Raw genomic sequence first — 268,058 nt, 5'->3', positions numbered from 1 at the left:
GATTAAAATTTTTTTTTGGGGAATGGATTTGTTATCGTCCCTAACTTTCATATCCTATAATGGTTTTATTTTGGAGAATTTCAACAATTTTAATGTGTTGGATTTGTTATCGAAGTGGAAATACGACGTCGGTCTGTACCTATTGCCTCATTACTTTGTTGATGTGGATTTTTTTATCTACATGGAAGTACCATGTCAAGTTGGGACCGGATCACGGGTGTATATCTTTTAAAATAAATTGAATTTTGGTGATTTTTTTTACACAAAACAAAATTCGAGGCAGATTTGGGATTGAACTTAAAGTTTGAGGTTTTTTCTAAGACAAAAAAAAAGTTCGAGGCGGATTTGAGACTAGACCTAAAGTTTGGGGTTTTTTTTTAACACAAAAAAAAGTTTGGAGCAGATTTGGTACTTGACCTAAAATTGGGGATTTTTTTACGGATTTCATCCTTTTTTAAATCTAATTTTACAGGACAGCCAAACTTCTCTTGGATCTGTTCGGGGCTCTCGAGACGGGTCCCAGTCAGCATCATTTGCTGGTAAATCATCACAAAGCAACAAGATTTGCCCACCTTGCAGGGACTTGAATCTCTCGTGCTTGCTCGCTCGCTAATTCAATACCTGGTTCATCCATAATCCTGTCTTTTTAGGAACCTAAATGTTTACCATTAGCTGCCGAGGCCGTGATGTTGTCCAGTTTCGCCAGAAATCTTAATGGAACTTTAGATGAGAGGGTACTATTATGACACAAAAAAGAGTCGGATAGTGCCATTTGTTACTGATGGGAAAAACATAGGTAGGAGGATTTGCAACCCAAAAAGGTGCTTCCTAAAGATGATTGATTCATCACCAAACGTCTTATTATCACAAAGTACATCATATCCAGGTCAAGCAAAAAAAAGTTCACCTTAAAGCTGGAAAGAAAGACTCCCACTAGAAGGGTAGGCTTATCATACTTCCCATGATTACACATCTGATCTCAATTGCATGTGTCTTGTCTGGGGAGAGAGATGTCAAAAGTGTCGTCTCGGGCAGAGACGCCGACTTGGATTCACATGGAGTGGTGGGGGCTTTAGTTCTTGCATGTTAATGGCAGTTGGCAAAAGGCAAGTCATCATGCTCTCCATAGGGTATGGATAAGTTTAATAATATATGCAATTGAGAGTGAGGAAATTGCATGTTTGTGTGGATTCTTCCACCTCATCATGGCACACGAAGATCCTATTTCCTACTTTTGGTACCAAGTTATTAGCTTTCGGTAGATATCGGAAAAAAGCATAAAAAAAGTCCTAAATTTATTGTATTAGTATTAATTCAATCATAAACTTTTCAATTGGACCAAATTAGTCATAAGTAATTTCACATTAGTACCGATTCACTTATTTTCGACCAATTTATTATTATTTTTCTTTCTTTTTTATTCCTTCATTTTGGCAAGCGAGGGCCAGCAAGCCCTTGCCCACGTTCCTGCTAGCTCTAAGCAAGGTGGCTTTCGCTAGCCAGCCTGAAGGGAAAAAAAAGAATAAAGAAAAAATAATTAAAAAGGAAAAGAAATTAAAAAATTATTAATTATTATTAAAAATATCCACATCATCACTGGTTGTGCCATGTAGAACGGCGAACGTCCACGTCAGTAATTTCCAGTCTAAATTGGCTGGATGAACTAAATTGGTACTGATGTAAAAAGATTTATGACTAAATTGATCTAATTGAAAGATTTGTGACTTTTTTGGTACTTTTCCCTTAAATGTCTACACAATGATCTCTATCGACAATTCCATTTCCCCCTTAATTAACCTTGATTAGATCAAAGAATGATTGAGGCTTGAGATTATTCGCAACCGGTGATAGAGAGAAACACTTGGCATAAGTGAAGCCAGAAAAATTGTTCAAAAATTCCTAAATATATTGCACTTTGATCAATTAAGTCCTACACTTTTCAATTTTGCCAATTGAGTCCTAAACCTCTTCGCGATTTGTTAATTGAGTCCATCCGACCAATTTTAATCGGAAATCGCCAATGTAGAGTAGGACGGCCAGTACTGACATGTACAATTTTTATAATTTTAAAAAAAATTCTGAATTTTTTCTCCTTTTTTTCTTTGAAGCCTGGAATCCCGGCAAGGGCTTGGGCTTTGCGGCCCTTGCCTATGACTGGCAAGGGTTGGCCAGCGACCCTCATCGGATTTAGTAGAAAAAAAAGGAAAAGAAAGAAAGAAAGAAAAAGAAACAAATAATAATAATAATTTAAAAATCCATCTATATCAGCACCGGCAATACCGTGTGGCATTACCGGTGTCCACATCAACGATTTCCGGTTAAAATTGGGATATATGGACTCAATTGGCAAAATTGAAAAGTTTATGACTGAATTGGTCAAAGTGCAATAGGTTTTAATTTTTTTTTGACAATTTTCTTAGGCGAAACCCATATATAACGTGTTTCCCGACATTTCGACCCAAGAGATCTCAAGTTAGCAGCACGAGGATTGTGGTCGAGCAGCACTTGCTACGAAATGATGAAACGAAGGGTTCATTCGAATTGAGAAATTACACAGAAGTGTAACTCAAGTGTGCAGAGTAGAGAGCGAGATCATGATCAGCTTGGTTTCGCCACTTCCTTGGGGTGTGAATCCATACCATTCTTGCCCAAGAATTCAGTAGGAGCCCAATCCATGTTGTCTCACTAGCAAGATTCTTGACAGCCCAATCCATTTTACCCGTGCGTGATCCTGAAAATATGGATTTCTTTTTGCACCAAAAGTGAAACGAGTAAATTATGAAAATAAGAGTGTCGAAATCGAAAATTCAAATGATTGAGTATGGAACTTTCAAGAACAATCATATAATCATATTCGATATTCGGACCAAAATTTCTCACGTTGTTGACGGAGTAGATGTAACGGTCCCCGATCGATACTTTCTATTTTGCATGTTAATTGAATTTATTACCGACCGGTGACTAGTTTGATTTTATGTGCATATTATTTATACCCTTTTTAAGGAAAAACTTTCATGATAATATCTAATGATTTGAGGCATGCTGATATAGAAATTTTGAGAATATTAAGCAGAAATTTGCTGTTTTTTTGGGTTGGCCAGTGAGGCAAAAGCTGAATATGCATGGATTTTGTGTATGTATCTGGTATTATGGCATAAAGTCTAATTCAAATTTGATTTGACTTTCTAATTTTGTGAGTTGGAATATAATGCCGGCTCATCTAAATTTTCCTTTTGTTTTTCTTACCCTCTTTTCACTGTCTTCAACTTTTGTAGTTCGTGTTGATAACGGTGACGAGATTTGTTACCTATTAAGTCGAGAAGAGGACCATAATATATAGTTTTGGTCATGTTGTAATTATTTTTCCTCTCATTAAGTGTGTCCTCGTCTAGGGGCGAGCATGGTTCCAAGTTAGAATCTGAAACCTAATAACCTAACCGATTAACTGAGAATCTGGCCAGTTGGAACCTGTAGGTTCCAGGTTCCACGGTATGTGATGTAGGATTCAAGTTCTAAAAATTGAAGAACCTATTTTGAAGGGTGTGTTCCATGTTTCAAGTAGGTGGAACCTGAAACCTGACTGGAGCTTGAAACATTAAAAAAGTTTTTTTTTGTTTTTTCTTTATTTACGTCTTCGTGTGATCCTGCAATGTTCCATGACATTAGGTGATGAGTGTATAATCTGAAACCACTAGTCTAATGTTTTATTTTATGACTTGTTAATGTTTCATATTTTTCGTGCGTCTAAATATAAGTTATGGTCAGTGGATTGTAGCAGCAATCGAGGGTCATTAAAGGTAATAATTCACCGCAGTTGTTCAATTAATAATACAGGCGAAACCTGGATAGACCCTAGAACCTGTGGCGGGATAGGTTCCAGGTTTCAAGATATATAGAGTAGATTCCAGATTCCAAAAAATGAGGAACATGTTCCTATTGGTAGGATCCAGGTTCCAAACCGCTCACCCCTATCCTCATCAATGCTTCATATCGTGGAAGGACTACTCCCACATTTCCGGGGAAGAATAAGAAAGATAAATCATTCATCACATGTCTGACCATTTTGAATGCTTTGACAAATACAATAAACCATTCAACTATTCTTGCGCTCACAAACTCAAAAAAGTACACTATTAGAAAGCCCAACTTCAATACTTAAGCTCATAAGTGGAAAGACACCGCGTATATATAAAGAGCATATAAGCCTCTACACAAGCGATACGAATTGTTTTAACACACGTTTTTGCGAGAGAGATTGCCGAAAGCACATAGGAAGATAAGATCGCCATGAGGCAAAAGAGTAGGTAATGAAAGAAACAAGAGGAAGGTCTTCTTTTATGGGCAAACACAAAAACATCCCGTTTGCCATCTTTGGAACAGAGTCAAGTTCTCTAGTAGAAGCTCTTTTTCAAAAAATGGATGCATGATGCACTCCACAACAAAAGGCATGTTATCAAGAAACCTTGTTCTTCTCATTTTTTATGTGTGGCTTTGTAGGAAATGGAATCAGGCCGATATAGGGCCTGTTTGGTTCAGCATTTCAAAGCTGCTTTGGGGCTCTAAAGGTCCTTGGGCAAATGCAAAGTTGTTTGGTAATTTTTTTTGCAAGCTTTGAGGAGATGCAATTGCATCTCCAAAGCTCCCCAAGGGCCTTTGGCTGAATGCACCTCCTGAGGTCCCTTGGGGAAATTGCATTTTCGGAATGCAAGTGGCACTGTTCATTCCGCTACTGTTCATCGCGCCCAAGGAGCCACACCGGAGGCCGCCTGAGGGGTCCGGCGACCGCCGCCTGGGGGTCGGCCGACCTCCGGCGACCACCGCCGCTGAGGTCGCCGGGGTCGGGCGACCCTCGGGCGGTGGTCGCCGGAGGTCGGCCGACCCCAGGCGGCGATCGCGAACCTCGAGGGCGGCGCTCGGCTCGCGCGACCCAGGATCTGGTCGCGCGACCCGAGCGCCGCCCGAGTCGAGCGGATCCGAGGCGGCGGTCGCCGGGGTCGAGCGACCCCCCGGCGAGCGGTCGCCGGAGGTCGCCCAGACCCCAGTGGCGATCGCCAGGGTCGCTCGACCCGGCGACCACCACTGGGGTCGCCCCGGCCTCCGAGCGCGCGCTCGGGTCGCGACCCGGATCTGGATCGCGCGACCCAAGCGCTGCGTGAGGTCGGGCGACCCCAGGCGGTGGTCGCCGGGGTCGGGCGACCCCCAGGCGGTGGTCGCCGGAGGTCGGCCGACCTCAGGCGAGGCTGGCGGCGGCCAGATCTGGCCGCCGGAGGTTGGCCGGCGGCCGTTTTGGCCTGCCGGATAGTCGCCGGACAGTCGCCGGCGGTGCTGGTTCAGGCCAAAAAAATTTTTTAAAAAAATATTAGCAAAAGTCCTTTACAAAATTAAGATTTTACCAAAAGGTATTTAGACCAAAGTTATTTTCAAATGTGATTTTAAAAGACACGTTACCAAACATTACTTGCATTTCGGAAAACCCCTTTAACTCAAAGGTATTTGCATTTTGCTAAACGCATTCCCCCAAAGCCGAACCAAACAGGCCCATAGAGTTTCATGAATTTTGACCATTTTCTTTTCATTATTTTGAAAAAAAATTGAAGCAAGCGATTTCGGCAATAAAAACTTAAACAAAAACTCAATGGAAATCGATCGTCTAAATGTGTTATTTTATGGAAAATGGATGTCGATCTTGCATTAACAATGTCGTCATATCATTCTACGTATTTCCTAAAGGTCTCTAACCGGTCGTGCAAACTTATTATGACCACGATAGATTGTAAGGTCCCACGAGCATGATTTTATTGGAAAATATCGAATTTTTTCAAAATTTTTAATGCCTTTACATAGTCGAAAATTGACTTTAATCTAGTTTTCGAGAAAGGCTTATCATGGTAACATAAGTATTAATTAAACCATACCATGAATATGTTTAAGGCAGAGTTTGTAATCTCTTGAATCGTTTTTATCCTATTTTCACCGGAATCACCACCTTGTTTTTATGTACATCATATAAAATCATGTAAAACAAAAAGGACTTCCTAAGGATCACCGTTTTTTTTTTCAAAATATCCCCGGTTAGTTTATTCTTAAACAAATGTTTAAATCAATATTTTAATTTTAATTTTTCTCAATTTTAAAATTCGAAATTAAATTTCAAAAAAAGTTCATATTTTTTTGCCATATATACGTGTACAATTTCTTTGTACTCTGTCAATAATTTCCTTTCTATAAATTAGTAATTCATATTACCGTCACGACCCTCCAATTAAATCCCAATTCTCTAAGACATGATCCGAATTCACAACCATCTTTTCCCAAGCCAAAAGCATGGGAATTGCCCTGTCACCAGGTCAATCATAGGGTGTGTTTGTTTTGTGGAAAATGAACGGTTTGGAAAACGCATTCCTAAAAATGATCGCTTGGTATCGCTTACAAAAATGAAAGAACGAAAAATATTTTCACAATTCGCGAAGGTATTTAGACTGTGGTCTCGACTTAGTCGACTACCGATATGGGTAGATAATTAAAGCGAATTACGTAACAGATGCATTCCGTAAAAAATTGCGAACTCTCGATTAGGCTCTTGGACACATCAATGCATATCAAGCCTCAAATCGGGAAAATGCAATTGTCATCCATATGCATGTGAGGTGTCCTCCAAGTGCACATGCTCTTGTACGTCCAGCAAAAGAAACGAATGAATATGTTACAACCGGGAATCAAGTCGAGTTCGGTACGTGACCGATCACAAAGGAAAGAGACCAGCTCCATGATGATGTATCACAAATGTACGAGGCCTATGAAATTAAGTCAAGTCGATCGAGCGATAAAATAGTCGGGACAATGCGTCTCGAGAAGCGCGAAGTCTCGGATTCGAATTTTGCTCGACGGGATCTCTTAGGACCTAGCTAGGAGGAACAAATTTCTTCGACTCGAATCGGGGCTAGGAAGGTGATTTAAGTCTGGACGGCACGGAAATCGGCTCGAAATACTACTTAAACCTTTTGCTAAGAAAACGGTCATAAAGTTCGAATGGTGCGACGGAAAGAGAGAAGAAAAAAAGTTACGGGTTGCGTGTTTATTTAATGTCCCACTTCTTTAAATAGTCATCTAAGGATATTCATTCGTCATCTTACCAATCAGTCTTTCACGCACTTGCATTGATCGGCATAAAAAAACCACTCAGGTTATAGAGAAAAGCTGCGGAAAACTGCATGAAAATGACGTTTTGTCGTCGAGGAACACAAAGGGGAATCTCAAGTTGATACAGAAAAATATGAAGAGGGCAGTTGGCATTTCTCTTTCGATTCCTGGTGCTAGTTGACGGCTCTCCTTTAGTCAATTACTGGGCCGTGATTTATGGACCACCGCGGGCAACTCAAATCTGAGGAAAAAGTTGGAACTCTCACGCCTCTTGAAAGGATGAGAGAGAGTCCGTTCAATCCTATAGGTCAATTTGGAACCCTCAGGCCTGATTAGCACAGTGCTTGCGCGCCTCAGACGTTCGTGATTTCTGTATTTTCCGTTTGCTGTTCTCGGGGTTGTCCCACACGTTTGTGTGGCCGCAATGATCTTTGTTTAAGATATTTGTACAGCTTCAGTGTAGAATGGGAACTGCTCGCATTGCGAATTCATTGATCCGCCCCTTGCATTGGTCACGAAAGGATGTGTACCCGACTAATCAATGAGTTAAAGGTTTCTAATGTCGAAGAGATGTGATGTGCAATGAAACACGTAGCGTCGCCTCAGCACAATGAAGCTCGGACAAAGTCTAACCTTTTGAGAGTAACATGGATTCTGAAGCATTTAATAGACTGACAGAGAAACCTGTCCGATATGCTAATATGTTTTAGACTTGTTGGAAGAATCTGATGGCGAGTTCGTCCACGCTTTCCACGGGTCGGCCGAGTCATTGGCATTCATCCACACGAGCAAAAGAAACAGAAATTAGATGGAATGAGGGATAGCAAGTTGGTCCCGTATATCCATACCAGATGTCCAAAGGCAAAGATTAAAATTATTGCTGGTACCGTGCATCTTACAACATGTGCAGGATAAATTAGTCTCCATGACTAAATCTCTACCAAGGTCAAAGCTGAGTAGACAGATACACAATGACCCTTTAAGTCTTAAGAGAGGCTCCCAGAAACAGAGAACTGAGATATATGGCCTCAGAACAATCGTGTATAAAACACACCCCGCGTGTTGGTAAAATTGATCGCCGTGACCGATTCATGACGGTGAGTGTTCTTGAAGTGAGCTTGACTATTAGATTTTTCAGCATGTAGATGAAACTGATTAGAACTATGCAGAAATTCAGCAATTGATTCCTGTGATGGGGTTGCTTCCTCTCCTCCAAATGAAGATGTGGCGTAGGAGATAAATGTAAAGTTCACAACCCCTTCACAGGATTATTAGTCCAAACTCTACATAAATGGAGATTATATTACATGGAAATTGAAGCTCTTATATGTTCACTCTAAAATGACTACACAATCTTCAACTCAGAAGGCTATACCACAACCCTGAGAATATGACTTTAAGAACAATCAATGACATGGCGTTTCAACTCACTAAAAATTTCCATAGTCTTATCAAAGTGATTCGAGAAACCCAGTTTTGGTCAGAACAGCATTCCTCACTTTGCTGAGATCCCTCCCCTTAAGAGTCCTCCCAACACCTTCGCAAACCGAGAACGACGATATATGACTCCTTGCAAGCCTGGAAGCTATAAATTCATGTGGTGGCATCTTATAATCATTCTCATCCTCATCTCCATCACTCTCTCCTGCATAGTGCACATCCTCGTCGCCAGCTTCATCGTCACCATTACCATCATTTCCTCTCCAGGAAGCTTTCATGGATTTGGCATTTCGCCTCTTAATGTGTGACCAGTTTGGGACATTGACGGGTGCCGATTGCTGAATGATTTTGGGTTCAGGGGTCGAGCCGCTGCTACTGCCACTGCCACTGCTTGCTCTCGGGATCATTTTTGCCGCGGAATGTATTGGGTTTTGGCTTGAGTAAGACCCGGAGGGTTCGGAGGTGCAGTGCGATTTTGGGCCGTGATCTTTTTTGTCGTCAAGAACATCCCACATGTCCGATTCTTCAAAGTCGCCATCTCGTAAGGATCTCCACAGACCACTGCCCTGGAAATAGTAACCATTCTTGTCCTCCATCAATCACTGCACACACCCACCAAAAAAAAAACAAGGAAAATTGATTGTACTAGAGGTGATTCAATAATTGCACGTAGTATCAAGGTCAAAATCCAATCTTGCCGAAAGATGAAACTCGGGTCGAGAGGACAGGATTGAGTTGAAAGAAACTTGGAAGAAGGAATTTTACCAACCTCTGAATCAAGAATCTTGCGGAGTCAAAGCTTAGCACCGATGAATGTAAATCTCTGCAAAAAATGATCAATAAAGAAGATGTCATTGAAAAGGAGAAAACTGGAGTATTTGTGGAATCTCTTCAATCAATTTGAAAATGACCCACGAAATCTACTGGCTCTGTTAGAACCAGAGTTCAACCAGCTCGCCCGAAGAATACTGAAGGAGGGAATATCAGCGATGGAGGCGGCCTTTTATCGAAGCTCAAGATCCAGAGAGAGAGAGAGAGAGAGCGATCGAGTGAGACAGGCCTGACATCTTTTTGTCCTTCTGAATCACACGGTCTTCATGTGTGATTCAGAGGCCGACGTTGTACGTTCTGTTCACAGAGAGAGAGAGAGAGAGAGGGAGAACACGAGATAGGGATGTGAGCAAAATCTACTGGGGCAAAATACAGGAAAGGAGCTATTGTATAAGGAATAATATCCGACCCCAAAAGAAAAACAATATGGAATGTCAACAGGTAATAAACAGGATGTGCACATCCTTATCAAATAGCCTTATCTTGGCTAACTCAATCAATGGATCCAGCCAGCTTTAGGAACCCAATTAATTAATGCACAGTAACACCTCATCACAGGGTCTGTACAGTATATCTCCCTGCATTATTAACCTGCTCTGCATCTTCCTAGTTGCCGAACCAGCAATCGACCGGCAGATGAATACCAAAAACATATCGGGCAGGCTCGTCCCGCGGGCTGGTTTGTAAAACAGACACGACCACTGAGCCCGCGATGGGCCAAGCGTCGCGATGCCGTCCTGGAGCGGAACAGATGGGTCATTTCAACTTGCCGTCCTTCTAGAGCGCCCAGAGGGGTCCATGAAAGAGCTTGAGAACAGAATTTGTTGAAAGAGAGATCCTCTTTTTTTTCTTATGGCCAGATCCTGCTGTCCGGCAACGATGTGACCCGCATGCGAATGATGAGCCGTCATTCAATGCACTTGGGCTTTGTACGCGATGAAGAAGCTGCGGTTTTGGCGCATGATTATAACACGATTTATTGAAAGCGTTCTGTTCGTTTCTGGACGCTCGACAAGTTTTTTCCAAAGGGAAGGAGAGAGCGGTGGAAAATGGAGGAGGGAATCTTGGGAGAGCGTCCGTAGATGTTCCATCGCTGGTGATTCATGCGATGACTATTTTCTCTGAGACTGTTCTCTCTTCCACGTTCGCAGAGGCCGCCGAAAAGCAACCAGCTTTGTATTTCTTCTTTCTCACTCTAAATTTTTGTATTCCTCTTCTATTTTAAGGAAAATTCAAAACAAGTGCGCCGAAAGTTTTAAAATTTACCATAAAAGTATAATTGAGTCCCATAACTTTCATAAAGTGCAACGAAATCCTAAAATTCCAAAAATCTCCTGAATTGCATATGATTTTGCCAAATCCTCCTCCCCTCATATAGAGGGTCCGTTTGGTTCGGCTTTTCAAATGCAACTTGGGGGAATACAAATACCTTTAGGTGAAAGTCACTTGGGAAAATATAAGTGGTGTTTGGTAAAAAAAAATTTGTGAAGCTACTTTGGCCTAAGTAGTGTTTGGTAAATTTTTTTTTGCAAAGAGCTTTGGCAATTTTTAGTTTTAATATTCCGATTTTGCCCCTATTACTGTTCATCTTCTTCACCGGCGAGGGTGGCCGGCGAAGCGCCGGCGAGGTCGTCCGACCCAGGCGACGGCCGCTTGGGGTGGGCGACCGCCCGAGCGCCGTCGCCCGGGTCACGCGACCTCGGGCGACGCGTCGGCTTGGGCTCGCGACCCGGGCGGCCGTCGCCGGGTCGCAGCGACCCCAGCGACGGCCGCCCGGGTCGCGCTACCTAGGCCGCGCCCCGACCCGGGCGGCCGTCGCCTAGGGTCGCGCTACCCGGCCGATCGTCGCACTGGGTCGCGCGACCCGGGCGGCCGTCGCCGCGGGCGGCCATCACGCTCGACCTCAGATAGAGTTTGTTTCCTGAAGTGCGTATCATTTTGCCAAATCCTCCTCCCCTCAGATAGAGTTTGTTTCCAAAAGACCCCTGAAAATTGGCGACATTCTTTCAAATGAGGCCCCGGCATCAACGGCCAGTGATTTTGGCGGACGATGGCTACGGGGTCCAACTTCAGGTGCTTTTTTCTAGAAAGAAAACCCGCTTTCAAAATCTTTCGAGAAATTAGACCCACTTCCGGGAGATTTTTTTTTTTTTTGTTTTCCTTCATTTTATTAAGAACGGTCTTTTTTATGCAAAAACGATGAATGGAATCGAGAGTAGAAAGATTAGATAATTACGTGATTCGATCGATGGCATGTGTTCATGGGCCAAAAGAGCGAAAACACACTAATCAATACTTAGAAAGATAAAGAGCTCTGAAAACAATAAGCACAAATACATTCGAACATATCTCTCTCTTGAAAGTTCAAACATTACAAAGTGGCATACCAAGAGAAAATACTTAACGACGAAATTTTTAGGCCGTACTCTGGCGTGGTTGGTGTTAAGCTAAGATCTCAAGCCTTCAACTCAGGTCCTCCGCTTCCATGGTAAGTCTCCTCGAAAATTATAAATCAGTCGCTACAAAATCTATTGTATTCAATAGAGAATTAGGCCTTTCCAAATAGGATCTCAATATAATTCTCACTACTCAAGTTTGACTCGTCTTTTATAATATGTAATCATTCATCTTGTCAAGCATACGACTCATCTTCAAAATCACGTTAAAATGATAAATAAGTGAAATAATTCGATTCGGGCTTTACATGAAAAGGTGACCGATTTGGTAACATCCGGGCAAATCTTGAATTTGACAGCTTTGACTAAAAGAGAAATGATAGGCCTAAGAACCTTTTACGGATTGTAACTCAATTTGGGAGCACCCTTTGGTTCTCCCACTCGTGTCCGGTCCGGACCGGTTTATGCGAATCTTCGACGGATCGACGCGAACCGAGTCCCACACAAAGTTGGACCGGCCTTTCACCTCTCTGCAGTCTCTCTCTTCCGAAAACAAAAAAACCAGATTTTTGTCAGCATCTTCTTCCTCTTCTTCTTCTTCTTCGTGGCCCGCTTGCTACACTGTGCTGTGCTTGAGCCACGCCTGATTTCGATCACCACAACGTTCGTTCCACTTTTGGGTATCGTCTTGGTCGCTGCCTAGCGCCTCGCCCACCAGTCTATACTCGTAAAGAGAATCAAGATTCTCTGAATTTGCAGAGAGAGAGAGAGAGGGGGGTAATGTCGAAGATCTTTTCGAGGATTGCCGGATATTTGAGCAGCCGGACTTTCTTCGGCATGGATAAATCTGGGAATCGCTATTTCGCCCGAAAAGAAGAGATCGATGGAATCAGTCAGTGCCTCGCGCTTTCATCTTCTCTTCCCATTTTTTCCCTCTTTGTAATGTACATGTCTTATGGGTTTCTCATAGCAGCGAAGAAATGTTCGAATTTCGTGCATAAGTTATTTCCAGTTGTGGTAGGCGACTCTGTTTCAGCTACTTCTGTGTGGGGGGGTTTTGATGGCTCAAAAGGAATGAGCTGTATGCCTAATGAAGTTACACAAGTACTGAAAGATAGTGATTCTGTTGTTATCAGTCCAATTGGTTATGTGTAACCTTGTTTGCCACTTGGGTTGTGTGCAATGTTGGATTTGAAATGTCTTGGTTGCTCCTGAAGGACTCCAACATTGCTACCACAGAGTGGCTGGGCACACATTTGAGCTAATGCTCGTGAAGTGTTTAATTAATTAGCTGAGATAATCATGTAAAACAAAATGTGAACGATAGCTGTGCTTAGATTTGGACTCGTCATCTACGGGAACTTGTGCTTGCTGTAGTATGAGATTGATTGAAAAAGAAAAGAGATGTCCGTGTATGTAATTTGTTTGTGTACGCGAATGAATTGCACTACTAAATAATTCAGCGCATTGTTGGCTTACAATGTACTTTATGGATGTATTTACTAGTGAAGGAGAAAAGGTGGGTGGTATTCAAGAGTGAGCAGGATCCTACATCCATTCCTGGTAAGCATTTTCCAACAGACTATGACTTTTTGGTTCTGGTCCCTCGTAAGTTCATAGTGTGGGTTCTATGAATTTTTACGAGTAGTATGTTAATCGCAACGTAATGGCCGATGACAGTTTTCTTTTTAATTTTCTTCTCTGGTAGTTGAATGGATTTGTTGGCTGAATGGACAGCGTAAGATAGCTCCGACTCCAGAGGTAAAGTTAGCTCTATTTCTATATACACAACTGTTAGCTGCGCACCTAGAGGGAAGGAAAAAGGGAAACTTCGAACATGAAAGGGGTAGGTCTGGAGAAAAAGAGAACTGAAGAAGATAGTGTGAAGTTCTAGGAAAAACAAAGTTGTACTTTAACCTTTCTACAGTTAAGAAAATCAATATGCACCGCAGATGTCGAATTGCTAGATTTTGTATTAATACAGAGAGTAGTCTGTGCAGTAATGGCGGACTTTGGATTTGTTCAAATGCTTCCTTTTCTGTTAGTTTTAGTTCTGCAACAAATTTGTGAGGAAAACCTCCTGCTTTTGAATAAATTTATGACCAGTGAGAACTCAATACGACTAGCTTAGTTCTCTGCACAGGAGCTTTTGATTTTTCTTTTGGTGTCATTTTGAGTGCAGACAAAGTCACATTTCTTTCTTATCTCGCCTTCCCCTTGAAATGCACTCACACCACTTCCATAAAGTATGGATTCTTCTGAACTCCAGTGAACTCCGGCTAACTCCTCTTGACATATACTCGATTTCTCTTTTGCTGGAAGTTGCATACAATATCTTTTTTGTGGTGTAGTCCTCACCTGTTTTGCATCGTGAGATGGGTTGGTGAAGTCATGTCTGACAAAGACGCTTAGAATATTTTGCAGTGTATTAAACTTGCTGCCAATAATATCTTGGGGGAGTGATTTTATGTTCTTTCACTATTAGATAACGCTACAACTCTCTTCAGGAAATGGTGGAGCTTGAAGCTAGGCGTGAGCGGATTAAACTTAATGTTGCCAGTATGTGTCTCTAACTTATCTTTAGATATTTATTGTCTCCCCTCCTTTTGTTTCCCATTATGTGGTACTCCTAGTCCCTGGCTTCTTATTGATCTCTCCACTGACAATTGATTGATATGATAGAGAGTATGGTTCTTACGGAACAGATTCAAAATGACTTGTTGGCATGTTAGGTGCTTTTGACTTGACTGTCACCTTCACATGAAGTCTCTATTTATTGTTTATCCTCCAGCCAAATGTTTGGTGAAATTTACCTCTCTGTGTCTGTATCTGTAGAATGGGTCAAGTTGTAGGCCTCCATGTCATTCATACTAAGCTGTAAAATGTTTGCTAATACACGAAATCTTCTGAAGTTTCCTGAAACAGAAATATTTGAACACCTTCATATTAAATTGCATGGTGTGTGATCAGATGCTGTAACTGTGGTGGCCATCTATAATCTGCAAAAACTAGACCCAATTTGTGGTTGGGTAAATATATAGTGGAACTGAACTGAATGGTCATCACAGCTTGAATTTTGTTGAATGTTGGACCACAACAGCTAAGTCTTGGAATATGCCTGGATTGATCTTAATTGATGATCATCTATGTTTTCTGACTTCAGCCTTTTCAAGTCAATTCCAATGTGTACAATCGCTGCATTGGCATTTTCAGATTTTTTTCTATCTAAACTCCCTGCTTTTTTATGAGTTTTTCATTTCATTGACTGCTTTCATTTCCACAGGGTTAAAAGAGGAAGAAGAAAAGAAATTGAAAGAAGGCAGTATCTGCAAAAGCATGAGCGCTGGTCTGCTCTTTGCTCTATTTCTCTGTGATTGCATATCAACCTTTCTAAACCCCTGGTTATACAACCCCTTTTTGTAGGTAAAGTTGGAGGTCCAGACTTGCTAAGTTTTGTTCGGCAGTTTCCATCCTCTGCAGATGGTATGATGATTTGTGTATTTATATTTTTATTGCATGTTAAAAGATAAAGCTGTTATATATAATGAGCTTTATATGATAAATTGAATTACCAATTGCAATTACGGAGTTAGTTTATTTATAGTAGGAGGATTACATGAATCATTCAACAGTCTCAGAAAACATGCATGTAGTCACCAGACTGTTGAGAGCTGAAGGAAACATTACTGTCGGTTACTGTTTTTGTTTTCCGGTTACAGTTGTCTACTGTTAAATGATGGACAGAGATGTGAGTACAAGTACGCTGTCAAACATCGTCCTTGCAAAAATAACTTCAAATCTAGCCTTCCACCTCTAAAGCTGTATAGGGAGAGAGAAAAGATTCAAAGGCTACAGCTTTACTGAATGACTTGATGAAAGAGTTCATAAGATGGATCTACTTATAGAGAATGAGAGACACCCAAAAACCCTAATTACCTTAATTAAGACTCACCTACTAGGTACTGACTAACACCATTAAATATACTTCAACAAATGGAATAAGTATTAGATCATTTCTGATGCTTTTATTGACTTGAGCATACCAATTTATCATCACTTCCCCCGCCAGTGCACTTAAACAGTTAACATTCTGCATCATACTTATGGTTTCGAATACTCCCCCACATGACACTCCCCACCTTCCAGAACCAGATATATAAGTAAATAAAAGGCTCCGAATTTGCCCTAGGGACAGAACTACAGTTTTTACTTCTTTTTATGCTTCCAATGTAAGACATACGCCAACACTGAATAATTTAGTTGCTAATTATGTTGACACTGTGATGTTGTCTTGCAAAGGTGACGAGGTTGAGGAGACATCGGATAAAGCAGACAGCATGAGGTGAGTAGCTTATATTTCTCTCTTTACAGGAAAGTGAAGAATAAGAGCAAACTTTTCTACTATGATTATTGAAGACACCCCTACTACTCCTTTCCTATTTCCTTTTTGTGCTGTGCTGCAAAACTTGTTCATTGCCAACTCGATTTCCTATGTAAGTACTTCAAGTCAAGCTACGATACTATCATTAAGCATTTTGTTAGAGCTTGTCGTTAGCAAATAACATTGCTCCTTTGTTCTTGCTTTGTCTTGAACCATAGAAATACCTCCTTTTCTGTTTTTCTTTTCGCATTATGTAGCTTGTGACAATCATCAATATCTTCTTCATCATCTTGTATTGCTTCGAGATATTGTGGTCAAGGGAATTGCGGGCACATTGCTTCCCGACAAATTAGAAAGGATAAGGAAAGAAACAAAGGATAAAGTAGGGAAAAACCAAAGAATAAGTTTTCAGACGCACTTACAATGGAGAGAGACACAGTTCAAATGTGATTGATGCGTGCTTTGGCTGGACTTCTATCTTGTGCAGACAAACTAAAGAAAGAACGAAAGAAGAAGAAGAAGAGAAGCCAGTCCCAGAGTAAGTTCCTTTGGAATTGAATTAGTGATTCGGTGCACAAAAATTTTGTTTCCAAAATGTTATAGCGGTTTCTATACTGTGCGTTAGAATGTTGACGAGTTTTGCTAGTGGAGGCCTGTCTCATAACAGACTTTTGAGCTTTCACTAGTGTTGGGTGAAAAAAGAACATTGGAGATAGGGATGCTTTATGTTATGGGGCTTGTCCCATATGAGACCATAACTAAATCAGATCACCTTTCAGGTCAACGGAGCCCACAGGATCCGGTGCATCGTTCAAGCCGGGGACATGGCAACCGCCGACTTGAAGCTATTCCTCCTGGTGTTCTAAAGGTTCAATACTGCAATGCTCCGGGTCCTGTTCCTGCTTCTTTGCGAGATTCACTGATGAGAATAGTGGGTATGGCTCAAGATGGGCTGACTAGGCAGTTCCTATTCGAGAGAGAACCTTCAAGACTCCAGTGTTGAGTCTTGATTTCGGGTTTTTTCTTTTTATGCCAAAATTTACATTTTGTAGGTTGTTCTCACAATTTTGGGCATCTTCGGGATCATCGAGATTGTTGCACATTGTGTCACACAACTGCATTACAAGTACACCAAAAAATAAAGAGGCCAAGTGAAGGCGTCAAGAGATGTTTTGGGGAAATATTTTGTCTTTCTTCTGGAACGGATGTTTGCTTGACAATGTGCGAAGATTGAGTTAAAAGCTCAATTAGACTCGGAGTTGAATCATATGTGAGCTTCAGCTTGTGCGGTTTCATTCAAATTCAAGGTTTGTACAATGATTTGTGAAGGCATGTACCTTTCTAATCTTGCCGCCTGGCTCCATATGATCAAAGTGCAGCACATCTTCTAGATTGCTTTGCTTGTCTTTTATTTGAGAATGAGGAAATTTCGAAATGATCAGAGTCTTCGACTCGCAAAAGATGTAACATACAATTATTCATGTTCAGCTTTTGTATGAGAAGTATACTTTCATCTGATTCAAAATTTGCCAATGTCTTGCCTATAATCCTTTTTTTTTTTTTTGGTAAATAAAGGTACAAAACTGAATAATTTAACGTCTAAAGTCTACTATTCCAACTTCATCGCTGCACAAAATATCCTCTTGCTAATATTGGAATCAAGAAGTGATTAGATACTACATTCTACTTACAACCATTCTACTTACGGTCTCCTAACGTATAATCCTTTTGAGTTGTAGTATCACGCAAATAAAAGCAAAGTTAATTTCCCTACTCACTCCGGAAGACCTTAAGTATGGCCCTGTTTGGTTCAACTTTGGGAAGGGGTTTTCGGCCTCGAAAGCCCCTTCCCAAAATGTTGAACCGTTTGGTTCAGCTTTCCGAGTTCGGAAAGCCGAAAGCTGGCATTTGGAATGCTGAAAGCCCAAAGCTGGTCCAGTTTGGTTCAGCTTTCCGAGTCCGGAAAGCCGAAAGCTAGCATTTGGAATGCTGAATTCGGCATTTCACAAATGCTGACTGTTTCCAAAAAAAAAAAAAAAAATTCCTCAGCAAAGCGTGGCTAGCTAAGGTGGCCGGCTAGGGCGACCGCCCAAGTGCCGTCGCCTGGGTCGAACGACCCCAGGCAGCGACGCTTGGGGTCGCTCGACCCAAGCCATCGCCGCCCGGGTCGCGCGACCTCGGACGGCCGCCTCGGGGTCGCGCGACCGCCCAGTATCACGTCACCCGGGTCGCGCAACCCAAGCGACAACGGCCTGGGTCGCGTGACCGCCCAGGCGGCCTTTGCCTGAGGTCGCGCGACCCAGGCGACGACGGCCTGAGGTCGTGCGACCTCATGCCTCCTCGGGCGACGGCCGCCGGCGCCAAATCTGGCTCGTCGGTGGCCGTAGCCCTTCGCCGAAGCCGGCGAAGGGTACTTTAAAAAAAAAAAAAAAAAACCTCCCAGAGTCCATTTGTAAAAAGGAATTTACCAAACACAATTGCATTTCCCTAAGTGGCTTTTCAAATGATTTTTTACCAAACACTACTTGCATTTCCCCAAATGGCTTTCACTTAAAGGTAATTGCATTCCCCCAAGTAACATTTGAAAAGCCGAACCAAACGGGCCCTATATGACGGCAAACCCAGTGAAGCGTGGAACGAACCTTTTGAAATTTTATCTTGTAACCCTCGGGAAATCTTTTAAATTGCCATTGCTTGAAATCTTTCCGAATTGCCATTGTTTCGTTTTCAATTCACTTCTGATCATCAAATGAAACTATCCATCACGGAAACTGGTTAAATGATATCTCGAGCAGTTTACACATCTAGGATCTTGATGGATATAGATGCCTTGTGAGCTTCATAGAGATTACTTCACAATACCTTGTTGCAACTTTACTTCAGTCACTACCTTTGGCATTCCCCCTCTTTGTGATTAAAGTCGGCATTGGCCCTCGTGGGGATTGTCATCCGTCCAATTAATTCATTCATTTTCGATTGTCAATCCCATTAATCATTGCGAGTCGAGTTTTACCGATAATATTTATAAAAAGAAGTTCACGGTCAACGGCGGTAGAGGAGATTTCTGTTGTTTGTCTGTGGCCATTCAAGTAGGGCGCCTCACCCGGCCCCCGATCGGGTCGGAAGTTGCGTTTATATTTAACATAGGGCGGTTTCTAAGGCACAATCACCTTTAAAAAAACCTCCCTTGAGTTTTTTTGTTTTATTTTTCCTTCATGTTACCAAGAAAATAAATTAATCTCGTGTGACCATATGTTTCAAAATTCCGACAAAAAAAAGTACATGTTTCAATTTTCTTTTTGGAGGGGGAATTGAAATAGAGTTGAAAGAATTTGAAATGCCGTTGTGTTTTTTTTTCGCAAGTAAATAAAAAATTATTTAATTAACGAATATTTGGATATAAATTCCGCGGAGGTTGCGATTTCTCCCACCTTCCTCTCTGCAAAATCATTTGAACTCCAAAAATCCAACAGCAGAACCGCCGGAGAACTCACCAGTGTTGGTGGCGGTGGCCTTTCAAAAGGCGGCGGATCGCCTAGCGATCAGCCATTTTCCTGCGACACCGCCATTGCCGCCGCTGAGATCCACCGGCGGGGCGCTTCCTCTTTCGATGGCGAAGGGGCTGCAGGGCGGCGGCGGGGGAGGAGGCGGCGGCCAGAGTTTGCCGGCCGACGTCTCCCAGGTCGTCGATCAGCTGGAGCGCCACTGCTTGGCTCCCGACGGCTCTCTCGTCTCCAAATCCGCCTACTACGACCTCCAGCTCGTAACTCTCTCTCTCTACTTCCCCCCTCCGCCTTCTCTTTCTCCCCTCGAGTAATTTCGCTCTTTCGTGTTTTGTCGCGGAGAAAACGACGGCGAGGAGAGCGGCGGAAACGAGTTTGCGATCGCTTAGATCGTAGGATCGTACGTTAACGGCTGATTGGAATTAGGCTTGGTTGATCTGTTTCGATCTCGAGATGTGTCGTTGCATTGAGAGAGATTGCAGTCCTATTCGGTCGAAGTGTTTGTTGATTCGTGCATTGATGTGTCAGGCGAGAGAGGAGATGTCCAGAGAGAGGCTGCGTTATCTGGAAGCCATGGTGAGATTGCTGTTCTACAGGACATTACTAATGTGACGGTTTCGGTGCTCTTTCCTTCTGTACATTGTTTAGGTCTGACTTTGAAGCGGTTCGTGTTCTCTGTATCTTGTGGTGGAATTGATTTAGGCGATCTATTGCGAGGCAATTGCTATGGTTGAAGAGTATCAGCAGGCTGTTTCGGTGGCTAATCTCGGCGGGATTCGTGATCTTCAGGGTTTGTATCCACAGCTCGGATTGAAGAACTCCCCGCAGGTCTTTTGATATTCTATCGTAATAGTCTATGTTGTGTGACTAGAATAGTTATTTGATTCTTGTGTCCTTGAGCAGATGAACTGACCTACTGACTTCTGGTGCTTCTCGTTTTCTTTCCTTCATGAGTTGTGGTGCCATGCTCCAGAATAGCTGTATGGAACACTCTGTTCAGCTATAACAATGCATGAAAATGCCGTGGAAATGTGTCAGAAGTGGTGCTCTTGGCATAGCTATTTGTGTCCAAGTTTGCTTCTAAACTATTGAAAAATTCCTCCACATGGAACATACTTATTTGATGCTTAGCCATTGAAATGATGCCTGACTCTGTTGCTCTATATTGAGACTTTTCCTTTGGCATTGCATCTGTTGTAACATGCTGCATCTTTTTCCTGATTATAGGTATATGAGACTCTAGAGCACCGTCTGGTTGTCGCAGAAGCAGCTCAAAGACTGAGGCTTCCTTTAATATCGAAAGATGGAGAGATCCACGAGGATGAAATTGAGAAGTGGAGTATAATGTCAAGAAGCTCCATTGATAGCACTAGTACTAGCTTTACCATCAGTTCAAGCACTAATTCCATAAATTATACAAACATCTCTACAAATAGCAGTCTAGGCACTGCCAATAATTCTCCATCAATTAGCAATGCTGATGCGGTGGAACCTGGAGTTGGTGGTGTTCCTAACCGTTTTCTTGGAATTACACCTGCGTATTTATGGCAAACTCAGCTTCAACGGGCACCACTATCTGTGGTACTGATTCATGAAATGATTCATATATGTATTGCTCCGATAGGTTACTGATCATGTGTTATTTTGTATTATCCCTGGTACTGTCTATTTCATTACTTTTCATTTTCATGCTCTAATGAAACCTGTTGCCACAAATTGAAAAAGTTGAAGGGAGAATATTCATTCCTGCTTTGGTATGTAGGATATGACAGAGTACCAGATGTCTCTGTCCCATGAGATTGAGGCTCGTCTGAAAGTCAAATGTGATAAACTGGCTGATGCGTTCGCTGATGACATTGGTAGTTTTCAACTCTCAAATCTTTTTCTTTTCGATCTGCCCTCTATTTCTAGCTAATGCATGTTGTGTCCTCTTTCGACTACATTTTATCTCCACTAATGTCTGTGAATGTCAACTTCTCAATGGAAAATGTCCAAGATATTATTTGGAGGAATACCTTCATCACAAAGCACGACATCTTTTTGGGAAAAAGGCAGTTTGATATGCAGTATGTATCACGATGTTGTTGTATGCATGAAAATTTGATACTTTCTTTTTCATGCAGATTCATCATCAGGAAATCAAAATTTGAGTGCCCGTCTGCCAGAAAGGTTTGTGTCTTGAATTGGTTTCTTTTTCGAATATATAATTAACTGATGAGTTATGTTTCCATCATATCTCCCTTTAATATGTGCCATTTGTTGTTCGTGCTGATGCTACAATTTTATCTGAATTTGCTCTACTGTGCCCTTCTAAATAATAGATCTGATTCCTAGTCAAATTATTTGGAGATGTTAATGGACATATCTCCACCCCAAGAATCGATACAGAACATGCTACTCTAATCTAATCTTTTTCCACTTGAATTTTCTGAATTTACATCCACTACCATACACCCACGTTCTTCACCTGAGAAATATCTGCAGTCCAGTTTTAATATCTCTGCAGAAAGCACGACTGCATGAGTAGTTTATTCACGTCCAGTTAAAATTATCTAATGTCATCTTCCTTTTTCCTGAGATGCTACCTGCTGTTGAAATCCTATCTAAAAGAGGATATCTGTGCGAAAAATTTGGCGCGTGATCAATGGTTGATCAAGCAGCTTTTCATTTTAAGGGTTTGGATTCTATTAGAGTATCTTCCGGAAGGACTCGACACCACTACGATAAAAACTAAATATTTTCCTTAAAGTAGGTTTCGTTGCAATGTATGTTTTATAGTAATTTTAGATTTTAAAGGAAGCATTAGTGATTAATTATTTAAGGAGTCTTAGAGAATAAACTATACTTTGTTAACTTGGATGGTTTGTTATGCAAGAACTCCATGAGGAATTAAGATTTTCTGTAGTTGATTTGAAGTCCTGTGGCTTGATTGGGAGGATTTTATGCAGGAACAAAGTAGGAGAAAAACATGAAATATGGACAAGAGAGCTTGACGAGAAAGCACATATTCCTATAAATTCATCTTGCAGGGCCAAGAATATGTTATTTCCGGGAAACCCCATTTCACCCGGTGGAGGAACATGAACTTCTTTGAACTGTGAAAAGTGATCTTGGATGATCCTTGAAGGCTAATGTTAAATAGAACTTGCACCCTAGGAACGTGTTGTCCTCAGTCAGTTAATGTTTAGTGGCAAAGTCATCTGTCTATCGTATGCTTCTTCAGTAGTAGAACTCGAGCAATTGGGATGTGTAGATATTCAGTATATGGTACTCTGAAGTGTATGGGACAGCCTCTTAATAAGATTTATCCCATATGCTTGGATAAATAACTTGCTCATGATAGTGAATGGTATAATTATTTTCTCTACATCAGGGTGAAATCTATCATTGAGGAGATTGAAAGGGAAGAATCAGCTCTTCGGGAAGACCTTTACTCTGCAGATAGGAAATTTGCGGAATACTATAATGTATGGGCATAAGCATAAACTTCTTGGTCTTTTCTGGCTTGAAATATTTTTTATAATGTTGACTCAATGTAATGCATCTCTGAGCTCAGAGTTTATCTGTGGTTTTGGATCCATTTTGCCCAACTAGGTCTTAGAGCAAATACTTGGAGTGCTCATCAAGCTGGTCAAGGATTTGAAATTGCAACATCAGCATAAATATGTACAGATTTCTGAACTTCTTGCAATCTTTTAAACCACCTTTGTATTTTCTTGCATACTTCCTTTGGTAAAACCTCTGAATCTACCTTCTGTCTCATCATAGGATGAACTACAAAAGACGTGGCTATGCAAAAGGTGTGAAACCATGAGTGCTAAACTGAGGTTGGTTGCATACTCTTGCTTATTTAATTCATTCTTTATTTTGTTGGCTTTTGCTTTGGTGGATTTTTAAGCTTGATACGTTGGAAATTTCCTCCTGAATTTTGCTTCTGAAGGAGCAATTCCAACTTGTGACTATTCAAGCATTTGTTAATGGAACTCTCCTCTGTATTTGAAGTTTGTTCATTAAATATGCTGACATTAATAGATAATTGAAAAAGATGGCATTATAGGGGTGAGCATGGTCCGGGTGGGCGGTTCCCACCCTAGAACCGGGAACCGCTCACTAAAGACCGGTTCCGAAAAATTGGAACCGAGAATCGCCCGTTGGTTCCATGGACCCACCCAGGAACCGGACCGGACTGGACCGCCGGTCCAGTTCCCGGGTGGGTCCATAGAACTGGTCCCACTAGCCAAGGACGGAGACGGAAAGACGAAGACGGAGACGGAGACGGAGATGGAGAGTCGGAGACAATAAGGTGAGCATCGACCGAAAAGAGAGAGAGAGAGAGTGAGAGTGAGCGTGAGGCGAAAGCGAAAGAAGGTGTTTTTCGGCCTAATGTGAGGCTGTGAGCGTCAAGCAAGTTAGGTTTAGTTTAGGGATTTATGATTTTTCTTTTTTAAAAAAATTAAAATTAAATAAATATATTATATTTATTATTATATTACCGGTCTAGTCCGGATGGGCGGGCGGTTCCACACCTAGAACCGGGAACCGGACCGGTACCCACCGGTTCTAGGCAATCCGGGCGGTTCCTGGTGTTTTTGCACACCCCTAGATGGCAAGGATACTTTGCTAGTTTGAAAATGGATGCAGATTTTGCATAGTGTTCTTTCAGATCTTTATATTTTTTTCCCCATAAGTGAACGTTATAGGAAGGACAAAGGTGTGAGGCCGGTTATTAGCAGAAGCCCAGACGAAATGACAGAATGCACTAAGTATTTATAGAGCTCGACACTCCTGTTCCCAAAAGGCCTTCTTTAGAATTGAGGAATCTGAGTAATGAGCAACTCAACTTAGTGCTGTGCACTTCATGTGGAACTTCATTCGTCTCAACCCTACATACAGTTGTGCACGCTAACAACACAGAATAGGCCAAGAACTTAAGAGCCCAACATGCCAATTCCAAAAGAGGCCACCTTTAGAAATAAATATGGGGTAATAAGCTACTCAAACTCATTCATGTGAGCTTGATATGGGACTTTATTCACCTCAACACACATACACTTGTGCACATCCTATCTGGTCGAACTTTATATCTCTTAGAATAATCATTAAATATATTTGTAGCTGACAGATCTTGTACTTCTCAGTGCCTTCATGTATGGCTGTTAGTCTTGTTCGATGTGCTTTGACGAAAGCAATCTCTTTGCAGAGTTTTAAAGCATATACTTTTATACGAAACTTATACTCAGGAGTCAATTCCAGCTCTCCATAAAATAAGGTGACTTTTAGTGGCAACACAGATGATTTAACTGTGTGTTTGCTGGTAAGGATTAACAAACTCTGGTATTTCATGCAGGAAGTATCTTGTTGAGGCCACAGAAGAAGCTTCAATAGCTTACAACAAAGCGGTTAGCTCCATCGTTTGCTAAAACTATATTGCTCAAATGCTGGATCTCTTTCAATCTTCTGTAAAAAAAAATATCCATATTTTCATCTTTGGCTGTTTTTGCCCAAAATATATTTACTCCCAGATAATGCTGTGAATTTCGTCCTTTTCTTTTGCTAGTCCAGTTTTGACAATAAAGAAATTTTTCCTTGTAATTTTCTAATCCCTCGGAATAGCCTTTTTCATATCATGATCATATTCTAATGGTTCTTGAAGGTAACAAGACTTAGGGAGTATCAAGGCGTCGATCCTCACTTCGATACAATTGCAAGGCAGTATCATGATATAGTGAAGGTAATTTAAGTCCACGCTTTTACTGTTCTGCTATGACTCCTGAGTGAACTTAATGGTTGATTCTCCTGCGACAGAAATTGGAAAATATGCAATGGACAATTCACCAAGTGGAAATGGACCTGAAACGCATGCCCGATCATCCAAACGCATGAGTGTGGAGCCCCCTCAAGTATGGCATCGTGGCTTATTATTTTGTTGCATTTATGCACCAAGGATTGGATGAAGCTAAGTGATAGCTGTTTACTGTGTATCTGTGCTATAGCAAATGTTAAGTTGAAAATCATATTCGTCTCAATCCTGAGCTGATTTTTAACAACCTAAGAGAAAAGAAAATCGACCAAAATAAAGAGTGGAAACGGGAAAAAAAAATTAATGATCAAATTCTTAGGTGCTTTTCGACCAAAAAAAAAATTCTTAGGTGCAGCTTCATGTTAGTCATCACATCAAGTTAAAGTCAGATTGATACTAATTTCTCAAAGAACCAAATCATAAACTGATTTTATTTCATTTTTAGTGTTAATAGATTTTTCATAATTAGTAATTTAGTTATCTATCTGTATATTGCATTGCAAGATTACAAACTTGAAGGACGTCCATTTTGCATAAATCTAGCACGTGCTCTATGTCTCGAGTGTTTCTGTGAAGGGTCGATGCGATTTCTCGCTGAACTGGAGACCAGCTTTACCTTCTTCTTATGTATTATTTTCTGTCGATATTCTTATGCTTTATTTGAATGGTCAATTAGCCGAATAAAATGGAAGTGCCATCTTTTGGTTGGCGATAAATGAGCAGCCATTTGATTATTCCACACCAAGCAAGAAGAAACTTCCTTCTTTTGTTAGACTAAGTAGTACCAGGGGCTGTGTGCCATCCAATCGTAACGAGATGATTATGAGAATGAGGTCCGAGGACATGGTCCCACGTACTTGTTTTGCCTGGATTATATGCGGTTTCGCTTTTTTGGGCGCAACACACAATTTGATGTCCGAGTCTTATTAGTTAATTCTCAGCAAAATCTAAGGTTAACTTTCTGAACCAATATAGCTAGACATGACCCACCCGATTCTTTGGAATTGTGTGCATTGAGCTGTTCGAGTCTTGGGGAGATTTGAAACAAAAGAATAACAGAGCATACCTTTATTCCCCGATCATTTTGAATTTGATGGACATCCATTACCATCCAATCCTTTCAGGGGATTCTTAGCGTTGGGAGCAACATGAGAATTGACACCTCCCCCACTTCTTCCCTTATAAGATGCCATTGTTGGTGCTCATAGTGACGGAACTTGTCCGTCTACCTATAATAATCTGCCCTGTGCAGTTTAGGACAGCCCATCAACGATTCTTTGAATGAATTCCAACGCGAAAGGCGTCTCGTCTCCATTTTGGAAGTGTTTCGCCATATGAAAACGGCTATTCTTGCCCACCACGATTATCATATATTCCATTCACCACGCCGCATTACTTAAAAGGTTAATGGAACATGAGGAATAGTACAGTGCTTGGCTGTTTCGAATATCAAAGATGTGGGAAAATCTTATTATATACGTGCCTTCTAGAGATCTTTTGTGGCCGCAAAGAGGCATCTAGAGATCTCCAGGCCCGGTTAATTCCGCTTTGTTACTGCACAGACTTGATTGCATCTACCCTTCATTCCGAACTACTTAGTTTTACTCCTCTTGATGTGCCTGAAGAGGCCAGAGGAGCTGACTTGTAAGCATCGAACACGACCCCGATCGGAATGCATCCCTGCTGTACGGCAATGAAAACCGATTCAATAGTAGCCGGAAGGAGTTATCTCTAACCCGAACTATGGCCTCGGGTCTTTATTTGGTAATTTCTTCGCGGGTTCTGCTGCCCTAGATGCTGCTGATGACGATGATGATCTTGCCACCTTCCATGACATGGAAAATGTGGGGAAACAGAAGTTAGGGAAACGAAGACAAAATGGTTCGCCGTATTAAAAGAATTCTTAATTTATCTGCCAAAGCGAAAATATGCGAGCTCCAGAACAAAGGGAGAAATCACGTGATTCCCAGAATTTTGCTGCACTGTTCTTTTCATCGATTTGAGCTCTTCGAGAGTGACGTGAGACCCGTGACGCGAGACCAGTCGCTCATCTCCATGTGCCTCTCATATTCTCTTGTCCTAACAAGGACTTGATCTAGACGCCAACCAACCTAGCTCTTCGGGTTAACGAATATAACTGGCCCTTCCCGCCTAATTTTTTCACCTCGAAGGAGACCCCACAGCCTTCTCATCCAGCATCCTCGCTGACAGGCTCGGGCTATTAACTGGTAAGCAAGCACCAGCTTCTTACATAGCTCTCTCATCGGAAATTTCAGAACTTCTACACAGAAGTTGTTCTTTCTCGGGTCGGATTTGGTTAGTGTTCGTCGCCGATACGTGTTCTGGTGCTGGCGGTTTTCGGTTATATTCTGTCGAACTTCCTTTTAGACTGTGGTAATTCTGCTGCTGATGATCCTTTTGTAAAGGAACGACCCCACGTGAGTGGTTACTGGTTCATTAGTGAATTTCTATCCAAAGTCGAAGACTTTTGGTACATGATTTGCTTCCCCTTTAGTTCGATTTCCTGATCGGCTTTTTCTGCAACTCCATTTCTTCGCCCCCCCCCCCCCCCCCCCCCCCTTTTTGTTTCTCCATTTGAATTCGAATCGTCGGTGCATACTTCGGTAAAATTGCACATCGAAAGCATTTTCTCGCGAATTTGATTTTCGGTTCTCACGGCCTCCAGGAACAGCGAAATCGCGTCTGGTTATCGCCGGCTCAGCACATGACTAAGCAGGCCGACCAAGTGGCAGCTCCTAGTCAAAAAGGAGCCGTGCACATTCGAACTCAAAGGAGCTTCAACGGGGGCGAAGTCCAAATGACCAGCCGCGGGTGTTTCCTCAGGGACCGCTACCAAGAAATCCGCTGTTGCAATTGTTTTGCCATTCGGGTCAAGGAGATCAAACCGAACAACTGCGTGACAACAGTGGAAGGACTCAACGAGAAGCTGAAGCACGAAATCATCCTCGCGGATCTCAAGAAGATGCTGTGCTGCGACGGGGACATCAGCAAGACGAAGGAGGCCGGCGTGGTCATCCGGCTCTACACCGGACGCGTTGGTGCGGTGAAGGAATTCCTGTGGAAATCTGGCCTGGTAGCGAGAGAGAAGATCTCCTGTGCAGCGCGAGACAAGATCTGCTGTGCAGAATGCGTTTAGTGTGCTTGCCTCCCGTTCGAGCGGAAACGCCTATGATTCAAGCGTTGGTGCAAAAGTATGCAACTCGTACTTCTTAATTGTCCGAGTAGAACAAAAATGAAGTGGGCATATTCTCGCTTTGTAATAAAATAACAGCCGGCAACTCGCGACGGGCTCACAATTGTAGAAAAGATTGGAAAAAATCTTGGGTTGACTTTTCCGGCAATCATCGCTTAGAAAATTCAGACATCTCAAAAGTGCCCTGTTAACGATTCCGGCAGGTGAACCAAATGATGAGATTTTTAAAACAAGTGACCAACTACTTTTTTCTCCTCCCACATTCCTGCCAATAACAACATCGTCGCATGTTATTGTCATCACTCTCTCTCTTGCTTCCTTTTCCCTTTTAATGAAAGAGAGGTCGTCTTTGGCACTGTTAAAAACGTAAAACTATATTGTAATTTTTATGAATGTTTTTGTACATCTTTTATCTCTCTTTTCAGCTTCTATTTATAAGAAGTTAAGGATATAAACAAATCAACAATCACTACAAAAAAACCGGATTTTTGCCACGAAAATTTACGACGAAAAAATTTTCGTCGCAAATTTGCGACAAATTTTCCAACGAAAAGTAAAATTCGTTGGAAATTTCCAACGAAAAATTTTTCGTCGCAAAATTCGTTGGTAATTACCAACGAAAAATTTTTCGTTGGAAATTTCCAACGAATTTTGCGACGTCGTTGGTAATTACCAACGAATTTTGCGACGAATTCAAAAAAACCCGGTATTAGTCTGCATTTTTTATATTCGTTGGAAATTTAGCCACGAGTTTAGCCACGAGTTTGTAATTTTCCAACGAAGTTTGTAATTCAAAAATTTTGTAATTTTTCCAACGAATTTAGCCACGAGTTTTCCAACGAAAAATTTTTCGTCGCAAACTTCGTTGGAAATTTCCAACGAATTTTGCGACGAATTTCAATTTTCCGGGGAATTTTTTCAGTGTACTATTTTCGTTGGAAAATTCGTTGGAAATTTCCAACGAATTTTGCGACGAATTCAAAAAAATCGGTCTTGTTCGGCATTTTTTATATTCGTTGGAAATTTCCAACGAATTTCAATTTTCCGAGGAATTTTTTCAGTGTGTATAATTTTCGTTGGAAAATTCGTTGGACACACTGAAAAATTAGTAATATTCGCGGGATTTTGAATTTGAATCTCGTGACAGAGTCACTCTCTCTCCTCTCTCTTCTATCGTCGCGTCCCTCACCTTCTTCACCACACACGTACACACGCAGAGACAGAGAAGCAGAAGCAGAAGAGCAGACCGGGGAAGATGGCGACCCTCACGCGGGGCATCCTCCCGAAGCTCCTCCCAGTCCATGAACTCCTCCAACGCCGCGTCGCCGGCGACCACTTGCTCCGCCCTCCTCCAGGTCGTCGGCATCGTCCCCGCCCTCGCCGCCCCCGATGACCTCTGGCCCAACCACGGCTTCTTCCTCCACCTCTCCGACTCCCTCCACTCCACCTACGTCTCCCTCTCCGACCGCGACACCGACCTCATCCTCTCCAACCGCCTCCAGCTCGGCCACTTCGTCCACCTCGACCGCCTCCTCCTAGGCCCCCGACTCCCCCGTCCCCCGCGCCTCCGGCCTCCGCCCCCTCCCCGGCCGCCACCCCTTCCTCGGCTCCCCCGAGCCCCTCGTCGCCCGCCTCTCCCCCTCCTTTTCTCGACCGCCTCCTCGTCGCCAGCCGGCGACGAGGCTGGGCCTCGCCGGCGACGATCTCGAGCTCGCCCAGATCTGGGCGAGCTCGGCCCTCGCCGGCGACGATCTCGAGCTCGCCCAGATCTGGGCGAGCTCGGCCCTCGCCGGCGGCGAGGGCGATTTTTCAAAAAAAAAAAATTTCGTTGGAAAAAAAATTGTAATTTTTCCAACGAAAAATTTTTCGTTGGAAAAAAAATTTCCACGATTTTTCGACCAAAAAATTTTTTTTGTAATTTTTCCAACGAATTTAGCCACGAGTTTTTCAATGAATTTTCCAACGAAATAAAATTCATCGCAAATTTCCAACGAAAATTGAAATTTTTCGTTGGAAAAATTTCCGACGACCTATTACCAACGAATTTTTTTTCGTTGGAAATTCGTTTTCCAACGAATTTTTCCAAACTTTTCGTTGGAAATTTCGTCGGAAAAAATCAGTTTTTTTGTAGTGAATAAATATAAAAGAAATCAAGGAGTGATTGCAAGATATTCGCTGAATATCAAGAGCGATTGTTGAATATCGGGAATGATTGCTAGAGATCTGCTGAATATCAGATTCCAGATTTGATATCCTTTGACATCCTCCCGCAAGCTGATGTGAGAGATCTCACAGTAAGCTTGTACTGCAATAGACGAAATCGAGTGGTAGATAGGGCTTTGGTGAAGATGTCCGCAGGTTGATCTATGGAGGAGATGTACTGAACATGGAGTTGCTTCTGAACCACCCGTTCTCGAACGAAATGATAGTCAATCTCAACATGCTTCGTTCGGGCATGAAAAACGGGATTACTAGTGAGGTAAATAGCCGAAATATTGTCACACCATAAGACAGGAGGACTCGGCAAGGAGACATGGAGGTCGCGTAATAAGGCTTCTGTCCATATGAGCTTGGCCGTTGTATCGGCTAGACACTTAAATTCCGCTTCGGTGCTAGAGCGAGCTACAGTCCGTTGTTTACGGGAGCTCCAGGAAATAAGATTAGATCCAAGAAAGACACTATAACCACCAACAGACCTACGAGTGTCATGGTCACCTGCCCAACCTGTGTCGGAGAAAGCATGTAGTTGACAAGTAGAGTTGCGAGTAAGCAGAATGCCATAATTAGTAGTACCACGCAGAATACGCTTAACGAACTGCCAATGTGCATCGGTGGGAGCATGCATGAACTGACACGCGGTAGTCACCGCATAAGCAAGATCCGGCCGAGTGATGGTAAGGTACTGGAGAGCGCCGACAGTACTACGATATAAGGTAGGATCATGAAATAAAGCTTTGTGCTACAGTAAAGACGGGTCAATACCAGTAACACAAGGAGTCGTGACTGGTCGAGCATCTTGCATATTGGTACGTTGAAGAATGTCGTGTGCATACTTGCCTTGATGGAGTAGTAGACCTTTGTCAGTTCTTTGCAATTCAATGCCGAGAAAATAATGGAGCTCGCCGAGGTCCTTAAAAGCAAATTCTCGTTGCAGGGATTCGATTAGAGCAGATAAAGGCGCTGAGGGCGACCCAGTTAAAATTATATCATCTACATATATCAAGAGAAAGACATTGTATGCTGCCGAGTGAAGCATAAATAAAGAGGAGTCAGCGCGAGATAATTGAAACCCAAGAGAGAGAAGAAAAGAACTTAGTCGTTGGTACCATGCACGCGGTGCCTGTTTTAGTCCATAAAGTGAACGTTGAAGACGGCATACATGGTGAGGATGAGTAGAGTCGACGAAGCCTGGAGGCTGCTGCATATAATTTTCCTCTTCAAGATGACCATGGAGAAAAGCATTCTTCACGTCCAATTGTCGAAGCTGCCATCCCTGACTGAAGGCAAGAGAAATAACGGTGCGAACCGTTACATGTTTTACCACGGGACTAAAAGTTTCATGGAAATCTACCCCTTCTTGTTGATTAAAGCCTTTGGCGAGTAACCGAGCCTTGTATCTTTCAAGGGATCCGTCAGCCTTCAGCTTGACTCGAAATACCCACTTACAACCAATGGGTTTGCACTGTTTCGGTGGAGATACAAGGGTCTAGGTCTGATTGTGCATCAAGGCAGTGTAAACCTTGAGGTGCTGAATAGAGGGAACAGCTTTATGAAGTGTCTCCCATGGTGTTCGGTTCTATAGAACTGGTGTCGGCAGCCGATTGATAATATGTATTGCAGTCTCAAACGCAAAATCCCAGAAGCGAGGCGGCACAGAAGCATGGTTAAGCATTGAAAGGCCCATTTCAACGATATGGCGATGCTTTCTCTCAGCTGTGCCATTTTGATGATGTTGATGAGGACATGAGGTCGTTTGATGAATGCCACGATCCTGTAATAAACACTGAAAAGAGGCCGAGAGAAATTCGCGTGCACAATCACACTGAATGGCTTTGACTGTTGTGGAAAATTGATTTTCCACAAAATTAAGGAACACAGAGAAAATGGAGAGGAATTGATCACGAGATTGCAACAAGTATAACCATGTAAATTTGGAATAGTCATCAACAAAACAAATATAATACCGATTATTAGATGTAGAGGTTATAGGAGCTGGACCCCATACATCAAAGTGAATTAACTGCAATGGAAAGGTAGACCTATGATGGGTGGGTGCATGAAATTGACTATGACTCTTACTAGACATACATGCAGGACACGGTGAGAGTGCCACCGGTGATTTATTAAGAACTTGATAAACAACTGAGAAGGCGGCATGACCAAGTCGGTTGTGCCACAGACAAACAAGATTGGTTGCAGAGACTTGGAACATAGACGGAGATGACGATTGCGAAGAAGACGCTGGAATGAAATAAATACCGTGATCAGTTTCCCCTTGAAGTAGAGTCCTCCCCGTGTGACGACACTTCATAGAAAAGGAGTTTGATGAGAATAGGAAATCACAGTTGTTTTCTTGACGAAACTGACGTACAGATAGCAAATTCTTTTTGATTGTGGGAACTACGAGAACATTCGACATACGAAAATGAGGAGAAACATAGCTACCTATGTGAGTAATGGGTAGATGGGACCCATTACCTATGGTGACTTGTTGGGATCCAAAATAAGGCTGAACATTTGACAGACCAGAAGGATTATTTGTCACATGGTGGGTAGCACCAGAATCAGGATACCAGGATTCATTGGAGAAGATGGAAGGTGGAGGAGGAATTTCAGCCAAGTTGAGTTGAGGAGAAAATTCGGATGGTGGATGCTGAAGATATCTGTCACGGCAAACATTGGCACTGTGACTGTGTTTATTACAAATCTGACACCTAAGATTGCTTCGTCTCTGACTCTGGTTATTTCCAAAGACGGATTGAAATTGGTGTTGAAATTCCGATTGTGATATTGCTGGCCAGCCACTCGATAATTTTTGTCTCTTCCTTCTTGATTCCCGATTTTGGAAAGAATGCCCATTACCTCGAGAATATCTGACAGCATGTTGTTGTTGTGATCTTTGAGGTTGTGAGGAAACCATTGTAGGCCCATCAAAATGTGCAGCAAATGCAGCTGGTGGAGCAACAGTAGACTCCATGAGGTCTAATCGAGCTTCATGGGACAATATGAGACCGTGAAGGGCATCTCTAGTCATTGTTTGATTTTGACTTTGCACTGATATGGATACTGCAAGGCTTTGATATTCGGCTCCCAATCCACGAAAAATGTGAGTTTGATACTCATGATCGGAAATAATCTCGCCAATCAAATCGAGTTGGTCTACAAGAAGAAATTCCGTAACTGTTTGGTTACCTTTCCGAAGAGCTTGCAGCTGCATTCTAAGATGAGTTGCTCTAGCAAGATTATGAGCAGCATAAGATGTACCAAGGAATTCACATGCTTTTGCGGATGTGTTGAAATTCGAAAGCTGACCGACGATGGCGTCGGATGTCATGCTAAGAATCCACCCAAGTGCGATTTGATCGCGTGTTACCCACTCGTCATATGCTGGGTTCGGAATAGTGGTGGTGGTTCCATCTGCTGTTTGCACAATTTGGCTAGGTGGACATACTGAAGATCCTTCCACAATTGGTAGTAGTTTGCTTGCTCGAAGACACGGTAATAGGCGTGCCCTCCAAATAACAAAATTGTCTCCTGTGAGCTCGACTCCAATTGCTGGACAGGAGATGGAATTTGCAGGAATTCCAGTGGCTGTGGATCCAAGTACCTGGGTTGTTAAGCCAGGGATGGTACTTGAGATCGAAGCAGATGTTGAAGAAGGCGAGGATGCCATTTGAGAATAAAAGAAAGCTTTCACTAGAAAAGCTCTGATACCATGTTAAAAACGTAAAACTATATTGTAATTTTTATGAATGTTTTTGTACATCTTTATCTCTCTTTTCAACTTCTATTTATAAGAAGTTAAGGATATAAACAAATCAACAATAAATTAGAAAGAAATCAAAGAGTGAATGCAAGAGATTCGCTGAATATCAGGAGCGATTGCTGAATATCGAGAATGGTTGCTAAAGATCTGCTGAATATCAGATTCCAGATTTGATATCCTTTGACAGGCACTATGATCCTGAGACAAAAGCGTCGAGTCGACATTTGCAACAGAAAGTCGAGGGGCTGCGTTGACATTTTTATGTGGAATGGTGTCCAAAATTTTTGTGTTCTTAGGCGTTCTCTCAAGAAGTCTCCTCCTACAAAGATAGGGTCCATTCCATTTTAAGTTCTGATATTTGCGGCGATGATGATGATGATATCGCACTTATTTTCCAATTGATTTGATCTTATTTTTCCCATTAGTTTAGCTGGTGTTATACCTCCTAGAAGAGATCGATACCGATTTAATCATAAACTTATTATATATGTATCAATTCGGTCCTAAACATTTCCACTTTTATTGTCAATGCGGTCTTAAACATTTGAGCGGGGTTCCAATGTAGTCCCTCTGGCCAATTGCCGACGCGGCATCCAGTCATCGGTGGCCTACCCATACGGCACGATTACATGGACAGCTTTGCTCAAAATAACGTCCTACGGGGACAGCCGCGTTAGCGATTTTCGGTGACAATTGGTCAGAAGTACTACGTTGGAAGTATTTCACGCAAAGGTGTAAGACCGCATTGGCGAAATTCAAAATTTTATGATCGAATCGGCATCTATACTATAGGTTTACGATTAAATCGGCAATTTTTCCCTTCCTAGAATGACGAAACAGTTGTGACTTTAATATACTAAGCTTCCATTAGGATGAGATTTCGTTTGCGTTCTATGACGACCACTCTTAAATCTTAATTTTAAGGAGGAATGAGATCGTCTCCTCCGAAGCAACACTGTCAAAGTTCCCACAACAACGGCAGCGTAGACTATAATTTTTTGGACAAGATAAGACGTGAATAAAAAACTAGATAAATGGACCGACTATAAAATTACTTAATGGCCGTGAAAATTCAACCTATATCCTTCATTTACCTACTAAATCGAGTTCAAGGGTTCATCCAATTCATATTATTTACATGTTAATGCAAATTATGTCCGGTCGGACTATTCTTTTCCTTACAATCGCATTCGAAATTAGTGAATGCATTCGACATGATCTAAAGATCTGGGAAAAATACCAAAAAAGCTCTAAACATATTGTATTTATGCTAATTCAGCCATAAACTTTTCAATTGTGCCAAACTGAGTCATACACTTTCTTTACGTTTTGCCTTTTGAGTCTATTCGGCCAATATTAGCCAGAAATCACTTACGTGGGTGCCGTGCGCCTTACGTGGGATAGCCGGTGCTGACGTGAACAAGTTTTGCAATTTTTTTAAAAATAAATTGAATATTTTAATTTTTTTTATTTTCTTTTTTCTTCTTTCTCTGTAGGGCATCATGGCCGGCGACTAGCTAGAGGCAACGGCCAGCGAGGGTCGCCCTTGCCGGATCTAGCATGGGACAACCATGCCCGGGAGCTCGAGCCTCACTAGATCCAGTGAGGTCGAGCCTCGCTCGAGGCTGGTGAGGCTCGAGCTTGTTGGAATTTGGTGAGACTCACCCTCGCCAGGCGAGGAAGAAGGAAAAAGGAAAAAGGAAAAGAAAGAATAAATAATAAATAATTATTAAAAAATTGATTTGTTTTAAAAAAAATTGCAAAAAATTGTCCACGTCATCGCCAGTCATACCACGTAGAGCAGCCGGCATTCACATCAGCGATTTCCGGCTAAAATTGACCGGATTGACTCAATTGTCAAAACACGAAAGTATTAAGCACTCAATTGACACAATTGAAATGTTTATGATTCAATCGACACAAATACAATAGATTTATGACTTTTTTCGGTATTCTTCTCGGGAAGATCTAGTAACCATCATCTCATAAAAGAATTCTTCTTGGGTTAAAACTCAGTGCGACGTGTGAATGAGGTCACCATGACGAATGACCAGAGAGACCCCGTTTGGAGCTTGGAACATCACATTGCTTCCCGATTCGACACCGAAAGCCAAATTCTATTTTATTTCCTGTGGCTTAGAAGTGGGATGAACATATGGACATATAGAATTCCAAAAAAAAGCGCTAAACAAACGGCTCAAAAAGTTATGCAATATTCTAAAAAATTTATAAGTTTCCTTTACTATTACTTTATGACCCAACGCCTAATCATTCAATGATTGAGTGTAGATTTACCATTAATCAAATGCAACTAAGCTAACATGACTCTAGTATAAGAAATTGAGGCAATGATGGTTGACCACATTCACTTGCACCGCGAGACTCTCCAATTATTTAGTCGGGACCCTCCATGATTACTTTTCAATTAGACAAGTTCCGTTTGGCACCTCATCTTGACTGCCCGCCCACGTTAGACGTTAAGACCCTTTTTAACTCCCGGTAGACTTAAGACTATCCTACGTAACAAGCCTTCGATGGGTCCCGTCCTATGCGCGAAAATTATGGCGCCGACATGTCCAAGCCCGACGGATGATGACTACCGGAACGCGAGCGTTGCGATCGGATGCGTCGATGAGCATGAGAGAGAGTGTCGGAATTCCAAAAGAGGAGCTTTTCGAACGTGGCCATGTGCTGCCGGGGGAGCACACATTGTTTGCGATTGCCGCGTTACATGTGATGGAAGTGATGGGTGAGGATGTGATGATACATATGCCCTTCTCCCTGGCACCAAAAACGGGTCGGTGAATTGGACAATGGAGACTCACCAACTTTTTCCAAAGAGAATAGGCACTTCCAACATTATCATGTAGTGATGCTACTTTAGTGTCGCTATGACACCTACCTAGCTGTTTTTTCTTCTGTTTTTTTTTTAGTGTTTCTCCAATTATTGATCAGGGGGCACCAGGGACTAGTTTTTCGGAATATTGTATCAGGCCCGCCTCTTGAATCTAGTCAAAAATAAATCATACATGCTAGAATTGAAAAATCGGTAAGGAATTATTTATCGAATTTTATGATCAGAACTCGAGTGAAAATTAGGTCTTTCGGACCTGGCATTCTGTGAGGTGATATCTCGATTGACTTCTCTACATAGGGTTTATTTCTAAGTAATGGGGGGCACATGTATTGTCATTCTAGCAAATTATAAGTTAATGGGGTCATGCGCAAGAACTCTCGGTCTTAACTTCGAGGGGAAGAAAAACGCCGTGAATTAGTTCTTCGGGACAGGTTGACATTACGAAGCCCTTCTGTCTGATTTAAGTATTTAGCGATGGCGTGCTGTGCTATAGAATGCCTTGATGGAGAAACCACATTACATCAGATGGAGAAAGCAGTTCAGATTTTAACGTGAAAGATTCTTGAATCTCGAAACCATCTCGCGCGACGTCCAAAGAGCTCATGCCGCCGGCGAGGCCAGATCTGGCAGTGCCGCATGAGCTCACTCTATCCCAAGTGACGCTGCTTGTGGTCACCCGACCCCAGGCAAGACCTGCCGATGCCAGATCTGGCTCGCCAGCCGATGAGCCTTTCGCTGGTCTCGACATTTCTTTTAAGAAAAAATCAAGCAAAAATCCTTTACAAAAACATAAAAAAAAATTTCAAACATTATTTAAATCGAAATTGCTCCGCGGTACATTTTCAAATTACAATTTACCAAAAACAATTTGTATTTAGAATGGCCCATTGAACCTAAAAATCCTTTGCATGTTTTCAAAGAAATTTTTTCCAAAAGCCGAATCAAATGAGCCCGAAGATACAATCTCACCGTTTAAAGCAGCTCGTGGAAAAAGAAAGATAATGAATAAAGATGGGAATGATTACGGCCGCAGTGATACTAAAGTAGGCAATTAACAACCTCGGATAAGATAAGGTTAGATGAGGATTATTATCGACAATTAATGACGTCATCGTGAAGCGGGCCACGGTGTGAAAGGAATAAATGCGGAGGATAGGAAGATGCCGTTTGCCGATTTGCGTTCACACACGGCAGATCCTCTTCCCCTGCCCTTTTCACACCTGCCCATCGGAGCCGTGGCTCGCCCCACAGTCGACAGGTTTCGGCTTCGCGCCGAGCCCATCGTCCCCTTGGCTCATAAGCCGAGCCCCTTCTTCATTTTCCGGGGGGGTATAAGCTTGGCTCGATTCAAGGGGATGAAAAAGAGCGAGAGAAACGAAAGGAAAATGACATGAACAGTCACTGAAATTTAATTTAATGTGTGACGTAATTATTAAAATTTTAATTTATTCAATGCAATCTCTGAGTTTTAATTCAATGTGCAATGTGATTGTTCAAAGTCATTTATGAACTTTTGGTACATATTCAATTTAGTCGCTGAACTATATGAAAATTTTTAATGTAGTATTTCCATTAATTCAAATTCGGGGACTATATTGAACATGTACCAAAAGCCCAGGGACCATATTGAACAAATTAAAAGTTTAAAGACTACATTGAACATTAGATTAGAGTTCGGGAACTACATCGAAAAGATTAAAAGTTCATGAACTATTTGTGCCATTTTTCTAGATTGAAAAATGCGAGGGCTCGCTTTTTTAAAATGTCGTCCCGCCCATTGCCGTTGGATGAAGTGAGATTCATATGAGATCTAAACGTAGATGTGCACCTAAAGCATGTAAGTATGCCTATTACGGGGGCATGTTTTCTTTTGCTTTAAAAAGTTAAAAGGAAGATCCTTTTTACTTTTCCGTCAAAATTTGAAAATGCGGTGAAAATGGTTATGCAAATTGGCATGTCGATGTAAGCACCTTTTTTAAAGTTTCGAGTAAAATTTTCACCGCGAAGAAGGTTTTGATGCACATGCGCCACAAATTTTAGAAAACAAACAGAAGAAAAAAAGGGAAAAAACCAATCCGAATATTTCTGTAATTATACCATCCGTGTAGGGCCCACGGCGCGCTGGCCAAGCCGACCGAGACAACAGAACCAAACAACGACGACAACCGAAGTGGCTCGAGCCGAGCCTATTCGAGCCGAGCTAACCGCCTTCACCGACGGCTCCCCCCGCAGCACCAACGGCAACGTTGTCGTCACATGCAAAAGGCGGAGCGCCCTCCCCCACCCCAGAATTAGTTGGTGGTGGATGATGAGGTCAACCCCCCTTCACCTGCCACGTCGGACAGCCTCGTCCGACGTGGCAACAGATTAGGTTTGACCCCACTGTCACCGTCATGCTCATCAACCCCGAGACCATCTCCTCCTGCAGCTCTCTCTCTCCCTTTCTCTCTCCTCTCCTCTCCTCTTATTTAACACCCGCTCCTCCTCCATTCCCAAGATCTTGATCTCTTCCTCGCGTCGCAGCGAAACATCGAGCGTTTCGAACAAGAAAGAGAAGGGAGAATAACCATCTCGAATGGGGAACTGCATCCGGCACGAGTGTCCGATGCAATGGGGCGGCGACGACTGGGAGGACGGGCTGTTCTCGGCGTCGTCGGAGGGGAGCGGCGGCGGGGACGACGCCGCCGCCGCGGCTGCCGCTGCTGCCGGTGCGGACGCGGACGAGACGGAGGAGCTCCTCGAGAAGAGGAGCGGGCGGCGGCACCGGTCGAGCAATGCGGCGACCCCCGCGGCGGCGGCGGCGGCGGCGGTGGGGAAGGAGGTGAAGATAAGGATAACGAAGCGGCAGCTGGAGGAGCTGCTGGGGAAGCCGGACGCGAACGAGGAGAAGCCCGTGGAGCAGCTGGTGTCGCAGCTGATGGCGATGAGCTCGAGCGACCGGTTCGAGGCGGGCCAGAGGTCGTGGAGGCCGGCGCTGAAGAGCATCCCGGAGGTCAATTAGCCTACGATATCATCACGTGGAACTGGTAGAGATGCCGAGAGAGATTTTTGTCCGCTTTCTTTTTTCCTTTCTGTTTTTTTTTTTTCGTCAGGAGATGCACATAGGGATGAACCGAATTCTTCATCAGATCTTGATTTTTAGGGGGGGGTAAATTCATATTCTTTTGCTGGGTATTGCAGTTTGGTGTACAGAACATGTGCCAAAAAAAACAAAACGGAGTACTGTAAAGTGATGGTGATATACTACTGCTGCACATTTTCCTTCCTACTCTGTCTATCTCTCTCCTCTTGCATTATGTCGGGAAACAAATTGAGGTTGATAAAAGAAAAAAAAATCGAAAGTGGAAGAAAAAAAAAATTGGTGGGGAGATGAATTCATTGATAAAATGAAATGAAGGTGACGAAGATAATAGGAAAAGGAAGAACGCATAAGTTGTTGGGAAAGAGAGGAAAAGTTGGGGGGGGGGGGGGGGGATGGGGAAGTTCTTTGTGGCGCAATTACGCTTTCGCCCCTCGAATTTTCTATCGCCAAGATGAGATCGAAATAAGAGGAGAAGGGGGAATGGGGGTCATTTTTGGGAAGTTTTTATATTGCTAATCCAATGCAGGATGGGAGACGCGACAAATGGCGGGAGGGGGCCCCCCATGGATTTGAGATCGTCGTCGCTCCTCTGCCTAATCTTTCCGTACGCTTCCCGAGCGAAGGAATTTTGCCTAGTCCACTCCCCATTTCCTTCTCCTCCGGTTAACATTCTGTCCATCGCTTTTGGTGCCTGGCTCGTCGTCGGAATTTAACGGGACGATAGATCTCGAGTTCAGATTATCATGAGACGGTTACGGATTAGAACCTTTCCCGTCGAACCGGTTTCATCCGCTGTACCTCTCGGCGAGGCGAGATGTTGACATGTTACTTAATCACGGGCGTGCCACGGGAGCCTTGTTGAGGAGGTGAAGAGGGCGTTTGGTAAGTTATTAAATAGTGAAATTTTCTATTCTTTTGTTGTCAGAATTAGTTTGGGAACATAAATTCGTTTGTTAAAATTTTTGTGCTCGGGCACAAAATTGCAAAAAATTATTCCCAAAATCAGTTTTGAAATAGAATCAAGAAGTAAAAAAAAGTAACTTCTTGATTCTGAAGCAATTTTTCCATTTCTGATTCTTCTTGGTTTTCTTCTCCGTTTTTGGTTTGTTCTTCTTCTTCTTCCCGGTTTGCCGCCGTCCAGTGGCCACCGGCCAGGGTTGGCGAGGGCGGCTCGCGGCCGTGACGGCGAGGCCTCGTCCAGCCATGTCAAGGCTGACCTCACCGTCGCCACCCCCGAGGCCGGCGGCGAGGGCCGCGATGCCCTCGCCGGCCATGGCCAAGGAAGGGAAGGAAAAAAAAAAGGAAAAAAAAAAGAAAGAAATATTAAAAAAATTAAAAAATTATTAATAAAAAGAAATTTTGTGTAATTACCAAACGCATTTATTTTCTTTTTCTATTCTAAGAATAGAAATTTTGGGCAGTTACCAAACGCCTTCAAATGCTTAGAAATTGTTCCCGGACACAGAATAAAAAAGAATCATTTCTGCACAGAATCAGTTTCCGGACACAGAATCGTTGCCATGCGCATCCTAAGTCTAAAGAAAGAGTATGATGGGAAAGGATGACCGAATTGTTCATAACTCTTTTGGTATCGATTTTGAAAATGGGCAGGGTTTTGATGACGGTGACAAGAGAGGATCAACATCTTTGGGTGCTTTCTCTCTCTCTCTTCTTGGATCGGTCTTAGCATGATAAAACTCTATGCTCATCAAATTAAGGTCAAAAGGAGCTGCTCTCGAGGAGAGGAAAGTTTTCACTTGCGCGCTTGTGAGACGAGTTTTAGAGGAGTAGTGCACCAAAAAATTACCAAGGAGAAGTTAAATAAAATACATTTTTGAAATTTACAATACGTATTCCGATCTATACTTTCAGGAACAATTTTAATAACTCGACATATAGTTTGAAGTTCAAGGCCCCATCGGCAAATGTCCGAAAATGTCGTCAAATGATGCACCCGGATTGGCCCAAATGGAGAAGCTAGTCAATGGGCCCAAACCGAGCTAAAAGCCCAAAGACATTTGAACGGCTAAAAGCCCAAAACCATCATCGAATCAGCCTGTTGAAGTATTGACGTTTTGAATGATAATTTTATGCGTAAATTATTTTGGGGAGCACGGTCTTTTCCTACCGGCAATTCGTATCTATACGGAAGACACACGACTAAAGCCGCGGCATGGCATCCGAAGTCGAAACGCGACCAACGGAAGACGGGTCGTCCCAAATGCTTAACTACCCACGTAGCTTTAACGCGAATTCGGAATGATCTTGTGATAGGGATTGCGGTTGAAAGATCACTGACTAGTTTGGATCGCCATTAGAATCTATGGGTGCCAAACTTGTGATTTTGAGCATCATATCTGTCTCGATTTGGAGACGGGGACTCAAGACCGATGCTTTTGCTTTCGATGAAAATCAAAAACAAAGTGGCTAAGATAGGACTAATCACTCTTGAGAAGCGCCTCCACGAAACGTCACCGTGGAAATTCCACTTCCGCCGGTTCGTTGAGTGGAACATTTGATTGCGTAGTTACTTGACCGTCGCCAGCAAATTTGAAGAAGCTGAATCCATGGCGGCATCGCCAGCGACATGCCCACGCGAAGGACACTTTTCCAAGATAGTTTGCCTTGGGAGCGCTTGCTAAGTTTCTGCCTTAACGAGCTCGTGAAAGACAATCTGACCATTGATCCCTCTGGTTGATGTCATTTCAATGTCGAGTTGTAAACTATACATCTTTGTTTCCCTGAAAATGGCTATGAAATATTCTTCAAGAAGAATATGAATGGACCGATGAGCAAATCGATAAGGTTACGTTTGGTAATCGGGATAAAATTCGAGATAGGATAAATTTTATCCAATCTCGTGTTTGGTGTCTGCTCAAGATAAGATAAAGTCAGATATAAGAGGGATATAGCCCGAATAAAATTATCCCATGGGGGAGGTAGGATAAAGATGGATAGGATTTCTAATATTCATAATATAAAAATTATTTTTCTCGAATAACAAACTTGTTAAATTAATAAAATTAAAATGATATTCCAATATAAATAATATTTGAATTTTAATATAAAAAATTCAAAATAACAAAAAAATAACAATAAATTCGTTTTTATTTATTCTTATTTATATTTATATATTTAAATTTCTTTCTATCTTATGATATAAATTTCATATATATATATATATATATGTATATACACACACACGTTTAGTAGTTATATTTATTACATATTTTAGGCATATTTGTATAGTTTACTATTTAATAAAATTTTATTGGAAAATGATGGAAGGGGAAGAAATAGAAAAGAAACTAATTAAGAAAGAGAGAGAAAAATAATAAAAAAAATAAATGAAAATGAAATAGGTAAGAGTGTCGTGAGAAATTTTTATCATCTCCGTTTGTGCAATTTTTAGGTTCATTTACACTGATATAACGCTCACTTAAGTGCCAAATCGGAGGAAAAACGATCACTTAAGCGCCAACGGCGAGAAATTTCGGCCAAATTCGTACGTGGCTTTTATAATTAAAATTTTAATCTAAGTTGGATTTTTTAAAAAAAAATAAGTATACGTGGCATTTCCATGTGTACATTTGGATTTTTAAAATTTTTTTTCTGATTTTTTTTCTTCTCTTTCTTCTTCTTCTTCCTTCGGTCACAGGCGGTGGCCGGAGGCCGGCCACGGCCAACCACCTGGCCTCCCCTGGACAAGGCCATCGTCGCCCGCCACAGGCGAGGCTCGGCCGACCCTCACCTGGGCGAGGGCGGGCGAGCCCTGGCGAGGCCATGGTGGCCTTGCCAAACTGGCAAGGCGAGGCCGTGCAAGGCCGGCCATCGCCGTGGCCACGGCAGCCTCGTAGGGCGTCGCCTTCCACCGGGCGACGGTCGGCCTCACCGGATCTAGCGAGGGTCGACCTCGCCTCGCCGTGGCTCGCCCTCGCCAGATCCGGCGAGGCTGGCCATCGCCCGGGGAAGGCAACGCCCCGTGAGACCACTGTGGCCACGGCGTCGGCCGGCCTCACTGGATCTGGCGAGGGTCGACCTTGCCTCGCCTAGGCGAGGGCGAGCCCCGGCGAGGCCGGCCGTCATCATGGCCACGTCGATCTCGCGAGGCGTCGCCTTCCCTCGGGCAACGGCCGGCCTCGCCGAATCTGGTGAGCGTCGGCCTCGCCTCGCCGGGGCTCGCCCTCGCCAAGGCGAGGGAGGCCGGCGTTCACTAGATTCGGCGAGGCCGGCCGTCGCCCGAGGGAAGGCGACGCCCCGTGAGGCCGCCATGGCCACGGCGTCTGCCGGCCTCATCGGATCTGGCGAGGCCAACCCTCGCAGGGGTTCGCCCTCCCTCGCCCAAGCGAGGGTTGGTCGGGCCTCACCTGTGGCGGGCGACAGTGGCCTCGTCCGAGCGAGGCCAGGCGGCTGGCCATGGCCGGCCTCCTATCACCGGCGGTGACTGGAGGTAGAAGAAGAAGAAAGAGAAGAAAAAAAGAAAAGAAAGAAAAAAATCAGAAAAAAATATTTAAAAAATCCAAGTGTACATGCTAAACTACATTGTTTTGATGTGTACATGCTGACTAAACCTCAGGTGAACCACATTAGCTTCAGAAATTAATAAAAAAATGCCACGTCGGATTTCCGGCCAAACTGACCGGAGTTGGCACTTAAGTAATCATTTTTCCAAAATTTTGGCACTAAAGTGAGCGCCGTACACGAGTTTTGGCACTTCTGCTGTTTTTCTCCCGACAAGAAAATCGAAGATACTGAGACCGGAGGCAATCGCGTCCAGTCATGCAAATTGCAATAAAGTAATTGATTGGAGGAGGTAATACAAAGAATACACTTGGGGTATTCATAATCCTCTACCGATGGTTAAATAGGGTGGATACAGATAACGATTACTGAATTCGAAAGAACAAAAAACTCCCTAATCCTATCCATGGTCACAAGAAATTACTCCACAATCTCCTACTATTTAGCAATACTTATATATTGGAAGTTACATATCTGAAACTATTTCTACTTGGTAGTTACATGCTGATGTTAATGACTTCAATGACAAGTGCACTTTCTTGTCGATAATCGATATTTTTATCAATGACTTCGATGTAGAGTTGTAGATTTTTTTGTTAATCAGTGACTTCTATTTTCATCAAATTCTGCTCTTATCGGCTATGCCTGTACTTGTCGATAATATATAAAAGTTTGTCATTTTTTGTTGTCAACAAATGCCCCATTTTAAAAGAATCGAATAACTCATCAAACATTCTATTCTTTTAAATTAGATGAGTCATCACCCGGCCCCCTTATTATCGGCAAATTTAATTTTTACATGCTAAATTGTTCCTTGAATTATTTTCTTGAAAACGATAAAGTTAATTTTGATTTTGCTGCTCTTTGAACATTCTTCTCATGGTTCACACCACGTTGGGATTTGGTGCAACTTCCCTCTATTTGTGTGATGCAACCGAAGATTGACTTCCTCACGTCAATCATCTTCTGCCGCTCTCCCAGTGGCTAAAGTATCGGAATGCGTGGTCATCTCATTACCGGTTTGTGATAATGGGTTGTTGTTATCAACAGCATTGTCAAACTCTTGTTGATTTCTAGTTCTTGTAATTGCAGTCTCCTTAAATCAACAAAATATGTCCCATCAGGAGTGCCAAAAAGATGTTTCATTGAAAACATGATGAAATATCTTTCAAGAACATGGATGGATCGATGAGTGAATCAATAAATGTTGTGGAGGATCCTTTGTTGATTTTTGGCAGGAGGTAAACGACAAGAAAATTAAAAGTACTGAGATTGGAGATAATCGCGGCCAATCATGTAAATTGCGATAAAGTATAGATAAAGATAAATTTGCGAGAATGTTAAGTTCTTTGATTAATTGGTGGGAGGATTACAAAGAATACACTTAGGATATTTAGAACCCTCTACTGATGGCTAACTTTTTAATCCTATCTACGATTACAAGAAGATACTCCCATATCTAAAACTATCTCTACTTTGTAGTTACATGCTGATGTCGAGATTTTTGTCGATAACCGATGTTTAGTTGTCGATGACTATATTGTAGAGTTGTCGATTTCCTTTGAATTGCGATTGTTTTGTTCATCAATAACTTTTATTTTCATCAAATTCTGTTCCCATCGACTAAGTCCGATACATGTCGATAACAACAGTTAAAAGCGAATCGTTTTTGGATGCCGATAATCTTAAAATAAAATAAAATTGAAGGTTGGTTGGAGAACAGAAGTCATATTTAATAATTTGGACGACTAGGGTCATTGCGAGATGATTTTTGACTTTGGATGCTCCATCTCGATCCGCGGGAACGGACCAGAAGCGCCTACGAGCTTCGTGGATGTTTCATTTTTATTGATTTTTGGAATCAATTGGTCAAATTTACACGGGCCACGGATTCCAGCGTCCTTTACACTTTGGATTGGCAAATTGAAGTGTCCTTCGTCTTGCGATTGATTGGCAAATTGAAGTGTCCTTCGTCTTGCGATTGATTGTCAAATGCCGGATCAATCATCGCCAGCCACCGAAAAGACCCTCTCTCTCTCTCTCTCTCTCTCTCTCTCTCTCTCTTAAATTCAATGGAAGCTTTGTGGCTAGCTCAGTCTTCTCCCGTGGCCCACGCCCCAATCTGTTTCTGACCTTTACGATGCAATTTCCTTAGGGTCGACGATTCGCTTTCTGTCCCGATCACTTTCGAGAAATCTACCGAGGCAGATGATCATTGCTCGACTTGTCAGCCATGTTTTTCACGTGATAGCGAATGTGTCGTGCGTTTCCCTTCCACGTAGTAATGATCGTGCGTTCTTCAGCCAAATGGAAAGACGAGCGAGAGGCTGAGAGTTTTATTCAATAACTCGAAATTAGTTAGCACGAAAGAAAACTTCGTCATATGCTTCTTTTTTCATATGTACTGTGTACCTATATCGCGCCATCAATTTTTCACGTTGAAAATAATGAAATCTCGTAAGACTTTATCGCATTAGCATATTCTTGCTCCTTATGGGCGCGAATTACCCCAAAAGAGGGATGAGCGATTCCGTAGTTGTTCCCGTTTTTTCTCTTCTTCCCGAAGTAATTATTTTAGCGATGAGCATATCCGACCCGTTGTTCTACAACTCAATGAGAAAACTTTCGAATATTCTAGTGAGTTGTATGTTCAGCGCTCTAGAAATTCGATCAATACTTCTTTATTTCAAAACATCCATTTACAGGTCAAAGTAAATCACCGTCTCGGGGTCATTTTACGGATCAACCTCACCGCGTCGTATGCCCCCCGAAAACAAGAAAAAGCTAGAGCCAGCGCAACTTTGAATCCCCCCCAAACAACGCACAATCTCCTTAAATCTTATTTCGAGTTATCCAAGACTTTTAAGATGGAACAAAAAAGCCATCCTCGCACTCTCTTTTTCTTGGAAGAGATGCAGATGCGCTCGACACACGAGCACGCACACTTCCCCTTTTCCTCCCACATGATCCGGGGTCCTCATCCGAGGGAAGAAACATGCGCCAACATGTTCTTGAAACGAACCCCCCCATCGAACTTCCAGGGGCACGGGACGACTCGCCAAATTCCACGACACACGGACCAGAAAGATTAATGATTGGTCACACGAGGGGGAGAATTTCTTCCTCAGAAGCTCTAAATAAATCGAGAGGCTGTCTCTCCCTCCCTCTGTATGGTCTCATCATCTCAATTCTCAGCGGTCGCAGTGGCCACCACGCTCTGTAATTTTTCTTCGTCCTTTCTCTTTCGCTCTGCTCCCCAAAATCCTCCCCCTCCCCCTCCTCTTTCGTCTCTTTGAGAAATCTTTGTCGGGCTCTCAAATCTGCTTCAGTTATCCGTTTTCCGCCTCCCACTCTCTTGGGGGGACTCTTTAGCTGGCCACCTTCTCCACGGTTCTTGGCGAGACAGCGACGTGCCCGGTAAGAATGCTGGTGTTCCTCTTCGTCTCGGAGCATCAAGTCTTGGTTTTGATGCGTGGGTTTGTTTTGATTTCCGAGGAGACGAGCTGAATAGCCACATTCGTCTAGTCACGACTTCGTTCGCTACTACTTCATTGGGTGTTCAGTTTCTTGTCGCTGCTGTTTTTTTTTTTTTCCTTAAATAATCCGTGAGGAATGAAATTGATCTTTACTTCAAAATCCGGGCCTCATGTGGATTACTGAGCGGATTGTTGAGTGGCTTGGATCGTTGATTGGGCTTTGACGCTCTTTAAGCTCTCTATATATCCTTTTGGGTCTGCGACGATTGAGGAAGAATGAGTTGCGGGACCGTTGATTTGAAGTTTGACTGTGTATGCAGTTGAAACGGTCCGCTGGTTCCGTGTGGAACTGATGAATGAACCTTTTTTCGCAGTTCTTCCAATTCTCTGTAACTGAATGGAAGGCACAGAAATTGTGCTTAGTTCATTTCTTGATTCATTAACTAATCCTGCTTTCATCATAATTCATTTATTGTGATTTGCGGGTATTCTGTTTTTAATTCTACTATATTTTACAATACAGTTACAGCTTGCACTTGTCCTCATTATTTTAGAACACCTCGAAAGAACCTTTGCACTCTGGGCCATGGAAAGTAGTGGCGTCAGCTCTTTCCTGAGGAACAGAAAGCTGGAAAGCATTTTGAATGAGAGCTCCATAGAAACTTTTGGAGTTTCGGCGAAACCCTTGGTGAAAGAAGGGGTGGGATATCAGCCGAGGACTGATGGGTATGTTGATGACGATGGGTGGTTTTCCAAGTTGATATCTTGGATAAGAATAGTGACGTGCTTCTTGTCGATGATGGTGACGACCTTCATATGGGCATTGATCATGGTTATTCTGATCCCGTGGCCATATGAAAGAATAAGGCAAGGAAATATTTATGGGCACGTAACTGGCAGACTGCTGGTAAGCTACTATGGTTTCATAAGTTACTTCAACATTACAGGTGATAACACTTTATTTATGCTGCTATTTGGTTGAAGTCTCTTAATTACTATGAAAATGCTGGCCTTGTAGTGAATAGTGAGCTCCAAAACCATCAGTGATTAGAAAGCTTTGTTCCAACTTTTCTCTTGATTGAGGATTAAAAGACCAATCTTGCTTTCGCCTACCATGTGTGGACACTTCATGTGGGCTACAATTTGGAATTTTTCTTCCTTTACCCTCATAGTACTCTGGCGAAGCAGTATTAGGATTATCAACTCATATAGTTAGTTACTGATCTATCAATTCATTGTATCGTTCGTTAAATTCAGAATTTACAGTTAGTTATATGAATTTTATCAGAAGGGTTTTATATAATTAACATGTGGCGGTACTTGGATTGACACCTGAGGAGAAAATGTGATCCTTAATTCCTTATCATTATTTGTTGAGTTCACAAGTCACAGTATCCAGTCATGCTGAAACTGTTATTCTCCTTGGGGCCATTGACAGTCAATATAGTTATTTTCTTCAGTAATTTAAGATGAAGAAATGGAGAATACTGCATGTGAATTTTATTACTTCGTTGATAGCTAGTTACTATTCTACAGTACTGCCAAGTTATGTGGCTTTTTGAAGTGTCTCTTATTTTTTGCATAATGATTTAGATTATGCATATGAACTGGAGTTTATGTATCTGTTGCAGATGTGGATCTTGGGAAATCCTATAAAGTTTGAAGGGTTGGAATATGCTGACGAGAAGGCCGTCTATATTTGTAATCATGCATCCCCAATTGATATTTTCCTTATAATGTGGTTGACTCCGACAGGCACTGTTGGTATTGCAAAAAAGGAGGTAAAATCCCTGCTTTTGAAAAGTGTAATTTGTTGGTTATTCATGTCAGGGATAAGAAGCATCATGCTGACTGCAATGCAAGGAGCAATGATACACTAGTTTTCCTACAAAGCATATAAAAAAAAAGGTTCAGGATCCCATAACTGTGGTCCTGAATCTTACTCTCCTTCATTGGCTCTTGGAATTTATATGTCTATCAATAGGCGAGGCACTCTTTTCCATTTTGATAGATTAAAATGATTCATACTTGTCTCAACAGCATTCATCAAGTGTCCAACATTGAGATATGATAGTTATGTGGACCTATTTTATTGACGGATTCCAAAGTCTTAACTTCAAATGAAAAATCATCTATGCAGATTATCTGGTACCCTCTTTTTGGACAGCTTTATGTATTGGCCAACCATCTCCGCATAGATCGCTCAAACCCCACTTCAGCCATTGAGTCGATGAGGGAGGTAAGTGTCTCCTCTGCATTGTTTGCCCAGGGTTTTGTATGTGTTTCTAACAAGTCAATGGTGCAATTGCACAGGCAGCTCGTGCCATGGTTAAAAACAATCTGTCTCTGATCATATTCCCTGAGGGCACCCGGTCAAAGGATGGACGACTGCTTCCTTTCAAGAAGGCGAGTCACTTACTTCATCGTCTAAGATTTAACGCTCTTACTGAACTTTGTGACGAAATTGAGGACTAAGAAGTTGCATTGTAGTTGGACTGCTCGATACAGTCATAGCACATTGCTTTTAGCCCATTTTCTTAGATTACAGACTCATTCCTAAGCTGCAGTCGTAAGTTGCATTGTGGTTCATCATTGCTCTTGTTCATGGGCATGCATCATGTCTGTTCAGGGTTTTGTACACTTGGCCTTGCAATCACGACACCCGATAGTGCCTATAGTCTTGACTGGGACCCATCTAGCATGGAGAAAGGGCAGTTTACATGTTCGGCCTGCACCTCTTACTGTAAAGTTCCTTCCCCCAATCAAAACTGATGAGTGGACTGCCGATCATATTGATGAGTATGTGGAAATGGTCCATGACATGTATGTGAAACACCTTCCCGAGTCGCAGAGGCCTCGTGCATCGAATGCTGCTACTAGGAATAATTCAGTTTCCTAGGTGAATTTCTTATATATTCAACTTTGTATCATTTTAGATTAGAGGAAGCATGTACTATTAACTCCTGGAATAAAGCACTGCGAATATGTAGTGTTGCTGTAACCCTTTAAAAAGGTTAAAAAATAGAAAACGCAAATGCAGTTTTGAGGTTCACTCAAAGATGAGTTTACTTGCATCGATCTCCTAATTATTGAATCAAAAGATTACTGGTGCCATCGGAATGATGTGGAAGTGGGACGGGAACCAAAAAACAACGGTGAAGAATATGCAATATGTGTGCTTCGAGTTTTCGAAGAATGTCATATCTGGATGTTGGTTTGGGAGCGTAAGCAAGTCTCTCAGGCGGTTTCTGTCGCAGAAAGATGGAGTTTTTAGACGTTGAGCAAAGGATGGGAATTTTTTTCCTTGGCTTTGACGTTTGGACTGTGTGAAAACAAAATGTTTTGGTGGTTCATTGTCATTGCCCATATGGGTTTAGTTTGTTTCTTTTTCATTTCTTTGTGCACGTATATAGTATATTTCATTATTGGTTAGTTGAAGGCCCCTGTATATTTTATTTTGGGTCTCCAGACGAATGGCACTACAGCTAAAGGAGACATTGTAGTACAGGTCAAATGAATGATCAAGGAAAGGGTCCTTTTCTACCTATTTTAAAAGCAGGATTTGTCCCGTGATGAATTGCCAGAAGGATATGCATTGTATATGAGGAAAAGACAAACGTGCAAATCGTGGGTTTCGGAGATGAAACAAATTTGAGTCTGGCCAAGAACAAAAAGAAGGGGGTATAATAATAATTTGCAGCTGAACTGTATCAGTATGTTAAGTGGAAAATGTTCCTTTTTCAGGCCGAGAAAGAGGATCATGTCCTTTGGGACCACAGATGAGAAGTTGCCCTGACGCCTACTGTGGGCCAAGAAATCTTTCGATCTGGCCCAAGTCAACGTCAGTGCATTGATGGCCCTTCGTCGCTCCTGTGTTGTGTCCGTCTGTTCATCTGATCTGCAGTTGTCCTGTTCTTTTATTATCCTTCGCTTGATCAAGTAAATTTCCAGAGGCTTGTATGGTGGCTGGTGAGACACGGCAAAAAATCTGCCACCATATAGCAAACGTAAGTAATCTCCAGCGATGTGGGGATGCTGGGACTGGGTCTATTGGATCAATTCGTTGTGTCGTTTGGCACTCTCTACGTCATTTCCAAGGTCTATGCATCCGATAGAAATTCGTCGCATTGCTAAATCATAAAAAGACTTAATAGATGAGCTCTAGTATACTTGGCATTAGGGAAAATAGTTCAAGAAGTTCTAAACATATTGCACTTTTGTTAATTATCTCCTAAACTTTTCAATTTTGCCAATTGAGTGCTAAACATTTTTACATTTTGCCAATTGAATCTGTCGGGCCAATTTTGGTTAGAATTCACTAACGTAGACATCGGCCGTCCTACATGACACAATTAGCGCTGACGTGAACAATCTATAATAATATTTTAATATTTTAGTGCTGGTTGTGTCACGTAAGATGGGCGACGTCGACATCAGCGTATTCTGACCAAAATTGGCCAAATAGACTCAATTGGCAAAACGTGAAAATATTTAAGACTCATTTGGCAAAATTAAAAAGTTTATAACTCAATAAGCAAAAGTGCAATATGTTCAGGACTTTTTGGACAAATTTTCCTTTGGCATTATTTAAATAGTTAACGAGTTCGTGATGTTCGAGGCCTTTATGACTCACCAAACAAGACGAGATTTCCATCTCGAATAATTTCTATTAGGAATTAGCCATTAGTTTAAGAATTGATCACGATGAAATTCTTAACTCTAATCGGTTTAGCAATTTGCTTCTCCAAGTATCCGGAATTACATGGCGACAAAGTATGAAAGGAATATAAAATGGCTTGGTTGAGCTTATGAGAAAATTAAATGGCAATGGAGTCTTATTGTGATCTTTAGTTTAGATTCTGTTGAGGGCACTCTAAGAGTAAAATCCCGAATGAATCATATCGATACAAATAAGGGCGCTCTCATGATCGCTCGAGAAAGGTAAATTTCCAAAGGTGCATGAAAATTAACGCGAACACCACTCGATCACTAAATACAAAATCATTTAATAACGTATTTGTTTATTAGAGAACGAGGAGGATTCTCATCTATCATAGGACAGTTGAAAAAGTAAAAAAAGTGAGAAAATTTGGTAAAATTTGAATGTTTTTATTTAAAAATTTGGTAATTTGCGTACTTATTACTCAGATTAATGTAATTAAAGATAAATTATGGATGGAATTTTGGAAAGGAGGAAGGCATTAAAATCCCTTGGGAACAGAATCATCTCTTGTCTAATATAGTAATCACCTTACTTTCAATTTTTCTGGGTTTTTAAAGAATATTCAGGTAAATAATGTAATGTCGCACGTTTTTTTTTCATTCCTTTATAGATCAATATAAAATCATACCGAAAAGAAATAAACGATATTGATTTTCCCACGTTGCACAACATTCCAAATCTGGTATTTTCGACAATTTCTAAAAAAGAAAATGCTAATAATGTTCCTTAAAAAAAGAAAAAAAGAAAAACCCTGCCTTTTGTTTTCTTAATTTTTTTTTGGGTATAATATTTCATTAAAATAAGAGAAGCAGCAAATTTGCTTTAAAAATCCTTCTTAAAACAGCTCCAAAACAAGAGCCCAAACACGGGGAGATAGTCTTCCTCTTCCTTCCGCTAGGGTTTCGATTCGAATCGGTTCCTTCCTCTTCTTCTCCTCCTCCTCCTCTTTCGCTTGACGGCAGAGCGCCACGTCCGGCGATCCAGATCGCAGCCGGCTATCCTCGATGCGGCGCGCGCGTCCGAGATCGCAATTCGCGGGCCGGTGATGTGCGCTTCTTCGGCCAAAAACTCCGACCGGACGAGATATCAGCGGGAGCTGTCGAGGTAACAGTAAAGGTGGGTCGCCGGTCATTTTGATGGCTGCCGCTGCGTAAATTTTGGCCGGCATATGTATTGAATCGTGGGACGAGGTCGCACTGTTCACGTGTGCATGTGCGGGAGGACGGCGCACGTGATTGTTGGTCCGTCGATTTAACATGCGGATGCTTTATGCTGTGCGGGTTGTATCTGTGGTTCAGTTTGCTCCCTGTTTTAGATTTTGCTGCATTTTTACTTTGGGCAATTTGACTGTTTTAGGTCTTAGATTTGGGCATTGGTTGATTTTGGGAATAAAAGAGAGAAATTTGGGATTCCTCGGGCTCGGTCGATGTTGCCGTCTCTTCGACTGACTGCCGGTTTTTTGGATGTCGTGACTCTAAACTCTTTTGTACAGACCTCTGTGTCGATAGTGCTCATCGCATTCCTTTTGTGTCCAGCAATTTTTGTTATAGACATAATTCTTTGGGAGCACAGACCCTGGTGTTGCCTATTGATCTGTTGTGTTGATATAAAGAGAGTTTTGGAATTCATGCTAGCCTTCAATTTGATAATTTAAAGCATTAACTTCACCTGCACACCCATTTTTGTATTTGCGGTCTTGTAAGATCTCCTGTTGTTGCAACTTGGGGTAGCTCACTTGTTGGAAATACGTTATCAGTATGAGTTTGTGCTATTTCTTCTTGACGAAATTCAGCTGCTTGCTTATGTTGGGTTGGTAGAAGGTAGTAGCAAGTGGTTCCAATGTCTTGTGAATTTGAGTTTCCTTATCTTAGGGAAGGTGGAATATAGGTATTTGTTTTATGTCTGTCGTTTAAGTTCAGTTGTAATCACGAAGAAGGCTGCTGTGTGCTAAAGTAAATTGACTTTGCATTGTCAGATAAAACTTCAAAGTCAACTTTTTCCCATCCGAAGAGAAATTGACGTTGCTTGATAGTTTTTTCTGTCATCAGGCTAGAACTTTCCCTTATTTTTGTTTGAATATGCTAGCAGCTGGTGAGGAGCTAATAGTGAATTGCTTGTTTGTCATGACCAGTTAGGAGAGTTTTACTTGATAAACTGTAACTGAGATGTCTTAGAGAGAGTTCTTCACTCTCTTTCTTCTAGTTATCGTGTGACTTAGATGTAAGATACATGCTAAAGTTTAAGTTTGCGTTGGAGTTTGCAGTTTCCCCATAAAAAGACTGAGCTTGAATATATATCGGTGGCTTTTTGGCAATCTTTGTTGAGTTACTAAGATGTCAACATTTTCTAGAATAATGTGCCACAATAATTGATTGTTAATGACATCCGGTGTTTATTTCCCCATAAATTGATTAGAGGTTGAAAGTCGAGGCAGCACACTCATTAGTTTCTATGAACTGTTTGTTTGGGGAGAATTACTTGTCTTATCGTTGGTGTGGCTTTGTCATAATATCTCAAAACAGCATCTCTTCTGTTGGCAGAAGTAAAAAGGATCTTTTTGTTGGTGTAAGAATATATACTGGAAATTGACAAGATGAACCAAGCCAGTCAAGGAATCAACTCCGATGCTTCAGCCAGTGCCCCTTTGAAACGCAAACGTGGTCGTCCACGAAAGTATCCCATGCCAGATGAAAGCCCAATCTTTGCAGAGCATGCCCGTGCTCTGAGGGATCAAAACATTAATCGTGGACCAAATATACATGTCCCTCCTGCATATAAATTTGTGAACGGAAATCAAACCCGGCAAGTACATGCAACCAACAGTTCAAACAACATCTCAATAGGACAGTTGGTTTCTGGTGTCATCGAAGCAGCATTTGATGGTGGTTATCTGCTTGCAGTTAGGGTTGGCGACTCTGATACTACTTTAAGGGGTGTTGTGTTCAAGCCGGGGCGATACGTGCCTGTTTCTGCAGAGAACGATGTGGTACCAAACATCCAAATGATAAAAAGAAATGAGATTCCTCTTCAGAGTGAGAGTTATATACAGATGCAGGTCTCTGGCCCTCGTTCGAGAGAGAGGAATGGAACCACTAGTCTAGTGGCATCGCCTCCTGGCTCAGCTGTCTTGAAAGGTAGACAGGTAGCTCCAGGTACAGCTCAGCCCATTCGTCCGGTGACATTGAGAGGCAATGTGGTGCCTGTGGTACTTCATCCCCTTGGTACTTCTGCAAATGGTTTGCCTGTTCCCAACCAAGCTTCTTTGGCTTCAATTCAAGATCATATGTCTTCGATAGGTAAGCACATGGTGCCGGTTTCTGTCCAAACCTTTTCTCCTTTAAATGGATCTTCATCCAACAAAGAAGTACCAGGAAGTGTGGCACATGTACAAAGTGAAACTGGTATCGATACTCAACACCCAGATGAGGCATCACGTGAGGTAGAAACCAAGTCAACAGGGACTCCTGGTATGCCTTTTGAGAATCTAGTGACAGAGGTCATCAAGAGAATTCATGAACCTTCACAAGTGGAGGCCGATCAAAACGAGAGCAGCAAGTCAGGTGACAAATCTGGCAGTACTCAAGAAGACGAAGATAGTGACGATGATCAGCCTCTTTTCATTGAGCCTTTACAAGCCGTGCAACCCAATATCAACCCTCATTTAAGCACCATGCCTCCGCATCTGGATAGCAGCAGAACTGGCAAAATGACTGAGCTGTTGCAGGTAAGATTATTTTCCAAAGAGCAAATAGCAATCTTTTCTTTGACTTAAACTTTCACGGCAGCCCAAATTGAGAAGTTACTATTTTGCAAGGCTTTGCAGGAGAATGCAATGAAGGGCGAGATACCCGGAGATCGATCTTTCAAGAACAATTGAAATTGAGCCGACAGGAGATGAGGGAGATTTGGTGGTAACCAGTGGTCTTGTTAAAATAACAAGCTTTAGTAATCGTGTACTTCTAACTTTCTTTAGGTCTAGATTTAGGTATTGAAGCTCTTTAGACTTTATTCACTTAATTCTGCAATATATCAAGCGCTGGTCAAAGATGTAGAGAATTCAACCTGGTTAAAATTGGAGACAGCTTCTTCTATCACTTGACTTTCTCGAGCTCGTAAGTCCTAGTTGAAGCTCTGTCCTTTTGCCTGTTGAGTTTCGCAGTTCTTTTTTTGTTGGATGTCCAACTATCTCGAAGCAAATTTTTATGTTCAATAATTGTTCTTTTTTCCTCGAGAGCCGGAACTGTCCTATTAACTTTCCTGCCTTTGCCGATGCGTATAACAATCAGCATGCAGACTGGTTTAATGGGGTCTGATTATTTAGCTTTCGAAGTGGAATTCAGATTGACTGCCCAACGGCCAATTTCATATGAATCACTTCTTGCCTTGGTCGCATCCACAGACCAATTGATCATCTTCGCTGTTGCCAAATACGCGGACAACCTTTAAGCAGGTTGAATGTCACTGGTTGAATGTCAAAAGTCGCGTTTCACAGGTAATGCTTTTTCACGGATACCATAGCTTGCCCTCACGTTACCATGGAGAAACCATGGTGCGCCAAAAGACAAGACCAAAAGACAAGACCGAGGGACAGTTCAGATTGAACTTGTCAGTTTGAAAATTTTCATTCCTAGGCTACAAGACTTTTGATGAACGATCTATATAGCGATGGATATTAATACCGACAAACCATTGCAAGGGAAATAGGCTGAAATATGTGTCTGGAGAGACAAACAGAAAGCTAATGTTTGGTATTGTACAGTATAAATATTGGCCGAATTTCTCCATTCAAAAATACCATACACAATAACCAAGTATGGAATCTTCCTGACCAAGTGCATCAGGACTGAGTAACCTCTTCTTAGGACACACATGTTACATCCTGAGATTCAGTATGTATATGGTCAAAACCAACCCTAGAAAAGAAAGAATCGCCATACCACGAATCATATACAAGATAATTTCAGCCACCATGTCGCTGCATGTAACATCTTAGTCTAATTTGTCAAACCCAAAGATGCACTACTTTGCGACCCAAGAAAAAATAAGGGATAATGACACAAACAGTCCCTGAACTTTGGTCCAATATACAATTTGGTCCCTAAACTTTTAATTTCTTCAATATAGTCCCTGAACTTTAACCGAATGTTCAATTTGATCTCTGAACTTTTAATCTATTCAATATGGTCCATGGACTTTTGATACATGTTCAATTTAGTCCATGAACTATATGAAATTGTTCAATGTACTAAAATTCAGGGACTACATTGAACAAATTAAAAGTTCAGACACCAAATTGCACATTGGGCCAAAATTTAGGGACTGTTTGTGTCATTATCCCAAAGAATAACTACGCTTCCATCACATAAAATATGAAATTGCACAATAATCGGTAAACAATAAACATTACTACCAGGAATATGTCAACAGTAAACTGCCTCATCTTAGCACACTTATCCATAGAAAAAAAGGGTCATGAACTCCGAGATACAAAGCACAAAACAAATGCATAGTAACTTATAGCAGAAAACCATCTCCATAGGTCAACCACCACCATAAATCCATGGCAACCCCAGTCCAAAATGCAGCAGGGTGGTACATCGCCAGCTCATAATTCCATCACGTGAGGAGCATCACTGCACCAATGCAAACACAACATGATGAAAAGGGCGGATGTTATAGAAAATAACTTCTGCACTATTTACTTTCTGAAGAGAAGGTAATTCCTATTACATACAAGAATAATTCCAAAGAACAATAAACTTATTTTGATGATTTTTGTCAACTTGTCAAGTACCCCCATCAGCATAACCTTACCCACGACTTTTATCAAAGAAGCATTAGAAAAAAAGCCACAAAGGTAGTCAATGCAGTTACCTGCTGTGGCTGCTGGTAGGTTACGGGCTGCTGATAATTATACCCAGCATAGCCTCCATAAAACATGTTAGGGTCCTGGGTAGGAGGGGCATATCCATACGCTTCATATCCCTGTGGATATCCATAATATCCACCACCATTCCACTGTGCCTGCTCCGGCTGAGCCTGAATTACAAACCCACTGTCATTTCCATATCCATTATAGCCATCAACCTGCTTCTTCGAAGAAATCAAAAAGGCCAGTTACCTGCTTGTTCGAAGGACTCCGCCCCCATGAGAGTCGAATGCTTTGTCCTCCCAACTGGGTTCCATTCAACATCAACAAGGCTTGCTCAGCACAAGCTCTGAAATGAGTAAGTACACACGTTAATTCACGTGAAACATGCAGAGGGCAAAAGAGGGAAAAGAAACCAAGTAATCACCTGCTTGTAAATTGAACAAAACCGCAACGTTTGCCAGGTGGAATTTTCACATGATGCAATTCTCCATATTGACTGAATACTTGCCTCAAAAGGTCATCTGATACACTTGGATCCAGACCCCCAACAAATATCTAAGCTCCAAAAGAACATCAGTCAAGAACAGAAAGCAGCATATCAAAAATCTTACAGTAAAAATAGACTACCCACAGTTGTATTATTTGGATCATTCTCCCCTTGGTTTCCTTGACTGTTCTGGTAAGATGCTGCAACGTACATGTAAATGTGATCATACACACTATAACACATTAAATGCTATCTAGCTAAGCAACACAGAAGTTTCAAAGTCTTGGGGTAATGAAATTATCTTTCAGGAGAGAATAGTCAGAACTCCAGACCTCGGGAAGCAAGCATTCAAAACAGAGAAAGATTAATGCACTCAACTTAAGCCAAATATTGCCATCACAGCAATGATCTTGCAATTCTATGATCAGTACAAACATGTATGGCCAGTTTGCTACTCACAAAGACTCGGATGGATCATGTAAGACTTCAGACAACAGGCAACTCATATATACATGGAAGAACATGCACACACAGGCAAATGTTATAAAGAAGTAATTTGTTAGGGGCTCCCATATATAAAGATCTCATATTTAAGCACATAAAAATCCACAAACTTAAAAAGGGACATAGGGATCATCCCACTTCATAACAGCAAATTGATGAGAAAATTAGTCCACACCCATAACATCTTCGGCAAGTCCTTTCATGTTACCAATTCGATGTCCTAGTAACAAATGACTCAAAAGAAAAGTACAAACGAGTAACAAAAGACAAACTGGTCCAGAAAATTCCTAGTGACACGAACAGTCAAAGACAACATTATGTTAAAGAAACAAAAGGAGGCTACGGCATTATAGAATACCATAATCTAAAGGGAGTACTCCATTGTATTAACTTCATAAAAGCGGTAAAAATTTAAATTGACCGATAGCCTAGTGAGCAATTGCGTGAAGTAAATCCAACTGTAGCATTGAAAATGCTACTAGGTAATTGATAGAACTCGGGACATAAACAAAATAACTGACCTAAAATGAGGCCACGCATTAAAGTGGAATCATTTCAGCTGAAATCAGTTCCAGGCTCCAAAATGAGAGCCTCTTGGTCTCCTGCTTTAAGAGAACATGAGTTTTATATAAGCTTTTGTATGTTTTCTAGAATTAAATGCGCCCAATTTTAGAAAGGTAAGTACTGAGGAAATTGTAAATTCCTCTCATCTTCAAAGTTGACTATTCCTTTCACACAATTCACCTCTAATAGACGCATCGAGCATATTCAGCTTAGAATTTCAACAAAGTGAAACTCTGACGTAAACTTGCAAATCATCATAAAACATGTCAAACTGCTATCATCATAACCAATAAGCCACAACAGCGCATAAGGTAACTAAAAGCGAGCAACATCAGCAACTATACAGGCCACAATACATACCACTTTGATATTGCTGGGTAGCAACAGGCTTCTTGTTAGCAGCAGGCCCAATCCTCATGGGGCGTGAAGAACAATACATGCCATTCATTTCAGTCATGGCCCGCGACTGTTCGGTTTCATCACCAAACCTAACAAACCCATAGCCCTTAGAACGGCCAGTTGTCCTGTCGATAACTATTTTGGCACCTTTCACAGATTGGTAGTGAGCTCTAAATGTCTCCTGTAGTGTGTGATCTGTTACATCAGCAGCCAGATCTCCAACAAAAATTGTATAGTCAGGACCTTCATCTTGACGCCTCTCACCAGGACCAAGCGTAGCCCAGTTTAATCGGAAATTCTGGTCAGAGTTTGGCATCAATGTGCCATTGTACGTCTGCAAAATCCTCTCTGCTGCAGCGCGGGTCATAAATTCAATGAAACCGTAACCCTCAGGCAGAGCAGTCTGCTTATTTCTAATCACCTTAGCTGAAAGAACCTGAGAGAGCCAATTAAGTAAACAGCTATCAGATAGCTGTAGTAGCTAGAAGAGAATGGTGGAGACCATAACAAATAATGTCTAGAAATTTAAGCTGCTGAACAAAGGATAGAGAGGTCCAAGATTCATCGGTCACCAAACCATCAGTCTGAAGCAACATTCCCACGTCCACTTAAAAATTGTAAGGAGGGCAGATACGAGTACAGAGTCTACTAATATATGATAATATGCAGAAAATGAGTACCAAAATAAAGGCTAACGGTAAGTTTAGAAAGTGAAAAAAATATATCATCACGAATGAAAACGGGCAGATTTCAATTTGTTTTTAAGTACAGTACATTTGGAAATTTCTGATTAGGTACGGGATTTCACAGATAAAACGATGAAAGTAGACTGAGTTAATCGTGTCAATAGAGAATTAACATCTCTCATACTAGGAAACGTGGCCTAGCTCTCCAAAATCTTAAAATCCAACACATGACCTGCAATTTTTCAGCTCAAGACGTATGGCAATAGTTCGAAGACGACCCTAACGACCAAACAATAAGATAAGCCTCTAGCACAAAAGCACATAAAGGGTAAAAAAGAGGTATTACCTCTCCGGAGTGGGCGAAGCAGTTGAGGAGATAGCCCTCGTCCATGTGCGGCTGCAGGTCGCCGATCCAGAGCGACTTGATCTCGGCGGCGGATCCGCCGGCCAGCGACTGGGCCGGCATGGGCGGCGGGACCGGCTGCGGGGTCCAGCCCACCGGCGGGGGGACCGGCTGGGCGGCCTGCTGCATCATCAACCACTGCTGCTGCTGCTGCTGGTACTGCTGCTGGTCGGGGGCGGCTCCCGGGACCGGCTGCTGCATCATGGCGGCGGAGGGAGGGAGGGAGGGAGGGAGGGGGAGGGGGCGGAGGCGATTGGAGGAGCCGAGGGGGTTCAAAACCCTAGGAGCGCGAGGCTAGGGCTCGGAGGTGGGGGTGGTGGTGGTTGACGAGGGGAGAGGAGAGAAGGGAGGGGATGCGAGAGGAAACCCTAGAAAGGTACGAAGGATTTGAGAGATCCCAATCTCACAGAGAAGGGTCCAGAGAGAGAGATGGAGATGTGGTGGCGAGGGTTTATATAGTTAAGATTTTCTGCGTATATACGAGACCTGCGGGATATTTACGTAAATATGCTTTCCATTAATTGCGATAAAAATTGCGATGGCCATTTAAATATCTGTAAAATGAAAAAAAACTAATTTGGTGAATTCTCTTGTCATATTATTTACCGAATTAGATTCCAACCGGAAATAAATTTTTTGGTGGTTTTTTCTGCTGGATTTTAGCGTTTTCAATTTTTTTTTCTAGTGTTTTTTACTCTTTGCGAGGGAGTTCGAAAGGAACACGAGTTAGGGCGCGTTTGGCAAGTTGCTAAACAGTAACAATTTCTATTTTTTTGTTTTCAGAATAAGTTTTGAACGCAAACTGTTTGGTAAATTTTTGTTCCGGCACAAATTTGCCAAAATTTGTTCCTTAATCGGTTTTGGAGCGAGAATCAAGAAAAAAAAAAAGTAGGTTATTGTTTCAAGAATCAATTTTGGAACAAAATTAAGAATCAAGAAATTTTTTTTTCCTGGACTGTGGCCGGCGAGGGCGAGGATGACCTTCGCCAACCTCGCCAGATCTAGCGAGGGCGGCCCTCGCCCAGGCGACGAGGGTCCAGCCCTCGCTGGCCCTGGCTTGTGGCCAGTCACCGGCCATGGCCAATGAAGGGAAAGGGGAAAAAAAAGAAAAAAAAAAGAAATATTAAAATATTCAAAAATTATTAAAATATTATTAATAAAAAGAAATTTTTTGCAGTTATCAAATGCATTTTTGTTCTTTTTCTATTTCAAGAATAGAAATTTTGGACAGTTACCAAAACGCCTTCAAATGCTTAGAAATTGTTCCTGGGCACTTAATAAAAAAGAATCATTTTTGAGCAGAATCAGCTTTCAGGAACAGAATGATTGCCAAACACGCCCTTAATTTATTTTTTCTTTTCCAAAAAAAGGAATGTGCACTTCCACGGATTAGATATTCAATTATGACGTCATCTTTGGGCCTTTTTCTTTAGCTCGATATTTCCGTCTCCCGACCAAAATATAAAAAAACAGGGAGCTCAATATTTCCGAGACGAAATATATGCAAGCTCCAGTTCTCCAACCCTTGGAAAAAAAGAAGAAAAAAGAAAGTTCTCCGACCCTTCTCATGCGGAATTTACACATTTGCCCTCCACCTTGTTCCCCCGCCACATTCCTCTTTTTCTCTTCCGCCTCCTGCAGCAGCTATTCTCCTCCTCCTCCTCCTCCTCCGTCCCCGCTCCGCTGCGCCACCCCCCGCTCTCTCTCTCTCTCTATCTCTACAGCCCGAAACCCAGCAGCACTTGAAGCTCAGAGAGTTGATCAGAGTAGCGAAGCCGAGCCTCCTCCCTTCGTTTAGCCACTCCAATGGCATGCTCCACGCGCTTCAGCTGAAACGTGGCCGCCGAGCTTTTCTCAGGTTAAACTTCCGGTCTCTGCCCGTGCTCTTCTTGGGTTTTCTTTGGGACGCCTCGGGTGTCACGCGCATACCCATTCTACAAGCATCCTGTGTTTCTTCTGGTTTTTTTTTTTCCTTCTCCTTTTTGATTTGGTTTTGTTGTGCAATACGTTTTCATCACTCAGACATTGGCGTGAAGGAAAACGGGTTGTTTTGACTGATTTGTTTTGTGGGGTGCCTTTTGCTGATTGCAGTTATGATGGATGAAGACCAATTTGAAGGTAGTGGAGAAAAGATTGCTGAAGATGTTCCGAAGGCATCTTATGATGCAAAACTACAGGAACTTCTTCATTATGTTACCTCGATGGAAATCAAGTTGTGTGCCGATGCCACGAAAGAATTCATCAAGTTGCTTAAGAGTGGTCATGGCGGTCATTTGCTTCATAAGTATGTGCAGACTTCTCCCAAGTTTACGGAACTTCTGGAAGCTTGGAAGCTTCGTCGAGGGAAACCGGGAATTTCCTACATATTTAAGTTGATTTCTGCTCTTCTGAGTCATCCCGATGGAAAGTATCGACAGTTTGATGCCAGTAGTACCGTTGTTCATAGGGCTCTTGACAAGTTTTCGAGGTTGGTTGTTGATGAAAAGTTGGACGATATTTATAAGGAACTGGACAGCAAAGAAGCTAAGCGCCAAAATGCTGCACTTCAGCTTATGGCTTCAATCGTACGGCGGGGTTCCGACTTAGCCTCTGAGGTTGCGAAGAAGTTTGATTTTAAAAGCCAGGGCTTTCACAAGCTTTGCGTGTATAAGAAGAAGCAGATTGATGTCAAAAGGAAGTATTCCACCAGAAATTCACTTGTTGGGTTTGCAATGTCGTTTTTGGAGGTAGGGAAACCCGGATTGTTGAGGTGGATCCTGCAACAGAAGGACATGTACTCCAGTGTCCTTCGTGGTCTTGGCAATGATGATGATGAGATTGTAGTTCATGTTCTATCCACGTTGCGCGATAGGATTCTCACTAAAGAATCCTTAGTTCCCCCTGGCCTGCGTAGTGTTCTTTTTGGAAGTGTTACCTTGGAGAAGCTCATCAGCATTTCTGGAAGGGAGAATGGAGGGCTAGCTGCAGAGTTGGCTCATGGGATCCTACTTATAGTTTGTACGGATCCATCCAGTGGCTTGATGCCTGATATAAAGAGAGGCACAAACACGTTGAAAGGTAATGCCGCGCGACTGGTGGGCCTCATCAAGAAACTTAGAGCAGCAGAACTCAAGAATCACAGAGACCTTCTTTTGGCTATTGTTCATGGAAGACCATTGTTTGGGTCTGCATACATGGAAGAGTTCCCTTACAATGTGGAAGATCATGCATCACCACTATGGTAGGTCCCTGTGGAGCAGTGTATTTGCTAAATTTTGCTTTTCCACTTCCTTTTTTCCTCTTTCATTCGTTACTGAACAATGGACCAATTCCATATTTTAAATGGCATCTGTTGCAGGTTTTCTGTTGCTTCTTTGGCAGCTGATGTGGTTTCTTCGGTGGGTTCTGGCTCTCCTTTTGGTTTCCTTGATTCTGCATCTCGTGATTCACCTTCTTTGAATAGTGTGGACGTGCAGAATGTCATGAGATCTGTATGTCCTCATTCATACTGTCGATCAGGTATGAACAAGGGCTTGCTTCACTCCGATTTTCTTGTCAAGAATGGCACTTTGAGGCTTCTTCTGGAGGCACTTAAGCTCTTAGATTCCTTTGTCGGTGCTTTGAGCCATTGTTCTTGTGCTAGTGATGGGGACATGCAAACTTGGGAAACTCTCAAGCAAGAAATACGGAATGAAATCCGAACCTTGCTCCCTGATCCCCAAGTCTTGGTGACTCTACTTTCTACTCTGAGCAGTAACTCTGGAAAAAGTGGCCAGAATAAGAGAACGCCAGATTCGGAATTACATGGCAGCAACAGCGTAAAGAAATTGAAAACGGACAATGTTCATGATGATGGAGATATCATTGTGAGCGGGATTTCACTTAGTCCAAAAGCTGGTTTGTCTGGAAAAAGTGAAAAAAATGTGGAAACAGGAGACGAGTCAGGTGACGAAAATAGTTTTGCAAATATTTTTGCTGAAATATGGGGGCTTGACCAGTCCCATGTGCCTGTTTCTACCATGCAGGAGGCAGAGATATATTTCTACTCCAGGCTTGTTGATGCTCTCCAGATATATCTAGTAAGTTGATACACATTTTTTCTTTGGAAGCGTAGATCTACTTTGGAAGATTTGTAGATAGTCTAAGAGCACAAGACTTAATTGATCACCATAATAAAAAGGAAAACAGGTGGGGCCTACTGCTAATGAATGAATGTCACATATTTTCTGCACAATAATGCTTAGTACCATCTCAGTGATAGAAGAAGTAATCTCATGGCCTTCCATGCATTTTCATATAGTGGAATTATTGGGTTTTTCAGTTTATCATCAGTGAAATAGACATCATCACTTTAATGTGTGGATGAGATGGAGGTATATGACAAATGTCCATCATGAAAGGCTGCAATGCACCAATTTCTTGCTGGTGGTTTTTACATTTGTTCGTTTTTTGGATATTTTTCCTATGACCCCACATGGCTAACGTCACTTGATATCTCCCAATTGATGATCACATGATGCATTTTAGAAAAGTCATTGATGGACTAGGGTTGACAGCTTGCACAGGAGACTGTATGATTTTAATTTACTGCTTCTAATCGACCGTGACCATTTAGGCTCCGCCTAATTTTCTTAAGCAGTGCACCATATATAGCAGTTTAGCTTTTGTTCTATAGAGTATAGCACCTTAGAAGTATTGACTAGTATCAATTTCAAGTAGTTTTCTGTCGTTTTGCGCTTTGCTCTTTACCCTTGATTCATAATGGTACTGCTTTGTCTTACTTTTTCTTGTATGTGTCTGACATATTGCTTGTTGCCTCCTATATAAGTCTTCCTCCTTAGTTATGCTGCGACAACTAGATTTTTTCCTGATTAATTCTCATAGTCAGTTCTTTGATTGCACGCCATCATCATGGTTAAGGGGTGTATTGCTTGGGACATGTCTGCTATCTCAGCTTCAGATAAACCTTCAGTTTGGTATCATCATTTATACCAGCATCATACCTGTAACTGCTTATGCAACTGATGCAATTTCTTTCTTGCAGCATATGATGCCTACGGTGTTGGAGGGGTCCTTTGAGTTCTTTGTCAGTCTTCTTCGCGATGCTTTGGAACTGCCAACTAACTTGCTGAACTCGTTTCTGACTCTGCTGAAGGAGTATATCAGATTGGCCCCTGCAAGTGGATTGCCGCGGAAAATTCCAGTTCTGATGTACAAGCATCTACAGACCTTTATGTACTTAGTACTCTTTTCACCAATTCGCAGCATCAGGGATCAATCATATGATCTGTCAGTGGCAGCTATGTTGAGCACTGGTGCATTTGATAAGAATCCGCGTGAGGTTAATGCATGGTTCTTGTTTCTACCTGGTTTTAATGACAATAAGTGTTCACTTGTCCTCCAACAAACTAAAGTTCTACCAACTTTATCTCAAGCTGTCATTTCTTTCCTTGCTGATGCTATTTCCACTGTTGGAAATAATTTATTCAAGTATTGGGATAGCGTCCGGAATCTTGTCAACAATTCAAATGACCTCAAAGATTGTTCAGGTAATTCTTTTTCACATGCATGTCCCCTTTTTGCTGTCATGGGTTGCTAATTACGCTATGTTTGAAAGTCTTGTTTTTGCATAAGTAGTGTCTCACTGGAATGTGTTGATGAAGGTTGTTGAACATATGCTTTCTTCACTTTGATCATATACCATTTGCCCATGCTGACTGTATCAGTATTGTGCTTTCCCCAAGTATGGTTAGTGCTTAATGGCTTAGCTATCTTGTTGAACCACCATGAAGGAGTCATGAGGTTTAATTTACAATATAAATTGGAAAGTCGGATTATATTTATACACGATAAGGAAAATGTTTTTGGACATCACATTGATCCTCATCATTTTGAGGATGTGAAGTTGTTCATTCAAAAGCAGGTGCGCTTCTACTTTTACTTTCTATGTGAATTGGGTTTACTTGAAGCTGGTTGGCCTATTCGATATACTTAATTCAACTATATGAATCAAGCCACTATTTCTTAATGCTTATCCTATTTTCTAGCAGATGTTTCGCCATCTTTCAGCCCTCTTGCTGTATGTATCCTTCAAAAGTGTTTGAGGGTGCTCAAGTCTGAGTCAGGTTCTTTTTCATCATGTGAGAAGACAATGCTTTCATTGTACGTTTGTAGTACATTGAAGTATGTATTGCAAACACAGGTACTCATTTGTGTTTTGCTTTGATGTTGTGAAACCTCTTGTTCTAGTCTGCTTAGAGCTCTGAATTTGAACAGGTAGATGCAGGATGCCTGTCTGCTGCACTTGTGTCACTGTTGTCTGGGAGCATTGACAATTGCTCAAACATGGTAGATGGTTCTGGTGATATTCCAGCCGAATGGGGACCACCCAGGAGTTTGCTGCTCTTTGCAGAGAGCATACTGCAGGGTCAAACGTGTTGTTCTTTTGCGAGTTATGAGAAGGCCACACCTGCTGATAGTTCCTTTTTAGGTACACTTGATAAAATGAAGATATCTATGAGGAGATGCCAGACCATCGAAAGAGTTGGAATTACTGAAAGGTTTTCTTCCTCAATTATGTGCGCTTCACCGAAGCTGATTGTAGAACATTTTCCGGCTGTTGTAACCATTGCACAGGATATAAGTGGAGTTTCTTGGTCATTTTTGACATCCTTATTCTTTCTTGAACACAATCTGCTCGCAGATGTTTTTAGATTATGGCCTGAAATGGTTATTAGAGCTGTGAAAATGGTTCTAGTCAATGTTGGTTCTGAAGGCAGAAAAGATGATGCTGGTGGGGTTTGCAGTCAATCTTTTCATTCTGAAGAACCGAATTCTGGTGGTGGCACTGGTGCAAGTGAATCTCCTTCTGTTGCTTTGAGTTTCTTGTTGGGGCAGATACCTTTCCATGTGCTGTTTCCTGCAATTTTGTGCTTTGATAACCCTTCTTTAGCAGATTCTTTGGAAATGAAAAAGTTGCTCCTGCAAAAAGCCTCTCAAGTGAACCTTGAGTGCCTCCTTTCCTATATACACTATGTGCTATTCTGGATACATCAGCTACAACTGTCTACAGGAAGTATGCCACCAGTTCAACTCAGAAAATCTTTTGAACTCTGCATTAGTCTACTATATCACATTTTGTCTCAACTATTGAATTCGAAACTTAATAGTGGTTTTCCCGAGAAGGATGAACTTATCCCGTTACCAGACTATGTCCAAGAAGCAGTTGGATGCATCTTCTCTCATCCTGCATTGACGGTATCCTTGACCTGTCCGTTGGGCTGCAATGAGATGTTAGCCAGGGAAGATGTTCTGGAAAATTTCATCGAAACCTTTGATTTATCCAGCAAAAGATCTCTTGAGATAGACTTCTGTGGCTTTGGTTTACCGGGAGCAGTTTCTGCTTTTTTCTTGTCTTTAGTTGAGAATCACTCCTCCTTTATCAATGTGGAAACAGGTGCGACTAGACAACTTGTGAAGGGTTTTGAATCTCTGGTACATAGGCTTCTAATTGGGTTCAAGAATGTGCTTAATCTGTGCATTCAGACACTAAACTTCAGACCCCTTCTGCCAACATATCGTGCTCTGAATACTTTGAATCGTCTTATATCCCCATTTGAGGCGTTCAAGCTGGTCTGGTCTGTGTTCAATATAATTGACTTGAAAGACACAACAATCTCTGAATCCTGCCGGAAATCTATTGTTTATATTGGATGTCATTTTGCTGCCAATGCTTTTGAATCTCTCGGTATATATTTGCAGCAGCAAACCAATAAAAGATCACAATACGATTCGTTATGGAGGACTAGAGATCAACATTTTAATGCTGATATTATTGAAGATATTTATTTGAAAGTATTTGAACTTTCCAGTCTTTATGAAACAGATATTACTGATATTTGTTTGCTGAAAGCTATTACTGCCGCCTGCCGACTGAAATCTGTGCAGCATCTTAATGTACATCCGCTGAGTTCTGTACTTTTGAGGGTCATAGTGAGCACTCCAGCACAGATGGTTTCTTATTGCATTAGTGGGATGAGTATGATGAGAGCTAAAGCTTTGTTTCTGCTTACTCAGTTGAGTCCTCTGCATCTGTCAATCTTTGGGTGCGTGCTTTCAGGTATTCTGACTCCTGAGGGCAATCTGAAGTCTACAAACAATTGCAGAGGTCTTTCAAATGAGGACTTTTTGATGCTCCTGCCAACTACTTTGTCATTCATGGATTCGATTTTTTTGAGATATGGGAAGCAGTGCTACTGGAATTTCGGATATATACCTCTATTTTACTCCAGTATTCTCTTAAATGGTTTCTGTGAATGGAAAAGTTTTGTGTCCAAGTTTGTATTTCAGGAAGGATATGGTGAGTTCACAATAACTTCTGCAGACGAACTCCTCAATTTTGTGAAAAACAGTTCTCTTGGGAAAGCAGTTCATATGTTACATTATCACTTTGTCTCGGATGCCGATTCCCTGAATATTAAGAAGCAAATGGAGTTATTTGATTCAGTTTTACCCGATGGTGAGAGTCATAATGACTTGCTAGATTGTGATTGGAGGGATTTAAATTCTCATTCAGTTAAAGAGATTTTGAATCTTACAAATGGAGTTTTGGCAAAGATACTGTTATGTAGGATGTTGTTATTTCCCAGCGACAATCGTACAGAGTCTTTGACAAATAAAGGACCAGAATACTCAAACGAGAACTCTCACGTGATAAAAGCAGGTTTGGAGTCATCAAGGATTCGATTTTTGTGCATTTTGGTGAGTTCTTGGGAACAGATTGTTAAAAGATCCCGTTTAGATTCTACTTCTGAAAAGGAGAAAAACAGAGAATGTGAATCTTTGTACAAATATTTGGAAGAGTTGATGTTGAGAAGCATTTTCGAGCTGATAAAGGAGATGCACGATTATCTTGTTCAGTTGAAGTTCATTCCCTTCATGAGACAGCTGATAAGAACCTGTCTTCTCTATAGGTTTGAGGATCCCATAACTTTGAACTTACTTAGGAATATTTTAACTCCACTGTGCAAGGGACAATTTTCATGTGCGCCATATCTGCAGCTGCTACTTGCGCACTCTCAGTTTCCCTCTATATTGCACTCTATCCCTGAGTTATCACATTCTTTACAGCTTGGAGCATTTTTGAGACCCATGTCCAGCATTCTTAGGTCAGTTGCTGTTCCTCGCATCAGCAAAAAAGATCAAGAATCAAACAAGCATAGTGTAAAGAGGCTGGAAGTTCTCCAGTTGCTCAGAACTCTGATTCATTTCAGTTTCAATGGCTGTGGCAGCGAAATTGATTCGGGAAATGAGGATGGCATAAATTTTCAACGGCTGCATTCATTTATTCTGTATTCTTATGGCGGGACCCTTGGTGAAAGTGATCTTGAGTTATTCAACTTGTTACAAGAGATAGACTGTAGTGGTGGATCAGAGTTGGTAAAGCTCACTGATACAAATTACCTGTGGGGAAGTGCTGCCTTGAAAGTGATGAAAGTATGGGATTTGGAGCAGAACTTGTCATCTGATGTCATGACCGATACTGAAACAGATGAATACCGGAGACTGCAATTTAGGGAAAATCTTCCTATTGATCCCAAGTTATGTGCATTGACTGTATTAGATTTTCCATATAATAGAGCTACACATGAAGAGCCTTCTTTCTTGAACAAGGTCCAGATTAATAACTCTAAAGATGTGGTATGTCTGCAATTACATTTTTCATCTGATCCTTTTCCTTTCCATGACATGGTTCCTCCTTTTGCAAACTATTTGACCGGTAGTTATGAACCTATCTTTGTCCTAACTTTCTTTGGTTAACTCGCATGCAGATCCACATACCTGCTATTGAGAGGAAGCAAAGATATGATCCTGTTTTCATTCTCCAATTTTCGCTTCATATTCTACCAATTGGCTTCATTGATCCTGTGGAGTTTGCTGGTCTAGGGTTGCTAGCTGTTGCTTTTTCCTGCTTATCTTCACTTGATGATGGGATAAGGAGATTAGCTTATCAAACTCTCGCCAGTTTTAAGATTGCTTTAGAGGTAACAGTATCTCATCTGCAGCTGCGATCTCTGAATTTGTACTAGCAATTTCCACTTGTATGAGTTATGTCTTTCATTATGGTCATTATCCTTAAAATTCAACTTGCTATTGTGATAGTATGACAGTGAAGTAGATATATTCTGTTTTGTTACAAAAATATTAAATGTTGCTATGCAAAAACTTAAGTGGTGACTTTGTTCGATCTGAAAATCTAGCTGAATTGGGCAGTTACCAAACTGAAATAAGTTAATTACCTTACCCTGCTTAAACCATTAAGGAAATGCTGAGATATTAATTACAATATATAGATTGGATCTTCTGTCATGTCACTATTGTATTAATATGATATTATGTTTTTTTGGTGATATATACATTGAAGGATTTTCTGAACAATTGCTCATATAATCTTTCAGAAGTGTCAAAAGAAGAAGGACATTGTTCACCTTCGTCTCTTGTTGAACTATGTGCAAAATGGGATTGAAGAACCCTGGCAAAGAATTCCTTCTGTTATTGCCGTCTTTGCAGCAGAGGCATCTTTAATATTATTGGATCCATCAAATGATCATTATCCTACACTCAGTAAGCTCTTGATGCACTCTTCCAGGGTAAATATGAAGGTAAATGATGAATTTCTTGCTCTTTCCTTATTAGTCTTCAAAGGCAGGTTGTTTTTCTTTGTGTGTGTTGCCTTTATGTTATAATAAAGCGTTGTAACCATATGCTTCATTTAATTGTCTATAGTCTGTACCAATGTTCCATGAGTTTTTGTGGAGTAGCTCTGTCAATTTCCGGGCCGAAAGAATTTGGATATTGCGACTTGTATATGTGGGTCTTGGCAATGATGATGATGCCCCGGTTTTCATGAGGAACTCCGTTTTCGAGAATCTGCTGAGCCTTTATGCTTCTCCATTTTCAGATAATGAGTCCAAAGAACTCATTCTTCAGGTAGCGTGAACGAGTCATCCGTTATTGGATATGTCTATTTTCTCTTGGTGATTGAAAATTCATATTGGGTTATCGATATGGCAGTAACAAAATCTTCATCTCATGCAGATAGTTAGGAAGTCAGTTAGATTGCGAAAGATGGCTTGTCATCTGGTGGAGCACTGCGGTTTGTTTTCATGGTTATCATCTGCCCTTTCTCATATCAATGAGATGCTGTCTGGAGACGAAAAGGGTTTCTACTTTGATCAATTGGTGGTGATATTAGAGGTAGTCACTCTTCCTAACGTCTATTTCCTTCAGATAGTAATTTTCATGGTTCCCTTTACAGTCTATAGGAAATACAAAACTGTTTCATTCAGGGCATGAAATTTCTTCTCTGCCTATCCGTGCATCATGTGAGAGACAAAATCTTACCCATTAGATCCTCTCTCCTTCTCTTGTCAACCTCCCCCACCGCCTCTCTCCATTCTCAATTCTTGTTGTCTTTTTTTTCTTTTTAAGCTGGGTATTGCCTGGAATTATCTATGAAAATATAAAACTAAAGCAACCTCAAATGGTTATTGGATTCCCCCCCTCTCTCATGGTCTTCCATTTATTTTTAAGCTGTGTATGGCTGGAATTATCTATGAAATAAAATTGATTCAACCTAAAATGGTTACGGAATTCCCTTCTCTCTCTCTCTCTCTCTCTCTCTCTCTCTCTCTCTCTTCTTTTCTTTTATTATCTTTTTTTTTTGGGAAAAAACCACCAAAAACCCCAAACTTTGCCCACTGTGACACATTTACCCCAAACTTTTTTTTGTGACACCAAAAATCCCAAACTTTGCTATTTGTGACACATTTACCCCAATACACTGTAGCCTAGGGTATTTTAGTCTTTTTCCCTTTTTCTATTTTTTTTCTGTTTTTTTTTTTCTTTTTTCCGGCAAGGCTGCCCTCGCCGGCGAGGTCTCCGGCGACCTCGCCGGCGCACGAGGGCTGCCCTCGCCGGCGTTGGGCGAGGGCAGCCCTCGCCTCGCCGGCGTCGGGCGAAGGACCCTCGCCCCGCCCAGGCGAGGGCTGCCCTCGCCGGCGTTGGGCGAGGGCAGCCCTCGCCTCGCCGGCGTCCGGGCGAGGGACCCTCGCCCCGCCCAAGCGAGGTGAAGGCTGCCCTCACCTGGGCGGGGCGAGGGCTGCCCGCCGGCGTCGGGCGAGGGTTTCCCCGCCCGCCCGAGCGAGGGCGACCCTCGCTCGACGCCGGCGAGGGCCGCCCTCGCTCGACGCCGGCGAGGGCCCCCTCGCTCGACGCCGGCGAGGCGGCCCTCGCCGGCGTCGGGCGAGGGTCGCCCCGCCCGGGCGAGCGAGGGCAGCCGTCGCCGACGCCGGCGAGGGGCGAGGGCGTCGGCGAGGGCTGCCCTCGCTCGCCCGAGCGAGGCGACCTCGCCCGACGCCGGCGAGGGCCGCCCTCGCCGGATCTCGGCGAGGGGGCCCTCGCCGGCGTCGAGCGAGGGGGCCTCGCCAGATCCGGCGAGGGCGAGCCTCGCCGGCGTCGAGCGAGGGTCTCCTCGCCGGATCTGGGCGAGGGCCGCCCTCGCTGGGCGGGGCGAGGGAAGCCCTCGCCCGACGCCGGCGGGCAGCCCTCGCCCCGCCCAGGCGAGGGCAGCCTTCGCCTCGCCTGGGCGGGGCGAGGGTCCCTCGCCCGACTCCCGGCGAGGCGAGGGCTGCCCTCGCCCAACGCCGGGCGAGGGCAGCCCTCGCCCGGGCGGGGCGAGGGTCCTTCGCCCGACGCCGGCGAGGCGAGGGCTGCCCTTGCCCAACGCCGGCGAGGGCAGCCCTCGCCTGCGCCGGCGAGGTCGCCGGAGAGGTCGCCGGAGAGCCTTGCCGGAAAAAAGAAAAAAAAAACAGAAAAAATAGAAAAAGGGAAAAAGACTAAAATACCCTAGGCTACAGTACATTGGGGTAAATGTGTCACAAATAGCAAAGTTTGGGGTTTTTGGTGTCACAAAAAAAAGTTTGGGGTAAATGTGTCACAGAGGGCAAAGTTTGGGGTTTTTGGTGGTTTTTTCCCTTTTTTTTTTTTTGAGGTTTTGGGCACATAAACTTTTCTTAAATGCACCTTACCAAAAAAAAAAAACTTTTCTTAAATGCATGTCACTTGCGAGGACATTTGGAAAGAATATATACCTGGAGGACTAGAAAGTTATCTAGGGGAATGCTTCTACATTGTCTTATACAATTGGGATCTTTATTGTGATGCTGACTTAAGTAAAGTTAAGCGCGTGATAAGGACTTGCTTCTCTGACTTTTAACTTTTTTGGCTACAGGTCATCAGTAATATTATCTCGTCCAGAAATATTACAGAGTGGTTGCAGAAACATGCTCTCGAGCAGCTCTCAGAAGTTTCTTCTCATCTGTTCAAGTTTCTGTCACACAAAGCAAAATTGTTAAGAGAGAATACTTTGGTTATTCATTTGATCCTCCAGATATTGGTGACGACCCTGAAGATATCTCAGAAAAGGAAGATATTCCAGCCACATTTTACCCTTGCCATCGAGGGTCTGTTTCACATATATGATGCCATTAAGTTGTGTGATGGCACCCAAGCATTCCCAAGTTCTGAATTTGGTCTCAGGTCTATTCTAATGAATGCACCTCCTCCATCAATTATTGACGTGGTCTGTCTGTCTGTCTCTCTCTCTCTCTATGCAGTCAATTGTCATAGGACAGTTGTGAATATTTTCATTACTCTTTGAATTTCTTGGATAAAGATATTTGAGGTGCGACCGAAAGGATGCACAAGCATCTCAAGTATGCAGTTACAAATTTCTTGGGTGTTTTTCCACATCCTGTAGCTTACTGATGTCTTTTATATCTAGTTAGCTCGACTTAATGTGGGTTTGTCATTGATAGTCTGTGCGATGACATCTCATTTTGATTTGATTTACAGGATGAAGAAAAGCTTTTGAATTTTGTCCTTTGGGCAATCTCTGTTGCCTTGAAAGCAGACTCCACAGAAATTCCTCATCCTGGAGGATCTCATATCAGTTTAACAATCTCCTCGGAGGAAGAAATATGTGAAGATTCTTTGGCATCAAAACTTCTTCGTTGGTTGGTGGCATCTGTAATTCATGGGGAACTCTCTGATAGATCCACATATACGGATGCAAAATATTCAGAAAGATCTGACCTGAAAATGCTGAATTCGTTGTTACAATTTGTCAAAGAAACAAGTAGAGGAAGAAGCCGAAAAACATCTGGAACTGGAAAGGTGTTAGCTGCTGCGATTTTGTACCTTCAACAGCTTCTTGGCACGGATTGCAGAGTGCTTCCATCTGTTGTGTCTGCACTCTGCCTTCTACTATATGATTTTTGCGACATTGCAGGTAGGTTAACCTACTATGTTTAACTGTGCGGGAAATACTGTTTATCAAAATGAATTCCTTATTCTTAGACCGAGCAAGTCTAGCTAAAACACTTGAATGCAATTTATGCAGTTACTGAATCAGATCTCTTGCTCGATGGTACTCCTGTGGCCTCACAACTGTCGAAGATAAGCTGCCCTCTTGAAGCTAATCCTGCTTGGAGATGGTAATTCTTATTTTACCTGACGTCTTGTGGTTTCTGTTCCTCCTAATACATGTCAATCCGGATGGTGATCATACAACCAATATTCCACGTTTTTGAACGAATAGATGTAAAACTGACTGGCGATTAATTCAAGAGTCACGATTACTCAGCAACTTCGATTTCACCTAAATAGATGTCACTTATTCTTCCATGTCATGATCGGTCCTATTTTGTGTACAGGTCGTTTTATCAGCCATGGAAGGACTTGTCGTCGGAGGGGACAGATTTGGAGAGACTGGATGAATATCAAGCATGTCAGACCCTGCTGCTCGTCATCTCAAATACGCTCCGGACGGGCCCTTCGAATTCACTCGCTCTGTCACCTCGGGATGTTGAGAGATGCGGTGTATATGAATGGGAAAGGAGTATCATCGAGAGTAGCTTGTGTACAGATTGAATAGCATGTAAACCCCATAGGCCAATTTTGTCAAATCTTGATTCAGTGTCAGCACATCATCCTCATGAAATCCACAAAGCGAGTCCCTAGAGATGCCTTGATAAGCCTAGTTTAATGTTCTCGACGCCATGCAATTTGCATAACAACCCCCTATGCTTTGACTTTTTGCAACCAAATCACTGGCCTATAGGTTTGAATTTCGGGTTCCGATGATTAAGGCTTTGTTTATTTCGCGAATAATAAACGATTCGAAAATATTTTCTTAAAAAATGATTGCTTGTATTGCTCGAAATAATTAGTCAATGAAAAATGTTTTCATTATCGATGATGATTTATGTCTAAAACATCTTCGTACACAATGAAAATTCTTTTCATTCGATCATTTCCGCAAACAATACAAGTAATTCATTTTTAAAAAATATTTTTCAAATTATTTATTTTTGGCAAAATAAACGGAGCTTTAATGTCATATATTTTTAAATATAGAAAAAATTTGCAACTCTAAAGTGAAATTCAAATGTCCAATGTTGAATATAAGAAAAAATAAATTTAGGGATATTAATAATTAATTAGGAATTAGTTTAATAAGTTAGGGAAAATGACACAAATGATCCTTGAATTTTTGGCAAACTGTGTAACGTGGTCCCTGAATTTTACCTCAATGTGTGATATAGTTTCCGAATTTTTAATTTGTTCAATATGTTTTCTGGACGTTTAGTACAATTTCAATTTAATCTAGGGAAAATCCCAATTAAGGACCTCAAGTGGAGCCTTTTTCTCAGAAGAGGGCCCCAAGTGGACTTAGTGTCAAATAAGGGTTTAAAGTGCCCAATCAGTCTCAAATAAGGACTCGAAGTGCCCAAAAAGTCTCAAATAAGGGCCTGGGTCGCCGGCCGGCGAGAATGTTACTATTCCGGCACCGGAACAGTAAATTTTTTATTTTTTATTTAATTTTTTCCTTTATGTTTTTCCTTTTCTGTTTTTTTTTTCTTTTTCTTTTCCTTTTCTTTTTTTCTTCTCTTCCTCCGCCGGCCATAGCCGGCCGTGAGGTCGCCGGCCTCAGGCGAGGCCGCCCTCTGGGCCGGGCGGAGGTCGGCCTCGCCGCTGTTGGCGAGGGCTCGCCGCAGCGAGGCTCAACCTCGCCCAAACGGGCGAGGTCGAGCACAGCCGGCTTCGGCGAGGGCTCGACCTCGCCGGCCGGCCGGGCAAGGGCTCGGCCCGCCGGCCGCTAAGCGAGGCTCGACCTCGCCGGCGTCGGGCGAGCGGGCGAGTCGAGCCTCGCCCGGCCGGCGGCGAGCCCTCGCCAGATCTCGGCGAGGCTCGACCTCGCCGGCACCGGGCGAGGGCGGTCCTTGCTCGACGCCGGCGAGGGCGGCCTTGCCTGAGGCCGACGACCTCCGCCGGCCCCGGCTATGGCCGGCGGAGGAAGAGAAGAAAAAAAAAGGAAAAGAAAAAAAAAGAAGGAAAAAAATTAAAAGTTACTGTCTGAATGCTTGAATAGTAACATTCTCACGGCGACCCAGCCCTTATTTGAGACTTTTTGGGCATTTCGGGTCCTTATTTGACACTAAGTCCAATTGGGATCCTCTTTTGAAAAAAAGGCCCCACTGTGGGTCCTTAATTAGAATTTTCCCTTTAATCCATGAACTACATGTAAATGTTCAATGTTGTCTTTAGATCACATTGAATAAATAAGTTCATGGACCACATTGCACATTAAAGTAAAATTCGGGAATCACATTGCACGTTAGATTAAAGTTAATGGATCATTTATGTCATTATCCCGTTAAGTCAATGCGAAGAAATTGCGAAATATTCAAAACCCGGACAGAAAAAGGAAAAAAGAAAATCAGGAGCGGGCGTTGACCACGCGACATCGCACGTCGGCACACGCCTGCTCCCCTTTCAACTGCTCAAAACAACCCAAAAAAAATCATTAAAACGAAAATTAAAAAAAAAGAAAAGAAAATAAATTATATAACTATATTAACACTCACTTCAAGGATCTGTTCGTGTTCGTGAATCTGCTGTTCGCTCTCTCTCTTCTTGATCTGTTGAAAAGATCACCGGCGAGGAAGGAAAGAGATAAAAGAGGGGGGAAGAAGATGCACGATTTCTGCTTCACGTTCCCGTATGGCCTCCTCCTGGTGATCGGAGGGCTCATCGGCTTCCTGAGGAAGAAGAGCGTCGCCTCCCTCGCCGGCGGCGCCGGCACCGGCCTCCTCCTCGTCCTCGCCGGCTACTTGAGCCTCAAGGCCTTCGAGAAGAGGAAGAACTCCTACGCCGCGCTCGTTCTCGAGACCGGTGAGCTCTCGTCCTCCTCGGCGCGTCTGCGGCGGTTTTGTTGATGTGTGGAATTCGGATCGTTTTGGAAGCCGTAACCACGTGAAATCTTTTGCTTCCCATTCGGTTTTGGCGGTTGACAAGTAGGTTGACATGTTCGCTTTCGTACGCTTTTGATTTGATCTGTCTGTTTTGGCTTCTGTGATGTGATGCCGCGTTTCGTCGGCGTGTTGTTGGAAGGCCGGTCGAGATCGTCGCGTGAAGGTTGAGTCGTAGGAGCTGAATTGATGAAATGAAGCTACTGAAGTTTTCGATCGATTGGTTTTTAGGTGGTTAAGAACTCGATAGTGAGATTTGCAAGGTGGAGAAGCTGATATCCAATCTAACTGCCGTGCCGTATCTGTTTGTTGTATCGGCGGTTTAGCTGTTGCACTAGTCACTGCTGTTATTAAATTATCTGCATCCATCATTTGATGCCGCCTCGAGTCCGTAAGGATGATCCGTGTATTTTTTGTTTTCTAGGGTTTGCCATTTCTATTTCTCATTCTCTATTTTGTTGCTTATCGACAACAGCAATCTTACTTTTAAGTGGAACACGCTGCATTCTCTAAGTGTTCCTTTTTCTGTGAAATTGGTGATTTCTGGTTTTCTGCAAGCAGTCTCATGTGATGGGGGTAAGAAAAGGATGCCTGATGTGTCCTGATCAGGAATGTTCCCGATGAAGCCGCATTTACTATATCACCAGAGTCGGTTATCCAAAGGGACAAGTAGTTTTCAGGAACTCTGGAAATTTTGTCTGTGAATAGCTTGATGTTGGTGTCAAATGCTTGCATGTTAAGCTGGCAGTATCCAAGGATAGCATTTAGCAAATGGCAAATGTTATTGTAACAACTAGCTAGCTTTCCAGGGATCCTGCTGAAGAAGAGATCATAGCTAGTTCTGAATAACGAACTTTTAGTATGTTTAACAAGATAAAGCTAGTCAATTATGTGTTTCGAATATCTCTGAACTTCTTACTATACATGCATGTAGAAGGGTATAGTCTGAGAGGATGTGTTGAGAATGTCTACAATATGATTGTCATCTCTCTCTTTTTTTGTTTGTGTATAAGTTTTTCATCTGAATAAAGTCATTTAAAATCACACACTCGTGCACATGCACGTGCATGAAAGCAGCGTGTGGATTAAGCTTTTTGTATAGATGTTATAGCTGACTTACTATTGTGTCTTTGACAGTTTGTGCTGCCATGCTTACCTTCGTCATGGGACAGCGCTACCTCCAGACATCTAAGATCATGCCAGCGGGTATTCTTGCTGGGATAAGGTAGCTAGAATTATTTCCTCCGTTGCTAACCATACATGGTTTTACAGAACTCGTGTATCATCTGAATAAGCATGTTGTGTTTTCTCTCTCACACCATGTAGTTGCAACACCAGTTGCTCACAAATTTTCTGATCTAATGTCGGTAAAAGAGTTGTTAGGACATAAGAGTGACTTTCATCTAAATATGAGGCTAATTGCTAGTGCTAGTTTACAACTAATGACTATTCTTAAAGGAGGGTTTTTTTATTGAAAAGATGAATTGTGGAGATCTGCTCTGCCTATAATATAACTTAATATGGATAATTACTGATCTTCAGATGCATAGGACCAAGAATATCCATTCTGCTGATCATTTTAAACAAGAAGAAGAATTCTCCTCTATTTTTTTCTTCATTTGTATGGTTCTCCTTAGAGAAAATGAAATACTTGGATTAATCTGTTCTGATTCACATGGTCTTGACCTTCAGAGAACATCCTTTGCTTCTCCTATTAAATCTTGATTCATAGTCGTAGTTGTCTGCCTTATCGAGGAAGTTCATACATTCGGTTGGTATTCTCATCATCAGACTAATGGGTGGACAGTTATTGCGGCAGTCAGTAATTTTTAAACATCAAAACTATAGTCTTTAAGAAGTGAAAACAGAAAAACAAATTATGATGAAAGATACGTCTAGTATCTATCTCTGGTTGTGTGTATGTGCGTGCCCTAATGAACCATGCATCCATCCCACCAATTTAAGCTTGTAGATAGGTTGATAGAAGTTGAAAATAACTACCCTGAAGGAATTGGTAATTCATTTGAAGTTTGAAAGTCGTATCTTATTTTGAACATTGCTTATGAGGAGTGGGCCAAAATAGATAAGATATTACGTTTTTGTTTAACCAAAAGAACAATAGTTACTTTGTAACTTGTTTAAAGCTTAATCCTCTTACGGTTTTGTACTTCTATACAGAGATGCAAGTGTTTCTTAATGTCGAGGATACAATTAGGAAGGCTATCATTGTCATTTTAGGGGAAAAAGGAGTTCCATATTGGAGTCAATCATGGCTTAATAGTAATATACAGTATGAAGTGGAGTCCATGGGTGGACCGGACAAGGTGTTTGCTGCAATTTTCTGTAATTATATACTATAATCTAGGAAATTTCATGTGAAACTTGTTTTCTTGAATTATGTACTATATTCTATGTACTTTTATATAAAATTTTTGAATCTCACCTCCCTGAATTAAGATTTTACAGACTCTTTTAGCTCATTTTGCATTCACCATTGACGGAGTTAACGACTGAATTGATTCATGCAATTTTTACTTGGTGTATATTACCTAGCGTTTAAGAACTGGCCGGCCAGCTCATTCAGTTGAATCAGAAATTGGATACCTGTTCCGTATTTTTTTTAAGTTGCAATCATGCTGCTCTAAACCAAGGATTCAGTCTGCCCGTTTTATATTTTATGTAGCTTTATATCTGCTAAAACCTACATTCCTCTACTTCATGTATTCTCATTTGCCTAGTAATCACTCTGAGCTAATGCACTTTCCAATTCTCCTCTATTCAGTGCTCTGATGACCGGGTTTTATATCTACAAAATTGCGACCGGAGGCAACCATTTCGCAGCCAAGGCTGAATGATGGCATCTTGGAAAATCGAAGATCTTGACTAAAAAATTACCAGGTGTAACTACTGTTGTTTTGTGTAGGTGCAAAAGAGATCTTTCCTTTCTGACGAATCCTGGTTTACATCCACGGCATTAGCCGTTAGTGTTTCTCACTCAATTTTAAGGACTCATTTTAGCCCTCTATTGTACACGGAATGAAAGTGCGAAAAACATGTTTGGCTTGAAGTGTGATCATGTCAAGATATAGATCCAGAAGAGAGTCCGCTTTTTGCAATGTGCATTTGAATGGAAATCTCCGTGCTCTAGCCTCGAATGTGATGTCAATGCTAGTTTAGGATTAGAGTTGGATACCCCCATTTATTACCTGCCTGGAAAAAGAAAAATACGAGGGAGAAACACGTAAGCAATTTTGCGGCACATAATAGAACCCAATTCTATGAATAGCCTGCTAACTTCGTCCGTTGTAAACTTTTTCAGCGTCAAATGTGTCTTTACATGTCAGAATCAGAATAAATAAGGACATTATTCTTAAGAAAAGCTACAATCGACGCCCAATATACAGCATGTCGTACAAGACTTCCATCCACTGACCAACAATTTTCACTCCAAGACTGTCTAATAACATATTTACAAATATCACAGTACCTATCCACTGGCACATGAACGATTCCTGTGAGGAAACAAAGAATACATCTGGCAGAATCAATCTGAAAAATACAGGATATAACATGCCGTGCGAAATCCGAACTTACGTTAGCAATCTTTTGGCCTGAGGTATTTTGGAGGCAGAGAAGGACACCTCTCGTTCATTTGGGGGTACGGGTCCATAGTATTGTATCCCGGTAGTTCCATCCGATACTTCCCTCGGATCTGACAAAACGGGAGCTTGACATTGTCGGCATCGTTGCACCATTTTGGCAAACGGCTCGAATTATTCTCGAAGAACCGCAGCGTATATGCATCTTTTATCTGCAGGTGGGAAAGATGAAATGAGGACCTTGAACTACAAAAACAGATGACTGGAAGAATCTAAAAGAGATTTCTCTAATCAAATGCATAATTCATAGGGCTGATGACAATTAATTAGTTTCTCATTTATCCCAACGTAAAATGACTCGATTCACTATTCTTCTCCTCAAGAAAGAAAAGGAATCCACATCATGAAAGAACCTAACCCGGTACTCGATATGAAATGACAATCCACTCAAACAAGATGGTGCATATCGTGCATGGTGGCCTCACCGTGAATTCCGTCACTTGAATAGAGTCAGCAATTGAACTGAACAATCCTGCCTCCTTGTACATTTCAAGAACAAAGGCAATGCAAGAGGTTGACTTTCCATCACTGTACAGCCAATCATCCCGCTCTGGGATGGTAAGCAGTTCATCGAAGGATGAGCCACGCTTTTCAGTCTCCACTAAAATATCTGGAAGATCCAGCCCCTGCATGAAGTCAACAATTATTTCTGGAAAAGGAAAAGGATATGCTGAATTTAACATAACCATTTTATCCACCTATCAGTTGTCAAGGTATGTCTATGAAACATAGGCATATCCTCAACCTGCCTTTTTTCTGCGATTCATCTGGTACATCTCATCAAACATACAGAGAAGTACCAGAAATTGTTGCCTTCAATGATCTGACATGTATATTAGAGTCGTTATTCTTCTAAAAGTTTAAACCATAAAAAAATGAGTTCTTACCCATTCACACCTACAAGTTCCCTCCAGTCCCTAATTTTCACTACTTATTCTAGGACACAAAACTCGACATTATTCTTGATGAAGAAAATTAAAACCAAGGCAAATCAGTTACTTGAAGAAAAATTGGACACTGGAGTATTTTCACTAAGCTGAATCGTGTATAAATATTTAATGGTGCAACACACCGTTTCATTGCAAAGAAAAACAAAAAAAGAAAAAAGAAAAAGAAATAAATGAAGTACATCGGAATCCCTAAATGATCCACTCTCTCTAGGATCTCAATCTAAGCTAACCCATTGGGTCATTAGAGTCCCAATAAACCAGATGGCAAAGTCCCAAGAAAGGAAAAGGATTTTAGAAAGAAGGGGCATACCGTTAAAAAAAAAATTACTCAAACTCATCCATGAGGTATATCCTAGTGAACTGTTCAAGTCTACATAAAGATCCTAAAGAGTGATAATATTAAACACTATCTTTCTAAACCAAAGATCCTCAGCAGAGAAACTGTTAATGATACCTCAGTTCCAAGTCGCATGTTCAAGGCTTCATTCCACAAGTTGGTAGCATAAGAAGGTCTTAACTGATTCCACACTGTCATAACAGATGCAACCTGCACAGTCATTGCACTAGTTAAACCAGCGGAAAAGGAGACCCTTTTAAAACGCATAACATGTCACAATATGTAAATCTGAACTTCTAGTTAGATCCCTTAAAGGAAAAAGAATCTGCATTTTCAACTGAGCATAGACCTAAAGGTAACCTATAGATAACCCTATCAGCGATTATTAATTTATTCGGATAAACCATGGATACGGAAATAAAGTTAAATAAAGATACCAGATGAGCATCCAAGGGAGGTGGATAGTTCCCGTCAATTGTGTCTATCCAGCTAAATATCATGTTGTGATAACCATACGGTTTTCCTTCCATACTCCGAGCATATTCCCATGCAGCAGATTCATTGAACTTGGCCCGCACGTCAGGATGCAAGGGAAGTAATGCAATATGGGGATTGGAGTTATCCTTATTCAGCTCAAACTCCCACCATTCATCCCAAGGTAACATCGCAATAATATCTTCGCCCTAGAAGGAGAAAAAACAGAGGAAAAGCACTTCAAAGTCGTCATAATTGGCGAAACTTTAAAATACCATGAGCTTTTATGAATCATGTCTCAGACAACTATAAATGGTAAACTGAAAAGCTACCGTTCATCGATGCACAAGTTTTTTCTGAAATCTATCTTCAACGGATGCACTCTCATAAGGAGCAGCATATCCACTCAGATTCACTCCTCATCAGCATAGCATCTTATATTGACACCAAATTGCAGCCAATTATGAGGAAAACGGGAATCATTTCTAGCTCTGTTATATTTTAGCATGGAACAACATTCATTTAAGGCAGGAAGCAGAAAAGACAAATGGATGTCTGTCCAGAAAACTCGAAAAAAGTCTCTTGTGCTTAAAAACTGAGCCTCCATTGAACAGGCTAAGAAGAAAAGACCAGCACAGCAAGATGGGAAGGTAGAAACACAAAGTAAATTAATGGATGCAGCAATGCAAAATACATCTGCAAATTAGGCTAAGATTCTGCAACCACTTTTCCTCCTTTGTATTACAATGATCACTCAGGTCAAGTAGGTGCTGCTTATGACTTTTCTCGTCCCCTGAATAACTGGGTAAGGCAGCTGATGAGGGATTTGGTATGAACTATGAAATTCTCTAAGCCGAATAAAAAATCCATTGCATCATATTAAGGAAGGCATGTTCCCATTAGGATGGGTAAAGGACGGATCAGAAACAATACTTAATCTATAGAAGCACCTTAGATACCAGGCCGGCCAATTTTATATCCCACCTGTTCATTCTCATGTCCCGATTCGCCAACCCACAGCTTTCCTTCAGAGTCCCTCAAGCAAACTGCAGAATGACCAGCATAAGAACCACTGACCCACTTCTCCAATGTCTCAAAACCACCCCACCGCCCACGGATTTTTGATATTGCAAGGAAATCTCCAGAATGAATATCATCTGTACTTATGTTTGTTACCCAGGGTTTGGGGCGTTCCTCAAAGGAAGCACCCATGTGCTTCTCGAGAAAGGCAATGTTAGAGTTTTCACCCCAGCCAGTATTTGTAAACAAAGGGAAGACATCCCACAGAGCTTGAAGTGTTCCCAGCATCCCAGCTTCCATGAGGAAGATAGAAACTCCTTTGCTTTTTACCTGATTTCAGATGAAAAGAGGACCATGTTTACATCCAGATAACAATGACTACAAAACATGACAAGAAAGATGTTAAGTCCCTTACTAAAGAGAGTACACACGTACGTATTCATACTCTGCTTTTCCTTCCCAAGCCTTAAACTCAAGGGTATGCTCCCGAGACAAGAAATAGAAATCCCATGTGACACGGTATGGAGTTGCAAAGACATAAAGATCCATGCAAGTCCAACTGTGAGCCTTGTTGACCTGAATTGGTGCCCATCAAATTCATAGTTAGTTCACCACTTAAAAGCACGACACAGATAATAACAGGTTATATGCGGCACCATTTAAAATCATGGATGGAGCAACAACCATATATCCCGAGGAAATTGACATAATTTGCCTTCCCATAATTAACAAAATTGAACAATTTGTATGGATAATGATACTAGGAAAAGAATCAAATCAACCATCAAGTAACACAACGTTCAGAGGCTCGTAAGGATACATCAAAAGGGAAGAAAAATAAACAAGCAGCAAACGCCCACAAGAGAAAAGCCTCGCTCTCCAATAACTCCTTGAACTGAGAAAACAGGCAAATGGAAAAATTACATGCTTCTCCCCAACCCACTATATTGAAATGCACAGCCAATTGCAACGACGCTACTCCATATCAGAGGTATAGTCGAGCTGAGTTGAGTTGATACAGTTATTCATCCAAACTCGTTTTGACAACCAAAAGTCGAGGTTGGATACAGGACTCAACTGATAAAGTAGTCTCTATACTGCTATGCTAGAGCTTGGATGGCTATACAAAAGCAATTCATAAACCCAAAGACCTCAATCACATAGCGAACCAATCAAGTAAAGCATCACGAAATCGAATTCTACTCCACACCGGTTCGATACTTATCAAGGAGTCGAGTCGAAACTAATAAAACTCAACCGGAGCTCGAGTGTCTCGCGATAACTTCGATTCATTCGCAACCTAACTCGGTCATCGTCGCTAACTATCTACCAATCCCAACGCTCCAAAATCTTAACAACGACCAAAGACACGCTCGCGGAATCAACAGCAAACCAATCAGACCTTGATGTGAAGCGTGCCCCCGCCGAACTCGCTCTCGCTCTTGTTGTGGAACTCCATCCAAGCCGCGGAATCGTAGAAGCAAGCGCCCTTCCAGTTCAGGCTGGCGTTGGAGGACGGCGAGGCCGAGCCGACGAAGGTCGGCAGGAGATCCAGGGGGCCGCGGAGGCGGTTGAGGATCGGCCACGAGAGCTGCCGCGGCAGCAGAGGGAGCGCGTCCACGGGGTGAAACGGCAATCTCGCGGACAGAGAGAGGGGCGCGACGGCAGCGAAGAAGGCGAGCAGCAACAGCGCGATCGGTCGCGAAGAAGGCGAAGAAGCCATTGCCATCAGAGAGAGAGAGAGAGAGAGAGAGAGAGAGATTCTGTATGCGGGCGTGTGTGTCAATGCATTTGGATGAGAAGAAATGGGGAGGAGTGTGGTTAATGGAGATGACGACGATTCCTGAGATTTGGCGGCTTCGAGAGCGATCGCTGATGATTATCGCTTGAACGCATGGAATTGAGCTTCCGTTGGGGAAAGGCGGAAAGAGTGGCCGAGATGTTTCGCACACACAGGCAAGACGGACTCTTCCCGAACCGGTTCGTTCTTAGTTGTAACCCGGCCTGATCCAAGAACCGATAAGATGATACTTTACTTTGCCCTTGAAGTTTCCTTTTCCATCCCCTCCTACATCACTCCGAAAAAAGAATTTATCTCAATTTTCACCCCTCGAAATTTACTGCTTCGCTGCCAGTGGAAGGGAAAAATTGTGCAATGCCCCAACTCGGGCGGGCAAGTTATGAAAGTTTCCATGAAATTCCACAAATTATGTTATATATTGATTAGAAATATGTGAAATAGAATATAGTACGCGTGCGTCTAATGGAGATGATGTGTTGATAGAATTCAATTTGCGCGCGGAAGATCCAACACCTTTAAAGGCACGCAAATGGCACGATGTTGGAGTAGAACTAGGATCTCTTCCTTGTCCTTTGAGTTGGAAGTTGTGGTTGAGAGAGGAACCGGTAGGCCCGGGTACGGACAGATTCACAAAAATTTAATCATACAAGGGCAAACCAATTATGCTAAAAATCGTCGTGAGATATAACGACCGCGTTCAGGAGTAGAATTGCTGACAGAAAAAATGTCGGAAGAATAACTAGTTACTCCAAACCTCGGAGGCACGCACTGTCCGAGTGATTGTAATAGAATCAGTATTCAACTTTATCTCCAGATAGAAACCAAATTGTATGTATCTACACTGACATGTGAAGTTACAGACAAAGCTATAAGAGCTGCAGCTGAAAACAGAATCTATTTTGTCCCGCACACTGACTTATTTGAACACTCTTTTCTCATCGCTTTGAATCTCGAAAGGAACATATTCTCGACCACCATCTTAAATTAAAGCTGAAAAAGAGTGGAAAAGGGATCCGCTCGTTTTAGGCGTCATTTCCTCCCAACGAGGAGATGGATGATACGCAAGGGAACCAGTACCTACGTCTGCCGTCTCTGTGTCCGTCATCAATCATAGCAAAACCTTCCTGCGCCCAGCAAGATGATGGTTTATAAATCACCAAAAACCTTCCGCAGTAAAAAAGGACAGAAACCTGCTCAAATGGCCACATAAACTTACTTTTAACAAAGTTTCGAGTGCATCAATGGCACGGCCAGAGGTCCAGGACAGCCGTCTCTCTAGCTCATCAATGGTCACGAAACCTTGAGCCTAACATCATAGCCAATTGAGAGTTTTTCATCAAGATTCCTCAAATGAAGGTACTGGTAAAGAGAGCTAGAACAGAAAGGACCAATGCAACTATTTTTTAAGAGATATTGGACAACCACATCTGAGATCAAATAAAAGGGAATAAAAGAGTTCCAATTTTGAGGTGAGAGATCCGCAAGAGAAAGTACCTGGGCGAGTTCAATGATTTCATTATGATCTTTGTTCAACTCAGTTGGAACTGATCGAACAAGCTTTTTCTTCCCAACAGATATTACCTCAAAACCACTACCCAAAACCTGGAAATGAAAAATGCCATTTATGCAACTAAGTTTACGGTGTAAACTAGTTATAAAAAGATGTTAACACAAGAGCAAACATATGGGGACATATATGGAGAAGTAAGTCACTTCACTCGAACCATTATGCAACAAAGGGAGCTCATAGATGAACCCCAATCCGGATTGATCAAACACTCAACAAGCCAGACTTTCACAACAGATGATAGGCACAAAATGCAGTATTTCCACCAGGTACTGTTTTGATGTGTGGAAACACTTGATACGCATACACATCATAGATCAGTAGGCAATCATTGGTAGCCATCCCAATAAAGAATATACAATAGATTTAATAGAGATGGACAGAATGTCAAAAAGCCGCAGTGAGGTAAAATTTTCCATCCTTATAGTTTCCTGTATCAAATATTTAAATCTAACACTACCAAGAGACACACGACTGCTGTGTCTTCCTAAAATTACTTGAATGGTGAAACACAATATCAGATGACGATGTTAGTCTTAAGGTAGAGAATGAAAAGATAGGATCAGAAGTTGCAGAGGAAAGTTATTACGCAATACCTTCAGCTTACTTATGGCACGTAAGCAATCATCCTCAGAAACAGCTTCCCTCGAGCCTTTTCTTTTCTGACGAAGAAGACTGCAGAGCTCCTGCAGATTGATCAAACCTCCATTTTGGGCTCTCGTTGCCAAGCAAATCTCAACAATTTGCACCCCTGACTAATTGAGTAGCCTATTCAGCATAAGAAAATGTTTGACAAGCTGACACATATGCTTCAACCAACTAGTATTATAAGGAGAAAGATGACTATTTGAATCAAAGGGGAAATTTGCTCTTATCCTTCAAAGAAGAAAAAACAGAGCCTAATTGCAGGTATATTTAGATGTGCCCGCTGCCCTACTCTAAACCTGAAATGTTTCATCCAACTTTAACATAGAAAAGTTTGCCCTAACCAAATGAAACCTCTATATTACTGATGTAGATTATTTGAAAACCTACGGAGACAGATCACCATTCACCACCTATCATTGAAAAACATTTGATATATATTATGGCCATCCATTTTTTTCCCCAAAGCAAGACAATTAACATTCACATAGGCAGAGGACGAGAGGATATCCCTTTTACTTTTTTTCTTTCTTTTTAAGTTTTTGATGTCCACCAACGTGCACTTCAACCTATATTTGGCATGTTTCAGAACCTATGGCGACAAAAGCTACAACTGAAGCACTACGATGATGAAACTACCAACCGATTTCATAATAGAAGTCACCGATCCCCAACAGCTCAGCCCAAAAACCTTTGTTCGATGCTAAAGGATCAACCCCGACTTTCGCGCACATCTCGTGGAACTGCGACCTGAACGCGGGATTCTTGCGAATGTCATTCTGCACATCATTAGCGAAGCTTGATCATCATTCCCCCATAATCTATTCAATTGCTAGCAAGCAATGAACAGAAATATCTAAACATGAAGCGAAACCATCATTCGAAAGCACGCCTCGTTGAGCACTCGCGTCTCTATCAACGCAGTACAAGACTTGTGCCCAGAAACACCAATCACCGGCTTCTAATACGAAAAAAGGAGCCGCGAACTACATTTGTAGACAGAGAAAACAAAAGGTGTGGTGTCTATTATCGCTAGTACAGAAGCAATGGCGATTAATTACATATGATTCAAGATGGCCATTACAAAGCGCAAGCGCTAAACATGTGCACATCAGGGCAAACTCAATTAGGCAATAGGCCTGCCTTCAACTGCACAGCGTTCCGAACACAAAATTCTCAAACGCCATCACCGCATTGGCAGCCTATTCCATCCGAAAAAAGTATTCAACCGACTAGCATAATCTCACGCCACCAAAATTTCTACATTCCAGTCAAACTGTAAAATCCCACCGCCTCAAAAAATGGCCAACGAAGATCGGAAAAAATCGGGGATACGAGCTTTTGCTCGAGCGCGGATGACGCAGGTAAGGAAGCGGACCTTGTGCTTGCGAGCGAAGTCTTCGAGCTGGGAGCGGAAGGTAGCGAGCTGCTCCTTCATGAGATCGGTCCGGATCTTCGCCACATTCTCTCCGAGCAACCGGTACTGATCCTGCTCGCACGTAACGAAGAAGACGATGAGGGGTCAATTTTGATCGAGAAAGGAACGGTTCGAGGCGATAGATTCAGCTACGGCGAGCGACGAAACACGTGAGGATAGAAAGCGAAACGAACCCTAGCAGCTGCCGCTGTCTGCAGGCCTCCGATTCCGGGTCGTCTTCTCATCCTCTCTCTTTCTCTCTGTGTGTTCAAAGTTCGGGCGAATGTATTTGGAGTGATCAAAAGGGAAGAGATGCATGTTTTGGATGAACGACCGGAAGATAAGATTTATAAATAAATAGAAACGATGAAGGTCAACAAAAATCAGAGTGGCGCAGCGGAAGCGTGGTGGGCCCATAACCCACAGGTCCCAGGATCGAAACCTGGCTCTGATAGAGCAGAGATTGGCTTCTATCCACTCCTTTTCTTTTAAATTTTTTTTTTCTGTATGATCTTTCTTGTTTCCCTTTTTTATTTTTATATTATATATTTTTAACAAAAAAAAATTGACTTCGTTTTCCAATGTGAAGATTCTGAGTTTAGGCTAGATCGCGATTTCAAATTTTTAACGTATGCTTCATTTAGGGATTGCAAAAGCATTAGAAAAAGCGTTCTAAACTATAACAATTACGAGACAATAGTATAGCACGAGGAAAATTGGGATTTGGTGAAAAATGAAAAGTCGAAAAGCCATCATTTGCATGGCCAAAACAAAAGAAGGGAAAAAATATGCCAGAATTTGATGCTTAAGGCATTCAGCATCCCCATCACTGAGAGTGATTTCTTAGCAAAAGGCTAATAAAAAGAAACTACCGCATGGCTCCGAGGGGCCACCTCCAATGGCTTGCCACCACCGCGAGCTTGGCCTCGAGCATCGTTTGCAAGCTCAGCGCCTCCCACGAGGGAGCACGCCACAAACAGAGACAGGGGCGCAGGGAGAGAGGCAGCAACGTTAGGGTCGGGCTGCCGCGGTGAGTTGCATGTGAAGAGGGAGAAAAAGACGGGTTCACAATGGCTGTGGCTGCTGCTTGAGAAGCAGCTAATTTAACTCCATCACGTAAATTGGGGATACTGGGGATGCAATTTCCGCATATAATCACACAAACTCACTGAATTTCGAAAGCATGTGTTCAAGGGAAGCCCAAGGAAATTTTCCATTCCATAGAAAAAAAAGTACAAGAATATCTACTTCTATGACATATCTACCGCAGTGGACTTGTATATTAAAAAATCTACCTGTAAACTGCTATACAGGAGAGAGAGGTAAAGGAAAAATGTTTTCTCCTGATGTATCCTAAACTCTTCTCTGCAACTCTGTTGAAAGTATAATCTCCTTCTAAGCTGATGTCCCTGTGGCGTCTTTCGGTATCAAGAATAGCAAAGCAACTGGAACGAATATGCAGACGACTTGTATAGCAATTCCTAGAAGGAGGTTGTCAAAAGAACCAGACTGGATGTTTAAGAATGAAGCCAAGCCGGCACCTACAAATGAACCCAGCGTGTTTCCAAAATTGTCGATTGACATGAAGAGTGCAAATAGAGTCCCTTCGATTCCAGGCGGGCACAACTGTCCAGATAGAATCAAGAACGGCATGAACCTGCATTCACAAGGAAAAGCAATGCCCGCAAATTGTGAGAGAGGATGGTCTAGAGAGTTGTCGATGCTGGTAAATTCAATTAGGAACACTATTGAACAGAAAAGCAGCAGATCTTAGTAAAGTGCAGATGAAGACACACTGCACATACTTGAGTTGATTAATTGCATCGGCAAGAGCAGATCCACCCAAAACCATAACCTTATCTGATATTCCAAACGAAACATTCATTCGAGATACTAAAATCATATCCAGTGTGGTCAGTAAGGCTAAACCAACATGAGCAAACCTGCATTGTGTTCATAGATAAAAAACGAAGCACCATCAGCAAACTGAACTACAGAAGAACATATTTACCAAAGAGAAAACTATATCATAAAGCAGCCAAAACTCACAAGAGGATCTTTCGTAAGTTCACGGTCTTGAAGAAACGGTTGTATATGAAGGTCCCAATCATGAGGCCTACCCATCCAACAACACGTGAAGTCCCCAAAAACGATGCTTCCAGTTTTAAAAACTCCGTCTGGTAGTAGAACATGACCGTCGAGAGGTTTGGAACGGTGACATGAGCTAGAAAAAACCAAGTCATAGGTCTGGTCTTACAAGGATCACGAAAAAGAAATAGAAAAGCACCTGATTAGAAATTTGGCTAATGCATCATAAAATCAATCAGGACAAAGAATTCGACAAAGAAAAGGGTATTCCTTTTTACTACTTAGACACGTTTAACTCTATAAAAAGAACAAGGCTAATAGACATACGTATGTGCATATCCACTAGGTAACATATACGAAGAATAAGGCAGATCATTTGATGGCATAACCACCAGTAACAAACTGTTTTGTCCTTGGACAAAGAATATAACAGAGTCGTTGAAAAATCATTGATAATTTTATAGCCAACTTCACTTCCATAAATTTATTTGTGAGTGCCAAAGACCATAAAATCTGGCAAGAAGACAAGTGACCTTAAAATGCTAAGGAATCATTGCTTCAATAGGTTAAGCTTTCTGTCCACTTACCTCCATATGACTGGCTGTCGAAAAGCTTGGTATAGAACGTAAATAGCATTTTTCAGAGAGCGAAGCCATTTCAAGAATAGTTGATCATCTTCGCGGAAAGGTCTGGACTTATCAGAGGCAACATCCATCTTTTTTCTACTCTTGCGGCTCTTCTTTCTTCTCGAAGTACTCTTACTTTGCTTCTTCACTGTAAAGCTATCCTCATCTATTGAACTACTATTGCCATTCATCAGATGTTTGTCTTTAGGAGGATCTTTTTCATCATTTTTGCGTGGGGGATTCTCCTTTACTAAACCGCATGAAAGTAATTGTACAGCTGGCAGCACGGTAAATAGAAGAAAAATAGTTGCTATCTCCACATTGGTCAATGCATATCTGCCTAATAAACTCCCGCATATACCACCAAAAGCCATTGCAGACCAAGACATTGACTGAAGATCTCCAGCAAACGAAGCCCTGAACAACAGCAATAAGAGCTCAGGTTATGCTCAGGTCACAAATTAAATGTACATAATTCCCTCAATTATAAGCACATATGATTCATTGAAAATGTAGTCTGCATAGAAATATTAAAAGAATCCTATTAATGAATGCCTTTGGGACACTTATTAAGCATACTTAATAAGTAATTGTTGGATTTTCAAGACATTGATTGCACATACAACAAGGTAAGTCACTGCTTTGGATACCATAAATTTTCCTTCGTTTTGTTGCTCAGCAAGTGCACTAAGGGCTCTCTCTAATAATACTCACATAAAAGTATCTTTCATGGGCAGCAAGAACAAGGGCGAATGTTTACAAATCTGAGAATTATGTCTGCAATGTTTACGTTATGCTCTAGCCCGATGCCCTAAAATAGGGTAACAAGAGAAACAAGTCATTGAGCAGTATGATAATCGCAAGCAAGGTGGAAGCTATAACCATAATTTTTTCCGAAAAGATTCAAAAAGTAGAAGAGTGCAGGGACATACTTCTCAAATCTCAAAGCTTCGGCGATCATCGCATCAATGACAACATCGGCCATTGCCAAGCCCAGATTTTGGACAGTTAAGAAGATCGTGAGGTGCCATGTAGAATTCCTCAAATAAGCATTTAGGCCCAAAATAAGCCACGGCACAAGAGACAGTATTGTTGCAAGAATCAGGTATGGAACCCGCTTTCTTCCTCCAATCGGAATGCAGTCTGACACAATTCTGCACGCAACAACATAGCGAAGTCAAAGGAAGAAATTTGAAAGAAAGAACGCTGACAAAGGAATATACATCGCTCCAGACAAGAGAATGACTGCACCAGCAAAATCAGGGGGGAGGAAATCAAGGGCTAATCTTGTAATAAACATGGCCCAAAAAAATAAACCCATGTTAGCAGATATAAATATGGTCAATGCTGTAGGGCATATTCAATGCATTACCCATATAAAGGTTTTATGCTCCATGGGAAAAATGCAATTGAAAACACAAATTGAGAGGCCGAGGGCGACAATTTGAGTATGTCCTTGAGCTGGTACGAAACCGCAGTCCACGCAAATGACCTGAAACCCTGCGTTCAAATAGAGAAACCATCACGAATTGGACCTGAAGCAGCGACAGCAACAACAAAAACCAAGCACACGTATGGTTTCCCAGCTAGAAGGCACAGGTACCCATCCGCATCAACCATCAAAGCACCAAACACGAATGCGAGATTCGCGTCCACAATCAGAACCGCACAATTCAGAGCCCCAACCAGCTCGCAGCAAAAAAAAAAAAAAACCATTAATGACAGAAAATCTTCCGATACCGAAACGAATGCGAAGCGCCAAACATCAACGCGCATCATTTCTCACCCGACAATCCACACGAAACAAGAACCACGCGCCGGAAAACCACTGAACCCCACGAAACGACGCGACCCTCGATCCTTCTTCCTACGATTGCGAGCACGAAAAGCGGCAAAAGAAAAAGCGAACGAACCGCGTTGTCCGAACGCGAACGAGCACGAAGCGTGGGATTCGAATCGAAACCTGAGTGAAGTGGATCAAGCAGACGAGCCACAGGAACGACGCTCCGAATGCCGCGCTCAGCTGCTTCAAGCCTCTGATCATCTTCTCTTCCTTTTCCCTCTTGTGCAGTTCGAAAATGGAGGGATCTCCCGCTACCATCTCATCCCTGAATTTCCGTTTCCATAGTCTTTGGCAAACTTCATGCTTTCGATCGACCGTTTGTTTCTCGGGTTTATATAGGTCGCCGGCTTTGCCCTTTGCTCGAGGGATTCAACTGAAGAGAGCACGCGAATAAAGTCGGCGGTGATATCGTCAATTCGAGATGAGATTCGGGGGGACAGGGACACGTCCTCTGGCCCGAACAAAAGAAGGGAAAAAATATGCCAGAATTTGATGCTTAAGGCATTCAGCATCCGCATCACTCAAGAGTGATTTCTTAGCAAAAAGCTAATAAAAAGAAATTCTCGCATGGCTCCGAGGGGGCCACCTCCGATGGCTTGCCGCCACCGCGACCTTGGCCTCGAGCATCGTTTGCAAGCTCAGCGCCTCCGGCGAGGGAGCTCGCCACAAACAGGGACAGGGGCGCAGGGAGAGAGGCAGCAACGTTAGGGTCGGCTGCCGCGGTGAGCTGCATGTGAAGAGGGAGAAAAGAGGGGTTCGCAGTGCTGCTTGAGAAGCAGCTAATTTAACTCCATCACGTAAATTGGGGGATACTGGGGATGCAATTTCCGCATATAATCACACAAACTCATGGAATTTCGAAAGCATGTGTTTAAGTGAAGCCCAAGGAAATTTTCCATTCCATAGAAAAAGAAGTACAAGAATATCTACTTCTATGACGTATCTACCGCAGTGGACTTGTATGTTAAAAAATCTACCTGTAAACTGCTATACAGGAGAGAGACGTGAAGGAAAAATGTTTTCTCCTGATGTATCCTAAACTCTTCTCTGCAACTCTGTTGAAAGTATAATCTCCTTCTAAGCTGATGTCCCTGTGGCGTCTTTCGGTATCAAGAATAGCAAAGCAACCGGAACGAATATGCAGACGACTTGTATAGCAATTCCTAGAAGGAGGTTGTCAAAAGAACCAGAGTTGATGTTTAAGAATGAAGCCAAGCCGGCACCTACAAATGAACCCAGCGTGTTTCCAAAATTGTTGATTGACATGAAGAGTGCAAACAGAGTCCCTTCGATTCCAGGCGGGCACAACTGTCCAGATAGAATCAAGAATGGCATGAACCTGCATTCACAAGGAAAAGAAATGCCCGCAAATTATGAGAAAGGATGGTCTGGAGAGGTGGCGATGCTGGTAAATTCAATTAAGAACAGTATTGAACAGCAAGAGCAGATCTTAGTCAAGTGCAGATGAAGACACACTGCACATACTTGAGTTGATTAATTGCATCGGCAAGAGCAGATCCACCCAAAACCATAACCTTATCAGATATTCCAAACGAAACATTTATTCGAGATACTAGAATCATATCCAGTGTGGTCAGTAAGGCTAAACCAACATGAGCAAACCTGCATTGTGTTCATAGATAAAAAACGAAGCACCATCAGCAAACTGAACTACGGAAGAACATATTTACCAAAGAGAAAACTATATCATAAAGCAGCCAATACTCACAAGAGGATTTTTCGTAATTTCATGGTCTTGAAGAAACGGTTGTATATGAAGGTCCCAATCATGAGGCCTACCCATCCAACGACACGTGAAGTCCCCAAAAACGATGCTTCCAGTTTTAAAAACTCCGTCTGGTAGTAGAACATGACTGTTGAGAGGTTTGGAACGGTGACATGAGCTAGAAAAAACCAAGCCATAGGTCTGGTCTTACAAGGATCAGGGAAAAGAAATGGAAAAGCACCTGATTAGAAATTTGGCGAATGCATCATAAAATCAATCAGGACAAAGAATTCGACAAAGAAAAGGGTATTCCTTTTTACTACTTAGACACGTTTAACTCTATAGAAAGGACAAGGCTAATAGACGTACTTATGTGCATATCCACTAGGTAACATATACGAAGAATAAGGCAGATCATCTGATGGCATAACCACCAGTAACAAGGAATTTTGTCCTTGGACAAAGTATAAAACAGAGTCATTGACTAATCGTTGATACTTATAGCCAACTTCACTTCCATAAATTTATTCGTGAGTGCCAAAGACCATAAAATCTGGCAAGAGGACAAGTGACCTTAAAATGCTAAAGAATCATTGCTTCAATAGGTTAAGCTTTCTGTCCACTTACCTCCATATGACTGGCTGTTGAAAAGCTCGGTATAGATCGTAAATAGCATTTTTCAGAGAGCAAAGCCATTTCAAGAATAGTTGATCACCTTCCCGGAAAGGTCTGGACTTATCAGAGGCAACATCCATCTTTTTTCTACTCTTGCGGCTCTTCTTTCTTCTCGAAGTACTCTTACTTTGCTTTTTCACTGTAAAGCTATCCTCATCTATTAAACTACTATTGCCATTCATCAGATGTTCGCCTTTAGGATGATCTTTTTCATCGTTTTTGCGTGGGGGATTCTCCTTTACTAAACCGCATGACAGTAATTGTACAGCTGGCAGCACGGTAAATAGAAGAAAAATAGTTGCTATCTCCACATTGGTTAACGCATATCCGCCTAATAAACTCCCACATATACCACCAAAAGCCATTGCAAACCAAGACATTGACTGAAGATCTCCAGCAAACGAAGCCCTGAACAAGAGCAATAAGAGCTCAGGTTATGCTCAGGTCACAAATTAATTGTACATAATTCCCTCAATTATAAGCACATATGATCCATTGAAAATGTAGTCTGATTAGAAATATTAAAAGAATCCTGTTAATGAATGCCTTTGGGACACTTGTTAAGCATACTTAATAACACTGTTAATGCATACTTAATTGTTGGATTTCCAAGACATTGATTGCACATACAAGAAAGAAAGTCGCTGTTTTGGATACCATAAATTTTCCTTGTTTTGTTGCTCAGCAAGTGCACTAAGGGTTCTCTCTAATAACACTCATATAAAAGTAAGCATCTTTCATTGGCAGCAAGAACAAGGGCGAATGTTTACAAATCTAAGAATTATGTCTGCAATGTAAACGTTTTGCTCTAGCCCAATGCCCTAAGATAGGGTAACAAGAGAAAAAAAGTCATTGAGCAGTATGATAATCGCAAGCAAGGTGGAAGCTATAACTATAATTTTTTCCGAAAAATTCAAAAAGTAGAAGAGTGCAGGGGCTTACTTCTCGAATCTCACAGCTTCAGCGATCATCGCATCAATGACAACATCAGCCATCGCCGAGCCCAGATTTTGGACAGTTAAGAAGATCGTGAGGTGCCATGTAGATTTCCTCAAATAAGCATTTAGGCCCAAAATAAGCCATGGCACAAGAGACAGTATTGTCGCAAGAATCAGGTATGGAACCCGTTTTCTTCCTCCAATCGGAATGCAGTCTGACACAATTCTGCACGCAACAACATAGCAAAGTCAAAGGAAGAAATTGAAAGAAAGAACACTGACAAAGGAATATACATCGCTCCAGACAAGAGAATGACTACACCAGCAAAATCAGGGGATGAGGAAATCGAGGATCAGTCTTGTAATAAACATGGCCCAAAAAAATAAACCCATGTTAGCAGATATAACTATGATCAATGCTGTAGGGCATATTCAATGCATTACCCATATAAAGGTTTTATGCTCCATGGGAAAAATGCAACTGAAAACACAAATTGAGAGGCCGAGGGCGACAATTTGAGTATGTCTTTGAGCTGGTACGAAACCGCAGTCCACGCAAATGACCTGAAACCCTGCGTTCAAATAGAGAAACCATCACGAATTGGATCTGAAGCAGCGACAGCAACAACAAAAACCAAGCACACGTATGGTTTCCCAGCTAGAAGGCACAGGTACCCATCCGCATCAACCATCAAAGCACCAAACACGAACGCGAGATTCGCGTCCACAATCAGAACCGCACAATTCAGAGCCCCAACCAGCTCGCAGCGAAAAAAAAAAAAAACCATCAATGACAGAAAATCTTCCGATACCGAAACGAATGCGAAGCGCCAAACATCAACGCGCATCATTTCTCACCCGACAATCCACACGAAACAAGAACCACACACCGGAAAACCACTGAACCCCACGAAACGACGCGACCCTCGATCCTTCCTGCGATCGCTAGCACGAAAAACGGCAAAAGAAAAAGCGAACGAACCGCGTTGTCCGAACGCGAACGAGCACGAAGCGTGGGATTCGAATCGGAACCTGAGTGAAGTAGATCAAGCAGACGAGCCACAGGAACGACGCTCCGAATGCCGCGCTCAGCTGCTTCAAGCCTCTGATCATCTTCTCTTCCTTTCCCTCTTGTGCAGTTCGAAAATGGAGGGACCTCGCGCTACCATCTCATCCCTGAATTTCCGTTTCCATGGTCTTTGGCGAAATTCATGCTTTCGATCGACCGTTTGTTTCTCGGGTTTATATAGATCGACGGCTTTGCCCTTTGCTCGAGGGATTCAACTGAAGAGAGCACGCGAAAAAAGTCGGGGGTGATATCGTCAATTCGAGATGAGATTCGGGGGACAGGGACACGTCCTCTGGTCCTATAGGATGTCGCCACGACAGCATGGGCTCCCCGAGGAAGTAATGTCGGTGGCTGATTATTATAGATTGGTAGAAAAAGCACATCTTCTCGTGATTTTGCTAATTAATTTGCTCGGAAAATGATACAAACAATTTCTGAACTCTGACTTAATGTATAATGTGAATTATAAATTTATAATTTGCTTAATGTAATTCTTAAACTTTAACCTTATGTAATCTCTAAATTTTTAATTTATTCGATGTCGTTCTTGAATTTTTATACAAGTTCAATTTAGTTCATGAATTGTTTTAGGGATTATATTGCATATAGCTCAGGGACTACACTGAACTTGTACCAAAATTCCACAAACGACATTGAATAAATTAAAAATTTGGAGACCACATTGTATATCGGGTCAAAGTTCAAGACTATTTGTGTTATTATCTCTTAATTTGCTAGTCTCCACTGCCTGCATACGTATAATAATTTATCCAAGTACTACATTTAGCAAGTCTATGACCGTGATTTGTTCCCTTAAATTTTTTACAATAATTTTTATCACAAATAGAAAGGGCAAAGAAGAAAATAAAAAAAATGCATTGGCTCAGTTTGTTTCGTAGAAAATAAATGATTTGAAAAATATTTTCTAAAAAGCGATGACTTGTATCGCTTATAAAAATGAACGAACAAAAAACATTTTCATTGTCCATAAAAATATTTAACCTTATGAAGGGAAGGTTAAATATTTCTCGGTCTCGCTGTACTAAAAAATTGTGATTGTGATTGATTTCTCGGTCTCGCTGTACTTGTATTGAATCTTTTCTGTTGTGAGAATATAGAAGAATGATATCCTTTTCAATAATTCTGAGAGATGCACAAACATGGCCCCACTAGAAAAATACCATCTCAGCACAACGTTACAAGACAGTTGTACAAAATCATATTCAGTTTCCCGTCAGACATACACTAAAACGACAAGTTATCTCTTTACATTCTTCGTAGGCACATGTTAGCAGCAGAGACCCCGTTAAATTGCTATTGAATGTTCATTGTCTGTAGATGTAGAATCTTTTATCTGTAAGACTGCAATACAAGTTGCCCTTGCATGTGCAACCAAAAGAGGGGATGATTTCTAAGAATAAATACACTCTGCAAAGAAGTTTAAACTTATGATTACAAAAGCACCTTTACTCGTTTGCTCAGAGGACCAAGGTATTAAAACAAACAGACAAACCAAGACACTGCAAATTAGTTTAGTTTAGCAAAATAAAAAATAAAAAAAGAAAAACCCCCAACATTGTGATTATCCTTGCAAGTAGCCTCTTGCTTTGAGGCTCTCGACCGCATCTCTGATGGCATCTTCAAGAGGTGTAAAGGACAACCCCAGATCGATCAATCTCTTCGCTGCATCTTCGCACGCTGCCATACCCGGGTGGGTTTCTCCTGTAAACCTGTGCAACAAGAGATGTGACTGGTAATGCTGCCTTACATACAAGAAGAGAAAGCTACATCTAGATGACTTGATTGAGGGAAGAAGGATTCAATATAAAAGTAAATAGACATTATCCAACAACAGGACAAAGGCATTAGTTTTTTTTGGTAAAGAGGACAAAGGCATTAGTTGCACTCTGAAGAAATCAAAAAAGGAATAAAGATTTACTTTATGTTGCCATTTGAACAGCAGAGGTATCATTACATCCCATTTGGTTCCTCAGTGCATCAAGGATGGTGAAATACATATATTCTGTTTTCTTCCATTTGGTACAAAAACTCAAAAATGAAGGATCAGCTTTGTGGAATGCGAAATGCACAGGACTTCGTTAAATTACATAACCATCAGCTAGCTGTTGATTCTACAATCATGCTAACTTGTTTTAGTTAAAACTAACGTCTGCAATTAAGTAAAAACCTCTATCTGCCATAGCACAACCTCTGAAAGATGAATAATACTTTCTCAAACCCAATCAGGGGCCATGAGGACTTCAAGAAGTTGGAAGTGTGTATAAGAAGCTAGAACAAGACTTAATCAAGAATATGAACTGTACAGTGATGATGCCAAAGGAGAGAATCTACAGAAAAAAAAGTGAGCACGCATGTGATAGACAATGTCCACTTTAGGCTCCTGCCAATAAAACCATCATATACCAAAGTAGTGAGGAACTAATTAGAAGAAAGGAGCAGATAGTGAGCACAAAGACTATCTTCCAGGATACTAGATCCTTGGGAAAATAACAAAAGAGTACTAACGGAAACATCGAATAACGTTAGCAAATGGCAGTTGAGGCCGAAGTATCATAGGAGATGTGACATGAACACAGACATGGTCATGTGTTAAAAGACACTTCGCCATCAAGCATGCCATGTTTTGATATTCTGGTATAGAGCTACTATTGCACGAAACCGCCGTGCAAGAAGTTCAAAGACGAAGCATCATAAATTTTGAAAAGAAGACAAAACCGTCCTAAAAAGCTGTAGACTTTCGCAAACTCTAATTGTCACGCCCCGAACCCCGCGGGCGCACGACATCCCGCTACGGTCGTTAAAATGCGACGTCCCAGGACCCGTCGCCGACCCTTCATTTTATCCTTTAGTACGCATGCGGAAGCGAACACAACAATCCCCCGGACAACAATAATAAACAGGGATAGCAGAGGAAAACCAGACATAACAAAAGCCATTTTAATATTCACTTGATTAACCCCTGGGAACATACTTACAGGCCCACTCCGGGCGTTTCCACAAAAACCAGCAAAAGACAAAGGTTAGGGTTAATCTACTCCATCCAAAAGATCAGCTTTCAGGCCTAACCCTCAAAGATCAACCAAAAACTGCGGTACTCCAAACCGCATAAGAAGCAACGACAAGCTAAGGTCCTGAAAAAGGTTTAACAACAACAAATGAGATAAAATCTCAATAAGTTAACGGCCTAAGCCCCGCTTAGGAGGCCAACTCGCACGGGGGTCCCTAAACAGGCGAAACGGCAACAACAACATCATTAACAACCACATGCATCCTCACCTCGCCTTGGTACACACGTTGATGAAATGCATATGTCACATACTCGAAGCATTTAACGAGATTTTCCATGCATTAATGCAACATAGTCGCGCGTGTCTCGATTATAAGGCAAAACCCGCTTGGGCACGTCCCATACCATGCCTAGCAGTTTCTACCCCATAATCAAGCACTATGCATCACACGTATTCCAATTATTACGCCCCCTCGGGGCCACCACACATCAAGCGATACGCAGCAAGATGGCGGTCTACCGGTAAAAACCGGGCTCCGTCCCGCCCCGTCGGGCACGGCTACGTCAAACGATACACAGGATGACGGCATTCCAATACGGCAACATCAAACGATACACAGTAAGATGGTATCCCGTAAGGAGCATCGAGTCCGGCCTCGGGCCGCGACAAGGCATCCGGGGTATCGGCACTCCAGATTATCCCCAGGCATCCGATAAATCGGGCAACGTCAAGCGATACACAGCAAGACGGCTTTAACGTGTGACCACACGAGCACACAAGCATACCGGCCAATTATTATCTTTTCAATTAGCCCATGCGTCCATGAATAGTGCTCACACAATGCCGCATAACAAACCAAGTGGTCACACATGCAAACAGTCAATCAATTCCTGCAAACTTCGATGCCAAACATGTTTATCAACCACAATGCATCACTGTCATTCTTGGCATACCCAAAAAAATAATTTAATCCCACAAATTTTCGTTGAAAACTTCCATTCTAAACAATTAGCCATCTAATCAATTTAATACAACAATTCACGCCATAATCGTCACCATACAAGCTGAAAATCATAATTTGAGATTCAAGATTTTTCCGAAATAATAATAAATAACCTCGGAAATTAATTAATTAATAATCTCCGAAAATAATTATTTTCTAAAATTCGAAATATTTTCTCAAATCAAAATCATTCAAATCATTTGCTAAAAATGCCAATTTATACGGTAAAATCCAACATTGGCATCACAATTAACGTTAGAAAATTTTCCGAAAATAATACTATTTAATTTTCGGAAATTAATTATTTAATAATAAAATATTAATATTTAATCCGAAAATAATAAAATAATAGTTAATTCCGAAAATAATACTTTAATAAAATAATCGATAACTTATCACAACACCACGATAACTTATCAATACATACGCGATAACCTATCGCGCAAACACCGATAATTTAACAACTAAACCCAACTAAACAAACCTAATATTAATCTAAACACAATTAAACTACCCTAAGCAAGTTTAACACCCTAAACACGGGATTAGGGGTTAACTTACTCGGCTAACGCCGGCGACGATGCAAGGACGACGGCGGCGGCGAGGGCGGTCCGCAGTGTCCTCGAGTTGCTCCGGCTCGGGCTCGGCGACCGGCGGACGGGCGACGAACGAGCGCGGCGAAGGGAGCGGCTGCTGTGGCTGGCTGTCCGGTGCGGCTTGGAGGCTGAGTCAAGCAAAAATGGAGGTTGGCGGTGGTGGTCTCAGCAGCCGGGATAGCGGCAGCGAGCGGCGAGGGCGGGCGTGGGCGGACCGGCGAGAGGCGCTTCTCGCACGCGGCTTGGGCGAACCGGCGACGGGAGGTTCCGGGCGGCCAGGGGTGGTGTCGCACGGCCAGGGGGAGAGCTGGGACGGGGGTGGTTCACGGAGGGGAGGAGTGGCGCTCGGTGGTGGCTGGTCCGGCGAGGACAAGCCGGCGGTGAGCAGCAGAAAAGAAGAAGCCAAGCGGAAGAAGAAGACCAGCGAAGGAGAAGAAGAAAAGAAGAAAAGGAAAGAAGAAAAAGAAAAAGAAAAAGAAAAAAGAAGAAAGGGGAAATGATGGGGCTGGTGGGGTAGGTGGTGTCAGGCGCATGAGGGGGGAACCGGCGTGGAAAGAGAGAGAGAGAGGAAAAGTCAAATCGCAATAATCACGATCTAACGGTCACGATTCAAATCCAAAAACAATCTAACGGTCCCCGAAAAAAAACCTAATTAATAATATAGGATTTGGCCAAAGGGCATTAATAAAAACACACCGCGAGAGAGGTCTACCAGTCCAAATCTGTACCCGGTCAAAAATTCACTTTTCACCTATCCCGGGCAATATCGAGGTTGGCCACAATAATATCGACACCATCCAATTAAATTCGTCCCGGAATTCCGAGAAATTCGACACCAAAGTTTGGGCTCTAAATAACGGCTAAATTCGATCGAGTGCGATTCTAGTGAAATCTCAATTTTAAAAATAATAACCGGGAGTGATCAGTTCCCGGGCGAGATTTTACTATAAGCACACTGACGAATTACACGTTTTATAAATCCCAAAAATCGGTCGAAATTCGGAATGTCACACTAATTCCTGAGAATTGGACTTCTCAATTATGTCAGGGCATGTTTGGTTCAGCTTAACTAAAAGTAACAACAACTTGCCAAGATTAAAAATATTATTCAAATTTCAAAAAATTATATGTGGATTTACATGTCAACTTTTGCACTTTGTGAAAGTCTCTAGTGTTTCAGATTTAAAAAAAAAAATTAAAAGGGCGTGAGCCACAATATTTTGATAAAGGAAAAGTAAAAAGATAAAAGTCAATCCAGACTAGCCATTATATATATATTTTTTCATATAAAATGTGCTAATATCCAAAATTGGATTATTTAATGCTGAGTACACATGTCCCATGTTCAGTTACTTGCAAAAATCAGACACCAGGATACATGTGTGTCACCAAATCCCAATCCGTCATTGCTTCCACAGCCTATCAAGATGCAAGATGCAAGATGCAAGATGTTCAATTGGTAGGAATGATTGTAATTTCTAATGAGTCCAACCGCGGAGGCACTGGAACTGGATAATTGATATAGGTTCCCGACATATATCGAAAAGCAAACCACCAGAAGTTCCATCATCTTCCTCCACCAGGCTATTTCTACAAAACTCATCACCACTCTGAGCAACTAAAGTGAGGTGCATTATGCTGTATAGAAAGTGCGAAAGCAAAGAATTACTAAAGAAAAATCTTAGGGAGAACAAATGGGCTTTCAGTATGCAGGATACTGGATGCCGTACTCCACTGCAATAGAATAATATGTTTCCTAATATATTCAAACACTACTAATCATTTGTGTCGGTGGTTCACTAGAAGCATAGGCAAAGAGCTATAAGAAGAGTTCTTTAAAGACCAATCGAGTAACATTTAGGAGCTTTGAAGATGCAAACCTGTGGATAGGAAACTCAGGGAAGAGCTTCATGACCCTTTGAGCAAAATCACCGAACTGATAGATACCATTTGCGCAGAGATATCTACCGGACGCAGCCGGTGTCTCATACAGCAAGACTTGTGCCTTGGCCACATCTCTAACGTCAACAGCCCCGAGCCAGTGATACTCCTGTGTATCTGTCGATCCCTGAAGCAGCTGCAGCAGCACGGCACTGCTCGCGTTGAGACCCGGCTGCAATAGAGGGCCAAGGCATGTGGCCGGGTTTATCGCGACCACATCTAGTCCGTGCTTCTCCGCGAATTCCCACGCCGCCTTCTCCGCCAGAGTTTTCGACACCGGATACCATTTCTGCATGATAAAGTAACGAAACCCAATTTTTTATGCGTGTCATGGCAACGAATGCATTGAACTATGTAAACAGAGGTGGACCCATAATTCTTCCACTGGAAGCTCATGACACCGTACCCTGGAGCTCTAACAAATTCTACGCAAGTGTTCTGAATGCAATAGCTATTACAACGACTGAATTCATTCAGACTATTTATGACCATGAAATGCTGCACGATTGTTCCATTAACGCATTCTTGCGCACGCCAAGACAAAACAAGACCGAAAGAAAAAAGTTGACATTTTTAATAAAGGGGATCGTTCAATTTCCAAACTGAGATTAAAAAAAATAAGGGAAAATGACGGAAGAGTCCCTGAACTTTGACCTAACGTGTAATTTGATCCACGAACTTTTAATTTGTTCAATGTAGTCCATGAACTTTGACCTAATGTTCAATTTGGTCCCTGAACTTTTAATTTGTTCAACGTGATCCCTGAATTTTTAATATATGTTCAATTTAGTCCTTAAACTATTTGAAAATGTTCAATATAGTCCTTTCATTAATTCAAGTGCATGGACTATATTGAACATTTTCATACAGTTCAGGGACTAAATTGAATACATATTAAAAATTCAGGGATCACATTGAATAAATTAAAAATTCAGGGATCAAATTGAATATTTAGTTAAAGTTTAGGGACTATATTGAATAAATTAAAAGTTTAAGGATTAAATTACACATTGAGATAAAATTCAGGACTATCTGTGTCATTATTAAAAACAAAAAAAAGGACAAAAACTTTATGACCTGGCGAGACTTGCAGTAGTCAAGGTCGGTCCAGGAAGACTCGTCGACGGGCTTGTGAGGAGGCCAGCCGGGGTTGGGGACCAAGGCGCAGACGGAGGACGTGAGGACCACGCGCCTCACGCCGGACCGCTTGGCGGCCTCGAGCACGTTCAGGGTGCCCTGGACGGCGGGGAGGAGGAGGTCGCGCTCGGGGTCCTCGGGGGCCTCGAGGGTGCAGGGGGACGCCACGTGGAAGACGCCCTCGCAGCCGTCGACGGCCCGGGCGACGGCGGGGGCGTCGAGGACGTCGGCTTCGAAGAGGAGGAGGCGGGAAGGGGAGGCCCCCGGGAGGGAGAAGAGGTGGGAGGCGTCGGTGCCCGGGAACACGGAGGCGCGCACGGTGGCGTAGCCGGAGTCCAAGAGGGCGCGGACCAACCAGGAGCCCATGAAGCCGTTGGCGCCGCTGACGAGCACGGCTCCCGATTTGGTCGGCTCCGTCTCCATCTCCTCCGCCGGCGGGGGTGATCGGGGATGGGTTATGGGATAAGGATGGTACTTGGAGAGAGAGAGAGAGAGAGAGAGAGAGTGAGGAGTTAAAAAGTTGGATGGATGAAGTTTAGATTGGTTTTGATATGAGTTTTATAAGAATTGAAAATTGATTGCTTTTGATTTGGATTTTAACCAGCGATGATTGTGGATGTCTGTGAGAGAGAGAGAGAGAGAGAGAGAGAGTCAAATGAAATTCTAAACAACTAACGCATCGCGGATGCAAATGGCGTCAGTGCGAGACACCTACTAACGGGGACGAACTCAATCCCATCAAAACAACCATTCAACCAAATGGTCATGAAATTCATGTGAAATCCATCAACACACCTCGTGTCTACAAATACCCTGCGATTTTAAAGCAATCTGTATCTTTAATATTGTATGCTATTCAAACGACCCGCAATTTCTCGCGTTTTGCTTGTTTATATGTGCGCATCACAAGTAATTTTACTATTGACGTGCATAACCATGGCATGCTTGATTTGAATGTGACATTTCATTCACAATACGTCGATGAGCTATATTGTCTTTCTAGGATTCTATCCCATTCCATTCCTGCGATGCCAAGCAAAAGTATTGAAATCATTGTTGTGATTCATTGCATTCCACTACGTCGTACTTAATGCAAACAATACAGTGATGACGATGCCAATATTATAATGTAGTTGGATTCTTTCCATCGCTATGATACCGATCCGAGTTGACCTCACAGTATCGAAATTTCTTTATAATAAATCGAATAATTAGGGTACATTTGTTTGGCTGAAAATGAACGATTTAAAAAATATTTTCCTAAAAACATCCGTTATATAACTTATAAAAATACATAAACGAAAAATATTTTTATCGTTTCATGAAAATATTCAAACATAAATTATTATCGATAATGAATTTATTTTACTAATGTTTTAACTTTTTTTAAATTATTTATTTTTTTTGCGAAATAAATGACCCTCTCTAGTAAAAAATTCCGAGTGTTTTTTATTTTTTTATTTTTTCTTGGCCTCCATCTGTTTTTTCGTGGAGGGCGGACGTGAAGAAAGAGAGACTTTTTAACGACAACCACTCATTCTCATTCTCTTTCCCACTCCGACATGGAGGCAGTGGCAGTGGCAGTCGTTGCTGTGAATCATGAATTTTTAATTTGATTAATGTAATCCCTAAACGTTAACCTTATGAAGTCCCTAAACTTTTAATTTACTCGATGTCGTTTTTGAATTTTTGTACAAGTTCAATTTAGTCCATGAACTATTTCAGGGATTATATTGCATATAACTCAGGGACTATATTGAATTTGTATCAAAAGTGCACAAACGACATTGAACAAATTAAAAATTTGAGGATCATATTGCACATTTGGCCAAAGTTTAAGACTGTTTGTGTTATTATCTCTCAATTTGCTAGTCTCCACTGTCTGCATATCCAGGTACTACATTTAACAAGTCTATGACCGTGATTTGTTCCCTTAAATTTTTAACAATAATTTTTTTTATCACAAATAGAAAGGGCAAAGAAGAAAAAAAAAATATTTAGGCTCCGTTTGTTTTGTAGAAAATAAATGATTTGAAAATTATTTTCTAAAAAATGATGACTTGTATCGCTTATAAAAATGAACGAACAAAAAACATTTTTATCGTCCATAAAAATATTTAGACATAAATTGATGTCGATAATGAAAATATTTATCATTAGCTGGTTATTTCAAGTAATGCAAGCAATCATTTTTAGGAAAATGTCTATCAAATCTTTTTTTTTTTGCTAAACAAACGAAATAAAAAACTGAATGAACACCCAGAGTTCCTATCACTCTTTTGTTGCCATTGATGCACTTTTAATCCATTCCATTTCATTTCATTTGTTGTTCACGTCACTTTTTCATTTTATGAGGATTGAAGTTTTTCGGCATTAATTAGCTGAATGTGAAATTTATGACATCTTTTTGAGGTTTAGGCATTGGACTCTAACTTGGTATTTGATAAGGGTGATCAGTTCCAAACTGGGTTAATTTCCACCATGGAGCCGGGAATCGAACCAATGGATTGTGGTCCGGTTTCCGAGTTGGACGAAACCGGCCGTATTTTCTTTTTTCAATATCAAGACATAATACATGCAGATGAGATCCACAGTTCCCTTGCCACGAAAGTGATGGCCTGAGGCGCGGCCACGATTGCGAGGGAGGGGCGGAGGCAACTAATAAGGCCGTGAGCGATTGCGAGGGAGGGGTGAAGGAAGAGCAGAGATTGAGGCGACTAAGAGGGCAGCGATTGCAATGTCGCGATGGAGGGCTGGAGACGAGGCTACGACTATGAGGGAAGGCCTGAGGCAAGACTGCACCCGGCAAGGCCACGAGCGATTGCAATGAGGCAACTAAGAGAGAGAGAGCAGAGATCGAGCGGAGGCGGATCGTGCAAGGAGGAGGAGGCAACGGTTTTTGGGTTTTCAAGTTACTTAAGAAAGAAGAGCAGAAAATAAAAAAGTTCGGGATACCGCCCTGGGCAGTCCAATTCCGAGCAAAAAACTGGTTCTTTCAAAAACCGTCCAGAACCGGCTGATTCGATCCGGTCCGGTCCAGTCCTCGGGTTAGACCGAGACCATGCTCATCCCTAGTATTTGAATGGAAAAGATCTTGGTGGCTTCGCACATTATTAAGGATTGTGGCATGCTATTTGGCCACCTTTGTGCCTTAAAAACTACAGGAATACAACTTCCCTCCTGTCAAGTGCTATTTTCGCCAAATGGCATTACCTGTCGTTTGCTTCCCGCGCCTCAAAGATTAAACAGAACAGCGATCACCGTGACCACGTAGCATGCAACCTGTACATCTGTGTGACTATCACCAAGCATCTTATATTTTCGGCGGTATAGTATGAGACAGTGCATACAGATCTGCACTCCTATAGCAGTTGCAGCACCAGCAACCTTTACATCAACGGTTTGTTCTTTTTTCCCCCCTTTAAAAACCAAGCACAATCAACAATATGTTGGAACATCAACGCGGCGATACACGAAGGGCCTAACGGTATGGAAGTAACCTGATGGATGGTTGTAGCTAAATTTGACGCCAGCAGTGCCACCCCCGAGATGAGTGCAATGCTCATGGAAACTGCTGATCGGACGCGCAAGACAAGCGTCCCAGCGATCACTCTCGGGCATCGTCTCAGCAACTTTGTATACCCCCCTGGAGTTTGTAAATGCTTGGTAGTTGACAACTTCGCCAGATTTTGTGATGCAAAGAACAGCAACTTCAGCGCCTGCAACAGATAGAAGAGAAAAAACTCAATGAATGTGTACCGCCTACCACCTTTCAATTCATGAAATGTTCAAAAACAAAATTTGCAGCATCGAAACAAAAAGGTTCTGACTCCTTTTTGAACTTCAATCCTGGCTTTATAAAGATGAAACAATCTACATTGGATGGTCATACTCAACTATTCTCTAAACCTACCTAAGTGAGAAAAAACTATAACAAGAATGATCGGAAAGTCAATAGCCATGCTTCCTCTGAACTAAACGATTGTGTATCAAATGCAACCGCCAAAGTCAATGTATTTTCAATAATCAACAAAGTAGTCATGGTCATACAAATGAAATTTCACTGCATAATGGTCTCTAGTGGCTCTCACAACTTAAGACAAGAATGGACCTTACATGATTAACTAGAGTATACCCCTAAGTAACCAGCATAAAAATTGTCAGACGGCCAAAATATTGAATCTCGTAATTTTAACAGATATCCATGTAACGAATTGCAATTTATCAGAAATGACCAAATATTTGTTAATGAAGTCCATCTCATTTGATTGTGCTACATAAAAAGAAGAATAAGCCCCATTCCCACCATGTAACAACCTAGAATCTAGAAACCTTTGCGGCAGTGGAGGACACCTCAGTTACTGCCGTTATTGAGTGTCTCATAGCAAAAACTTGACCGACGGGCTTTCACCCCAGCCAGTGGGTCACCCATCTTATGCCCTATAATGTTGTCATGGTAGGCACTCTCACCGATGTCTTGCAAAATCCCTGAGATGTGAATGTCCTCACACGCATCTCTCTTCCATCAAATTTAGTTCTTCCCATAACCTCTAATTTCTTTCTTCAATGCCAAACAACTGACGCTCCTCCATCATAAAGGGCAAAAAGCATATGGTAAGGTCTTCTCTTCTATCCAACAAATTTCATCAAAATATTGGAAAAGAAGAAGAAAAGGCCTTGACCCTCCGAATGCCAGGCCTTTTCCGCACTCACATCTCACTGATTGAAGCAAACATGAGCAATTGGTCCGCGAATACCTCGACCTTCAGCACCGGCCAATCAGGTTCTTACATTTTCAACATCTCAAAGTGTGCATACACTAAATCATCATCTCTACGAACAAGTAAACCTCATTTTGAGCTCTTGCTTGTATGATCATCATGAACATCACAACCTCCAATTGGAAGATGAGCTATGCTGGAGCACAATGACCGCAGATAAAGCAACCTCCACTACTCGTCAAATTGCATTAACCTATCCTTCCAGTCATAAGCAATCTAACAAGAAGCCTTACACTCCAAACTAAAAAGCAGATTAAGGGTGATATAAAATAATTTCGAGAAAGAACTTGTAGCTCGATAACCTTCAGGATAATCAAGCCTCCTGCAAGCTCAACATTGTCCTGCCTCGTGTTTTAGTAAGGATGAAAATTGAGAATGACACAGATAAATGATGCTAATTGTGACTGACCCAAAATATATAACGATAGTATAACACTAACCATGACAACAACTGTGCTATATTACCACATAATAGCTGCAAATGGGAGTGGAAGCGCTAGACCTAGTATTCTCTACGCCAAATGGTGCCACCGTTGCCTTTATTCTATTCGCCCGAGGACAAATTACAAGGTGCTTCTTCTACGCCAAATGGTGTCACGTGGGCCAGTAATCGATTCATCTCCAGTCATTATTCTTGGAGACAGAAAAAACCATTCAGGCAAATTCTGATCGATTCCGTGAGGATATGGCAATCCCGCCAGCAGATTCGCCATGGTCGAGCACTATGCACTGCAGTGACTCGCTCCATCGATAAGCGCGCAGCTCAAAGCTAGTCTATCGAAACAATCGCACGGGCCATCATCAAACACGAAATTCCACCCGTTTCGCAGAGAGGATAGGCAACACACGTTGTCCATGATCAACCAGGCACGGCGGGCGCAAAGATCATGCGGATTCAATTTCCCGATACACAGCAGCAATTCGCTTATCAACGGGCGCGCGCGCGCGCGCCCGAGAGAGAGAGAGAGAGAGAGACCTTGGAGGACGTGATCTTCGGGTCCGATGGAAGAGTCGCCGCAGACGTCGCAGACGACCCGGCCGCGGATTTCGCCGGTCCAGCCTCTGGCTCCGGGGACGAGGAGGAACGACGGCAGGAGAGAAAGGGAGAGCAACAGCTTCCACGTCTGCGATTCCATGGCTCCGCTGCTGCTGCTGCTGCTGCTGCTGTGGAGCTGAATTAGGTGAAGCTCGGAACAACGATGAAGACGAAGGAGGAGAAATGTCGAGAGGCTGTTTTCACGGCCGAGAGCTCCGAGGTTAACTTCGCCGGGCCCCACTTTCTCTTCCGTCGGTGGGTGGGTAGTTCGATCGTGGGCCACGAGGCAAGGGTCCAGATGAACGGGCCCACATGGGGCCCGTTCATTTTAGCTTATTTTTAAAATGTTAACTCGAATTTTTAAGAATTATAAAGAAAGTGTATTTGGTCCAACATGTAAAATCAATTATTTGTCCGACCAGAAGAATCGATTAATTGGAAAATTTACTTCTCGAACATTTCTTTGATACATCTCATCTACCATGGGGGTGCGTTTGATGGGCCAAATAAAATTCTGGACAGGATAACTTTTATTCTAATCGGTGTTTGGAGTGATGCGAAATTTGGATATGACTGGATATAACTTGGATATGATTCCATGAAAAATATCCCACCTTGAAAGTGGGATATACCCAAATAAGATATGTGAAATTTGGAAAACTGAAAAATAAGGGGGCACGCGTTTCTTCCCTACTTCTGCGCTTGCTGATTGCTCTTCCACTTCACCATGAAAGTCGTAGGAGCGGCGAGGCTCCATTCGATAATGTCGAAGCTATCGGATTGGCTTGTCGGGGACTGCTGGGGTTGGAAGGACCGACAATGAATGATCGCGGTGGCCTGAGGCATGGCCAAAAGGGAGTACTGATGATGATGACTCATCATCGATAATAATTTTTATCTAAATATTTTCACGAGCGATAAAAATATTTTTTATTCATTTACCTTTGCGATCATTTAAAGAAATGATTTTTAATTAATTAAATTTTCGGAAATAAAATAAATTAATCGAGAAAAATTACGTAAAAAGCTACGGTTACGCGGTTCATCTCGGACCCAATAAAAACCGCGCTCTGCGCTCGTTATCTCGGGTCCGAGACCGAGAGAACGCACGAAGGCGTCGTCTTCTTCCTCACCCTAGCGTCCGAGCAGCCTGAGCTCGCCGCTTCTGCCGAAAGCCAGCAATGGCGCTTCTCGTCATGCCCTGACGATGAAGTAGCGAAGTTCTTCCACGAGGGCGAAGCTCTCGTGCGATGCGAATCTCTCTTCTTCTTTTTTTGTTGGTCTTTTCATCTTTCTTCTTCTTCTTCTTTCTCCACTTCCTCAGTCGTCCTCAAATACGAGCGAGTAAGTATGAGATCGCGATGCAGATCTCTCTGCCATCGTCCCTCTTTTTTGGGGCCTGATAAGCTCAGGTCCTGCTCCGATGGCGATTCCGCAGAGCGTCTTTCGTTTCTTCCCTTCTTCTTTCTCTCGCAATCGCAATCGGGTTTCGACCGGGTCTATCATCCCCATGACGATTCGGTTTTTTCGTCATAAAAGTAGTGGGCTGACTTTTATCTGATGAATCTAAGCTTCCGAGGGATGCCATTTTTGTTGCTTAGTTGCACCGATGTGGAATGCACTCGAAGGGTTTTCAGATTGCAAAGGCTTTATCTTGATATCTCTGGATCATTGCATCCCCTGTGAGGAGCGTTGAAATTAAAGTAGTGGGCTGACCCCTCTCGATGATCAAATCCCTTTAGTTTCCTGACGAGATTTTGCTTTTGATATCATGGTCCTTATTAATGTTTTTGTTCTTACCCTTTCTGGTCATCGCATTCGATTTTTCCTTCGTAACGAACGAATTGCTTGAAATTCCTTTTAGATGTCCGAGGTCACCAGTTTTTTTCGGATCCCCATGATGGGTGTTGATAGGACTTATGTTTCCCTGGCGAATCTTTTGGTCTGAGGGATGTGCTTTGGATGATACATTCGGGGGTTCATTTGTCTGGGAGAGATCCTTCTCTGTTGCCAAGTGAGATGGACTCGGTTTTTTTTGCACTTCAAGCTCTTGCAAGGGGTACTTTCATTTGTTAGAGCCTGCTTATTTAGGCGGATCTTTCCATGCTTTCTTTTGTTAAATTAAGTTCCAATTTGAACCGTGCATTTCCCGTATGCATAATCGAGCCGTTTTTTATGCTTTCTATGTTTTTGTTTAGAGGGTGAAATCAGCTGGATCTTGATGAGTTTTGGCTTCAACCATGATTCGCGTTCTTTTTTCTGAGGTGAGGTTTGGTGCTGCTATTAGGTATTGGGTACATTTGCTAGATTTTATATGAATCAATTATTGTTGTCAAATTGTGGAGCATCTTAGATAGCGCAGGGAGCGCATGACGCTTCCTCTCCGAGTGATGTGCTGCGTCCGGCTATCACAGGCTCTTCAACAAGTATTGTGCTAAAATAGATGCCGATGGCATTTCTTGTTCCTTCCATGACTTCATGGCTTGATCTCACCTGACTTGTGCAGATTGGCATCTTTGTCTCTTGTTGAACATGAAGAATGTGATGATGTTGCAAAAAGGTTCCCTCCTTTGTTTCCTTTTCTCGATAGACGTTGACACCAGCTCAATGCTAGTCATGTTATTGTGATTCTGGTGATGTTATATGGCAACAGCATTTCGGCTCACTCAAAGTTTCCTTCCATTGTTCATTGGCCATGCTCATCGGATGCATTGTCATGAGGTGATTATCAGTCCGAACATAGCATTCTGCAGGAATTGTCAATCCAACCTGAAGGAAGCCTAATGTATTTCCAGCTGCCATCCACTTTACAAGCAAGAAGTTTCAGTTTTGATTAACTAGAAAATTTACGATATCGCATTTTGCAATGTCTTCCTTTGATGTTGTGAGCAAAAATTTTCTTCCTTTGATTGAAGAGTCGTGTGAATGATATATACGATGCATTCAATTTGATTGACCCAAGGGATAAAAAATGCAAACAGTAGTCCAATACTTATGCATAATCACAACTAGAGTTCTATTAGCTAAATCTGAACGTAAAAGAACATAAACAAATCTCATTATCTAGTCTTTACCCCAGAAATTTAACCAGTTTCTAAGGTTTCCTTCCCTAGTTGCGGTGGCCTGCTTGTAGTGATCCAACTCTGGGTGATTTGCTGACAAAAGGCTTCAGCTTTTCTCTTCATGCTATCTCTTCCTGCATCTCTACCCAATCTTCAGCTTCCTGTATCAGTTCCGTGCCTCACTTCATCTAATTGCGCCATCGATACCATTGCTGACGTTCGCCCACTTCATCTAATTGCGCCATCGATACGATTGCTGACGTTTGCTCCTTCCCTCGAGATGCAGAAATTGAACCGTTTGAAGGCCCATTGTTTTACTCGTTATCCATACTGAAAGGAAATCCAACTCGAGGTTCAGATATCGGTTCATGTTGATGGCGCATGGTTGAGCTAATAAATCATCAGAAACCAAAGATCAGATCACAGATTATGAGTCTGAACATAGAGAGAACTGGCTTTTGTTCCTTCACTACGGATTCTCTTCAAACCTTCCAACCCAAAAATGGCTGAGCTCCACCCTATCTGCATGCCTGCCGAGTGCGATGTCTGCCAATATATATCTTCTATACCACCGGAGCCATCTTGAGCCCGTGACGCGAAAACCAACCACCTGTAGCCATATCCTCCCTGAACTCTCCATAATCCTCGTCACAGCCATTCACCCGTCCCAGAAATTTCCCTTCAAACCACCCTTCAGGAATCCAAGTCTGTCTCAGGCCTCCAATGCCTTTTATCCGGACTGCACGGGCATCCTTGGTCCAGTATAATCTTGATCAGCCCCGGGAACTCCATGGACGGCATCCTGTATATGCCCACATCCCCATAGCTCAAGAACGTCGCCCCCACTGGCAAATATCTCCTCGTGACCCTCCACGGTGCTCCAATAACTCACTGTGATGTCCAGGGGTTGAATTTGCGATTTGAGCCCAGCAACCGAATGAACCAGCTTCCAGGTCCAATCCCCAACACTGACCAACACATTTCCTGCACCAGAAATTGTCACCCTTGGCGGTACAGACCACTATGCCTCCTCTCACTTCCATCTCTCCTAAAATCCTTCACTTCCATCATGTCCCTTAACACCGCTTCCTTTTGAAATGCTAGTGCTTAAACCATGGACGCTGCCTTAGTTGGCTCAATGACACCGCCAAGCTCGGTATGCACCGCAATCCAGTCGTCCGGTATGCTGAGCCTGCGGGAGAATTAGTCGGCAAATTGGACGTGATCGAGTACTCAATAAGGGAAGGAGTTCTTTTCACAACTTGCTTTGACTAGCACTCCCCACCGGCCCCATGTTAAGATGGTCCCTGCCGGTATGGCCTCTCTAGCCAGCCTCCGGCTCAGCCTCTCCATAGTTTTGAACAAGAGATTGTTGGAAAACAAGAGGAATTTTAATTGGTTTTTCAGTTGATCAATATAAAATGAGATTAAGTACATATATTTAGTGCGATTATTCAAGGACATGTCAATTCAAGATGCCTCTGCATAAAGCTACGGCCTTTCTTTATATATCTTAGTTTTACCATTGGATAATGAATGTTCCTCATCTATGTGTCGAGATTGAACTTCTAAATCCTGTCATAAGGACCATTAATAATAGTGATGTTAAAGTTATCCCAAATTTGCTTGCTTATGGGACTTATCATGGCTTTATGTGTAAGTCTACTTCCTACACCTAGTAATTTGTAAGCTTCTCAATCGAATCCTATAATGCACCTATTGTACATCTAATTTTTGTTAAGAGTCGTTTTCGCATCGCTTCAACGGCAGACTGGGCTTAATGTAGCAGACCAGGTGAGCCGAGTCTCGGAAGGAAATTACTTGTTCGCACCTCTGTTTTGCTCTTCAGACCAATTGAGCTTAATCAGGCCTAATAGGCCACCAGGTCCATCAATACTGATTTGAATCCTGATCCAGAAGCTATTACCAAGACCCATACATCTTCTCTTGGAGAGCAATCATGCCATAATGTTAATTTGACTTTCCTCTGTCATATAGTTGCTGGCCTTCTGTGGAAGTCATGTGGTGCGATTGCTGCAATATCATGGAAACACAATGCTCTAATCTTGTCGGCTTCACTACATCTTTTGGGGGATCAACCACTAAATTCTGTCTAGGCTTGTAATGTGACGTACGAAACCGTGGTCATCAATTGGATTACCTGAACATGACAGTGCCCGACTTCAGCTTCTTCCATAATTCCCCATGAATCTTATTCGGTGAAAAATGAAGTGAAACTCTCATCTCTGCATCCAAATGTTATCCAGCCTGTGGTTCGATCTAAACCAGTTGACAAACGTTGTTTTGTTGGACCCACGTTGCAATTGTCATGGTTGTCGTTGCAGAATCCCATCTTTCATTTTTATCTGCTTTTAAGCAACGACTTGAGCTCATGGGTTAGCATTACCATGCATGGAAACTTGGACGCTTTGGAAGCTCTGTGATGCAGAGGGATATGGCAGGGCATATGCGGCATGTGAAACCCTCAAGGCCTGCTTGCATGGCCGTCTGTCATTGATATTTGCAACTTTGTACATGAATTTACAATGTGATAGTGACCGAATTTCTGTGAAACTAGGTGACCTGCTGACTTATAAATAAGACCCCTTCTCGTATCAATTCACATTAGCACTGAAAATAAGCAAACATACCTTTAACATCTCGTGGTGCTCTATTAACACAGACGGAGACAATGGCACCGCAAGCTACCCACATTTTGCGCGTCATGACATGTTTATGGTTCATGTCGATGTTCTTCACCGCCACCGCTCAGAGTAACGGGATCGGTACCTTCTACACTCCACTGTACCAGCATAAGCATTTGCTTCTCTATATTTGTTCACTTCTAAATCTTGTCGTGAGCAGACCGAGTGATGTGAGTCTGTCTGTGCATCTCTTGTGTCTGGTTCAATTCATACACTGCAGCCTCTGCTTGCTATGGATTTGAAGACCAAGGGGTGATGATAGCGGCGGCTAGCAAAGCACTTTGGAACAACGGTGCAGCTTGTGGCTAATACTACCAAGTCAGGTGTGCCGGCGCCAGGAACCAAGGCGTTCTGATGCAATGCCGCGGAAGCGAGACCGTGGTGGTGAAGATTGTGGACCTCTGCCCGCCCAATTCTTGTCAGGGAACTATTGATTTGTCGCAAGAAGCATTTGCATCAATAGCAGATCCTAACGCTGGCGATATCAACATACAGTACCAACTGTATGTAATCTTTTTTAACCCTTTGTGGTTCGCTTCGACATCCTAAAAATTTTATCGTACTAATCATTCATCATGGTCTGAACCGTGGTTATGCAGGGCCTAAATTCAACGGTCGCAATTGCTCCACGGCTCGTCGAGGAACTAATATTTGGAACCATCTTCATAATAGTAGTAGTAATGATGGAGTCTCCAAAGTCTCGAGTTCTGGCATCTCTTCATCTGGTTCAGTCTCGCTTCTACTTAATTGTACTCGTTAGCTGTTAGAGTTGGAAAGTTCAAGATGCATTATGTTGATGCAGCATGTCCTGGGCCCAGATAGCTCCTTCGCTCCTCCAGGGACTGCTGTTAGTAATGAACTCCTTTTCGTCCCAATATCTATTGTGTGCACACTACCGATTTAAGCATTAGCTCCGCGAGCTCGGGCTCGAAGCATGCGACGATTCTCCTCGTGCTAGAATCTTCAATCTTCGACGTTTGCAGCCAAGCAAGCAGCTATACCTAGACCATTTGACGATTTGCCGGTACATATCTACATACTTTAAGTGCTTATTCCAAACGAGACTTGTGAAAATTACTTTTGTCTCTTTCTCTTTTTATGTCCATGTCCATCGATGAGTCCATCATCAAGATGGGGACAGAGGACTTCAAATGGAAGTGTAGAATACTTCAGAGATCTTTCTTCATTTTAGCTTTGTCCCCTTTTTCGTTTCCAACGTGTTTCCAACATTAATTGACGACGTGACACATCTCGCGCCTTTCGGTGAGGACCTCTAAGTCAACTCTTATGTAAAGTTACTTGAAAAGATATCGGGCGGATGCATATCACTCCCCCTTAAAACTAGAATATAATGACTCTATAGACAGATGATATTTCATCTTTTAACATAAATTTAATTTTTTTTTGGTATTTCCGACATTCTTTTAAATAGCAAGCGAAGTTGGCTAAATTATCGTTTATTTCGGCTGACACAATGCTGCGATGTCATTCTAAGTTCTCGTTAAATTGCGATCAATGATGGATTAGAAGAGAATCATCATCATCATCATAACATTGGATGATAACATGGAAGTGGAGACCTTTTCTTTTAAAACAAGGACAAAAGCCATCGAAAACTCTAAATTATGTTTACCGCGATACTTTATTATAAATTTTTTTCTGTGACACAAAACATACCAAATATGTAATTGCGTGGCACATCCTTCATCAAAATTTTGTTAATGAGAATCATTAAAAATTTACTTATAAAGACGTCGGAAAGTAAATAGTATTAACATGGTGTCCACGTATATCAAGTGATATAAAAATGATCTTGTTTTTATCATAATAGATATAATTTGAAATTTTTAATATAATAAAAATAAAATTTGAAATAAATGTGTCGGGCATAGTTGGAGATTTTTTGCGATTTTTTTTCTTAAAAGGAGGCATCGTAGGATTGGAAGCGAAGAGTCGTAGAAGAGTCACTGTCCCGTCCGAGTTACTGCACTTTCAGCTCACCTGCGAATCCTCCTTCTCACCTGCGTCTCTCCTTCTTCTTCTTCTTCTAACCATTCTGAGCTTTCTCTGCCATCTTGGTCCTCCGTTGCCGCTTTCGAAACCATGGAGAACAAGCCCATCTTCATAGTCGAAGAGAGGAAAGAGCTCATGCTCTCCCCCAACAGAGACGCCCACCCGGCCCTAAGAACGGGTCACTTTCTCAAACCCACAGCGACGGAGCCCGACCCTCCTCCGCTCGTTTCCACCTTGTCGCCGCCGGAGAACTTGCCGATCAACATCAGGTTCAACAACTGGCGTCGCCCGACCAATAGCTGGACCGCATGGGTCGATCGCATGGAGTCCATGTACGAGCTCATATGGAAAAGAGCTGGCATTTACGATGCCATCAAGTGTTCGACATTCTTGATCCATAAGCACACTCGTTTAGTCCTCGGGCTCGCTCAGAATTGGTGTCCCGGCACAAACACCTTCGTTTTTCCCTGGGGCGAGGCCACCATCACGCTCGAGGACGTGATGGTCTTAGGGGGTTACTCTGTTTGGGGATCGTCCCCTGTTTTGAGCCATCTCAGGGACCAGTCGCTGGAGGTTGAGATGAAGCTGAAGAAGCTGAAGCGAGCGATATCCGAGATATCAAAGACCACAGCGAAGAAGGCGGACAGCTGCAAGTGGATGGAGAAGTTTAGGGACACTGGGAGCGATAATGAGCACGATGCCTTCCTCGCGTTTTGGCTGTCGAGGTATGTGTTCCCGCGCCCTGGCAATGTGATCTCTAAGAGGGTACTGCCGATGGCCATAGGTCTGGCTAGAGGTGTGAGGATCGCCCTTGCGCCTGCTGTTTTAGCTCGTATTTATAGAGAGTTAAGGAGGCTGAAGAGTATTTTAGATGGACTAGTTCCCAGGTTGAAGGATGGAAATGAATCGGATTCGATTGATCTGAAATTGTGGGCGCAGTTTGCTTTGGTTCAAGTATGGGCTTGGGAGAGGTTTGCAACCCCCATCAGGCCAAATTCTAGAGAGGTTCAGCCAGGGGAGCCTAGGTTGGGTCGATGGCACAAATCACCAAAATTGAACCTTCACAATGTGCATTCCATGATGGGCGAAGCCGGATTGCAGTTTAAATGGCGTCCCTACAGCTTGGTCGTGAATGACTCAGCATCCTATGCATTTTATGGTGAGAAAGAGAACTGGGTGTCGCTGGAGGAGGACGCTGATGGGGAACTGAGGTCATTCGCTCGCTGCTTGATGGCTCGTGAGTTGCCTGGGCTGAATTTTGTTGAGAAGTACTCGCCTCATCGAGTGGCCATGCAATTTGGGATGGATCAAGATATGCCTGGCCGTGTTGCTCCCTGCAACCAGGACCCCGAGATTGCTTGGGACAACTACAGCAAGTCACTCCAAGATGTGCAGTTGTACATTCCAGCCAGGCTTTACGAACCGTGCATAACAGCTCGCTATGCTGAGTGGTGGGCTTCAAGGAGTTCAAATAGATCGGTGCAGGGTTTAAAAGGAAGGTCGGGAGTTAATGATGACCTGGTTCCTCCCGGTTTTCAGCCGAAAAGTTTAAGCGTTGACACGGGTGACTCCAACGAAAATGATGACAGGCTAACTCTGGGGGAACTGTTGAGGTCCAAAAGGCGAAGAAGTGCTGCCAAGAACTGCTCGGTTGGCGACTGCGACGATTGCTCAGGGATTCATCAAACACAAAGTTCCTACGTAAAGAATGTGGAGAAAACTGACATTGAAATGGGAGGGTCACCAATGGAACCTGTGGAGATAAACAGGCCCCACGCTACTGCTGCTGGAGGAGCTCAAAGAGACAATGAGGAAGACACAAATGAAGTAGGGCAGAGATTTACTGAAGGAGGTTTAGCCGACGAAAATACGGGAGAAAGCAGTGAGTGTTTAACGTATGAAATGCTAGTGGCTGATCTCGAAGCTCGGATTAGCAAGCTGGAGAGAGCAGTTGCTGAGCGAAAAGCTCGTATTACCAAATGAAAAGTTACTCCACAGAATTAGAACTGTGATGCTTTCATGTCCACTGTCTACTGTCCTTCCATGTCTGTAATACTTGAACTGGATCTCTTTTAAGTTAAAGCTCTTGGATATCATTTCCTTTTCTTCTCCTTCTTATTCTATTACATTTCATTTGTCTTGCTTGGGGTTCGCAGAGGATTGATCTCAGTGCTTTCTGCATGTTTGGATTGCTTGTTGTTGATCATTTGGCTTGTGTAAGAAATGGCAATGCTCTGTGGCTGAGCTGGGTGTCATGTACCTGATGCAGTGGACAAGACTTCATATTTTGTGAATGTATGAATATGAACTTTAAGGCTCCCTTGGTTTCACGGAAAATGTAATGTTTCTGAAAAATACTTTTCAAGAAGCCATTTTCTAAGAAAATGACGCAATTTTCCGATATTTGATTGAAATTTGAAAAAAGACTTGGAAAATATTTTATGCCATTTGGTATGGAAAATTAAATCAGGTTTTCCTCCATACACTACTTTTAATAATTTTTTATTTTTTAAAAATTGATTTTTAATTATTTTTTTAATGATCTATTTTCTTTTCTTTTCTTTTTTTCTTTTCTTTCTTTTTTTTTTTTTACCTTCTTCTCAAGCTGGTCGCTGGCCACGGTGAATGCTAGCAATTAGCCACAGACGAGCTCGAGCGTCGCCAGAGGGCAGTGAGGCTCGGGCCTTAATGTACTGATTTTTTTGTTGGTCTTAATTAATGTACTAATTTGTTAAGTGACAAATGAATACTTTGCATGTCAAATATTAATTTACTAAATACTCTTAACAAGTGTCCCTTGGCACCATCTCATAGACACTCCTTGACATAACTTAGTAAAAATTGCAATTGATCTTAGTAATTGATCTGCATGCCTTCTATAGTATTGGTATAGGATGGCTTCTACAGCTTCTTATCTCTCTGCATCCAAATGGTATCTAGCCCACAGTTATATCCAAACCAGTTGATTTGTTGAACCCAAATTGGTAATCATTTCAAAATCCCATTTTTCATTCTTCTTTGCTATAAGCAACGAGTGAAGCTCCTTAGAACTCGGGAGCTTTGGAAGCTTTGTGATGCAGAGGGATATGTCAGGGCATATGCAGCAATGTGAAACCCTCGAGGTCTGATTGCATGGCCGTCTATCGTTGGAAAACACTCAATTCTCTATTATTAATTTCTGCAACTTTGTAAATGAACTTACAATATGATTCGACCGAATCCCTGTGAAACTAGGTGAGAATGCTGACTTATAAATAAGACCCCTTGTCAAATGAATTCACATCAGCACAGAAATTAAACATTCATACCATTAATATTAAGACCTGCAGAGACAATGGCACTGCCAGCTACGAACGTTTTGCGCATCGTGACATGTTTATGGTTCACCTCCATGTTCTTCACAGCCACCGCTCAGAGTAACGGGATCGGTACGTTCTACACTCCACCGTACCGGCGTAAGCATTCGCTTCTCTATCTTGTCATGAGCATACCAAGTGATGGGAGTCTGTCTGTGCATCTCTTCGATGTGGTTCAATTCAAATTCTGCAGCCTCCGCTTGTTATGGATTCGAAGACCAAGGGATGATGATAGGTGCGGCGAGCGAAGCACTTTAGAACGACGGTGGAGCTTGTGGCCAATACTACCAAGTCAAGTGCGTCGGTGCGAGGAACCAAGGCGTTCCGATGCCATGCTACGGAAGCGGGACCGTGGTGGTGAAGATTGTGGACCGCTGCCTGCCCAATTTGTGTCCGGGAAAGATTGATTTCTCGCAAGAAGCATTTGCATCAATAGCAGATCCCAATGCTGGCGATATCAACATACAATACCAACAGTATTTGACCCTTTTTTAATCCTTCGCGCTTCATTTCGCCATCACAAAAGCTTTATCGAACAAATCATTAATCGTGGTCTACATCGTGGTTATGCAGGGCCTAAATTCAGCCGGCAGAAGCTCCGTGGCTCGTCGAGGAACCAATTTTTGGAACCATTTCCTCAAAAAATAGTAATAATGGAAACTCTAAAGTCTCCACTTCTGACATCTACTCATTTGATTCAGTCTTGCTTCTACTTAATTGTACTCTTCAGCTGTTAAGAGTCGGAAAGTTCAAGATACATTATGTTCATGCAGCATGTCCTGGTCCTAGAGAGCTCCTTTGCTCCTCCAAGGGCAGCTATCAGTAATGAACTCCTTTTCCTCTCAGTATCTACTGATGTATACACTATCGAGTATCGATTAAAACTTAAGCTCCGTGCGCTCAGACTTGAAGCGTGCGATGATTCTCTTCGTGCTAGAATCTTTGAAGTTTGCAGTGGCGAAGCGGACAGCTATACCTAGACAATTTGCCTGTTAATGAGTTTTGAGACTGCAATAAAATCCAAGCAAAATACATGGCAAACCATCAATAGAGATCTTGTGGAAATCTCTCGCTCTCTCTCTGTCATGTCCATGTCCATCGAAGAGACCATTGTCAAGATAGGGATATTGGGCTTCAATGGAAGTACAGAATACTTTAGAGATTGCATTACTCACTTGAAAAGGAATAATAGAAAATAATGCTAATTTTGTTTCGCTTAAAATGAATGATCTAATATGATTATTTATATCGCTTGAAATAACCAGTTAAGATAGGGATATTGGGCTTCAAGGGAAGAAGAGAATAATACCTTTAGAGGTCAGACGCTCTTGCAGCTGAGAATGTGGATAGGTGTTGTACCAGAACTAGGGGAAAGAAAGGCTGGGCTACGCATACAGATGACTGCTCATGAAGTCCTCCTCAGCAATTTTTTCTTTGCTTTTGGAGAGGTGTGTTGCATTGCAGTGTAGCTTCAGAGCAATACAATCAAAGACACTCAATGACATAGGAATTTGGCACGGTTCATCTTCTTTTCTGGCGAGGATGAACAGCACTTCGCATAGCTCTCAAATCTCCGGGTAACCTCTCGTACCGCCATGGCCACTTGAGCTTGAAGCTGGGCTCGAGGGTCTGACCTCCACCTTCGAAGCTCGTGAGTGGTCACAAGCTGCCATGGCCAAGCTTCGAAGCAGCATGAAGGTCAAGCTTCGAAGCTTGCAGCTGCCATGGCTGCTCGAGCTCGAAGCTTGGCTTGAGGGTCTGACCTCAACCTTCGAAGCTTGCCGGGTTGTCGGGCAAGTGCCGATGAGCGCCGCCAGATGTCCAGGTAGCAGCAGTGGGCAATGAAGCAAGACCGCCGGTGGAGTTTGACCAATCGATGGAAGAAGATGCACGTTCCAAGTCATCTTTTTTAAAGTAATTTTGGACAGGAGGGTAAATATGTTATAATGGTTATAGTTTGTGATTTTTGTGAAGGTTTTTTCCCTCTCTAGAAAGCAGGCGACGCTAGCCAAACATCATTCGTCAAAGCTAACAATATAAGAAAATGAACTATGTGATGTAAAATTCTAAGTTCCCATTAAATTGTGATCAAGGGAAAATTCCAAAAAGGGATCCGAAGTGGAGACATTTTCTCAAATAAGGATCTGAAGTTGGCTTTGTTTCAAATAAGGACCTGAAATAGCTGATGAGTCTCAAATAAGGGCCCAAAATGACTGATGAGTCTCGAATAAGGGCCTGAGCCCTCCGACCGGCCAAATGTTCACCGGCCGACGAGCAAGTGAATTTTCCGGCGAACGGAACAAGGGCACTTTCGTCCAAAAAGAAATCAGAATTTAAAGTTACCGTCCCTAAAAATAAAAAATCTGTTCTTCCCGTCTTCTTCGTTACCTTAGGAGACAACCCTAATCCTCCTCCGCCATACGCACGACCTCGTTCACCACCGTTGCCGGGTCTGTCCAAGCACTTCTTGACCGGCGTCGGATTCACCGCCGGATCTGTCTAAGTAGTTGCCGGCGAAGAGGTCGCTGAAGTGCGACCGGCTCTCCTTCAGTTTCCTCAGCACCTTCGCGCACGAGACCCTCAATTCCCTCACCAGCCTTTTCCGAGTCTTCAAGGATGTGCAGATGGCCGATGCAGAGACCTTCGCTTTTCAGGCGGAGATCAACCAGCTCCTGAGCTTGAACATCAACACTTTCTACAGCAACAAGGAGATTTTCCTTAGCGAACTTATCGGCAATTCATCTTATGTACGTCTCTCTGCTTATTCCTTTTTATTTGCCAATATGTGTCCGTGATTGTACGTGTGCCCTGCATCGCATTGAGCAGTGAATGGGACACCCGGTGCGGAATGAATTTGAAGGCTAAAATATTACGAAAAAAGTCTTGTTTAGATTCGTCAATTTTACTATCGTTTTGAATCACTTGCATTGACTTTAGGAAGAATTAGTCAGTGATGATGGGAGTCCACAGTATTCAATCATAGACCAAGACACAGTTGTCCCCTGCATCTTCAAGCCGTTGAACGAACCTCTGTCTTGGTTCACAATTGGGACAGTTTCTGAGTTTTAGATGAACTATAAGATCTTTGAGATTTAGTGAGAAGCAGCTAAACTGTCGAGGTTAAAGAGTGAACGTGTGAAGCGGATTAGTTCAAGGCAGCGGAGTGTAGAATAAATTGAAGGCGAACTAAGTTTCTTACATCTGGGAATCGCAGGCTGGAGGTTCCTTCAGTCACAAGGGACGTTAGTGGAGACCAACTTAGCAGAGGAACCAAAATCAACAACTCATAATTGGTTCACCCATTGTCTGTATATATGATTTCTATGCAAAGTAAGCCAGAATCAGAAAAACTACTAATTGAGAATCGATGCTGCCGATGTGATGAAAAACAATTAGTAAGGTCCTCACATAAACAGGCAAAGGTAACTTCAGTAATTGTACCACTAATTCACAAGGTGGAAAACAGGTAAACATTGAACAGATAGAGCTTCACATGTATTATATCACTTCTCCAAATCCAAAAGATACATCATGATTTATGAGGCACTTTTAGTGAATACTCCCTTCATCATGAAACGTTGACATATGCCACATGTCACCTAAACTATCACAATAAGAAAAGTGACAAGATAAGTCAAGACCAAAACATACAATAGCTTTTAGCCCTCCTTCATTCTAGTGACAGAGTCCTTCAAGCCGGTCATTTCCTTGCCACTATTTGGCTCGGTTCTGGCTGTCCTCATGGATACCCAACTTCAGTTTCATGGAGAAGCCCATAAAACTTGTTGTGATCCTCCTTGTTCTCTGCAATCTCATCGAACATTTCGATGCACTTCTTCACAAGATTCTTCCTAATCACCTTCAAAATCTTGTTCCGCTGCAGCATCTCATGGGAAATTTTGAGAGGCAAGTCATCGGAGTCGACAACCCCCTTCCCAAAGCCGAGGTACTCAGGGATAAGTTCTTTGTAGTTGTCCATGATGAACACCCTCCTGACATAGAGTTTGATATTGTTCATCTTCTTTCAGTGTCGAAGAGATCAAATGGAGCTCTTTTTGGAACAAAAAGTATTGCTTCGAATTCGAGCTGGCCTTCACCAGAGAAGCGCTTCACTGGAAAATGGTCTTCCCAGTCCTTGGTCAAGCTATTGTAGAAGGAAGCATACTCCTCCTTGGTGATCTCCTCCAGCTTTCTCAGCCAGAGTGGTTTCTGCTTGTTGATGAGTTGCCACTCGTGTGCTTGATATTCTTCTTCTTCCCTTTCTAATCCTATTTGTCCTCATCAACATCCTCAAAATCTCTCTCCTCGTCCTTCTTGGATTCATCTTCATCCTCGTCGTCGCTTATCTCCTTCTCAGTTGTTTTCTCGGTCCAGAGGTAATGAACTCAGGATGCTTGTTCACAAGGTCCTTGATTTTCCTCCTCCAAGTACTCCAACTGTCAACAGAAAGCCAAACATCAACAACCATAATTAGTGACCTGTTCAGTCCATTATATTTGTAAATTCAACAAATAAAGTAGACTCTGCTGAAAGCACACAAATGCTGCATAATCCAATTGGAGATTGGAAAGTATCCTACCTAATCCTCCTTGAGGAACAGTGTGATTTTGGTTCCTCTGCTAAGTTGGTCTCCACTAACGTCCCTTGTGACCGAAGGAACCTCCAGCCTGCGATTCCCAGATGTAAGAAACTTAGTTCGCATTCAATTTATTCTACACTCCGCTGCCTTGAACTAATCCGCTTCACACGTTCACTCTTTAACCTCGACAGTTTAGCTGCTTCTCACTAAATCTCAAAGATCTTATAGTTCATCTAAAACTCAGAAACTGTCCCAATTGTCAACCAAGACAGAGATTCGTTCAACGGCTTGAAGATGCAGGGGACAACTGTGTCTTGGTCTATGATTGAATACTGTGGACTCCCATCATCACTGACTAATTCTTCCTAAAGTCAATGCAAGTGATTCAAAACGATAGTAAAATTGACGAATCTAAACAAGACTTTTTTCGTAATATTTTAGCCTTCAAATTCATTCCGCACCGGGTGTCCCATTCACTGCTCAATGCGATGCAGGGCACACGTACAATCACGGACACATATTGGCAAATAAAAAGGAATAAGCAGAGAGACGTACATAAGATGAATTGCCGATAAGTTCGCTAAGGAAAATCTCCTTGTTGCTGTAGAAAGTGTTGATGATCAAGCTCAGGAGCTGGTTGATCTCCGCCTGAAAAGCGAAGGTCTCTGCGTCGGCCATCTGCACATCCTTGAAGACTCGGAAAAGGCTGGTGAGGGAATTGAGGGTCTCGTGCGCGAAGGTGCTGAGGAAACTGAAGGAGAGCCGGTCGCACTTCAGCGACCTCTTCGCCGGCAACTACTTGGACAGATCCGGCGGTGAATCCGACGCCGGTCAAGAAGTGCCTGGACAGACCCGGCAACGGTGGTGAACGAGGTCGTGCGTATGGCGGAGGAGGATTAGGGTTGTCTCCTAAGGTAACGAAGAAGACGGGAAGAACAGATTTTTTATTTTTAGGGACGGTAACTTTAAATTCTGATTTCTTTTTGGACGAAAGTGCCCTTGTTCCGTTCGCCAGAAAATTCACTTGCTCGCTGGCCGGTGAACATTTGGCCGGTCGGAGGGCTCAAGCCCTTATTCGGAGACTCATCACCACTTTGCTCTTTATTCGCACTAATCACCTACTCTACGGCCTTATTCAAACAAAGCCCAACTTCATATCCTTATTTAAGAAAATATCTCCACTTCGGGTCCCTTTTTGGAATTTTTCCTGTGATCAATGATGAATTACAAATAAAAATTTATTACCACAACATTTATTAATAACATCAGAGTAAAGGCCTTTTTTATTCTAAGGTTCAACAACTTAATTATTCTTAAAATTGATTATAAGTAAATTTTTTAGTATTTAATTGAAAATGATTTTTTTTTAAAAAAAAGAAACTTCAAGCCTTATAAAGGGTCAGTCATGCTTTGCTCCACTCATTTATTGCCACGTATTGGAGTAGGGCTCACTTTTCGAATATACCCTTTCTCCTCAGTTTCTCTCTCCTCTCATCCTTCTGGGCACATTGACAAAAAAAAAAAAAAAATCTCCGAGAACTCTCTCTCCCCTCCTTTGATGATATTCTTCTTCTACACGTTTGGATCTCAATTGCACGAAAAAACCAGAGCTCTCGTCCATGGCCATCGCAATTTGCTAACATCTGTTTTAGTTTTTCCCGGATTAAAAAAACGCACCAACAACAAACTCCGTCACTATAACTTACTCTCTATGCCATAACGGAAACACCGAAAATCCCATCCGAGTCTCCAAACGCCGATCAAATCTGGCTGAACGACGTCGACGGCGATCGTTCATCCAAAATTTGGCCAGCTCACTCTCCAAAAGCTTACCAGCTCTGGTCGAACGTGCTGACGGCGGCCGCAACGCTGATGGCCGGTAACGCTAACTGTGCATGGCTAGCCTCGAGCCCATGTCGTCCGTGGCCTTAAACGACAAAAAGTAAGCCAAAGAAAAAGAGTGAGAGAAAAAAGACGGGGGGGGGACGTGAAGGAGAGAGAGTAAATCTAAAAAGTGGGCGCCACTCGAACACGTGGCGATAAATGATTGGAGCGGAGTGGGAGTTGAGCGAAGTGTGATTGACATGGAGCTCCAGGAGCATGCAATATTTTCTCGAGAAATGATTAAGTGACAAACCTTAATTTAATGTGAGAATAATAACGTATTCTGGATTACAAAAAAAATAACAAATAATTATAAATTGTTGTGAGATCCACTCTACCAAGAATTTGTGGCTTATGACATACTGTTATTCTCACATTGGCCCAAAAACTGTTATGTTAGCAAAGCCTCCCCCATTATTCGACAAAAAATAAAAAGGGTTAATAACACTAAAAACTCCAAATTGGATTTATCCCAAACTAATTTTTTTACCACAAAAAACCTCAAACTGGTATACCTGTGACAAATTTATCCAAAATTAATATTTTTAACACAAAAAACCTCAAAACTGGTATATTTGTGATAAATTTATCTTCCGTTAAATTAGATTAATATCACGAAAAATCACAAACCGGTACACCTATGAAAAACGGAGGGTAAAACCCAAACCGGTACACTCGTCAACTACCATATGTTATCCAACTCAGAAATTTGACGGTAAAATTTAACAGAAAGTAACAGAGGTAAGTTAATCACCGGTGTACTAGTTTGGGGTTTTTAATAGTCAAAAAATGAATTTGAGGTAAATTTATCACAAATATACCTATTTGGAGGTTTTAGTGATATTAATCTAAAATTTAAAAAGGGTCGCGCTTTTTCCGCTCCTTTCTTAGCTCTCACACTCCCTTTTACAGTGTATTAACCATATTACCCTCACTAAGAGTCAAAAGTGAGGCTCATTTGAGAATTTTTTATTTGTTTCTTTTTTTTCTTCCACGTTCTTTTTCTTCTCGGTGGTTTTCTTGATTAGGGACCAATGGATATGAAGATGACGCCATCTCCAACAATGGTTCCTTGATGGGAGTGTCGATCTCTTTATCCTCCCGAATGGCCAGCTACCAAAAAGAGGGACTAAGATGCAAATCAGGGAAGACAAAGACAATGATTATGGCGGGTATGTTATCCCACACACAAATGGCTCTCTAAGCCTTTATAAAAGGGACTGCCCTTTAGCTATCAAGCCCCTCTTCGAATTTTGATTCGCACCTTAGAACTACTTTATAGTAGCAGAATTTTGATGCACAGGTTCCATACCATGGCAAGTGTAAAGCATAGTACCAGGACTAATCAGCACACGTACGTTTGTTTAGAGAATCATACCAAGCAGAAAGGTAGAAACAAAGATTTAGGGATTCATAACACAATTTTTATTTCTCAAGGCTTCTTTCTGAGAGCATATCGTGCCTCTAAATATTACAGGCACGGTCTTTTATAGGCACGAATACAGACATTTTTACAAACGACTACACAAACGATCAATTATTGGTGAAGTTCTGGAAATTACCGATAATTTGACAATCGCCGACCGATCATAAAGGCTTTTACAACTGACAGATGACAAGGAAAATTCTAACAAGTGACAATAAAGACTGAAAAGTGTCACAAACGACTTTTACAGACGACTGAAACACCTTTAGACGACGGTTTTTCTTCGTTTTTGCACGTTTTTTCTTCTTGATACAATATTACTTCAATGCCAAACAGTGCTGAACAGTGTATGAACAGTATATGTACAGTGCCGAACAGTCCATGAACAGTGATTTCCAAAAATTGAGCTGGTTTTTCAAACATGATGAGTTGGTTTTTTCAACACACTTGATAAGGCTTCAGAGATCATATTTATAGATGGGTTCTTCAGTGTTGTCATCGTCAGAGCTGTCCGAACTATCTCCGTCTTTTTGTTTTATATAATCTCTGAGGATTCGTTCAATTTCCGCAATCTCTAGGTCCACATCTTCATGAAGTTCCGAAGACTTTTGCTTTTTTCGTGAAGACTCTGGAATGTCTGCAGAACTTGAGACAATATTAGCAGAACTTGATGGCATATGTGGCTGAGGAAAATTATCTAATTACAGTGACAGATTATCTTTGTCATCGCCTAAACTGAGTGCTAGTTGTAACTCACTGTAATCATATGGGTTTTGCGATAATGGTCCTCCCCATGAATTCTGTGACTGAGAAGCTTGAGATGAGGATGGGGTCTCTTGAGATGAGGACGAGGTAGCTTTATCCGAAGCAGCAGCAGCATCCATATCTGCTTGCATATCTATGCCATAATATTGTCACAATGCTATATCAATTATTGCCTGATAGCTGTGATCAGCTGGATGATCCCAAGACACGTTGCTAGAACTGGCTGGCCATACTTCTTGTGGTATCACATAATTGTATTGACATAGAAATTTATGGAGTTCTCTACATTCCTGAGAAAGTGGAGAGATTTTGCATGGAAGGGTTTTGTAAAACTTTTTTGGAACTAGTTGAAGTTTGTAGGTAGTTACTCCTATATTAGATGGAGTTTTGCTCACGTCTCTATTTGGACAAATAAAAACCTATGGCCTGCTAAACAGAACTATTGTATGCAACTCTGGATTGGGTCTACAAGCTCTAAGCTGCTCTTGAAACATGCATTTTCCAACCTTCCAATGGTTTGAACCAATTAAGTATGTCACCCAAATGCTTAAACTTTTTTTCTCCTAAGATAATTCTGCCAATAATGACAATAATTCTAGTTGTTGGAAATTCAACGGCTATGGTATAAAGATTGAACAAATACCAACAAAACCACTTGAATTCCTCTGGGAATTCGTCTTCAAGATTGAGGGAGATAGGATGAATGAAAGGATATTCTGGATACAATCCGCTGGGTCTAAGATTTAATCCTCTAAACCTGCTGAAAATTAGCAGTTGATATTTCCACATTAATGATGACAGATTTTCATGAAGGGTATTGTTCTGGATGTATTCAGGAACTACGGCGAGTACTGCACTTTAGCCAAGAAAGTTTCATCTTGATAGGTTTGTATCCAATGAACGGATTTCGAGATACATACATATTTATAGATGAAACTAGTGCAGCAAATTCTTTTGGCATAGATAAGAAATCAGCAAGCACGTTCTTTTTTCCTACTATATGCTTGGTTTCAAAGGAATATTTTGAAAACTGTTCCGCCTGTCTGAGGAGTTGAAGATGATAAATTTGCTTTTGTTTAAACTTCAGCATCTGGGAGAATGAGGACATATCTAGTTCCACTAGAAAATGATGTCAAATAAGATGAAATTCAAACTTCTTGATACCATATTTTACAGCCAAGATTTCTTTAAGGGTTGAGTGATAATGCATTTCACTTGGCGTAAATCTTCCACTTTTGTGTCTACAGATCTGACGCTTGCCATCAATTTCTTTGAATAAAACAACAGCCCAATATTCATCGCTTGCATCTGTTTGCAAGACTCGTTTCCCAATAAAAGGGATTTGCAGAGGAGGGAGATGCTGCAAAATTTCTTTAAGGCGTTTGACTGATTTAGTCTGCTGAGGTCCCTATTGTAAGGACCCGGGGTCTACACTGTGTAATAGTGTCCGCTTTGGGCCCACTGACCCTCACGGCTTTAAAATGCGTTACACAGAATAGAGAACCCAAGCCTTATAAACTAGCCTAGGACTCCCCCCCCTAAGCGATGTGGGACAAGAGACATGCCCCCCCTTGCTATCCTAGAAGCCTGCCAGGAGCCGCTCCTTGTCCAAGCCCTCTGGCCCCGGCGACCACTCCCCGCCCTCGTCGGACCGGGTCGTTACATTCTCCCCTCCTTCGAGCACAGCGTCCTCGCTGTGCCCCCACACGCGGTCGGGAGTCGGCTCTGATACCATTTGTAAGGACCCGAGGTCTACACTGTGTAATATTGTCCGCTTTGGGCCCACTGACCCTCACGGCTTTAAAACGCGTTACACAGAATAGAGAACCCAAGCCTTATAAACTAGCCCAGGACTCCCCCTAAGCGATGTGGGACAAGAGACATGCCCCCCCTTGCCATCCTAGAAGCCTGCCAGGAGCCGCTCCTTGTCCAAGCCCTCTGGACCCGGCGACCACTCCCCGCCCTCGTCGGACCGGGTCGTTACACCTATGGAGGCGCATTCTTTTTTAGCATTTATTATAGCGGACTCACCAAGTTGGTGATTTTGAGAATGAAATCTCTGAGATAATTTACTATCCCAAGAAATTGTTGGACCTGTTTGAGAGAGAAATTCTCATCAGGAAATTTCTGCAATTCTTTGGTAATATGGGGACCGGGATAATATGTCTCGTCCTTAAGATGCATTCCAAGGAATTCGATTTCCCGTTGGGCAATAATCATCTTTGTTGACATACAAATTTTGCCTAGTCATTTAGGGTTTAATTGCACAAGAACTAGGGATTAATTTTTAACCCCTAAATAAAAATATTTTCATTAAATTACATGGCATATAGATATTAGGTGCATTTACGTTAATAGAATTTAGTGAAACATATTTTCCTTTTATTTTATTTGTTTTATTTAAAAAAATCATTATAAAAATTAAAAAAGAAAAAAGAAAAGAGAGAGAAGACAAAAGAGGGGTCTCCCTCTGGGCACACTTACAGAAAGGCAAAAGGACACTATTGGTGCTATAACTTGTGTACGGAGATCACTTTGGTGTCATAACTTTTTTTCGGATCACTTTGGTGCCAAAATCGGAGAAAAAAGATCACTTTAGTGACTCCGGCCAAAATTCCGGCCAAAAAAGAGCCACGTCAGATTTTCGGCTAGCCATGTTAGATTTCCGGTGAGCCATGTCAGCATCGGAAATTAATAAAAAAAGAGCCACATCAGATTTCCGGTGGCCATGTCAGTATTGGCACTAAAGTGATCGTTTTTCAAAAAAGTCGACACAAAAGTGATCCAAAAAAAGTTATGGCACCAAAGTGATCTCCCTACATAAGTTATGGCACTAATAGCGTCCTTTTGCCCTTACGTAAAAGAAAAGGGGGAAAGGACACAGAAGAAAGTAGTTTGCATATTTCCTTAAAGGAAAAGCTCACAAGAAGAGACAAAAGAGGGCAGAGCTCTCTTCTTTGGTCTCGGTCAATGCACGTCCAGAACAGGGGAAGAAAGGGAAGAGAACAGAGAGCAAAAAAAAAGAAGAGAGAACGAGAGGAGAGACGGAAAGAGATTTTCGGAGAGCGACAGAGTGACCAAGTAAAAAGGGGCCGAGAGCTAGAGTGTTCCTCCGACAACCACGGCGCCCGAGCCTTCGTCGACGAGGTGCTCGTCTGACATTTTCCCTCTCCTGAGCCAAAGCCGCGGTAGGTTTTGGTTTGTTTTTTTGGGGTTTTAGGTCGATTCCCCGAGGATCCCGGCTCGGAGTCGTGCGAGGCAACCAGACTAAGTCCGATATATCTCAAGTTCGTCCTCTATTCGCCGTCGCCGAGCTGGTTAGGGCCACTTCCGGCGACTGAGCTCTCGTTCTTCTTCACCCTGATTGTAGCTCAGTTTCGCCCAGTCTCGGTTCAACCGAGATCGGGATTTAGTGTTCTTCATTTATGCTCGCCTTCGATGTGGAAGAGCCATTTCTGAGTTGATGTTGAGCATGGCTTGTTCACTAAATTTTGAGTTTGGGTTGATTTCGTGAGCGGTTTGAGTCGGGGGTTTCCTTTCCATTATTGTACACCATGTGTTTGCTGAAATGTTTGCTGAAATGCATCAACTAGATCCGTGAACTTTTTTCTCGAGTCCGGCTTGTTGGAATGTCAGGATGTACGTTGGTTTGTGATGCCTGGAGATGGGGTTGGGTTATATGATTCCCCGAACCGCACTGTTCACGACAAATGCTTTCATTGTTCCATGTTTGTGCTTTTTCGTTCTTCCGTCTTCTGTGTTCTCTGCTGATGTAGCTTCGTATGTGATGTGTTTGGCTGGGCATTGCGACGGACGATGATAAGACTCGTTAACTTTGATGGTTGGTTTGGTAGCGCGAGATAGTGCTATTCTTGTTGAGCATAGGACGAAGTTCCGGCGTTTTAGAACAAATGCGTAGCGTTAAATATTTCTGGGTAGCAAGAACGCGAAGCAAAAGTTGGTGTTCTACTGTTCTGGGCTTCATGCCATGTATTGGTTCCTGGGCAATGGGAAGAAGATGTCCAGAAGGGAAGGAAAAAATAAGAAAAGAAAAAGAAACAAAAAGAAAGGAAAAAGAAAAGGGGGGAAAAGAAAAAAAATTAGAAAAGAAATTGCTAAACGGGGGTCCCGGGTTGGTCGGAGAGCCGGGTCAGGCAGTCGGGCGAATCAAGTCAGGAGACCCGGTCTGGATTTCTTATTTTATTAATAAAAATATTACAATATATAAAAATATTAAAAATTTCAAAAAAATTCGAAAATGTTTAAAAATCCAAAAAATATTAAAAAGAAAAAAACATTAAAAAAATTTAATTAATTAAAAAATAAAAAAATTAATTTAAAAAATCAGATAAATCACAAAAATCCGGAAAATAAAAAATATTGTTTGGGCTTTGGAATTGGCTTTTCTTGCCCTTTTGGGTGATTAGTGCCACGTTTGATTGCACGTTGCTTAATTTACGCATTTCAAATTATGCGTTTAATTTAACCTTGCATGTGGTTGATTAAGCGCATTAGGTTCGCGTATTGATTGTTGCTTCCCTTACCTCGGTTAGGGATGGAATTCGAGACTCCCAATTGCTGCATGAATACGTTAGGTGGTGATTGAACAAGGTTAGGTATCGAAAGGGCACTAGTTGATTAATTAGTGTAATCAACTCCCCGGACCCTTAGAATCTTTGGTTCGTAGAAGTGAAGCAAGTCTCCCATGCTTTACTTGGGTGTCTAATCGACCCAGCAAAAACTGATTAGTGGCGACTCCTAAATGAAATTAATTTGCATGTTCATAACGTAAACCTAAGTCGCAAATTGGTATGAGCTTGGGAGAGCTCGAGCTAGGTTTAAACTTAGTAATCCATTAGCCAAACCGCTTAGGCGGCGAGGTCGGTTCGGGGAGGTCGCGACAATCATTTTCTGGGACAGCATGATGTCATATTTTTGGACCAATTCAGCAAATTGGTTTAGCAATTTACAATGAGAATCCTCATCTGGGCTTTAGATAAGGATATCATCAATGTAAATTTGAGCGTTGGCCAAAATAGGCTAGAAGATTTTGCATATAGCTTTCTAGAATAATGAAGGGTCTGTTTTAAGACCAAAATGAAGCAACGTCCACTGGAAGTGCTGATTAGGGATGAAAAATTCAATTTTGTACCTGTCATCTAGATGAATTTTCAATTGCCAGAATCCAGTTTTGAGGTCAAATTTGGAATAGACCTTACCTTGAGTAAGGCTGGAGAATAACGAATTTCGGTGGGGTAACGGGAACTTATCATATTGGAGGAATTAGTTAAGTGGCTGGTAATTGATGACCAATCTCATTTTCCCTCTATTCTGCTGAGATCGTTTATTCACGAAGAATGCTTCACAAGACCACTGAGAATCGGATGGCTCGATTAATCTTTGGTGAAGTAAGTCTAAGCATTCCTTTTGAGCTAAAGATCAAATGATATGGATTCAATCTCGAATGAGTTATTTTGGTAGGATTGATATCTTCATTTTTCTTGAAAGCTAAATGGATGAAAGTCAGGATTTCTCCACAAAGGGTTTGGACATTTTAGGACAAAGTCTGAATGAGATTCTGCACATGCTCCAAGAAGGGTTTAGATGATAGGATCTAGTATATGCATATGGATGGCAAAAAATCGTTGGATATCTACAAACTCTTTGAATTGTCCTTTGAACCGAAGTCCATTAGACAAAATTCTAAGTTTGGGAATCTGGGTCAGAATATCTTATCTAATGATGATATCTTTGTCTGGTGTACTAGAACCAAGGATTTTAGTGGTGAGGGAACACTGTGGGAAGAACTGAAGGGTAATGAGTTTGCTTCGAACTCTTGTAGCGAAAGTATCTCCAGAAGTAGAATTAAAATACCGGGTGTATGAAGTCCAGTATTCTTTTGGAAGAAATTTCGTGTCAAGAATCGAAGCACTGGCTCTAGTATCTATAAGGGCTATAAGAGAAATGGGTTGAGCATATTTTGAAAGATAGATTTTGATGGGAAAATAGGGAAGGGTGAAAGGAGTGTATGCACAAAGGTCTTGGATCGTGGGAAGTTTTGGATTTTCGGAAAAAAGGAGTAAACTCCCTTTTCTATTTTGTCAAATGAGTCTTCAGAGTCACTGGACTGGGACCATGTCTGGATGGCGCATATAGTGTGCATTATTGGTTCATCTTCTAAGGAGCAGACGGATTCAACATCATCATCCTGAAGAGAAATCCCAATTTCTTTTTCAAGCTTTTGGATTAAATGAAAATTTCTTTTCTGGGCCTTCGGACAATTCTTTGCAAAGTGACCTTTTTTGTTGCAGATATAACACCTCTCGATTTCTTACGTCTTCCAGACTGGTTGCGTTTGGAGTGCCTTCTTCTCAAGAATCGCCATTTCCATTTTCTTCTTAGACCGAGGGAGAAGCATTTAAAGTACTTTTTCTTTTTACACCGATTTCCGCAAGAAGGGTCATCACATGACTCTTTATTTGCACACTTGATTCTCAACTCTAGCGGGGGAAGAACAGCATTGGTGCCAAAAGTTGTGTACGGAGCTCACTTTGGTGTCAAAAGTTTCATTTGGATCATTTAAGTACCAAAAATTTTGAAAAACAATCACTTAAGTGCCACTTCGCCGGAAATCCGACGTGGCATTTTTTTATTAAATTCTCGAGCTGATGTGGCTCGCCGGAGGCTGATGTGGCATTTCTTTTCTTTCTTTTTTTCCTTTCTTTTCTTTTTTTTCTTTTCTTTCTTCTTATTTCCGATGGTCGGCGTCCGGCCACCGAGCCATGGCCGGCCTCGCCGGCGTCGCCTTCCTCCCGGGCGAGGGCCGGCGAGGCCGCCGTGGCCTCGGCAAGGGCCGGCCTCGCCGGGGCTCGCCTCAACCCTCGCACAGGCGGGGCGAGCTCCGGCGAGGGCTCGCCTTGCCAGATCCGGCGAGGCCGGCCCTCGCTGAGGTCACGGCGGCCTCGCCGGCCCTCGCCTGGAGGAAGGCGACGCCCGGTGAGGCCGGCCATGGCCGGTGGCCGGCCTCCGGCCACTGGCCATGGTAGAAGAAAAAGAAAAGAAAAAAGAAAAGAAAGAAAAAAAATCAGAAAAAAAATATTTAAAAAATTGAATTATACACATGGAAATGCCACGTGTCATTAAAATTTAAATATAAAAGCCACGTATTAAATTTGGTCGGAATTTCTCGCCGTTGGCACTTAAGTAATTGTTTTTTCTCCGATTTGGCACTTAAGTGATCGCCAGCGTAAACTTTTGGCACTTAAGTGATTCAAATGAAACTTTTGGCACCAAAGTGAGCTCCGTACACAATTTTTGGCACCAATGCTATTCTTCCCCCCAACTCTAGCCTTTGGCAAGCTTGATCAAGCTCTTTATTGCTCTTAAGATAACTTCTGAATGCCTTTCGGCGGATACAGAGGTCATCAAGAGCCAAATGTATTTCTTGTTGCAGTTCTCCTATCGGGACATCAGCAATTCTTCGCTGCTTATTTTGAAAAGATATTTCCACAACTTGACCAATATCCTTGGAATAGAAGACAAAAACACCTGCTTTAGGTTTGGATCAGCTCCAAAGGCGTATAATAATTTAAGCATTGCATGGATTTGAAACTATGTGGGAAGGAGGAGGTTTCTGAGAAGGCTTGGGAACATTTACCTTCTTCTCCTGCTGCATCTTCTTTTGTGTTTCCATTTCGCGGATACAAACTCCGACCTTCTTTTGAGGCTTCCGCAATGATTAAGGCAATTGAAGTGACTTTTGGAGGAGAGATTTCCATCCGGATTGGATACAAAGGTTGAGAAAATGGATCCAGTGCATGAACAAATTTTCCTTCCTAGAAGAGTTTAATTTGCCTACGTAGCTTTTCCATCTCAGCAATCTGGTCTTCCAAATAATGATGGGAAATATATTTACCTAATTCCATCTGCTGCAATTTAGTCTGGAACGCCTCAAGCAATTTGTTTGTGATTGAAGCCGTTTGATCAACATGATCAAGACGGGCTTGGACAGTTGAAAGTTTTGTATCAATTGTCTTAAGAACATTATTTTGCGCTAGAGCATTTTCTAACTGCCAATTTAGAACAGTTTCGGCGGCAGTAACTTTCTTTTGTCTCCCATGATCATCGATATCTGTAGGGTTTGGAATTTTTGACATATGTTGGAACCGATGATGTGCGTCTGTAAATTCTTCTAACACCGGGAAAGGGGCACTAGATGGAAATCTGGTAGAGACTATCTTTGGACCGTTTCTTTTTCTTTTTGGATGGTCTATCATCTTCATCATCAGGAGGGCTTGTACAAAGGGAACATTGACAATCAAGATCCCAGAAACAGTGGCCTGTTCGAGGATCCTTGTAATAATGAATGGGTCGTCCCTCTTGATTAAAAGACTCGATCATAGTCTTTGAATCTGAGTCGCCTTCATCCATTGGAACATCGGCATGACAGGGTTACATCATAAGAATAGTAGGAAAAATAGAAGAAGCAGCTTCCTCCTTTCCTTACTAAATTTAATGATGACCGTACCATCTTTCTTTTTTGTGAACTGGAATTCCATGGACTGGATAGGCCTGGAATTCTTGTAGAGCTTTTCATAGTTAGTTACCCAAGTGTTAGGGAGTAACTTAACTAGTTGATTTCGAGGAATTTGTCTGGATACATGGACGCAGGAAGTCTGATCATTGTCCACTGAGATAAAAAAAGGCGTCCTCTGTGCCTGGAAAGTTGAGATCAATAGCATGGTTCTGGACCCGGTATACCATCTGGTAGTGTAAAGTTGCAGCTATAGAATCAGGAGTCTGAGGAGCTCCGGTGAGCTGTAGCTAAACTTTAAGAGCAGAAAAGAGTTTTGGATCCGAAAAGGCTATGTTAAAATTTGAAAGCAGTGTAACAAACACTGTTCCGGCATTTAGAGTGGTTTGGATTGTACCAATGCAGGCATGTTGGTAATCCAAGAAACGAGTATCTAAAAAGGCCATGCGAGCAACAACAGGTAATCCTTTTCGGCCATGGAAAGAGAGAGCAAGGCGGATAGCACTAAAGTAGAGATGCGTATACCCTTGCTATACCCACTTATGTGGAAAGTTAGAAAGTATCTGGAGGGTAACGAAATGTTCTTGCTAAGTAGCGAGAATAGGATCTTGGTCAAACCGGGATGACTGGACATATTCTTTAACTTCTCGGGGTGTGTGTTTGATGAGTTGTTTGATGGAACGGAGAGAAAAAAAAGAAGGTGGTTTGGCGAAAACAGAGTAGGGATTAATAAGGGAGAGATGAGTTTCCGAAATCTTACTATCTTCATTAAGGTATGAAACCTCATAAAGATAGTCAATTTTAGAAACATTTGAAATACGAACATCTAAAAGAGCATTTACATTGACTGGTGGAGTAGAATCGGTAGAATCACTCATGATGGGACAAATCTACCTTTTCCACCTGGTATTTCATCTAAAAACAAACAAGTAGGCTGAATAGAACGCTGGCTCTGATACCAAAAAGAGGGACTAAGATGCAAATCAGGGAAGACGAAGACAAGACTTGTGGTAGGTATGCTAAGGATTATCCTTTTCACGTTCAAAGGATCGCCGGAGAGAATTACAAGCTCTTTCTGCACTGGTAAAGCTTGGAGTGATCATGATTAGCGTGGTTAATCCTCATCCCGCTGTGGAGGTTCAACGCCAAGGCCAAGCTCTACAAAGAAGTTTCGCTCTCCTACCTATTCCTCACTAGTGATATGAAATGGTGGAAAAGGCGAGACTGATGAACCTCAAGTATGTGAGGCACATGAGAAAGGTGAGGCAATATGAATCGAGCTATGTGGCCGCAACGTAGAGTAAGCTCCCCTCGTTGCTGCCGGAGGCAGCGTTCGAAAAGACGATCGCGATCGAGAGGTGGCAGGGGCGTGTCTCCGGAGTTCGACGCAGCGTTTGAGGAGGAGCACCAGAAACAGATGCCATGGACCATGCCGGACAAGAAGCCAAGGGAGGAGATCAAGCTGTCCCTTGTGTTGGCATAGGGGTGGTTCTACCAGACGTGCCAAGAATTTTGTCAGGGGCGATGGCGAGGTAGAGAGAAAGCTTGTGAGGTTCTATAAGACCGTGCAGCTGTTGGTGTGCGTGGAGGTCTCGGAGGAGGAAGATGAGGACGCACCGGTGATACGCATCAACACAATCGACAACAAGACGAAGTAAAGTGAAACAATAACAAAGGAAACAAATGAAAAAGAAAGACCTCAAATGGGCCTCACATTTGACTACGTGAGATAAAGCATTCTCAGATGGAAAAAGTGAGGGGTAATATACTTACTATACATGCGAAAGGCCCTTAAAAAAACAAAATTCCGCGTTAATCGACTGGTGGTGCAGTACTATATTGCCGGAAACGGTTATTCACAGATAAAAGCGCCGGGTACCATTTGAAGCAACGAGTCGCAGTCACGCCCTCCGTGCAGTGCTGCGGCCCAATTACTCCCAGCGCTTTCTCGCTCGTATGCACATCCTCCTCACTCACCTTCTTCTTCTTCTTACCATCCTGAGCTTCCTCTGCCATCTCGATCCTCCGTTCCCGCTTTCCAAACCATGGAGAACAAGCACATCTTCGTGGTGGAAGAGAGGAAAGAGCTCATGCTCTCCCCGAACGGAGACGCCGACCCGGCTCCGAGAACGGGCCACTTCCTCAGACCCTCCGCGGCGGAGCCCGAGACCCACCCGCCTCCGCCCGTCCCGACCCCGCCGCCGCCGGAGAGCTTGCCGATCAGCGTCAGGTTGGACAACTGGCGCCGCCCGACCAAGAGGTGGACCGCGTGGGTCGATCGCATGGAGTCCGCGCACGAGCCCACGTGGAGGAGAGCCGGTATTTACGACGCCATCAAGTGTTCGACGTTCTCGATCCGGAAGCACCCTGGCTTGGTCCTCGGGCTCGCTCAACGTTGGTGTCCCGACACGAACACCTTCGTTTTCCCCTGAGGCGAGGCCACCATCACGCTGGAGGACGTGATGGTCCTAGGTGGTTACTCGGTCTGGGGATCCTCCCCTGTTTCGAGCCATCTCGGGAGCCACTCGGGGGAGGTCCAGGCGAAGCTGGAGCGAGCGAGGTCGGAGATGACGAAGACCCCGGCAAACGTGGGGGACAGCTGCAAGTGGATGGAGAAGTTTAGGGACACCGGGAGCGACGTTGAGCACGAGGTCTTCCTCGCGTTCTGGCTGTCGAGGTTTGTATTCGCGGGCTCTTCCGACGTGATCACCGCGAGTGTACGGCAGATGGCGATAGGTCTGGCTAGAGGCGTGAGGATTGCACTTGCGCCCGCTGTTTTAGCTAGTATTTATAGAGATTTAAGTTGGCTGAAGATTGTTTTAGATGGGCTAGTTCCAGGGATGAAGGATGGAAATGAAGGGAAAGAGATTTATGTAAAAGTGTCGGCTCCGTTTGCTTTGGTTCAGGTATGGGCCTGGGAGAGATTTGTGACCACCATCAGGCCAAATCGTAGAGAGGTTCAGCCAGGGGAGCCTAGGTTGGGACGATGGCACAAATCGAAAAAATTGAACCTTCAAAATGTGCATTCCATGATGGGCGAAGCCAGAGTGCATTTTAAATGGCGTCCCTACAGCTTGGCCGTGAATGACTCGGCGTCCTATGCATTTTATGGCGAGAAAGAGAACTGGGTATCGCTGGAGGAGGACGCCGATGCGGAACTGAGGTCATTCGCTCACTGCTTGATGGCCTGTGAGTTGCCCGGGCTGGATATTGTCGAGAAGTATTCACCTCATCGAGTGGCCATGCAATTCGGGATGGATCAAGATATGCCAGGTCGGGTTGCCCCCTGCAACCAGGACCCTGGGATTGCTTGGGACAACTACAATAAGTCTATCCAAGGCGCGCAGTTGTACATTCCAGCGAGGCTTTACAAACCGTGCGTAACAGCTCGCTATGCTAAGTGGTGGGCTTCAAGGAGTTCAGATAGATCAATGCAGGGATTAAAAGGAAGGTCGGTAGTTAATGATGACCCAGTTCCTCCCGGTTTTCGGCTGAAAAGCGTTAGTGTGGACACAGCCGACTCCAGTGAAGATGATGATGGGCTAACTTTGGGAGAATTTTTTAGGTCCATTAAGCGAAGTAGAGCTACCGGGAGCTGCTCGGTTGGTCTCGGCAACAAATGCTTGCAGAATGATCAAATGCAAAGTTCCTTCTTACAGAATGTGGGTAGAGGAGACACTGACATCGAAACGAGAGCGTCACCAATGGAACCTGTCGTGAGGAATAGGCCCCACGATACTGCTCCTGGAGGAGCTCAAAGAGACGATGAGGAAGGCACTAATGGAATAGGGCAGAGATTTACTGACGGAGGTTTAGCCGATGAAACTGCGGGAGAAAGCAGTGAGCGTTTAACGTGTGAAATGCTAGTGGCAGATCTCGAAGTTCGGATTAGCAAGTTGGAGAGAGCAGTTGCTGAGCGAAAAGCTCGGATTACCAAATGAAAGTCACTCTGAAGAATTCGAACTGTGATGCTTTCTATAAATTTCTACTGTCCTTCCATGTCTGTAGTATTCAACTAGATCTCTTTTTTGTTAATGCTCTAGACTATCATTTCTTTTCCTTCCCTTCTTATTCTATTTCATTTCATTTTTGCTTTTTGGGAGGTTCGCAGAGATTGATCTCAATGCTTTGTGAATGTTTAGATTGCTTGTTCGGTTGATTATTTAGCTTGTGTGAGAAGTGGCAATGCTTTGTGGCTGATTTTAGTGTCATGTATCTGATGCAGTGGACAAGACTTCATTTTTTGTGAATGTGTGAAAATGAATTTAAAAGTTCCAGAAAATCCGAATGAATAGCCATCGGCTTTTTAACAACCATCATCTATCAAAAACTGGCAGGAGTAATGCCTGCTGAGGATATCCCCTGCACAACGATGTTAAAGTATTTTCCAGGGTCAAAAGGTTATTTTTCCCGGGAATATGTCCTAGATCTTGTATCATTCTGCTTTCCATTATGTCGAAGACTAGAATCAAAGCCTGTGATTATTGTATCTGGTTCTGAAAGATGCCGTTTTTTGACAAAGATCATCCTGATACGGAAATGTCTTGAGAATGAAAATTTCTTGATTCTTCTCATTTCAAATGATACAGAGTCGACTTGTGCAGCAGTTTTTGTTTCAATTGAGCTAGCTCACCTGTTAAGTCTCGCCAAATTACAAAAAGAAAAAACAGAGCTTTACCGTTAATAGTTGATTCCCTTGCAATTTTGACGGGAATTCTCATATTGAAGAACTTTCACTCAAAAGGAATGGTACAAGTGCTTTTGCTCCTCATGCAATATCAAGTCAAAAAGGGTACTGTTGCTCATTTGGGTTGATCAGATTGCAGAACGTCATATTGCAGATCACTGATTTGGAGAAAAGGGTAATTGGAAAACTCAATTGCACCATTCGTTCTACGTCCTAGCTGAGGATTTGTTCCACAAGAAATGAGATTATTTAAAAGTGGAACAACAAAGCCAATTAACCTTTTCGAGCTCTCTCTGGCTCGTTCAAATGGAATGGCCTGAGAGAGTAGGCTTGTGTTGTGCCCTGAGATCTGATGTACAATTTAAAATTGCATGAGTTTATTATTAGGAGGGAAGAGGTCCAGAAAAGAAACATGCTAAATTTGATAAACAAAAGATCAGGCACAGAGAGGGAGGCAGCTAAGCAAACGTGTGTACCTGTCTCTCTTTTCTTAATTTTAGCAAATTGCAGTTATAATAGGGTCTCTCTCATTCTCTGCGAACTCCATGGGTGGAGAGAGCATTGCAGGGAAAGATGATCTAAGTAAACATTTTTCTGCGTTCTTGTGTTTTCTCAGAGATCTTAAAAAAAAAAAAAAGATTCTAGTTCCATCTAGGGGTAAAAGAAAATGCTTCTTTTGTCCTTGTTTCTCACTGAAATAATACTGTTCTCGGATTATGAGCAGTTGTAGGATAGGATCTTTTTATTTTTTTTGGGGGTGGGGTTTGAGATCTATTATGATTACAAATTCGGTGTGATCGGTCCATCATCAAAAGATATTGTTTCTGGGTTTTTGATGGTGGCTGTATCCGAGTACTTGGGGATTGAAAGCACTACAAGGAGGAGAAAATGAGCTGTTTCCAATGTTGCATGTCCGAAAGAAGACTCGCCCGAAAATCATTGAAGAAGAGCATTCAAGAATACCACGACACAAAGACTTTAGCCTCATTCGCCAACATTTCCTTCAAATCAGGTAACAATCTCACATCAATTGTCGCTGAATGATCCTTCGGTCCAGGTCTGTCTTTGTTCGAATATGATATAACAAATACTTGTCATTGATGATTCTGCATTTTCTCTTCGTGAAATATGTCCATGAATCGACAGAATAAAACGTGCCTGTAAAGATACTTTCAATATAATCCAACTACAATTGAACATCAGATTAAGCTCTTCTCGAAGGCCAATTCCGAAATTCTGGAGGCTCTACTCATGTTGCATTATATCTTCGTGCCTTCAAATTTAAGCGTTTTTTCAGTTCCTACCATGTTTGTAGGCACATATACAGTGATATCTCCTTGAATGGCTTGAAGAATCTTGGTAGTCGCGTCATAGTCTCTGAATCAAATCACGAGTCTGAGTTCTTCATTCATAAATTCTTTGGATCATGAAAAGCTAGTGTTAACCTAGCAGAGAGAGAGAGAGAGAGAGAGAGAGATGTAGGATTAAGGAAGTCAATCACCATCTTTGACCATGTCTTACAATTTTAGATTGTCCTGAAAGTTTTTGTCACGAACACAAGTGATGCGAATGCTTGATGATATTAGGTAACATAAACTTCTGGCTTCTAAACTAAAGGCAATGCTTCGCAAAACTGATCAAGAAAAAATTTCCCTTAATGCAGATAGCAGCAGGCGCAGATACATCACCGAAGAAATAAAAAAAATCGGAAAAGGGAATATCGCAGCTCAGATATTTACATTCAGGGAGCTGTGTGTTGCAACAAAGAATTTCAACCCCGATTCTCTAATCGGCGAAGGCGGTTTCGGGAGAGTGTACAAAGGACATATAGAGAGCAAAAATCAAGTAATGACGTGAAATATCTCCCTCCCTTTTGTGTCTTGTCTTGTTGCTAAAAAAACTGAATTAACAGTTAATACGCACCGCCGTGCGTCGAGCATTACTTATCAGGTGGTTGCCGTTAAGCAACTCGACCGGAATGGGTTTCAAGGGAATAGGGAGTTCCTTGTGGAGGTCTTGATGTTGAGTCTGCTACACCATCCTAACCTTGTCAATTTGGTTGGATATTGTGCTGACGGAGATCAGAGGGTTCTTGTATATGAGTACATGCCTAATGGTTCTCTAGAGGACCACCTTCTCGGTAAGTTTGGCATCTGAGTATAGATCTCTGAAACAAACTAACCGAAATCGTCCGAAAGTTGATCTCGAATTTTGAAAACAAAAGCATGTAGGTTGATTCCTGAATGCTTTTTTCTTGGACTTTTTCAGAACTGCCTCCGGGGAAGGCACCCTTGGATTGGAACACCAGGATGAAAATCGCTTCAGGAGCCGCAAAAGGGCTCGAGTACTTGCATGAGCAGGCCAATCCCCCCGTGATATACCGTGATTTCAAGGCATCCAACATACTACTGGACGAGGAATTCAACCCAAAGCTCTCCGATTTCGGGCTCGCGAAGCTAGGTCCCACAGGGGACAAGAGCCATGTGTCGACACGGGTCATGGGCACTTACGGTTACTGTGCACCTGAATATGCGCTGACGGGCCAATTGACAACAAAGTCCGATGTGTACAGCTTTGGGGTTGTTTTCCTGGAGATCATCACAGGAAGGAGAGTAATTGACAATACAAGGCCAACTGAAGAGCAGAACTTAGTTGCTTGGGTAGGTCTGAAAGGTTTTCAACCTTCTACTGAATAATTAGCCTCTCATACAACTCAAGCCTTTTCAAATTGATGGTAGCAATGCCTGATAAATTTTTTATAATCCGACTCTCATTTATTCATCGGGTTATAATTTTTGTCAGTCTATTAGAGGCCTATCAGGATCAAAAAACATTTTCAAGCCTTGAACTGATGGAAATTACTTGATCTTGCTCTTAGGCACAACCTCTATTCAAGGACAGAAGGAAGTTCACATTAATGGCTGACCCGTTGCTTGAAGGAGCCTATCCGATAAAGGGTCTTTACCAGGCTCTCGCAGTCGCGGCTATGTGCCTTCAGGAGGAGGCGAGCACTCGGCCTCTGATCAGCGATGTCGTGACAGCTCTCGAGTATTTGGCAAACAGGAACAAGCAAGAGGAAAGTGTCGCCGAAGAGAACGGTGCCAAATGTGGTTTTCCTGGTGCAGGAACAGACGGAGCAGAAATTGAGATCGTTAGTTAGAGGTGATGATGAGGGAAAATGCCTCTGGGGAGTCTGAAAAGAGAAGAAAGGAAATCGAATGGTTCGACTCAAACTTGTGTAAAATCTTCCATAACCATGCGAATGTCATCTCCTCTGATATCTTGTTCTGTTTTCTTGTCTCAAAGTTGTGTGTTTCCGGTCAGATAAACTGACGTTTTCGATTATCTATGTGGATTCGAGTGGGAAAATCAAAAGTTGGAGAAGGAAGGATTTGCTGAAATCCACTGGAAAATTTCAGAAGGCATGGGATTAAACTTGTCAACAGCCTGATTATCCGTCCATAATCAATCACTTGCAGTTGATTTGGAAAAAAAATTGGGAGATTTATAACCCAAAATTAGGCAGTTATCATCACATCCTTCTTTTTGTCCAAAACTCCAGTTTGAAAAACGTTGGAAGTGTACAAACGACGGCTTCCTTTTCTGGTGGGGCAACAAGGTACATCTTGTATTTAGGCATTTTGTGCCGGTTGTTGGTACGTCGTTCTCGTTCTTGATAGCTTAGTTTGACTGTTGCCAAGCCGTCACGCTATAGTGCGATGCACCATTCGTGCAACACTCCGAAGGAAATTCGTAATTTACGATGATAACACTTCTCGACACTTTGGATATCGAAAAGCTTTTCGAAAAAAACTATCTTTTCAAATAAAAGAGTTCACATTTTCAAAGCGTCAGCTGCCGATGAATTTTCTGAATTTCAAAACTTGTACTTTTTTATGATGTGTGCAATACTTAAAAAATCAACGAGACACTTATATACTTCTTCGTTAAAATCGAAATCATTATAAATTTTTTGGTATTTGATTTATTTTCAAGAGGCTTAGGATTGGGTGTTTCGCATGAACTCCATCCAATTCAATCGTAACGGGTTTAAATTAGCCATCTCCTTAAACTTTTAATTTATTAAGTATGGTTCCAAACTTTAACTCAACGTGCGATGTCAAGTTCGAACTATTAATTTATTTAATATTGTCCATGATGTTCAATTTAATCCCAGGACTATATGGAAATATTCGATATTGTCCCTAAACTTGATTTGATCGAAAGATCGCATTAAATATTTTCATATAATTCAGGAACTAAGTAGAACATATACCAAAATTTTAAGGACTATATTAAATAAATTAAAAATTCAAGATCGACGTTACACACTAAATTAAAATTTACAAATCATATTAAATAAATTAAAAATTTATAAATTATATTAAATTAAAATTTAAGGACAATTTATGTCATTATGCTCCCAATCCTAACCTTCAAGTCTTCGCAAAACATAAGAGAACCGACCAACCGGTCGACAGGGAATAATTGGAGTGCGTCGTTTCTAAGTTGGCCGGGCTCTTCAGAATCGCAAATAAGGACACGGAGATCGTCAGCGGCTGTTCGCGAGTCGATGCGAAGCTATCGTGTTGGTTTCTGCAAGGTGATGATGATGGCGACACTATCACTCGTGTGAAGATCTATCTCGGTGGAGCTTTTCCCTCGGGTATCTCTCTGTCCCTTTCGAAGGTTGCCGCGACGAGGAAAGAATGGGTCTTTGATTCGATTGTTTCGGCGTTATCTTGGTTGGATCTGCTCGGATTTGCTCGCTGTCGAACGCTCCTAGTCCTAGGTACTTGCTTAGTCTCAATGCGAATCATCTGCTCCGTGGTTACGGGGTTTGTTCGCACTGTGATTCTCTCGAGTTGAGGTTTTGACCTTTGGGCGAATCGGTTCCATGGACGGTTTGTTTGGTTTTTGCGAGTTGTCGATGTGCTCGGAGTTGCTCGGTCGTTGCTTCTTGGGACTGATTTCTCTCGTAGAATGCTTTGCTCTATATTCCAGTTTTGCTTTTATGGGAAAGCTTTGTTTTTTGAATGGAAATGGATTTGAGCTGAAATGGGTTGATTGCTTGGAGTTGGAGGTATCTTCACTGCAAGTCGCGCACTTTGTCTTGTGATTTCGTAATTAAAAGTTACATCTTTCGTGAGAAGTTTGAAACTTTCTTTTACCCCTTTTGCAGAATCTCTGTGGAAACATAGGATTTGAACTTCAAACTCGATGCACGTTCGTTCTGTTTAATGTTTACCAGCTTTGTCGACGGCTTTAGTTGCTTTTGCAATTTGCTTATGATAAATCTTGGTCAAGCCGTGCTTAATTTCGTTCCTGAACTGTCGGTCTTTGTCATTCACCTGTCTGGAATTTCGATACCATTATGACCTTATTGTGGACATGAATTTTCTTGCTGAGACTTAACATCAACAGGAGGTTTTGGTGCGTGTGCCGAGGTTAAGACGTCGTTTGAACTCGTTCACGCTGTTTTAAGATCTTTATGTAAACTTAAAATTGTTCTTATCTTAGACATGTACATTCAAGAATTTACATACTCCAAACTAGTGATACTACAGGAAATGTTTGCAACTGCTATTCTGATCAGTGATCTCTCCACTCCGTTGTCTTCAGAAACTCTTCTGCCGGAAGAATTACCTTAGACTGTGGATTGGACTGTTCAGCAACATGGTTCAGACGCTGGAAGCTATCAAAGGTGGTGGAGGATCCATCAGGATTGGAACCACTGGTACAATCAGTGCGCTAATGACGAGAGAATTGGAATCCATCAAGTCTGCTCCTAAGACGCCAATCTCTCCTAGAAATCGACCTCGGCCGCAAGTGGTTTCCATTTCCTGCAGGGCCACTACTCCTAAAAGACCACAACAAAGGAAGTCAATGGACGGAGCAAGCAGCAGCAACTGTGCTGATGAAAGAAGCCTGGAGGTTCCTCGGAAAACAAAAGGTCATGGCAGAACTAACACTGAACTCCCAATGCTCGCAGGCGATGATGTTGCTCTTGATGGAACTCCAGAGAGAAGGAAAACTGACAAAAAGGTAACTAACATTGTTGAGGTTGTGGATATAAGATGTGGCAACGCTGATAGAGCTTGGGCTGGCCCTATAACTAACCGGCTTAAGAAGCTGAGCTTCTCAAAGCTCTCTGAGAGTATTGTCTAGGCTTGGAGATTCATGTCCAATTTGAGGTTTCTGTAGTTGAAACTGGAAGTGCCAACAGGCCTTCTGTTGTCTGAAACCTCAATCATAGAACATATGCTTGGCACGAGCCTATTGCTGCTCCCTTTCCTTTTCTTTTTATGGGTCAAGAGTGAACCAAATGTAGGTTTGGCAGGATTGCTAGAGGAAGAAGCCATGTCTGTGACCTGAGGTCGAGGCTTCTCTGAATTCTCTCTACAGCTCAACTCGACCCTTCTGAAATACTCGATTTCCTGCATTATAAGGGATCCGACGGTGCCCTTTGTCCCTATTTCGACAGGAGCAGCCATTTCTTGAGGGATTTCTGTGTCGCTTGGTCTGGATTTATACATGTTCTCTATGCCGGGAGCTATGGAAGCTTGATAATGAAGAGAGGTGGTTTTGGGTCTTGTCTGGGTGGGAAGATTGCTTTCGATCTGGGGCACTGGGTGTTTTGGTCTCATAGCTAGTGTATTCACATGAATTCTGAACCTTAAGTTTTCTATCTGAGAGGGAACCCCTGTAGATTTTTACTACTTGGTGGATGGGATAGTGACATAAGGTCACTTTATACATGTGCTTGCAGTTAAAACCTTTTAAGGTGCTAACCAACTGTCGTATTTCTCTACCTGCTAAATGGTGCTCTTATTGTTTGCTTAAATTTGATAATGCTACCACAAGCATTAGGTCATTACGGGAAATGGAAGATAGTTTTTTCTGATTTGTTTCAAACGTACGTAGTTTTATGTTAATATGGTAAATGGAAGGAACTTCTGTCGAAATCTGGTAACTTGCTCTCCGCTAAACATTCCTAATTTTTTTGTTGTAAATTGCGATTTTCAGCTCGATTAACCATGGTAGTGCCTGGATTTACAGTACAGGTCGAAAATGACACTAGATGATGATTTGCGTGGCACTATATGCAGTCACTCTAGAATAGGCAGACCACCACATGCTAGATAATTAGGATGAAGGCGACTCTTTCTTGTCATTTTCAAATAAGCTGTGGTGTGCTTTTTCCACGACTTCAGTGCCAAGTGAAAACAACAGGACTTGAGTGGTTGATTTGGTGGAGCAACTTGAGTGCTTCACAGGGCATGGATGATGGATGATGGGTGTGGTTGCATTTGCTGGTTCTTTTCTCTATGTTCATGAGGAAACCATGACTGAAATTCCCTTTATGGATGCGGTGAAGGAGATGGGTTTCTCCCAGTTATTTTCACCTTCCCAGACCCTTTGTGAGCAAATGACCTTCAATGGCATTGAAGGGACCGATCCAGAATTTGGCGCTCGTGTCCTTCGTAACTTCTCGGGTCATTTGGGTGAATCTGTATTGCCACAGCTAGGAAGAAAGATAAAATACGTGGCATTGACATTTGATCGCATCAAGACAACGTGTCTGTAGGCACTTGTTAGTGTTGTGGGTCGTCACGTTTATGGCGACAGCTGTAGTCTTTTGTTGTCTTGTCGAGGCACACCGAAAGTCCCAGCAAAACCTTGTAGTTGTAAAAGGACTCTTCGTCTCAGCTATAAAATAATTCAGAGCCTCGTCGGGGTAGCTTCTGGTGTTAGGCTTTTAGCTATTGGTCTTTTGAGCTTCAATTATTGTTCTCGACTCTGAGCAAACTTTTGATTTTTGAAGTGCTCTGTATGTTTCCCAATTCCAAACTTTTGAAAATATGGTTGCTTTTGTTCGATCAACTTTAAATTTTCACTTTTAAGGAAAAAGAAATGTCTTGTTTAAATTTAAAAACTCGCCTTGGCCGGTTTTGACAATGCTTTTGCTTAGGCTTCGGGGTTTTAATCGAAATCTGAGGTTTTGTATAAGTTGGTGTTTATGAGTTACTAGCTATGTAGTAGAATAGTTTTGGTCGTTAGCTTAGTAGATTGGTTATTTTAATAATAAACATGCTTGGTAAAAAAAAGAACTACAAGGAAAAAATGAAAACATAAGAAATACTGCTTAGTATATGGATCAGCTGAAAATTCCACCCGGGCAGTGGATCGTACCGCTTAACCCCCCTCGTTGGTTCACCAATGTCTTCGCTCTTCGCGGTTAGCCCATAGGGTCACACGCAAGTGCTGAAGTTTATTTCGAAAGTGCAATCGGATTTTAAAACTTTTAAAAAGTGCAATCAAGTTCTTAATATTGTCAAATTGGCGAAATACCGACATGACTTTTTATATTAGTTTCTCGTGACACGTGATGCTGACGTGGCATTTTGTATTATTTTTTGGAGAGAGAGGTGCTGATATGGCATCTTCTTCTTCAGTCCAACGTCCTCCTCCTCCTTCATCCGCCAACCCAACGCCATAAGTCACCCTCGTCCATCGCTGAAAGCTTCATCAAATGGGATCACAAGAGCCTTGGGCAATCGAAATTAAAGTATATTTGTGAGAGGTGTGGTGGGTTGCTGGGAGTTTTACCTTCCACATTTAGTAGCAAAAAAAAAAAAAACAAAGGGACGAACGGCAAAAAGAACCAGCTGCAACGGGTAAATTGTGAGTTGCCCGGCGATATTATAACTTTAAAGCTAAATTTACACCTCAAAAGTAAGTCATCGTCTCCAAGCTAAATTTACCCCTGGCTCGCTCTCTCTCACGCACAATCAGAATCATGGCGGGTTGTCATCGATTGCGGTGGTCGGTAGCAACCGTGGTCTGCGGCGACCGCCACAAGGCAGTCGCACCTCCCAATCGACAGCTCGGTCCGAGGTCACAATGGGGGTCCGGTTTGCTCAAGTCTAAGCTCTTGTTCGATTCACTTACCAACAATTATCTGTTTGTGAGAAAATTAGCAACTTTTGCAATTTAGAACACCCACATTTTCCCCCCTTCTTCTTTCAAATCCTGTTCCACAAACCTCTTTCTTGTTTCTTTCTTTTAAGATCATGCCATTTTAGTTTGCCCGTCATGTCGTCATATCAAGAGATTGCATTCTAAAATGGACCGTCTTAAATATCGTGGGGACAGTTGTCAACAAATGTCTCCAAGGTACTTGCTGATCATACCAAATATATAATCGATTTCATTTTCAATGCATGGACACTCCAACAGAATAAACGTGCATTGAAAATGACGTACATTCTTCACATAAGTGTTTCACAAGTTTCTTAAGGCACTCGTTAACGAAAACCATATTATTTATTCCGGTCTATTTCGCTAAAAGAAATAGCAACCTAATCATGATGGTTGCTCGCCTAATAGTTAATTAGTTCTCAGGCATACCCATAGAACTTTTGAGATGATATTGTATATTTTATTTTATTTATTTAGTGATATCATTCTATGGATAACATGATAACCATCATATGTAAAAGTATACGCTAAACACCATAACGATGATAGTCTTCCTAAATCATAGACACTTATTATAAATCAAATGAAGGGGTGGTTCTATATGCACAGAAAGAAAGTAAATAGTTGTTCGACAATGAGTCTTATATATAGTAAGGGTAATTTTGAAAAGCAAGTAGTGAGATAAATTGTGGTTTTGGCTTTAATATGCTGCACCATTAAGCGGACTGGGTTGCCTTGGAGCCAGATTGTTTTTTTTTTTTTTGTTTTTTGGTAACCGAAGTGTCCGGGCCAGCTTGCGCGCACCTCAACTATTCCTCGGAGGAGACTAGCATAGCAACCCACCGCCATGGCCCCCCACTTAAATCACAAGTGCTCAGCTGGAGAATCGAACTTAGGACTAGTGTGCCTAACCACACAATCCCAAGTATGCCCTAACCAACTGAGCTACCCATGGGTGGGTGCTTGGAGCTAGATTGTTTTTTTTTTTTGGTAAAACATTGGGAAAATTGCACTAAAAGTCCCAAACATTTTGCTCAATATGCAATCAATTCCTAAGCATTTAAAAAAAATGTAATATAAGTTTTAAAATTTTTTTGAGATAGCAGCAATAATTTTAATAATTGCTTAGCCTATTTTGCTAATGTGGCTTACTAGAAACCCAACGTGTTTATTTTAATAGTTTTTGGCATATGTGACACTGACGCAATATTGATGTGTCCGTCTCATAAGAAAACTCAAAATCTGAAAACAACAAAAAATAAAATAAAAAATCAGAAAGCCAAAAAAAATAAAAATAATAAAAATTTGAGAAAAAACCAAAAAAAGAAAAATAGAATTGAAAGTTAGAGAGAGAAAGAGGCATCGTGAGCTTGAAGATGCCGCCCCCACATTGCCAACACCTCGCCGAGGGGGTGCTTGTGGCAAGGGCCCTCGACTGTGACCGGTGACACGGGGGTAGCGATGCCAACTCCCAATCAACAATAGATCCCCGTCCATGGTCCGCCTTTCCGCCCCTCTCTTCATTTGATTTTTCTTGTCCTCTTTAGGTTTTGCCCTTTTTTATTTTCTTTTATAAAAAAAAATCCATCTTTTTTAATGCGACTCCACATCAATGCTAAATGCTACTTCAGCGCTCCATATGCTAAAAGATATTTAAAAAAACGCCACAACGAATTTCTACATGCCACATTAGCAAAGTTTGGTTGAAACCGGTGTCCAAATCGACTCAATTGTATCAATTTAACACCCTTTAAATTTCGACTGCCCGTCTTCAAAATGTTTTAGACTTCGATTGCAAATGAACCAAACGTTATCAAGACCGTTGCTGCCATCTCCTCGAGAGCACGTACATTTCGGGCTGGGCGGGCCTGGATTTGGGCTTGATTGGGCCGACCCGGCTCCATTACCAAATCACACATGGGGACCCGCCCGAATAGATTCGGGTTCATACGATCGTCTAGGTGCGAGTGGATAAAACTTGCAGGTGACACAGAGAGCTCAGCTTCCTTTCGTACTTCATAGCAATGGCTTCAGTATCATGCACTATCCATCACCTGCCCTTCACCACAAAACCTCCTCCTCCTCCTCCTCCTCCTTCTTCTCCGCCTTCTTGTTTGATCTTGAATTCACGGTTTCTGGGTGCAAGAAGCAAGCTGGGTTGGGCACGACCCGTTAGGATTGGACCGTGCAACGGGTCGAGAGCCAGGTGCTGGTTCAAGTTCGGGAAGAATGGGGTTGATTCTGAAGGCGCCGGCATTTATGGCAGCCAGTCCCGTGATGATTTTGACAGAGATGACGTTGAGCAGGTAGGATCATCGGTTTTTTTTCATGTAAATTCTTTCTCTGTTTTCCGTGGAGTCGTGATGTAATTTGAGGAGGTTGAATTGTGGGATTCAATGACGATGTGAAGACGGTGCGAAAGTTTTGGTACTTTAGACTGCTTGGGTCATCGCATACTTTGTGCACACACATCAAGATTGGACGGTTTTTGAGGATGCAAGTAGCTTAAAGAGCGAAAAGGCAAGCACATGTAAGTAGCAAATGTAATGTTGTGAGTTATTTGGAGGTCCAGGAAATGGGGTGGAGTGAGCTTCAAGTGGTAAATGACAGCCTTATCTATTCCTACTGTTCGTGTATATTTGTCATGTTTCATTAGCAGTGGGAGTTTTTCTTCTAACCATGGACAGAGGGATAGGCTTTTTGCTCTGATTAGTGTTATGATTGTCAGCCTGTCGGATACAAATGAAACAAGGTTGAAGCAAAGTAGGAGTAGAGTAAATGATGTGTGATGCCATTGCTCTCAAGCTGTTTTACTTCATGCTTTTGCTACTATCTTTCTGAAAATCTTTCGGTCTTCGGTGCTTCCTTTTTGGTTGGGTGTTATAGTGTGGAAACCAAGATGAATGCATAGGATTCCTAATCCTTGGACAGTTGAAATTCCGTTATTGTGGCTTTAGCTTAAGTAGTGAACGAAATGAGAAGGTAGAAATTATGTGGACGCCAAGCCCGGCAGCATTTGGGGAGGAGTCATTTGTGTCTGCGACCGATTTCCATTTCTGAGCAGAATTATGTTTGTGCAAATGAATGAAAGAGGCATTTGTAATGGTATTTGCAGTACTTCAACTACATGGGGATGCTTGCCGTCGAGGGAACATACGACAAGATGGAGGCTCTTTTAAGCCAAAACATCCATCCTGTAGATATCTTACTGCTGTTGGCGGCATCGGAAGGTGACAAGCCAAAGATTGAGGAGCTACTAAGGGCCGGGGCTGATTACAATGTCAAGGACGCCAACGGTCGGACTGCACTCGACAGGGCAGATGAAGAAATCAGGGACTTCATCCTCGGGTTTTCGGTTCAGAAGTCGTGATCGGACTAATTTCAGTGCGATTTTGCATGATTTGTCATATACATGTTGTGCATCATATTTCTATAGGCCATGTTTTTGGTGCAGATCTTCTCTTCTGGTTACCGTAGTAACCAGTACCGTATTGATCACTAGATCATCAGTCTTGTTACTCTTGTTATTCCCATAGTAGAAGATTACAGTGTCTTTGAGGAGGATTGTGGAAAGTGGTCACTCTGAACATCACCAAGTTGATAAAGAGTTTGGCAAAGCGTTCCTTGCGTTTCAAGAAAAAAACGGAGATTTCTTCTCACACTGTGTATGTTCACTCTCAGAGCTTGCTTAATTATACTTGATTACTTCTTGAATAATTAAAGATAATTAAATCAGGTGGTCAGATGGGACCCCTATTTGCTCATTTAGTTGCACTTATGCGCAAGATCCTTAAGATTATAGGCATCCAGCAAATTCAGTGCTTGTGTTCATTTCAAAGCACTACACTGTCGACGATAGTGTCGGAAGAGAAGAGTACACGGCAAATTTTTGCATTCAATCGGACGATATATGCCGGAATTGCTTCAGATATATCAAAAAAATCCGGATGACTATCATATGAACATCTTCCACGAGGGAAATCCGGGCGCGGTGTATTAAAGGCACGCCTACTTGAAATAGAGTTGGATAAGCTTCTTCAAAGTATCGAATATGCTCGTGAAAGGGTTGAGTTGGATAGGGGACTGTAGCTCTAACTCTGGAAACTGGTTGGTCAAAGCTTGTTGCATCCCAGACATCGACATCATTGCGGCGAGCCGGCTATCTGACATGACTTCACAGTCTTGTGGTGTATCCTTGATCTTATTCGGATCATAACCGAAGTTTGCTAAGTAACTCTTGTACTTCTCGATGAATTCAGGTCCAGGGTTGGGTGTCCTGGAATAGATCTGTAGAATCACAAAAATCATGAGATGTTCTCGCGTCCCTTTCTATAAAAAATTCCAGCCATTGGTCATTGCTCTCCATGTAAAATTTGCTATCCTAGATATGAAAGTTATCTTTCACTATCTTGACGAAAATGAGTCAGTTACCTGGATGAAGCTTCGGTCTTTCGCACCAGAGACAAGAGAGAAAGTCTTATAATCAGTAGCTATGACATCGTATGGCTCCTTCGGGATGAATGGCAGCGTAGGAAAACGGAGATAACACTTCTCTTTGATCATTTCTTGCTTTTCTAAATCAGTTTGCTTTTGCTCCAATTCTTCCTCCGGAATGCATTGGACGTTTCCCCTTATGCCGGTTATGTATCCATCAGGTCCTCCGTGTACACAAAAGGTGTCGACCCGGATTGATGGTGCCGCCATGTCAAATGTGTATACTCCCTGTAATGTATCACAAAAATGTATTGTAGCGGCCACCATTGTCATCGCAACAACAATTTAAAGCAGACAAAAGAACCTTACGTATTTTTTCAAAAAAAATGGGTTCCTTCATAAGTCCATGTATACCAGTATGCCGCACATTTGATATTTGAACTCTAAACCCACATTACTAATCCACTCAAAGCTGAGCTGATATTAATGCAGCAATAAAAGAAGTAAGAACTACCAGAATTCTTTTCGATTTCATTTTCATCAAGCACAATAAGATTTTAGACATTACTCAGTCTAAGCTGTTCAAATAGGAACACGAATATTTTTTGGTCCGTCTGGTTCGATAAAAAGTTTTCAGTTTTCGTAGTTAGTGAAAATGAAAATCGTGTTCGGTTCATGAAATAGACAATATTTCTTAGGAATGAGAATTGTAAAAATATATATGGTTATGTCAGTTTCGTAATCAAAAGAAGTATAAAAATTGTGATATTCTTTTCTCATAAGGAGCATTCTTGTTAGGAGTTGACCTTATTTTCAGGGAGTATTCTTATTGTGAATGTTGACCAATGGCATCAGTTATAAAGGTGAGAAAATCATAGGAGAAGGGAAGATTACTAGAAAATGTTTACTTATAATGGATATTGTAGTTCATGAGTCTCCATCTTCAAGTAAGATATCGAGTTTTTGGGCAAAGACATATGTAACCAATTTTATGGTCAAACATTATAGTTTTAGATAAGCAGTAACTAATTTAATGGACATAAATCCTACTTTGCAGACAAGGAGTAGATTTTGTGGATAAAGATTTCAAAAATTGATCCTTCATTTAATATTCATAAAACAAGGAAAAATGAACACAAAATCTGAAAACATGTTTGGTGAAAACATGATTACCAAACATGTTTTCACAATATCTACCGTAACACAACCAAACATGTCTTCACAATTCTATTGTAAACTTCATTGCCATATGTTTTCGCAAACCAAGGACCCTGCAATTTCCTACAGCGAAACAGGCCCTTTATTCTTCGTTATATACAAACATGCATGCATTGAACAAGATTACTGTAGCACTTACTTGAGTGCAGTGGCAGTCTTCTTGGCCTTGTCCGGCAAATCCTCGTTTGAGAGATGCCACCTCAAACCATCTTCCTGAATATCTGATAGGGTCAAAATTATCAGCTGTCATACCTCGCATGACCATAAACTTCTGGCTTTCTTCACCAGACCCCTTATCAAATGGCAATGTCATCGCAGTCTCTGCAGCACTTGCAAGCTGGCATACATTGTGGTGATGCGAGAAATCATGTGCATAAACCTGCCTCGCAAATGCAAGTAGATATGAAACGGGAGATTTCCAATTGAAAGTTTTTCTAACTAAACACAAACTGTGTAGTTCATTTCAAAAGCAGACTATTAAAAATTGAAAAGGAGATACAACTCAGACAACTTTTTCCTTTAATATGGTAAAAAAAATGAAGAAACCACTGGGGAATCATCTAATCCTCTGAAATTTGACTCCAAAATCTGATGTCTAAATAAAGAGCCCATAATTTGATCTGTCAATCAATCAATCCAATAAGCGTGAACATTATGACTGCGACACGCAACTTATACTGAACAGAAAAATTATTGCTGTTCGGCAATAGTTTTACAGTGTCCCCGTCAAGCAATGGCAATATTCGACAGATTCACTTGTCAGCTACACTAAGTGGAACACCTGATCAGTGGGGAGGAGAAACATCAGCGAAGCAGCAATCCCAGTCATTATACTTCCAGTCGCCAGTTTACTTGTAAAAGATTGGTCACTAGAGCATTTCAGGCTTTGTTTCCCCAGCATCACCCTGCATGGGCAGGAGAATTGCGGATAATTCTAAATCAACCAACCGGAGAGTGGAGACTGCATGACATATGAAACAGGGGCAACTTCCTAAAAACCTTACTCAGCCTCCATTATGAACTCCAACAGTTCTACGACTACAAAAGCTTATGTTAATACAAGCTGAAGCAAAACTCAAGCATCGAAAATGACCATCCAAAAGCTGGGTCTCTCTCAAAACCAAACAACAGATTGCTAGAACCTTTGACTTCAGTGCGAAGGGCTGTTTACTTATGGCTTCAAAGACAGATGAGATTAGAGCAAATTTTGTGTGTGGACATATCGGAATATCTCGAAAAAGAACAATCTGAACAATGACTCGAGCCCCAAGAGACATGTTCATCAGATATACTAAGAAGAGAATAGCCTACAAATGGATATACAAGGTTGCGTGGAGGACTCGATTTGGGTGTTGATTGTAGCCCAATTGTTCAAATTCCACTCGCAGACCGATACATTACTCTCAATATACCAATTTAGCACGCCAGCATGAGTATATACCTAGCATAACTCAACCAACAGATCATGCTCAATCATCAACCACATTCAAGTTTAACAAAGTTTGAGTGCCCACTGCAAATGATACCATGTTGGAGAAGACAATACATGCAAACAAACCCAGGAATTCCTCCGGCGCAAACTAATAAGAGACCCAATTCGCAGAGCAATCATTGCATTGGATAGAAGATCGCCAACATCAAACATGAGCAAGCCTCTAACAAAATGGATACAATTGAAAGCAGAAGATAGCATTTTGGAGAGTGTTGGGACCTGGGTATTGGCGGAGGAGCCCGTAGCTGAAGAAGAAATTGAGATGCCTGCACATGCGCCATCTCTCTCTCTCTCTCTCTCTCTCTGAGCGAGCGTGAGCAATGAGCATATACTGTACAAGTCCCGTCACAAGCCGTTGAGCTGCTTCTCAGACAGGGTCGTTGGAAATATCTGGAAGGAGACGACGTCGTTTGCATGGTGAGATGTGGTGAGAGATGTGTTTGGCTCTTCAATGGCTGTCTCTCCTTGTAAAGATTCGGGTTTACTTGCATGTCATTTGGTGAGACTGGATGTATATGCATCAGGGTCTGAAATCATTTTCACTCATTAATTAGTCTCTTCATGTTCTGATCAAACCTTTGGTGTCCGATTTTATAGATAAGCTATTAACTCTTCTCGAGATATGACATTTCTTGTCCCATCACAATTGAATAATTATCCAAAATCAAGATGGAAGAATCTCAAAACGCGAGCTAGTGTTTCAACTCAAGCACAAGATCACTCTTTCCAATCTTGTACTACTTCGCTTTCGTGCATAGTTAATATGTTCCATTTTGGTATCCAAAATGGGGTCAAATTCTCAATTCGGTACCCAAAGTGGACAAAGTGTCAAATAAGAGTCTGAAGTGCTTAGTCAGTCTCAAATAAGGGCCCGAAGTGCCCAAAAAGTCTCAAATAAGGGTCTGGGTCTCCGACCGGCCAAAATGTCCGCCAGCGGCCAAAAAACGGTACTGTTCCGGCACCAGAACAGTACTTTTATTATTTTTTGGGTTAATACCATGAAAAATCCTAAACTTGTACACTTGTGATAAATTTACCCCAAACTATTTTTTTGACCATAAAAAACTCCAAACTGGTACACCTGTGACAATTTTACCCCGAACTATTTTTTTGACCACCAAAAACCCTAAACTGGTACACTTGCGACAATTTTACCCTGACCTAATTTTTTAATAATATTATTTTTTTATTTTATCGAATTTTTTTTATTTTTTCTTTTCTTTTCTTTTTTCCTTTATTTTCTTTATCTTCAACCTATGGCCGGTCGCCGGTCCGGCGACCGGCCAGAGGCGAGGGCCAGCGAGGTCGACTCCACCGGCGGCTGGCGAGGTCGACGTCGCCGGCAACTGGCGAGGTCAGTTGCCTACGAGGGGTCGTCCTCGCTATCGTTGGCGAGGCTCGGCCCCGCCGGTTGCCGGCGGGGTTGAGCCTCACCAGTAATGGCGAAATCCCAACCGTTTCGTCCGGCGATCGCAAAGCCGCATCTCTCCAAGCGCGAAGCGTTTCTCTCTTGATTTTCCCTTCCCCGATCGGAGGACCGGAGCCATGGCCGGCGTCTCTCTCAAGTGCGGCGACTGTGGCGCCCTCTTGAAGTCTGTGGAGGAAGCTCAAGGGCACGCCGAGCTCACCTCTCACTCTAACTTCTCCGAGTCCACCGAGGCCGTCCTCAATCTCATCTACAGCTCCTGCGGGAAGCCCTGCTGATCCAAGACGGTACGCCGAATCCCTGCCTTTTGTGGCGTTCTGATCTGTTGCGCTGGCCATTGATTTGGTTTTTGAGCGACGGTGAGGACGACCCCTCCCCGGCAATTAGCGAGGTCGAACCTCGCCAGGGGTGGGCAAGGCCGACCTCGCCATTTGTCGGCGAGGTCGGCCTCGCTAGTGGCCGGCGGGACCAACCTCATCAGCCCTCGTCTCTAGCCGGTCACTGAACCGGCGACCAACCATAGGTTGAAGATAAAGAAGATGAAGGGAAAAAAAAAAAAGAAAATAAAAGAAAAGAACAAATACAAAAAATTTCGAAAAAATAAAAAAATAATATTAAAAAATTAGATCGAGGTAAAATTATCGCAGGTGTACCAGTTTAGGGTTTTTAATGGTCAAAAAAATAGTTCAGGGTAAAATTGTCATAGATGTACCAGTTTGGGATTTTTTGTGGTAAAAAAAATAGTTTTGGGTAAATTTGTCACAAGTGTATCAGTTTAGGGTTTTTCGTTGTATTAACCCTTATTTTTTTACATTTTTTTCTTTCTTTTTTCTTTTTTCTGTTTTTTTCTTTTCCTTTTCCTTTCCTTTTTTTTTCTCTTCCCTCCGCCGGCCTTCGGCGGAGGCTCCCCTCGCCGGTGTCGGGCGAGGCCCGCCCCCGCCTGGGCGGGCGAGGGTCGCCCTCGCCGGGGTCGGGCGAGGCGACCTCGCCACTGGGTCGCCCTCGCCGAAGCATCGGGCGAGGGCCGCCCGCCCACAGACGGCGGGTCACCCTCGCCGAGGTCGAGCGACCCTCTCCCGCCCAGGCGGGGGCGGGCCTCGCCCGACGCCGGCGAGGGCAGCCTTCGCCTGAGGCCGGCGGAGGGAAGAGAAAAAAAAAAGAAAAGGAAAAGAAAAAAACATAAAAAAGAAAAAAGAAAGAAAAAAATGTAAAAAAATAATAAAAGTACTGTTCCGGTACCGGAACAGTACCTTTTTTGGCCGCCGACGGATATTTTGGCCGGCCGGCGACCCAGACCCTTATTTGAGACTTTTTGGACACTTTGGGCCCTTATTTGAGACTGACTAAGCACTTCAGACTCTTATTTGACACTTTGTCCACTTTGGGTACCAAATTGAGAATTTGACCCCACTTTGGGTATCAAAATGGAATTTTCCCCAAAATTATTGCAAAAAGTGGAAAGTGCATAGTTAATATGTTCCTTTTCTTTTCCATCTATCTCCTTGCCTCGCAATGCTTTCGTTCTAAGTACGATATTAGTGCGCCAAGCAGAATCTTCTTGGAAATGATTCGCTCACCTACTTTGTTTCACTATTTTAAAAAAAAGAAAACAAAAATTTCAAGCATTATAAGATAAGACTTGTTTGGATTCATTCGATCATACTCTCGATCCAAGCCTCCCAAACCGAGTTTCGTAATTGGGCCAAACTGCAGCAAGGTCGAATCATATTATATTATCGACTATTGACGCGGGTTTGATTGCATGCCGCCACTCGGGTTAAATGAAATTTATGCATCCACAATGTTTGTATGAATTTTTAAATATGCAAAAAGCTAGCCCAAGATCATATAATGTTCAACAAGAGGCCTCAGTATGTTCCCCAAATTCCTATTTTGCCCCTTGTTTTTGAAAATCTCTCTTTTTTTTCCGGCTTGATTAGCTTGGAAATTAGCGAAGGAGACACGGAAAGGGGGACAGGCCAAAAGGAAAGAAAGGAAGCAAGAAACAAGAGGAGGAGGGTGAAAGCAGGAACTACTGTGGATGAACGCGTTATGTGAGCTTCATTCTTATCTTCTTCCATAAAGCCTAGTGGGGGTTCTTATTCTCTCTAAACTGTTATTAAAGCATCAATGTTTTTGTATACATGTCTCCTAGCTAAAACCAACCGAGCCAGCACATAGAATTTATATCAAAGGTTGCTCCAACATGATAAGCATAGCAAGAATATGGGCGCGTTTGTTTCGAAGAAAATTTTCACGATAAAAGAAGATGCTTTCCAGGAAAATGTTTTTCTTATTTCAGGTCGAGAAATTCACTTTCCTAACTTTAAGCATAAAATAGTTTTCCGTTGATTGATCATTTTCAGCAAATCGAAAGCGTGAAATTGCCCAAAACTTATTCGCGATAACATTTTTTTTTACTCAAACAAACATACCCTATATTAATTGATTTATTTATTTGGGTGGAGGCCCAAGTCATCAAAAGATTCGATCATGTTAATGTTATCCTAGTAATCGCACTTATCATGGTCCAACCTCTCACCATCATTCTGAGACAATTACTTGCTTGATGGGGCGCTCTCTCCTCTCATTCATCCCTTTCGATGCCTCTCCATCCTAGGATTTTTCCTCCAAGTTGCACCTACATTTACGTCGAGGGCGCTTGTGCCGAAACAAAAAAGTACCCTTAAAATCAAATTTAGAAAAATTAAGGATTCCGTTTGATTCGCAAAAAAATGAATGATTTGAAAAATATTTCCCTGAAAACGATCGCTTGTTTCGTCCGAAATAATCAGTCGACGAATAAAGTTTTATTATCGACGACAATTCGTGTCCAAATATTTTAGTGGATGATAAAATACTTTTTTCGTTCGTTCATTTCTAGAAGGGATGCAAATTATTCACTTTTCGTGAAACAGGCGCACCCCTAAAGACGTTAATGATTCGGACGAGAGACTAAAGCATGCAAATTGGTGTCATTTCTCAGCATGATTAACCGGATAGACATTAAACGATCGACCCACTTGGCCTGGCAACTTGGAAAGTTCCAAAATCGCGTTTGTCTGGGCAAGCAAAAAAAGACCAAGAGGCACTTCCCAGTTCCCACCTTGAGTGTGTGAATTGGTCGCCACCATCATTGAAATGGGAGAGAGCCTTCCTGCTTCGCTTTTTGATGTGTCGAGGATGATTCGACCAGAAGCAACCGCACCTAACCATGTCATTTTCATTGTCGTGGCCTCGGCAATTAGGAAAAATTCTGATCGGAAGACCATCTATTGATGATTCCCCTAACGTTAAAATAATAGAAATTTATGCTCATATGACGTGACTAGCAGATGGGATTGTGCTGAATTCTCGATTTTTTGCAGTTTGGTGTCAAAGAAAATCTCACGCATGTATTCTACCCGATCCCATTATTTATATACATAACAATTCGCGGCATGAATATTTAAAAGAAGTTAGGTGTGGGCATAGATTTTAGGTGTCCGTTCTAATCTTGGACTGCCCTAGAGAAGCCTCCCCACCCAATTGTTAGAGGTTCTTTCTCTCTCTCTCTCTCCCCCTATGCGATACTTTTTAATTCCTTTTTTCAGGTGAAGGAAATGAATATGGAGATGCTAATTTCACGAGTTATATTATATTAAACATTAAATCGTGGCGGCCCTGGTCAACGTTCGAGTTCGATGTGTCATCATGTTTGGCACTAGTAACGACACGCTTGATGATTTTATATGCGATTGCAGGTGAAACTTACGTGTCCGGCCTAAATTTATCGTATTTCCCCTCTCGCCCCCCCCTCAGTTTATCGTTTATTGTAATGTGGTCCTTTGAGTTTTGGAAATCGAGAAATCAAAAAATATTATATGCACCAGAGGAAACATTATGTCAGGCATGCAAATGGCTGCGTTTTTTTTTTTTTGAGATTTGAGATTTAGCAGGCTCTGACTTTGAGTTGGTGTGGGAACCTTCAATGGCATTGGAAGGATATTGATTAAGAGTTTCTTAGGGACAATTTTAATCATGGACGGTGCATTTGCTTAGGAGAAAAAAGGTAAGGAGCTTTTTTAATTTAAGGGAATGACTTATTTACGGTTTGCCCCCTGGCGTTTGGAGTTTATCAGTACTTTGTGACCTGTAATTCTTTTTAACCCGAAATTTAATCGAATTCATCTCACGGCAATCACTCCGTTCCACCTTGTAGTTGTGTAAGGATCCGGGGTCTACACTGTATAATATTGTCCGCTTTTGGTCCACTGACCCTCACGGCTTTAAAACGCGTTGTCTTGGGTAGAGGCGCTCTTTGGCCCTTCCTCCCCCAAGCCCAATATTGTCCTCTCTGGGGCGCTCTCTAGCCTTTCCCCTTAAGGCTTTGTTCTCATCATGCGCAGCGGAAGCAAGCCCATGTGAAACGCGTTTTAAAATCGTGAGGACTTAGTGTCCAAAGCGGACAATATTACACAAGGAGTGGCGCAGCGGAAGCGTGGTGGGGCCGAGGTCCTTACAATTTGTACTTCCGCTGAAAAGTCGGCTTGCAACTCTCTTTCAATTTTCTAATCAGTCCACGAGATTCAACATTTTTCTACAGAAGTATCGTCGAAATGAACATCGCGATCAACACGTAGCTTGATTGAGTGGACGGGATGTTCTGAATGCATATTTTTCAACTCCTTGAATAAGCAGTCACGAATCCAGCCTCGAGCGAAGAAGTGGAATGTGCCCGATATGTTTGTGCATTCTCTTGGGACAATCCTCGAGAGTACAGCATGATCGATCGGTGAGTTGCATACGATCACATAACAAAAGACCTCATTTTTCGACTGGGAACATATGATGCGAATTGAAATAATTCCGTAAAATCTAGGTACTTAATTACTAAAAGTATAGCATAGGATACAGAGATAGATGTCTCTATATTTGAGGGTAGAGTGTAATGAACTAGAATCTTTCTCCTGAGCTTGACATGACAAGGAACTGTTCAGCCTGCCCTTATCCCTGCCATCCCATGCTGAGCATAAGTGATGCAAACCCTAGAGCCTCTCAAAGTAACCTATGAAACTACAGTTGATTGAAAGGGAAGATTGAGTGCCACCTACCAGAGACGAAACCCTGTGCTTGATCATGTGTGAAGTTTTGTACTTTTCTGGTATATACTTTTCTCGTGGTAAAAGAAATGGGATTTTTCTGACAATACCCTCTCTTTTTTTTCTACCATTTTTACCCTTTTGTGCATAAAATGGAGCTTGATCTGGATCCGCCAATCAAAAAAACACACCATCTCGTTGCCTGACCCTTTTTCGGTGTCAGATGATTCAGGAGTAATCGACCTTAAACTTTTGTCTTGGCAAAGAACACATCGGCCTGCATTTTATATATGTATCCATGTATGTATATCTAAAGAACATGAGCACCTGATTACTTTAATGGCTCATAAAACATTCTACAAATCCCGCATATAGATTGATGCAAACCTATGATCCGAGCAGATGGCCCTGATCCAAAACGGTTTACACGTATTTGATAAAATTCAAATGGACGACTTTTAATTATTGATTAAGAATCCTTTTATCTCCCAATCAATTGCACCAACCCCTCGAAATTAGCCTCTTCGCATTTTATAGGCAAGAAGAATACCATTCTGAAAAATCCAGCGTTGTAGGTTGAACTCTGTTCTATATTCCAAAATCGATACATATGGATTTTCACGTCGGAGTCTTTGTTCTCTACAAGTTCAGCAAACTATACAAAAGCCGAAGTTCATCATAAATAAAAAAAACCCCCAAAAATACGACAAAAATTTCCAAAAACGGCTCCCTCGAGTCTCAGACCTATTAAAGTTGATAGATGCACGAAAATCCCTCAAATTGCATGCATCGAGATAAGGCTTTTAAAGTTACTTTAAGTTAAAAACGATGAGATTCCAACTCAATTATTTCATAATTTCTAATTACTATTGATAGCCCAATTTTTTGTTTATCGAGAATAGCTTCTGATCTGCAGCTTTTCTTGGGGGGCGGCCCATCTCAGAGCTCTTGCTCATTAAAGAAACTCACATTCTCCAATCCCTTCCATTTATAACGCATCACAAGATGCTTGTGCTCTGCGTTCTGTCGACAAGGTTCCATCTCTTTAAGAAAAGGAGGTAAAGAAAAAGGAAACGAAAGCAGCAAAACCAAAGAACATAAAGAAAATGACCAAATTTGATTTGGCATCTACCCCTTTTATGAAAAGCTTTGCTAGACCCAATTGTCCATCGAGATTGACCCAAATGCCCCCCCCCAAGCCTCGTCGAACCCAAGAAGCCGGCAAGCTGGACTATTCTGTCCTCCCAATGAACATACCGGTCAACCGTCTTTGTGAATTATCTATAGCACAGTATACGTGACCCTTCCCTTTCTCTAGCCCAACACAAATACCAAAAGTCATCAACACGCAAGGAGAACAAAGACTGATGAGAAAGCTCGTGGCCACCTCCCACCATCTCCATGGCCGAGCTTATACATGAAGCCACCGGGAAGATGACGCAGCTCTGCCGGAGGATCGTGCGCGTCAACCTGCCGTGGAGGGTCGTCGAGCGGGTCTCGATATTCCGGGACTTCTTCCGGTTCATCTGGGAGAGGATCCTCGTTTGCTCCACGGGGCGGCGGACGGGGGCGGCCCGGTACCGGCGCCTGCCCCGCCGGGGCAATTCCCTGTCGGGCATGGAGGCTCTGGAAGGGCCGGCGACGGCATGCGGCGAGCACGAGACGGATTCGGATTTGGTATCCCTGAAGATCAGTTTGCTGGGTGATTGCCAGATTGGGAAAACTAGCTTCGTGGTAAGTAAGATGGCGTTCTTGATATTCACCAGAAGTGATCCTTTCCTTATCTGCTTCAAAGAAGAGTACAGAAATTTGTTTCGTTTTTCTTTTCTTGATTTTTCATCAGAAAGTAGACTTCTTGTTATCTTCTTGAATTTTTCTAGTACTTTCCTTTTTCTTGTTTTTAGTTGTTACTCCTCTATTGGATGATACTGCTTTTCTGTTATCCTTGCTCATAATATGCGATGAATACTGATGCAAAGTCCTGCAACTTCTTCTTGGCAGATTAAATACGTAGGAGATGAGCAGGAAAAGTGCAGCCTGCAAATGACAGGGTTAAATTTGATGGACAAAACGATGTTTGTTCAAGGAGCCAGAATTTCATGTAGTATTTGGGATGTGGCAGGTAAGTGAAGCAATTTCTTCTTTTCTTCGGGGATAAATTCAGAGAAATGATTCCTGATTTTCAGTGATTCTTTTGGGGTTAAGTACCTAATTCTCTATTTTCTGCTTGAAATGGGATCTCTGTTTTCTAACTGCAGGCGACAACAGCTCCGTCGATCATCTGCCCATAGCTTGTAAAGATGCAGTGGCAATTTTGTTCATGTTTGACCTTACTAGTAGGTGTACCTTAAACAGGTCTGCACATAATCGTCATCTCTAATCTTCTTCCCGACGAATCTTACAAATTACTTCCATTTTGCTGTTAATGATTTCTCGGAAAGGTTTCTTAAGTATTGTGTGTCTTGCGGTGCGGATTTTTTGCAGTGTTGTTGGGTGGTATGCTCAAGCGAGAAAGTGGAATCAGGTACCAAATGCAGTTTTCTGCTTGGCACTATTACCTCTCTTTGTCATCAGATTAACCAATTTGCCATCAAATGAGTAGTTCATATCAACAATGAAGTTTTGTGGGGATGCAAATTATTGGTGATGGGATTAACCATTGGTCACCACTGATCAATCCTAATGTTGGAGAATCGAGTGAAATGATGATGCAGATGTTACTTGTGTTTGGAACTTTGCTACTGGAAATGCTCAGTGATGTGAGGTTGGAAAAGTTGGGGGTGTCATGAATCATAGTGTCAAGTTTCTCCATGTGTAAAAGTATGCACTGCTCTGAAATGCCACTCATCAAAATGGAGGAGCTTTCTTTGACGTCATGACAAAATTACCCCTGAATTGATGATGAAATTGATAATAGCAGCACTCTTTTTGCTCCTTGTTTTCCGCCATCTGTTTATGGACACCGAGTCCTGAAACATTGAAAGTTCGAAGTGTATAGTTTTGTGAAGAGCAAAGGCATCTAATTTGTCCACCTTACTTGTATGCAGACAGCTATTCCCGTATTAATCGGGACAAAGTTCGATGATTTCGTCAAGCTTCCTCCAGATTTACAATGGACAATCATAACTCAGGTAATTACAGACAGCTATCTGAACAAGAATGTCTGAGATGACAGCGGAGAAAGACTTTGACTTGAGAAGTCTTCCCTCTGTCTAACATTTCCAACGCTTTGGACGTTTGTGTGACCTCTCTACGCGTAAAGCACAAGCACAGGGATGCACGCTTTTCACTAAAGTAGCATTACACCCTTTATTACGTCATGAAAAAGCTTCTCTTTTTTTACGTTTTTATTTTTGAAACTTTTACTTTAAATTGAACAATCTTCCATATGTGGGTGCAATTGGAGAGATTTGAATTTGCATTTAAACGCAGGCAAGGGCGTATGCAAAGGCGATGAAGGCGACCCTTTTCTTCTCGAGTGCGACCCACAACATCAATGTCAACAAGATATTCAAGTTCATAATGGCCAAGCTCTTTAACTTGCCATGGAGCCTTGAGAGGAACCTGACCATCGGTGAACCCATCATCGACTTCTAAACGTCTGTTATTCCCTGACAAAACCCTTTTTGTACATAGTTCAGCAGTTAGGAGAAAAACACAAGAGAGAGAATGAATAAGTTTCTGTTTACTTACCTAATTCCCTTTTTTTTTTCTTTTTTGTTGTTGCATTCTTGAGTTTCGGAAATCAGAACTCAAGAAACAGGTTGGGATTGTTTGATCCCCTTATGGTTTCTTTCGAAACTGGCTAATTTGTTAAGATATAAGGTTGAGCTTATGCAACACCCTATAGAAGATTGAGCTTTACATAATCAAAAACCTGAGGAATCCAGTATTTGACACTTCCAAATTCCCCTTTTCTGTCTTATAATCCTTTATCAAGAGAATTCGGTTTCGCACATTTCATGCTTTGGCATTCCTAACCACGATTGCATAAGAGGGATGCTAAGATACAGCAAATTTGGCGCCGTTCTCCCCCGATAACATTGGGAGTAATCAATTGGTTATGAAAAGAACAAAGAAAGAAAAAGGCCGTGCGCCCGATTAGATGGAAAAGGGAACGACAGATGTATCACTCGTTTTGCCGAGCGAATGGCCATGGCAATAGATGAGAAAAAGAGAAGATAGACACGGTATTCATGGATACAGGTATTCATAGATCGCTCATCATTCCCGCGAGCCAACCCCGCGAGCCAACCGTAGCAATTTGGTCCTTTGTAAGGAAGGATCATTAAATTGAATGCCAATTGAAAACAGAACTATATTCAGATCTGATGTCATATAATACAAGAAACAAAAAGCACATCAAAATCTGTTCTTTAAAGCTGTTGAAAGCAATTTAAGAATCCGATGTAAAACCCCCCACTGAATCTGAAACAGAAGATGGCACATAGATGAGATGTCATCACAAAACTAAACCTGCAAGTATTTAATGGCCGTTTGAACGTCCTTGTCCCCTCTGCCACTGCAGTTTAGGACGACCTTAGCTCCATCGGGGAGAGTTGGGCACAGCTTCTCCAAAAAAGCCAGCGCATGGGATGTTTCCAGGGCAGGGATAATGCCCTCGAGCCGTGATAATCTTTTAAAAGCTGCCTCATACAAAAAAACAAGAGAAGAAAATATCAAAACTAGTCAGATCACACTGTACCCAAAAACCAGGGACTTTCTCACCTCACAGTACAGAAGTACTCTTCCATAAGCACGCAAAAAATCAAAGCCACAAATGTGTGTGTGTGTGAAAGAGAGAGAGAGATCCCTGACCTTCCAATGCCTCTTCATCAGTAGAGCTATAGTATTCAGCACGTCCGATATCTTTCAGAAAACTGTGCTCAGGTCCAACTCCAGGGTAGTCCAAGCTTTATAGGATGTCAAAGAAAGAGTGTCATCGGAGGGACACTATAGACAGCTCAAAGGGAAAGTAAGGATGTTACTTACCCTGCACTAATCGAGTGGGGTTCAACTATTTGCCCATCGTCATCTTGTAACAAGTAGCTCATGGCCCCATGCAACACGCCAACCTCCCCTTTAGTTAAAGTGGCAGCATGTTTACCACTATCCAAGCCGAAACCTGCAGCCTCCACGCCAATCAACCGAACATCCTTATCATCAACAAATTCATGGAAGAGTCCCATGGCATTTGATCCTCCCCCGATACAGGCAACAAGCACATCTGGTTTTCCGCCCCATTTTTCAACAGCTTGTCTCCGGGTTTCCTTACCAATCACTGCATGGAACTCCCTGACCATCATCGGGTATGGATGAGGCCCAGCAACAGAACCCAAAATGTAATGGGTTGTTTCCACATTTGTCACCCAGTCCCTGATAGCCTCGGATGTAGCATCCTTCAATGTTGCTGTTCCAGAGTGCACTGGTCTAACCTGAATATGATAACATATATGTTATGATTTCAACAAATGCAATGAAAGAGGAAATGAATGTTGATTGAAGGGAGCATCACAGAGTGGACATTCATTCAAATCTTGCTCATATAAAGAGTTGTTAAACACTGGCAGACAGAGCTAAGCTTTCACCAACTCCTAATAATGCAGTAGCCACCAAATATATTGTACAGTGCACGAAGCCTAAATTCAAGTACTGTCCAAGGCTCCAAGTACAAACCCAATTAGCAAGAAAAAGTATCTTCAAGTAGTAGAATAATAATAAAGTCTCAAAAAAAAAAAGTAGTAGAATAAGATCTGACCAAAAAAAAAAAAGTAGTAGAATAAGAAAAGCGGAATCTTCAGGGGCAGAACTGAGAATGGCAGCAGCTAGAAGGAAGCCTGCCGCCAGAAATAGGGCAGATACAGAAAATAGCTGATTTTGCAGCATCCAGCAAATCCTTTCACATTTGATTTGTTAATAGCTGCCTCTAATCGCCGGCTCTGATAATGAAATAAGAATTTTCATGACATCTGAATTATTACATCAAGGCTCCTTCCATCGCAGTGTTTATCTCAATATGAATTTGATTAACAGACTACCTGCTCACCATATATGTGCTGGATCTTGGATTCCAAAGAACAATTCAAAGATTGATCATTACGTTGAATGCTCATGTACAGGAGTATTAAAATCCAAACTAACAGCTTTCGGACAAAGGTAAATGGCCACAGGCCTGCAAGATTTTCCAACTTCATGCAACATGACAATTTGAAGCAAACTAAGATTTCAATAATCACAGAGTCAGACCACCATCACCACATACGATAAATCACGGGGGTACAATATAGCACAAGGGCTAATACACAGAGCGCACCTCGGCTCCAAGAAGACGCATTCTGAAAACGTTGAGTGCTTGCCTCTCCATATCTTGGGCACCCATATATATAATGCACTGCAACCCGAAGCGGGCGCAAACTGTAGCAGTTGCAACTCCATGTTGACCAGCTCCAGTTTCAGCAATTATCCGATTTTTGCCCAGTCGCTTTGCAAGCAAAGCCTGAGCAACAGCGTTGTTGATTTTGTGAGCTCCGGTATGGTTGAGATCTTCCCTCTTGAGGTATATGAGCGGCCCTTCACCATTTGGGCGCTTGTAATGCTCCGTGAGCCTTTCTGCAAAGTAAAGAGGACTCTCCCTACCAACATAATCTTTCAAAATCCCATCCAACTCTTTCTGCGACAAACACATATTCATCTCAGGAAGGACTCCAAAATGCCAAAACAACAATACGCACAAACTCATGAGAGATGTATGACAGAAAGCTGGAAACGCAAGAAAGCAAATGAGCTAAAGATGTCAATGAACCGGGCTAAAGTGCTGTCAAATGACCGACAGAGAAATCGATACCTATGCGGAAAAGAAGGATGGATTCAAAGACATCCATGATACATGATCACAACTAATCTTCTCTATATATGCAAAAACTCATGCATTTTTCCGAGTAGACTGCTCAAGCAAAACAGAAAAAACAATGTCAAAGAAAAGCCTCCACCAATCATTTCAAGAGCTTAAAACATCTCCATCATCCAGTAAAAAACACAACTTCCAATATATTTTACTTTACAGTAAAATTCCTTAGTGCATACATCAATCAGCGGCTAGCCCATTGCCTCAATTCAAATCGAATAACCAATATAGCGACGAGTCAAAAACACGAACAAGAACGCTAAAAACAGCGCCAAAAAATTTATTTACAAGCAACAAAACAAACCCATTTCGCGGAAAAAAAGCGAACTTTTTTGAAAAGAAAAGTCGACAGAACCTGAAAATCAACATCCCCGGCGAGCGCATGGAACGCGGACTCGAGCTCGGACAGCGCCTGCATCAGGGTCTCGGGGACGTACTTCCCGCCGAACTTCCCGAACCGGCCGAACGAGTCGGGCCTCAGCAGCCGGGCGGGCTCCTCCATCCGAACGGCGGCGTCTCGGGCGAGGGTGCAGGAGATGGCGGATCGGAGCCGGCGGGCCGGAGACGGGCGGACTGCAAAATTCGCCGGTTTGAACGGCGATAATGGCTGGGACCGGCGGCGCAGGGTCGGGAGTCCGTGGGCCGAGGAGGATGAGGGAGGAGCTTTAATGGAGGCGGCCATAGGCGTAGAGAGAGAGAGAGGGAAGAGAGAGAAAGAGAGGGAAGAGGTTGATGTCGTCTGTGGATTCTGAGGAGGCTTTTGTCTTGTTTTTCTCCACGAGGCATGAGATTCCATGGAATTAATATATGGACAAATATTTATTATTTCATTTAGTGCAGGATTTTTTTTGTGGTCCTTTTTAGGTAATTTTTTTGCTTCTGCGTGACTCACCCACCACTTGGCAATTTTGGGCTTGCCATGTATGCATGGGGGAAAAGGTTTATCTAGAAATAAATAGAGGTCCCAAAATGTTGTAAATATAGCTTTTTTAGATTAACATGGCTTAATCTCTCTCTCTCTCTCTCTCTCTCTCTGAAAAAATGATTTTACATTTTGTGTAAAATGATTATGATTACCGCGGCTCCGATATCATAAATTATTACGAAGCTCACATGCAAATTTCTATTTATGGAAAGAAATTAGAAAAAGGAAGAAAAAAGGAAAAAAATCAGAAAAGCAAAGACGAAAATGCCAGGTCCTTCTTGAGAATAACATAGCCATTTTAGATCCTTATTTGAAATAAGGTCTACCTCATGTCTTTATTTGAGAGAATGAGGACACTTTAGATCCTTATTTGAAATAAAGTCAACTTTAGGGCCTTAATATAAGAATTAAGGGCATTTCAAGCCCTTAATTGAAATTTTCGCTTATTTTAGGAAGCATTTCTGTGCTAGGATGGGGTATTTATCATGGATTTTACTTTTAACTCTCTTTTTTTTTGTGAATTCTACGACATTTAAACTTCCACCTTTGTTAGGAAGAAATACATAAAACCATTCGAAATCTTTAAGTTTGAAACAATCAAAGTATAATTTATCAGAATTCTTTTGAATAGTTATAATTAGAATTTATAAGAAAAGGTAGAACCCTAATTTCAAATAATAAGTCGAGAGATAAAAACCACTTCGTATTTTAATTTGGCATAGTGCGATGCCCTATACTTAAATTACATTATTTTAATCTATTTACTATCTCAACTTCCTGTCGCATATTTTTTCTCTAACATAACACAAGTCCAAACAAATAATCTCAAATCTTAAATATAGTAAAGAAACGGTTTAGTAATTTTTGTGTTGAGATGGTGTTGCTTGGAGATGTTACTGAGAAGCAAGTGCAAAATTAGACTATTATAAAAGTGACATGAGAAAAACAAAGTAAAGATGAATTTGTTCATTTTTTAAACAAGATATAATTGCCAAATAAAAAAGTTCCATAATTGAAAAATAAAGACAAAAATATTTGAAAATGAATATATTCCATTTTTCGTAAAGATTAATTTAGTCCCAAACTAAATACAAGGAAAGGGTGAGTTGAAACTATAACCATCACATAAAATTGATCATTCTACCAAAACTTGTGAAATTTGAATTGGAATCTAAATCTAGGAATTGAAATGATAAAACCATATCTTTATTATAATACTTTAACTAAATGAACAAGGTAGAAACAAAAATTTAACGCAAATAGGACCGACGAATCTCTATTAATTTTCATAACTCTTTTACTGAATTGAGTTTGAATTTGATTAAAAAAATTGATATCACGTAGATGCATTGAATCATCATCCATATTAATCACAAAACAATCATGATCAAGTATGCTCTTTTAAAATAATTCTTTTTTTTTGTTTAGCCAATTGTCAGGGATATTCTTTTATTCAATTTCTTGGAACTTTCTTTCTTGCATTTTACTCTTCGAATGACTTTTTTTTTTCCTGGAAACTCTCTTTTATTAAATTTTAATCGATCATATTCAACAAAAGACGAAAAAAGAAAAAAAGAAAACGAGGGAAAAAACAATTTCACCGTTGCCTCGCGCCCCTCTTTATCAATCGTCATCACCACCTTGAGCGCAATTCCGCAAACAGTTGGTGGGATTCGCCCATCAACAAGCTTTCCTGCGACAGCGCCGAGCTCGAATGGCGGATCGAAACGGAGACTGGGATTTCCACCTCCGGACCTTGTCGAGCAGCGCCAGGGACTCCAACTTCGCCGGCGATCCCGCCTCCGATCCGTCCCTTCTTCACTCGGTGAGCTTCTCCTTCTCGTTTCCTCTGCCTATCCTATTCTTTTCCCGTTCGGTTGCTCCGTGGCGAAGGGAGGAGGTGAACCGCGAGCGGTGCTCGTGCCCGCGCTCGCTTCCTCATGCGGCGATGTCGAAGAATCAGCCCGAACGAAGCTTGAATGAACCGTAATTTTGCGTTTTTTACAGTAGGGATTTCGGATGAGCTCGTCGAGCAATCGTTACGGTTTCTATGAATGTGCTCTGTCACTCTTTTCTTTCGTCCGCCAATTGGTGATACTTATGAAGCGGTTCTATTTTCTTTTGTTCTTGTTCTATTGTTTGGACAGGTGAAGAGGTTGTATGAACTGTGCAAGACTGAAAGCTCGGAAGATCTCATTGCGAGGGTGTATCCTCAGATCAGTAAGCTTTTTCAACGGGCAGTGGCTTCCTTGTCTCAATCCAGCACCTCTTACGGCCTTCTCTTGCTGGTTCGATATCGTTCCCCGCGACCTCTCTTGTGCATTGTACTTGTCCTGTTGCTTTAAATGCCATGGATTTATATGATCACGAATTTTGGCAATGCTCACTGCTCAATATGTCCTTGTATAGAGAGAGAAAATCGGATTGCCTAAAAGCATCTTACATTTGCATCATCTTTCATCCTCGTTTTAATGTGGGGATGTACAGTGTGGCTCTGGGGATACTAATAGAGCAGTTTTTAGGAAGGATATGTGTCATAGTTTGTTCATAATGCAGCCAGGCATACCGTCTAAATATCCATATGCTTGTTTCACCAGCATGAATGGTCAATTATTGTATGGCATTCATTGTCCTACTATATGCAGGCAATTCTTCAATTCTTTCTCGACTTTGGGGATGTAGTCCTTCACGATGCTGATACAAGCCTACGGACTTTCTTCAGATCATGCTTGAGCCGGTAATGACCTATCTATCCATGTCATTTGCACATTTTGATGTGGCTTCACTTTTTCAAGGATGTTGACAAATAACATACACTAATAGCCACATGGTCTGGAAGCAGAGCAGAGAGGCACTCAGCAGAAAACCACCAATTGGAAATATCTTATCCGAAAAGACCAAGAAATTTGATTTTGTGATCTTGTTCTTCTCAATAATATTACCATCAGCCAGGTTTTTCGAAGTCTTATTAATATGCCATATGGCATCAGTTATCTGAGATGCATTGATCCTCCGGTTTCCTATAAAATGACCCTACTTAATTTTCCCTAAACCTGCGAATCCCGTGAAATGGCGAATGAACACCCAATGACCACTATAGCCTCTTGAAGGCCTGGAATAAGGTTTCCATGGTACCATGGGCCGTGGCTGTCTGGATGGTGTGAATTACTAAAGAGTAAAGCTGTTGTCATTTATTTTTTACATGCGATGGATAAGCTTTCTTGTATCCACGAAAAAATGATCCCAACCACTGCCGATTAGCTTTCATAGATCAATCATTTACAAACTCTTCCATTCTAAAGGCTTGTCCTTGAATATTTATGAGTCAGTGCAGATTAGTTCCTGGGGATGTGAATCTTAATTCTTATCCTGATGCTTCTGCAGTGAATTTGCTGATCCGGTGGTTGCAGAAGCCACACTTGATTTTCTTAATACATATAAGAAGAAACTTCTGCATACTTTTCCTTCATTGCTCCCACAGGTATAACACTAATTGTTGCTCTTGACGGTTGCAGCATATTGGTATTTGTCACTCGATCCCTTATAGCCTTCTAGCTAGCATCTTTCAAAGAAGGGGCATTTACATAAAAATGTACACCGTGCTCTTCTCATTTAAAAATGATTAGTTTTATGGTAACTATGCCTACAATAAATCTGGAAATCAATCAACAACTTCCTGATGACACAATAATGTGTTTGTAGTTTTTCCCACTGTTGCTGAAGTTGATTGCCTGGAATGGAGAGAAGTAAGTTTTCCGCCACTGTTTAATTGCTGGTCAGTCCAACCAATATCTCGAGTCTTGCCAGCTTAGCTAGCCATACTGTTTGTGGATCTCATAGTCAGGACACTAGTTATTTTTCATTTTGGTACGTTGCGCATGTTAAACTTTAATTAGTTAGGAAAGTTTAAGATTGGAGAGAAGAAATCATGTGTAGAAAGTGAGTAGGAGCACTCAGAATTTAGGTTGGAAAATTTAGGTTTTGGAGATGGAAATTGGAAGCAACCTTTGGTACTTTAGGCTTATTTTCTGGTGTATGCAAACAAGATCTTGCTTGTTCATCCCCACACAAGACTTACCTTCAGATGGTATTGAGGGGAGAAGAAATTGCTTATACGTGTATTCTAAGAGCAATTTATTGTTGAGATTATTTTACAAGGGAATGAGTCAGGATGACAATGGAAGCATGATAAGGTAGGTTATAAACTGGATGAGTCATGTCAAGACTTTTAAAAGAAGTAGGACTTCCTTTTAATGTCAACCTCGAATAGATTATATGCGGAGAAATGTACGGTATAGTTCGAATTACATAAGGGGTCGGGAGCTTTGCTGTATCCTCTAAACTTTCTTCCGTTGAACTGTTTGGACAATGAATTGCTAGGCTTTTAATATCTGATGGAAGATCAACTAATCAGGATTGACATGTCTAAAACTGCAGGTTGGAGAAATCATTCATAAAAATTTTTCCTGGGTTGATAGCCATTGGATCTTTTCTTCCTCTATTTCCATCTTTAATGGACCTACCAGGTGGATTTGCAGCATTCTCTACATTATACCACGTGCATCGTTTTGATGGCCCGAACTCCTTACTGCTTTATGGTTCAACTAGTAGTCCACACAGACCCTTATGATCTGATAAATTTGTCAGCCATATAGATGTTGATTTTAGGATGCTATCATGGCATGCATGGACTTAATCATGATGGGGAGCTGATGTAACGTCTGAACTTTCTTAAAAGTAAAGTAAGAAAAACTTAGTAGGGGTTTCCAAGTTTTCATTTGGAGACAACAGTATCATAATAGAATGTATGGAGGAAGTATAGAGTTTGACCTGTAGATGTTTAGGTTAGTTTGACGATGGTGCTGCTTGCTGGTTCTGTTCTGTAGTTCAGTGGGTCAGGGACTACAGTTATACCTGCAAGTTTATTCCATGCTTGAGGTAAAGCTTGTCAAATTCTTTTTCAACTCGTCTACACTTGTGACAGATGAATATGAATTCTCTCTCTCTCTCTCCCCCCCCCCCCCCCCCCCCCTCTTTCCTGAACACACACACACACTATAAAAACACCTGTGCACACATTGTTGTAGATATTTGGTGCAGGAATGTGCATTTGTGTAATTCTCTGGGTAGATTGACCAGTCGGCATACAAAGAAAACCATTCAAATGCTTGTATAGCATCTGCTGTAATTGTTGGTTGCACGAACACTTTGTCTTTCTTTTCTTAAGCTCATACTTGTATGAATTTACCATTTTCCTTTTTGTCCACTCTAGTTTTGGTTGTGGCATTAGAGAAGGTAGAACGAAGCTCCGGATCTCTTATTGGAAGCAGCATAGCTTCAATTCAGAAGAGTACGGCTCCTGAGGTTATCTCTGGCACTTAAAAAGCTGGAAGAAGTCAGGTTGTTCTACTGCTGCATTGTTCAATTAAGGGCACACAAATTTTTATGATTGCAGATGTTACTTGCTCTCATGGATGAAGCATATACTGGATCAACCATCGGCGATGGAGGAGTAGACTCTGAATCTGAGGATAACAACACGATTGATGTTGCCGACCCTCTTTTTCTCGAACTTCTGAAGGATGAAAACGATGGCCTTGCTGTAAGGCTTTTCTTTCTCAAATCTTGTTCTGTTTCCAGATCATCTTCACTCTTAATATGGAGCTAGTGTTCGGTAGAGAGAGAGAATGGATGAGCTATTAACCATAAAAAGTTATGTTGTAGGAACGTCATTGGAATTCTCCAGGGATGACAGCTGCACTACAGGCTGCAATAAATAACCCTCAGTCTGTGCGGCTGAAACAAGCATTGCATATAGCTCCCAGGCTCCTTGATGTTTATTTTGCTATAGCTCTACGAGAAGTGAATGACTGTACGTCTTGAATCCTAACATTAGCTGAGAGTCGGTACACGCTATTTGTCTTCTTCTGATTCGTTTGTAGAAGAGCTTAACTGTGTCTCACCATTTTTCCTTGAACTTTCTCGCATTCGCAGCTTTGATCTGTGCATTGATTCCCCTGCTAATGTCCAGAATTTCCAAAATATTTCCAGACAAGACCTTCTCCTATGAGGTACTTCCTTAATATAATGTGTTTAATAAACTTCATTTGCATTTTCCTTACTGTTGCACAAGTATTAAGTAGTGAAGTATAAGGTGAGAGTAGTTGTTATAACTAGAGATTAGTACGATCTAGTGGCCCTAAACTAGCATATCCTATGCAGTTTGAGAAGAACTTAAAACACTTGATAGGCAAGACGTAAACTTTGTTTATTTCTGATTACACTGAACTGCCTTTACAGAGCATATTGGTAAGAGTTAAGAAAAGAAAATGTAACTATAATTTCTTAGGAAGTTTCTCATATTAGTTTAATGGAGCTTTTTTAATGAATGACTTGGTGAATTAGCTCTAATTATACAAGTCACCAGCTCCTTTCAGACCATAATTTTCAGGAATTTTCTCGTTTTATGGTGATGGATCTTTCTAATGGATGACCCTGTGAAATAGGTCCATTTATACAATTCAATAGCTCCTTTGGATGCAAATGTGATATACTTTGTAACTGTTTTAATGTGATGTTCTATTGTTTGGTAGAGCATGATCAATTACATCTTTGTATCTAAACAACAGTATATTTCACATCCTATAGAACATCCTTTCTTGCTTGGATGTTTTGAATTTGCATGCATACAAATGCTACACTGTTATTTGAAGTGTTTGGGTATTTGCCATTTCCACTGTAGGTTCAAAAGAGGCTCTTGGAATTCATGCTTGCAGCATTTCAGCGTTCTCCAAACTTTGTCGCTCTTCTGAAGGTAATATTCTGTTGGAAGAATTGTTCCAATATTCTTTCTGCTTGGTAGTTTAGTTCAGCCAGTCCTAGCAGTGATCAGGCAGCATTAACAGTAATGTCATGTCAATGAAGAGCAAGCTCATAATTCCGTATTTGGGAGTGGTTTCTTCTGCCCAAACGTTTGGTAGGCTCAATACAGTTCTATACGACTTGAATATAGAAAGAGGAAGGAGCTATGTGTACGTAGGTAAATTGATTTGTTCAGCCACCATTTTGATGGTCTACCTTTCATGTGTGGACTGTGGTATGGAATGACAATAACAGAACATTTTCATCCTATCACCACATTCCTTATGGTTTCAGAGGGCACAATCTTTGTTTTACTCGAATGACAGTTTTCTGACTGGAAGTTGTTGATTATCTTCAGTATACACCTTATTTAAGCCTTATCTAAGGACATATCCAAATTCTTTGCAGAAACCTATCATGGATAGGCTTGGAGAAGCTTATGATAGTCCTGCAAAGGTCAGAGAATTTCCTCCATATTTCTGCTTCCAGTTAAATTATGCAAATGGCAAAATTATTTGCTATTCTCTTCTCTAGACAGAGTTGGCGCTACAACTGTGTTGGGCCATTGGGGAGCATGGAGGAGGAGGTGGATCTCACAAAGATGCTGCTCGTGAGCTTTTTGAGAGCTTAGAGCTACTCTTATATGAAAATCTTTCATCAAGGTAAGCTGAGCCATTACCTTTGGGCCCTTACCGTGGACACTTTGAAATGCTTCATCCATTACTAGCTGGTGTCACCTTTAGCACTACCAGACTACTCATAAAGTTTATTTCTCAATTATTTGTGAAGTCGTCTTGGGCTAAGGCAGGATTTGGCTGTTGGATCCAATGGTGACGCATCTAGAAAGTCATCACAGGCAAGGCTTCTGTGTTTTGTGATAACAGCAATTGCAAAGCTTGCTACTTACCATCGTGAGCTGCTTCCAAGGGCACGTGTGTCCTTAGGCAAGGTAGGTTGTCGATCTGAATCAAAATGTTTGACAACCGCAGTAAGAGAAAATGCTTTTGTGTATGTATTCATGTGATATCTTGTCCTTGTTTAGTATTTTCCCAGGTCTGTGGTGTACTTTGTTAAACATCAATGCCAGATTGTCAACGATTAAAATTCCCTAAGTCGCTCTTGCCTGACCAGGTAGCACGATCTCGAATATCAGATGACCGGGTTTGGAGGCGTGCACGAGATTATTTAGGTCTTATGAGTGAGCCTGCAATTTGTATATCTGTCTTGGGGCCCTCACAGCCTTCAGATGAACATATGCAGAGCCCTGGTGTGGTTAACTGGAGTGAAGGTTGCACAAAGATGAATACACATGTTCCGTTTTACATTTTAGGAGAACAAGAAGGTTAGTTTTTTCCTCTTCCTTGTTTTTTTTGGCTGAGAGGTGACAAAAGATTCAGAAATCAAGTTAAAAATCTCAAAATAGAGAAGGAAATTTGGGTGGTTTTAGTGGCTGTTTTCAAGGGCACTCCGTTCTCAGAAGTGCATTAAGTGATCAAAGAGTAAATTAGCTAATTATGCCATGACACCACTTATCAAGGTTTGCACACTATTTGCATGTGCTTTTTCCTTCCATACAATGCTTTTATTTTTCTTTTCAGTTGCTTCCTGGGAGGCACACAGGTTAGTAGAGATTGGTTTTATAACCACTTCTAAGCAAGAAAAAGAAATCAAAGAAGATTCTTATTTGGATTCAATTGGCACATTATAAGGCCCTAAAATTGCTAGATATATCATTCCGTTGGACGGGTGAAGTGTACTTGAGAACTAAATAATGTAATTGAATTTTTACACATTACGCATTTAAAGTTGTGTACTTTTCCTTACCTACTCAGAATCTGCTGAAAACCCCTAAGTTCCAAGGCATCTTCAGACAATGAAAGGCTATGATCCTAGGCTCTTCTCCCAAAAGCTACATCTCCTAGGGATCTTAGCCTACATTTATGCATGGTCATAGCATCTGCATCCTTTCCAACGTTTGGACCTTGTCATGGTTTCCGCATAGCATTTGGTCCATGCATTCTATGTTGACTTAATCGAACAAGCAATGGAGTGAATGATTAAGGAACTGCAGTTTACATTCAGCATTCGCTATTTTTGCACATCACAGGTCCACCTTTCCATGATTTTTCATTTACCGACATCCTCCCCAGTAGATGAAGGCTGCGAGGTCTTTCCAGAAAGGCTTGCAATTCGGAAGCTCTTAATTGAAATCAACAGTTCAGTTCAGTGATCTTGTGTTCTCTTCCAGAGTATTTCGCTGCTACACTGCTTTTTTTTTTTTGTGGGAAAAGAATTGGTGTTGAATAGCTCCCTGTATATCCTTTCCATTAAGTATAGGTTGTCAATAGGTTGTCTCTTGATGCAGCAAAACCTGTACTTCAGGGTCAGGTTTCATTTTCATGTCATTTCCTGCTTCGAAGAAAAAGAGGAAAACCTATGTTTCCGGTATGCCGGTGAAGCGCAGCCTCCTTCAAGAGCGAAAGGCTTGCCACATATCCAACCCGAGAGAGAGATCAAGTAGTTGAAGATTTGTGTGTAGTTCGCAATTTCAGTCGTGATGTTACTGAACTCGGAAAAAATTGGAGTTGTTATTGCATACGATGTACCTAGAAAAGTGCAATTACATCTGTGAGCCAAGGCTAGCATCGGAGCATGGAAAGAGTTATGTCCAATTATATCTGTGATATATAACATCATGAAATCGTACTTATGAAAGTGCAAGCTTCGCGAATTGGGCAATAAGGGCCGCGACCCAAGTCAAGTGCCCACTTTAGACGATCTTTAGATTTGACGCTACGTCAAAATCAGTCAAAGTTTCGTATGTGTATCGTTTTATATGAGCACATACAAGGACTGTGAATTGAACCATCCTACTCATGGGCAAAATATACTAGCAATAATAATTAAGGGATAGAATAGAAAAGTAGATATAAATGTATTGCTTTCTTTTTTTCTTTCTCGTTGCCAAATTGAATTCAAGATTCACAGCAAATTTATTATTTCTCCACCAATTCAACGAGGAAATATGCTAGTTCTCAGACAATGGAGGTGTTGGAAAGTTACCAGCAAGATAAAATTGTTTTCAAGGATATAGTAATCGATCTACGTATTCAGCATGTAAGACTGCTAGGGAAGAAAAGCCTCTCTATTCCATTCATAAGAAATGTTTGTTTTTTCCCCTTCTTTAATGAAGAGAACAAGAAATTCCATTCTAGACGGATAGATTTCCAACTTAAGTTATCTTATCGACATCATTGATAAGTCAAGATGCGATGACAAACCCGCGTGGCTAAGCTAACCACGGCCCCGAGTTTGTATTTGTCTTAGTCGTGTCGGGATTATTCGACAAGTTTCATTAAATCTTTCCAACACTTAGGGATGAAAAGGATATTAAATTCATATCGACCCACACAGACAGGGAAAATACTCCCATGAGCAGTCGCGATAATCTGTGGGATAATATATAGTCAGGCCATCCAATGTTTATAAGTGGTCCAAACTGCACTGAGATAGTCAACGAAACAGTGACCCTCATGCATGCTTTCGGAGCCATAAAGCTCACTGTTCTAAACGTCGATGTACTGAAAGTGAATGAATGAAACAAGCTTGGACTTTGCCGGCAAACAGGTCAATAATAGGGAAAAGAGAAGGCCCTTTTCAATGATCTTCTGCATGCAACCGAGCCATGCACGTGAATGCATCCACGCACATCGTGAAATAACAAAACCAGCCTCGTTAAGCTATACATGAGACTGCCACCAGATTTGGATCACCAGCTTGAGTTAGAAGATCCAACGTCAGAAGAGCTAGATCATGCACGTATAGCAATATGTTCCTTGCTAAACACACAACATATGATCGCGACATAAGGACAAAAAAGCATAAGCGAACCACTTGTCCAAATGATGCATGACAACATCAGCGTTTAACTTAAAACCCAGGTCAAAGCAGATGGCTTATATAGCTTCCGACGCCTTATGAGAAGATGCTTCACAACACACAACAGACGAGAGTCTCGCAGACAGACACATCACATATACAACAGACACAACATACGACAACGATACATTACAAGAGTTCAAGTCGCGCTTTATTTTATTCTATAGCATATGACTTGGCAGTAGTTTTGTTTACAACAGACAGATTCATATGGCATACTTCGGATCTGCACAACCCAACTCTCTTGCCCTTTCTTCCCCCAGAACAACTGCACTAACGACAAACTCAGCTGGAATCTTCAATGCACTGAAAATGAAGGGGTAAAGGACATTATTAACAATAAAATCTAAAAGAAGATGGATCATGCAACTCTACCTAAAGTTAGGAAATCACCTAATGATAATTATGTTTTTAAGATATATCTATGCAAAAATATTTCTCCCACATATCATGGGTTAGTTTCTCAACGCAAGTGATGATTAGGTTAATTAGCATTACTATTATTGAGGAAGATATTTTGCTTGCATTTTATTCAATATGGTTGCAAAAAAAAATGAAAAATCCCCTAAAAGTCACGCAAGGTTGAACCACGCACATGTGAGAGGGTTCCATTACATGACTCTGTAAATCTCAACGATGAGTATTATGAAATGTATAATAAGTGATGACCCCTATGTTTGAAAATCTTGTATAGGTATCCATTGTGACAAAGTATTTTGTCGTATTTCATAAATAAAAAGACATTACAAATTAGTAAAAAAAATTATATATCTTGATAACACATGCTTTACAAATAAATTTAATAAAAATGTACTAAATGTGTGCTAAATAATATCCTCGCCGAGAGTAAAAAAAATGTAGAAATATTTATTATAATATGTAGGAAAATTGTCAAAAAAGTCATAAACATTTTGCATTGATGCCAATTTAGTCCTAAACCTTTTTTTAGTGCCAATTCAGTCCTAAACCTTTTGCATTGGTGCCAATTGAGTCCTAAACGTGTCAATTCAGTCATAAACATTTTATATTGATGCCAATTCAGTTCTGAACCTTTTGTATTGGTGCCAATTGAGTTCTAAACCGTTTTTTTGTTCCAATTCAGTCCTAAACCTTTTGCATTGGTGCTAATTCAGTCATAAACCTTTTATATTTGTGCCAATTCAGTCCTTCTGGTTAATTTAGCTAAAAAAAGTTAAGGACTGAATTGGCACAAGTGCAAAAGGTTTAGGACTAAATTGGCACCAATGCAAAAGGTTTAGGACTCAAGTGGCATCAAAAAAAGATTTATGACTCAATTGGCACAAATGCAAAATGTTTAGGACTAAATTGGAACAAATGCAAAAGGTTTATGATTGAATTGGCACCAAAAAAAGGTTTAGGATTAAATTGGCACCAATGCAAAAGGTTTAGGACTTTTTGACACTTTTGTCTTATAATCTGGTAGCTAATATTTGACAAATAAAATACACACAGACACGTATAATTATGCGACAAATCTGTGCTACATTTTGCTTTGTCTATATATATATAAGTCATGCTTGTTTTCAAGACCAACTTAGCGTATAACTCCAAAGAATCTAAAATTGACAAAAAAAATAATGAAACTTATCTAGAACGAACCATTTAAAAAAGAACCGGACTCTCGAAGCAAGATTAGAGAAAAAACATGCTTACCGGTGTAAATGTTCGGTCTCATTCTCCAAACTCTTGTTTCGCGAAAGATGTCGGCTTCAATGTAAACCTCCATAGCAGCTTGGATTGCATCGACAGTTTTTGTGATGATCTTGTAGACTTCATCAGCTGTATCACGAGGGAGTATATTACCTTGCATTCTTCCGGACACGTCCATGATGTGAAACGCAATAGTCAAGAGACTTCTGCGGCTATCTCCTCCGAGCACAGTTGGCTTCTCGGGCAGAATTGTGAAACCCGAAGGCAAAATCACCACCGTATCCGGGTTTCCGCCATCTAAGAGTGAGGCCATCGCTCCATGGTCGACAGGAGCATAAACAACATAAGAGCCTGTAGGGTCCGAGTAAGCGTTTTGCAAGTAAAGGACAGAGGCACAGTTCAGAGCCGGCTGCCAAGAAAAAAAAGGCAAAGCTATCAAACTAAATGTGGTTTTTCTAATGAGTATGCTATCTGATGAAGCGAGGAAGAAAAGAGATTTAGAACTTACCTCCACTTGCATAATGGACACGCGAGTCCCCGGATTTGCTCCTGTGGAGATGTATGTGGCTTCCCGAATGACTCGCTTAGAAGCAAGAGCATCCCACTAGAAAAGGGTTGGAGAAAAGTACCAAAATCAGCCAATATAAGACTATGATTCAGCGTGTCACTTAACCAGAGTGCTGAAATAATTCCGGTATCGACATTCACCACGAGCAGAAAAATGCACCCCGCATAACTTTGTCAACCCAATGAAAACATTATCTTTCACCATAACAATCGTTTAGTTGTATAGAAACTTGACATACAGATACATGCATCAGATCACGAGCATTCAAGCAAAAGCAAGAAGCTATTCAAGAAAAACTTCTGCATGATGTGTCTTAATTGATAAAGATCATTATGAGATCGCACGCTTACACAATTAAAGTCAAAATCTCCGCCCTATAAGACTACTGAATGGTTCTATCACCATAAGTTAAGGTCCATTTTTGTACGAGGACTGATGAGACAGGCAAATATGTATGCCTGAATTTGAAAAAAAAAATCGCACATGAGAGTTTCTAAAGATTACGTCCAAAAAAAAGAAGTTTCTAAAGACAAATATTTCATCTCTATCAGCATCACTTGCGAAAATAAATCTTTCCATCAGCAATGCCCAAAGCAAAGATCACCTGAACTTATTCATTTCAATGCATAGGCAGTTCTATATGTTTGAAATAGTTAACTCAGTGAAGCATATCTCAATAAAACAACTCATTAGCATATGATAATACACCAAATTTTGCACTCCATCATTCATTCATTCACTAATATATTTTTTTTAAGTATTGATGTATACTGCACAGTACCTTATCTCGGAGGGTCCCGTCAGAGAGGAAATTGAACACTTTTTTGACTGGAAACGGGAGGCAAACCGAGGTGGTGAAAGCAATTGAAGACCCATGAGGCTTCCCAATATCTCCGCCATAGTTGGTCCTGGTGGTCACCATCATATCTTTCCCTCCAATTGCTGCTAACAATGGAGACCACATATTTGATACACAGCCATTCACTTCGTTCAGGTAAGTTCTCATCATTCTCTCGGCCAACTTTAACAGATTCTCCCTCCCACTTTGTGATATCAACACTGCACATAATACGCCGAAAATCATAAAGCTGGTGTTAGCTAGAAATTACATCAATCATCATGAAACCATTTTACTAATATCAGAATAACAAGAAAAAAAGTTCTATTTATTTTTTCTTTTTGGTGTGTGTGTGAAGTAGTTTTACCATTGTTGTATGTGGCATTCTGATTAGGCACCATTAGAGCTTGCAGCCATTCAGCTTGCCTGGTGATGGCAGAAATCCAGCGCTTTGCACCAAATGCAAATCCAGAGGAAACAATTGGCCCGTAGATGCTATGGATTGAGGCATAGTCCACTCCTCCATTCTCAAGCCAAGTGACCTAAAATGCACATAAAAGTAAAACACAGTTGGCAACATAACTATAATTATGTCATTCCCCGTTTAATCGCATGTATTTTCTGTTAAGCATCAGTATGTATCATAAGTAGCTATCCATAGATGGATATATCAATTAAACCGAACATAGTAAGTGTGGAGTATTCATTAAACTTAAGAGTCAAACCTTAGAGGAACCATTTGGTAATTGTTGTATCAGACAACCTGATGGCCTCCTTTGGTACTTGATGAATGAACAAGGGAACATGCACTCTAGTGAATAGTCGACTACTCCCCACAGGTCCCAGTCGAGCTGTTTGCAGTACCTAGCAAAGTAAACGGATCTCGCGGGAACAAGGGCAGTAGGAATATGAAATTCTGCAGACATCTAGGAGACAGATTAAAGAAAAAAGAATTAGCTAGTGTTGGAAATGACTATATAAATCTATATAACTTCTAGTTTGCACACATGGGTGCATTGTCTAACTAGCTTTGAAACTACATCTAGGAATTAAAGATGAGAAAAGGACACTTCAATCATTGACCGAGGTTTAGGCAGTATAAATGACAGACTTTTAGAGACATAGCACACTCGTATTCTATTTTGAGAGTGAAAAAAAATAAGGTAGTGTTCACATGTCAAATATTTTGATAGTTCTCACTAGAAGTGAGCACCTTGTCCCCAACCACAAGCTGAAAGACATGTATTCGTGCAATTTTCGTTCCGTATATTATTTAAATGCTAAAGTTTGAACAAGGTCATGTAAAACATCAATTGTCATCAGGAAATGGTGAGAAGCTTTGAACATATTCTCGACATTCTCAGACAATTATTCACAATGGTGAGAGAGATATGGAAAGGCTCAGCCAACATATGTTGGTTTTTCATGAACTTATTGATGCAATACTAATGCATCGTTACTCATATATAGGTTGATATGATACGTGAAAAGATATAGGGAAAACAGTCGGCTAAGTACATTTCGTCAACTCCAATGATCGACAATATGGGTGATGAACAAACAATTTTGTAGCCATGTACTCTCATCATACGGTTAAAATACAAGAAATTTCATACATACCACTTGCAAAGTCCCATCATATGTCCCTGGTGTGCCAGGATACAAGACTCCTAATACAGTGGGCTTAGACACGATGTTGGAGAAGTTAGCCGGCCATTGATCCTGAGAATGATCCAAAAAAATAGAACATTAGTGTGTTGAAAACAAATCATTCTATGTATGTTGACTAGTTAATAAGGAAACCAGTCCCACCACATCCATAAGCATTGCAACAATACAAAACCGAGACATATTGATGACAGCAGTTTCTCGGGAAGCTTCAGTCTTAAGCCTTCCTATTGTAGGAACTCTCGGCACATGCTCGGGGGATGAGTTCAGAAATTCAGTGGTGTTGGATGGATTTGGCCTATTTGGCAGCTTCCCCCATTCGTTATCGGCCACTTCCTCTGGGAAGAGATCCTGCACAGCTGGATCTTGCTTTTGAAACGCACATCTGTACTCAAAATCATGTAATAGTTCCGTCACGCCGTCGTCTTGGAGTTGCCATAAGGGTTCTCTCATCTGGGCCACCGTCATTAACTCCTCCATGGCATCCAGGGATCTTCCAAATATTAATCGCCTTGTGGGCTCGGTAGTTATCGAGACTTTCATTAATAGATCAGTTGCCCTAGCAACTCCCCCTCCTATACCTGAGCTTGATGCACAATCAGAGACACCACTTACCTGTGGTGAATGCTGAGCTCCAAAAGGCTCAGGAGATTGGTTAGCATGAGCATTGGTTTGAAAAAAGTCGATCGTATGTGGTTAATTGGAGAGAGATTTAGTATGTGATTAGAAAACTTTGAATTTTAACATGAACACAACAGTCGATTGAAAAAATAGGGTTTTAGGGTTTGGCTAAAATATCGTGATGAAATTAATCTGCACACCCATGTCTATTTTACGCTTTTCATGGATATGATCATCATCCTTCTTAAAAGTGTGAAAAACAATCGTCAGGGTTCATTTGATGCACTTTGCATGCTGAGATGAGACAAGTAGTCACCTTGGCATCAATAACAAGTTGTAAACCTAGGTCCATCCCTTCATCGGGAATGGAATCTGATTGCGCAGACCTGTAAAAGGGGGCCAAAAAAAATCAAAGATACAAGTCATAGCACTTTCTCAACAGAAACATAGTGACAAGATAAGAGTAATTGCAGATCAAAAAACAAAACTAAGGACAAGATGCTGGTGAGATATATATTTTCAAATGTGAGGAGAAAATTCTGCAATTAAAAATATCAAACAGAAGAAAGAAAAACCCTACTGCTCCACTGGATTGAGCTGAGGATCGGCCAATGCACGATCACGTTCGGGATCAGCCATAGGAAAGAGCGGGAGGACTTCGATCTCCCTCTTCAGTGCCTCATCAATGTTAACTTCACCACCACCCATTTTATTCATCTCTACAGGAAAAAAAAGACGAGATTTTTTTGGGTTTAGCTCACCTTATCTTTAGACCCTTCAGTTCGCAGAAGAAAATTCAACAGAAAGCCCCATAAAAGATAAACCGAAGCTGCAAAAAAGATAAGACCAAGATAACCAAATCGTTATCAAAGACTCAGATATTGCAAAAAGATCACACCATATTCCTTCTGGGTTAGCTCAATATATTCGTGTATCAAAATTCATCAGAAAACCCATCCTTTTTTTTTGTTTCTTCTGGAGAAATGACATGATCAGCACAACCAGATTGTTTGTAGAACAGATTTGAACAAATCTTTAGCAGATTAAAACGATCTGGAAAAAGTGAAGGAAAAAAGTCCTCCTCTTGAGACACTCATATCTACAAGATCCACACTCATGCAAGCTAAGAAAAGATTCACCTGAAACCACTGGCAATGGAGAAACCAGCTCTCTCTCTCTCTCTCTCTCTCTCTCTCTCTCTCTCTCTCTCTCTCTCTCTCTAGGTCTTGATGTGATTGTAGTGTCTGAGAATGAGTACTAGAGATGACGGAGACATGCACATATATAGGGGGCGAAATTAATTGAGGGAGAAGAGCACAAGCGAAAACAGAAGCGCGATGGTGTGACGTTCAGGTGATTTTTGATTGGTCCGTTTTGGTCTATGAGAGTGCGGACTTCAAGTGAATGTTTTTTTTTGGGGATAAAATCTAGGAATGGTGATGGTCTCGCCTGACACATCAGCATTGTTTCATCCTACTCCAGACTTGGAGTAGACCTGTCTAAACCTAATCCCAATCTCGAAAAGCTCATGATTTTCTTTTCTCTTTCCTTTTTATTTTTTTAACATTTTTTTAAGTGAATTCAATTTTTTTAGGTACATGTCTTTCTTTTTCTTCTTGGGATTTTTTTTTAAATTGATAACGCAGAAAGCTGAAAAATGGGAAGCCGCGTTATCTTATATTTTCGTAATAAGAAAAAAAAAAATGTAAGAGGGAGAATATGAGATTCACATATTGATGACCTTCATTAAGGTGAAATTCGACAAGTGGGTAAATTCATTTATATAAATTATATTTGTCCAGTAATTTGTATTTTAATGATTCTTTTTTTTTTTGTAAATTAATATATCGTGATGATATTTCTTCTGGTAGGAATAAAAAATGAGGAGGTTGTATAGACTCCGTTTGTTTTATGGAAAATGAATTATTTGAAATTTTTTTTCCTAAAAACGATTGCTTGTATCGCTTGAAATAATTAGTCAATGGAAAATGCTTTTCATTATAGACAACAATTTATGTCTAAATATTTTCATGTACAGTGAAAATATTTTTGTTTATTCATTTTTGTAAGCGATACAGATAATCATTTTAAGGAAAACGTTTTTCAAATTATTCATTTTTTGCAAAATAAACTGAGCCATAGTATTGTTTTCTTTGTTGGAAGTTCAAGATATTTTGTGTTTTAATTTTTGAGAACCAAATCCAATGAAAGTGTTCATGATGAAATGAACGAAAGGTAGAGCTTTACTTCGTGATACAAACCCAAGCTTCAATAGTAGAAATACGGTAATTTGAAACGAAAACAAAATACCCTCATTTTCCAATTGACAGATAGAAACATATTGGATTGCTTATTAAATTTCTCGAAAATTATTCTTAAAGGTCATGACATTTCTAACAATTTTTTAATTATTTGATATCTAGTTTATCAAATTGTCAACGATATTAATTTAACTTCTACTTCTTTTGCATTGAGAACGACGCTTTTTCAGTCATTTAAATGGTGCAAATTAGATTATAAAGTTGACTTTAAATAAAGTGCAGATATAAGATATGCCAATAGATAGTTAGATGTCCACTCTTACGTAGCTAGTATCTTTTTATCTTAAAATAATGATCTTCTTTTGAAAATCAAACTTGACTTATCTGATTTTGTTTTTCGAAAATAGGAGACCAGATAAATTTATACAATGCATACATAGACGGATGCTTGTTCATTTCAGGGACATGTTGTGATGTACATTACACATTTGATTACTAAACTATGGGTGAATTTTTGGTTATGTGATCGAAAATCAATTAATTGCACTATATACTATCACATTTTTCAAATCTGAAATACATATAGTTCATCTAAGCCTTGTGTATTCATAGTACATAGTGCGACGAGTTTAGCAAGTTGATCGACTAGACAAAGCCTTGTGTATTTATAATAGCTATAGCTTTAGTTTTATCATCGTCTGTTTTTTATATTTTTCTATCCTATCCATCTCTTCGTTCATAAAGTACGTGAGTTCGTACGTGTGAAATTGCATGTAATTGCTTACTCGTACGTAAATTTATCGTATCGTTCCATGCAAAATTTAAGACCTCATCTAATTGTTTTCATTTCCCCATTCGATTTAATATTTTCATCCATAAAGTATGTCAATTTCACAGGTGTGTAATTGCATGCCTATTTATAATCTTAACATATTGTCTGCAAAGTTCAGGCGCATAATCTATCTGTCGTGCCATCAGCGATTAAGTTCATTCGTGGAAACAGATGTGGCATAATTGGAAAGCATTGGAAACAAGAAAGTGAGTCGGTATGCAAAAAAAGAATGTATTCTACTAAAGAAAACACTATGGCGGCTATCTTATGCGGTGTTCTTAATGAGGGTTAATGCGCACAACAACCTCGTGATGCACTTAATGGTTCCACCAGTACTAAACTTTCCAATGTTGTCGACTGGTAATTTCTTACATCACATTAGCTTGTTATCAACATTGACATTGAAAAACACGAGCCGACTGGACTCAGATCCATGGGTTTTTTAATAGGTTGTAGCATGCCATTAAGATTACTGGTTTCAATATGCCTTTTCGTTTTCTTTTGTTAGTTCCATCACATCAAGTCAGCTGTTCGATTTCTGAGAGAATCACTAACATTGAGAAAAAAGAATCAGCATGCAAGATCTGCAAGAACGTTGGAGATGCATAGCTATACAAATTGCAATGGCACTCCCGTCGTTTTGCCACTGCCCTTCTTAACTTTACTGAACAAGCATGGACGCGTACTTGTTCTTTATATGCAGAAATGACAATGCTTTACCATTTCCGCTACTGTGTTCTGTCGGGTCATTCCATGGTTTTGTTCTTGTGCTTTTCTGATTAAGAAATTGCTCGTTGCAGCTAAAAAAGAAAGGAAAGAAAGGTGTGGAGCCGAACAAGTAGAGCACTTCACACGGGTTCATTTGATTTGCTCGATCGAGACAATCGAGCACTGATTGACGGAAAGTTGGGCGCACAGATGTTACCATTCAATAAGCTCGAGCAACATAAGATACTTTACTACGTTGCCAACAGTCAAGGAGTTAATGAAGAAGCTGATATACTTCTGAGATTGCATACTTTCGTCCAGAGTTAGAGTTCCGTGTCGGTCCTACGTAGGTACAACTGGATTTCATAGGAATCAGATCTTGCTTTACCAGTATGAGACCAAGCGTTTTGACGGGGTCAATGTAAATCCTAGAAAATTATCCCAACGTCTTCTAGACAGTCACTTTTCATTATTTTGTCTTTGCTTCAATTACTATATAAGACAGCATAAGTAGTTATGGCTATGAATGCGCATCGTGATTCCCTGGTGGTCAAATGAAATCTTCAAACAAACTTGACAAGATGGAGAAGACTCGGGTCAAGCTACAGATGGCAAGATTCCCACGAGAATCATTTTGATCTGAGCTTGACTGATCATGTTGCTTAATTGCTTATTTCTTACCATTCTTTGTATAACTTTTCTTGCGAAAATATGCGATTGGATAATAATAAAAACAGAACGACTATATCAATCCGATACCGAATTTATATTGCTTGGTCAATGTAACCCAATTCAGGGAAAGAGCGACATAAGATTTCACTGTAGATCAAACACCACAACGGAAATTGCAATGACGGGTCGCTTAAACACTCTCGGTGATTCTCAGTACCCAATTACACACAACGACTTGTTTAATTCTTACAAATTCTCGTGAAATGGTATCTTTATTTCACAAAGCAATTACACAAATTTTTCTCAGCAAGGTTTTTGCTATCCGACACCTCTTAATCAGGATGCAATTCATGAAAGTTTCTCCAAAGATTTGCAGGAGAACTCCATCAATTGGACAAGATCCTAACTCTGCACAATCACGGGCGTCAGTTGCAGTACACACGCAAGCTAGGCTAGAAGACGAAACCTTGAAACAAAACGCATATATGACCGTGGAGTAAAAAATTGAGCCAACTTAGAATTTCTTCCTAAGAATCTGAACTTCCCCGCTACTCTTACGGCCCCTTAAGAGCTTTTCAATTGCCGCGGACATCTTCCAAATCCAAGCAGTGCTTGGATTCCGCTGTAGCCATGGACTTTATAAGAAGGCCAACTCTAATTGCCTCATTAGTCACTCCACAAGATTTCTCAGACACAAGTTTGTCTTAAGGAAAAACCACCATAGCATCCAAACTTGTTAGGTGATCGCACATGCACCTTGTTTAACTTAGCAACTACAAAAATTGTCATTTATACATACTCCACCGTGCTAGCACCCACTACCTTAGGTGTTTATGGTTGCAATTTTACCTTGAGCTAAGTACTGTTCATATCCGTGTAATCATTTCCACAATCACTCTTCCCAAAAAGATTGGAGACCTCCTCAAAAGTAACTTCCCACTAACTTGTGAATCTAGTATTGGATACCATAACCGACAGCCCTCGATCTTGTGCATGATCCAAGAATAATTACTTTGCAAGTGGATATACTCGGCAAGTGAATATAAGTGGTAATTGGTCATACCCAGCAAGTAGATATACTCGCTAAGTGGTTATACTTGGCAAGTGGATATAAGCGGCAGGTGAGTATAAGCGATAGGTGAGTATAAGCGACAAGCGAGTATAAGCGGTAGGTGAATCAAAATTACGAAAATAGCACTTTCAAGCCCAGTTCATATTTTCACGTTTTTGACATCCAACGTGCTACCACACCTCTCGGAATCAATCAAACACATTTAGGCATGTAATAAACAAGTCAAATCATCACAGTGACTCAACATGCCAATAATGATGCTTGCTCATACTTTTCATCAAATTCAAGCAAAATTATCAAATATCAACCAACAAAGTCAAAAGTACTGAGTAGATTAATATATCTTAGTCCCTAGAGTTTTCACTTAGTTTAAATAAAGATTTGAGCAGCTCAAAGTTTTAGTCACCTTCAATTAAAATAAACTAAATAGAAAGTTAACAATTTTTGTCTTTAAAACAACAATACCCATTGGTAAAAAGTAGCGGAATCCACTAATTCACCTTGCCAACACTTGAAAGATTGTAATAGAAGTTTTAAATAACATGAGTGTGGGATCTTCGCTTTTACTCACAAGATTTGAAATCCAAAGTTGAAAAAGAAAATTAGAAATTTGAAGTTAATGAGGTAGGGGCTCCCACTTTGAAACTTGAAGACTTCTGAAGATCCAATTATACGGCCAAGTAAATGGAAATGTATGTAGTAAAATACACAAGAGTTGCCTAGTAAATAAGATTGATTAACAAAAGTTCAAATAATGATGACCTTGAGTTGAAAAAATAAAAACACATGGTGAAAATCGGAGGGGATGTGATCATATTATTACATATGGCCACATTTGGTTTGCTTGCAAGAGATGAGAGCAAATAAAACAAGCTTAAAGTAGAAAATGACCTTGGGTTAAAAACATTAGATGTAAAGGAAGAGAGATAGGTGTTCCAACACAAAAACTACAAGTGTCCTTAAGTGAGTAGCTAAAATGAGATATTTTGATTGGAAGAGAGAGATTCTTCGGCCAAGTAAAATGAATGGATGAGAGTTAACCTTATCAAAGGCATTATAGGGTTAAAGTTGAAATAGGTGATGTAATAGATGATATCATTGCTAGGCAGAAGTCAATATCACTAAGAGCATGTGGGTTAAAATAATTGGCGGAGAATGAAAATAGTTGGTACAAATTACAGAGTAACGAATGGCTCAACTATATATGGTTTCGAAAATAGATATTTTGTTAAGTTATCAAAATATATAATAATTTAGTACGTAAACAAGGAAATAATATTATGACAAAAAAAAACAATGTAAATTGAATCCATTCCAAACATTGATAAAATTGAAAAATATTTTGAACTCACTAAAATGTTTCGCGAAAATTACTAAACACCAGGAGAATCACAACTCAATAAATTTAAAACTTGAAAATCATTAAATATGCAATTCGGAGCATATCACTCCATTTCTATAACTATTATAGCAGTAAATTAATTACAATCGTTTTACACCATCAACATACATGTTAACATCTATCAATTTGTCTACAACAGACAAATTCAGGCGGCATCCTCTGGATCCACGCAGCCCAACTCCCTTGCCCTTTCCTCCCCCAGAACAACTGTAGTAACGAGAAAGTCGGTTGGAATCTTCAATGCACTCAAAATGAAGGAGTAAAGCATATTATAAACAATAAAATCTAAAAAAAAGATGGATCATGCAGCTTTACATAGAGTTAGGGAATCACCTAATGATAATTATGTTAACAAGATATATCTATGCAAAATACTTTTCGTATATATCATGGGTTAGTTTCTCTAAACGCAAGTGATGACTTGGTTAAGTAGCTATTATTATTATTATTTTTAACTAGCTATTATAGAGGAAGATATTTTGCATGCATTTTATTCATTATGGTTGCATAAGAAAATGACAAATCACCTAAAACTCACGCAAGATTAAACCACGTACATGTGAAAGGTTCCATTACATGACCGTGTGAATCTCAAGAATGAGTATTATGAAATGTATAATAAGTGATGACCCCTATGATTGAAAATTTTGTATGGATATCATTGTGACAAAGTATTTTGCCGTATTTCATAGATAAAAAGACAGTACAAATCAATAAAAAAATTCTATATATAATGATAACAAATACTTTACAAATAAATTTAATATCATGTACTAAATACGTGCTAAATAATATACTCGAGAAGAGTTAAAAAATGTAGAAATATTTATTATAATCTGGTAGCTTATATTTGAGAACTAGAATACACACACACAAATAATTATGCTACAAATCTGTGCTACATTTTGTTTTGTCAATATATACAAGTCATGCATGAGTAAAATTAATCCATCATTAATACTCTACGTACCTAAAAAAACAAAGTAAATAGCAATTAGCTTATTTTCAAGACCAACTTAGCGTATAACTCCAAAGAATCTAAAATTGACAAAAAAATGAAACTTATCTAGAACGAACCATTTAAAAACATGCTTACTGGTGTAAATGTTCGGTCTCATTCTCCATACTCTTGTTTCACGAAAGACGTCGGCTTCAATGTAAGCCTCCATAGCAGCTTGGATTGCATCGACAGTTTTTGTGATGATCTTGTAGACTCCATCAGCTGTATCACGAGGAAGCATATTACCCTGCATTCTTCCGGGCACGTCTATGATGTGAAACGCAATAGTCAAGAGACTTCTGCGGCTATCTCCTCCGAGCACGGTTGGCTTCTCGGGCAGAATTGCAAAACCCGAAGGAAAAATCACCACCGTATCTGGGTTTCCACCGTTTAAGAGCGAGGCCATCGCTCCATGGTCGACAGGAGCATAAACAACGTAAGAGCCTGTTGGGTCCGAGTAAGCGTTTTGCAAGTAAAGGACAGAGGCACAGTTTGGAGCCGGCTGCGAAGAAAAAAAAGGCAAAGCTATCAAACTAAATGTGGTATTTCTAATGACTATGGGATCTGATGAAGCGAGGATGAAAAGAGATTTAGAACTTACCTCCACTTGCATAATGGACACGCGAGTCGCCGGATTTTCTCCTGTGGAGATGTATGTAGCTTCCCGAATGACACGCTTATAAGCAAGGGCATCCCACTAAAAAAGGGGAGGAGAAAAGTACCGAAATCAGCTAATATAAGACTATGATTAAGCTGTTTTACGTGTTTCGATTTCTGTTTATGGTGACCCTGGGTGTGCCATTTTTGTGGCCAACATAAGCGAGTCACTCAACCCCAGTGCTGAAATAATTCCGGTATTGACATTCACCATGAGCAGAAAAATGCACCTCGCTTAACTTTGTTGACGCAATGAAAACATTATCTTTCACCATAACAATCGTTCAGTTGAATAGAAACTTGACACACAGATACATGCATCAGATCACGAGCATTCAAGACAAAGCAAGAAGCATTTCAAGAAACACTTCTGCATGATGTGTCTTAATTGATAAAGATCATTATGAGATCGCACGCTTACATAATTAAAGTCAAAATCTCTGCACTATAAGACTACTGAATGGTTCTATCACCAAAAGTTAAGGTCAATTTTTGTATGAGGACTGATGAGATAGGCATGTATGTATGGCTGAATTTGAAAACAAAAATCGCACATGTGAGTTTCTAAAGACAAATATTTCATCTTTATCAGCATCACCTGCAAAAATTAATCTTTCCACCAGCGATACCCAAAGCAAAGATCACCTGAACTTATTTATTTTAATGCACGGGCAGTTATATATGTTTTAAATAGTTAACTTGGTGAAGCATATCTCAATGAAACAAATCATTAGCATATGATATATTACTTTGGCAAAAAAAAAAGCATATGATAATACACAATTTTGCACTCCATCGTTCATTCATTCACTAATTTATTTTTTTAAGCATTGATGTATACTGCAGAGTACCTTATCTCGGAGGGTCCCGTCAGAGAGGAAATTGAGCACTTTTTTGACTGGAAACGGGAGGCAAACCGAGGTGGTGAAAGCAATTGAAGATCCATAAGGCTTCCCAACATCTCCGCCATAGTTGGTCCTGGCGGTCACCATGATATCTTTCCCTCCAATTGCTGCTAACAATGGAGACCACATATTTGATGCGCAGCCATTCACTTTCTTCAAGTAAGTTCTCATCATTCTCTCGGCCAATTTCAATAGATTCTCCCTGCCACTTTTTGATATCACCACTGCACATAATACGCCAAAAATCTTAAAGACGGTGTTAGCTAGAAATTACATCAGTCATCATGAAACTATTTTACTCATATAAGATTAACAAGAAAAAATTTTTGTTTATTTTTTCTTTTTGGTGTGTGTGTGTGTGAAGTAGTTTTACCATTGTTGTATGTGGCATTCTGATTTGGCACCATTAGAGCTTGCAGCCATTCAGCTTGCCTGGTGATGGCAGAAATCCAGCGCTTTGCACCAAATGCAAATCCAGAGGAAACAATTGGCGCGTAGATGCTATGGACTGAGGCATAGTCCACTCCTCCATTCTCAAGCCAAGTGACCTAAAATGCACATAAAACACAGTTGGCAACATAACTATAATTATGTCATTCCCCGTTTAATCGCATGTATTTTCTGTTAAGAACCTGTATGTATCATAAGTAGCTATCCATAGATGGATATATCAATTAAACTGAACAAAATAAGTGTTGAGTATTGATAAAACTTAAGAGTCAAACCTTAGAGGAACCATCTGGTAATTGTTGTATCAGACAACCTGATGGCCTCCTTTGGTACTTGGTGAATGAACAAGGGAACATGTACTCTAGTGAATAGTCGACTACTCCCCACAGGTCCCAGTCGAGCTGTTTGCAGTACCTAGCAAAGTAGACGGATCTCGCGGGAACAAGGGTGGTAGGAAGATGAAATTCTGCAGACATCTAGGAGAGATTAAAGAAAAAAGAATTAGCTAGTGTTGGAAATGACTATTTAAATCTATATAACTTCTTGTTTGCACACATGGGAGCATTGTCTAACTAGCTTTGAAACTACATCTAGGAATTAAAGATGAGAAAAGGACACTTCAATCACTGACTGAGGTTTAGGCAGTATAAATGACAGACTTTTAGACTCATAGCACACTCGTATTCTATATTGAGAGTGAAAAAAAGGTAGTGTTCACATGTCAAATATTTTGATTGTTCTCGCTAGAAGTGAGCACCTTGTCCCCAACCACAAGCTCAAAGACAGGTATTCATGCGATTTTTGTTCTGTATATAATGTAAATGCTAATGTTTGAACAAGGTCATGTAAAACATCAATTGTCATTCAAGAAATGGTGAGAAGCTTAGAACATACTCTCGACATTTAGACAATTATTCCACAACAATGGTGAGGGAGATATGGAAAGGCTCAGCCAATATATGTTGGTTTTTCATGAACTTATTGATGCAATACTAATGCATCAATATGGGATGAAAAGATATAGGGAAATCAAGTTGGCTAATTACATTTCGTCAACCCCAATGGTCGACAATATGTGGTGATCAACAAACAATTTTCTAGCTACACACTCTCATAATATGGTAAAAATACAAGAAATATCATACATACCACTTGTAAAGTCCCGTCATAAGTCCCTGGTGTGCCAGGATACAAGACTCCTAATACAGTGGGCCTCGACACGATGTTGGAGAAGTTATCCGACCATTGATCCTGAGAATGATCCAAAAAAATAGAACATTAGTGTGTTGAAAACAAAGCATTCCGTGTATGTTGACTAGTTAATAAGGAAACCAGTCCCACCACATCCATGAGCATTGCAACAATACGAAACCGATCCATATTGATAACAGCAGTTTCTCGAGAAGCTTCAGTCTTAAGCCCTCCTGTTGTAGGAACTCTCGGCACATGCTCAGGGGATAAGTTCAGAAATTCAATGGTGTTGGGTGGATTTGGTCTATTTGGCAGCTTCCCCCATTTTTTATCGGCCACTTCCTCTGGGAAGAGATCATGTACAGCTGGATCTTGCTTTTGAAACGCACATCTGTACTCAAAATCATGTAATAGTTCTGTCACGCCATCGTCTTGGAGTTGCCATAAGGGTTCTCTCATCTGGGCCACCGTCATTAACTCCTCCATTGCATCCAGGGATCTTCCAAATATTAATCGCCTTGTGGGCTCGGTAGTTATCGAGACCTTCATTAATACATCAGTAGCCCTAGCAACTCCCCCTCCTATACCTGAGCTTGATGCACAATCAGAGACACCGCTTGCCTGTGGTGAATGCTGAGCTCCAAAAGGCTCAGGAGATTGGTTAGCATGAGCATTGGTATGAAAAAAGTCGGTCGGATATGGTTAATTAGAGAGAGATTTAGTAGGTGATTAGAGAACTTTAAATTTTAACATGAATAGAACAGTCAATTGAAAAAATAGGGTTTTAGAGTTTTGCTAAAATATCATGATGAAACCAATCTCCACACCCATGTCTATATTACTCTTTTCATGGATCTGATCATTATCCTTCTTACAAGTGTGAAAAACAATCGTCAGGGTTTATTTGATGCACTTTGCATACTGAGATGAGACAGGTAATCACCTCGGCATCAATAACAAGTTGTAAACCTAGGTTCATCCCTTCGTCGGGAATGGAATCTGATTGCACAGACCTGTAAAAGGGGGCCGAAAAAAATAAAAGATACAAGTCACAGCACTTTCTCAACAGAAACATAGTGACAAGTTAAGAATAATTGCAGATCAAAAAACAAAATTAACGACAAGATGCTGGTGAAATATATATTTTCAAATATGAGGAGAAAATTTTGCAATTAAAAAATTTATATGAAACAGAAAAAAGAAAAACCCTACTGCTCCACTGGATTTAGCTGAGGATCGGTCAATGCATGATCACGTCCGGGATCAGCCATAGGAAAGAGCGGGAGGACTTCGATCTCCCTCTTCAGTGCTTCATCGCTGTTAACTTCGCCACCACCCATTTTGTTCATCTGTACAGGAAAAAAAGACGAGATTTTTTCAGGTTTAGCTCACATTTCCTTTAGACCCTTCACTTCGCACAAGAAAATTCAACAAAAAGCCCCGCAAAAGATAAACCAAAGCTGAAAAAAGATAAGATCAAGATAACCAAATCGTTATCAGAGACTCAGATATCACAAAAAGATCACACCTTTGTCCTTCTGGGTGAGCTCAACATGTTTCATGTATCAAAATTCATCAGAAAACCCATCCTTTGTTTTTTTTCTTTTGGAGAAATGACATGATCAGCCCAACCAGATTGTTTGTAGAACAGATTTCAACAAATCTTTAGCAGATTAAAACGATAGGGAAAAAAATCAAGGAAAAAAAGACACTCATATCTACAAGATCTAGACACATGCAAGCCAAGAAAAACTTCACCTGAAACCACAGAAAATGAAGAAATCAGCTCTCTCTCTCTCTCTCTCTCTCTCTCTCTCTCTCTCTCTCTCTCTAGGTCTTGATGTGATTGTAGTGCCTGAGAATGAAACCTACAGACGGTGGAGACACCCACATATATAGGGGGCGAAATTAATTGAAGGAGAAGAGCACAAGCGAAAAGAGAGTAGCGTGAATAGCGTGTCTTGCTCAAAACCTTTGCAAAAAAACAGACGTTCAGGTGATTTTTGATTGGTCCATTTTGGTCTGTGAGAGTGCGGACTTCAAGTGAAATTTTTTCTTGATAAAATCAAGGAAGGGTGATGGTGTCACCGATACGTCAACATTGTTTCATCCTACTCAAGACTTGGAGTAGACTTAATCTAAATCTAATCCAATCTCGAAAAATTCATGATTTTTTTTTCTCTTTCCTTTCGTTTTTTTAACATTTTTTTAAATGAATTCAATTTTTTTAGGAACATGCCTTTGTTTTTCGTCTTGGGTTTTTTTTTTTAAATTGATAATGCAACCAAGCTGAAAAATGGGAAGCCACGTTCTCTCGTGTTTTTGTGGTAAGAAAAAAAATATGTAAATGGCTGGAAAAGGTAAGAGGGAGAATATGAGATTCGCATATCGATGACCTTCATTAAGGTGAAATTCAAGAAGTGGGTAAATTCATTTATGTAAATTATATTTGTTGAGTAATTTGTATTCTAATAATTCCTTTTTTTTGTAAATTAATATAAGGTGATGATATTTCTTTTAATAAGAATAAAAAATGAGGAGGTTATATAGTATTGTTTTCTTTGTAGGAAGTTCGAGACATTTTGTGTTTTAGTTTTTGTGAATAAAATCCAATGAAAATGTTCATGATGAAATGAATGAAAGATGGAACTTTACTTCGTGATACAAAGCCAAGCTCCAATAGTAGGAATACGGTAATTTTTTTTGGTCGGAGAATACGGTAATTTAAAATGCAACCAACATATCCTAATTTTCCAATTTATAGATAGAAACATGTCGGCTTGATTTTTGAATTTCTCAAAAATTATTCTCAAAGATCATGAATTTCCAACAATTTTTTTAATTATTTCATGTCTAGTTTATAGATATATCGAATTGTCAACGACATTAATTTATCTTCTACTTCTTTTACATTGAGAACAATGCTATTTCGGTCATTTAAATGGTGGAAATTAGATAATAAAGTTGACTTTACATATAGTATAGATATAACATTTGCCAATAGATAGTTAAATGTCTACTTTTTTTTAATTATTTGATCTTCTTTTGAAAATCAATATTGACTTATCTGATTTTGTTCTTCGAAAATAGGGGAACAGATAAATTTATGCAAGGCTTACATATACGGATGCTTGTTCATTTGAGGGACATTTTGTGATGTACATTACACATTTTATTACTAAACTATGAGTGAATTTTCGATTATGTGACCGAAAATCAAATAATTGCACTATGTACTATCACATTTTAAATCCCAAATTCATACAGTTCATCTAAGCCTTGTGTATTTATAGGACATAGTACACGAGTTTAGCAAGTTGATCGACTAGACAAAGCATTCTGTATTTATAATAGCTTTAGCTTTAATTTTATCATTGCTTTTTTTTTTCCTATCCTATTCATCTCTTCATTAATAAAGTACGTGAGTTCGCACGTGTGAAATTGCATGTATTGCATACTTATACGTAAATTTATCATATCGTTCCATGCAAATTTCAGACCTAGTCTAATTGTTTTCATTTCCCCATGTAGTTTCACATTTTCATCCTAAAGTACGTTACTTTCACTGATGTGTAACTGCGTGCCCATCTATAAACTTATCATATCGTTCCATGAAAAGTTAAGGCATAATCTATCTGTAACGCCCTTAGCGATCGAGTTAATTTGTGGAAATGGACGTGGCATAATTAGAAAGTGTACAAAACATAAACTGACTCAGTATGCAAAAAAAGAAAGTATTCTACTAAAGAAAGCACCATGGCGGCTATCTTATGCGGTGTTCTTAATGACGGTTAATGCGCACAACAACATGATGCACTTAATCGTTCCACCAGTACTAAACTTTCCAATGGTGTCGACCAGTAATTTCTTACATCACATTAGCTTGTTATCAACATTGACATTGAAAAACATGAACCGACTGGACTCAAATCCATGGGCTTTTTCGTAGGTTGTAGCATGCCATTAACATTGCCGGTTTCAATATGCCATTTCGTTTTCTTTTGTTAGTTCCATCACATCAAGTAAGCTGCTCGATTTCTGAGAGAATCACTAACATTGAGAAAAAAGAATCAGCATGCAAGATCTGCGAGAACGTTTGAACTAAGTCCTCTTGGAAATGCATAGCTATACAAATTGCAATGGCACTCCCGTCGTTTTGCCTCTGCCCTTCTTTAGTTTACTGAACAAGCATGGACGCGTACTTGTTCTTTATATGCAGAAATGACAATGCTTTACCATTTCCGCTACTGTGTTCTGTCGGGTCATTCCATGGTTTTGTTCTTGTGCTTTTCTGATTGAGAAATTGCTTGTTGCAGCAAAAAAAGAAACGAAAGAAAGGTGTGGAGCCGAACAAATGGAGCACTTCATGCTGGTTCATTTGATTTGCTCGATCGAGACAATCGAGCACACTGATCAACGGAAAGTTGGGCACAGATGTTACCATTCAATAAGCTCGAGCAACATAAGATACTTTAATAAGTTGCCAACAGTCAAGGACTTAATGAAGAAGCTGATATACTTCTGAGATTACATACTTTCGTGCAGTATTAGAGTTCCGTGTCGGTCCTATGTAGGTATAACTGGATTTCATAGGAATCAGATCTTGTTTTACCTGTACGAGTCCAAGCGTTTTGACGGGGTCAAAGTAAATCCAAGAAAATTATCCCAACGTCTTCTGGACAGTCACTTTTCACTATTTTGTCTTATCTTCAATTACTATATAAGACAGCATAAGTAGTTATGGCTACGAATCAAGCTACAGATGGTCATTTTGATATGAGCTTGACTTAATTGCTTATGTCTTGCTATTCTTTGTAGAACTTTTCTAGAGAAAATATGCAATCTAATAATATTAAAAACAGATGAGCACATAAATCGGGTACCAAATTTACATTATTTGGTCGATGTGACTCACTTCGGGGAAAAAGCGAAATTAGATTCCACTGTAGATCAAGCATTACAACAGAAATTACAATAATAATCGGATTGCTTAAACACTCTTGATGATTCTCAGTCCCCAATTACACGATACAAATTGTTTAACTCTTACAATTTCTCATGAAACGAGATCTCAATTTCACCAATGAATTATACAAATATTATCGCAAGATTTTTTATATCCAAAACCTCTTAATTAGGATGCAATTCATGAAAAGTTTCTCCAATCATTTGCAGGAGAACTCCATCAATTGGACGAGATCCTAACTCTGTAAGAGTTTTCCTAATGTGGGCTACATTAATTGAGATTGTAATTTACCAATCTACGGGATTGGTCTAACAAAGTAAGATATAAAGATTCTTAAATTGTCTAATACGGGACTGGCTAGTGTGGGCCGAATAAGGCCTGGCCCATGATGAGAGGGCCTGGCTTAAAACTCTATAAATAGTGCTCAAGTCCCTCTTCTAACCCTAATACACAAATTATCTCACTTAAGGAGTAAACGCTAACTGTGAGAGGCAGTCTCATTGAGCAAGTGATACAGATGGTAATAGAGGAGAAGAACTTGCGCTCAGGATCATCTCTATTCCGCATCAAGAACAATGGATTCCAAATCAGGTGCACAAATCCCTTTTACTCGATTATATGTGTTCTAGATTCTAGCTATGGAGATCTTGGGTGTCATTTATCGCAGCCAACAAACTCTGCACAATCACAGCATCACTTGTAGTACACATGCAAGCTAAGTATAGAAGGCGAACCCTTGAAAAAAACACCTATATGACCATGGAGTCAAAAAAAATTGGCCAAATCAAATTCTGATATATGACTTTCCAGTTTAGGCTGAAGACTCTAAAAATTCAGAATGTCGAATTATTTTTTTATTTTGCTTTGGAGATCGGGCATCCGAACTTTCATAATCAAGCTCTCACAAAAACTAAATTCAAGTTGTGTTTTGTGTATATGTTCAAACTCGAGACATATTTAAACAAATCGCCATATTGACTCGACCTTTGAGCCAAGTTAGAATTTCTTCCTAAGAATCTAAACTTCGCTACTACACTTCACAGCCATTTAAGAGCTTTTCAATCGCCGAAAACATCTTCCAAATCTAAGCAGTGCTTGAATTTTGTCGTACCCATGGACTTTATAAGAAGGCCAACTCTAACTGCATCATTAGTCACTCCACAAGAATTCTCAAACATAGGCTTCTCTTAAGGAAAAGCCACCACATCATCCAAACATGTTAGAAGATCACACACGTACCTTGTTTAACATAGCAACTTCAAAAATTGTTGATTATACATGCTTTACCGCGCTAACAACCACTACCTTAAGTGTTTCTGGTTGCAACTCCATCTTGAACTGAATATTGTCCATATACGTGCAAATATTTCTACAATCACTCTTCCCAAAAATATAGGAGACCTCCTCTAAAGTAACTTCCTACTAATATGTGGATTTAGTATTTGATACCACAACTGACAGCCCCCCACCTAGTACATTGTCTAGGAATAATTACTATAAATTTTCTTACCCTCCCATTGAGTTGATCACACAAACATTATACGAGCAACCAAATATTCTAGGAACAGAAAGATCAGCAACTTACTTGACCTGGTAGCTAATCATACCAAGCGCATCATCCAATAATTTTCTAACCATACAAGTACTTGAGAGCATTTTATGGGCAATCACTAATAAGGTTTTGCTCATCAATTCTAGAACCTGTTAGGGACACTTTATCTAAGGAAGTGTCGGCAATGTGGTTGGTCTTGTCACGGCAAAACACATTAGGCAGGCACTTAAGGAAGAATTTGCTCGTTGCTTTCAGGATAGAGTATAGAAATTGAGCCAAGAATTGATAAAGCTGCAGAATGCTAATGATACTCCAAATGAATGTTAAGAAAATTTAAAGCCATATGTGACAACCTTGGTGCCATATATAAACATGTTCCTCACAAGAACAAAGTGTTTCGGTTTCTTTAGGGCTTGGTCAAGATATGAGAATTTTGTGACTTCTATGCTTAAGCCTTTCACTCCTTTCGTCTAACGAAATTGTTCCACTTGTTCAAAGTCATGAGTCAGGTAATCGAGCTACTAGGATACTATCTTAATGGAGGCATAAGCAAGGGTTTTGGATCCGACATGTCTGATTCTAAAGGAAAAGGATTCTTTCAAGTGTTGGTTCTAAAATAAATAGGACGAGCAATAGTCCTTTTTTCACAAGAAAGGGGACAAGAACAATCCTAACACACGCTTTGTCGATTTCGGATCCAATATTCATAACCACTAAGGCAAAGATGATGATCTAAAGTGCCAAATCCATGGCAAAGCAAACCTTATAGATCTTAAGTTCTTCATCTGGTTTTATGACGCCCCAGAATGTCACGCGAGACACGTGTTCTTTCCAAATATATTTTGTAATTATATCAGTATGCGGAATGTATATCATTGGTAAAAAGTAGCGATATCCACAAATTATATCACTGGTGCCCACTACATCAGTAAAGATAAATACATTATTGTACATCCGCATGATGACAGTTATTTCTCAACATCATATCATGATTACAAAAACCATGTCATACCATGACTACACAAGCCACCATGATTGCATGAGCCATGTCAATGTAGGATTTCATGTCATCTCAACCTTGTAGGTAGCTGTCTCATACAATAAAACATTTTGCTAACTCCAGAGTCTCATCCACATATACAAGGAATTTGCTCGGTGGTGAATAGACCGTGGCAAATGTTTTAATCACCTGGCATCATTCACATACATTTCATGACAACATAAAAAATCGTCACGTATATCTTAATAATTTGTCATCTCATGCAATTAACAACAAACAATTAATTACATACAATTCAACACATTTAGCCTCATTCTCTTCTTATTATGTTATTGCTGATGTAATAAAAGGCTCAAAAATTTTATGGTCATGATCGACAAGTGGTTATACTTAGCAAGTGGATATAAGTGAAAATTGGTCATACTCAACAAGAAGATATAATTGGCAAGTGGATAAAGCAATAATTGGTCATACTCAATAAGTTAATATGCACGGTAAGTGATTATATTTGGCAAGTGGATATAAGTGGTAATTGGTCATACTCAGTGAGTAAATATACTTGGTACATGGTTATACTCGGCAAGTGAATAAAACAGTAGCTGGTCATACTCAGCAAGCGGTTATATTCGGCAAGTGGATATAAACAGTAATTGGTATAAAAATAGAGTTATTTTACCTATTTTAGGCAACAAATAATGCAATATTTGTGAGAAAATATTTGGATTTCCTTCTATTTACTCAAATTTTCCTTGTTAATACAGAATAATCAGACAAGGAGAAAACAAGGAAAAAATGGCAAAAAGAAGGAAAGGAAGACGCCACCCAGAGAAGAGTTAGAAAGTAAATGCCAAATCATGAATTATGTTATTTCTTTCCTAATTTTATGCGAAAAATAAGCAATTGCCTTGTATTAGGAGTCTTGGATGTTATCCTATAAATAGGATAGGATAACATTGAGAGCATAGGGGGATGACTAGGTTTTTTTATTCTTTTTTTTTTTCATTATTCTAGGAGCTTTTCAAGTATTTTGAAGAAAATATAAAAAGTGATGACAGAATTCTTGTTCTTTGATTCAAGATATTGGGTTTAATTTATATTTTTGTTTCTTCTTCTATTATGTTCTAATTTTCTTTTGTTTGGACTACGATGTAGCCTGACTATGATGATATGAATTTCATGCTTTTTATATTTTGCAAGTGATTTCATTCATGTAAGTTATATAATATTATGCTTAATACCTTTAAGTGACTGGTCACCATTTGAATGATCCGATGTGCATCTTTGAGACTGAAAAGTAATAATAAGCAATTGGTCCTTATAATAAATAACCAGAAATTAAATGTGGATAGAGATATAACATGTCATTTGTGTGGCTTTCCGTGATGAGGTGGTCCAAAAGATTCATTATAAACCGGGAGTATTCACATATTTTAATGCACTCATGTTTATTTAAATTCACATAAAGATATGGTGGATTGATAAACTAAATAAGTTTGATATACCTAGAGATAGGATAGTAAATAAACTAGGAAATTCCGCTTTCACATGTTTGATATTGTTCTTGTATGCATAATGATTTGAAATTCACATCTAGTGCTTATGGTGAAATTGGATACTCTAACATATTTATTTGATTGATTAACTGTCTTTAGTTCCGGAATTTTGTACCTAAGATTGTCAATTTTCATTTATTCTAAATTTTATTTTGATATGTTGGATAAATTTTAGGATTAGTCTATTTTTAATATTTAATTGATTTATTAATCATCAATCTTTGTAGGACGATACTCTTCTCATCATTATATTACTTATTCGACATGTTCATTGACACGTTCATTTGCATTTAGAATTTTACAAACTTTGGTCATACTTAGCAAGTGGATATACTAGGCAAACGAGTGGATATACTTGGTAAGTGGTTATATTCGATAAGTGGATATAGATGGTAATTGATCATACTTAGCAAATGAGTTTACTTGGTAAGTAGTTATACTCAGCAAGTGAGTATAAGCGGTAGATGAGTATAAGTGATAGGTGAGCATAAGCGATAGGTGAGTCAAAATTACAAATACAAAACTTTCAAGCCTAGTTCGTCATTTTTACATTTTTGACATCCAACAAGCTACCACACCTCTTAGAAATCAATGAAACACATTTAAGCATATAAGAACTCATCAAGACAAGTCAAATCATCACAACACCTCAATACGTCAATAATGATCCTTGCTCATACTTTTCATCAAATTCAAGCTAAATTAACAATCATCAACCAACCAAGTCAAAAGTACTAAGTAGATGAATTTAACTTAGTCCTAGAGTTTTCACTTACTTAAATAACAAATTGAGCAACTCAAAACTTTAGTCACCTTCAAGTAAAATTAACAATTCTCGTCTTTAAAACGCCAAAATCCATTGGTAAAAAAGTAGTAAAATCCACTAATTTACCTTGTCAACACCTAAAAGATTGTGATATAAGCTTTAAATAACACTAGTGTGGGACTTTCGCCTTTACTTGTGGGATTTGAAAATGGAAGTCTAAGAAGAATGCTGAAAATTGGAAGTTAATGAAGTAGGAACTCCCACTTAAAAGCTTGAAGTCTTCCGAAAATCCAATTATACGGCCAAGTAAAGGGAAAAGTAGTTAGTAAACTACTCAAGAGTTACCGAGAGATAAGATTGAGTAACCAAAATTAAAATCATGATGATCTTGAGTTAAAAAAAAAAGACACACGGTGAAAATCGAAGGGAATGTGATCAAAACATTACGTATGGCCACATTTGGTTTGCTTGTATGAGAACAAATAACCAAGGTTAGTTATAAATGACATTGGATTAAAAACATTATGTGTAAAGGATGAGAGATAGGTTTCGACCAAAAAAAAACATGAAAGAGAGATAGATGTTCGAAGCCAACAACTACAAGTGGCCCTAAGTGAGTAGCTCAAAGAAGATATTTTGATTGGAAAAAAGAGAGAGCTCCTTCGGCCAAGTAAAATGAATGGATGAAAATTAAGCTAATCAAAAGCATGAGTGAGCTAAAGTTTAAATAGGCGATGTAATGCATGATATCATTGTTAGGCTAAGTTGTCGCTAAGAGCATGTAGGTTAAAATAATTGGTGGAGAATGAAGAGAGGTGATACAAATTAAAGAGAGACAAATAGCTCAACTATATGGTTTTCAAAGTAAATATTTTGATAACTTATCCAAATATCTAATAAGACAGTATGTAAATAAGGAAATTAATGTTCATTCCAAGCATTGATAAATTTGAAAAATATTTTGAACTCGCTAAAACATTCCGCCAAAATTACTAAACATTAGGAGAATCATAACTTAGTAATCAAATATGTAATTCGGAGCATATTAGTCCCTTTCTATAACTAAAATGGCGGTAAATTAATTATCGTCATTCTACATCAATTTAACCCCAACGCATCAGACTACGAGCAATTACGGTTGTGGAAAATCATCATTCGCACCTTCCACACCTCACAAAACCATCGACCCAACTAAGATTCCCTACGAATCATCCAAAATTTCAAGCTAAATAATACTTAACTTTATCATATTATTACTGAGCATAGAAAATTCCTGATGTCACTGGTTCAACCACTCGTACCAAGATGATGATGTACCTTAAGCAAATAAGAAGAAAGATAGGAGGATAAATGGCTTCCTGATGAGTGGTACATCTGGTAAGCTATAAAACTCACAACTCTGCGATGGCTCGGATGGTGTTTGGGTTGGTAGAGGAGAGACACTGAAAATTCTTCACGAGTGACTCTTACACTTCTAGTGGAGACTATGTCATTCCTCTTTAAAATGTTCTATTTGTGCCTAAGATGAAAACAAATCTACTCTCGGTGAGTCAATGTTGAAAATGTTAGAAATTAAACCAAATTAATTGGAAATTGTCAATTCATTAAACAAGTTACCGATGACTATTCGACTCCCACGACCGGTGCACACATTTAAAAAGAGTCTTTATTGTAATGTTGTTTTCTAAGAGTCTATTAGAGTTTCTATGTCTAGTTAATGTTTTGTAAATTCCCAAAAAAAATCTCCTTGGAATGGTAGATATATTTATGAGTCATTCTTAGAGTCATGTATCAAGTTTATATATAAGCAAGTCTTGTAAATATGGATGATAAGGGGAAACTGATAAGGAGTTACCTATAAAGATGAACAAGGTCTCTTTGTTTCTTTCTCTTGAGTTGTGTGAGTTGTGAGTGTTTCACCTTCAAATTTATCCCAACAAATTTGGTATCAGAGCTGCGTCTCTGATGTTCGACAAATTGGATGTTTAACAGAAAAGTGATCCATTTTTTAAAGCAATGCCTAGAACTATCTGGTCTAATAGTGGGTAGTTTTTGGTGTAAAATGTCAGTATTATAGAGCAAATGAAGTACAGTAGCTTAGGGGTATCCCCCAGCATTACAAATGGTGCTAATAGCTCGAGAAGATGGAGGTGGGAAGTCTCCACATAGTAGCCAATGCAACATTTGTCTGAGAAGGTCTAATGTTTTGGTAGAGTGAAGCTCTACCTCTTATATTTTTACGCAAGTTAACCAAAATAATATGGATATCAGTTGACTTGTTTTGAAACCGTCTTCGGTTGCGCTCCATCCATATGCCATAAATGGTTGCTAGAAAGGATACCTTAAGAAGTCTAGCCGCCAAATCTTTGCCCTTTGTTGCCCTAATCATCCATTGAAGTTCCTCATTCTATCCTCCCAAAGGATGCCTAATCCCCTGTTGTGCAAGGATATTGCGCCATAAGCTGCCTGTCCACTCACACTAGAAGAATAAATGTGTTCTGTCTTCTATACTGGCCTTATAGAAGTTACACTGGATATCAATTGAGGTCATCCATTGGACGACGATTTCTGCCGTCGGTGTTCAAGTTTCTTAAGGAGTGGTTGAATTTGGTGGTAAAAAAGGAGCCCACGAGAGTGTGTAGAAGAATCTAAAATAATCTCCAAATTGCAAAATTATCTTGTCTATGTCAGTGGAATGGCTTTATAAATAGAGTATGTACTCATTCATGTAATCTTGTGGGGAATGAGATCATAAATCCACATCGTTAGCTCCTCCACCAATACTCCTCCATCAACTATATTTGTAAAACTATTATGTCCAACTAATGAAATTATATTTTCCTTTATCCCATGACCTACATCTGGTTGTTTGCAGATGGAAACAGAGATTACACTCGATACACTCCTATGCACAAATCACGCATACTTGCCTACTTCTGGTCAATCTTGCCTTCAAGTGCCAAATGATGCTCTCGCCCATGAGAATAGTTCTATTGCCAACTCAACCTTATGTAGTGCTTGTGTCATCAGTTGTCACGCACCGAACCCCATCGAGCTCGCGACATCCCCTGCTCCGGTCGAAATGATGCGACGTCCTAGGAACGTCGCCGACCCAACCCAAACATCAGAGCCACATGCGGAAGCGAATAATAAAATCCCGGACAAATAATGACGACAACGGGGTAGAACAACAGAACAATCCAGCAACCACATATTCATACAACACCAAATATACATACATCATATTACAGGCATAATTAACAAACTAGCATCCGAAATCACCGTCAACAAAATATTAGGGTCTGGTTAACTTAACTTCCCTATGGGTCAACCCGATTTACACAACCCCCAAAAATCTTAAGGAAAAACCTAAGGATCGCCCTCCTCCAATCTGCTTCTGAATCTCTGGCTTGAATTTCTGGAACTCACCTGCAGCTCCACTGGGCACCAACAGTAGCTCCCCGGACTTCCAAAAAGAAAAGGCGCACTTCCCGGGTTTAGGGCCGGGGGTCTGAAAGTGGCGGTTATACAACCGTGAGACGAATCTCAATAAGTGTACAACCCCAAACCCCACGTAGGCACTCACGTAGCGCCAGACGAAAACACCCATAACAAATAACGATCGGCCAAACTAACAATCACATGCGACCCTACCTGGAATCCATCACGCACGTTCCTGCACGTTAGACAATAACACAGCCAACACATCACAGCAAGGAATCACAGACACGCGCGTACCTCAATTATAAGACAGAAACCACTTGGATAAGTCCCATACCGTGCCTAGCAGTTTCTACCCCATAATTAAGCATCACATCGCGCGATACAAACACACTCGCACGCTACTCACACCATGCGTCACTTTCCACAATCCTCTCGCTTGTCTTGCCAAATCCCACTCATTTTCAACCTTTCCACTACTACCGCGCCCGCGTAAAACGCATCAGGCCAACGGTCTTCTGACCTCGTCAGGCATCGTCACCCCGTCGGGCCGAGCATCGTCACCTCGTCAGGGACGGCATCGTCCCGCGTAAACGTACACGCCTCAGGACGGAATCCTACATACACTTTCCTTCTACCGCGCCCGCGTAAAACGCATCAGGCCAACGGTCTTCTGACCACGTCAGGCATCGACACCCCGTCGGGCCGGGCATCGTCACCTCGTCAGGGACGGCATCGTCCCGCGTAAACGTACACGCCTCAGGACGGATCCTTTCCAACCAATCTCGCATTTCCATATCCTCGTTCCACTCAAACCACACTTACACACAACAAGCACACGCACGGCCAAACATACACGCCTCACACATACATAGCCACGCACCAAATTCACATCTCACGTACACTTCACAAACACGCATTCTCATCACACGAACACCACATGATCACCCACACTCGGCACACGAACTCAATGCACATTCACATGTCCACGCCACCACACCTCACGGCCACACACACGGCATAGCACCACATCACATTCGGCCCAAGCACAAACTAGAACAAGCCAATGACAGCAAACTACACAATTAATCCGATAAACCCAATCAAGCCAATACATTTCCAATTAATCACCCATTTAATTCCCGATCGATCCTCGACATCACAGCCCTAACTCAAGCATTCCTAAACCTCGACTTTCGTCGCCCAATCGCCCCACAACCTCCAAACATTCAACCCCTAACTTAGTCCCAAAGACAACCACGAAACAAACAAACAGTCCTAAACTCACTTAAACCGAACTTCAAACGAGTCTAGAAATACCCGAGGTCCTAAATGACATTTGGGGAAAACACTTACTCAAAAGGCGAGACAGAATAGATGGCCGGAACGGGCGGACAAAGCAGTTAAAGAACTGGGAGCAACTGCCGGCGACGCACTGACGGCGTGGAATGTTGTACCGCATTTAACGCGGTGAACGCACCGCCGCACGGACACCGTACGGACAGGGATGGGACTACGACGCACTGGCGAGGCCGGACGGGCCGGGTGTCGACGGACCAGCGATCTGAGTTCTAGGCGAAGTTCCGACTCTGCATCGTTTGCAGACCGGGAAAGAGAAAAACAGTAGAAACAAGGCGTTTTGGACAAAACCTGGGGCGTGGTGGCCGAACAGGTGAGAGGGAGGTCCAAGGGTGTCATGGCGACTGGCCGGTGGGCGGCCGCCAGCTGGGCCGGGTATCGTTCCATGAACAAATCGTAAAATGCGTAAACTTGCCCACTCAGAGAGAAAAACGCCGAAGAAGGAGAGGAAGAGGGGAATTGGTCTCGGCAGATCAGGAACACACGAATGAGAGAGAGGAAATTCTGGTCAAATGAGTCAAATATAACTTAATGGAATCCAAGCGTCAAAATCTTGGCCAATGGACAATTTTACCCTTGATCCAAAGGCTAGGATTTGCCCTAATCCAATAATTTAGGGGTGAAATGGTCTTTTGCTCTTAACCATGGTTGACCAGACCTGAGTTAAGCCTAACTCACCTTGGTTAATCCCAAAATTAATCCAAATTTCGGAATTAATTAAAAATGGCCTAGGGGTATTTTCGTAATTTTCCGATCCCGAACCGAAATTCCAATTTTTGCACATACGCGTTCCATATATGCGTGGCCAACATAATATGGCGTCGGAATCGCGAAATTCATCGCGCAAGCCCTCGAAAATCCACGTCAAAGTCTCGGGAATAAAATAATATTATTTTTCCAATTTTTGTCGAAATTCCAATTTTTGGCCAAAACGACTCCTGGTATGCGTGGCCACCCCAAAATGACACTAGCCTCGAAAAATAACCTCAAACGGCCTCCGAATCCAGCCTCGGTGCCCACAGGGGCAAAACCGTAATTTTTCCGGCCCCGGACCGAAATCCATTTTTTTGCAGAAATGGTTGGCCCCAAGGTTGGCCAAGCCAAAAATGTCATCGGCCGTCCAAAATTGTCGCTTTCAAAATTCTCGATTCCCGGGCCCGAATTCCAAGAAATGACTAAAATCGAGCAATCACAACTTTAGCTTATCTCTGGCTAACGGGTGGCTCTCTGGAATTACGCGCTCTCGACCCGTGACTGACATTAAGTCAAATCACGTTTAAGTTTACTCTACCCAGGACGACCTCGGTTGTCATATAATTGCGAGGGTCTGTCGCTAGTTCTCTTTGGACACGATCAATCAAATAGACCGGTCTCGGTTGGCTCAAAACATTCACTCGTCAATCCATATAGTCGAAGATCGAACCCAGGTCGAGTTCTTTGGTCGTGCGAACTCAATCCCGTAACGGCCCTACCCCTAAGGTTAGCATCTCGAGAATGCGCATTTCCGGGTGAGATCTCACTATAAGTGCATTGGCCAAAACATTCATTTCTTAAATCCCGGGAAAAGGATCGAAAATTCAGACTGTTACATCAGTGGACAAGACCAAATGCAACATATAGACATGAGCGACGATGCCATTACCCAGGTGGAACCACTTCTGCAGGAAATTCAGTCGGATGTTGACCAAAGTCAACCTACTGAAAGGAGCACATTATTGTTAATGGTGAGTCGGGTTAGTAGCAAGAACGTGTAGTCCAGGTGATGGTTCAACTCAATGCGTGACTAATGATGAACAACATCAAAGAGGTGACTAGACCAGAAGTTAGCCATGATATTGTGGGGTTCTGATAGAACTAAATACGTAATCGCTCAAAATGAGGCATATCTAAACCAAATCCTCGCTATGTATGCATACAGAATGTGCCTCTTCCATGATACCGGTAGAGCTTGTGACATTCCAAAATTTCCGCCAATTGGAAATTATGAAATAACTAAGTTTTATGAAATGTGCTTGTAGTAAATTTCTCGCTCGGAACTGATCATTCCTGGGAATGCTAACCATTAGGGAAAGGCTAATAGGGGAATTAAATTCGCGCAACTAAAGAAAATTCAACCGTGAATGGACTTCGACCATTAAATCGCGGAAGTGATATTTTGAGCCACTGTTGGCCGATCTAAGGGTAGTTAGGGGTCAGTTCGCCACTGTCCTAGTAGTGGATCACGGGTGATTCCGTTGGACCACGAAACGACTTGACGAATGATTCTGAAATTATACCGAACGATCGTACCCCTCGGATCAAGTGATTGATCTTCGCGATTTTAATGACAACCGAGGTCGTCACGCACCGAACGGACTTGCACGTGACTCGATTTAGTATCAGTCATGAGTCGATTTTACGAATTTCCCCAGCAAGTCGCCCGTTAGCCCGAGAAACGCTCAAGTTGCGTTTAATAGAATTTAATTATTGAATTTTTGCCCAAATTGGACACCAGAAAATTAGGAAGTCACGCCGGAACGTTAGGACGACGTTGCACGTGACACGTGCGAATTTTTGGTGCGCTCAAATCCTTCGGAAAAATTCGATTTGGACAAGAAACGGAGGAAGTGACCAAAATACCCCTAGGATTTATCAAAGGGCAAGCTTTAAGGGTAAAGAGCATTTTGGTAATTTTGCCCTAAATTTTGATTGGACAATTTTACCCTTGGATTTTTGGGAAATTACAAGTATGCCCTTGGATATTTTTATGCAAGAATCGATCTCGGCCGTCGGATCAAGATAAGATCGAATCGGGACCGTTGGATTAAAATTGTGAGGAAAGGGTAATTTGGACATTTTCACCTTTGGTCAAGATTTACTATTTAGGTCAAGAACACTTCTTCTTCTCCCCATTCTCCTTCTTCCTTGCCGTGAGACCCCTCCCCCATTTAGTTTTTTTTTTCTTCTCCCCACCGTGAGCTTCCTTGGCCGTTCCTCCCTCCACCGCCGACGCCGCCGCTCGTCGCCGCAAGCCGGACTGCCCTCAAGCCGCCGCCTAGCCACCGTATCAGTCCCAAGCCACCACCACCAGCCACCGTTTCTCTCTCGCCCCCTCTCTTTCTCACCGTGGAGGCAAGACCCACGGCCAAGCAAGCCCCACGCCGCCGCCGCTCAAGCCGGACGCCGTCGTGAGCCGTACGCCGTAGAGTGCCGCTGCTTCCCGTTCTAGCCGATTAAGTCTAGAACTTAGTAAGTCACACTCTAATCCCGATTTAGGATATTGGGTATCGACGGATAATTTGATTTGGGGTGAAATTGATAATATGCGGGTGCGAAATATTGGGGTTTATGATTGGAATGTTGTGGCGGGCCTTGAGGATTATTTTTGAAATTTTTGGAGGACAATTTGAGGTGAATTACATGCTGTGATTTACTGTTCACAAGCTGCGAGTTACTATTCACAAGCTGCAAATTACTGTTCACGGGGCTGTGATGATTTGTTCGGGCCGCAAGTTGGATTTTTAGAACCATTATTTAATGGCGAGAAAGTGTCGTGAAGGATCGGAATTAATCCGACGCCATTTGGTTGGAGAAAATTGGCAATTTATGTGTTTTAGGCATGTTTGAATTATTCTGAATGGGGTTGATTTAATTGAGTGCTTATTTGTGTGTTTATATAGTGGACATATGTCTGTTTGGTGCACGCGTGGGCCAGATTGAATTAATTGTTGATATTGGCCATGTGAATTGTTGAGTGAACTCTATCTGCGTGTGACTCGACGCGTACACGGATCGCGTGTGTTGGGCCAGTTGCGTGTGGTAAATGCATATCGAGTATGTGCATGAGTAAGGAGAAGTTGTGGTGTGACAAGTGATTGTGGGAAAGTATGCGAAGGTGTGATAGTACGAGAATGGGATCGAGCCGAGTATCGTAAACTCGGGCAGCGATCACATAGGTCTGTTGCATTTGGCACAGGCTGAGGCTTGAAAAAGCAAGTATGAGAATCGGCCCGAGGCACGATCAGCTCGGGTGAGACCGGGATTGGACCGAGGCATCATAAGCTCGGGTTCCAATCATGTAGGCCTGTCGCATTTGGCGCGGGCTGAGTTGGGATCGGGCCTGGGGTGTGTGATGTTCAGGTCGCGATTGGGGCCTGAGGCGTGAACGGGTACGTGGGCCGGATGTGGTGAATGATCGCAGTGTGCCTGAGGCGTGTACTTCAACGCGGGTCACTGGCGAGGAATATATAAGATGAATGAGAATGGAAGGAACAGTGGGATGAAAATGGTACATGCGCGTGTTTGCATCTGATGTAATTGTGATTGAGTGCGGGTGTGCGCATGATTGAGCCTGACCATATTAATTGATGTGCCTGCTTTGTGATTACTTGATGTACGTGAATGTGTGTGATTGCGTAATTGTCTGGAGGTACGTGATAGCCTAGGTTGGGTTTAGGGGTGTACTTGCTGAGATATAATCTCATGGTTGTGTAAACCAACAATTTTCAGAACTCCGACCTGAGCGATGAGCCCTCCACCACCGCCACCAGTACGTTTTGGAGTACCAGTGCATACGGAGTATGAGGTAGCTGAGTTTCCGATGGGTGACGGGATAACCTGGATAAGACACACGACGACCGTGTTTGTAGAAGTGGGAAAGCTTGCCTTGGATGGGAACCATTTTTGAGGTTGAACGTCAGGTCATCGACTCATTTTTGATTTTGGTAGCTTCAGTAAAGTGTGCACTGGTAGTCAGAAGTTTGTTTTATTGTATATTTGGTGGAACAAGTTGAACAATAAATGGAAATGTATATTCTCCCAATTCTCCCCAGTTTAAGTTTGTCCGGGTGTTTTATGGTTTCCGTCTGCGCGATTAAATCTCTGATGTTTAGTTGAGGTCGGCGATAACCTAGGACGTCGCAATTGTTCGACCGGAGGCGGGATGTCGCTGGTTCGACGGTGGTTCGGGGCGTGACAGAGCTGGACTGTTGAATCTGCACTGAGACATCTGGGGTGGACTGCTGCAATGCATGAGGAACTTGAGGCCCTTCGTGCCAACCATAGGAAGGAAGGAAATGAATTTCATTGGCTCAAAATGGTGTTGAAGACCAAACTGAACCCAGATGGAACCTTGGATCGTCTTAAAGCACATCTTGTTGCTGAAGGATTTCATCTAGTACCCAGAACACATTTTTCTGAAACATTTCCTCAGGTCGTAAAACCTGGTAGCATCCGAACTATTCTCTCTGTAGCCATGGTCCAGAAGTGGAGCATCCGCCAACTTGATGTGAAGAGTGCCCCTTTTTACATGGATACATTCACAAACCAGCTTTTATAAAGCAATTGCCCGGCTTTCTAGATGGTAACTTTCCTAATCAGGTCTGCCACCTGAAGCACGCTCTTTATGGTTTGAAGCAAGCACCGCGTGCTTGGTTTGATATGCTCGGTAATTTCCTATTGAGCATTAGTTTCTTCTGTAGCTTCACTGGTTCTTCGTTATTTATTTGCCACTCTAATAGGGGGACTTTTCTCCTTCTTATTCAAGTGGACGACGTGATTCTAACCGGAGACAAACCTGTATACATAGGTTGTTTGTTCAACGCATCGGTGAAGAGTTTGCCGTCAAGGATGTCAGGTCACTTAAATATTTCTTGGGCATTGAAGTTCACACATCGCAGGATGGTTTATTCTCGCTCCAATCTAAACATGCCAGTGATATTCTATCTCGTTCTCAAATGACAGATTGCAAACTGATTTCCATTCCATTGGCAACAAAGGTCAGACCAACTTCTTCAGATAATGATCTCTACCCAGACCCAACACACTACCGAAGCATTGTTGGGGCTCTTCAATATATGACTTTGACTAGCCAGGATCTCTCCGATGTGGTAAAGTATGTGTGCCAATTCGTGCATTTGCCGACTGTTAGAGATTATCGTGCTGTCAAGCGTATGCTTCGCCATTTAAGTGGCACTATCGGTCAAGGTATGCGAATTTTGCATCAAAGCTCACTTAACTTGTATGCTTACTCGGATGCCGATTGCTCGTCAAGCTTTAAGATGCAATTTGAGCCTCTATATGCTTCCGGGTTCCACTTCGAGGGGGAGTCATAAGAAAGTAATTATGGCTATGAATGTGCATCATGTTTCCCTGATGGTCGAATAAAATCTTCACAGATTTGACAGAATGGAGAAGACTCCGCTCAAGCTACATTGATCAAGCTTGATTAATCATATTCCTCCATTTCTCGTACCTTAGTAATTAATTGAACTGTTTATTTCTTACCAACTTTGTATAAGTGTAACTTCCTCTCTATATTAGTGAGATTCACTCTCTTTCTTCTCACCTTGACAGAAAGACAAATCCTTACTTTTCTTATCACTAATGACATATTGCACTTTAAGTAGGTCCGGAAGAACCAAAGGTGCCCAAAAAACACAATGGACGACCGTGATTCGTGATCACGAGACCTTATAAAGCATTTACCTTAGTTTTCCTCGTAAATTTACAGCCGGGGAATGACTGCCGGTCAAGCTCGACATAATGATGAGAGGTTACATGATCCAGTGGTACCAATTTTTTTATTGGAGTACCATGTCACATGCTGCGATACGTGCAAAGAAAACTCCGAAAGCGTGCATGGGGTCGTTCCCATGTGCTCGTTGTACTGTGTTTGTCATGAATACCAGTGACTAGAACCCGGAAAGATCCATTTCTCTAACTACTGCCAAAAATTCTGTTTACTTTGCATCATTGAAAAAGAGTGAAAGATAAAGGAGCTTGACCTAATGTTAGGAAGGATATGATTGAACCATGTTAGATTGGAGCCCACTCGTGAAGTGGTCACAGCTTCACAAAGCATCTCATTGAGAAGGAAACCCGTCACTATATATATACCTTCTTTTGGATTCATCTGTATCATAAAGAGAACACTCCCGCCTCGCCACCAGGAGACCTCACGAGTTGCCCACATCTCCAATTGCGAAAACATGCTTATCGACAAAATATCTAATTTCCGATACTATTCAGATTTCGGTTAGTTTCAGTTGCTTCGCTAACTCACATAATGAAGCCCAAACAGCACTCTCTTTCCATCGGGGCCCCCCCTTAGGAACGAGTTAAATTAACATGTACCAAATCATTTCAATCTTGACTAGGTTGAACTGTCAAAGTACAAGTTTCTTCATTTCGCATTTGTGAGTCCGGACTGTTGTTAACACATGAAGATTTTTCTTCATCATTTCGGCCGAGCAGCATTGGCCTTAACTAACCCAAGCGGGCGGGTCGATGTCACATTAATCGGAGTCAGGTACGAGCTCATCCTCTTACTCTTAGCAGACCAAATCAACAGATGCTACATTTACTAGGACATTCTATCAGAGAGAGAGAGAGAGAGTTTAATGCATTAGATATAGATGAGGCAAGCCAGATTTGCACAAGTCATAAGAATGTATGGTGAAAAAGAGAGTTTTGACAGCTAGTCAAAGAGTTTCCTAGAAGATGCTCATCAGATTGCAAAATTAGGTTTCGGACTGAAATGTGAACCAAAATCTTCAAGAAATACGGTCCCCACTCCTAGTATCCGAGGCATATCATTCATTTCATTTTCGAAGCAGTCCTTCTTAGTATAAAAATTACTCGGTATCCTAATTGTCTTTCGTCTTTCATGAGATGAACCAATGCAAACTTCAATTCCAACTGTTCTGTGATCATTCTCTTTCTCTTCTCTTTCTTTGTAGATGGGAGACACCGAAGTGGACCGAAATGACATGTCTAATTCAAGAACCACCGATCGTGCCGAAGAAAGTAGCTGGACTATGTATCTTGGGGATTTTCTGATTGACAATAAGAAGAAGAGTTCCCTAATTTCTTCGGAAAACAACAGCTCCTCTCTGGTCTCCGACGCTACTTCTTCTATCACAAGGGTGTTCGCCGATGCCACTCGGACGATCTCTTGCAAAAGAGTTAGTTTCAAGAAGAGGGAATCGCAGGATTCGATCATCCAGGACGCTTTAGAGGATACAGCTAGTTCTCTAAACTGCCCTAAGGTTAGGTTTGCATGTATACATATTCTGCTCAAGGACGTGCATTTGTGTGAGGTCATTTGAATGGCTTAAAACTAAAGTACACCGTCTCATCTAGTCCAATTTCTCAGACGAAACAATGATTTTCCAGATCATGCCTAGGTATGCAATAAACATCCAATATATATTCCTACCGAGGTAGGTACTAAAAATATGTGAAGGTTCATGACTTCTCATTCTGCAGAATCCTCCATGCATATCTACTGTACTGTCAGAATATTGTTTAAGCCTAAATTGCACAGAACATTTCGGGCTTGCTCTTACAGGCTAAAGAAAGCACCTTAGATCGGGCACATTTGAGAAAGGATCTCGTTCTTATTGCAAGAGATGATGTTCGCGGGCAATGAAGGAATCCAGTCCTCGCTTGGCGCCGCCATCAACCTATGGTGGTGAAGCTCAAGTACTCTAGGATCAGAAGTTAATGATGGGAATGAGAAAGTCATGAAAGTCTTTGAAAAATATTCTCAGTTTCATCACTCTCATGTACTCTTGCCTATGTATAAACCGGCATGATATGTCCCGGTATAGATGTCGCGTCATTTTCTTCTTCTTATGTTGTTTTCGCGGCACTTTTCATTGGAAGAGCAGAGAGAAAACGTGTGGACCTTGAGGAGTATGCATCTGCATCTGTGCAGTGTAGATGCTTATCTAATGTCCGAGGTATATAAAGTTGTTTTGCATGCGTGTGGCAATCATCTCTCCGACGAATTACTATTCCGATAAAAGGATTGAATTTTTTATTCCATGATAGTAGATTTCCGAAAAAGTTGACAAGTGTAAATTTCGGCATAGACACTAGAAGTGCCAAAAGTTGCATTTTCTCGAATTCGAAATACTAATTTGGTTTTCCCCCAAAATTAACAGTTGAATCTTGCAACAAAGAGCAGAAGCCCAACGAGCAGCTAAAATTCATTTCAACGAAGCTTCGGATTTGGTGGACGTCATTGAGAAGGGGGCATTGGGTTTTCTCAGGGAGAGCAGTGCAAAGATTTTAGAGAGAAAAGAACACGGCTAAAACATGAAGCTTCGGATTTTTCTCTAGGCAGTCGCCTGAGAAAACCCAGCATCACCCTCAAGCGATTCTTGCATAACATCAGAGTGCCCCGTCTCCTTTGCGGTAACAAGAGCTTTGAGCGATCCAAAAACCTCGATCGAATATTGCTGTTGGACTTAGACTTCGATCTTCTGAGTCATTGCCCGTCGCTGCCTGTCACTACTCTTCAGTGCCCACTGTCGCTGCTGCGTTTGAGAAGCACAGCGAATGCTTTGTTTCTCTTTGTTTTCCGGCCGTGTAAGCTTGAAAAGCTTTAATCTCCTTGGTTCAAGCATCGTCATTAAAGTCGATCTTAATCGGAAGAAGCTTTGAGCACTTCCTCCTACCATCGCAACCTTCAATGACGACTCAGATTGTTTTCCGGTAAGGTAGGATTCAAAACCTTTTGACTCATTTTATCTAGGATTAAGAACAAAACGCAAGCGTTGAACAAAGCTTCACAAATCTGTCTATTTTGAGATGGGCTTTGTGCAACGTAGTTTAGGCACAAACTTGCCACCTCAAAGTCCACGTTGGACTCGTTTTTAATATAAAAATGCCATATCAGATTAAACATTTTATTATAAAAGTTATGTAATAATTTTGACCGGAATTGATCTCTGGAAGCACTTAAGTGATCATTTTTTAACGTGAGAGTGTTAGTGAAAACGCGAATTTTAATAATAAACCTCCAAATGACCTTAATGTTGATAATATTGAAGAAAATGGTGGCGATTTTGGACATGAATTAGATTTGAGACTATAGTGAAAATTTGTGATTTTTGTAGATAAAAAATATTTTAGGCAAAATTAGAACTAGATTTAAAGTTGGGAGTTTTTTGGTCGAAAAGATTAAAAATTTGGTAAAATTAAGTTGTATCATAAAACATGCAAATAAAATTTTTTAAGGATAAGAAAATTGTCATGTAAGAAATTCAAATAAATGTCAATAAATAACTCAAATGAGAGCCGATAAACCAATTCTATTAAGTTACCAATTTTTATTTGTCTTGATTAGTAACCTCTGATATCTGCTAACTCTTATTGGAGTTTACCAACATAAATTACAATGACTCGCCAACTTTTCTCCATCAATTAGTACAAAAATTTGCTAACTCTAAACCATAAAAGGTTAGTAATTTAATAAAATTAATAACAATAAGTTACCAACAAGATACTTGGAAGAAATTTCATCACAAATTACTATTAGAATAGTTTTTTTTTACAATTATCAATACTTATTGAAATTTATTAGCACACAAAAGATACACTTTTGGGCATAGAATAATAAAACTCTACTACTTTCGTAATATTTTTTAAAAAAAATAGAAATTTGTAGGATTTACTACATGATGCATCACTTGATTGAGGGAAAAATTATCCAAAAAGTCATAAACCTATTGCACGTTGACCAATTCAGTCATAAACCTTTCAATTTTGTTAATTGATCCTTAAACCTTTTCACATTTTACCAGTTGAATAAATCCGGACAATTTTAACTAAAAATTGCTAGTGTGGACATAAGTAATGCCACATAGTACAATCAGCATTGACGTTGATAATTTTTTATTACTTTTTCTTTTTCTTTCTTTTATTCTCTTTTTTTTTTTTACCAAATCCAGCAAGAGTCACCAATTGACTCTCGTCGATCACAAGCGAGAGCCAACCCCTTGTCAGCCATCATTGGCCACTAGGCAAGGGCTCACAACCCTTGCCGATCACTAGGCAAGGGTCACCACCCCTCACTCACAGCTGGGCGAGGGCTTGCCAGCTACCGGTGAGGGCTTTGCAACCCTTACCTGCAGCCGGAGAGTGCTCGCAGGCCCTTGCCCAACAGCCCGAGAGGGTCATTAGGGCCTCGGTTGTTAACAATAAAAAAAATAAGATAAGAATATAAAAAATTCAAAAAAGTTCAAAAAAAATATTAGCAAATATTACCGATGTCAGTGATTGTTGGCCAAAATTGGATGGATGGACTCAATTAACAAAACGTAAAAAAATTTAAGACTCAATTGGCACAATTAAAAGGTTTAGGTTTGAAATTAGCAAAAGTGCAATAGGTTTATGACTTTTTGGACAATTTTCCCTTTAATTGAAAGTAAATATCATATTTTGTCCAATGAAAATGCAAATGAACCATTAAAGGAACTATTAGCAAAATATTTTTTTTTCCTTTTGGAGTAAAAAAAAGTATGGGTGGCTTTAGAACGGAGTTTACCATTCTTTTTGGTGAATATCTGCAGAAATTTCTTCTGGTTTGACAAGGAAACGAGAAAAGATCGTGACAAATAATTTTTCCTTAAAAAATATAAATAGGGTTTTAGCTAAAATAAAATAAAATAAAATGGTAAAAAGAATTGCGCATCCGGGGAATCGAACCCCGGTCAGTACCGTGGGAGGGTACTATGATACCACTACACCAGATGCGCTTGTTGGTATGAGTGTCAAACTTTTTTTTGATTGATCTATTAGAGATATGTCAACCTTGACGACTGCTTATATGGCGCTTTTGGCACTCCGTAATTTCCTTAAGAAAAAGAAGAATAAGTTCCTTCACCTAATATAAGACACAATAACATTAATATTGAGTCTCGCTCCTCTCACAGGTTTGTACGAAAACAATAATGAGATTGTCGTTAGGCCCTTGCAGAGTCATCTGAGCCTCATTGATGCCACCACCAATTGTAAATTATAGTAGAGGTGAGCGGTTCCAGATTTCATACCTGAACCTCAAACCTATTTATTGGAACAGTTTCCTCAATTTTTTGGAACCTGAAACTTACTATGTCACAGGTTTCAAGGTTGGTTCCAAGATATGCGCATGTTCAACCTGTATTATTAATTGAACGATTATATCGAATCATCAATTATAATGATCACCACTTAGTGCTGCAATCCACTCATCATAACTTATGGTTAGATATACGAAGAATATGAAACATTAATAAAGTAAAAGTCTCAGTAATAAAATGAAAACTCAGACTGCTAGTTCCAAATTATATACTCATCATCGGACACCATGGAATACTGCAGGATTGCACGAAAACATAGACCTAGAAAAACACAAAAACTTATTCCAAATTCCATCTACCTAGAACCTAGAATCTACTCGTCGAAACAAGTTCCCCAAATTTTGAAGCCTAGAACCTATCTTGCATACCTTGAAATTGGACAAGTTCCCATGGTTCGGTTCGGTTCGGTTCTTCAGTTTCAAGTTCTATCCTCACCCCTAATTTAAAGGCGAAAACCGATTTATAAGGCATCCATGACCGTCGACGAGCTCATTGCACAACCACTAAGGGGGCGTTTGGCAAGTTGCCAAATAATGAAAATTTCTATTTTTTTGTTCCCAGAATCAGTTTGGAAACATAAATCCGTTTGTTAAAATTTTTGTACCCGAACACAAATTTGCAAAAAATTGTTATAAGAATCAGTTTTGAAACAGAATCAAGAAGCAAAAAAAAGTAGCTACTTGATTCTGGAACAATTTTTCCATTTTTTATTCTTCTTAGTTTTCTTCTTCCTTTTTAGTTTGCTCTTCTTCTTCTTCTTCACGGTCTGCCGCCAGCCACAGTTTGCTCTTCTTCTTCTTCCCGATCTGCCGCCGGCCAGGGCCGGCGAGGCGTCGCCCAGCCATGGCGAGGGTCGACCTTGCCTTGGCCGGGCGAGGCTCGACCTCGCCGTGATCTAGCAAGGTCAAGCCTCGCCCGACCATGGCGAGGCCAACCTCGCCGTCGCGACAGGCGAGGCCGGCAGCGAGGCCGGCGACGAGGGCCGCGATGCCCTCGCCGGCCCTGGCCTGTGGCCAGTTGTCGGCGCTGGCAACGAGCCATGGCCAAGGAAGGGAAGGAAAAAAAAGAAAAAAAGAGAAAGAAATATTAAAAAATTCAAAAATATTATTAAAAAATTATTAATAAAAAGAAATTTTGTGTAGTTACCAAACACATTTATGTTCTTTTCCATTCTAAGAATGGAAATTTTGGGCAGTTACCAAATGCTTAGAAATCGTTCCCGGACACCGAATAAAAAAAATCATTTCTGAGTAGAATCAGTTTCCGAGTATAGAATCGTTATCATACACGTTAGAGTGTACCCATAACACCCCCACCCCCAAGGGCCTCTCAGTTGTATAGCCAAAAGAAGCGTCACCGCGCCATTTCAAGCGATTCGGTAGTCCAGATCTATTTTGATTACCGTCAAAACATTGGGGGACGAGTATGCCTTTCTTTCACTCGACTTTTCTAAAGAGCACATAATAAGATTCACAGGTGAAATCCACGTCGTGATCCATTATTACTAAAAATTAAGTGGCATCGGAGATTTTCTTTTCTATTTTCAGGGGTTTCGTATGCGCTCTTATTCAATAATAACCACATGCTCAAAAATGCAAAAGTGCTTCGAGGAGGATTATAATAAATTTTTTGCAAATTTTATCTCTTCTTTTGCGCTTTGCGCTCGACTCGATGCAGAGCAAAGCAAATGAAAACGCGCACGAAACGCGATTAGCCAAAAAAAACAGAAAAAAAAAAGGGACCGTCATCCATCGTCAAACTGGAATGCCAGATCTCTCGTGCTTCTCCAAATCTTCGTCCTTCGTCCTTCGTCCCTGAGATCTTGAGCTCGTAGTGGTGCTCGCAATCACGATCGATCTCGAGGCGCGCGCATCGGAGCCATGATTTCGTCGCGGAACATCAAGTCCATGGACTTCTACAGGTCAGATTCGATCCAGCTCGCGATTCCAGATTTCGGTTCGCGATTGTGCGTCTTTTTTTCCTCCTCCTCCTCGCGCGCGTGGCGGCGGCGGCTCGATGCGCAAGTGCCGGACGGAAGTCCCGCCCGTGATTCTGCGCTCGGAACGGTTTTCGTGTCTAACGAAACCTATGAGCGTGTTTGATGATATCGCTCGCTGATTCGATACGCGTCTCATTTCCTGGAGACGAGCGGTCCGTGGAAAGTGTTTTCAGCGTACATTCTCCGTATGTTTTTTTTTTTTGTGTTTAAGTGTGTTGCGTGCAACGTTTGCTTCTTGAGTTGACCGCTTGAAAGAACGAGCTGGAATTGATTGCTAGGAGAGGAGAGTTTAGGTAGTCACTCGTCGGTGCAGCTGAACTATGACATTGTTAACGGGTGCGCTATGCATGTGCATAGTGTTTTTAAGGATTTGGCTCTGCCTTTAGTTCTCAATTTGTATCTCAAGAAAAGCAGCGTGGTCGATGTTTTTGTGAAAGAGGGAACCGAAAAAAGTTGCGTACGGGAAGTGAATCCGACAACTCTGGTGTTTAGGGGAGGAGGCGAAATTGGCACTCGCGGTGGTTGTGTTGCTGATGGGTCTTGTTGATGGATGGTCCATCAAATGTCTGTCTTGCATAAGATGGATAGGTTTTGTCCGTGTCTGCATCTGCATGAATCTATGCTAGCTAATGTGGGAGAGAGGTTTTTATCTTCACTTCTGTGCCTTGATGGGAAAGTGATAACGGATTTTTTCTGGAGGTACTGGATAAGATAGTTTTTTCAGGGGAAGGTTTAGCAGCTAAGGAGAAGATGAGAATGAGATATCATTTTAAATTGTTTCTCAAATGAGTTTTTCTCATGTTTGTATTGATGAAGAGAATCGGACTCTCTGGAGGCATGTATTGACTTTGAGCTGAATGCATGAGTCGTGAATAAACAGCTGATGCTCGGTCAAAACACTTGGGAAATGGGCATGTGGATTCACATGATGTTTCTTGTGAGAGCATGAATGATGTCCTTAATCAATAATCTGACCTTTCTGCTTGTCCCTTTCTTTTTAAAGTCTTGGAGTGGGGTTTTGTTTGGTGATCTGAGACAAAAAGATATTCTTGATACAACAGTTTTGCTCATTTAAACACAGTGTTTTCTTGGTTAAGTATTCTGATTGTTCACTCTTGGCTACAGGAAAATTCCTCGAGATTTGACCGAGGCATCAATCTCGGGCGCGGGTCTATCCATTATAGCTGCTCTTGCCATGATGTTTTTATTTGGGATGGTATGCACATTGCATCTACTTTTGATAGACTTTGACCTGGTTATGGCTTTAAGAGGGTTTTGGCAGTTGTCAGTTTCTGTTTGATTTTTTGTTCTTTTCTTTTCTTTTCTTTACCTTTTCTACTTTGTGTTTCACATTGGCAATGGATCTGTATCCAGTTAATGTCTCTCCCTCTTAATAGGCAGTAGTAGTCAAGCTAATCACACGGCAACTGTCCCCAACTAGACATCATTCTGCAGGAACTGTGCAATTATTTTGTCTGTCAGGACCTCTGCCTTTTGGGTTGGGGAATAGAGGAGGGAGAAGATGCCCATACTTTTGCCTATGACTTGCCTTTGCCAATTCTTATGAACAATGAATCTTGCCTCTATTAAGTTTTTCTTTCTTGTATTACTTGGCACTATAAGCTGATCTCTCAGTCCTCTTTACTCTTGGGATGCTCATTCTGCAGGAACTGAGTAATTATTTGTCTGTCAGCACCTCTACATCCGTTATAGTCGATAAGAGCACTGACGGGGAATTTTTACGAATTGACTTTAATATCAGGTAGGTCGGATGGTGTTAATAAAATTTCTTCCGGTTTTTATGCACTTGCTGTTGCTGCTTTCTTGTGTTAGCACAGCAAATATGGACGCTAAGCTAGTGCATGAAACACTCGCTTGTCATGCATAACATTGGTGTTTGTCGCACTAAATATGTCCTACACTTTACTTTTGTTCTCAATTATGTTGAGTTAGCCAGACCACATACTGTCTTTTTCCCCTGTTGCACCACATCTCTGCTGCCGGCATATATGTATCCAAGACTGTCAGAATTTTATTGGCTTATGCCTACACATAATCAGCATGGTGTTGAAGGAACATAATTTCGATGGCCATTTTGCGAAGGTGCTTCTATAATTACAATGAGTGGTGTATCGGCAGGTTATTTAGTCGACCCTGGACCAATGTTTACACTTGTATGCAAACATGTCCCTGAAGGAATAGCTGAGTTATGTACACTTGATGCAATAAGTATCCTTACAGGAAAATTATGAAAGAGACCTCTCACATACATTGGCATGCAAGTCTTGATCTTTTTTTTTCCCTATTTGCAGCTTTCCTTCACTCTCCTGTGAATTTGCATCGGTTGATGTGAGTGATGTGTTGGGAACAGTAAGTATCCTCCACTTACTATTGTTCTTTAACAACCTGACTGTGTAATACATGTCATAATGAGATATGGATCATTAAAAGCAATTAATTCTTGAGTAGTTTATTGAATCAGCTAGAAATGTAAAAGTTGTTGAACTTCATGTTTTAATTTAAAGGAGAATGTTGCAAAATTGGATTTATTGAACAAGATAACATGATCTAATGACAAATGAGAAAGGCGGTAAATGCTAATCATTTAAATAGGAAATATGGGTTTTGACTTGAAAAATATTGCTATACACTGCTCTCTTCCATGTGCCTGACCATGGCATCGTCTTTTGCAGAACAGGTTGAATATAACCAAAACAGTGCGTAAATTTTCTATTGATCGAAATATGAAAATTACTGGCTCTGAGTTCCACTCTGGTTCAGTTTCACATGCCATTAAGCATGGAGATGAAGCTGATGAGGAATATGCCGAAGGTTCTGTTCCATTAACTTCTCATAATTTTGAGAGAGTTTCACACCAGTAAGTATTTGAAGCTTGAATTACCAAGTTGGTCATATTCAGACCCTTTTAGACTTACTTTTGTGTTGATATACTCCTTATGTTTCTTTATGCCCCACTTTTTTACAGGTACCCAATTTTGGTCGTTAATTTTTATGCTCCTTGGTGTTCCTGGAGCAATCGCCTGGTAAGTTTATCATCTGTAAATTTGCTAACTAATTTCTTGACAAAATTTAATTGCAGCTGTCTCTTGCATGGGTAACTGTTGCACATGTACAATCATGCAAGACATGGGTGGAGAGCATACATGAATATTGAAATTCCTTTTGTCAACCTCATTGATTTTGTGCCTATAGTTGATTCATCAAACTGTAGCATGTCTTAGAACGAGAGCTATTATATTTAGATCCAAAAGTGACAAGTGTTCTTATCTTCTACCTGTCGAATATATTTATAAATTTCTCCAGTTGGTCTAATTAATATTGCGTTTGATGCTCACCTCTGGGTTTTAACGATCGCTATCCGTGTTTGTGCTAATGACCAATCATAGAACTCGGCCAGTTTCATTGTTTAATACAAGATAACGAGTTTGTGAAGATCATAGTGAATGGTCTTGCGTGTTTGTGACTGTTATTGAAATCTGATGGAGCCTATCATTCTATTTCTCTTTCACAGAAACCATCGTGGGAGAGGGCTGCTAAGATAATAAGAGAGAGGTACATCGGCTACAGCTTGTGATTTTTTTTGCTTACAGTTACGATTTAACCGAATTTGTTTGAGAATATGCAAGTTCAATCTCTCAGTTGTTGACAATTGGTTCCAGATATGATCCAGAAATCGATGGACGTATTCTTTCAGGAAAGGTTGATTGCACCGAAGAAGGAGATTTGTGTCGCAGGTATACTGATGATATCAAGCTATTTAACGGTCATCTGTGTGGAAAATGAATATTATGTTTGATAGTTGAATGTCAATCCCATTGTTTTTCCTTGCAATTTTAACACTGGAAACTGAGATAAATGGGCTTGAAAATATTAAGGGTCCATTTGGTTTGTGAGAATGTTTTCAGTTTTAATGAAAATGAAAACAGTTCCAATTTTCATGAAAAGTTTTCTGGTATTGAAACTGGGAAAATGGAAATTATGAAGATCTGTCTGTTTGTGACATTTTAACCAGACTTTGAAATTTTAACAAATGTAATATTATAATCCCCACACAATTCTGTACCTTTACTGAAAAATTGGCTTTTCAAAAAATTGGTTAACTATACAAAAATTGCTACACTTTCATATTTTTACCTTTAGATCTTTCAGTTTTTTTTTTTTTAATGAAAACCTTCACTTGTGGAGCTTCATGAAAGTCACCGCTTCGTAAAACTTCACTGCTTCAATATATAAAAAAAAGGGGGGAAAAACCAGTAAAAAATAAAAGAGAAAACTTTGCATGGCAGAGCTTCGGACATCTGCTTGAGCTTTGTGGTTTGTGCTGAAGCATGAAACATCGTGGTCTTCCTCTTCTCCCATCCTTGATTCAGATGGTTGAAGCTCCGCCTACCTTCACTCGACTAGCAATCATCTATTGATTGAAGCCCAGCTGTGTATTTAGCCAAGACTGCACTGCACAAACAGGAATAAGAAAAAAGACGTGATTTCTAGCACATAATGTAACTGTGTTTTCAGAAGAAAAGAAAACTCTGAACAAGTTATTTTTAATTTTGAAGCCCTCAAGTGAAAAACACATTTTCAAATGAAAAAATTGCGTTTTTAGTGAAAACAGTTTTGAAGGTTGTAACAAACAAATGCTCTCTCTCATTTGAAAATGAAAATTCAGAAAATTTTCTTGATACAAGCAGCCCCTAATGCTTTTAAGGGTTCTACTTAGTATTCTTAGTGTCCCTTACCAAGCTTTGAAGTCCTTGGCTACTCGTCCCTTTTTGTCCCTGTCCCTAAATACCTGGCATGAGGGGGAAATAACCATTTTCTGAACTAAAAGCAGTTTCTGTTGCTGTTTAATGCGTTTGAGCTATGTTTAGAAGACACCCACTAGATAAAAATGGGGAAAATTCCGTCCACACCCTTCTCACAAAAGTTTTAAAATTTTCATTATTTTCCATTTAAGTTTTCATTCCCCCCATTCTCCACCATTTGCCAAACATAGCATTTCTGAGTTTTACAAATGAAAGTGCTGTGAGCCAATGAGACAGTTCTTCTATTGTTCCTGTGAAATAGGAAATATATAGTTTTCTGCACAAGTTTTTGAATCCTCCTAAGTATGAGCATTCAGGTCTAGCTTGCTGTGTGTTTGTGATATAGGTAAAAGCTCCTCTCTTTGGAGTTGAGTCCGCAAAGTGATGCAAATATATTGATATTTGAGCTATAAGAAGAGCTCTTCTGTTGGGGGCTCACAGCTGTGTTTTTGGTTCTGCTAGGAACTCTAGTATTTGTCAATATAAGCATTATCTTGCAAACCGTGGCGATATTTACTACATGTAGTTATTAAGTTGTCCATTAGTATCTGGTGACAGTTTTTGAAATATGTAGAGAATAGTTCTTGTGCAATTATTGGCAGTTAGCTTTTCAGCTAGCAACATACGATCCTCATATCATTATTGTTGACTCCCTTTTGCCCCTTACTCTGTTATATGTTCTTTCTGTTTGTGGATCCCTTCAATTTCTTCCTTATGGTTAACAGTGTTCCTTATGCGTTCTCAGGAATCACATACAAGGGTATCCATCCATTCGCATTTTTCGTAAGGGAACTGATCTTAGGTAACACAGCTATTTTTTCATCTCCTATTCATCTTCCAAATAAGTTATTCAATGACTACTGTTGTGTTATCATTTTGCTGTTAATATGCATTTTCTGCATGTATGCAGATGTCTGTGATTAGATCTCTCCTATCATTTTTATCGCACTAAGTTCTATAGGTGTGCATGACTGAATGAATGCTTGCATTCACTTCTTCTTGTCCCTTTATAGTCTCCTATATTGGACATTAACATGCAAGTTTGCTTTGATCACAGGGAGGACCATGGACACCATGAACACGAGTCCTATTATGGAGATCGAGACACAGAGAGCCTGGTTAAGGTTCGAGCATTCTTTTTGTAGGAACTTAAATTCTTATATCTAATAATAATCTCACGCATGTAGTTTGCCTTGAGAATGGTATGGGTATATTGAGGCATCATTATCTTATGTGGAACTTACATATCCTACAGATGATGGAACAGCTAATTGCGCCAATTCCAGTGGAGTCTGAGAAGCACGCTTCCTCTACTGATAATTCAACAGATAAAATAAAAAGACCAGCTCCTTCTTCGGGAGGCTGCAGAATTGAAGGATTTGTACGGGTAAAGAAGGTAAAGCTAATAGCGCACTTAGTAGAGTTGATGCATTGGAGTCATGTATGATGACTTGCTTCCTTGGGGTGTAGGCATCTGGATCATTTATACCTCACTGATTTTAAATGTTTGGTCTGTTGGCCTGTCTTTAGGTGACACTTAGTTATATTCAACTTCAATCTTTTTCCTTACAGGTCCCTGGCAGCCTTATCATCTCAGCTCGTTCAGGAGCCCATTCTTTTGATACTTCGGAAATGAACATGTCACATGTCATATCACATCTGTCATTTGGTAGGAAGATTTCCCCTAGAGTGATGAGCGATGCAAAGAGGTTGATACCTTATCTTGGTGGAAGCCACGATAGACTGAATGGCCGAGCATTTATTAATCAGCACGATATAGGTGCAAATGTTACTGTAAGTTCAGCATGTTATCTGCAACTCATACCATCACCCGTGTAATGTCAATCCTAGAGGTGCCTGGACATGGAGATCCTGTTTTTCTTTTTCTTATCCCTTTTCCATTTGCAGATTGAACATTATCTTCAAATAGTCAAAACAGAGGTGATAACTAGAGGAACCCACAAATTAGTTGAGGAGTACGAGTATACTGCCCACAGCAGCTTGGTGCAGAGTGTGTACATACCTGTTGTGAAATTCCATTTCGAGCTCTCTCCCATGCAGGTTAAAACAACTATAAGAAATACTTTTGTGGGATTTCAGCTTCTAGTTTTCTCCGCTTTTCTCTCTGTGCATTGAGTTTACATCTTATTCCTCCATTTAGGTTTTAATCACGGAAAACTCGAAGTCCTTTTCGCATTTCATCACAAATGTTTGTGCAATTATTGGAGGCATTTTCACGGTGGGTACTTAACATCATGGTTTGTTTATGCTTGTAGTCTGTTGGTGTTAATATTCTTTATTTGTGTGATTCGCAGGTTGCTGGTATATTGGACTCGATTCTTCACAACACAGTTAGATTGATGAAAAAAGTGGAGTTAGGCAAAAATATTTGACTGAAGTGCATAATGTTGTTTAAGCGGATACTTGCAATTTTGCCTTGCCAGATTCAGCTGCGAGTTTTTTTGGCTGAAAAAGAAAACGCTTGTTGCATGTACGAATGGTTATTACAGTTGCTAGTGTATTGTAGGAGAATCTGAAGAAAGACTAGTGTCAAAGAAGAGCACAGATTACTCATTTGCGTGACTTTTAAAAGAAAACACTTGAGATCATTTTAACTTGCGCGGAGTCCATTCGCTGTTCTAGAAGTGATTTTCGTATGGGAGGATTGCTACTGTTTAGCTTCCTCCCGCTTTTTGTATGTTTACTCGTTCAATACAAGTCCTGGAGTAATGTAGTATCGGTTTCGGATGTATCAGCAAGGGATCAATAGCGCCCCTTCGTTGTGAAATAAAGTGCAATCTCAATACATTCTCAGTTAGGTAGTTTAACCTAGGGGTGAGCATGGTCCGGGTGGGCAGGATGGGCGGTTCTCACCTTGGACCTGGAAACTGCCCACTAAGAACCACTTCCGAAACATTAGAACTGGAAATCGCCCGTTTGTTTGATGGATTCACTTAGAAATCGGATTGGGCCGGTTCAAGGGTGGATCAATAGAACCAGTCCCCAATCGCTACAAAATTGCATTCATCATCAATGCCATGATAAACTTAGATTTTATGTGGGTATTTCTTTTAAAGGGAATATGTATATATCGGTTTGTAGCTAAAATTGGTGTAAATTGGTTTGTTCAGTCTTTGATTGATCGAGGGAAAACAACCTTACCTATTAATGGCTATAACTTAAAAATCTTAATGCCATGATGCCTTTCAATTGGTATATGCACATCAAATTAATCGCGAATTTCACGCAGGCTTGAACAACGTATGCTTACAAAATGATTTCCTTTGTCTTTCAAACGAAGTCTAGACAAATCAAGAAATGAAACTCTACTCGCTTTATAGACGCATGAATGGCGAGTTAATCGTTCAAATGAAGAGTGCTTGTGTATTTCAATTGATGTTTGATGTTCTTCTGGTTTTATTAGTCCACTAAGGCGATCCCGGCGATTTCCGGTTCCTCTGCACATCCCTAGTTAACCCAGCCAAATTGTCTCTAGTTCTATGCCATGAACGCTTCATCTTTTACTGGATAGCAATGAAATGTAGGAGATGCATTTGAAAGTACCGACCTTGCCAGAAGCCCCTGGAATTTATTTATGTTCACATCTACAATGTTCTCATACGGTGAAAACAACTCAACACACTTGTGATATGTAAAACCAAAACAAATTCCTCAATAACAAATGTCAGATGCCGCTCCACCTTGCCCAGATGAAGTAGCCGAGCTTGAAGCGAGAAAAATCACAGAGAAGAAACTGGGGTGAAAAAAAGAGAGCAAAAGAAGGTAATTCAGATAGCCGCTGCAAATTCAACGCAATATCGTAATTCCCGATCCTCCGCTTAGAATGCCAGAAGTAGAGATGAAGCCACAAATGCTCCGATAGAACCGGTAAAACCGACAAACACTGAGGTAGCGCCATTCCCGGGTGGTGGTGTTTGGCTGACAGGAGCCGGAGTTGGGTTTATCTCCACCGTACCGGCCGGTGGAGAAGGAGACTCCTCGCCAGAAGGTGCCGGGGACGGTGAAACTGCGCCACTGGTCTTGTTGCTCCTGTCAGCCATCACAACGACCACCATCTTCTCATTCTTGTGGCAGTTGTCTTTGTTTCCGCTTATGAAGTGAAATGGTCCTGACTGGTTGAACTTGAACACGGTGTGGCCATCGACATATTTTGCGATAGGCGATGCATCATTGCAATTTTTGTAGTCGTCTTGGTTCACATATAGCACTGAGTCTTGGCCGGGCGGGTAGACAAACACTGTGATAGGGATCAATGGAGAGAACCAACAAGTCAAGATGAATTGCCGATCATTTATGCCGTTCTTGCACAATATACATTGCACAAAATACATTGTGATAAAGATTGCACTAGTACGATAAAATGCATTGACATACCTAGAGAGTCTCCAATTTGGAAACGGTTTTTTTCTGCCCACTCATTTAAAGCATTTGCACTGGAATCAGCAGGGACGGTCCAACCCTTGGCATCTCCAGCTTTGAACTCGTATGCTTCGCTCCATCGCGCCAACATTGTTGCCCAGAGCAAGACCCCCATCACTTGAAACACTCTCTTCATTTGGCGATCCAATCTCAACATAGGAATTGCCATCGAAGAATTAGAACAGACGAGCAATTCAGTGAGAGAAAAGTCCGAATTCTCTCTTCTGTTCAGGATTGGGATGTGATCTGAGTTCGACAAAGAGTGGGGTTTTTGTAGGCCAGCGGTTGCATGAACTTTACAAGCTGTGGAGGTGAAGCCTTTGTTGCTTTTCCATGTTCTGTGATTTTTCTTTGGATTTCTTAGCCACTGGTGCAAAGTATATGTGCATTACCATGTGAAAGGACTAAACAGATTGTTCTTCGAGCTTCTTTCTGGGGCTCTCAACTTTTTGTTAGACATTGTTCTGCATGTTTATTCTTTGCTTTAACATTGCATAGAATATTCAAACCTTGTGCAGTGGGTTTAGATCTATTACATCTGAGCTGCATACACAGCCTTTTTCGGAGGCAAAAACAGGAAGTCCCGTTGATCTCTGCATTCATCGTTGCGGTCGTCGTTGGTTATTGTATCAAGCTTTAGTCTTTCTTGTATTGGGCGAGAAATCATAACAAAGGCAAACTCTTGAAATTCTTGATTCATTTGGACTTATATTAGTAGTTGATGGGAACGTACATTCTATGATTGGACCCTTAATGAGCTTTTGAGGTAAAAAACTTTGTGAGTCCTGTTGTTTTCACATTGTACCTTGACTCTTCTGTTCGTCATTTTTGGAGCATGGAATGGGAGCTCAAGATTGTGGCGAACATTCTTTGATTATATTTCATTCTCTTTCTATTTGACCTACTACTTGGGACAGAGAAGGTATAATTAAGTCAATTTAGAGATCTCATCTTGCGCACACTTTCTCTAATCCTTTTCCATTCTTTTAGATGATGTCCATGATAGCATAAGTACATTCCTTTACCAAATGTGTAGATATAGAAAGCTTAAACATGAAAATGGTAGGTTTTCTTTGTTGGCCTAATGGCGCAGGACTAGCTCACAGATAATTCGGGATCCCCTCATCCACAGGCTTCAAACCCTCCGGTTGCTCATTGCTCAGCGGACTCGGGAAGCCTTTGCTTCTTTGTGGCGTAGGTTTAGTTATGTTATGGTGCAGGGAAAATTGTCAAAAAAGTCATAAACCTATTGCACTTTTGCCAATTCAGTCCTAACCTTTTAAGTTTACCAATTCAGTCCTAAACCTTTTCACTTCTTGCCAATTTAGTCCATTTGACCGGGCGGCGCTGACGTGGCCGCCCGGCCAACGCTGACGTGGCAATTTTTAAATGTTTTTTTTTTTAATTTTCGAATTTCTTTTTCTTTTTTTACTGCCTTTTCTCTCTGGCCGGTCCGGCGACCGGCCAGAGGCACGGGCTGGCGAGCTATCAGCGCTGGCCAGGCGGCCACGTCAGCGCCGACCGGCCAAATGGACTGAATTGACAAGAAGTGAAAATGTTTATGACTGAATTGGCAAGAAGTGAAAATGTTTATGACTGAATTGACAAGAAGTGAAAAGGTTTATGACTGAATTGGCAAACTTAAAAGGTTTAGGACTGAATTGGCAAAAGTGCAATAGGTTTAAGGCTTTTTTGACAATTTTCCCTATGGTGTAAGGTGATTCCAACTCTACTTCCACTCGTGCTGTGGTGAAGCAGCAATGATGGGCTTTCTCAAAATGTGCATTTGTTACAACTTGAACCGAACATTATGTAGTTGGTAATTAGAAGGTTTGGTGCACTAAAAGAAACTATTAAAAATTCAAATTGATTTTTTTTTTAATTTTCAAATGTTAAAATTAATAAAAGTTGTCGAGGAAAATTAGTGAAAGACACTCAATCAACAACATCTTCAAAGTATCCCTAATAAAGATTATACAAAAGATACATCCAAAAGAATGTCTAATAAATTCAGTGTTTGTGACTTCGTGTCTATTACCATGATTCGAATAATAAAGTAACCTATGGCCCGGTACATCTTCGTTGGCCTATCACCTTGTTACGATGATAGAACCGACAGGTAAATCATGTTGCTGCAGAACTCACTAAATAACGAGAATCAGATCAAAACGTCCACAAGAAGTTAAGGTGTTATGTTTCGATCGCACATGGTTGACCTTTTAATTGAAGATTTGAATCAATCTTGGGGGTCTCATCATTGAAGATTGAAGCTGGCAAATGGTAGTTACATCGTATCAAAGACAAAAAGGTGTTCATCAAGGGGACATCTCTTTCCTCTTGGACTTCCGTTCGTAGACTTTGTTCTTGGGTTCTCTGTCTCTCTCTCTTTCTCTCTCTCTCGCTCGCACAGGGTCTGACCCCCGTCTTTGTGAGTTCTTCTTCCCGGCATTTCTACCGGGAAAAGTGTACTCTGAAATACGTGGGGAGGGAGAAGAGGAACGCTCGGAGTACGCACCCATTTCAAGAAAACAAATATCTAAGCTAATCGCACTGTGGATGACCAACGAAATCTCGCCCTCTTTGTTCCTCTTTTCACTCGACATACAAAATCGGGAAAAGGGTAATAGATTGCGACAAGAAAAAGCGACTTCATTTCCAGACATGAATCGAATTCGATCTGGGCCAAATGGAGAGATACAGAAGTGAAGAACGGACGAGGGAGGTGTAAGAGAATACGAGGGAGGTGATGATGATGATGAACCCGCCAAAAAACCCAAATAAAGAAAGAGGGGTGGGGGATCATTCAGTAATCAAAGGAGTTAAATTTAGACAAAGCGAGCGTGTTTTAAGTAACGCGTTAACCGGCTCTGTGTTCCCGTGTGTTGTGAGATGGTCATAACAACAAACACCAACCCCCCCGCAAAAGAAAAATGAAGTAATTCCCAACCGCCGCCGCCTCACACGCCCGTTGACAGGACATCACCGGACGCCACCGCATTGTCCTTTCGGCGGCTCCGACATCCACCTAAGAAACAGCCTCTTCGCAACGGAACCATAAAAAAGAAGAGAGAAAGAAACAAGAAAAAAGGAAGAAAGGGGGAATTTATTCGCTTCTGGTTGATTGCTCTTTCCCAGGATTTTCTTCGCTCTGCGTCGAAGGTGGTCGCCGGACTTGGTCTCGCCGCCGCATTGTGCGTTTCTGGCACTGTGATCCGCGTTTTGAGGAGGAGGACTCATCGTCTAGCTGCTCGTGCCGTTCGACATCGTGAAAAGATTGCATGGAGTTTCGTGTTCCGGCGATCTGGAGAGATCCTGGGGCCCCTGCCGATTCTTTCTACGAGGTCCGGGACGAATGCACCGACGTTCCCAAGACGCGCTTCAGGATCAAGGTTCCGCATTGGTTGTTTTTCTTTTGTTTCTTGGATTGTCTAGACGTGATGCGTCTTTGATGTTGAAAATATTTCGCAATGTGCTTTTGCGTGGTGACAGATTTGCGGGGCTGTCTGATCGAAGGGTGCGAGCGAATGATGGTGTGATTTAGGAAGCGCTGGTGTGACTTAGAAAATGCCGAATCTTGAAAGCACCCAGCTTTATTGTTTACCTTGTTGAGATTGGATGATGCAAGGATTGGAATAGAAGAAAAGTATTTGAAATGTAGTACTTTGAGTGCGCTTTATCACATTGTTCCTAAGGTTTTAAGAAAGTGGGTGCCGGTTAAATGGTTTCTCTTGCAAGATTTCGAACTTCTGTTACTCGTATTTCTTTTTGTTAAATTCTATTTGTTGTTTGGTGTGTGTGTGTGTGTGTGAGAGAGAGAGAGAGAGAGAGAGAGAGAGAGAGAGAGAGCTTTCTAGGTGTTGCAAGCTTTTAGCAATCAGAAGTGTACACATCACCTTTCTTACTTTGAGTGACTACCATTCAAAGTCTCGCGAGTGAAAGACCATTTATATTTCTGATTGTTCAGTAAATTTTTTTGTACTTCAAAAAGAGAGGTCCCTCTCAAAACAGTAGCAAACTGGAATGACACTGGTTCCATGAGAATAAGAGGTTTACAATCTATAAAGTTCCATATGCTCCTAATCCCCAGAATAATTCTATGACCTGAAATGGTTGTTTTGTGCCTTTTCTACTGTTCATATCAAAGTGGCTAATGCTTTCTGCTTTTCTTGCTTATTTAGGCTGGGAAAACATTGAGTGCAAGAAAATGGCATGCTGCATTTTCTCCTGAAGGGTATCTGGATATAGGCAAGACTTTGAGCCGAATTCAACATGGGGTAAGCATAATCTTATGAGTCTGAGCTTGAGGAGATTGATTTGAGCTATTGCTTTTTCCAAAAGGAAGCAAGAATTTTCTTAAACTAACATTTGAAACCCTAGCCTCCTGATGGACCATTTTCTTGAACTTTTTGATCAAGCTGCTATATATGAGGAGAACATGTTCCAGATTAACTTTACATATGATGGTTACGTCATGCTATTCCATATTTTTTTCCCTTCCGAAACCATTCCTCCAGGCTGCTTTCTAGATGTGCATATTAGGATATAAATTTTTCTTGCATGTCACCAACCATGAATGAGATCCGCGATTGCAATAGATTGTAGAAAACGGAACTTCAAAGATTTTGGTGCATGGCCTGTGATATTTTCATTTGTTCTTGTCTACTTCATCGGAAAATGCTTTGTCCTTGTACCTTGCTCAAAATATGGCAGGGACATCTATTCATATTTTATGTTATTTTGTGCCTTTGGTTTATCTTTCCTTACCTGCCTTCAAGATACTTTTGTCAATCTACTTTCCTACTCGATGTTTTGTTGCTTCTCTTAATAACATTAATTCTTGATGCTTTCTACTCCTCCTCTTCTTGTTATATACATTAGGGTATTCATCCATCAATTAGAGGAGAAGTATGGGAATTTCTACTTGGGTGTTATGATCCAAAGAGCACATTCGACGAACGTGAACAGATACGGCAACGTCGAAGGTACCCTATTACAGCTGCTTAATGGAGCTATGAGTTTTCATCATCATAACTTAGTCTTCCATTGATCTCCCTGCTGACTTGGTGAGGGGAAAATTTCCTGTCACATCACTGGTCTCGAAATTGAAAGTAGGTTCTTTCTTGCCTGTATGTGCCCTCATTTTTACTAGTCAGAAATGCAGCTCTTCAAATTGGAAGTGGACACTTTCTTACTTGCTGTGGTCGTCAGCTTCTAATCCAGTGATGCTAACAGATTTTACTGGCATGGCGTGGATCTACATTTCACTGATTCCTCTGTTCACACTTCCTGGATGTGAATTAATATTCCACACTTCCCAACCATCAAGCTATTATAATTTCATTATCAAGAATTTTTTCCCTTTATTTTTTTTTTTTAGGTCATTTTGATCATGGATAGAATGGGAACTCTCTTCTGTTGGTAAAGCAAGCTCTGCTAAGTACAATACCAACTGAATCACAATTCCTCCGTGTATTATATTTGTGTTATTTTTGTCAACTCAAAATGATATTAAATGTAGGGTCCCGTTAGTTCCAAGATTGGTTCACATATCTAGGATTACCTTTTAGAAATCCTTGTCTTGACTCTTGAGACGCTTGTATTTCTCTGAATAAATTCGTCTTGGCTATTATTCCCTTATGAGGAGTTATGGTTTATTGGGCTCAATGGTCTCTCTCCAAAAACTTGCTGCTTGTGCATTTCCGAGCAAAGAAAGTACAAGTCCTCTTATTATGGCATATTAAGCATTCTCATTGATAAGTACATTAATGACCAAGCCAATTATTATGTTGCTTTTCTTTGAACTTTGAACTATTTCTTAACCAGGTGAATGCTATATATCACTAATAAAGGAGAAATTGATTGGGTAATTAAGACATTTCTTCTTGTTACCTATGCTGGGTGTTTCAGAACAGAGCATGAATCCTTGCACCACACTTATGGTTATTTAACTAACCTGGTCTTCGCTTAATTCAACTGCATCATTTTCGGGATTTAGACATTGAATTACCTTTTTCCCATGACATCATCAACCGCATAACTTTATTCATCTTTTCAGGGTTCAATATGCAAGGTGGAAGGAAGAGTGCCACCAAATGTTCCCTCTTATTGGAAGTGGTAGGTTTGTGACCGCACCTATAATTACTGAGGATGGTAAGGCAATCCAAGATCCTATCGTACTCCTCCAAACAAACCCACATGGAGCAGTTTTGACTCCTCAAAATAATTCTCATTCCTCAACCGGCATAGCAACGAATGGTACTGCGCCTACTTCCATGGATACAGAATTTTCCTTTGTGGAAACAGTACAAGAACCCTCAATCCATGTACTTTTGGACAAAAAAGAAATCCAATGGAAGCTCACATTACATCAGATAGGTTAGTTGGAATCTAAATGCACCATTTCTCCAATTATTTATGTTTGAATGGACCATGAAGATTGTTCTCAATTGGGAATATGCTCTTCTATTGTCCCCATCCCCCTTCCTGTGGTAATTCCTTAGTTTTGTTGATTCAAAAAGGGTGTATAGTGTCACTACTTACGAGTTAGTGGATATGCTTCTTGCAGATGAGGAATTTCTCACTTAAATCTACTCTTAAGTGCAATTATGTATGTTTCACCATGCTTTTCCTTGTTCTCTCTGATTGAGAGAAAGCCTGATCCTTAGACCCTCAGCTTTAAACTTTGACAAAAGAGTGAGAACTTATGTTTTATGCACTAAATGTTCCATTACATTTGCTCTCATTTACTAAATTAAGCTTCTACAGTAAACTTTTAGAATATACTGTAACATATTTGTTCCCACCGTTTGATTCCCATATTCTAAATGAAATTTCTGCTAGGTCTCGATGTTGTTCGCACAGACAGGCCATTGGTGTTCTACGAAAAGCAAGAAAACTTGTCAAAGCTTTGGGATATTCTAGCAGTTTATGCCTGGATAGACAAAGATGTCGGCTACGGTCAAGGTGATTACTTTGTTGAACTTTCATTTATTTTGATAGGAAATGATGAGCGATTGTGGCTATTTATTAATATGGCTGCGTCCAGTAAGCTTTGTCCAGTTTCGCAATGAGCAATCAATTTGCCAGTGTTGCACTCGTCATCAGGGATATGTTCCTTATATTATGAAGCATGTTCTTCTCATCTTTAAATACCTTGGTTGTTGTGCATTACGCTTGCATGTTCATTTGGACCAATTCCTTCTATACAATAAAATACCAGTACTATTAAAAGTTCTTATGTTCAATACAAGGAAATATCAGTATCTAACATCAGGATGAGCATTTGGATGAGGAAATAGTTTTCCAAATATGATTTTCCATAAAGACAGCTTTGTCTAGCATCCTCTTATATTGACTGGTCTTATGTTATTTGCTTTCAGTCTCTATACAAAATCACAGAAATTTCTATTCTTTAACAGTAAAAAAGAGTATTTCTGTGAAAGCTGCTGCATTTCTCTCTTAACGTGAATATCAAGAAGTCTGGAGAGGATTCCTGACATGGGAAAATATGGATACTTGAACATATTTGGTTTTAGCCCCTAGTTTCCTAACCTCCTGCTGAATGGTGGATGATGTTAATTTCATTGTCTGCAATTAACTGAAGCTTGAGGATGATGGGTGACAATAACAGGAATGAGCGATCTTTGCTCCCCAATGATAATGCTTCTTGACGACGAAGCTGATGCATTTTGGTGCTTTGAACGGTTAATGCGCAGATTGGTATGTAATTTCATCTCTCTCTCTCTCTCTCTCTCTCTCTCTCTCTCTCTCTCTAATTCCTACATTTACATGTTTGGGAATGCATACCCATTTTCTGAAGGCCTGTGCCTGTGCATGTGCATTTGCATCTGCTCTCTTTGACCATTTCATTGCATGCCCCGCCGCCGCCCCCCCCCCCCCCCCCACCAAAACAAAACAAAAGAGAGATTGTTCCGATATTGGGACTTGCTATGAAGTTGAAATACAGCTGCTTTACGTTTTTCTTTAGGATAAAATACTAATGCTTTTCTTTATAGGATTGTCACTCTCTTTATGATCCTAAGATTTTTACGTGTATTCTTCTTCGCAATTTTTAAGCGAGGAAATTTCAGATGCACCGAGAGCTCTGTTGGGGTGGAGGCACAACTTAGTAACTTGGCTAATATTACTCAAGTTATCGATCCGAAACTTCATCAGCATATAGGTATTACCTCAATTAAGTTCTCATAGTACTCATAATTATAATTTGTGTTAGTTAGGCGATATGGTGCGATGTGAAAGGTTGTAGCACAGTCACAAGAGCACTAGATGATGTGATTTTGGCCTACCATAGGGCCTACTTAGGATGAGACATGCGGTCTGCATACTGATTTTTGTCTCAGATGCTGGCTTTGACTGGATTTATCTACTAATAAGCAGCCAATTTGCTTTCCTAATCATGTTAACTTCCCAATTCTACCAATTCTATGAATATCCTAAACTTACCGGTTAAGAAGAGCTATGTCTCTGCTTATTTATTAGAATCCCCATTCCAACAGGTTTAAAAATAATGCAAATGCTTCCTGGGGCTCTAGCCTCTTGGCTTGCGTACATAGAGAATGAGGGCATGTGCGGAGCTTCCACTTTGCACATTCCATAGACAGAGTTCTGCATAGCCTTTCCACAAAATCAAATACGCCGTTTGATATAATAGATCACGTGGCTATTTGGAAAACCACCCTAACAATACTGTTGATTGCCAAAGAGGTGATTGTGACTCTGACTGGCAGGTTTAAGTACTCCCTCGATTCTTAGGACCATCCTCTATAGTACTGTAATTCTTCATTCTTTCTTGTATCCATGATGCTTCTTATGTTCTAATCTTGAAACTATGTTAGCTGAGATGGTGCAATGTGTTCTTGTATTTTCTTGGGTACTTTAAATGTCACTATTGGAAACTTAAGAAGCCTGTTTTCTTGATGATGCACAGAAACACTGGGTGGAGGAGACTATCTTTTTGCTTTCCGAATGATTATGGTTTTGTTCCGTCGAGAATTTTCATTTGGTGACTCTTTGTATCTTTGGGAGGTACCTTTTAATTTCACATGCCTCTCTTTTATCTATATTGTCTACTGAATGCGCATTTGTTTATTCTCATTACTGAAATATTGACTATTCTGGACCACTTAGGCCAAGCCTTTTTGACTGAGATGCATTGAGTCTTGGTGCCCAAGATATCATATGACTTGTAAACCAATACTATTGACCAACAGATACATTGAAAGTTTGCTTATGATATGACTTAACTGCTGCTTGCATTTAATGTTGAGGCAAAACATCCCAATTTTCCTTGTTTTAGCCATTACTTTTACAGTTATATTATTCAGATTCCATGGTTTGGGGAAACTACTCTGCATAGTGATACCTAATTTGACAGTGATTATTGTCTTATAAGCTTGACTTTGCTTTCTGTCAACATCCTCATACCACTAATGCAGTAAGAATCTATTAATATGTCCCCTCATAAATGAACTTTTACAAGCTTCTAATAAGTTGGTAATTCATTTCCCTGTCCATCTGGGCAATGATGCCACTATCTGTGGCTAACCACCGTTAAGTAGCAAATTCTCATGTATACTGGTCTGAGCATCAGATAAGAATGACCAACCATAGTGTTTTTGCTTAATGTCTGGTCTGACTGGCTCTGCTCTTTAACATATGCTTCATACTTGTTTGGTTAGATGCCAGTAAGTTTCTTTAAAGTTTGGCAAGAGGGTGGATTAATAGGCAGTTGTAATTGAGTGTAACATATTGTGATGATACATCTCAGATTCTCCCGGGGAAATTGGTGTAATGTTTTCTTTCTGAGTTTACCTATAGATGCTGAGTGGTGTCAAAGTACTAGCTTATGATAGCTGCTTCTGCTTGAATGGACTTGTAGCTAGCACGAAATTGGTACCTTTGTGTGTCCTTTTTTTCCTCCCCACTCACTCTCTTTGGCTATCTTTACAAGTAGGAATGACCCGTGACATATCAAGTTCTCTTCCACCCCGTTTGTCCGACCATTTTTTGTTATAGGAATTTTTACATTATCCTTCATTCTTTTCATTTTATATTTCTTTAGCATTAATGTATAAAAGAATTAGTGACTTATATTACAGATGATGTGGGCCTTGGAATATGACCCAGACTTGTTCTCTATGTATGAAGAGCCCGATTTAGCTGGTGAAAAAGCTGATGGGTCTAAAGGAAAAGCCAAGTCAATACGACAGTGTGGGAAGTTTGAGAGAGAAAATATGAGAAACGGAGCAAAGAACTCTGATGCCCCTCTGCCCATCTCTATTTTCCTTGTTGCCAGTGTCTTGAAGGATAAGAGCTCAAAGCTCTTGCAAGAAGCACGGGGCCTGGATGATGTCATTAAGGTTAGCTTAATAAAGTTGAGACCCTTATTGGAGTTTTGATTTTGCTGTTATTTATTTAGAAGTGTAGACAAGCATACCAATTCATTGTGGCAAACTGAAAATGTTTGACTAGATCACTATACAGTATACCTAGTTATCCTAAACTTAGCTTTAGGATTCGCTACAAGATGATTAGATTTTTCTTTCTTTGAGAAGATGATACTAGGACTTATACCTTTAGGGATATTTTTTCAAGTGAAAGAATTACTTCCCTGTGGATGATTGGTAAATTAGGACGAGAGTTTTCTCTTTCTTATATGATGCAATGCACATGACGTGTTAAAATATCTAACTTCACCTGTTGTCTATATAAATGATTATCCTTTATAGATCTCTTACTTAATCCATTTTATCCCTCTCCAGATACTCAATGATATGACTGGAAATCTGGATGCAAAAAAGGCGTGCAGTGGGGCTATGAAACTTCACAAGAAGTATTTAAAAAAGGTACCATCTTCTCATTCTTTCTATATGTAATTATCTGGTATCACCTACTCATTTTTTCGCTTATTAAATTGCTGGCTTTGATCTGACATGTAGTCGTCATAGCCTAGAAGTTAACTCGTTAGTTGTTACATAAGAATCAGAGTATCTTCATGGTCAAATATTGTTCAGCACTTCATTTTTATATCATGTTTTTTCCCTTTCAATGAATGGTCCTGTTAAACAAAATGAGTCCGTTACGGAACAATGCAGTAGAAATAATTGAGTTGCCTTATCTGCTTAGTTTGATGATATTCCAGCCAAAGATTATACTTTGAACCCAAATTCTGCCCAAACAAATTTAATTTTGTCTCTGTAAATTTGACCAATATAATCCATTCCATTATCTTAAGCGGTTGTCCCGGGTCACTGTGATATCAAGTTTTTCTTTTCATCCCAAGAGAAGAACGCAGTATGAGAGTTGTGACGAACTAGTTTAAAAGAGGTCGATTTGAAATGTCACTGTAGTTTAAAATCAAGTGCGACCAGAGGGTCTTTAGCAAGAAAAAGAAGAAACAATAAGAGGGCGATCGACATATCAGCTGTTGAATAGCTTTCGATGCTACCTCTTACAACTCCTATATCATTTTTTTTTCCTGCAGGCTAAGAAGACATAGCAAAAACTGAAGCATCCCTGAGATCTGATGCGAAAAAAGGAGGAACTGAGATTCGCCTCTCGCCGTCGGCTTATGATTCCAGAGGAGCTGTACAAATATTAAGTGTATCTTTCTGTATTCCTAAAGAAAGACAAACAAAAGACAACTACTTACTTGAACTGATAACTAATTTGTATGTCAGTTCCTCATAAAATCCATATCTCCATTGGAGCAATCTCTAATAAAAACAGTTCCCAAATATGTTTTCTCTTCTAAAAATGATCTAGGCCAAGAAGTTGTCAAATATGTTGAATTATTCAAGAAATATTTCCTCTCCATTTCTTGGTGCCTGCATGTGCAAATTGTGCATATGCATGTGCTGAAGCATGTTTTCTTGCTGATGGGCAACGTACTCGTTGGAGGAGGCTGGCTGTGGCTTCCACATTGGTGAGGACTCGTATTGTTCATTACCTCTCTAATAACAGTTGGAATTTAACACTAATGCAATCATTTTTTCCCAACCTTTTATTCATTATCAATTTTTTTCCTCTCTCTTTAATTAATTTCAGAATTTTAAAACAACTCTTTTTCTCCTTTTAATACTAAAAATGTCAAATCGGTAACCATGTTACCGTAGTTGAGTGTGTTAATGACGAAAGGCCTTGATTGTACAAATTACACGAATTAAAGGATTTGATTAACAAAAATTCGGAAACGGAAGACTTAATTGCACAGAGGACATAAATTAAGAGACCGAAAACAAAATTGTGCCGTCAAAAAACTACACAATACAAATCAGTGCTACAGCGCATCAATGTTTCAAATAGTGGGAAAAAAATTTTGTTCTAAATAATGCAAATAATAGCGCAAACGGAGCTTTTTTATCTGGGCCCATATTGAGGCTGTTTTCTCAAAAAGTACACAATGTGGACATTGACTCAAATAAAGTTTTGAAATGACTAATTTAGTCTGAAATAAGATCCTATACTCACAGACCGGTCAAATCTTTGCGAGCCGGTTTGTACATGCAACTCATGTGATTATTCCGGCGGTGATTTCACTTTATGAGATGCACCTGGCATATGCAAGAATGTTTAGCATGAATGCTAGCTTCAATATAGGCTTCATCAACTTGGGTAAAATCAAAACATTTCAGACAAACTAGCCCTTGATGCGACCATCGAAGTAAGCATATGAATCACACCAGCCAACAAAGATTTGGCCATTAATGCGCTCATACTCTTATTTGAGATTAAATTGATCACTTTACGGCCTTATCCGCTCTGGGAAATCTTTTAAAAATATGGCCTCACTTCAAGCCTTTATTTGAAATTCTCTCTTACCTATTCTTTTATTTATATCAAGCAAATACCACAAAAAACCTTAAATATGCCCACTGAGACACTAATATACCAAACTTCTTTTGTGTCACCAAAAACCCCAAATTTGTACTAATATGACAAAATTACCCTCCGTCAACCACAAAGACCCCTAAACTTTGCACATTGTGATAACAATATCCCAAACTTTGTTTTGATACCACCAATATCCAAAACTTGTACCAGTATTACAAAAATACGCTCTATCTACCACCAAAAGCCTTAAACTTTGCCCATTGTGTCACCAATACCCAAAAAAAAAAAAAATTGTGTCACAATTACCCTTAAACATGCACTAGTGACGAAGGGTGTTCTTGTTGGAATCGACTGGATATCATTTTAGTCCAAATAATAGTTTTTTTTTTGTGGTAGACAAAGATATTCTTGACATACTGGTACAAATTTGAAATTTGGGGTTTTTGATGACAAAAAAAAAATATGCGATATTGATATCATAGTCTGCATAGTTTAGTAGTTTTGGTGATACAAAAAAGATTTAGGGTAATAGTGTAACACAAAAAAAATTTCGCAGAAATTTGTCAGTGGACGCTCTTAGAGCACTTATTAAGTGACAAATTAAGGAAACATTATTGTTGCTGTACTAATGCTTATAATGAATAATGTAATCAGTGTTTCAAAAATTCAAAATTTTCTTATGAAGTATGTTTAAGGAGTGACCGAAGATACTTTTCAACAAGTCTCGATCACAGCAGTCCGTTCAGTGGGATCCAGGCGGGACCATGTGTGGAACACAGAAGGAAGTTGATGGCTGTGATGGACCCGGTTCCCATCAGGTCAGCCACCACGTTTGGATTGGATGAGCAAGACAGCGATCCTATGGTGATCCTCGGTTCACCAGCATCTGCGGGCCGAGGCGTCTTGGTCCAATGCCAAGATCGATCCGCGCAGAGGAAAGAAAATGGGAGCGCAAGATGCGACCGCCGATCGCGTCCGTCGTATTTGCCAAGCGCTTATGAGAATCGCTCCGGCACTTGGAGCGGTTGGGTGAATGATACTGGAAAACCAGCAACAGTTGCTGCAGTGATGACTGATGATGAGGCAAGTGAAAGGATTTCGGGGGGCGAAGAGCACACGTTCAGTGACGAGGCTAAGAGGGAGATGTGCATGGCGCTTGCCGATAATCCCAAATTGCCATATATGTGAATGTGAATGCGGATGCAAAGTATTTCGAACTCTCTCTTTCATTCATTTTACTGCAGATTCTCCTTTGCTAACAGCAACATAATTGTGTTACGTCAAGTTCATGAAGACCATTCTAAGTAGATCGTCTATCTATGCACCTGAAAATCTTCGGCCCGCTCTCAGTTTATCGATGAAAATGAAAACACATTGCCAAACTCATGGCGTGTGACTAAGCCTTCGAATAGTTGACATCATCATGCGTTTGATCTTTGAGCTTGTTACACCCTAACTCTCTTCATTTGAGAACCAAACCAATATATACTACAAGCAACGTCATATGGGTACATGAATCTACAAAACCAATCAAAAGACTAGGACACATCCTCCTCTCACTTCAGACCGTGAACAAAAACAAACATACGAGAGACCGTGAGATCAGCTTCACCTTTTTTTGTTTTTAACAGTTAATATCAAACACCATATTTATCACGAGGTCGATCGATATTTGGAGGAACAGCATATGCACAAGAATAGGCAAACAAGCGTCAATGGAAGAGCTCTGTCATCAGCAAGAAAGTCACAATCCCGATGACTACAACTGGCAGAGAATTAGTACTGAATCGGTAACCCGCACTTCGAAGCGGTATACTGGAAGGAAGCGAACACTCCTCCCCGTTGAAGAACACCTTTGAGGGGAACCCGTCGCCCCGCAGTATGTTAATGCCCGGAGTAGTTTTCTTCGTGAAAGATATGACCGACTGCTGCTTTCCAGGCACTCTCGGATCGACTAACGGGTTGGTTCCGTTGGTTTCACCTACCAGGAAATTCATTCCAGGTGTGCCTTGGAAGAAGATGGTGTCGTTAGTTTGCGGAAGCTTGGTTCCGTTGAAAGAATACACCTTTTCGTAGCCAGGGAAGGCTTTCTTCATCTGTATTGCCGCGAACCAGTCTTCGAAAGGGAAGTCGTCCCAATTGAAGAGCGTAATACGAGCTGTCCAGCCTTGCTTGTAGTCAGAGTTAATGTGCCAATTGAGGCTGACCCCGCAATTGTCCGGACATGGCATTGGGTTATAGACTGGATAGTGTTTGATCTTAGCCCAGGCTTTCGCTTTCGCTGTTCTGTTCTCAAACGGCACGAGAATAGCCTCCGGAGGAAGAAGCATTGCATGTGCTTTCGGGTTGCACCTATCGGTGTTGTCACAGCCACAAGCACAAGTATTGCAAGGGATGATTGACTCATTGTAATATGCCGAAAATGAAACGCAGCATCTGGACTCTTTAGCCTTCGGCCTCGTGATGTTACAACTCACTTGCCAGCTCGCAATTGCCGAAGATGTAGCTTGAAGCCCACTCGGGTCAGGAAATTCTGTTGGGTCCACTCTAATAGGTGCGCCGCACTTGTACTCTGGATTTATCACACCATCAATCTTCCACCTCTGCGGCGGAGTTAGAGCGGTACGGTTCATGTCCGGAGGGATCTTATAGACCTGCAATTGGAAGATGGACCTCGATTTGCTCTCGTCCATCAAAGCTGGGAGAAGAGTGCCGTTCCTACAACAGTATGGTAGTTTCCCAACTTTCGTGTCATTGGCTCTATCAGCAGGCAGGTCGGCGATGACGGGCTTCTTTTCGCAGTTCATGACCTGAGAGAAATCGAAGTCCTTGTAATATTGCCCCGCAACACCATAGATACACTCTGACGGGTCCTTTTTGTGGGTGTAGGCTCCTCTCATGGAGTAGATGAACTCTCCTCTCATCCATTCCCATGTCAAGTTCCAATGGTCAAGACGGCCTAATGGATGGTTGTTGTCCATCGTCACCTGGGCAAGATAGTTGCCCTCATAGGCTTGCAGTACGTCGTATGTGAAGGTGAGATCACCGTACTGGCGAGGCAAGAACTTGGTCTTCGTCTGCTTGGACTTGTGTTTCTTGTCCTTGACACAGCACATAAGCATTGTGTTTGTACCTGAGGGGAAAGAAATCAGAAAATTAAGGTCAAAACCCTGTGAACAAACCGATAACACATGATTCCCTTAATCTAAAGTACTCACCACGGCGACGAGCAGCAGGACACTTGTACCCATCATTCTCGAGCCGGATCTTCTTCGGCATTGGGACACCCGGTGGTTTTACGCCAAATTGGGTCCCTGTCAATTCAATCCTGGCCTGAATCTGATTGATATCCCCTGCTGTTTCAATAGAAGTCTTCAGATCGGCCTGCGGGTAACCAGCCAATGTAGTCCCGTTGTTCCCGACTTTCGCAGGCAAATCTTCTCCATCGATCGATACGGCTCCGCTCGCGCCCACCAGGATCTCGTTGTGCTGGAACCCTATGAACACCTTCCATGCCTTGAGCTCCTCCAAGCCCGCGTTCAACACCGTCATCTGCGACTTGAAGGCCCATGACTGCGCCGACGCGTTCTTCACGTGCGGGTACTCCTTGATCCTCTCGATGAAGTTGTACATGATGAATATACCGTCGCAGTCCTCCTGTTCCGGGGGAGGTGCGGCCGGCGTGGACTCGTCCTCGTAATCTTGGCCGTGACAAACATGGTTGATGCAAGAACAGAGCAAGATCAAGACCCAGACAAGTAGGAATACTTGCCTAGGCATCTTCATGCCTGCCCTTGCTTTCGATTATGTGCCCGACGGCTATAAACCTCGACACTGAAGGGTGGTTTGGTTAAAAGGAAGGGGGGATATGCTACCCGGCTAGAGCCGCGCATGAACGCGGCGAGGGAGAGAGAGAAAGAGAGGGCGTGGGGAGGAAAGGCCCTGTTTTTTGAGAAGGGCGTTGAAACGGGGTTGTAGAAAAGAGAGGAGAGAATGTGAGGACAGAGTCAGCAGAGTATTCTCTTCCTCTAGTTTTAGCGAGGGAATCGGGAAGAAAGAGAGAGAGAGAGAGAGAGAGAGAGAGAGAGAGAGAGAGAATATGAAGAGTGTTGTTTTCAAAAGTTCGTTGGTCGTTAACTAGGTGTCCTTAGGAAGGCGGGCAACAAGAACGCTGTTGTCTGCTTCTCCCTATGTCTTTTCTGGTCTTTCGGGCGTCGCCTAACATGTCAAATCAGGAAAATTCGAAAATTATCACAACCGCCTTGGTGGAAGAAATACTTCTCTTCCGTATACACGCTTGTACCCAAGAATGAATACGTAGAGCTAAATAACAGCTGCACCATGTGAGAGCTTGATACTCTGTTTCTTACGTATCAATAGCGATGATCTGAACTTGTATTAATAGATAGAAAATTACAAGATTATCCTAAATTGTTGATTGTGTTTTGGAAATATAAACATTCCAATCTGAAATGTATGACTTTTGTGAAATGTGCTTTCTATAATTCCCAAAGTACTGTTGATCTACGTATTCTATGGTCTCCGAGGTGCTTTGATTTTTTCTGTGTTCTTTTATGTTTGGTTACCTGGGTAGGGATTTTTCTGAGGTGTACCTAGTACCATTTCCAGCTTGGTACACTCACCTGAAGTGTGATATACATGATTCTTTTATATTTGGAGTTGGTAAATCAATGTTTCTCCTAGACGTGCCCAACGATTAGATTGCACAAGAATGACCTAAAACTACGTAGACATGAACATTCATATCCCGTACATACGTGTTATTCTGAGTTTTTCATGTTTCTGGTGTTTGTAGCATGGCGTAGTCCTCTAATTCACAAGTATCCAAGCAGTTCCAAGTGCCTGAGCATCTCTCATTGAGAAAAGATCTGGGACAAGCTTAAGTCGATACTCGAATAAACTATAACATTGCAGACTAACATTGTAATGTCTAGAATACGATCTAGAAGAAAGGGCTCAGGAAAAGACGAATTGAGAAACTTTGGGCACGCACAAGAGGAAAACTATTGTGGGAGAGCAATGATCTTTGAATCTACTTCGGTCTTCAAAGAGGTGGAAATGTATCCATTTAGATGGATGAGAACAAAAGTATAACAAACTAGGCATCCCATGCCTGATTGTGAAAGATTCTCAATCCATGGATTCAAACCAAAATCTACCTATCTGAGAATTTATGAGACCTGACTAACAAAGAAGACACAACTGGACATGAAAAATACAAATTACACATTTGATCAGCTAATCTCATTCACTTTTCTGCCAAAAAGAAAAAGGTTAATCTTGTTTGCCCCTGTACTGGAAAGAGTGTTAGTTGACAGTGATCTCTTCCATGCTACTGATTTCCTCCACAAACTGGGCTTTAGGCTCCAGATCAATGAACTGGTTGGACTTGCTTGCTAAATGTGAGATGCTAACCCTGCCCTCACGCTTAATGTAATCTGCAACAGCTTTCATTTCTTCTAATGATATGTATATATATTTCCCTCTATCGTCCATGACACCAGAAAGGCGGCCTAAGTATAAACAACAAAACTCGATCAATTGCCAGATCTAGCCAAAAAGGCAAAAACAAAAAAAAAAAAATTAATGGCAGCATAATTAAATGCACCAGTCATTAGTATTAAATGATTGAAGAGACCAAAAAACCTTGCACGTGATATGAGTTCCACGTTTCAGAAACATAACTATCAAGACATGTTTCAATAGTGCATCTTTGCTATAGACAAGATCAATGAGGAGGGTAAGGGAAGTCACTACGCACCCATGCTTTCCAGGGATGCTATCCTATTAATACATTCCTGCAGCAAACCAAAAAGAAGATAATTGAGAATGATCAAAACAGTTGAACCCCTAAAAGAGACTGTAAAAAGATATTTTCATTGTACGGAAGGTTTGAACACCAACTCTAGCAACTAAACCACAAAGATATATTTTCTTGATGACCAGAAGAAGCATTCTATTCTAATTTCTTGCAACATTCACAGTGATAACAGGGAAAGCATGGGCAGTCAAACCTGAGTCCTTAGCTTAAACTCTGCAGCAAGATCTTCTAGGGGAATACATTTGTGCTTCTGAAAGATAATTCGATCACAAAAATAAACACAGAAGCAAGAAATAATGTTATGTAGCGGTGGCCAAGAGATGTAGATACCAACTGGAAAAAAAAGTTAAAAGTACCTTTATGTATTCGACAAAATCAGAAAGCAACCCCTGACTTCCATCTTGGACATCATTCTCTGTAGTACCTTCAGCATCAACTGAGAACTCCCCTTTCCACTTTTCAAAATCTAATGCAGCAGCTTCCTCCTCCCTGGCCTTCCTAGCGTTGGCCTCTTCCTCCTGTATACATCATAAATTTCTAACAGGTTATCTACTCCACATATATCTAGCGAGTCATGCCAAGAAATAAGACAAAATGGCAAGGTGACCAACTCACCAGCATTCGTTCCTTTGCCTCACGCTCCTCATCCTTTCTCCTCCGCATTTCTGCGTAGCGATCTTGTTTTGTTTTCCTTGAATCGCGTGCAACCTCATCAGCCTTCAGAAAAAGCTCAGCATGGTCAGAAAGCAGTCATGCTCATAAATCATAGGGAAGAAAGAGTATGATATCAAAAGAATACACCCAATTGAATTATAGGTTTGACACATTACCCTGCTAATATATTGTACAAAAATTCTGTTTTCAAGTAATTAGACAAATCTTTCTCAACTCTAAAATTATCCTAATCCCCAAAAAAAGAATTGCAGTGGAATATATCCTTGAAGTACAGAAACTAAACGACCCACTCCAGCTCCTCGAAGGGTGGGAAAGATGACTATTTAGAACTTACTGTGTAAAACATCACCTCAAGGAGGTACCAGAGACTTTTCTTTCTTTATAAGACAGAAAGAAATCAAACATGCTCATATCATCAAGAGCTCCAGAAGATACTTCCAAAAAGTGGAGCATGAAAAAAAAAAAAAAGACCATTTAGATGGAAGATCTGCTTCAACCTGTCTTTGGGCTTCCCGCTCTTGCCGCCTCTTTTCTTTCTTCTTTGATGCTTTAGCCTCATGATAGTCATCAGCCATAGCATCTTCATCACTTCCATCAGCATCGTCTGCATATGATAAACGCCCAGTTAAGTTTTAGCAAAAGAAGTCCAAAAGAAAAACCAAAGATGTATAGACTAAGGTTCTGATTGTTATAGTTTATTAAAAGTAAAACTAGCCTGGCTTTCCAAAAATTCTGACTTCAAATAAGTAGCTTTCACAAAATACATCCGATCCATCCCAAGATCATTATCATTGAAGAAACATAATTGCTCCATCTTACCACTTAAGCTTCTACCAGAAATTGCCATCCATAAATAATTAGAAAATTTTGCTAAAGATGAGCATAAAGAAATGAAGAAAGGAGGCAGATGGAAGAAGCATAAACAAACCTTCTACAGTTGCTTCTGGCACCGCAGATGAAGTGCTAGCCCCAGAAGGTGGTCTCCGACGCATCCGACGGGTCCCAGATGCACGCACCACAGTTTCTCTCTGTCGGACCTGATTCACAAGAGGAGCACCCGAATTCCCATAGTCAAAATGACTGGACAGAAAATATACTTGGATGGACATAGCCCTAGCGACAAACGATTTTATCCATCTCAAACGCACTCCCGCATGCAGAGAAGAATTGGAAACAAACCTGATCTTGTTCTTCATGCGTATCCGTTGATGGAGAATCCTGCCGCCGCTTCCAAATATACAGCGGAACGAGCGCCATAACAAGAAGCATCGAGAGTATGGCCACAAAGAGTTCCTCCATCTTCAAGCCCTAGAAGCATACAAATCGAACGCACAATGAGACCGAGACTCAGGAGACATAATCGGACGAAAGCAAACAAGACCGGCACTTTGCACTTATCATCTGATCACAAAGTCCCCCAAAAAGTCCATTCATTTATCAGATAACAAAACACAATCTGCTCTAACACTGCATTTTCGAGGGCACCATCGCGAATTCACAGCAGAAAAACACATCAACCAGAACTAAGGACAAACCAATTTCCAACCGTCAAATCCGATTCGAACAAAATCCCCCACTTCCTCAAACGAATTAACAGCAGTAACCAACCAGCGATCAATCAAACATGTCATTAGCACCATCCCACCGCGCGCGCGCGCTCAACGATGCAAAAACAACAAGTTTCGAGCTCAAAATTGAATTCGCAAATGCATGCATAGTTACCTGAACGAGCAGCTACCTCCTCCGACGATGGATCTGCAAGCCGCTCGCGGCGAGCAGGCGAGTACTTCAAGGGTTCTACAGGATTCCGATTCGATCTTCAAAACGAAGATATCGATTGATCGTGCTTCGTGAAATCGGAGAGGAACGCCCCAGGTTCAGCTGATCGGCGAGGGTGATCGTGGCGCTAAAATTCTGGATTGGTTTGATTGAATAGACAAATTCGTACGTCGAGATGATCGTCGTCGTTCCTTTTTCCCACCGCGAGCGATGCGTTGCAGTAAAACGACGAAGCGCCTTTTCTAACCTTACTGGAGCAAAACGCTTGTCGTTCGGATTCGGCTTTACAGAATACTGGATTCCGGATGTATTAAATTTCACAAAATTTATAAAAAACGGAAAAATTCGAGGTGGTTTTCCATTTTGTGGTTTATATGTAATTTAAAGGGTTATGTGAGATGTTCAACGGTGAAGGAAAAGTTTGGTATTCAAATTCGAAAAATTAGAGAAGGGCCAGAAAGTGAAAAAGAATATCACACCGGATGGCAAATACTCACCAAAGAGCTTTTTTGAATCAACCTTATATTTATTGAACACTCCTTCCCTACTCGCGCTAACATGTTTGTAGGGCTAGCAATTCGTATTAACGTGTCACAAACATGCTTATAATTAATATCAATTCGTATTGATCTAAAGTATCTTGATTTCGATTCAACATGTCAAGTCATGATTTAGATCAATTTGTGTCCACGTATAAGTTAGTGTTGTCCTATCATGCCATTTTCGGGTTTTTTCTATGATGTCGTAGCAAACGCGTTGTGTCTAGCATTGTTAATTCTAATTGTTTGTATCTTTTATCGATAATCGTAGTAATAATTGCATTCAAAAAATCATTTTAAGACATTAAAGTTCTTTGTTGTTGTAAATAATACGTTATACATTCTATGGTGGTTAGAAAAGAAGTAATAAATTTGACTTAGAGGGACGCGTTTGACTTGTGTGAGGTGATTAAAAACTATAATCTTTAGGGATAATGACACACAGTCCCTAACATTGGCCTAACGTGCAATATGATCCTTCAACTTTTAATTTATTCGATGTAAGTCCATAAACTTTAACCTAATATTCAACGTATTCAATAAACTTTTAATTTGTTCAATGCAGTATTTGAACTTTCAAGATAATGTTCAATGTATTCCAAAATTATACTAGAGACTCCATTAAACAATGTCATATAGTTCAAAACTACATTAAATATGTACAAAAAGTCATATAATTACATCCTGCAACTCGAGGTTATGTCGTGACCTTCATGATGGCCAGATCTATGCAATGTCGACATTCTAGATCTAAATGCATGACCCCCATTGCCACAGAGCCTCCAGATCCGAAGGCGACGATGGCCTTCTATAGCTGCCAAGTTTTGACGTTGTGACCGAGATCTCGGCGACCGTGGAGGAGCCGCTGAGCTCGAACGGTTTTAAGGCCGACGATGGTGGACTAGATCTGGTGCAGTGTCGAGGCCACCACTCGACTAGATTTGGAGGCTTGGCATCTAGTGCTGGTGTTCAAGGGTGACAGACATCTAGTCCGAGAGGTCCATGGCCAGTGGAACAGGAAATTTTTATTTTTATTTTTTAATTTCATTTCAGGTCAATAAAAACGTAAAAAATTGAAGCCACAAAATATTTCCTGCGGCTCCTTCTCTTCCAGACACAGCAAGAGCTAAAATAGCTCCTGCTGGTCTGCTACCGTTGGAGATAAATAGCACAAAAACGTATTTTTGACAACAAATAGCACAAAATTCAACAGTGACTTCAGACACTAATTAGATCTAAAATTCAATCACGTCCCGAAAAAGGAAAAAAAAGAGAGAAAAATCCAAGATGTGGGGATAGATATTTTTAGTGAATTCTCCAAGATTATCCGGAAAGCATCTCAGAGACGGCATGAACAATATCGAAGCTCATCGACACAAGCAAATCGACTCTGAAACTCAACTCTACTCATCCAAATTCAAGGAGGCAAAAGGGTTCTTGATGGAAGCAAAAGTAGCAGAAAACGCAAAGCGAGAGAGACAGAAAGAGAGAGACCTGAAACATCCAACCTTATTAAACAAACAACCCCAAACTAGTCCACCATCGATCACAAGCCATAAGCCCAACCCCCCTCATTCATCTCACCAAAAGCACCTCTTTTTTTTTTTGTCAGACTCTACTTAAGACGGAGATCTCGATAAAGCCAATTTCAGGCGTCCACGATCTCCGCGGAGTCGGCGGCGGCGAGGATGAGCTCCGGGTGGATGCTCCCGGCGTAGGATCCGTCCAGCGCGTTCGGCAATCCCAGGGACTTCAACGCGAGGTGAGCCGCCTTTTGGCCCGATATCATCATCGCTCCGAAGGTTGGTCCCTGACCCAAGTTAAACCATTCGTCCCGCATCAGTGCCCACAATCGAGAAAAGAGAGCTATTTCGCAACAAATGTTGGTATAATCCAATGTTCAAAGCGCAAACCACTAGCAGATATAGCAAAGCATTGACATGGAGAGAATGCGGAGTTAGCAACGGAGGGGGGGATTGAGAGCGCTCACCATTCTGGGAGCACCATCGATCTCGGCCACCTCCATCCCGGTCACGATCATCCCGGGCACGACCTCCCTGGTGAGCCCCACGATGGCGTCCTCGGCGGTGTTCATGTCGAGGGCCTTCATCCCCGGCACGGTGTCGATCATCCCGATGCTCTTCAGCCTCTTCACCCCGGTGGCCCCGAACGGCCCGTCGTGGCCGCACGAGCTCACCACCACCTTGGCCTCCATGACGTTGGGGTCCATGCACGACTGGGTGTCGTGGTTCATGGACACGAGGGCCCAGTTGGTGACCACGCCGCCGACCCGGTTGTTCTTGACGATCAGGTCCTCGGCGGCCACGGCGTTGAAGAGCTTCACGTTGGGCCTGGCCAGGAGCTTGCTCATGATGGTCGACGTGAAGAGCGCGGCGTGCTTGATCACCACGTAGTTGTCCTGCTCGTCGTACTCGATCTCGAGCTCGTCCAGGAAGCGGTGCGCCGGTTTCCGCACCACCTGCAAACGTCGCACCAGTTCAAAAATCATCTCTGCAGCGAAATGACTCGGCAAATCCAACGGTCATACTCGCCCGGTTCAGTCGGACTCGGTCCTCCGTTGACTGAGCGAAACATTTTCAGATGTATCCAGATCAAAGCGAAAACAAAACAAAGAAACGACCAAGAACTCGGAAAATATATTACATCACTCTCTCCTTCTGGAATCAAACATGCACGTACGTCTCCCAAATCCAAACCTCCTTACCATGGCGGAGAAGAGCTGGCCGCCGAGCCAAGCACCGCCGCCGGGGCTGACGGACTGCTCGATGATGGCGACCTGGACGTCGGGGTTCTTGCTGAGCTCGTAGGCGCAGGAGAGCCCCGCCGAGCCGGCACCGACGACGACGACGTCGGTGTCGGCGTAGGTGATCATGTCCATCATGTAGCGGCGGGTCATCTCGCGGGAGACGATGGACTCCTTGATGGGGTCGAACCGGAAGGCTTTCAGGTCGTAGGGCGGCGGCGGGGGCGGGGAGGAGGCGGCGGCGGACATGGAGACGCCGGAGTGGGGGGCGGACGACGACCTGGGGGCCGGGAGGCGGAGGGACTGGGCGGCGGCGGGGGCGAGAGGGGCGCCATGGAAGGAGGGGGAGGAGAGCTTGGGCTTGGAGGAGAGGGAGGAGGCGATGGTGGCGGCCATTGGGGAGAGCTCGCGAGCGGCGGCGGCTGCGGTGGTGGGAGGCGGGGCGGCCGGGGGGTATGTCGAGGGTTTTTCGCAGGTGGGGGAGAGGATGAGAGCGAAGGGGGGCGGCGAGGGTGGGGGAGTATATAAGGGAAGGGGGGCGGCGAGGAAAATATCGGAGACGGAGGGACCGGGGGGGACACGTGGAGGGGAGGAGGAGGATAGGAATTGAAGGGTCCAGAATGGGGGCAAGGTGGTGTCCATCTCTGCACCAAGTGGCGCCGCTGGGGTCATGAGCAGTGCATGCGAGGAAGACGATTCGCTCCCTTTTTCGTCCGTTTTTTCCATTTTCGCTTTTTTTTTTAAGAAAAAATTCCAAATAATGACCAAACTATCTTTATTTTTCCAAATAAGGATACGAAGGCGGCATTTTTCTTTGAGAGGGAAATAGCCAATTCAATCTTTTATTTAAAATAAAATTCACTACGAATCTTTATTTTAGAAAATGGCGGCACTTTATTTAAAATTTTCCCTTACTTTTTTTTTTTTCAAAACCGTTACATGTTATTTATATTTTAAATTTTTTTTTTTGGATTTTTGTCCCGAAATGTCTGGCTCGTTTGCTGATTCTAACGTAGGATTGGGGCACGGGTGGGGCCCACGCGCGATTGCCTTTCGGG

At 41.3% G+C, this 268,058-nt stretch overlaps 33 protein-coding genes, 2 long non-coding RNA genes, 3 other non-coding genes and 3 pseudogenes across 50 annotated transcripts; 20 read left to right on the top strand and 21 right to left on the bottom strand.

Moving 5' to 3' along the window:
* Positions 1-8,292: 8,292 nt before the first annotated feature.
* LOC115667309 (protein S40-4-like) lies at positions 8,293-10,203 on the bottom strand. Of its 2 annotated transcripts, none has more exons than XM_030588903.2 (3): positions 9,496-10,203; positions 9,350-9,403; positions 8,293-9,182 (listed from the first exon to the last, which is right to left on the bottom strand). In XM_030588903.2, the coding sequence occupies exon 3, from the start codon at positions 9,174-9,176 to the stop codon at positions 8,592-8,594; it is 585 nt and encodes a 194-aa protein (XP_030444763.1). In that variant the 5' UTR covers positions 9,177-9,182; positions 9,350-9,403; positions 9,496-10,203; the 3' UTR covers positions 8,293-8,591. The 2 variants fall into 2 exon arrangements, with proteins under 2 accessions (XP_030444763.1, XP_030444766.1); XM_030588906.2 differs by having other exon boundaries at positions 9,346-9,403; positions 9,496-10,200.
* A 2,158-nt stretch (positions 10,204-12,361) lies between these two features.
* LOC115666603 (uncharacterized) lies at positions 12,362-17,533 on the top strand. 3 transcript variants are annotated; one of them, XR_008815785.1, is made up of 10 exons: positions 12,364-12,699; positions 13,314-13,370; positions 13,516-13,568; positions 14,315-14,366; positions 15,091-15,153; positions 15,231-15,290; positions 16,107-16,149; positions 16,676-16,726; positions 16,968-17,123; positions 17,241-17,533. XR_008815785.1 is itself a non-coding variant. In XM_056308005.1 (9 exons), the coding sequence occupies exons 1-9, from the start codon at positions 12,691-12,693 to the stop codon at positions 17,029-17,031; spliced, it is 447 nt and encodes a 148-aa protein (XP_056163980.1). In that variant the 5' UTR covers positions 12,362-12,690; the 3' UTR covers positions 17,032-17,533. The 3 variants fall into 3 exon arrangements, 2 of the variants coding, with proteins under 2 accessions (XP_056163980.1, XP_030444167.1); XM_056308005.1 differs by having other exon boundaries at positions 12,362-12,699; positions 13,319-13,370; positions 16,968-17,533; XM_030588307.2 differs by having other exon boundaries at positions 16,968-17,533.
* A 2,102-nt stretch (positions 17,534-19,635) lies between these two features.
* Positions 19,636-25,717, top strand: LOC130137213 (AUGMIN subunit 4-like). Of its 2 annotated transcripts, XM_056308012.1 has the most exons (13): positions 19,636-19,951; positions 20,220-20,267; positions 20,394-20,519; positions 20,919-21,272; positions 21,454-21,550; positions 21,815-21,860; positions 23,065-23,158; positions 23,286-23,357; positions 23,460-23,518; positions 24,892-24,960; positions 25,039-25,090; positions 25,345-25,422; positions 25,497-25,717. In XM_056308012.1, the coding sequence occupies exons 1-13, from the start codon at positions 19,799-19,801 to the stop codon at positions 25,572-25,574; spliced, it is 1,326 nt and encodes a 441-aa protein (XP_056163987.1). In that variant the 5' UTR covers positions 19,636-19,798; the 3' UTR covers positions 25,575-25,717. The 2 variants fall into 2 exon arrangements, with proteins under 2 accessions (XP_056163987.1, XP_056163988.1); XM_056308013.1 differs by lacking the exon at positions 24,892-24,960.
* A 14,406-nt stretch (positions 25,718-40,123) lies between these two features.
* LOC130137197 (uncharacterized) lies at positions 40,124-40,549 on the top strand. The gene has a single exon (XM_056307967.1). The coding sequence runs from the start codon at positions 40,124-40,126 to the stop codon at positions 40,547-40,549; it is 426 nt and encodes a 141-aa protein (XP_056163942.1).
* A 7,776-nt stretch (positions 40,550-48,325) lies between these two features.
* On the top strand, positions 48,326-51,679 carry LOC115663011 (1-acyl-sn-glycerol-3-phosphate acyltransferase-like). Its single transcript, XM_056307953.1, has 6 exons — positions 48,326-48,568; positions 49,157-49,534; positions 50,259-50,408; positions 50,768-50,866; positions 50,941-51,033; positions 51,257-51,679. Exons 2-6 carry the CDS (start codon positions 49,214-49,216, stop codon positions 51,524-51,526), a joined length of 933 nt encoding a protein of 310 aa, XP_056163928.1. The 5' UTR covers positions 48,326-48,568; positions 49,157-49,213; the 3' UTR covers positions 51,527-51,679.
* A 2,518-nt stretch (positions 51,680-54,197) lies between these two features.
* Positions 54,198-57,581, top strand: LOC115666353 (protein METABOLIC NETWORK MODULATOR 1). Of its 2 annotated transcripts, none has more exons than XM_030588096.2 (3): positions 54,198-54,466; positions 55,891-57,074; positions 57,174-57,581. In XM_030588096.2, exons 2-3 carry the CDS (start codon positions 55,944-55,946, stop codon positions 57,225-57,227), a joined length of 1,185 nt encoding a protein of 394 aa, XP_030443956.1. In that variant the 5' UTR covers positions 54,198-54,466; positions 55,891-55,943; the 3' UTR covers positions 57,228-57,581. The 2 variants fall into 2 exon arrangements, with proteins under 2 accessions (XP_030443956.1, XP_030443950.1); XM_030588090.2 differs by having other exon boundaries at positions 54,199-54,466; positions 57,165-57,581.
* Positions 57,582-58,725: 1,144 nt separating this feature from the next.
* On the bottom strand, positions 58,726-62,718 carry LOC130137207 (polyadenylate-binding protein RBP45C-like). Its single transcript, XM_056307996.1, has 7 exons — positions 62,209-62,718; positions 61,138-61,612; positions 59,854-59,909; positions 59,647-59,777; positions 59,472-59,568; positions 59,225-59,389; positions 58,726-58,983 (listed from the first exon to the last, which is right to left on the bottom strand). The coding sequence occupies exons 1-7, from the start codon at positions 62,467-62,469 to the stop codon at positions 58,981-58,983; spliced, it is 1,188 nt and encodes a 395-aa protein (XP_056163971.1). The 5' UTR covers positions 62,470-62,718; the 3' UTR covers positions 58,726-58,980.
* Positions 62,719-63,909: 1,191 nt separating this feature from the next.
* Positions 63,910-77,344, top strand: LOC115665853 (uncharacterized). 2 transcript variants are annotated; one of them, XM_030587676.2, is made up of 14 exons: positions 63,910-64,123; positions 64,357-65,485; positions 65,603-66,323; positions 67,289-67,793; positions 68,295-68,446; positions 68,521-71,943; positions 72,075-72,287; positions 72,702-72,905; positions 73,030-73,233; positions 73,342-73,500; positions 75,536-75,886; positions 76,159-76,594; positions 76,706-76,799; positions 77,019-77,344. In XM_030587676.2, exons 2-14 carry the CDS (start codon positions 64,359-64,361, stop codon positions 77,233-77,235), a joined length of 7,806 nt encoding a protein of 2,601 aa, XP_030443536.1. In that variant the 5' UTR covers positions 63,910-64,123; positions 64,357-64,358; the 3' UTR covers positions 77,236-77,344. The 2 variants fall into 2 exon arrangements, with proteins under 2 accessions (XP_030443536.1, XP_030443542.1); XM_030587682.2 differs by lacking the exons at positions 63,910-64,123; positions 64,357-65,485 and having other exon boundaries at positions 65,604-65,763; positions 65,888-66,323.
* A 1,682-nt stretch (positions 77,345-79,026) lies between these two features.
* LOC130137202 (uncharacterized) lies at positions 79,027-79,350 on the bottom strand. The gene is made up of 2 exons (XR_008815782.1): positions 79,233-79,350; positions 79,027-79,144 (listed from the first exon to the last, which is right to left on the bottom strand). It is a non-coding gene; the product is annotated as an uncharacterized LOC130137202 (long non-coding RNA).
* Positions 79,233-82,750, top strand: LOC130137201 (protein FATTY ACID EXPORT 5-like). Its single transcript, XM_056307982.1, has 3 exons — positions 79,233-79,539; positions 80,754-80,841; positions 82,399-82,750. Exons 1-3 carry the CDS (start codon positions 79,341-79,343, stop codon positions 82,469-82,471), a joined length of 360 nt encoding a protein of 119 aa, XP_056163957.1. The 5' UTR covers positions 79,233-79,340; the 3' UTR covers positions 82,472-82,750.
* On the bottom strand, positions 82,524-87,977 carry LOC115665954 (uncharacterized). 3 transcript variants are annotated; one of them, XM_056307979.1, is made up of 8 exons: positions 87,459-87,977; positions 86,492-86,632; positions 86,021-86,386; positions 85,000-85,245; positions 84,680-84,772; positions 83,701-83,901; positions 83,211-83,427; positions 82,524-82,826 (listed from the first exon to the last, which is right to left on the bottom strand). In XM_056307979.1, exons 1-7 carry the CDS (start codon positions 87,783-87,785, stop codon positions 83,212-83,214), a joined length of 1,590 nt encoding a protein of 529 aa, XP_056163954.1. In that variant the 5' UTR covers positions 87,786-87,977; the 3' UTR covers positions 82,524-82,826; position 83,211. The 3 variants fall into 3 exon arrangements, with proteins under 3 accessions (XP_056163954.1, XP_056163956.1, XP_056163955.1); XM_056307981.1 differs by having other exon boundaries at positions 82,524-82,822; XM_056307980.1 differs by lacking the exon at positions 82,524-82,826 and adding an exon at positions 82,891-83,128.
* Positions 87,978-88,600: 623 nt separating this feature from the next.
* LOC115668654 (vacuolar protein sorting-associated protein 22 homolog 1) lies at positions 88,601-91,802 on the bottom strand. The gene is made up of 7 exons (XM_030590069.2): positions 91,681-91,802; positions 91,448-91,558; positions 90,713-90,848; positions 90,021-90,175; positions 89,352-89,459; positions 89,074-89,163; positions 88,601-88,981 (listed from the first exon to the last, which is right to left on the bottom strand). The coding sequence occupies exons 1-7, from the start codon at positions 91,729-91,731 to the stop codon at positions 88,880-88,882; spliced, it is 753 nt and encodes a 250-aa protein (XP_030445929.1). The 5' UTR covers positions 91,732-91,802; the 3' UTR covers positions 88,601-88,879.
* A 66-nt stretch (positions 91,803-91,868) lies between these two features.
* Positions 91,869-91,940, top strand: TRNAM-CAU (transfer RNA methionine (anticodon CAU)). The gene has a single exon. It is a non-coding gene; the product is annotated as a tRNA-Met (tRNA).
* Positions 91,941-92,674: 734 nt separating this feature from the next.
* On the bottom strand, positions 92,675-96,366 carry LOC130137200 (probable folate-biopterin transporter 4). Its single transcript, XM_056307975.1, has 7 exons — positions 96,164-96,366; positions 95,573-95,700; positions 95,133-95,354; positions 94,162-94,617; positions 93,536-93,733; positions 93,292-93,429; positions 92,675-93,143 (listed from the first exon to the last, which is right to left on the bottom strand). The coding sequence occupies exons 1-7, from the start codon at positions 96,299-96,301 to the stop codon at positions 92,882-92,884; spliced, it is 1,542 nt and encodes a 513-aa protein (XP_056163950.1). The 5' UTR covers positions 96,302-96,366; the 3' UTR covers positions 92,675-92,881.
* A 547-nt stretch (positions 96,367-96,913) lies between these two features.
* Positions 96,914-100,606, bottom strand: LOC115667697 (probable folate-biopterin transporter 4). The gene is made up of 7 exons (XM_056307976.1): positions 100,415-100,606; positions 99,827-99,954; positions 99,387-99,608; positions 98,397-98,852; positions 97,773-97,970; positions 97,529-97,666; positions 96,914-97,382 (listed from the first exon to the last, which is right to left on the bottom strand). The coding sequence occupies exons 1-7, from the start codon at positions 100,493-100,495 to the stop codon at positions 97,121-97,123; spliced, it is 1,485 nt and encodes a 494-aa protein (XP_056163951.1). The 5' UTR covers positions 100,496-100,606; the 3' UTR covers positions 96,914-97,120.
* A 1,274-nt stretch (positions 100,607-101,880) lies between these two features.
* LOC130134455 (cinnamoyl-CoA reductase 1-like) lies at positions 101,881-108,668 on the bottom strand. Of its 2 annotated transcripts, none has more exons than XM_056307977.1 (3): positions 108,098-108,663; positions 106,960-107,309; positions 101,881-102,181 (listed from the first exon to the last, which is right to left on the bottom strand). In XM_056307977.1, the coding sequence occupies exons 1-3, from the start codon at positions 108,578-108,580 to the stop codon at positions 102,034-102,036; spliced, it is 981 nt and encodes a 326-aa protein (XP_056163952.1). In that variant the 5' UTR covers positions 108,581-108,663; the 3' UTR covers positions 101,881-102,033. The 2 variants fall into 2 exon arrangements, with proteins under 2 accessions (XP_056163952.1, XP_056163953.1); XM_056307978.1 differs by having other exon boundaries at positions 102,131-102,852; positions 108,098-108,668.
* A 2,780-nt stretch (positions 108,669-111,448) lies between these two features.
* Positions 111,449-114,144, bottom strand: LOC130137192 (uncharacterized). The gene is made up of 2 exons (XM_056307954.1): positions 113,915-114,144; positions 111,449-111,876 (listed from the first exon to the last, which is right to left on the bottom strand). Exons 1-2 carry the CDS (start codon positions 114,072-114,074, stop codon positions 111,596-111,598), a joined length of 441 nt encoding a protein of 146 aa, XP_056163929.1. The 5' UTR covers positions 114,075-114,144; the 3' UTR covers positions 111,449-111,595.
* A 901-nt stretch (positions 114,145-115,045) lies between these two features.
* Positions 115,046-116,926, top strand: LOC115666995 (uncharacterized). The gene is made up of 2 exons (XR_008815775.1): positions 115,046-115,219; positions 115,839-116,926. It is a non-coding gene; the product is annotated as an uncharacterized LOC115666995 (long non-coding RNA).
* LOC115668789 (small nucleolar RNA R21) lies at positions 115,478-115,558 on the top strand. The gene has a single exon (XR_004004238.1). It is a non-coding gene; the product is annotated as a small nucleolar RNA R21 (small nucleolar RNA).
* Positions 116,927-117,266: 340 nt separating the features above from the next.
* LOC115664142 (probable sarcosine oxidase) lies at positions 117,267-119,751 on the bottom strand (annotated as a pseudogene).
* Positions 119,752-121,706: 1,955 nt separating this feature from the next.
* On the top strand, positions 121,707-123,909 carry LOC130137206 (uncharacterized). The gene has a single exon (XM_056307995.1). The coding sequence runs from the start codon at positions 121,845-121,847 to the stop codon at positions 123,735-123,737; it is 1,893 nt and encodes a 630-aa protein (XP_056163970.1). The 5' UTR covers positions 121,707-121,844; the 3' UTR covers positions 123,738-123,909.
* A 4,668-nt stretch (positions 123,910-128,577) lies between these two features.
* LOC130137196 (heat shock protein 83-like) lies at positions 128,578-129,922 on the bottom strand (annotated as a pseudogene).
* LOC130137193 (heat shock protein 90-2-like) lies at positions 129,796-130,744 on the bottom strand. The gene is made up of 2 exons (XM_056307956.1): positions 130,245-130,744; positions 129,796-130,054 (listed from the first exon to the last, which is right to left on the bottom strand). The coding sequence occupies exons 1-2, from the start codon at positions 130,365-130,367 to the stop codon at positions 129,923-129,925; spliced, it is 255 nt and encodes an 84-aa protein (XP_056163931.1). The 5' UTR covers positions 130,368-130,744; the 3' UTR covers positions 129,796-129,922.
* Positions 130,745-144,246: 13,502 nt separating this feature from the next.
* LOC130137194 (uncharacterized) lies at positions 144,247-146,547 on the top strand (annotated as a pseudogene).
* A 1,161-nt stretch (positions 146,548-147,708) lies between these two features.
* On the top strand, positions 147,709-150,385 carry LOC130137211 (probable serine/threonine-protein kinase PBL23). Its single transcript, XM_056308003.1, has 5 exons — positions 147,709-147,996; positions 148,648-148,829; positions 148,935-149,124; positions 149,253-149,644; positions 149,863-150,385. The coding sequence occupies exons 1-5, from the start codon at positions 147,873-147,875 to the stop codon at positions 150,142-150,144; spliced, it is 1,170 nt and encodes a 389-aa protein (XP_056163978.1). The 5' UTR covers positions 147,709-147,872; the 3' UTR covers positions 150,145-150,385.
* A 1,472-nt stretch (positions 150,386-151,857) lies between these two features.
* LOC115667093 (uncharacterized) lies at positions 151,858-153,804 on the top strand. Its single transcript, XM_056308004.1, has 2 exons — positions 151,858-152,067; positions 152,607-153,804. The coding sequence occupies exons 1-2, from the start codon at positions 151,882-151,884 to the stop codon at positions 153,150-153,152; spliced, it is 732 nt and encodes a 243-aa protein (XP_056163979.1). The 5' UTR covers positions 151,858-151,881; the 3' UTR covers positions 153,153-153,804.
* A 4,140-nt stretch (positions 153,805-157,944) lies between these two features.
* LOC115667302 (protein LHCP TRANSLOCATION DEFECT) lies at positions 157,945-159,539 on the top strand. Its single transcript, XM_030588901.2, has 2 exons — positions 157,945-158,272; positions 159,082-159,539. The coding sequence occupies exons 1-2, from the start codon at positions 157,991-157,993 to the stop codon at positions 159,334-159,336; spliced, it is 537 nt and encodes a 178-aa protein (XP_030444761.1). The 5' UTR covers positions 157,945-157,990; the 3' UTR covers positions 159,337-159,539.
* A 313-nt stretch (positions 159,540-159,852) lies between these two features.
* On the bottom strand, positions 159,853-163,490 carry LOC115667292 (chloroplastic lipocalin). 2 transcript variants are annotated; one of them, XM_030588894.2, is made up of 5 exons: positions 163,330-163,490; positions 162,400-162,523; positions 161,758-161,997; positions 160,398-160,688; positions 159,853-160,253 (listed from the first exon to the last, which is right to left on the bottom strand). In XM_030588894.2, the coding sequence occupies exons 1-5, from the start codon at positions 163,389-163,391 to the stop codon at positions 159,975-159,977; spliced, it is 996 nt and encodes a 331-aa protein (XP_030444754.1). In that variant the 5' UTR covers positions 163,392-163,490; the 3' UTR covers positions 159,853-159,974. The 2 variants fall into 2 exon arrangements, with proteins under 2 accessions (XP_030444754.1, XP_056163992.1); XM_056308017.1 differs by having other exon boundaries at positions 162,400-162,579; positions 163,330-163,488.
* A 7,415-nt stretch (positions 163,491-170,905) lies between these two features.
* Positions 170,906-173,516, top strand: LOC130137204 (septum-promoting GTP-binding protein 1-like). Its single transcript, XM_056307984.1, has 6 exons — positions 170,906-171,351; positions 171,619-171,739; positions 171,876-171,972; positions 172,102-172,141; positions 172,665-172,748; positions 173,050-173,516. The coding sequence occupies exons 1-6, from the start codon at positions 171,019-171,021 to the stop codon at positions 173,212-173,214; spliced, it is 840 nt and encodes a 279-aa protein (XP_056163959.1). The 5' UTR covers positions 170,906-171,018; the 3' UTR covers positions 173,215-173,516.
* Positions 173,517-173,910: 394 nt separating this feature from the next.
* Positions 173,911-177,293, bottom strand: LOC130137203 (tryptophan synthase beta chain 1). The gene is made up of 5 exons (XM_056307983.1): positions 176,877-177,293; positions 175,931-176,287; positions 174,610-175,052; positions 174,436-174,530; positions 173,911-174,263 (listed from the first exon to the last, which is right to left on the bottom strand). Exons 1-5 carry the CDS (start codon positions 177,201-177,203, stop codon positions 174,088-174,090), a joined length of 1,398 nt encoding a protein of 465 aa, XP_056163958.1. The 5' UTR covers positions 177,204-177,293; the 3' UTR covers positions 173,911-174,087.
* Positions 177,294-179,087: 1,794 nt separating this feature from the next.
* Positions 179,088-186,833, top strand: LOC115664131 (uncharacterized). Its single transcript, XM_056308011.1, has 16 exons — positions 179,088-179,271; positions 179,594-179,734; positions 180,092-180,183; positions 180,831-180,927; positions 181,149-181,192; positions 181,884-181,972; positions 182,719-182,810; positions 182,902-183,048; positions 183,171-183,318; positions 183,441-183,517; positions 184,189-184,260; positions 184,716-184,763; positions 184,842-184,969; positions 185,097-185,260; positions 185,443-185,649; positions 186,415-186,833. The coding sequence occupies exons 1-16, from the start codon at positions 179,161-179,163 to the stop codon at positions 186,462-186,464; spliced, it is 1,707 nt and encodes a 568-aa protein (XP_056163986.1). The 5' UTR covers positions 179,088-179,160; the 3' UTR covers positions 186,465-186,833.
* A 1,356-nt stretch (positions 186,834-188,189) lies between these two features.
* Positions 188,190-194,911, bottom strand: LOC115668865 (homeobox-leucine zipper protein PROTODERMAL FACTOR 2-like). The gene is made up of 11 exons (XM_056307966.1): positions 194,752-194,911; positions 194,193-194,331; positions 193,929-193,998; positions 193,136-193,618; positions 192,944-193,045; positions 192,049-192,249; positions 191,691-191,865; positions 191,267-191,544; positions 190,426-190,521; positions 189,921-190,326; positions 188,190-188,552 (listed from the first exon to the last, which is right to left on the bottom strand). The coding sequence occupies exons 2-11, from the start codon at positions 194,327-194,329 to the stop codon at positions 188,545-188,547; spliced, it is 1,956 nt and encodes a 651-aa protein (XP_056163941.1). The 5' UTR covers positions 194,330-194,331; positions 194,752-194,911; the 3' UTR covers positions 188,190-188,544.
* A 5,793-nt stretch (positions 194,912-200,704) lies between these two features.
* LOC115665771 (homeobox-leucine zipper protein ROC7-like) lies at positions 200,705-203,295 on the bottom strand. Its single transcript, XM_056307965.1, has 4 exons — positions 203,068-203,295; positions 202,161-202,256; positions 201,656-202,061; positions 200,705-200,844 (listed from the first exon to the last, which is right to left on the bottom strand). The coding sequence occupies exons 1-4, from the start codon at positions 203,293-203,295 to the stop codon at positions 200,705-200,707; spliced, it is 870 nt and encodes a 289-aa protein (XP_056163940.1).
* A 23,734-nt stretch (positions 203,296-227,029) lies between these two features.
* LOC115666827 (vascular-related unknown protein 1-like) lies at positions 227,030-228,154 on the top strand. Its single transcript, XM_030588481.2, has 2 exons — positions 227,030-227,426; positions 227,729-228,154. Exons 1-2 carry the CDS (start codon positions 227,118-227,120, stop codon positions 227,807-227,809), a joined length of 390 nt encoding a protein of 129 aa, XP_030444341.1. The 5' UTR covers positions 227,030-227,117; the 3' UTR covers positions 227,810-228,154.
* Positions 228,155-230,853: 2,699 nt separating this feature from the next.
* TRNAG-CCC (transfer RNA glycine (anticodon CCC)) lies at positions 230,854-230,924 on the bottom strand. Its single transcript has one exon. It is a non-coding gene; the product is annotated as a tRNA-Gly (tRNA).
* Positions 230,925-232,971: 2,047 nt separating this feature from the next.
* On the top strand, positions 232,972-240,724 carry LOC115666813 (protein disulfide-isomerase 5-3-like). 2 transcript variants are annotated; one of them, XM_056308001.1, is made up of 15 exons: positions 232,972-233,208; positions 234,412-234,502; positions 234,954-235,048; positions 235,599-235,656; positions 235,980-236,164; positions 236,273-236,330; positions 236,819-236,859; positions 236,967-237,041; positions 238,855-238,911; positions 239,167-239,233; positions 239,365-239,505; positions 239,682-239,903; positions 240,018-240,170; positions 240,271-240,348; positions 240,425-240,724. In XM_056308001.1, exons 1-15 carry the CDS (start codon positions 233,168-233,170, stop codon positions 240,500-240,502), a joined length of 1,440 nt encoding a protein of 479 aa, XP_056163976.1. In that variant the 5' UTR covers positions 232,972-233,167; the 3' UTR covers positions 240,503-240,724. The 2 variants fall into 2 exon arrangements, with proteins under 2 accessions (XP_056163976.1, XP_030444334.1); XM_030588474.2 differs by lacking the exons at positions 232,972-233,208; positions 234,412-234,502 and having other exon boundaries at positions 235,985-236,164.
* A 954-nt stretch (positions 240,725-241,678) lies between these two features.
* LOC115662668 (early nodulin-like protein 18) lies at positions 241,679-242,802 on the bottom strand. The gene is made up of 2 exons (XM_030584780.2): positions 242,505-242,802; positions 241,679-242,367 (listed from the first exon to the last, which is right to left on the bottom strand). The coding sequence occupies exons 1-2, from the start codon at positions 242,716-242,718 to the stop codon at positions 241,949-241,951; spliced, it is 633 nt and encodes a 210-aa protein (XP_030440640.1). The 5' UTR covers positions 242,719-242,802; the 3' UTR covers positions 241,679-241,948.
* Positions 242,803-245,406: 2,604 nt separating this feature from the next.
* Positions 245,407-254,305, top strand: LOC115668008 (rab GTPase-activating protein 22-like). The gene is made up of 11 exons (XM_030589525.2): positions 245,407-245,938; positions 246,728-246,823; positions 247,428-247,531; positions 248,605-248,924; positions 249,390-249,512; positions 250,180-250,268; positions 250,626-250,731; positions 251,497-251,594; positions 252,668-252,928; positions 253,331-253,414; positions 254,053-254,305. The coding sequence occupies exons 1-11, from the start codon at positions 245,828-245,830 to the stop codon at positions 254,065-254,067; spliced, it is 1,407 nt and encodes a 468-aa protein (XP_030445385.1). The 5' UTR covers positions 245,407-245,827; the 3' UTR covers positions 254,068-254,305.
* Positions 254,306-257,050: 2,745 nt separating this feature from the next.
* On the bottom strand, positions 257,051-259,408 carry LOC130137208 (COBRA-like protein 10). The gene is made up of 2 exons (XM_056307998.1): positions 258,620-259,408; positions 257,051-258,534 (listed from the first exon to the last, which is right to left on the bottom strand). Exons 1-2 carry the CDS (start codon positions 259,185-259,187, stop codon positions 257,114-257,116), a joined length of 1,989 nt encoding a protein of 662 aa, XP_056163973.1. The 5' UTR covers positions 259,188-259,408; the 3' UTR covers positions 257,051-257,113.
* A 1,103-nt stretch (positions 259,409-260,511) lies between these two features.
* Positions 260,512-263,981, bottom strand: LOC130134417 (DDRGK domain-containing protein 1-like). Of its 2 annotated transcripts, none has more exons than XM_056308019.1 (9): positions 263,657-263,981; positions 263,098-263,226; positions 262,847-262,955; positions 262,416-262,522; positions 261,859-261,960; positions 261,600-261,761; positions 261,437-261,493; positions 261,184-261,220; positions 260,512-260,935 (listed from the first exon to the last, which is right to left on the bottom strand). In XM_056308019.1, the coding sequence occupies exons 2-9, from the start codon at positions 263,215-263,217 to the stop codon at positions 260,730-260,732; spliced, it is 900 nt and encodes a 299-aa protein (XP_056163994.1). In that variant the 5' UTR covers positions 263,218-263,226; positions 263,657-263,981; the 3' UTR covers positions 260,512-260,729. The 2 variants fall into 2 exon arrangements, with proteins under 2 accessions (XP_056163994.1, XP_056163993.1); XM_056308018.1 differs by having other exon boundaries at positions 263,641-263,980.
* A 1,528-nt stretch (positions 263,982-265,509) lies between these two features.
* LOC130137212 (thiamine thiazole synthase, chloroplastic-like) lies at positions 265,510-267,726 on the bottom strand. The gene is made up of 3 exons (XM_056308006.1): positions 266,962-267,726; positions 266,227-266,715; positions 265,510-266,046 (listed from the first exon to the last, which is right to left on the bottom strand). Exons 1-3 carry the CDS (start codon positions 267,724-267,726, stop codon positions 265,885-265,887), a joined length of 1,416 nt encoding a protein of 471 aa, XP_056163981.1. The 3' UTR covers positions 265,510-265,884.
* Positions 267,727-268,058: the final 332 nt, after the last annotated feature.

Source organism: Syzygium oleosum, unplaced genomic scaffold (assembly GCF_021117445.2).
Source record: "Syzygium oleosum isolate NSW1041296 unplaced genomic scaffold, Sole_v2.1 Sole_v2.64, whole genome shotgun sequence".
Classification (NCBI taxonomy): domain Eukaryota; kingdom Viridiplantae; phylum Streptophyta; class Magnoliopsida; order Myrtales; family Myrtaceae; genus Syzygium; species Syzygium oleosum.
This window is presented reverse-complemented; position numbering and strand designations above follow the sequence as displayed.

What these genes read in the sequence shown, in the direction of transcription:
- LOC115667302 (XM_030588901.2), top strand. Translation starts at nt 157,991, where the DNA reads ATGGCTTCAGTATCATGCACTATCCATCACCTGCCCTTCACCACAAAA. An exon ending in ACAGAGATGACGTTGAGCAG is followed by an intron (nt 158,273 to 159,081) that starts GTAGGATCATCG and finishes TGGTATTTGCAG; the next exon opens with TACTTCAACTACATGGGGAT.
- LOC130134455 (XM_056307977.1), bottom strand. Translation starts at nt 108,580, where the DNA reads ATGGAGACGGAGCCGACCAAATCGGGAGCCGTGCTCGTCAGCGGCGCC. An exon ending in ACTACTGCAAGTCTCGCCAG is followed by an intron (nt 107,310 to 108,097) that starts GTCATAAAGTTT and finishes TTTATCATGCAG; the next exon opens with AAATGGTATCCGGTGTCGAA. An exon ending in CCTGAGTTTCCTATCCACAG is followed by an intron (nt 102,182 to 106,959) that starts GTTTGCATCTTC and finishes CTTGTTGCACAG; the next exon opens with GTTTACAGGAGAAACCCACC.
- LOC130137204 (XM_056307984.1), top strand. Translation starts at nt 171,019, where the DNA reads ATGGCCGAGCTTATACATGAAGCCACCGGGAAGATGACGCAGCTCTGC. An exon ending in AAGCGAGAAAGTGGAATCAG is followed by an intron (nt 172,142 to 172,664) that starts GTACCAAATGCA and finishes ACTTGTATGCAG; the next exon opens with ACAGCTATTCCCGTATTAAT. An exon ending in AATGGACAATCATAACTCAG is followed by an intron (nt 172,749 to 173,049) that starts GTAATTACAGAC and finishes ATTTAAACGCAG; the next exon opens with GCAAGGGCGTATGCAAAGGC.
- LOC130137203 (XM_056307983.1), bottom strand. Translation starts at nt 177,203, where the DNA reads ATGGCCGCCTCCATTAAAGCTCCTCCCTCATCCTCCTCGGCCCACGGA. An exon ending in TGCGTCTTCTTGGAGCCGAG is followed by an intron (nt 175,053 to 175,930) that starts GTGCGCTCTGTG and finishes TATCATATTCAG; the next exon opens with GTTAGACCAGTGCACTCTGG. An exon ending in CCCCACTCGATTAGTGCAGG is followed by an intron (nt 174,531 to 174,609) that starts GTAAGTAACATC and finishes CATCCTATAAAG; the next exon opens with CTTGGACTACCCTGGAGTTG.
- LOC115667309 (XM_030588903.2), bottom strand. Translation starts at nt 9,176, where the DNA reads ATGGAGGACAAGAATGGTTACTATTTCCAGGGCAGTGGTCTGTGGAGA.
- LOC130134417 (XM_056308019.1), bottom strand. Translation starts at nt 263,217, where the DNA reads ATGGAGGAACTCTTTGTGGCCATACTCTCGATGCTTCTTGTTATGGCG. An exon ending in ATTTTGTCGAATACATAAAG is followed by an intron (nt 261,494 to 261,599) that starts GTACTTTTAACT and finishes ATTATCTTTCAG; the next exon opens with AAGCACAAATGTATTCCCCT. An exon ending in AGTTTAAGCTAAGGACTCAG is followed by an intron (nt 261,221 to 261,436) that starts GTTTGACTGCCC and finishes GGTTTGCTGCAG; the next exon opens with GAATGTATTAATAGGATAGC.
- LOC115667697 (XM_056307976.1), bottom strand. Translation starts at nt 100,495, where the DNA reads ATGATCAGAGGCTTGAAGCAGCTGAGCGCGGCATTCGGAGCGTCGTTC. An exon ending in GCTTGATCTACTTCACTCAG is followed by an intron (nt 99,955 to 100,414) that starts GTTCCGATTCGA and finishes ATTTGAACGCAG; the next exon opens with GGTTTCAGGTCATTTGCGTG. An exon ending in AGCATAAAACCTTTATATGG is followed by an intron (nt 99,609 to 99,826) that starts GTAATGCATTGA and finishes TGTTGCGTGCAG; the next exon opens with AATTGTGTCAGACTGCATTC.
- LOC115665954 (XM_056307979.1), bottom strand. Translation starts at nt 87,785, where the DNA reads ATGGCAATGGCTTCTTCGCCTTCTTCGCGACCGATCGCGCTGTTGCTG. An exon ending in GGGGCACGCTTCACATCAAG is followed by an intron (nt 86,633 to 87,458) that starts GTCTGATTGGTT and finishes GCACCAATTCAG; the next exon opens with GTCAACAAGGCTCACAGTTG. An exon ending in CGGGACATGAGAATGAACAG is followed by an intron (nt 85,246 to 86,020) that starts GTGGGATATAAA and finishes TTCTCCTTCTAG; the next exon opens with GGCGAAGATATTATTGCGAT.
- LOC130137206 (XM_056307995.1), top strand. Translation starts at nt 121,845, where the DNA reads ATGGAGAACAAGCCCATCTTCATAGTCGAAGAGAGGAAAGAGCTCATG.
- LOC130137208 (XM_056307998.1), bottom strand. Translation starts at nt 259,187, where the DNA reads ATGAAGATGCCTAGGCAAGTATTCCTACTTGTCTGGGTCTTGATCTTG. An exon ending in TCCTGCTGCTCGTCGCCGTG is followed by an intron (nt 258,535 to 258,619) that starts GTGAGTACTTTA and finishes CTTTCCCCTCAG; the next exon opens with GTACAAACACAATGCTTATG.
- LOC115665771 (XM_056307965.1), bottom strand. Translation starts at nt 203,295, where the DNA reads ATGATGAGAACTTACTTGAAGAAAGTGAATGGCTGCGCATCAAATATG. An exon ending in ACGGGACCCTCCGAGATAAG is followed by an intron (nt 202,257 to 203,067) that starts GTACTCTGCAGT and finishes CCCCTTTTTTAG; the next exon opens with TGGGATGCCCTTGCTTATAA. An exon ending in TGTCCATTATGCAAGTGGAG is followed by an intron (nt 202,062 to 202,160) that starts GTAAGTTCTAAA and finishes TTTTCTTCGCAG; the next exon opens with CCGGCTCCAAACTGTGCCTC.
- LOC115667093 (XM_056308004.1), top strand. Translation starts at nt 151,882, where the DNA reads ATGGACGGTTTGTTTGGTTTTTGCGAGTTGTCGATGTGCTCGGAGTTG. An exon ending in TTGATTGCTTGGAGTTGGAG is followed by an intron (nt 152,068 to 152,606) that starts GTATCTTCACTG and finishes CGTTGTCTTCAG; the next exon opens with AAACTCTTCTGCCGGAAGAA.
- LOC115664131 (XM_056308011.1), top strand. Translation starts at nt 179,161, where the DNA reads ATGGCGGATCGAAACGGAGACTGGGATTTCCACCTCCGGACCTTGTCG. An exon ending in CTTACGGCCTTCTCTTGCTG is followed by an intron (nt 179,735 to 180,091) that starts GTTCGATATCGT and finishes TACTATATGCAG; the next exon opens with GCAATTCTTCAATTCTTTCT. An exon ending in ATCTTTAATGGACCTACCAG is followed by an intron (nt 181,973 to 182,718) that starts GTGGATTTGCAG and finishes TGTCCACTCTAG; the next exon opens with TTTTGGTTGTGGCATTAGAG.
- LOC115668008 (XM_030589525.2), top strand. Translation starts at nt 245,828, where the DNA reads ATGGAGTTTCGTGTTCCGGCGATCTGGAGAGATCCTGGGGCCCCTGCC. An exon ending in AGATGTCGGCTACGGTCAAG is followed by an intron (nt 249,513 to 250,179) that starts GTGATTACTTTG and finishes TGACAATAACAG; the next exon opens with GAATGAGCGATCTTTGCTCC. An exon ending in GCCTGGATGATGTCATTAAG is followed by an intron (nt 252,929 to 253,330) that starts GTTAGCTTAATA and finishes ATCCCTCTCCAG; the next exon opens with ATACTCAATGATATGACTGG.
- LOC115662668 (XM_030584780.2), bottom strand. Translation starts at nt 242,718, where the DNA reads ATGGCAATTCCTATGTTGAGATTGGATCGCCAAATGAAGAGAGTGTTT. An exon ending in CCAAATTGGAGACTCTCTAG is followed by an intron (nt 242,368 to 242,504) that starts GTATGTCAATGC and finishes TCCCTATCACAG; the next exon opens with TGTTTGTCTACCCGCCCGGC.
- LOC115668865 (XM_056307966.1), bottom strand. Translation starts at nt 194,329, where the DNA reads ATGAATAAAATGGGTGGTGGTGAAGTTAACATTGATGAGGCACTGAAG. An exon ending in GAATGCCACATACAACAATG is followed by an intron (nt 191,545 to 191,690) that starts GTAAAACTACTT and finishes TATTATGTGCAG; the next exon opens with TGTTGATATCACAAAGTGGG. An exon ending in TGTCCATTATGCAAGTGGAG is followed by an intron (nt 190,327 to 190,425) that starts GTAAGTTCTAAA and finishes TTTTCTTGGCAG; the next exon opens with CCGGCTCTGAACTGTGCCTC.
- LOC115666353 (XM_030588090.2), top strand. Translation starts at nt 55,944, where the DNA reads ATGAACCAAGCCAGTCAAGGAATCAACTCCGATGCTTCAGCCAGTGCC. An exon ending in AAATGACTGAGCTGTTGCAG is followed by an intron (nt 57,075 to 57,164) that starts GTAAGATTATTT and finishes CTATTTTGCAAG; the next exon opens with GCTTTGCAGGAGAATGCAAT.
- LOC130137207 (XM_056307996.1), bottom strand. Translation starts at nt 62,469, where the DNA reads ATGATGCAGCAGCCGGTCCCGGGAGCCGCCCCCGACCAGCAGCAGTAC. An exon ending in GCTTCGCCCACTCCGGAGAG is followed by an intron (nt 61,613 to 62,208) that starts GTAATACCTCTT and finishes TGGCTCTCTCAG; the next exon opens with GTTCTTTCAGCTAAGGTGAT. An exon ending in TTTGTTCAATTTACAAGCAG is followed by an intron (nt 59,569 to 59,646) that starts GTGATTACTTGG and finishes TACTCATTTCAG; the next exon opens with AGCTTGTGCTGAGCAAGCCT.
- LOC130137197 (XM_056307967.1), top strand. Translation starts at nt 40,124, where the DNA reads ATGGGGAACTGCATCCGGCACGAGTGTCCGATGCAATGGGGCGGCGAC.
- LOC115667292 (XM_030588894.2), bottom strand. Translation starts at nt 163,391, where the DNA reads ATGGCGCATGTGCAGGCATCTCAATTTCTTCTTCAGCTACGGGCTCCT. An exon ending in GCTCCTCCGCCAATACCCAG is followed by an intron (nt 162,524 to 163,329) that starts GTCCCAACACTC and finishes CTGCCCATGCAG; the next exon opens with GGTGATGCTGGGGAAACAAA. An exon ending in TTCTCCTCCCCACTGATCAG is followed by an intron (nt 161,998 to 162,399) that starts GTGTTCCACTTA and finishes TTTGCGAGGCAG; the next exon opens with GTTTATGCACATGATTTCTC.
- LOC115663011 (XM_056307953.1), top strand. Translation starts at nt 49,214, where the DNA reads ATGGAAAGTAGTGGCGTCAGCTCTTTCCTGAGGAACAGAAAGCTGGAA. An exon ending in TTGGTATTGCAAAAAAGGAG is followed by an intron (nt 50,409 to 50,767) that starts GTAAAATCCCTG and finishes TCATCTATGCAG; the next exon opens with ATTATCTGGTACCCTCTTTT. An exon ending in CCATTGAGTCGATGAGGGAG is followed by an intron (nt 50,867 to 50,940) that starts GTAAGTGTCTCC and finishes GCAATTGCACAG; the next exon opens with GCAGCTCGTGCCATGGTTAA.
- LOC130137193 (XM_056307956.1), bottom strand. Translation starts at nt 130,367, where the DNA reads ATGGCCGACGCAGAGACCTTCGCTTTTCAGGCGGAGATCAACCAGCTC. An exon ending in TTATCGGCAATTCATCTTAT is followed by an intron (nt 130,055 to 130,244) that starts GTACGTCTCTCT and finishes CATTGACTTTAG; the next exon opens with GAAGAATTAGTCAGTGATGA.
- LOC130137200 (XM_056307975.1), bottom strand. Translation starts at nt 96,301, where the DNA reads ATGGTAGCGGGAGATCCCTCCATTTTCGAACTGCACAAGAGGGAAAAG. An exon ending in GCTTGATCCACTTCACTCAG is followed by an intron (nt 95,701 to 96,163) that starts GTTTCGATTCGA and finishes ATTTGAACGCAG; the next exon opens with GGTTTCAGGTCATTTGCGTG. An exon ending in CGACAGCCAGTCATATGGAG is followed by an intron (nt 93,734 to 94,161) that starts GTAAGTGGACAG and finishes TTGTAAGACCAG; the next exon opens with ACCTATGACTTGGTTTTTTC.
- LOC130137212 (XM_056308006.1), bottom strand. Translation starts at nt 267,726, where the DNA reads ATGGAAAAAACGGACGAAAAAGGGAGCGAATCGTCTTCCTCGCATGCA. An exon ending in GCCAGCTCTTCTCCGCCATG is followed by an intron (nt 266,716 to 266,961) that starts GTAAGGAGGTTT and finishes CGACGTTTGCAG; the next exon opens with GTGGTGCGGAAACCGGCGCA. An exon ending in TCGATGGTGCTCCCAGAATG is followed by an intron (nt 266,047 to 266,226) that starts GTGAGCGCTCTC and finishes AACTTGGGTCAG; the next exon opens with GGACCAACCTTCGGAGCGAT.
- LOC130137192 (XM_056307954.1), bottom strand. Translation starts at nt 114,074, where the DNA reads ATGGAATCGCAGACGTGGAAGCTGTTGCTCTCCCTTTCTCTCCTGCCG. An exon ending in CGAAGATCACGTCCTCCAAG is followed by an intron (nt 111,877 to 113,914) that starts GTCTCTCTCTCT and finishes TATCTGTTGCAG; the next exon opens with GCGCTGAAGTTGCTGTTCTT.
- LOC115665853 (XM_030587676.2), top strand. Translation starts at nt 64,359, where the DNA reads ATGATGGATGAAGACCAATTTGAAGGTAGTGGAGAAAAGATTGCTGAA. An exon ending in AGTATGTATTGCAAACACAG is followed by an intron (nt 68,447 to 68,520) that starts GTACTCATTTGT and finishes GAATTTGAACAG; the next exon opens with GTAGATGCAGGATGCCTGTC. An exon ending in CCAAAGAACTCATTCTTCAG is followed by an intron (nt 73,234 to 73,341) that starts GTAGCGTGAACG and finishes CATCTCATGCAG; the next exon opens with ATAGTTAGGAAGTCAGTTAG.
- LOC115668654 (XM_030590069.2), bottom strand. Translation starts at nt 91,731, where the DNA reads ATGAGAAGACGACCCGGAATCGGAGGCCTGCAGACAGCGGCAGCTGCT. An exon ending in TGACTTCTATTATGAAATCG is followed by an intron (nt 90,176 to 90,712) that starts GTTGGTAGTTTC and finishes TCAATTAGTCAG; the next exon opens with GGGTGCAAATTGTTGAGATT. An exon ending in GTGCCATAAGTAAGCTGAAG is followed by an intron (nt 89,460 to 90,020) that starts GTATTGCGTAAT and finishes TTTCATTTCCAG; the next exon opens with GTTTTGGGTAGTGGTTTTGA.
- LOC130137211 (XM_056308003.1), top strand. Translation starts at nt 147,873, where the DNA reads ATGAGCTGTTTCCAATGTTGCATGTCCGAAAGAAGACTCGCCCGAAAA. An exon ending in CAACATTTCCTTCAAATCAG is followed by an intron (nt 147,997 to 148,647) that starts GTAACAATCTCA and finishes CCCTTAATGCAG; the next exon opens with ATAGCAGCAGGCGCAGATAC. An exon ending in TCTAGAGGACCACCTTCTCG is followed by an intron (nt 149,125 to 149,252) that starts GTAAGTTTGGCA and finishes GGACTTTTTCAG; the next exon opens with AACTGCCTCCGGGGAAGGCA.
- LOC115666813 (XM_056308001.1), top strand. Translation starts at nt 233,168, where the DNA reads ATGATTTCGTCGCGGAACATCAAGTCCATGGACTTCTACAG. An exon ending in GTTCCTGGAGCAATCGCCTG is followed by an intron (nt 236,331 to 236,818) that starts GTAAGTTTATCA and finishes TCTCTTTCACAG; the next exon opens with AAACCATCGTGGGAGAGGGC. An exon ending in ACACAGAGAGCCTGGTTAAG is followed by an intron (nt 239,234 to 239,364) that starts GTTCGAGCATTC and finishes CATATCCTACAG; the next exon opens with ATGATGGAACAGCTAATTGC.
- LOC130137201 (XM_056307982.1), top strand. Translation starts at nt 79,341, where the DNA reads ATGCACGATTTCTGCTTCACGTTCCCGTATGGCCTCCTCCTGGTGATC. An exon ending in CGCGCTCGTTCTCGAGACCG is followed by an intron (nt 79,540 to 80,753) that starts GTGAGCTCTCGT and finishes TGTCTTTGACAG; the next exon opens with TTTGTGCTGCCATGCTTACC. An exon ending in GGTATTCTTGCTGGGATAAG is followed by an intron (nt 80,842 to 82,398) that starts GTAGCTAGAATT and finishes TCCTCTATTCAG; the next exon opens with TGCTCTGATGACCGGGTTTT.
- LOC130137213 (XM_056308012.1), top strand. Translation starts at nt 19,799, where the DNA reads ATGGCGAAGGGGCTGCAGGGCGGCGGCGGGGGAGGAGGCGGCGGCCAG. An exon ending in AACGGGCACCACTATCTGTG is followed by an intron (nt 21,273 to 21,453) that starts GTACTGATTCAT and finishes TTTGGTATGTAG; the next exon opens with GATATGACAGAGTACCAGAT. An exon ending in CAATAGCTTACAACAAAGCG is followed by an intron (nt 25,091 to 25,344) that starts GTTAGCTCCATC and finishes TGGTTCTTGAAG; the next exon opens with GTAACAAGACTTAGGGAGTA.
- LOC115666827 (XM_030588481.2), top strand. Translation starts at nt 227,118, where the DNA reads ATGGGAGACACCGAAGTGGACCGAAATGACATGTCTAATTCAAGAACC. An exon ending in GTTCTCTAAACTGCCCTAAG is followed by an intron (nt 227,427 to 227,728) that starts GTTAGGTTTGCA and finishes TTGCTCTTACAG; the next exon opens with GCTAAAGAAAGCACCTTAGA.
- LOC115666603 (XM_030588307.2), top strand. Translation starts at nt 12,588, where the DNA reads ATGTCGAAGATCTTTTCGAGGATTGCCGGATATTTGAGCAGCCGGACT. An exon ending in AGAAGAGATCGATGGAATCA is followed by an intron (nt 12,700 to 13,313) that starts GTCAGTGCCTCG and finishes TGTATTTACTAG; the next exon opens with TGAAGGAGAAAAGGTGGGTG. An exon ending in AGATAGCTCCGACTCCAGAG is followed by an intron (nt 13,569 to 14,314) that starts GTAAAGTTAGCT and finishes AACTCTCTTCAG; the next exon opens with GAAATGGTGGAGCTTGAAGC.